The sequence below is a fragment of the Paramormyrops kingsleyae genome, chromosome 1, assembly GCF_048594095.1.
Source record: "Paramormyrops kingsleyae isolate MSU_618 chromosome 1, PKINGS_0.4, whole genome shotgun sequence".
Taxonomy (NCBI): domain Eukaryota; kingdom Metazoa; phylum Chordata; class Actinopteri; order Osteoglossiformes; family Mormyridae; genus Paramormyrops; species Paramormyrops kingsleyae.
The window spans coordinates 33,347,366-33,628,447 of record NC_132797.1 but is presented as its reverse complement, the minus strand read 5'-3'; the positions used below and the strand labels follow the sequence as shown (position 1 = coordinate 33,628,447).

General features: G+C 46.2%; 19 protein-coding genes and 4 long non-coding RNA genes across 39 annotated transcripts; 15 read left to right on the top strand and 8 right to left on the bottom strand.

Annotated features, from left to right (window-relative positions):
- The first annotated feature begins 44,815 nt into the window (after window positions 1-44,815).
- Window positions 44,816-50,463, top strand: slc35b3 (solute carrier family 35 member B3). 2 transcript variants are annotated; one of them, XM_023805636.2, is made up of 10 exons: window positions 44,817-45,206; window positions 45,561-45,782; window positions 46,077-46,198; window positions 46,553-46,707; window positions 47,445-47,552; window positions 47,760-47,857; window positions 47,941-48,033; window positions 48,510-48,621; window positions 48,763-48,832; window positions 48,948-50,463. In XM_023805636.2, exons 2-10 carry the CDS (start codon window positions 45,567-45,569, stop codon window positions 49,096-49,098), a joined length of 1,125 nt encoding a protein of 374 aa, XP_023661404.1. In that variant the 5' UTR covers window positions 44,817-45,206; window positions 45,561-45,566; the 3' UTR covers window positions 49,099-50,463. The 2 variants fall into 2 exon arrangements, with proteins under 2 accessions (XP_023661406.1, XP_023661404.1); XM_023805638.2 differs by lacking the exon at window positions 47,445-47,552 and having other exon boundaries at window positions 44,816-45,206.
- A 26,560-nt stretch (window positions 50,464-77,023) lies between these two features.
- On the top strand, window positions 77,024-83,663 carry eef1e1 (eukaryotic translation elongation factor 1 epsilon 1). Of its 3 annotated transcripts, none has more exons than XR_011992341.1 (5): window positions 77,024-77,137; window positions 77,734-77,931; window positions 79,107-79,202; window positions 79,437-80,947; window positions 80,978-83,663. XR_011992341.1 is itself a non-coding variant. In XM_023805747.2 (4 exons), the coding sequence occupies exons 1-4, from the start codon at window positions 77,054-77,056 to the stop codon at window positions 79,578-79,580; spliced, it is 522 nt and encodes a 173-aa protein (XP_023661515.1). In that variant the 5' UTR covers window positions 77,024-77,053; the 3' UTR covers window positions 79,581-83,663. The 3 variants fall into 3 exon arrangements, 1 of the variants encoding a protein (XP_023661515.1); XR_011992343.1 differs by having other exon boundaries at window positions 79,437-81,833; window positions 81,964-83,663; XM_023805747.2 differs by having other exon boundaries at window positions 79,437-83,663.
- A 323-nt stretch (window positions 83,664-83,986) lies between these two features.
- On the top strand, window positions 83,987-87,263 carry bloc1s5 (biogenesis of lysosomal organelles complex-1, subunit 5, muted). Its single transcript, XM_023806087.2, has 5 exons — window positions 83,987-84,162; window positions 84,255-84,337; window positions 84,814-84,943; window positions 85,755-85,813; window positions 86,980-87,263. The coding sequence occupies exons 1-5, from the start codon at window positions 84,144-84,146 to the stop codon at window positions 87,151-87,153; spliced, it is 465 nt and encodes a 154-aa protein (XP_023661855.1). The 5' UTR covers window positions 83,987-84,143; the 3' UTR covers window positions 87,154-87,263.
- Window positions 87,264-100,697: 13,434 nt separating this feature from the next.
- txndc5 (thioredoxin domain containing 5) lies at window positions 100,698-107,829 on the top strand. Of its 2 annotated transcripts, none has more exons than XM_023805937.2 (10): window positions 100,698-100,951; window positions 101,500-101,649; window positions 102,619-102,724; window positions 103,749-103,845; window positions 104,772-104,887; window positions 105,118-105,204; window positions 105,319-105,456; window positions 105,913-105,995; window positions 106,197-106,326; window positions 106,572-107,829. In XM_023805937.2, exons 1-10 carry the CDS (start codon window positions 100,782-100,784, stop codon window positions 106,692-106,694), a joined length of 1,200 nt encoding a protein of 399 aa, XP_023661705.2. In that variant the 5' UTR covers window positions 100,698-100,781; the 3' UTR covers window positions 106,695-107,829. The 2 variants fall into 2 exon arrangements, with proteins under 2 accessions (XP_023661705.2, XP_023661706.1); XM_023805938.2 differs by having other exon boundaries at window positions 100,912-100,991.
- Window positions 107,830-107,834: 5 nt separating this feature from the next.
- bmp6 (bone morphogenetic protein 6) lies at window positions 107,835-127,411 on the bottom strand. Of its 2 annotated transcripts, none has more exons than XM_023805939.2 (7): window positions 126,488-127,411; window positions 117,146-117,338; window positions 114,490-114,638; window positions 114,208-114,402; window positions 110,339-110,415; window positions 109,134-109,244; window positions 107,835-108,726 (listed from the first exon to the last, which is right to left on the bottom strand). In XM_023805939.2, the coding sequence occupies exons 1-7, from the start codon at window positions 126,876-126,878 to the stop codon at window positions 108,577-108,579; spliced, it is 1,266 nt and encodes a 421-aa protein (XP_023661707.1). In that variant the 5' UTR covers window positions 126,879-127,411; the 3' UTR covers window positions 107,835-108,576. The 2 variants fall into 2 exon arrangements, with proteins under 2 accessions (XP_023661707.1, XP_023661708.1); XM_023805940.2 differs by having other exon boundaries at window positions 117,146-117,335.
- Window positions 127,412-127,978: 567 nt separating this feature from the next.
- LOC111840641 (enoyl-CoA hydratase EchA19) lies at window positions 127,979-143,763 on the bottom strand. Its single transcript, XM_072714204.1, has 6 exons — window positions 143,400-143,763; window positions 141,932-142,102; window positions 137,471-137,568; window positions 137,047-137,191; window positions 131,425-131,574; window positions 127,979-130,246 (listed from the first exon to the last, which is right to left on the bottom strand). Exons 1-6 carry the CDS (start codon window positions 143,530-143,532, stop codon window positions 129,990-129,992), a joined length of 954 nt encoding a protein of 317 aa, XP_072570305.1. The 5' UTR covers window positions 143,533-143,763; the 3' UTR covers window positions 127,979-129,989.
- A 1,505-nt stretch (window positions 143,764-145,268) lies between these two features.
- Window positions 145,269-155,758, bottom strand: pdcd6 (programmed cell death 6). 2 transcript variants are annotated; one of them, XM_023806024.2, is made up of 6 exons: window positions 155,538-155,758; window positions 153,629-153,690; window positions 150,810-150,854; window positions 150,283-150,462; window positions 149,978-150,087; window positions 145,269-145,914 (listed from the first exon to the last, which is right to left on the bottom strand). In XM_023806024.2, the coding sequence occupies exons 1-6, from the start codon at window positions 155,618-155,620 to the stop codon at window positions 145,816-145,818; spliced, it is 579 nt and encodes a 192-aa protein (XP_023661792.1). In that variant the 5' UTR covers window positions 155,621-155,758; the 3' UTR covers window positions 145,269-145,815. The 2 variants fall into 2 exon arrangements, with proteins under 2 accessions (XP_023661792.1, XP_023661793.1); XM_023806025.2 differs by having other exon boundaries at window positions 150,304-150,462; window positions 155,538-155,754.
- Window positions 155,759-159,390: 3,632 nt separating this feature from the next.
- On the top strand, window positions 159,391-163,048 carry rec8b (REC8 meiotic recombination protein b). Its single transcript, XM_072701147.1, is given in 12 exon segments — window positions 159,391-159,851; window positions 160,230-160,298; window positions 160,431-160,558; window positions 160,664-160,691; window positions 160,693-160,731; window positions 160,870-161,236; window positions 161,461-161,538; window positions 161,642-161,720; window positions 161,804-161,879; window positions 161,989-162,181; window positions 162,285-162,413; window positions 163,010-163,048. Coding segments are annotated over 12 exon segments (1,281 nt in total). The 5' UTR covers window positions 159,391-159,795.
- A 42-nt stretch (window positions 163,049-163,090) lies between these two features.
- Window positions 163,091-168,564, top strand: LOC140578690 (uncharacterized). Its single transcript, XR_011982957.1, has 3 exons — window positions 163,091-163,425; window positions 163,529-163,701; window positions 168,202-168,564. It is a non-coding gene; the product is annotated as an uncharacterized lncRNA (long non-coding RNA).
- Window positions 168,565-171,796: 3,232 nt separating this feature from the next.
- On the top strand, window positions 171,797-173,655 carry LOC140592077 (uncharacterized). Its single transcript, XM_072714193.1, has 3 exons — window positions 171,797-172,117; window positions 172,456-172,685; window positions 173,482-173,655. Exons 1-3 carry the CDS (start codon window positions 171,942-171,944, stop codon window positions 173,553-173,555), a joined length of 480 nt encoding a protein of 159 aa, XP_072570294.1. The 5' UTR covers window positions 171,797-171,941; the 3' UTR covers window positions 173,556-173,655.
- A 464-nt stretch (window positions 173,656-174,119) lies between these two features.
- ipo4 (importin 4) lies at window positions 174,120-182,787 on the bottom strand. Of its 2 annotated transcripts, none has more exons than XM_072714177.1 (30): window positions 182,602-182,787; window positions 182,251-182,337; window positions 181,656-181,735; window positions 181,524-181,565; window positions 181,048-181,177; window positions 180,699-180,878; window positions 180,553-180,618; window positions 180,361-180,462; window positions 180,178-180,261; window positions 179,904-180,059; window positions 179,763-179,816; window positions 179,502-179,611; window positions 179,004-179,112; window positions 178,465-178,594; window positions 178,131-178,244; window positions 177,926-178,039; window positions 177,711-177,834; window positions 177,488-177,599; window positions 177,234-177,352; window positions 176,919-176,996; window positions 176,788-176,845; window positions 176,438-176,543; window positions 176,171-176,364; window positions 175,972-176,034; window positions 175,725-175,850; window positions 175,405-175,628; window positions 175,101-175,233; window positions 174,874-174,978; window positions 174,705-174,774; window positions 174,120-174,596 (listed from the first exon to the last, which is right to left on the bottom strand). In XM_072714177.1, the coding sequence occupies exons 1-30, from the start codon at window positions 182,665-182,667 to the stop codon at window positions 174,466-174,468; spliced, it is 3,267 nt and encodes a 1,088-aa protein (XP_072570278.1). In that variant the 5' UTR covers window positions 182,668-182,787; the 3' UTR covers window positions 174,120-174,465. The 2 variants fall into 2 exon arrangements, with proteins under 2 accessions (XP_072570278.1, XP_023661748.2); XM_023805980.2 differs by having other exon boundaries at window positions 175,405-175,631; window positions 182,602-182,786.
- Window positions 182,788-185,250: 2,463 nt separating this feature from the next.
- nanog (nanog homeobox) lies at window positions 185,251-187,622 on the top strand. The gene is made up of 4 exons (XM_023805986.2): window positions 185,251-185,766; window positions 185,913-186,277; window positions 186,386-186,502; window positions 186,698-187,622. Exons 1-4 carry the CDS (start codon window positions 185,415-185,417, stop codon window positions 186,995-186,997), a joined length of 1,134 nt encoding a protein of 377 aa, XP_023661754.1. The 5' UTR covers window positions 185,251-185,414; the 3' UTR covers window positions 186,998-187,622.
- Window positions 187,623-188,165: 543 nt separating this feature from the next.
- fen1 (flap structure-specific endonuclease 1) lies at window positions 188,166-195,287 on the top strand. 3 transcript variants are annotated; one of them, XM_023805985.2, is made up of 12 exons: window positions 188,166-188,623; window positions 188,941-189,064; window positions 189,165-189,267; window positions 189,371-189,473; window positions 190,141-190,204; window positions 190,289-190,398; window positions 190,501-190,637; window positions 190,734-190,800; window positions 190,901-191,032; window positions 191,326-191,477; window positions 194,735-194,849; window positions 194,948-195,287. In XM_023805985.2, the coding sequence occupies exons 2-12, from the start codon at window positions 188,983-188,985 to the stop codon at window positions 195,023-195,025; spliced, it is 1,143 nt and encodes a 380-aa protein (XP_023661753.2). In that variant the 5' UTR covers window positions 188,166-188,623; window positions 188,941-188,982; the 3' UTR covers window positions 195,026-195,287. The 3 variants fall into 3 exon arrangements, with proteins under 3 accessions (XP_023661753.2, XP_023661751.2, XP_023661750.2); XM_023805983.2 differs by having other exon boundaries at window positions 188,166-188,681; window positions 188,971-189,064; XM_023805982.2 differs by having other exon boundaries at window positions 188,167-188,623; window positions 188,971-189,064.
- Window positions 195,288-195,959: 672 nt separating this feature from the next.
- psme1 (proteasome activator subunit 1) lies at window positions 195,960-200,208 on the top strand. Its single transcript, XM_023805845.2, has 11 exons — window positions 195,960-196,296; window positions 196,720-196,752; window positions 196,846-196,908; window positions 197,006-197,113; window positions 197,962-198,025; window positions 198,539-198,636; window positions 198,773-198,841; window positions 199,015-199,082; window positions 199,239-199,293; window positions 199,686-199,772; window positions 199,937-200,208. Exons 1-11 carry the CDS (start codon window positions 196,258-196,260, stop codon window positions 200,015-200,017), a joined length of 765 nt encoding a protein of 254 aa, XP_023661613.1. The 5' UTR covers window positions 195,960-196,257; the 3' UTR covers window positions 200,018-200,208.
- Window positions 200,209-200,563: 355 nt separating this feature from the next.
- On the bottom strand, window positions 200,564-202,944 carry thtpa (thiamine triphosphatase). Its single transcript, XM_023805847.2, has 4 exons — window positions 202,665-202,944; window positions 202,265-202,340; window positions 201,595-202,158; window positions 200,564-200,891 (listed from the first exon to the last, which is right to left on the bottom strand). The coding sequence occupies exons 2-4, from the start codon at window positions 202,332-202,334 to the stop codon at window positions 200,791-200,793; spliced, it is 735 nt and encodes a 244-aa protein (XP_023661615.2). The 5' UTR covers window positions 202,335-202,340; window positions 202,665-202,944; the 3' UTR covers window positions 200,564-200,790.
- Window positions 202,945-204,973: 2,029 nt separating this feature from the next.
- On the top strand, window positions 204,974-214,828 carry LOC111840714 (uncharacterized). Of its 2 annotated transcripts, XR_011992329.1 has the most exons (5): window positions 205,004-205,027; window positions 205,188-205,309; window positions 210,677-210,724; window positions 210,857-214,584; window positions 214,694-214,828. It is a non-coding gene; the product is annotated as an uncharacterized lncRNA (long non-coding RNA). The 2 variants fall into 2 exon arrangements; XR_011992328.1 differs by having other exon boundaries at window positions 204,974-205,309.
- Window positions 214,829-218,435: 3,607 nt separating this feature from the next.
- On the top strand, window positions 218,436-225,418 carry pabpn1 (poly(A) binding protein, nuclear 1). 4 transcript variants are annotated; one of them, XM_023806089.2, is made up of 7 exons: window positions 218,436-218,902; window positions 220,381-220,489; window positions 220,719-220,783; window positions 220,928-221,034; window positions 222,418-222,505; window positions 222,631-222,782; window positions 224,903-225,418. In XM_023806089.2, the coding sequence occupies exons 1-7, from the start codon at window positions 218,768-218,770 to the stop codon at window positions 225,096-225,098; spliced, it is 852 nt and encodes a 283-aa protein (XP_023661857.1). In that variant the 5' UTR covers window positions 218,436-218,767; the 3' UTR covers window positions 225,099-225,418. The 4 variants fall into 4 exon arrangements, with proteins under 4 accessions (XP_023661857.1, XP_023661856.1, XP_023661858.1 ...); XM_023806088.2 differs by having other exon boundaries at window positions 218,437-218,902; window positions 220,716-220,783; XM_023806090.2 differs by having other exon boundaries at window positions 218,440-218,902; window positions 220,716-220,783; window positions 224,149-225,045.
- Window positions 225,419-225,670: 252 nt separating this feature from the next.
- Window positions 225,671-228,514, bottom strand: ngdn (neuroguidin, EIF4E binding protein). The gene is made up of 11 exons (XM_023806026.2): window positions 228,422-228,514; window positions 228,016-228,075; window positions 227,667-227,738; window positions 227,224-227,361; window positions 226,998-227,082; window positions 226,828-226,880; window positions 226,614-226,722; window positions 226,283-226,457; window positions 226,032-226,182; window positions 225,882-225,945; window positions 225,671-225,796 (listed from the first exon to the last, which is right to left on the bottom strand). The coding sequence occupies exons 1-11, from the start codon at window positions 228,512-228,514 to the stop codon at window positions 225,777-225,779; spliced, it is 1,020 nt and encodes a 339-aa protein (XP_023661794.2). The 3' UTR covers window positions 225,671-225,776.
- Window positions 228,515-230,468: 1,954 nt separating this feature from the next.
- Window positions 230,469-232,180, top strand: cebp1 (CCAAT/enhancer binding protein (C/EBP) 1). 4 transcript variants are annotated; one of them, XM_023806108.2, is made up of 3 exons: window positions 230,469-230,736; window positions 231,133-231,447; window positions 231,584-232,180. In XM_023806108.2, the coding sequence occupies exons 2-3, from the start codon at window positions 231,133-231,135 to the stop codon at window positions 231,899-231,901; spliced, it is 633 nt and encodes a 210-aa protein (XP_023661876.1). In that variant the 5' UTR covers window positions 230,469-230,736; the 3' UTR covers window positions 231,902-232,180. The 4 variants fall into 4 exon arrangements, with proteins under 4 accessions (XP_023661876.1, XP_023661875.1, XP_023661874.1 ...); XM_023806107.2 differs by having other exon boundaries at window positions 231,101-231,447; XM_023806106.2 differs by having other exon boundaries at window positions 230,470-230,806; window positions 231,101-231,447.
- A 5,273-nt stretch (window positions 232,181-237,453) lies between these two features.
- Window positions 237,454-244,865, top strand: slc22a17 (solute carrier family 22 member 17). Its single transcript, XM_023806104.2, has 10 exons — window positions 237,454-237,846; window positions 238,297-238,992; window positions 240,527-240,630; window positions 241,543-241,697; window positions 241,948-242,113; window positions 242,236-242,345; window positions 242,428-242,533; window positions 242,663-242,886; window positions 243,058-243,169; window positions 243,389-244,865. Exons 2-10 carry the CDS (start codon window positions 238,522-238,524, stop codon window positions 243,663-243,665), a joined length of 1,725 nt encoding a protein of 574 aa, XP_023661872.2. The 5' UTR covers window positions 237,454-237,846; window positions 238,297-238,521; the 3' UTR covers window positions 243,666-244,865.
- A 1,664-nt stretch (window positions 244,866-246,529) lies between these two features.
- Window positions 246,530-251,829, bottom strand: LOC111840840 (uncharacterized). The gene is made up of 3 exons (XR_002837524.2): window positions 250,933-251,829; window positions 250,099-250,178; window positions 246,530-247,918 (listed from the first exon to the last, which is right to left on the bottom strand). It is a non-coding gene; the product is annotated as an uncharacterized lncRNA (long non-coding RNA).
- A 3,113-nt stretch (window positions 251,830-254,942) lies between these two features.
- LOC111840836 (uncharacterized) lies at window positions 254,943-272,971 on the bottom strand. The gene is made up of 4 exons (XR_002837521.2): window positions 272,848-272,971; window positions 270,925-270,969; window positions 262,824-262,981; window positions 254,943-255,739 (listed from the first exon to the last, which is right to left on the bottom strand). It is a non-coding gene; the product is annotated as an uncharacterized lncRNA (long non-coding RNA).
- Window positions 255,517-269,865, top strand: LOC111840835 (myosin-7-like). The gene is made up of 37 exons (XM_023806131.2): window positions 255,517-255,753; window positions 257,866-258,009; window positions 258,321-258,477; window positions 258,599-258,626; window positions 259,370-259,472; window positions 259,596-259,688; window positions 259,775-259,838; window positions 259,939-260,037; window positions 260,129-260,232; window positions 260,367-260,505; window positions 260,698-260,816; window positions 260,996-261,145; window positions 261,726-261,896; window positions 262,168-262,477; window positions 262,611-262,696; window positions 262,797-263,002; window positions 263,085-263,208; window positions 263,425-263,561; window positions 263,646-263,901; window positions 264,096-264,338; window positions 264,425-264,601; window positions 264,707-264,852; window positions 264,937-265,027; window positions 265,194-265,583; window positions 265,678-265,804; window positions 265,898-266,016; window positions 266,105-266,301; window positions 266,574-266,757; window positions 266,839-267,004; window positions 267,113-267,237; window positions 267,594-267,902; window positions 268,046-268,249; window positions 268,347-268,643; window positions 268,749-268,853; window positions 268,983-269,078; window positions 269,189-269,320; window positions 269,737-269,865. The coding sequence occupies exons 1-37, from the start codon at window positions 255,532-255,534 to the stop codon at window positions 269,755-269,757; spliced, it is 5,841 nt and encodes a 1,946-aa protein (XP_023661899.2). The 5' UTR covers window positions 255,517-255,531; the 3' UTR covers window positions 269,758-269,865.
- Window positions 272,972-281,082: the final 8,111 nt, after the last annotated feature.

Sequence of the window (281,082 nt, the reverse complement as noted above, 5' to 3'; positions counted from 1 at the left end):
TTGTGTTTCACAGCATCTGCACAACACATGGAGTTAATGCGCTGTGTGCGACTGACAGCCGCGCGGCAGAAACGAGACATGCTCGTTAAACCAGGCGAGGAGCTGGATGCAGTGAAGCACCTTTTTCATTTACTCTCATTTAGGAAACCACAGTCACACTCACAAGAGAAAAAGAAGCACGATCTATTAATATTCCTGTTTGAATCAGAGACCGTCACCAGCGACCACTGATCTTCTGCGACTGTCAGACATCACTGATTCACAGCAAAGATTTGAATGGGACCGAGAACACAACCTCTCCACCTCAGGGTTGCCAGATTCAGTCAGCTGCCGGGCATGAGATTTTCAATTCGAGACAAGTCTGCACACACATTTACATGTATGTAACACATTCATTACCTTGAAAGTAGTCTGTAGGGTTTGCAAAATACCCCAACATATTTGATGTAGCTAATTTTAGATTTATATAGGGTAAATATGCAGATTTGCCGCACGATTTCTGGAGTGAGCGTGAGTGTCATGCCAGATGTGTGAGAGGTGGCAACCTTGCAAACTGAATCACAGAGATCTGATTCTGATCGGGTCCAAACACAGCAGATACATGCCTCCAATATCGCACAGTACAGCTTCTGGTGCTAATCGTCCCGTCCAGTAGAAGCGAGCAGCTTGAGGTAAAAGGTGGTGACAGGAATGAGGCTGATTATTACACTTTGGCCGGCGACCTCTGACCTCTGACCTCTGAATGGGAGGCAAATAACACCATGTCTTATTCAAGGTAGGAGGGGGCCCTAAAAATGAGCCTGGGGCCCCCAGGAAGGCGAGGACGGTGCCTGCAGGGCAGAGGAGGGGGTCTCCAGCCAGGAACATCACTTGGGGCAAAGGTCACATGGAGATCCTTCATACTAAAACCTGCAGTGATGCCAGAGGGACACCGAGGCTACGTGTCAGGATCATGCCTCAGGTGATCCAAGTAGATGCAAATGGCGCCAGCACTGGTACACAAAGGTGTGTGTGAAACCTGCAGAAGGTCCAACAACACAGTGAAAAATGACATTAGATTTACAGTTAAACACTTAAACAATAGTTCTTTTATTGAGCCATAATAGCACCTCACACCACCGCGAGCCGGAGCTCTGACACCCAGGCACTGTCCCGCGAGCCGGAGATGAGCTCTGACACCCAGGCACTGTCCCGCGAGCCGGAGATGAGCTCTGACACCCAGGCTCTGTCCCGCGAGCCGGAGATGGGCTCTGACACCCAGGCACTGTCCCGCGAGCCGGAGATGGGCTCTGACACCCAGGCACTGTCCCGCGAGCCGGAGATGGGCTCTGACACCCAGGCACTGTCCCGCGAGCCGGAGATGGGCTCTCACCCCCCACATTGAGGCTCTCTGCTGGCTTTCCTGTTTTTCCTGGCTGTTATGGCTCCTGCAATGCAGTGCCTCACGAATAGACCCGGCCTCCACACTGCCCATCTCCTGCACTATTTGGAGCCCCGGGTTCAGGTACCTCAGTCCCCTTTAATTAGACAGAGCAGGCGTCTTAAACAAACACATGCTGTTTTACGTGCCGCTTCAAAGCCAGCACGCCTCCTACTGTGGGATGTTCCTTCCGCCACGGCCACACTGCTAACAATCCATCGCTCTACAGTAATCGCCATGGATACCGCGTAAAAGTTTAGCATCTCGTAAATAATAATAAAAGCAGGATGTGGTACAGTGTTGCATCGCTGTGTGAATGACGCCTGGCTGTAGCGTATCATCTGCTGGGCTCCTGCCCCAGTGTCCTGAGCCGCCCCGACCCCCGTGGCACCCTGTGACCCCCATGACGTCCCGCGACTCCCCCGACGCCCCACAATCCCCCCGACGCCCCACAATCCCCCCGACGCCCCACAATCCCCCTGGCACCCGCGCTCCATTGCCCATGTCATGTTCCAGCTCCAGCAAGCCCGCCCCTCCCCGCCCCCTACAAGCACCTTTTGTCCCGGCTAAATGGAGCTGGATGCAGGCCTTTGACTGCGATTCTCACGTGCCTTTGTGCGCCGCTGACGGGGAGAGCGCCTCCATCTGTGCCACGCTCTTTCAATACAGCTGAAACGGGAAAATAATAATCATAATAATGGCAGCATTAAAGCGAGAGCCATTCATCAGGCGATGGAGGGAGGCTGCAGTGTTTAAGCCAGCGCCGATGCCGCATTGACGGCCGTTTAAAGCTGCAGCCGGGGCTGTTTAAATGAACACATGCACTGAATAATGAGCAAGCTGGCCACAGCGTGACACCCAGGGCTGTCGCCCTCGGAAACAGGGCTTAGGGTACGTGCAGAAAAACAATTGCTCATATAATATTACAGTACATATTACTTTGATTATTGTTATTAATATCAAACTTCCTCTAACCTAAATGCTAACCCTAACCCAAGGCCTAACACTAATCCTAAATTTTATCTTTTCGCTAGCCGTAACTTTAGCCTTATGCTAGCCTTAATCCAAATGATAACACTAACTTTAGCCTTTACCCTAGCCATAAACCAAAATTTATCATTTGTCCTTAACAGTAACACTAACTTTAGCCTTTACACTAGCCCTAACACTAACTTTAGCCTTATGCTAGCCCTAATCCTAACAATAACATTCACTTTAGCCTATATGCTAGCCCTTACCCTAACAAATAACTTTAGCCTTTACTCTGGCCCTTATCCTGAATCAGTGCCCTCCATGTTCATTGAGGTACATCTGCGTCAAGCTGCAGCATGAACGTGGGCTTCATGCCCCCCCCCCCCCCCTTCGTGAGGCTCTATCGATTACAAGGCAGTGACACAAAGCACCCTAATGAAGGGTCGACATCAATAAGGACGGCACCCCCTCTGATGTTGCGCCGGCCCCAGCTCCACCCCCCCCCCGCAGGGCCCGGCCGTGTCACGCTCGGCCCTCCTTTTGGAGAGCGGGGGGGCGTGACAAATCAGTGGTGTCCCGCCCACCCGCCCGCCGCCCGTGCGCTCAATGGAGCCACATTAGATCACATGGGGGCGAGCAGAAGGGGCTCTCCAGAGAGGCCAAAGCTCCCCCCACCTCCCGCGCGCTTTAGACACCCCCCTGAAAGAAAGTGATTACAGATCATTATCCAATTGAAGCAGATTGATGGGCTGGGGTCAAAGTAATAAAGCTTGTAGTGGCGAGGTGAGAGCCTCAATGGAGCGAGTGTGTGTGTGATGGGGAGCGGGGAGGTGTGTGTGTCTGCAGGGCGCGGGCTCGGTTTGGGGGGGGGGGCGTACAAAGACTGCATTGTCCCTAGGGAGGGTATATGCAGCTCCAGCGGGGAGACGGCACATCGGGCAGCTTCTCTGAAGATCGAATGCGACAGGGGGCATCGTGGATGGAGCGTCTGTTAGCGGGGCCTGAAATTAGAGGTGATAGACCAGGAGGATGAGTGCAGGAACGCGTGTGACACAGACGGTATCGACACAGACCGCAGGCCGCAGCACAGACCATGTGGGACGGACACAATGCACGTACTGTCTCTGTGCTTTACAGAGGAACCACACGGCCTGGTACACACTCACATCATATACGCTCTTCCTGTCACCAAACAGACAGAGCAAACACAGAGCACGGACTGTGCAGAACAGACATCAAAAACATGTGTGCTGTGTCTGTGCTGTACAAAGGAATATTAAAGCAACGAGCTGGAACAGACTCATTTCATACACACACTACCTCTCACCGAACAGACAATTCCGACGCAGACCACAGACCACAGCACAGAACATGCAGAACAGGCATGAGCAATGTGTGATTGCAGCCTTCCTTCTCAGGCTTGTCTTGGTGAAGGGCACGGAGGGTCAGCGTCCTCACAGCGGGAAGCGTGCAGCAAAGATCTGTGTGTCGGGAATTCACCACCAGAGGCTGTGTGGCTGCTTTGCGGAATGATTAGATTATGGGAGTGTGTTTAAGGCCGGGGGCCGGGGCCCCCTTACATGGGACGCTCGGAGGAGCAGGCCTCAGGAATCCAACGCTCAAAGCTGATGGCGGGGTTGGGGGGGGGAGTTAGGCTGGCCCCAATTCCTCCGCATGTCTCAGCCCCTTGGCATCCTGCTAATGAAAGAACGGCTTATTTAACTGTGTCATCCTCAACACTGAAGCCCAACCCTTTATTCTTGCTTCCTGTCTTCTCAAAACGGACGCATAGACAAGGAGACACGTGACCGCACTCCGAGAGGAATGACCTCGGCATGGAAAGTACCATAAAATTGCCAGGTGCTGTTTATTGCAAAAATAATGAAGGACGTCTCTGTAAGAGTTAAAGTGGTCAGAGTAGTTAGCAGCATGTAATGTGAATAATTTATTAGTCTGCTTTAGTCATTCAGTGAAATATATTTCAAGAGAACACGCTGAACCTGCCACGGTGTTTTTAGATTATTATTATTTTTATAATCAACAATAAAGCAGTAATATGCAACTGAGACTTTGCAAGCAAAACAAGCAGAGGTGCTTAGCCATCGAGTCATGCTAGTTTGGTAATTGAAAATGGCAGGTTGGGGGAATTAACTGAAGAATGATTATGCAGGGAATTAAATATGTTAATTCCAAGAAGTAAATATCATTTGCAATGCAATAACCAATTTTGAAAGTTTCCCTCAGGAGATGTTTGCCTTTACAGCACCAGGGCCTGAAGTGCTCCTCACAGTTCGCAAGGTCATCCCCACGGTGAAACTTCTGGATCCTCATCATCCGAAGCCTGACCCACGAGTGTCCTCTTCACCGGAGGGGGACCGAAACATCACAGAATGCTCAGCATCGTCACGGAGGTCCCACTGCAGAGTCAGTGTGTGTTTGGGCTTGTTTACTGAATGTATATGTTTGTCAGCTGCCGAGGTTATAGAACTGTTTCCCGATCTGGTCCTTGGAGACCCACAGACAGTCCATAATTTTGCTCCCTCTCAGCTCCCAGAGCAAAAACATGAACTGTCTGCGGGTCCCTGAGGACCGGATTGGAAAGCACTGGATTAAAGCATGGAATACGGGACTGCTGTACAATGATCCGGAACCTTCTGTTAGAATACATGCCTTAGCTTCAAAGAAAACATGGAAGATCTGAACAACAGTAAAGCCTCCACTGAAGCACAAAGTGGAGAAATCAGGGAAGCAGCTTTGCTGAGATCAAAGCGTTTTTTCTTATATACAATTAAGTTCTCGCCGCGACCAAAGTATGTGAGAAAGAGCCGAAGGTCTTTTCCATTCTGCACCTGAGAAGCCGGTAGCTGCTGTAAAAATGCACATCTGGAAACAATAAAGGCACGTAAAAATACGTGTGTTAAATGCTGATGACATCCTGGTCAGTGTCTCCCAGTCAATCACACTCAGCCTCTGATGATTCATTACATCATCAAACATCATGACTCACATTTCAGTCTTTAATGCATAAAGAAGCATAGCTGGTCATTTGTATTAAAGGTCTGTGGGGGGAGGGGCGGCCCGGTCCAGTGCGGAGGGCCTGTGAATGTACCTTGATGCCCCCCCACACCATCGTACCATGGTGTATCTTCAATAAATCATCACAGGTTTACCGGTCACCACCCTGAACTCGAGCCGAGGAGCCCACAGAACGCAGCACCACGCCCACAGGCTAGGGGGCGCTGTGACTGACGGCAAAGGAGACCCAGAAATAGTAGCTGGAAAAAAAAAATTGGCTGAAATACTTGAAGCAGTGTCTTTGAAAGAGGGGCATGGGGGGGGGGGGACAGAGCAGAGAGGGGGTTATTAAAGCAGAAGCATACAGCGGGTCCCTGAGAAACATCGGCGATCTCACCACAGCCCAGGATGAATGGGGGGGGGCAGGGGGCACTCATGCGTGCTTGGCTCTCTCTACCCGCCCCCCCCCCCATCCTGCCCAGGCAGCCAAGGGGGGAGGGAGCAGTTGAACTGGAACAAGCGCCCACCCCCCCGGTCGGCCAGCTCGTCACAGAGCTCTTGCCTAGCCTTACCAAACCTTTGACACCCCAGGGAGATGGAAAGGGGGGGGGGGGTGGGGTGGGGGTGAGTGTGGGAGGCAGCCTTTACCTGAGGGCAGGTACCCCTCCCCCCCCCAGCACCCGGGCAAGGGCAGGAGGGGCAGGTGTTCCTGGCCTCGAAGATCTGCGTCTGTAACTGAGTCTGTGACCCATATTTAGAACAGGGCTGTGAAAACCCTAGTCGCTGTAACCAGGGAGCCTACAGGGGGCGCCACTCTGGAAGACAAGACTAGCGGTATTAAATCATGATGGAGTCGCTTACAAACGAAATAAGAATTCAGAGTTTCAGATGCACATGAATACATGCATTAATACATACAGAAATACATAGCTCCAAGTGTGCTGTGGCTTTTTAAAGATAAGCAGGACTGATGCCACCTTAAAAAGCAAGAAAATTCATTCCTTTTCATAAGTTGTTACGTAAAATCATTTATTTATTTGGTATTATTTTAGAGAAAGCAGCTGATTCATTTTCTGATGGGTTATACAGGCATCCGTCACATCGGAACAAGTCATTTACTCTCCTCCTCTTCTCTTCATTCATTTTTACTGCAGCTCCAATGCATTTTTACACTCAGATAAACCAATTTAACGTTCCAGTTCTTATATCTTAAGGCAGAACTGGGTATTTCAATTTCCCCGTGGAATCAATAAAGTATATCCATCTATTTATCTGTCTATCTATCTGTCTGTATGAATAATTTTAAAAATAAACAAGCCCTGACCTCCGCGAACAGGCTTCGCACCGTCTTCAGATGCCCGCCGCCCGCTTTCAGATGATCTGTAAAATGCTGCCATCTATTGGCCGTGTGCTAATCGAGCAGACAGTTGCCGCGAAGACCTTAAGCGTCAGAAGATTACAGCAGTCACATTTTAAAGCTTTTTAAATGACCGGAGGCTGTGTGTTATAAAGTGTTTTATTTGAAATGTTGTAAATTCCTCATTCATAAGTAATTACAAGTATTATTTAAAAACATTAAAGAAATTCATATAATATCAGGCTGGTACATATACTGTATACTGTACTGTCTTATTTAAACTTCACTTTTTAAGGAGAGTTTGTTTAAGCTTCCATATTTACCTTATAATTAATTACCTTTTGCATTTCCAGCCAACAATCTCTGCATAAAAAATTTTTAAAATACACTCAGTGCTGACTGTATTAGGTACAGCTAGCCGGTACCGGGTAGGACCCACTTCATTAGGTACAGCTGGCCGGTACCGGGTAGGACCCACTTCATTAGGTACAGCTGGCCGGTATCGGGTAGGACCCACTTCATTAGGTACAGCTAGCCGGTACAGAGTAGGATCCACTTCATTGGGTACAGCTAGCCGGTACCGGGTTGGACCCACTTCATTAGGTACAGCTGGCCGGTACCGGGTAGGACCCACTTCATTAGGTACAGCTGGCCGGTATCGGGTAGGATCCACTTCATTAGGTACAGCTGGCCGGTACCGGGTTGGACCCACTTCATTAGGTACAGCTGGCCGGTACCGGGTAGGACCCACTTCATTAGGTACAGCTAGCCAGTACAGAGTAGGATCCACTTCATTGGGTACAGCTAGCTGGTAATGTGAAGGACCCACTTCATTAGGTACAGCTGGCCGGTACCGGGTAGGACCCACTTCATTAGGTACAGCTGGCCGGTATCGGGTAGGACCCACTTCATTAGGTACAGCTAGCCGGTACAGAGTAGGATCCACTTCATTGGGTACAGCTAGCCGGTACCGGGTTGGACCCACTTCATTAGGTACAGCTGGCCGGTACCGGGTAGGACCCACTTCATTAGGTACAGCTAGCCGGTACCGGGTAGGATCCACTTCATTAGGTACAGCTGGCCGGTACCGGGTTGGACCCACTTCATTAGGTACAGCTGGCCGGTACCGGGTAGGACCCACTTCATTAGGTACAGCTAGCCAGTACAGAGTAGGATCCACTTCATTGGGTACAGCTAGCTGGTAATGTGAAGGACCCACTTCATTAGGTACACCTAGCCTGTACTGGGTAGGACCCATTTCATTGGGTACAGCTAGCCGGTACCGGGTAGGACCCACTTCATTGGGTACAGCTAGCCGGTATCGGGTAGGACCCATCCGCCTCCAGAACCATTTCAAGGCTACTCCAGCTGTGAGCTCAGAGGTGACTTCCAGCACACCACTGCTGTACTGAACTGTTATTTGTGTACTTGGTACTGTAGCTTTAACCAGTATGCCATTCTCCAGGAAGGTGGCTGTTTCTGAGATGTTTCTCCCCATATGGCACCAACAATCACACCACGTTCTAACGTTGAGCTGAGCAGTAATGAAATATTGAATAGAGTGTCCTGACAAGTGTTCTTCGGTATAATGGTACCATGACTCAAAATACTTCAAAGGCAGAAGCTCGTACCCTCAGAGGAGTGAGCATGTGTCACCTGTGTGCTCTCAGATCACACGACAGCATCGGCATTCTTATTGGCCGCTCGCTCCGGAGGGTGGGGCGAGTGGCACAGCCACACTCTGTGCTTTGATTTTTATGATTTCATTATGGAGCGCCGGCCGGCCTGCTGCAGTCTCTGATCCCTGGGGATTCATCGGCTTCACTGAGGACCAATTGCATCGCCACAAAAGCCTTCTTTGAGGCAATTAAATGCATTTTTCCTGTTTAAGCTTCCCGTCTTAAGGAAGAGCACTCCTAGCAAAAGTCACCCATTTAATTAGGCGCTATTTAAGAGCAGCGAGAAGCAGCTGGCCCCCTAAGTGGCTACCAGTACCGGCTTCTCCCACTCAGCGGCCAGACCATCCACATCACCTGCACCTTCCATAATTCAAATCAATTCAATTTATTTTTATATAGCGCCTTCACAACAGAGTCGTCCCAAGGTGATTTACATGGATGTAATGTGTAATGTGTTCTGTAATGTATCGGACGAGTCTCTCCTTAGCGCTGAACGTTACAGCATGCAGTAAGCCTGCCAGAAGGCCTTGGCATGGCTGCTGTAGGACTGTGCAAGAGGTCAGGCCGGTGAATGCAGATTTTATACATGCGTATATAGTTATAAAATCTTAGTTCATCTGCAGCACATATATGTGTTTATATGTATGAAACACAGTGATGAGCGCTCAGATTAAGGCTTTAATGACATGAAAAACTTAATGACATGAGGTGGAACACAGATGTGTGTTCTGGAAAGCTGAAAAATGGTTATTAAAGCTGCCAAATCTTCCCAACCAAGCTGCAGGGTGAGGTGCTGTGAGGGGTTTTCAGACGGGGAGTGGGAGGCTTAGGCTGTCCGCAGTAGCACTACTGCTCCACATGAGACACCCTATACAGTATATGGGTGCCAAAAACAACATAAAGTCACCTGGATCTGCATTCATTACTCCTGTCTGCACAGTAACTGCATTTCATTTCCATGCCAGGATCATCACCAGGTTATTAGACTGCTGAGCACCATAAGTGAACGTAAGTATCAGGAGGTGGCCAAGTGGTTAAGATAATGGACTGTTAAGCTGCTGTTCTCTGCATGCATGATTTCAAATCTTGTTCTCATTGGTGTTTATTGGAAGGGCCACCTAACTGTATGCATCTGGGGAGCAGGGTGTGGCTCAACAGGTTAGACCACTTTGGCTGTGATCAGAAAGTCGGCAGTTTGAATTACCACGCTTGTTTCGGATGCAGGGCATGGTGCAGGTGGGAAAAGAAGGTGACGATCCACTTACCACTCAGAGACAAGAAGGGGTTTATTAAAGAACACACTGGGTTAAATTACTAAACAAAGGGTCAGAACTTAACAATAATTAACAAGACCATACATACACCAGCTAAAGGAACCAGGCAACCACAGGAACAGGACTAAGCAACAGGCAGGATACAACACACAGTGATTAACACACAGAGTATCTTCTCATAATAATAAGGAATAGAACACAGGAAGATGCTAAAATACAAACAGACAACTGGGTTAACGAGGGGGCAGGTGTGGTACAGGAAGCAAAAACAACCAATCAGCAGAGACAACAGGTAGAACAATTAACAAGTATTGGCATAGGAAAATGGGCAACCGGTGGAACTAATAACAAAGACGATCACTGAACTAAGAAGCTTAACAGACGAAATAGGAAACAATCTGACACTAGGAAACTAAGCCAAAGCATAATAATTACCAAATCATGCAGGCTCAAAACAACACAAGCGGAGAGCAAGCCACAGGAAGGAACTAATACTATAAACTAGTGCTGTCAAACTATTAAAAATTTTAATCAGATTAATCACAGGGTTGTTGTGGATTAATTTTGATTAATCACGATTAAATATCATTCATTTTTAATCTATATTAATCTCATTTCACTTTGCATGAGCAAATAGACTCAAGAAAAAAGGGAATATATATGCACTTAACATGTTTATTGAAAATCTTGAACACGAGTCGGCTGCATTCCATCTGCCACACAAGTGCAATACCATGGACCCATATCAAAAAGCAAGATTTTTTGCTTAGCCGGACAACTTGTCGGATTTAAGGTACCTCAGTTTAAATTGTCCTTATCTTCGTTCACTTACTATTAGCCGAACTACCGTAAATACGAGAAATAATCCGACTAATCATGAAATCCAATTCTAGCCCGGTTAATTGCCATTGTTAGCAATATCAGTTGATAACACATTACGCGCGATGCTTTACGTATAAAACTCCGTAGCAACACGTCCACAGATAAGTTGGACAGTATAGTGTGTGCGACCGATTTAATGAGCCACAAATGAGAAGTAGTGCTTAAACAGTATAAAACTAAAACTTTCCCTTCTGTTGATCAAGGGCACGGCCATCTTAGATTCTGAACTCGGGATCCTCTGTGCTGCTCCGAGATATCTCTCGGATCTCCGAGAAACGGGAGCACGCATGTTGTCACTTCCGGCTTCAAAACTGGAATCCGACTCGGAATACAAGTTCTGAGGAGAAATGGAACGCACCAAAACTGCCCGAAATGGGTTGACAGAGACATTTCAGGGATTTTGAGTCATTCTGCGCTGCAGATGGGTTAATTGCGTTAAAATTTGTAATCATATTAATCATGATGATGGATTAATCCGCGTTAACCCGTTAATTTTGACAGCCCTACTATAAACACTAAAAGACAACAAAAACTCAAATAAGCAAAATAAGTGAGACTAGTTTTAAGCCAGCCTCAATCCCACAACCTGTAGGTTCAGTCTCTAAGCTACACACTCAGCCCACTAAGCTACACAGCAGTTCGGGGAGCAGGAAAGACACATTGGGGATTAAGGACTATGACAGAGGAGGGCTCAGAATGGCCAGCAGGTTTGGACTGAACATATAGGACAGGGAGGGGAAAAGGCAGGATGACCAGCAGTGCCTGCTGGCCAAAGGGGAAAGGACACAGGGGAAGGGATCAGAGGGCAGTGGCCCTGACAAGGCTGGCAGAATGATTTCTCCATTGGGTCCTTGAGCAAGGGCATGGCTTCTCAAAAAAAAAATTGCATCACTTTGAATAAAAGCATCTGCTAACTGAATTGTACCTAAGCTGATATCAGCCCTGTACATCTAGAAATGGACATTATAAAAAAAAAAAAATGAAAATATAATCTGCCAATACGCAAATCAACCAGTAAATACTTGGGAAACCCTTCACAGCTTCCAAGCATAGAGAAAAATGTCAATGAGGAAAACCAGAAGACAGGGGCAGCCTTCAGAGAAATATCTAGAACGGGAATTCCCTGTCCCTCGCTCTGCAGAGCTAAGCTATCGCTCTGTCCACTCTCTGGGTTTGTAGCAGAAAACGAAGGCTGCCAATTTCTGAGTAAATATTATAAATATATAAGTGTATTATATAGAGTAAGTGCTGGTTATTAAAGGGGTTGAGTGAATGATTTGATACTAAGGAGTACAGCTTTAGAATGAAAATCTGAATCAGAATTTAAAGCCTGTGGCCTCCCTAAGGGAAAGTCCTGGGATCTGGAGCTAAGACCTGGCCTCCACAGAGCACTATCATCACTTCACTGTGGCTTTGCCTGAGCCATGAGCCTCTAAATCAGTGATTATCCCCACAGCTCCCGGATGGGCAGCCCATGCCATGCTCTGCTGGGGCTTTAAAGTGAGAGGCTCTGCGAGGGGCGTCCAGCAGGGGGCTCTCTCAGGGGCCTCCAGCAGGGGGCTCTCTCAGGGGCCTCAGGAGACCCACGCCTTTACAGGCCTGGACTTTTAACCGCTCAAGGCCACTGATTTAGGAGGTCGTCATGTCAATGTTATTTATTCCTGCATGTTTTATTTGCAAGCTTTAAATTAATTTCTATATTGTATATATAAAATATAATGGAAAGTGAAGACCCTCTCCTCAGGGGCCCGTAATAACTCATATTTTCTATATTACTTGTCTTTAATAAAAATTTAAATTTTGCCATTACATTTACTATTACATTCTGAAAAAGTCATGCGGAAATTTAATCCAGTGAAATTCAAATCTTGAATTTAAGATGGCTCTGCTCTTGGACTTACAGTATTAATGGTGACAATCATTTATTGATTTCAAGTTGGAGGTGTAATGAGGCTCAGAGTTTAAGCTACAGCATCTCTTACATAACTCTTTCCTGACCATGTGGGAAATGGGGGTTTAGGCACGGTCATGCAGTCGGGTGACTGAGCTTCATCGCTGTGATATACTGACCATGTCTTTGAGTGACCATGACGAATCGTCACAGTGACAGTAGGTGTGATCCCTTGTTGCAAGACATTTAACTGAGCACAGTCATACCAACAAGCTGTCAGAACGTATTATACTTTAAATGTAGCCAGATATTTAATCTCGATGGTCTGAGATCTGGAACGTGCTGAGCAGCTCACATTAATGTATCACATTCTTGGTGGTCAGTAGGACAAGGGATTTGCTTGAAGGATACTGATTGGATCCTGGTGCATGACATGAGTTTAACAGACTGCAAATCTGGCCAAGCCATGGGCCCTATCTCCACTGAGATTTCATCAGAAGGTCTGTGTTTCCACTTGAGGCTTCATCTGGACCGTGAAGAAACTCTTGAAGGTCTGCATCTCCATTGAGGCTTCATCTGCACCATGAGGAAGGTCTTGAAGGTCTGCATCTCCACTGAGGCTTCATCTGGACCATGAGGAAACTCTTAAAGGTCTGTGTCTCCACTAAGGCTTCATCTGGACCACGAGGAAGCTCTTGAAGGTCTGCATCTCCACTGAGGCTTCATCTGGACCATGAGGAAACTCTTAAAGGTCTGTGTCTCCACTAAGGCTTCATCTGGACCACGAGGAAGCTCTTGAAGGTCTGCATCTCCACTGAGGCTTCATATAGACCATGAGGAAACTCTCAAAGATCAGCTGTGCCAGAGAGGCTGCTACTGCTCACACGTTATTCCACGGCAGCACAGTCACTTTAAATCATTATGTTGATATTCGGTGATTTGCTTTCAGTCAGTATTTTTGGTGTAGCAGTGGAGCGCCCTTACAGACGTCATACTCTGTGTTGTTCTTCAGAGTTGTATTGTGGTATTTGCCGGGATTCTGTCTGTATTTTGACAGACTATACTGGGAACACTTTTTCTTCCAGATGCATGTTATGATATGAGAATCATTCAGCTGTGTGGTCACTCATGCAGCTGACTGGTAAATCACCCTAATGTTATATATTCTTGACATTCCGTAGTTATACTTTCACTGTGGATTTTTATATTCCCAAAAACATTGTTTACTGAACTCTGATCATTTCTTATCTGTGTCCGGGATGGCAGGGTAGTCTTCTGGCGGCTGAATGTGTCCCTATGCTCTGTGAGGGACACCGTGTCCCTCTGTCGCCCAGTCTCTGTACCAAAGCAGGACAGCTACTAATTACACACCGGCACCCATTAAATTCGAGCTGGGAGGCATTTCTCCTGCATGTCCTTCAGCATCTCACTGATTCCAACATCCTGACTACAGGCTTAAAATCACATTGCTGCTCATCTAACTGTATAGTACATTCAGAATTAGGTATATTCTTGTAAACCAAAGTTTCTTGAATAAATATATACCAAATTAGGTACTAATTAGTCTGTGCTGACGATTTTTTAAAAGGAAAAGGAATGTTGGGTTAATGGTGATTACGTTTGTTTTGGGTTTGATTGTGTTTTGTTTAAACACATTCATTAATGGGTAGGTCCTCTCCCCACAGAGCATGCCTAAATACTGCTATTACAAAACAAATCTGTCTGTCAGAAAAAGGTTACGCATCTAATTAAGGCGCTGACTCTGTGGCCTTAACGCTAAGTCACCCGTCCAGTTTTCCTGACGGGCATAAATCTTTTCCCTAAAGGTTGCAGCGATGGGTCATGAGTTCACCTCTGCCGTGATTCGCTTGTACATTTTGGGACCATTGATTAAATAATTAAACTGGGGAAAAAACACTCACAGAGGACGACTCAGAAATTCACTGAAGGATTATTATTGTGGGAAAAAGCCAGTTTTGGCACGAGGGAATACTTAAATGAATTTGTTTTCCATAAGTAAAATTTTCAAAGATCTTGAAAATCCATTAAAATTCCATTACAAGTCAATTGTTTCCTAGAAGCTATTAAATTGTCTCCTGTGGTCCCAATGGCTATATGCTACACGCTACACATCCTCATCCGCCTCCCTTGCTCTCGTTCCTCTTGCAGGCTGAAGCTCTTTCCCGACTCTCTTGGGTCGATCAGTGCCGGTCCGGCCCAGTGGTCACAGATCGGCTGGCTGGTATCTGGTTGATGTGCGACATTCATGTGCAGCAAAGTTAAATAAACCGCACAGGAAGGAAATGGTTAACCTTAACGAGGGTCCGACTGGAAGATTAAACGTAAGATCGGGCTGGTAATTGATGTGTTCCCTGAAAAGAGCCCTCGCTGTTAATGTGTGCACTGAGACTAATTACTCCCAGACTCACTGCATAACTTTATTGAAGATGCTGATTAATAGAAGGTCTCTCTGGAAATACGTGTAGCTAATTATGTTTGCCGATGCTGATCAGCGAATGAATGCGGACAAACAAACAAGGAGAATCTGCTGCTGCTTGTCAGCTGTAGGAAGTCGTTATTTTTTTAAACCTATATTCAAACATTAAACAAAAAATAATCAGTAATCATGTTATGTGTGTCAGACATAATTAATGAACAGGAAAACTTTCTGACAATCTATGTTTTATCAGTGAATCCACCTACTTATAGACAAAATAGCGCCTGACAGCTGTAACAGGGTCTCAGGGACTTACCTTAGATGTCCAGTAAACAGACCAGGTAGTCATCTCCCCAAAGTGTGATGTTAAGCTGAATTTACATTTACATTGTCAGCTGATGCCCTCTTGCGCAGAAGGACCATCCAGCAAGGAAGGCTGGTGATCGGGATTCTTCAGTCTCGCTGGGTTTAGATGTATTTGGCCAAGACAGTCAGCTGGTTTCTTAGCGTTTTTCGTCTCGCATGGTGAAGTGGCTGATTCACCCCCTACACTTGTACATTAGTGCATTCGCACATTTACTGTAAATTTAATATAAAGCAGCGTAATGCACGGTTAATGGATCAGTGTGAATCTGTGCAATGGCACGTATGAGACAGCAGCGCCAGCAGTGAAAATATTAGTACAGATATGGTGGGAACAGAGTCTCTGCTTGAGCAGATGTTTCATAATCATAGAATTATGCAATTAGACGAAACATCTTTGCACAAATAACCTCAGCGGCTGCATCTATCCAGCCATAAACATCCACACTGACATGCCCCCCCCCCCCCCCCCCCCCACGCCAGCTAATTTGCCTAAATCCGCACTGATAAGTCCCCTGTTCCTACCTATATAATAGAGGATCATGATGCCCATTAGTCAATTAATAGCCTGTTAAATAGCTACAGTTCCAGGCAGTTTATTTACTCCCGGGAGCATCTCGTCATGTCTGCCTGTCCCGGGGGCCGAGCTGGGGTTCGGCGTTCTCCCCGACACCGGCCCCCGTCTGCGGCGATGTACAGCGCGTTACATTGCGTGGCCGCATGAACACCCGCCGCTCTTCTTATTTAATACACTCGGCAGACGCAGAGGAGTGTCGCCATGTAAACATCGTCCCCGTAAATACCGGTGGCGGCACGGTATCAGTAATACAAAGAGCCTGGCTAAGTGCCCCTCCCCCATCCCCCAGGTGCCCGCCATAGGGTAAATCACGGTGACGGCAGAGTGCGCCGAGAGGAATGAATTTAATCTACGATGGTAACGCCACGCCGGATCGTGCGGAGAGGCCGGGAGATGCCGCATTAAACGATCCCTATAAAGCAAAGCGCTCCCACTGGAGATGCGGGTAATAGCCCCTATTATACAGCCTCTCTCAGAGCCTTACCTCCTGACAAGGGTATTAAAATGCAATGAATCAACCATTAGGAAGCAGCGCCAGCAATCGAAGGCCTATTAATAAGGCGGCTCACTGTGGGAAGCAGCAGGTAATGATAAGCACAGAGCCGGCGTCTAATTGCCCCATGTCCGTATGATCGTCCTCTGATGAAAGGTGAGGGAGGTGCCCTGGATCACAGATCGCTTAGCACGTCGGGATGAGGACACCTTCAGGGGAGACACTAGCCGGGCACAGCTCGGGCAGAGTAGCTGCGCATGCTCAACACGTTTTATGCACTCAACACGCTGCCCAGGTTCTGCAGGTGGAGATGGGGCACCAAGAGCAGATGACTGGGTGCTGCAAAGCCTTCTAAGTAGGGAGGGGGACAGAGGAGGCGCGGCAAAGGTGGAGTCGGGACACCATAAGAGACTGACTGGGTGCTGCAAAGCATTCTGGGTAGGGAGGCGGACAGAGGAGACACAGCGGTGGTGGAGATGGAGATGGGACACTGTGAGAGATTGACTGGATGCTGCAAAGCCTTCTGGGTAGGGACAGAAGGGTGCATGCCATGTTAGATGTCTCACACAAACAACCTCGCAAACGACCCACGAATGTCTTTTCACCCATAAAACTCAACCTATCTGCAACTTAACGTACACTTACTCCATTATGCAATGATGTAGTTGCCCCCCAATACCTGGAATTGCCCTTCGCATTTTAAATATGACACGGGACGCTGAAACGCAGTGCGAGACACCAGTAGACCTCAGGCGGGTTCCAGCAGCGAATGGCACTTAGATGGTCCGACACTGAGGTTTCCGTTTCACTGTGGTAAATAAAACGCAGACGTTCCTCCTTCTGCTTATATGGAATTCCCGGGGTACCTTTTCCAGCTGTCAGCTGTTATTGATATATTCATTACAGGGAACCTGTTCTCTCTTATCAATTACCTCTGACGGGACCATGTTGTCAACCTCAGTTGACAATGAATCAATTTACAATTATGATTGTTGATGGCCCATGACAGCGGCTCGGGAACAATGTCATTTGGAAGTCCATGGTCATTAGGTGAACATTAGGATGACGCGGCGTGCTGGGAGATGGCGTGTGGTGAAGCACTGCTTGCCATGGCCCAGCTTCAGGACCCACATGAGAAGCTCCGCCCGATGGCCAGGCCGGAACTTTCCAGAAGACATCCTGTCACGGCTGTGATCTGAGATTTGCAGAAGATAATAAACATGATCACAGTCGCCACCATAACAAACATGGTGTGGATTACCATGTAGACAGACGTTACGTCCGAATAACTGGTATCTCAACCTCTAACTATCCAGCAGCATTGAATAAAGTTGTTGCCTCTGTTTATTAGCTCATAATAATCTTAAATAAATCCATGCAGGCCTGTAGCTACTGGTGCTCCTGCTTTATAGTTATTGTCTTCCACTCCACATGAAATATGCATCAGTGCAAGAATGTCATCATACTGAATGCATACGGAAGATTTATGATGCAAAATCTCATGCGGTTAAACCAGCTGGTTAAACACTTAAACAGACGAGTCAACACATGTAAATAAGTTTTCTCCTCTATAATATTTACCATTGATGTTGCTTGAAATACCTCTACAGCACCACCGTTTGACTCCCTCCCAAACCTACACCACATCTGGCCTCAAACGTGTTCGGCACTTCAAGTCTGTTTCAGGACTTAACTCGACGCAGGCGTGGTCCCTGTCGCAACACTGCACTGAATTTGAGTCTGAGAACTGCCTGCTTTTTCCCACTGGAGTGAAAATGCGGAGACAGACGAGAGAAACCCCATCCGTCACAATGAAATACCGTTATTTTCTCCATATCAATCATTTAAAAATCAATACGTTTCCTGCGAGTGAGCTTTGGCGTTCATTTTTTTTGCCCGCTGTGACGAATCTCTCATTCTGAGGATGGTTTTTGGATTCGTCGGCCGTGTCCGTCAGTCAGAGGAGAGTTTGTGAAAGCGACCCCTTGTGCTTTGCCGGGATATGTCTGTAGATGAGACCATATTACATCCTCCCAAACTGTCTGCCTCCTGCGTTTAGCTGAGAGCAGACGAAGCACCTCATCCTGCAATCCATCACCAATCGCTCGGCCCACCCCCCCGTGCACCACCGCGCCCCCAAAAGGAAACCTGAAAAATGGCATAGTGTGGGGATAATGACTCTGTCGGCCAGGCCTGGCGACTCCCCTCCAATAAAGAAAGCGACAAGCTCCATGTGTGATATACGATGGCCCCACCCTACACGTTTCGGGTGGGGGGGGGGGGCAGGGGCCCTGTGCTTTACATCCCCATAGCCTGATGACAGGATAATGCTGTACAGTTTATAAATTCTTCAGGTCAACAGTCGATCTTCTCCAGCCTCCTGAGCCACATAGGTACTGCTTTGAGACCCACCCCCCACCCATCCAGGTAGGACCCCCACCACCGTGCCACTACTCCCAGGGAGTATATTTAATTCAGTGGTATACAAGTCAACTAGGAGTCCACCTGAAAGAGGCTCGACCCGAGACCCCCCCCCCCCCCCCCAGAGAGACATATGCAGACAGCGGAGGGGGTGGGAGATCCCAGTAGCCTAGGGCCCCAGCCCCAGCAGGTCAACCAGGAAGCATTAAGAGTGTGTGACAAGCACAGCCCAGTGTGTCACCACACACAAAGCATAGCTCTGTCTATCAGGTCAGCATGTGGGTGGCTGTCCCTCCACCCTCACCTCCTAAAGAAGGTCTCTGTCTCCATCCGGTTCAGGTCTCTAGAGAAACCTCAGCTTTCACTCCTGCTCCTCCTCTCCCCCTTCATCTTGTGATGTCTGCTTTGTCACTGAGCGCCCAGCTGTCCCCTGGGGCCAATGGCCACCCGACTTCCTCCCGTCCATCATCACAGAGTAAACTCCCTCCATCCGCCCACCAGCAGGGTGAGAATCTCAGACACACCATAAAGTCGCTCCAACTACAGGAGAGTGAGCACCTCACACACAGAGTAAACACACTTCCCTTCAGACAGAGTGAGCATCTCACACACAGAGTAAACGCACTTCCCTTCAGACAGAGCGAGCATCTCACACACAGAGTAAACGCACTTCCCTTCAGACAGAGTGAGCATCTCACACACAGAGTAAACGCACTTCCCTTCAGACAGACTGAGCACATCACACAAAGGGTAAACGCACTTCCTTTCAGACAGAGTGAGCATCTTACACACAGGGTAAACGCACTTCCCTTCAGACAGAGTGAGCATCTTACACACAGGGTAAACGCACTTCCCTTCAGACAGAGTGAGCATCTTACACACAGGGTAACGCACTTCCCTTCAGACACAGTGAGTATCTCACACACAGAGTAAATGCACTTCCCTTCAGACAGAGTGAGCACCTCACACACAGAGTAAACGCACTTCCCTTCAGACAGAGTGAGCATCTCACACACAGAGTAAATGCACTTCCCTTCAGACAGAGTGAACACCTCACACACAGAGTAAACGCACTTCCCTTCAGACAGAGTGAACACCTCACACACAGAGTAAACGCACTTCCCTTCAGACCGAGTGAGCATCTCACACACAGAGTAAACGCACTTCCCTTCAGATAGAGTGAGCACCTCACACACAGGGTAAACGCACTTCCCTTCAGACAGAGGGAGCACCTCACACACAGGGTAAACGCACTTCCCTTCAGACAGAGTGAGCATCTCACACACAGGGTAACGCACTTCCCTTCAGACAGAGTGAGCACCTCACACACAGAGTAAACGCACTTCCCATCAGACAGAGTGAGCATCTCACACACAGAGTAAACGCACTTCCCTTCAGACAGAGCGAGCATCTCACACACAGAGTAAACGCACTTCCCTTCAGACAGAGCGAGCATCTCACACACAGAGTAAATGCACTTCCCTTCAGACAGAGTGAGCATCTCACACACAGGGTAAACACACTTCCCTTCAGACAGAGTGAGCATCTCACACACAGAGTAAACGCACTTCCCTTCAGACAGAGTGAGCATCTCACACACAGAGTAAACGCACTTCCCTTCAGACAGAGTGAGCATCTCACACACAGAGTAAACGCACTTCCCTTCAGACAGAGTGAGCACCTCACACACAGGGTAAACGCACTTCCCTTCAGACAGAGTGAGCACCTCACACACAGAGTAAACGCACTTCCCTTCAGACAGAGTGAGCATCTCACACACAGAGTAAACGCACTTCCCTTCAGACAGAGTGAGCACCTCACACACAGGGTAAACGCACTTCCCTTCAGACAGAGTGAGCATCTCACACACAGAGTAAACGCACTTCCCTTCAGACAGAGTGAGCACCTCACACACAGGGTAAACGCACTTCCCTTCAGACAGAGCGAGCATCTCACACACAGAGTAAACGCACTTCCCTTCAGACAGAGTGAACATCTCACACAGAATCTTACATTTCCTCCAAAGTCTTCGTCATTTCTCTTTTCTAATTTGTATACATTATTTACTTGTGAATAAAAACAAACACAGAACACTGTGACATCCCTGCTTAAATTGTTTACCACAAGGTGCTGATATTTGGGATGTGAAACACCTCTGATAGGGCCTCTCCGTGGTGTGAAATCTCATAAGAGCGAGCACTAAGTATCGATAACTCCTCTGACCGGCATGCTGTGCATTGTGGGACGGCACGGGGAGCTGTGATAAATCTCACGCCAGCCTGTCTGTGCTAAATGAAAAGTCTCCACTGTGGCAACGTGCCCTTTTAATTAATGAGGCCCAGCGGGGGCCGCTTGCCCATGGGGACAAGCAGGCCTCGGGTGCGTTTACCAAGGTGACAACGTCCTAACTTTAGGTGAAAAGAAGTCTGACCACAGGAAACGTTCTCTCTGCTCCTGCTGAAGTTGCTTTCCACTTAGATTTAAATCCACATTTACATTTGCACTTATTTCACATGCCTGTATCATGGATGAAGATTCAGTCAAACCCTTTATACTGTTTTTTTCTTGGATCCGAGTCAGTTGTGCACATTTTCTCTTCCTGTTCGCATAGAAGAGCAATTATTTGAGAATTGTCAAAGAATCCCACCATCCCGGGTTAATCAATCATCCCTGCAGTTTTAAAGGAATAATATTGAGGTGGGGCTGTTAATTCTGTGGTCTGGAGGTGATTATGAGATAATGAAAGCATACTTTTCATATCCATCAATTTTGCAGCCGTATAACATGTGAAAGCGCTTCTGAGCTCTTTCTGCTGGGATATATCAAATCATTTGGCAGAAATGGGGAGATTAATCAGAAGTTCTGAGCTGCTGATTTTATGGTTGGTTCTCTGTGCGTCTGTCCGTAAGTCAAAACGGTGGGTGGAGCCTTCACATACCTGCAGAGCCCCCAGAGGCATGCAGGTGGGGGCAGGGGGGGCCGAGCCGGTACCTATCAAATGCGGCCCGCCTGCATACCTGTGCATTTAGGTGAGGGGCGGAGCTTGTGCCCCTCAGATGCGGCCCGCCTGCATATCTGTACATTTAGGTGAGGGGCGGAACTTGTGCCCCTCAGATGCGGCCCGCCTGCATACCTGTGCATTTAGGTGAGGGGCGGAGCTTGTGCCCCTCAGATGCGGCCCGCCTGCATATCTGTACATTTAGGTGAGGGGCGGAGCTTGTGCCCCTCAGATGAGGCCCGCCTGCATATCTGTGCATTTAGGTGGGTTTGGAGCTTGTGCCCCTCAAATCTGACTCTGCTGCATACCTGTGCATGTGGATGGGGGTGAAGCCTGTGCCCAACAAATGCGGCCCACCTGCGTAGCTGTGCATGTGGGTGGGGCAGAGCTTGTGCCCCTCAAATGCGGCCCGCCTGCACACCTCCGCGTGTGGCTGAGGGGGGGCAACGCGCCCAGCCCCTCTTCTCTCTCGGATAACGAGCGAGCGCGGCCCCTTTACGCCGCAGGCCTTCATACACAATTTAGCCAGAAAGCCGGGCCTGATCATGATTTAGCTTTTGACACGCTCTCCCCCCAGGCAAGTCGGGACTAATACAGATATCTGACTTCCAGAAAGAAAGGAGGAAAAAAAGCAGCCCCTTTATTGACTAAATGATAAAGAGGTTTGTAATGATAAATAACAGTCATTTTATTGCAGAATTCCCAGCAAAGACACACACTATACATTATACAGCAAAGCAACACTGCAGTCGACGGCCTGTTAAGCTGCAGTCCAGCCGCGCCGGGACCAGACTCCCAACCGGCCCTGGGATCCGGCTATTAATACCGCATCAGCGCGATACAGGGCGGCGGCTCTGTCTTCTGTGGCCGCATGTGGAGCATCAGCCTCACAATCCCGGAAGACTGGTTTGGTGTTCTGGTGCCACGTGGGCCGCTGTGGGACTGCAGGCCTCTTTTAATTTAAAACAAAGGAATTCTTCAAAGGAGGAGACAATTTTAACAGTTAATTTGCCTGAATTAAAATGTGTGTGTGTCTGGAAAGACAATTAATACCAAAATGCAAAGAAATCAGCACATTCTCAGTGTAGATTTAATATCTCCAGTACAACTGACAGGAATGGCATTACTGCACATGCTGTATAGATATTTGGTGAAGGGTATTCAGCTGAATAATGAGCCCAAGCCTCTATAATTACCCTCTGGTGCGTAAAATCAGTCCCGCTGTGTGATGTGTGACAGGTGTCTCTTTCAGCTCCCTGTGGGTTTACAGGGGATGGTTGTATATGACCTCCTTGTTTTGCTGCATCCCTGATGATCTTGCAGACGTGCAGCTCGGTGATACTGCCGTACAGAGCTTCACCCTAATCGATGCCCTTACTTATGCTCCTCAAATCTAAACCGTATCCCACCCATGCAGCATGCCCTGAGCACTGACAGCAACCCTGCACCGCATTATCTTATCGCGGTAGCACCACACACCTCCATGCATATCTAGGTTGCTCCCCGATGGATCCACAAAATCTTGCCGAAGATACGCCTTCCCCTTCAGAACCATTATGTCCAGAGTGGCCTTTGAAGGGATTTCGTCTGTGCTCATTTTCCTCAGACCCCACACTAAGGCCAAATATACGGCGGCATATTAAAGTGTACGATCTGGTGATAAAATGATAAAACGATGTCGCTTTTCTCTTGAGTGATACCTCAGCAATGGCTGCGGGGCCTGTGATTACTCAGAGGCCTGGGCAGGGGGCGACGGAGAGCGCCCCAGCGCCCCTCATTTGTTAGTGTCAGGATGAAGAAGAGCGTGAAGCCGACTCAATAAAGCCCCATGAAACGCCTCATATACACATTCAGAGTGACTGATTAAGCGCTCGGCCAGGATTTCCGGCTACTTCAGCCGCTTTATCGTTTCCCCACTTTAGCCTTCTGTTTAGCCAGGAATGCCCAGGAATGCCCTTTTCCTTGCTTAGCAACGTTGGCCTGGTGATTTTTTCTTAGGCATTTTGGCCCTCATCCTTTGGGCAGTGATCCACAACTCTCACCCTAACCCCAACCCTCTTACGGTCCAGTGAAAATGAGGTCCATTTGTGCTCGCAGACTTTTTTTCTCCGTCCGTTGAGTATGTACTTATAATGCCCTTATAAGCGAAAGGATTGCCCTGCGAGTGCCAGGAGGGATGCATCGGTTGTACCCATGGTTTTCAATGTGAGCTTCAGTCAAATCAGAGTTACACATTTATTGAATAATTACTGTATTGACTTGCATGACATCATGTCAATCTTGTTGCTTATAAGCTATAATTTCTCCAAAAAATAGAAATTAATCTGAATACTATTAAAATGGATGCATATTATTTTCGGATATGCGTTTTTTTGTGTGTTTGTCTGCAAAACCCCTAAATGTCCTGAAAGCCACCATTGAACCCTCCTGAGGACCTGCTGGGACGTCCCATCAAACTGACAACTGTCATTGTGTCATTCATTCATTTATCATAAGTCATTAGTGATGATAAACACACTTGTAATAATTGTGTAACAATGATAAAAGCAAGGGCAGCCTGGCAGGAGAGTCACGCCCCACGGGGCCAGTACACCTGCTTGAGGGACCACACACCTACACCTGAGGGACCACAGCCGCTCAAGTGGGGCGCTTATTTGCTTAAAAAATGATTAATAAAAGTTGAGTAAGTTGGATCGAGCTCAAGGGCTAAAGCATCCTGCAGGTTCCCCTGAGGTTCCTGCACTAACAGGAAATGTCTCAGCAATGACCTGCAAGCTTCATGTAGGAGCTCAGAGTGCTTGTAGTCTATCCCACACCTGGCGAAAGCCAGGGAAGCATGGATGGGCTACATTCCAAGAAAAGCCCACGTAACCCCTTGATGTATGATCAGTTAGGTGATCGGCTAGAGCAAGAGCCTTCGAATGCATCCGAAAGCGTTCCTTATCTCTGTCAATTATTGATGTGAATAAATCACTTCCACAGAAGTAGGTTCTGCCGCAATCTATAGTTATTAGTTATAAGAGCAGCTCACAGTGAAGAGACGTGACCAAATCCAAGGTGCTTTCATTTCCGTCTTGGAGGGCAAACTCCATATGAAACAAATACCTCAGCGAGCAAAACAAATGGAAACAGACACGCTAAATGTTTGCCATCCTGGATCCTGATGCCATACCTGCAGTACCTGTATCATTAACATTCAAACTGGCACACAGAGTGTCGTGTTTCAACATCTATGCTAATGGGCCCTAAGCGGAGCAAGTCAGATGGAAGCCATGCCCAGAAAGATCAGGCACTTCCCAGCAATAAATCCTTCACCTGATGACAGAAATTAATACCCAGCTAAACAAATTTACTGTTCCTATGGCTATGAAAATATAGTGATGATTTGGGAGGATTTAGGAAATGTAACATGAGAAGTCTGACTGTTTATTCTTTTACACAGTGTGTGATGCACAAAAAAAAACACTTGGGGGCTATCCTGAGTCCCAGCACCCATGGCGAATGGTCTAGCCAGCCGTTGTCTGTCAGCATCACCCTGAGGGCTGATTTCAGTGACCAGTGGATTCGCCTGCGGAGGCCATTTGGACTCTAGGTGCCGTCGCAATGCAATATCATACCCCAGTTCTGCGTCACCTCAGTCCGCAGCTCCAAAGTGAATGGCATGTCCCAGTTGATGTCAGAGGGCATGTCAAACCGGGCAACCCAAGTGCTGGTCACATCTCTGTCAAAGGCATGGCTTCTGGTTACCTGGTTGTCTTGTCTACAATAGTGAGCAGGTGCATGAGGCTGTGAGATGGGACATAGGACCCCACCAGGGCAACATTAATGTGCTCTAAGCATCAAGCACTATGAAAAAACAGAGCTAATGGTACCTTAGCTCTATGGCATGCAGCACCAGCTGCAGTCTTTTCTAAGAGTGTGCACACAAACTTGTTTGCTAACCCTTCAGACACCCATTGCCTTGATTGTGAAAGGTTATGGACCATTGGGAATGATTGGTCACTGTTGGCCCATGGAGGTCATACAGTAGCCAACGTAGCGTCAGCAGGTCGCGGGCTTTACTCCACTGACTTGAAGGCTTGGATTTGCGGCCAACAGGGCGAAATCCATGTCCATGTGCATGGCCCCAAGTGCAAAGCGGGACAGAGCCTTGATGTGTCAGATGTCTGTTGTGATCTGGTTGATGGCTACCTGACACTTCAGCCATTGCCAGGACCAGTGGCTTGTAGTCGACAATAAACAGCCCCCCTCCGGCACGAAGCAGACATGTCAGGTGGCAAGGTACAAGTGGAGAAGCCCACAACTGGGGGTGCTGCACTTGTGCTAGCTGGGATGCAGCTGCTGGCTGTCAAATGCCATCGACCTACTGCTCATACGCTGCTCCAAAGGTCTAGTCCGATGCGTCAATCATAAGGAAGAGGGGAACATCTGGTAGTGTGCAAGCATAGTCTCCTCAACCAGAACTGGTTTGTCATCTGAGAATGCCTTAGGTCTATACTGGGACCGTGTGACGACGTGCTTCATGGTTTGGCCTCACATTGCCATGCATAAAGGCTGCTTAATCACAGCTGCTCGGGGGATGAACCGATGATAGACATTCACTATCCCCAGGAATTCCTGAAGTGCCTGTACTATGCGGGGTTATGGGGAATCACTCACAGCAGACACCTTGGATGGCAGAGGGATTGCACCAGTGTTTTTGGTGTCCCGGGAAATATATCTCAGACAACCTGAACAGGAACTTAGGCAGATTAATGATCAGCCTATGCAGGTCAAGGTGTTCAAACAGTATCCAGAGGTAGGTGAGATGCTTGGCCCTAGAAGGCCTGGCGACCAGTACACCAAACTCCATCAACCTTTGGAACATCCGCACTGCGTTTTTAAGCCCAAGTGTCACACACAACAACTCAAATGACCTGATGGAGGTGACGAACGCCATCTTGGGAATGTCCTCTGGGTGCATGGACTCCTGGTGATAACCCCGAACACGATCCACCTTGTCCAGCAGGGAAATAGCTGAGTTTGTGCTGTTGGACCGCTGCTCGGAGATCACCAACAGGTTATGCCACCCTGCAGCACTCACTTATCCAGTTGGGAAAAGACTGGGTTCGTGCTGTTGGACCACAACTCATGGCACTCAGCTGACATGTCCTGACATTTCAGGCCCCTATTAATCATCCTCCACCAGTCTCTTCAAAATGAATTAAATTTCATTTGAAAAGCTGAGCCACAAATTGTTTTGCTCCTGATTTGAGAGCTGCTGGAACACGCAGCTCCGTGTCTGGGCGGGACTGGGGCAGATGGGGCTGCCGGGCGGGGCCAGTGGTGGGGGCTGCACCTCGGCTCGGGGGGAAGCAGCCACCGCTCTGGCTGGGGGTCCCTAATGTGGCATGGGGGGGCGTGGGGTACGTCTCCACAGCACTTCATCACAGACTCTTATTCAATCTTGTTATCTGCCATTAAAAAAGTCACATTGCAGTTCCTGCACTTGGTGATAAATTGTTTTGCTCTGATGTGAAATGAATAGCCCCCATGTATGAAACACTCAATGCAGCGATGCTCAGATGTAATATGTTTCTGCAGCAGTGGGAATGTAATGAGAAGAAGCAAGTTTGTGATTCATAACATGTCGCTTTTGTGTTTTTATTGAAATCACTGAGATTTATTTTGTAATGTTTACTAGATATAAGGAAAGAAGCACAAGGGGTCATCAGAGCCAATTTCAGAAGCATCTTACTGCCATCAGTCAGTGAAATCAGGCCAGTTCAGCTCTGTAATCATAAGCAGAGCATTATTCCATATTCCGGGGATTGCCATATTCCGCGGACTGTCATGAGACACAATCAGTGGAAATCTATTTAAGAGAGGGAGAGAGAGGTAGGGAGGGAGAGAGAGCCCACTCACACAGCTGGACAGCTTGTGCGATCATGCTTTAAGGTTATTGGTCTGGACTTAGAAAAATGTCTGCAGAAAACCAGGGTGGTTTTTATGGGAAAGCAGCGTTGAGGTTCTTTTCATCCTTAATGCAAGATCTCATAAGATCATGCATTTACCTTTCTTGCAGAAGTCTATCATTGAAGGCTACACAACTCTAATCTCTTCCAACTTCTTAGAGCAAAGTTTGTGGCTAGTATTTAATTCAATTTAAAAAATTAGTCAAAACAAATGATCATTTCTATGCTTACTGTATAATTCCTAACCAAAAACAGCTCAGGACAGTCAGGCTACAGCAAGGAAAGCAGTTCCTTGCTCAGTATTGATTGGCATGGTGTAAATGCTCTTATTTATGGCCGGTGTTACTTTACCTCAGCTGACATTTCGCCATCTGCTTAGAGCTGCCGCTCACACGATCTAATACAATGTGTCAGCCAAGCAGAAACATGAATGTTTGTCCTTTTCTTTCCAAACAGCTCTGGGCTGCCAGGAGCGACTTTGCCGCAGTTTGAAGCCCCACCCGGAAAAAGCTCATAAGGCAGCGTCGGTGCGCGAGAGACTCAAAGCACACAGTGACAGAATGACACTCTCCATGCCTGCAAACGGCTTCCGCCGTGTAAACAGGGGAGAAGCTCAGAGATTCATTATGGCAGAAGCACAGAGGAGGAGCGCAAATCCGACACACTGGAACCGGTTTCCTGTCGCTCCTGCGCTGGGACCGTCCACTTTCTCGCTCTCGCTCTGCCATCTACTGGATCTTGTCTCTTGTGCTGGTGCAAGGCCCGGCTCCATTCAGCTGATGAAAGAATGCAATGGAGGCCAATGTTGTGGTGCTTCAGACGATGTTAATGGAAGCATTCATTAACTGTGGAATGGGATGCCCTGAGCCCCCCCCCCCCCGAGGCTGTGGTGGGAAACACATGCCACTTCATCTCCATAGATGCTAATAAAAAATGGCATCTTTTGGGTTTTCCTTTTAGTCATTAATGGTCTTAATATGGAGGATACGGTAATACCCAGCATGCCTTGGGGCTTGCGTCTTCATGCAGTACAGCGGTAGGCAGGCCAATTATGAAGACCGGGCATCCGTGCAGCAGAGACTGGCAAACTTGGCCACGTTCTCCTTGAGGTCCTGCTGCTCCCCTAACACAGATCATTCTCTTTGATGATGATGAGCCTGCCTGGTCTGAGGGCACCAGCACCAGATCATTCCTCACAAGGAGTTAATTATGATGTGACAATTAAGCACGTAAAGCAGCTTCCAGCTTGTTTATCCAGAGGATTTGCTTGTGTTTTGTTCAATCTTGTTCTGCACCCAGGTTTGGATGTTGTAGGTTTCATGGACGTTGCCAAAAGCAGCCTCTGGCTTTCTGATTGGTGCGAAGTACCATATCAGTGTATCAGTATCTCCACATGTTTGACAGCTGTCTGAATGAGATGTAGCTTTGTGTGAAAAATAGGAATGTACACGCCAACAGCCCTAGCGATCCGACACAGCGACGGGGCCGGGGGATCGGAGCATCGAGGCATCATGGAATGAAGTGTGAAAACAGAGCAATGTTTCAAAATCTGCATCAAGGAAAACAGGGTGAGGCAAAAGAACCATCCGGAAGGATGACTGTGGAGCCAGCTCACCCCCCTGATCAGCTAGCAGATAAAAATAACTGTAACAAACACCCCCCACTCCTGCCCTGGACTGTGTGTCACAAAGAATCAGTCATAAGCTTTGTCTGTCTTTGGCTATATTTAAGGAACTGAAAGGGAATTTATAATCTGTTTAATGAAATTTGGTCTTAAAAAAGGTCACACACTTAATCTTTTCATAGATGATTCCTCATTAACTCACTTTTTCCGGAAGGGATCTGACTCAGATTCTACCAGCATTTATACCCAAGCAAGGGAAAAATAGCTGGACAGCAATAACTGACATCATATTGCTGTTGCTCTCAATATTTTCATATAATAAAACAACAATAATATAAGAATAATATACTGATGATGAAATAGACTATGCTTTACAGATTTTACAGTATATTTCTGAAAATGTTACTAGCATGTAAAACTGCTTTAGTTAGTTTGGTATGCTGTAGTACCAAAACATATGCCAGAATTTTATAATTACATTTGTTTAAATAAATTTTAATGAAATATCTACAAGTATTTGAATGTTTCCCTTGATGTCTGAAGCTTTGGTGCTTGTTTCTGAGTGATCTTCCGAACAGCTGCACGTATTTCCTCTGTCTCTGTGATGACGTATCCAGTCTGATATTTACATGCAGCTTATATAAGAAAAAAATGCAAATTGATGTAAAAAGAAGAAAATATGACTTTTACGACAGTTTTAAATGATCACGGAATGTCGGATATCACCAGAGGAATATGGTCAGTCAGAATGGGAATGAAGGAGCCTCCCAGTGTGGGGGTGACTGGCCTTCAGGTGCGATCTGTTACTCGGACAGCTCGGCTGCACTTTCACAGCTGAAATTTGCCCCGGGGCAGCTGCCATTCCTCAGTGTCAGGGACTTAAATGTGTGTGGCTCTGAAGCCCTGCGATTACTGAACACACACAGCACCTCTTACCTTAGACTGCTGCAACTGCAGAACACATACAGCACCGCTTACATCAGACTGCCGTAATTACTGAACACACACAGAAACTCTTACTTCAGAATGCCACGATTACTGAACATACACAGCAGCTCTCACCGCAGATCGCCATGATTACTGAACACATACGGCGCCTCTCACCTCAGATTGCCGCTATTATTCAACACATACAGCACCTCTTACCTCAGACTGCCACAATAACTGAACACACACAGCACCTCATACCACAGCTACCATTACTAAACACATACATCACCTCTTACCTCAAGCCACTGCCATTACTGAACACACCCATCACCTCTTACCTGACCTGTTGCTGTCAGCATGGTTTTGTTTCGCACCCGTAACCTGCACAGGGGGTGGGGGGGGGGGGGTGGCAGTTACCTCTCTGGATACTGTTTAAGTCTCTTAAGTTTTGCTTGTTCCGTAAAAGCAAGAGCAAGCTCTGGGGGTTGCGGCGCTCTGCGCCATTCGCGCTCTCTGCAGTCTTTGAACGCGAATGCTCTGAGCGCGTCTTTGGGCTGCTGCATTTACACAGGTGTCGGCCCCAGGATGCGTTGCTGCCGAAGTGCTTTCACGTGCCTTCTGGGCTCTGTAACATAATGCCGGCCCCTTTATCGAATTTAGCAGATTATTGGAAACAGCTTCTATACATGATTTAGCTGCGGCACTGAGAGGGCCCATCCCAATCCCCTATCTCCTTACATGGGCCTACCCCAGCCCCCCACCCCCCCGCCTTCTGACATGGGCCTGTTGCTCTCAGAACCAGGCCCCAAATCGACTCTGTCAGCTAGTACTATGAACAGGACATGATTAGAGAAGAACAGTGTGACAGGGACAACAGAGCTATGACCATAGTGTCAGCAGGATAGCTGCCTGCTAGCAGTTAGCACAGGCCTTCACAGCAGCGTGACACAGAAAGCGACTGCGGGATAGCTGCCCATTAGCAATTAGCACAGGCTATCACAGCGGTATGACATGGAAAGCAACTGTGGGATAGCTGCACGTTAGCAGATGCCACAGGCTATCATGGCACCATGACTGGAAAGTGGGAGAGGGATAACTGCTTGTTAGCAATTAGAAAGGCCATCACCAAGCTGAAACTGTAAAGCAGCTGCGGGATAGCTGCCCATTAGCAATTAGCACAGGCCATCATAGCAGTGTGGCACAGAAAGCGACTGCAGGATAGCTGCACATTAGCAATTAGCACAGGCTATCTCAGTGATGTGACCGGAAAGTGGCTGCAGGATAGCTTCCCATTAGCAATTAGCACAGGCTATCTCAGTGATGTGACCGGAAAGTGGCTGCAGGATAGCTGCCCATTAGCAATTAGCACAGGCTATCTCAGTGATGTGACCGGAAAGTGGCTGCAGGATAGCTGCCCATTAGCAATTAGCACAGGCTATCTCAGTGATGTGACCGGAAAGTGGCTGCAGGATAGCTGCCCATTAGCAATTAGCACAGGCTATCTCAGTGATGTGACCGGAAAGTGGCTGCAGGATAGCTGCCCATTAGCAATTAGCACAGGCTATCTCAGTGATGTGACCGGAAAGTGGCTGCAGGATAGCTGCCCATTAGCAATTAGCACAGGCTATCTCAGTGATGTGACTGGAAAGTGGCTGCAGGATAGCTTCCCATTAGCAATTAGCACAGGCTATCTCAGTGATGTGACCGGAAAGTGGCTGCAGGATAGCTGCCCATTAGCAATTAGCACAGGCTATCTCAGTGATGTGACCGGAAAGTGGCTGCAGGATAGCTGCCCATTAGCAATTAGCACAGGCTATCTCAGTGATGTGACCGGAAAGTGGCTGCAGGATAGCTGCCCATTAGCAATTAGCACACGCTATCACAGCAGTGCGACCGGAAAGAAGCTGCAGGTTAGCTGCCTGTTACCAATCAGAATCACAGCAGTCAACAAAACAATTAGCATCCAAGCAATACACTGCTGCAGGATCCCTGGTGTTCTATCACAAAAATATTGTTCTTTTTTAGTAAATAAACACCATTTCATCACTTTATTTATTAAGATTTATGTTTTACATTCAAACCATTGATTTCTAAAGTTTTGTGACTTCCTGTCTCCAAGTTGGCAGTATTTCATCATGTATGTACAGATGTTTGTGCATGCCCAATCATCCCTGAAGAAGGGAACCGCGGAGACCGGAAGGCGGCGGACAGCTGCATCTTCGGGAGCCTGAGGGAGAAGCTAATGGGAAGCAGAGCACACCTTCGGCGTGCGGTCGCGGTCAGAGATGCCCTTTGCAGGAAGACATGGGCAGCCCTTCCTCTGTCCCAGCTGGGGGAGACCTAGCTGCCACACTATCTTCTGGGGATGGTCCTGAGGGTCTTAAACAGCGGGCACCATGTGACATGGGGGGACATGGGGTCTCTTTTTAGCTGTAATTCCATACATTTCTTTTCTTCTAAACTGTTTTCACTTGGCCTAAAATTTTCATACGCAGTCCTGACAGGATGGTGAGGCCAGGGTGGAGCGTGAAGCATCAGTCAACAGGGCAGAGGGCAGTGAGCAGGCTGAAACAGAGGCCATATATCAGGAAGGGTTAGCATGTGCATAATGAAATGACTGGAGCCATTATCTGCATATGGGACATTAGCTTAGCATAGCTTAGCTTAGTTTAGCTTAGCATGCTGCCATTTAGCGTGTGCAAGAAGCATCCAGCAGGGAGGCAGAAGGTGTTTTCATACCATCCATCTGACTGGTCGTCTTTATGACGTTACCTCGTCACCTTGTGGTGTGTGGATGCTGCTCTCTGTCTGGCCTCTCTCAGAACCCCTGTGTCCCATCACCAAGCAGGCAGCCCCAGGGATCTTGGAGAGTCTCACTTTTATTCATTTTTAACCAACACTAATGAAGCACAGGTCTAAAAATCACCCCAATATGAGTCTGGTGAGTGCCTTTCACTTTCATTTGTGAACTCAATATACCTAAGGATGACACCTCCAGGTTTTGCAGACATCAGGATGTCACTCCAGGTTCTCTAGATCTCAGCACATTACCTGCAGGTTCTCCAGACCTCAGGATGTCACTCCAGATGTCTTTCTGGCTCTCCGCTTCCTCTATAGCTCTACATAAGAACAGAGAACAAAATTGCAGCTACGCTGTGTGCATGGGGGACAGTGCAGAGAAGCAATTCTGTGTCACAGTATGTGAGGCAAGCAAATCTGAATTTGGCAGGACATCTGTCAGTGCAGTAAAAGCATCTCTTTTCAACAGGCACCTCACTGAGGCTCTAAAATATTCATTTATACCACAACACGAGTGTTACTCCCCCATGTAATTATCCCAGAGAATGATATTTTCTAAATGAACCAGCTTTTATTATATAATGACACCTAACTGTTTGTATTGGAAGTACAGATGGCGTTTGCGTTGATAGTAACAGATAAAGCGGCACCTAGAGAAATCCTCCTCTATGGAGACACTCGACATACGTTTAAAATCGACCAAATTAGTTTAGTCACAAAGTGTGAGATGAAGCACAGTGTCAGACAGCCCCAGGGCCTGAGGGGGAGTGGGGAGCTTGTCAATCACAAGCCCTCAATCGTCCCATTCACATCATCTCCAAAACCTGGCTTATATCACTTGGAGTTAAGTGCAGCACAAAGGCTGTTCTGTATCAACACAGCAGTAAAGGGGAAACACATGTCCCCATCTTCAGATCTTCTTCCTGGGCCAGTATGCGCTGGTTCCAGGTGTAAAGCAGTGCTGAGAAGGTCGTATTGTGAAATGTGCAGCTGTCCACCAGTGAAGATCTCGGAGTGAGGAGCCAGGAGACGCAGAGATGTTTGCATCTGTCTTTGATGAGCTGAGACCGGGCTACAGATCCTGAGAACATGCATTAAGACCCATTGTAATTAGACATGGTACGCTACCAAAAACACCAGTAATGTCAATTCATTTCAGACACGTTTCCATGGTGAGACCTGAACCAAACATGCCTTACATAATGAGAAAAGTGCTGCTTGAGTAAATGAATACCGTCTTCTACTCTAAACACACTTTATTTTCGTCTGTCATTTTCATTAATTGTATTCATTGTGGACCACATGTCAGAAAAGTACATAAATAACACATGAGTGTGTGTGCAAAACCATGTAAAAAAACACCTTGCATCTGAAGCACATTCGGTAAAGTGGTGTTTCAAACCCAAGCATTTCACCTTTCAGCAAATCATTAATACGCCCACAGTGAAAAATGTTGCCCCTGAATCTGTCCACAAAATGAATAACAGGCCACTTTGTTGTCATGACAATCCTGCAAGCAGCCCGGAATCCTAGCTGCACGTAATCGGTGAGCAGAGACGCAGACAGGCCCGCACCGGCCTGATTCCTGCTCTCTGGGAGGTGTTTTAGAGGGTGTGCCGGTGTTGGGAATAAGCAGTACACACTCATCGCTCTTCCCGCTCCATCCTTGACACCAGCTGCCCTACAGCGCAGTCTGTTTAGCTCAGATCTGATCAGCATCTTTATACTTTATCAGCCTTGGGGTTTCAATTTTGGCTTGGATGCCTTTACAAATGAACACAATCACTGGCAAGTCGGAGTCCCCTGATTGCACAGAGGAAACAGAGCTGCAACTTGACTGGATTAGCATGTCACTCGAGGATAAAGCAGGAGGCCCTGCCATTGCTATTCCATGCATGCACTCCGTCTTATTTTGCCAAAATGATAAAAATGTCTCTCGTATTATTACTTGTAAAGCCATATTCCGTATTCCTCCAGGCAATCTGTGTGATCAATGTGCTATCTAACAGAATCAGTTTGCCCCAGAATACTATTTATTTTGAAAATGATCTTTGGTGGGTTCAGGGTACCATGAAGCTACGCTGGACGGACATTCAGAGCTGGGAGAGCTTGGCGGGACCACAGGGCCATGGAATTTCAAAGAGCCGCAAAATATCCAGCTTCCTGTTTCTGTATCTTGAGTTCTTGCATTTTGTCATGATTTCTTCATTTGTAGCCTCAAAGTAAAGGAGAACCTTTTCATGGAATTTTGTACAATGTTGTGCCGAATGGTCCTGCAGGGGTGGAAAATGCAATATTATGGCTATAAAGGTTTTATATTACCAGGGAGATTTGAATGGTGAGAATTAGTGCCACCATATTGGGAATTTTCAGCCAAAAACTAAGATCGTTTTATTTATTGCATTAAGAGGAAAGCGTGGTATTTTTAATTCAGCTCTCTTTCTCTCTCTCTCTCCCTCTAGCCCCCACCCCCTTGCCTTGTGTTTTTTGTTATGCAAGCTAAGTCTGACCACTTGTTACTTGGGTAACACAGGAAGTGAAACCGTAACAAAAAGTTCACTTGTAATTGGTCACGGTCACGTTAACCAAACAGGAAGAGATCTGCAACTGATTAGAATTCTTCCTCCTGCATTAATAGTCCTAAAATGAATTATGTGCTAAGGTCTAATGCCACTATTAGCTTTCCTGTTTTGAAGCTGTTTTATAGAGGAGAAATGCCCAGCCCACAAAGCCTGTTTTGAGCGAGAGGAGTAGGGCTTTGAATGGACCTGAATCTCCCTGTATAGCGATACCCGCTCGGTCCCATCTCCGATGGGACAGTTCATCATCCCACTGGGGCTCCTGGTGATGATTAAATCCTGAGGTATGCAGACACCGTCCTGTGGAGTCACACGGGGCCGATCACGCAGGTGTATTTGAGCTCCCGTCCGGTCGGGCCCCAAAGCTGGGGCCACGTCTGTGTCGACGTACCAACTCACTCTGCTGCTCTTTCCCAAAAGATACCATATCCTCAAAAAAGGGTGAGCCTCCAAAAGTTAAAATTAAAAAGTTATAAAATATGTAACACAATTCTGTATTTAAAAGTCCCTGCTATACCTTTTTAAGTGATTGAAAATAAAAACTTTCAGGTTGGACTTTTTTTACAGTTATTTTTGTACTATTATTATCCACATACATATTGTGCACATATATAGGCTATAATATTATTGTATTTTTTTGGCCTGTCATTTTAATCTTGGCAAGTGTATCAGGTAGAAAATGATTTGAGAAAGCCTGGCTTAAGGTCTATTACTGAATTCCCGGGGAAAATATAGTGTTACCGGGCCTTTGTTGTGGTTTGCAAGACGGCAGTTTGCTGGAGTTTCACTGCTCAGTTCTCATCGTATTGAGTTCCAGTTAAACACGAGAATCTAAAGGCTCATTGACAAGCAGCCTGAAAGCTGAGCTCTGCCAGAAGTCACTTTAAAAAATGACATACAGCTTTATTTTCATAATTAAGGATTTACAGTAAACAGAGACAGACTAACCTACGGGTTCCTGTTGTATCGTTTTGATGTTTGATTTTATTTTATTTAAAAAAAAGAAGATAAAATTAGTTTTTCACGTCTCTCATCTGGTACTGAACCTATAAAAGAATTTGTCATCACTAGCTTGTAGGGACCTGGCACATTCCCCCTCACAATATGCAGGATCGCTCCTTTAGTACGTTTGAAGAAAGTTTCCTTCAGGTCAGAAAAACATCCAAGAACTGGCAACACAAAATATTTAATTACAAACGGAATGAATGAAAGACAGAGGGTGATGGAAAATAGTACAAAGGAAAGGAAATAAAGAGGAAGAAGAGGGTGAAAAATATTTTTTTTAAATCCTGATAAAGGAATTAATTTAGTGCAACGCTGCTTTTCTGAGGGACCAGGTTGCTTTTGTCTCTGGGTGTCTGTGTCAAATCCAGCTCTTTGTATCCTCAAACATGGTATACCATTTTCAATTTCTTGTACAAAACTGATATTATAATAGGAAGTAGCTTTTATGCCTACAACACATTCTCTACCCTTTGTAATACTTATTTGAACAAACAGACTCAAAAGAAACTTTGCAAAGAAAGTATTTTTCTGCCCAAAACTATTTCATGAACTTACTGACCAGACATATATTCCAAAAGTACCGACTGTAATGTTTATTGGTTCAGAGTCAGTGTGACAGCAAAATGCCCCAGGGCAGATGGAGGAAATAATGATGTATAGGAGATGTATAAGAAATATTTAGTTCTTTTTTAGTTTAAAATTAAGTTTAATGGTTTTGCAGATATTGTATAATAAAAGATGACAGAAATATCAGTTTGTATTAGACCCATTTTTCTCCAAGATAGATGTTTTCACGTGGCAGCTTAAAACTTTGTCCCTTTACCAGTTGTATGTGGACAGATAATGAGTGGACACGGAGTTTACCCCAGTCCCAAGTCCAGGGAAAGGTACGCATTTGTTGGATGTGGCCAATTGACAAATCCAGCCTTCAAGCTCGGCTGATGTAAAAACGCTGGAGTCTCCCTTAAGCAGATGTGGCTTAACAAGGTGACGTCTGATTTTCTGAATGAGGCCATTTGCTCAGAACTCAGATGAGAACAGAACAGAATTTCTAACAAGCAGAGGAAAGATGTTATATTTCAATATGATGTTTGTTGTTAGTCATGCATTAGCTGCAGCAGTAACGGGAGCTTGTAGCAGCAGCAGTGTTGTATATATGTAAGTGTAAAGGAGGACAGAGAGAGTTACAGCATTGGGCACCTGGTGTAGGCAGAGTAACAGCGCTTAACTCAGTCGAGAGAAACCAGGGGCGGAATGATTGGAGTTACCGGTTAATTTATACTACAGTATATTCATCTCTGCTTTAACTCTGTGACTCTATGACTCTGTGAAATTCCACCATGCTGGGGTAAGTGTTTAAAATACTGTCTGTAAGAAATGCAAAATGTATGAATCCCCACATCTCAGCTTGATTTATGAGAGATAATAAAACACTATTTAATGCTTAAACATGGCTAGGAGCAATCTGCGGCTATCAAGATGTGGGGGTGTAATGGCTGCACATGACAGATTACCTCCCGGGCTTGTGATGCTTGTTTAAGGTGCTCGACAGATATATGAAGCCACACGTGTCTGTAGACTAACTCTGCGCTGAAGGCCGTGGTGGGCCGGATCTGCGTTCGGCCGGGCGGGGTGAGGAGCTCCACACAAACAGCATGCTAAAGTTCAAACCTTCCTCTGTGATCTACCCCCGGCATCATAACACCGGCGGGACGTCCCCAAGGCAGGCCCTCCAGCAGAAACAGGCCCTCCAGCGGTGGCCAAAAAGATGGCCAGTCACCCCAAACCATCTACACGTATGGAGGAAGGGCGTCACCTGCAAGGCATTAGAAAGCAGGTATTTTTGGATACAATTCATATGATTAAGCGTAATTAAGCATAAATACAGTGAATATGTTATATTTTATATGGCACAATAACTATGCTATATATGCAGGGATGGATATGACTGGTATGCAAGTACGCATTCACCTTTAAAAAGCATACGTGTGACAATCGATTGTAGTAACAGTGTAAATGCGTACTTATTTAATGTACATTTGCCCAATATGAAAACAAAATATAATGCATTTTAATCTTTATATGCTAACTCTACTTCATTTGCGGTATACATGTTAAAATGCAAGGTATTATCTTGTCATATCAGCGCAAATGCACATAAAATAAGTACACATTTAAACTGTTACAAACAATTGAATGTCCCACGTATCGTATTTAAAGGTGAATGCGTAGTCATGTCCATCCTTGTATATATGAGTATACAGTATTAAAGATTTAGTTTCAGTTAATAATGAGTATGTGCACATGCATGCTGAACACATCCTATTAATTCACCCCGGCGCTAACGTCCTGTTCGGTATGCTGTCCGGCACACAGGCGGTGGTGCCATTGTGTTACTTTAGCATGAGGTTAAGTTGCGTAGCTCTCTGTAACCTTACTGTTCTTCTTGAAATAAAATAAAATATCACCATAGGTGATGGAAAGGCACATATGGTGATGTTTGCGTAAAAAAAACGGCTTTAAGCGCTGGTCTCTGCGTGAGTTTGAAATAAAAGCACCACAGAAACATGAAATGAGTCATGATTCAGTGACCGGCTCATTGAATTAAAATCCTTCTAAAATAATGTTAAACCCTATAGCAAAAGGCCCCAACAAAGCAAAAATAATAATAATAACTTCAGTGGAAAATTAAAATTTCTATGACAAAGTGGCATGAAAAATTCAGTTTATTGTTTGCTCATTTTTCTTTTTTATGAAGTGCTGTTTTAAGGTTTTTATTTTTTTCGGTGTAATACTGAACAGTCCATTTCAATGCCAAGGAAAACAATTATGCTAATGGTTAGCCACAGGTGCTGGATCCTGCTGAAAGGCGCTAAAACACGGCACGTATGATTTGTGTGGCTGACACGGCCTGTAATTCTGTTTCCAACTTCCTGTATTAGTCTTCACAACCGCAGAATCCTTCTCTCAGTTTTTCTATAGGAATAAGGTAACCAGACTGTGGAAGCTTTAATTAACATGACCTAGCGCCCTGTAGCCTAGCAGCCCACGTCTTAGCGGCCTAGAGCCTAGCGATCCGTATTGTAGTGGCCCGGGTCCTAGTGGCACATACCCTAGCGGTCTGTAGCCTAGTAGCCTGCAGCCTACTAGCTAGCGGACTGTGTCCTAGTAGTCTACGTCCTAGCAGCCCCATCATAGCAGCCTGTGGCCTCGCGGCCGACATCCTAGCAGTTCACATCAAAACGGGGCGCAACCTAGACGTTCATGTCCTGGCGGCCCCTGGCCTAGCAGCCCATGTCCTAATGGTCTGCGTCCTCGCAGTCCATAGCCTAGCGGTCTACATCCTGCAGGTCCGCATAGCACCACCCCGTGTCTTAGTTGTTTGCTTCCTGCGTTTGTCAGTCACAAGTGCTGTCCTGCACCCTGTTCTTTGGGAAATGTCAGGGAGACAATGTTTGTGGGCCGTTTGGAAAAACAGCCTTTAAAACTGATACCTTACGCTTTAAAAAACAGTTATTTTAACTCCCTTTACATAAAGCACACCTCCTGACAATAGAGGGGAATTCACATCTAACACAAGCCATTTACACAAATTCACTTATTCAACCAACACTTATTAAAGATTTTCAACAACCCATGACTGATTGCAACCAACATCAAAGGAACGTTAAATAAAATTCATTAAGATTTAACCTATGAAAAACCATAACATTTATAAAATATTAATAAAAACTGCTAATATTCCATTGAAGTTCTGAAGGACAACCCAAATTCAGTAGTCCAAGATGAAGTGTTTTTGTCAGAATTACTACTATTGTAACATAACATACTTTATTTGAAAAGTCTACATTCTTCTTGTAAATATCTGTATTTAATGAAAGCTTAATTTAATTATTTATGTACTGATGAAGTGATTGCCTTAACATTTTTGCCAGGCAGTTCAATTTGGGTAACTAATCGGCAAAGGCCCCGCCCCCGATTAATCGCTTTCTCTTCAGCCATCTTCTCCGCTGTTGGAAAGTGATCTGCTTCCCCCTTGTGGCTGCAGAGCCACTTTTCCTACTGAAATTCCCTGCTTTGCATTGCCTTTAAATGAAGTGAATTAGGGCAGTTAGCTGAAATGTATTTTCTGCTATGGAAACGCCTGGGCAACATACTCATTCTCAGTGGCTGCTGGGTGACATACGAATTATCTTTAAAACAGCTGATCTCTGTATTGAAGGAGCCATGTTAGCAGGCTCTGTTGTGTAGATGCAGAACTGGGGTGAGTTTCCCGAAGCGTTCTTAACGCTACGTCGTTCTTAAGTTCTGTGTTAAAAGATAGAACTAACGAACAACTTAGCGTTAAGAAGGCTTCGGGAAACTCACCCCTGATCATTTCAAGCCAGTTAATTGGTTAATTCTGACTATCAGGTGTAGTTACACCCAGCAGTGATTAACAATCACAGGTGTGTCTCCTCTGACTTCCATGATTTACTCCCTCATTCAAAATGCAGCCCCTAGTCAGTCACGCGTTTAGGTATTTTAAAATAAGCTGCCCTTAATTAATGAGACAGCATGAAGGTATCAGACTGACTGAACCCCTCACTCTGCTCCGTCAGCCTCACCCTGCCTGTGACCTTAACCGTGATTATTCTGATGCAATTAGTGGAAGGATTGGACACGCTTGTCTTCATTATTAATAGGAGGGTATCGTTTGCTGCTGTATAATCCACCATTATGGGCGTCTTTAAAATAAACGTAAGGTGTGATCCTCTGCCTTTTTCTGGACGTTCCTTAAAGTAGAAGCTAAAAAAATGTTTAAATGCAAATGCAAGTCAAAGCAGAAAGAAAGTGGAGAGCAGCGGTTCAGGTTGATCGATGCGAGGAAGGACACGGAGGCTCTGAGAGGCGATATCACCAACAAGGCCGTTTCTCCTCTTCATCACGGAACATTCTGTGAGGGGCAGCAAGAGAGGCGACCGGAATGGCCCGTTAGCTCTGGATAAAAGGCAGCACAAATGGATTATTAGGGTACCTGCCGTTTTCAATTCGACAGGGTCACATTTAAGTGTATATTTCCAAAGGTTCCCTTCCCATTGTTCATAAAAGATATGAGTTTTATGACAGATAAATTTAAGCTTATTTTATATAAAAAGTATTGTGTAATTTCTCCTCATATTTCGTGATGTGGCCTTGGATGTGAGAGTGTCTAGCAGTGTGTGGGTAAATTGAATTAGAAGGAGGCCATCAGCCTGCCCCCCCAACCCACACACACACACACACTCACTCCCAAGCGTGTGTGCAGACCACCTTAACCAGCGCACCGTGCATCAGTTTATACTCTGTACTGAACACACTCCACTGAACACACATCAACAGGAAGCCACCTCTGTATGTTAATCTGGCTTCTCCTTGGTGTTTCCTCAGATTAGTGAACCTCCATGGAACTGTGTCATATCTGAGACGCAAACCAGGCCCTAGGCTGCTTTTCCAGCTGCTTTTCTCGGAGCAGGTTCAGGTGCAGAGACTCGGGGATAGCTCAGAGCTATCGAGCTCTCACTCCACTATCAGAGCTTTGCTGAGACATGCAGCCGGCGTGAGGCATACAGATGGAGCTGCTCACCCGTCCGTCCATCCATCCATCCATCCATCCATCCATCCATCCATTTAGGAGACACGCTAATGTTTAAACAGCATGATCTCGGTAGAATATGGAGCATAAAGACACAAGGATCTGTTTGATGAACCGACATGGAACTAAAGTTTTAGAAGGTCGGAAAAGTGACCTAGTTTACATTTCTGAACAAGGTTACACTGACTCACTGAAATTAAAAGCTTCACATATTTGCATATCTCCATAATTTTTCAGAAAAGCATTTAACAGGGCATGAACCTGAAAGAGACAAAGACACACGTGCATATTTAAGAGGACAAAGGTGTGAAATGAGCATGACGACGACTGCTGTCAGCTATGTTAGCAAACATCACCCCGCCAGGAATGCTGAGACAGGAAGTGATGTAAGATAACAACATAAAACCAGTGAATCAGCGTCCATCTCTTAACATGCATAAGATTAAAATGCCTAGACCCAGATTGTTTATATGACATTGTGTGATGTCTTATAAACAGTCTGTCAACTGCCTCTGGTTCATTTATAAAAACTGTACTATCAAATCTTTATCAATCCCTGTATGATGTTTGGATGTTTTGGCTACTCTTGTCTTCCTCATTCACAGCTGTGTGTCAAGTCAGACGAGAGGCCTCACATCATGTGGGTGTGAATCCCCAACATTATTTTCCACCAGTCTCTGTACCTACAGCAAACTCAGGATGTGCCCACCTACCTGTTAATCAATCAATAATCACTTTATTATTTATTATTATTGGGGGCAACATGTGGCTCAGCGGGCTAAGCCTGTGTGCTTGTAATTACAAGGTTCAAACCCAGCCTTAGCACATCTGTGGGTCCTTAAGCATGGCCCTTAACCCCCAGCTCCTTTGGGCACTACCACAGGTGGCTGCCCTTCACAGACAACTTACCCTACAAAAGAGCAAGTTGAGGGAGGCGTAAAGACAATTTCCCCATGGGGATTAATAAAGTGATTATTATTATTATTCAAATGTCCCGACAAAGAGTTGAGATTGATTCTACAAATATATGAGCATGCGTGTAATACAGGGTGCCGACATGAGGAGTCCTGGACATTGCGGAATATGGTAAGGGGCCCAAAATGTGGTGGCCGTGTCTCTGTGGGAGGTCCCCTCCGAGTGCAGTGTGCTGGAAAGTGCTGTAAATTCACAGAGATGGGTTAACCCTTTCCTCTCTGCACTGCAGAAGCGTGGTGCCGTCCACTAGGTGAGAAGCCTCATTCCAAATGAGTTATTAACCGTATTTTTTGAATAGATGGAAAAATTGTAGCCTGGCTATTTAAGTGTCATAAAGCAGGGGAATGCAGCTGCGGGCCTCCCAGGAACAAAAGGCAATACCATTACAATCAAATCTGAGATGGAAGAGGGATTGAGCTGTCCACTCGGAATTTTTATACTGTCAAAGAGCAGGGAGGGAGTAATGTGATCCTGGACCGAATTAACCTCTAGTGTGGATGGAGGGAACAATGTCATCTACTGGAAGCCAGGAGGGGGGTGGAGGACAAGGAAGAGGAAAGGATCACAGGCGGGTGGGTGACGGCTGGACTGTGTGTCAATATCATACACCCGATACCAACTAAGAGTGTGGAGTGTTGTGCTTTGGTTTCATTTATAACATACCATTTGACTCATTTATAATATACCCAGAATATTCTACCTGACTCATTTATAATAAACCCAGCATACTCCACCTCAATCATTTATAATAAACCCAACATACTCCACCTCAATCATTTGTAATATACCCAGCATACTCTACTTGACTGTTTTATAATATACTCAGCATACTTCACCTGACTCATTTATGATATACAGTATGCAGAGTACTCCACCTCAATCATTTATGATATACCCAGCATACTCCTCTTGACTCCACCTGACTCATTTATGGTTTACCCTGAATCCTCCATCTCATTTATAATATATCCAGCATACTAACCTGACTCATTAACAATGTACTGACTCATTTATAGTATACCAAGATTACTTCACCTGATTCATTTATAATATACCCACAAGACTCCTCCTGACTCATGTATAAGATACCCATAATACACCACCTGATTCATTTATAATATACCCACAATATTCCACCAAACTCATTTTTGATATACCCAGAATACTATCCCTGGATCATTTATAATATTCCCAGCATACTTCACCTGACTCAATTATAATATACCCAGCATACTTCATCTGATTCATTTATAATATACCCAGAATTCTGCAAATTACTAATTTATAATATAATTTATATTCAGCATACTCCACCTAACACATTTATATTATCCAAACCAAAGATTTATTGATCGCATACATAGTTATAGTCATTAAAGTGTGCAGTTAATTGCTTGTATGTTTTACGTAAGAAGCTTGTATTCATTAATAAATAAGCATGTCACTTGCAAGCGTGGGCTTTCATAGAAATTAAACAACGCATGTGACGCTGTCATTGAAGCCGCAAAGCTCCGGCTATCCGACCAATAAGGAAACGCCTCCTCCGGGGTCAACGTTCATCCAAACGGAAGCTGCTGGCTGTTGTACCCGGAAACGACGTTGCATTCCGGTTCTTTTATTTACACTACAGGCGTATTAGGCTGGAAAACCGGTGTTTGTTATGGTCGGTACATTTGGAGAAAATCGCTGAAGTTAAGCCTCGGTGCCGTAATGCTCGCTTTGAAAGGTGATAGGTGTCCCCAGTGTTTACGCTGAAACTCGAGTGGACTCAATCATATGTTGCGGAAGTGAAGCGTGTCTTTCCCGGAATGTCTGCTATGAATTTGCACAGGTTATCTACGTGGGTGTGCGGGCTGGCCGCTGACACGGTGCGGAGCTGTAAGGCTTGATGAGGAATCGGTCGGTAACTTACTTGCTAGCCCCGTGTCCTGATCGCAGCGTGAGCAGGTAAGGATTCAACTGCAGATCGAGCCTTTTCTCTGTGAGATACAACCAGCATTGTATCCTTATTCGGGAATCGTGCAAACGTGGCAACTTTTATCAAATGTCCGCAAAAACAGGACGAAATCTCACCGTTAACTGTGACGTGTTACCTTGCAAAAGTTTCATAACACGAATAGAAGTTTACATCTAGCCAAGGACGTTCGGTATCGGTAGTACGTTAAAGTTCCCTGTTTGCTGACACAAAGTGCAGAAAACAAAACATTTCTATCAGGAAGAAACGCCCTTCAGCTGCACGGGGACTGTGTATGGCTGTCATGACGTTGATGTTTTGGCTTTACATTGCTTTTGTATCTGTAGCTCGCCATGAGTGACAAATTCGGCTTCATTAATTACAACAACGCCAGGAAGCACATCTCCATATCGGTGCCGTCGGCCACGGAGGTCATGTCGCCCCATATCAAGTCAGTGGAGGACCTGCGAGTGCTGGGCATCAACCTGAGCAGCTTCGGTACCTTTGCCCAGTTCTTCATCTGCGTCACCGGTGTCTTCGTCTTCTACCTGGTTTACGGGTACTTGCAGGTGAGCCGGACTCCTCTTGTGAGGTATTTAAAGCCGCCAGCGAGTAGTCAGGGCAGACAGAAACATCCAGAAAAGACGCACGCAGCTCCAAGCAGAGCAGTGCTGTTGGACTTGCGCTTACTGGTGTTGTTCGATGCTGCTGAACATGTCAGCTATGCAATGCACTGAAGCGTGAGCCTGCGTTTCCACGGAGAAAAGGCCAGTTCAGCCAGGCGAATAGTGACAGAGTAAAGCACAGGATGGTTAGCATGCAGGGCAGTGTTTCATAGACACCATTGATCTGAACATTTCCAGGAGCTCATCTTCTCCATGGAGGGTTTCAAACCCTTCGGCTGGTACCTGACCCTGGTGCAGTTTGGCTTCTATTCACTCTTTGGACTGGTGGAGCTGCAGCTCACCCAGGATAAAAGGCGGAGGTAAGAGCCCAGCCATCATGCCCGCAGTGACACCCATGCCAGCCTCCCGGCCACTTATTACCAGCTTGATGCCCCTCTAAGCTTTTCCCACGGTAGTCTTCCTGCACCCTCTGCCTCTGGCCCTTTGCCCCAGATCCACCGTAAAGTGGCCCCTGATTCTCCTTGCTCCCCCCCCCCCCCTTCCAGTAGAATGGTGCCCTGTTGTTCAAGGGCGGTGGTTTATTTTTAATAGGGGACTGGGGGTTGAGGAGCGCTGCTTGACCCCTGAGATATACGAAACCTCAGATATTAACTCCTCCCAATCGAGCCAGATCTGGTTGTCAGTTTGTTTACTGGCCTTTTTTCCTTTTTCAGAATCCCAGGGAAAACATACATGATTATTGCCTTCTTAACCGTGGGCACCATGGGCTTGTCCAATACATCTCTGGGATACTTGAACTATCCCACCCAAGTTATCTTCAAGTGCTGCAAACTCATCCCGGTGATGGTAGGCGGAGTTTTTATCCAAGGTAAGGGTCAGTGCTGAATCCCCACCCGACTCTCTCTGATTCCCTGGTGGTGAATCGCTGTCCCTATGTGTGTGTATGTCGGAGTGCTCTCGTGTCACTCTGGGGCCGTCTCCGTGTCACTCTGGGGCCGTCTCCGTGTCACTCTGGGGCCGTCTCCGTGTCACTCTGGGGCTCTTCTCCGTGTCACTCTGGGGCTCTTCTCCGTGTCACTCTGGGGCTCTTCTCCGTGTCACTCTGGCGTTCTCCTCCGTCTCACTCTGGCGTTCTCCTCCGTCTCACTCTGGCGTTCTCCTCCGTCTCACTCTGGCGTTCTCCTCCGTCTCACTCTGGCGTTCTCCTCCGTCTCACTCTGGCGTTCTCCTCCGTCTCACTCTGGCGTTCTTCTCCGTGCCTCGCAGTAGTAACCGTGTTTTCGTGCTGTCGTTGATTTCTTCGATAGTACGCCTCCCATCCTGTAGCTTCCCACTGTGATAGATTTAGCTGCATGGACCCAGTTTTTCCTTGGGGGTGCTGAGTCTGCTTGCAGGGAGGGGGGGGTTTCTAGGGGCATCTGGGCAGCTACAGCTTCACTTAGTCCATGTGGGCCATCGGTTGTGGGGGGATGGGGGTTTGACGCCACCCCTGACTTTGCTCCGTAGCCTGACGCTCTGTGTTGCCTGGTCCTGGGGACTGGGGGCCTTAGTGTTTGGCTGCCCCCGGCTCAGGGTGCGAAAGGCCTCACCGGTGCTGCCTTGCAGGGAAGCGCTACAACGTGGCCGACGTGTCTGCCGCCATCTGCATGAGCCTGGGGTTGGTGTGGTTCACGTTGGCTGACAGCAAAATCGCCCCCAACTTCGACCTCACAGGTGCTGCACCCCTTTTAATTACCCCATAATTTTTCATTGTTGGCTTTTACTATTCTTGCTGATATGTCGTTTGTCGTTGTATGATTCCTTTATGTATAACTTTTTAAATGGATTAAAGAAATCCCCCATGTCTGTGTGAATGTTCAGTGGAGACCTCGCCCCCTTGTGCTTGTCCCTGTGTCACATAGACTGTTCCCTGCTCTCCAGGGGTCATCCTCATCTCGCTGGCGCTCTGTGCTGACGCCGCCATCGGGAATGTGCAGGAAAAGGCCATGAAGCTCCACAATGGCTCCAACTCTGAGATGGTAAAATGGGAGCAGTACCACCCGGGGGCCGGCATGTCGAGGCGGTGATGCTAACGTGCTAACCGTATGGCCTTGGCTTGCAGGTTCTGTACTCCTACTCCATCGGCTTTGTCTACATATTCGTGGGCCTCATCTCTGTCGGGGGTCTAGGACCAGCGGTGGCCTTCTGTTCCCAGGTGCCCTTATAAACATCACAGCAGCTAATAAAATGAAATAGTCAAAATATACTAAATCTCTGCTTTGTTCTGAATGGTTCAGTCAGACTCTAATGCTGCCGGTTAGGTTACTGGTTTGTGTTGGGTTAGACTAATCAGTGTCTGATCATTTAGATCACAGGTGTCAAACTCCAGTCCTGGGGGGCCGGAGCCCTGCACATTTTTGGGTTTCCCCTCGTTTAACACACCTGATTCAACCCCTTGTGCTAATTACCACATAGCTGTTGAACTGAATCATTTGTGGTGGAACAGGGAAAGAACTAAGCTACACAGGGCTCCGGCCCCCCAGGACTGCAGTTTGACACCCCTGATTTAGGTGATTGGTTGGTCTAACCCGACACAAACCAGTGACAGACAGAACACAGTAACCCTGCGCCCCCGCCCCCCCCACGGGCCCCCCTCGCTCTGTACTCATCCCCGGCCCCCATGTCCTGCAGCACCCGTTGAAGACCTATGGTTATGCCTTCCTCTTCTCGCTCACTGGGTACTTTGGCATCTCCTTTGTCCTGGCCTTGATCAAGCTCTTTGGCGCCCTGGTTGCAGTTACAGGTGGGCGTCTGCATCCGTGCTAACTCTCTGAACGTGTGCATTTCTCACACGATATGTCCCAGGTGGCTTCGTGACGGGTGTCACTAATGGCTGACTATCTTTGCTCTTCTTTTCTCCCCCCACCTTCATTCCCCTTTTCAGTGACAACAGGCAGGAAGGCGATGACAGTTGTCCTGTCCTTTATGTTCTTCGCAAAGCCGTTTACCTTCCAGTAGGTGGCATCGGTCCACTTCCGACCGCCTCCCCCTACATTGATGTGTCATAGTGTCACTTGCTGAGCCGCGTGACCCATGAATAATTGTCTGTCTTTGCTGGTTTCTTCGCAGGTATGTGTGGGGTGGCCTCCTCGTGGTCTTCGGCATATTCCTGAATGTTTATAGCAAAAACAGGGACAAGATGAAGCTTCCGTCTCTGGCAGACATCAGGAAACTGGTGTTATCGAGGAAACGGGGGAGGCTGCTATCGCAGAATGTGTAGACTGCGGACCTGACGGACATGTCACGATCCAATCAGGACCTGCGAGGGGCGGGACTCTGAGGCCAGGCCTGATGGCACCCCGGAGATGTGAGGAGGTCCTTCTCTGAGCTCGCGGGGAGCTGGTCACCTCGTGGTGCGCTGGCCATAGCACGGCACACTTCAGGTTTAGAAGAATGGGACCTAGGCTGGTGGGAGTGCAGGGGCGATTGCTGTCTGTGTTCCTGCCCTGGTGTGGGTATGGGGATAATCGATGTATGTGCTGCCACTCTGGCATGATTAAGGGGGTAATCACTGTCTGTACTGGCGTGGGTCCGGGCTCATCTCTGTCTGTGTTGCCACACTGGCACAGGTATGGGGGTATTTGCTGTCTCTGCTAATCGTGTCTATGATGAATATGTGGGAAAAAGTGCACGTTTGACACGTGCCGGTAAACTTGCCTCACTTCAATGCCGTCCTCCACTGTATACTGAACCTTGAACTATGTTTGTCATACAAAGAAAATTACCTGATTGTCTGAACTGCCACATTTGTGGAGAGTTTGTCCTGAGACGGGTTAGGGAGCGATCTGAGTGCGGTATAGTGACCTGCGGCTCCTTGTCACTCTGGCGGGACCCCAGCCTCAGGAGTCGAGGAAAGCTAGCAAACTCCGACAATCATAGTGGGGCGCTGTGGGAACTGGGGGTGGGCGGCAAGGAGAACCTGCTGTTCCCCCCCACATGGGCAGCCGCGGGGTGTGACGTCAAAATGGATGTGAATGTGACTTTTATAAAACGCCTGAGGTGGGTGCACATGTGAGAAGGTGGGGGCTCTTTGACCTGTACAGACTCCTTTGAGGGCATTTTGCCGCCATTTTATTTAATTCCAAGGCTATATTATTTACCATAATTTGTTTTTGGCTGTTTTCTTGATCTTAATTATTACTTTTGGACCCACGTTACGTATTAAACATGGACAAACATCCTGTAACTCTCCTGCATTCCAAACGAAAGAGGAGATGTCACAGCATGCAGTGAACACATGCAGTGAGATGTCACAGCATGCAGTGAACACATGCAGTGAGATGTCACAGCATGCAGTCCAGCATTTATCTGCAAAAAGCATCTGGCTGCATAGCCCTGATGCTCCAGAGCGGGGCATCGGGAAGTGGTGGGATCATTTCTCAGGGCTTACAGGGGAGTAGATCACTCCACATGAGTGTGGTCCTCCACAACGTCCATCATCCAGAGCATTCCACGCAGCTCATGCACCCTTGTGCCGACTGTCCTCATCTTTCACTGGGATCGTCACCTGTTTTTGTTTCCGTCAGGCTATCTCTGCATTTCATGGGGAATGTTTAATAAAATAAAAATTAAAAAAAAAAAAAAAAAATTTTGTTCGTTTTGTCTTTGACTTTGTGGTAGAATAGAAAAATTTGTGAGGCTTTATTTAACCGCTGTGGAGAAATTCTCTTTTTGCCTACGGCGTCTTGCATTCCATGAGACACACTGGAATATAATCGGGGATAAGTGGAATCAGAGGACATTTACCCTTAAGTTGAACATAATCATGTGAGTCTCTGTTTTAAGAATTAGTTCTTATAAATGTAAATATAAATGGGGGGCAGATGTTATGTGGTGCCTTAGCATTGTGAGTGAGGCCAAGCACAGTTGTTTGAAGGGCACCCCCCCCCAGCATGAGTGCCCCCTCCAGGCAGCCCCGTGCCCCTAGGCGAGCTGAGGTCTTGTCCTTTGGTGCCATGTGACGTAACGCAACTCAGAGCTTTAAGAGTTGCTTTCCTGCTAACTGCCACTGAGATTCTGGCCAGAGTGGAGACAGGGTTACGTTTGGGTCACGTTCAGGTCACACTGGCCCCTTTACACATTAACACGCCACTGTGCTGATGCTGATTTGAAGACCTTGATTGGACTGTGTGGATCACCCTGCACGGCCATGTTGGACAGTGCAGTATAATATGCTGGGCAGTGAAAGTGTTTCAGATCAGATCAGATTCACCTATTTGTCTTCATGCAGAGTACAAGTACAATGCCTATGAAATGCAGTTTGTGTCTGACCAGAAGTGCAGAAATAACATTTACAGAAAGTACCATAATTTACAGTAAAGCGCAGGAGTTTAGAGCTAGTACACAAACCAGGAGGGTATATGGGGTCTGCAATATATGGGAATATTGATGTGCATACATCTGCATATATATAAGCGATATATAAGATATATGTAACAATGTTTAATAATAAATTTATTTATGTAGCAAAACAAGTTTACAAAATGCTTTATGTGACAAGAATACCAGAAGAATACAAATCAAGAAGGCACTGAAAAAATAAACATGTGAAATGCAAAGACATGAATTCAGCACAATAATAAATACATTTGTGACAAATAAAATGCAACAGTAAGTAAATGGATGATATTGAGAGAATGGAAGATATATACAGAAAATGCAGAATAAATAATATTGTGAACAGAATAGATAATACTGTATTGTTAAGTAGAGCATATGAGGGCGGGGGGGGGGGGGGGGGCTGTCAGTGCTGTAATCTCAAGCTCAGCAGAGTGACAGTCGTGGGGGTGCGAGTGCGGATGCTCCTGCAGCGCCTGCCGGGGGGGGGGGGTGCCATCTCTGGGGATTCCCATTGCCCCCCTTGATCCGTTGAGCGATATTCACCGCCCAGTGTAGAGTTCCGTGGGCAGAAGCGGTGGTACGGTACTGAGATGCGGTTTGTGATGATGCTCTCCATGCTGCAGCAATAGACGTGGGTTTTCCTCTCAGCCTCCGCAGGAAGTAATGGCTCTGTTGCACCTCTTTGACCAGCACAGAGGAGAGATATGTGGACACCAAGAACCTTGAAGCTGGGCACATGCAGGACTTCTTCTCGGCCGAGGTGGAAGGGAGTACGGTTACAGCTCATTGCCCATCTGAAGTCCACAATGATCTCCTTGCTTTTCTGAGTGTTAAGGGCCAGGTTATTGTCCATTCAGCGCTCCACCAAGGGCTGAACCTCAGCCCTGTAGGCCACCTCACCATCGCCTCTTCTTATCTTATTAGGCCTGTCACCATGGTGTCATTTGCAAACTTTATAATGGAGCCACATGTGGGAATGCAGTCATGGGTGAAAAGGGGGAAGAAGAGAGGGCTCAGTGCACAGCTTTGTGGTACAGCGACGTTTAAGGGTGTTTGTCTGCAATGAGTGACGTGCATTTCGCTCAGATAAACAGTGGCGATGCCTCTGGGAGCCACAAGTGAGGGGCTGGTGACACCATCGTGTGCCCTGTCTCACATAGCCTGTGTCACCACTGCATGACCTGTGTCATCATCACCTGGCCTGTGTCACATAACCTGTGTCACCACCACCTGGCTTGTGCCACCACCATGTGGCCTGTGTCACAGTGAGTTTTCAGCAGCCCAGGATAAGTGACAGTGAGTCCCAGCTGAGGCTTTTCCAGGTGCTGTGTGGTCAGGGTGTCTGACGGTGGCGTTTCCCTGTCCCTCCCTCACACACACACACACACACACACACACACACACATGCATGCACGCACACACACACACGAGGGCTTTTATTAATGCCTCCCTCCCTCCTAGGTTCAGTGACCCCTGCGCCATTCCTCTGGCCCCCCCATAATAAATAATGGGGGTGTCTGCAGCTCATCACAGCCGCAAATAGGCTGGTATATAACATGCCGTCGTCGTCAAATTGCCGCAGCGGGGAGGTCTGGCAGCCCATCCATTACGGCCATTAGTTCAGCAGTAGAGGCTGCCTTCGTCCTTGGGCCTGCGGAATGCACCGGAAAGTCGAAGGGGGCTCCAGAGCCAAATCCTGGAGAAGCACAAAATGTCAAAAGGAGGGCAAATATTCAAAATGAGGGTGCCTTTTATTCCAGACGTATATCATAGGCCTTGGGGAGAGGTGGGGGCCATGGGGGGGGGCGAGTGGTGGACAGAGCATGTTTTCAGCTGCAGTGAGTATGGTGACCCCCTTCCTACATGGGATTTTTCTCCATACTCACGCTCACGCTGACAAACAGCCTTCACACAGATATGCCATCTGTTTCATGAGAGATCTGCGTTACAGTCCTCAGGGCGAATGTTTATCGCCTACACTGTGATTCCTGCAAGGATATGGCAGGACGTGGCAGTAATCAGCGTGTTGCTCTAAACCTGGCTGAAGAAGACGGATGATCCCTTCCTGCAGTAACGGACTGATGAACGCCACACCCCGTGTCGAATGACATCATACATGCACAGGAACACAATCCTTGGTAAGGTTTTGACATGGACTTGTAGAAGGTCACCAGGACAGTCATGCCACCTTATTGCAATAGCGATCAGAAGCAGGGTGATCGAGTCTGGCCCGGGTTGATGCCGTGTAAGCCCCGTGTGGCCGCATCACGGTGAGCACATGCCTGTGCATGTGCGCGTGTTTCCATAGCACACGCCGTGAATCTTTCTGCATGGATTCGCCCTGTCAGCACCCGGCAACAATGCTGTAAAAACGCCGTTTTCTCACACGGCTTTTGCCGAGACTCACCAGCTTGACTACTGCTAATATTCCTCCTTCACTCAAGAAGAGAAATTTTTAATAATAAATATCTAATAATTAATGGGCTGCTAGCTGCACTTGTCTTGAGGGCATAATATCTCATTTCCTCACAACGTTTCATATCTTCACTCCTTCACGCCGCGGCGGTCCATCATTAAACCCAAATTCAGGTTTCTATCACTTTTATTTATTTTTCAAATCAGCGTATAAATCAGTGCCACTGCCAGTTACAGATGAGTTCCAATAAATTACAGGCGCGGGACAAACTCAGAATGTTAAACAGGAGGCGTGCCGAGCCACTGGATGCCTTTGGAGGCGCTCTGGGTGCTCAAGAGACGTGCGAAGCCCCCGGGGGGGGGGGGCGCTATGGACACTCTCTCAAAGCCTCCTGTTTAATTGTGTGCTGCTTAAACAACACACGCAGAGCCCACAGGGTGCGCTGAAGCCAGGCCGTGAACCGGCCTCTTAATCTCTACCCCCCCTCCCGGGGGGCACATTTCGATTACAAGGCTAGGTTGCGGTTGCCCCCATGCTTAGTGTCAGGAGATTCAGAGAAGGTGGGAGCAGCAATCTGCCGCTTCACGTTCCAAGGTGAGGGTCCTGCAGATGTGGCTGCAGAACTCGCCTCAGAGAGCCTGGGAGACCTATCATATACCCAGGACTGTGGATCCAGAACTGACAAAGATCTTAGCGGGTCAGGGGGATACCCAGGACACCAGCAGCTGCTGGACAAAGGCTGAGATGAGGTCCTGCTTGGCAGCTTGATGGTCTCGCGGGAGCCGGTGTAGCTGGTTTAAGCACAGAGTCCCTCCCAAAACATCATCATAATAACAACACACATTATTAGCTGTGTTTTGTCACAATTAAGTGCAAACACGGGCCGCTCTGCCTCCTACATCGCCGTACATCACCGCCGACGCCGGCACGGCAGCTACGCCTGACTTTACACACCTCAGCCGCTGCCGCCCGCCGCTTTAATAAACACACTGAATGATGCAGCTTGCTGCTGCAGCAAAGCAATTTACCGCATGGCTGCCGTTTGCCTATTAATTTGCGCACAGAGACGGCGGCTGGCAGGCGGATCGGCGTGCCGACACGCCGCCGCGTCCTGCGTCTCCTCACGGACACGGCTCCATTTTTAATTATAACGCTGTTTCCCGCCATGCTAGTGTTGGCATGGGAGAGGTATGTAACGTAAATTAATAAAGCGCCCGGGAAAAACAGAGCCCATATGTGCCTCTCCTGGGGCTGTGGCATCAATAATGCCCCCCCTCCCCCCGAGGCAACACCCACCCACCCCCCCTCCATCTCCCACTCAGACATCTCAAATCCATGTATTCAGTAATTAGCTACACAGTGTCTGTTCCCCCATCAGCCCTGAGACCAGAGTAACCTATAGATGGCGCCATGCCAGAGCGGACTCTGGGCCGCGAAGGGCGTACTCAAACTTGGCCCGGTTTTTTTGTACCATGCCTGAGTACAATTGTGCCTCCTCCCCACTGGTCTGCACTCACAGGTTCTGGGCCTGAGCAGGCTTTTGTCATCGCCGTGCGACTTTTTGCGTTGAAGAAAACATAAGAAGTAAAGCACTAACACACAGCACAACAGAGCTCATGATTAATGCCCTTAGTTTATGGCTTATTTGGAGTCATTTTGGGTGTGATGACACACAGCCCTCTTATAGATTTATCAAGTATGCAATGCAGTGACTTTAATTGAATTGTGCTGCACTTATAAAAAGATAGTTCCATATTTTACCAATTTTTTTTTGTGTTGCATCCAGTTGTTCGTGGAACACTGCAGTGTTTGTTAAATGTTTGTCGCTACCCAATCTGCACAGTCTACCCAAACCGTTCCATCCAGGTCCAGATCATGTATAGTGTACGTGTGCTAGTTGCATCATTGATGTCATGTCTGTGTTCCGTGCTCTGACACAGTTAGCCATCACACTAGATGTGTACAGTGCCCAAGTCCAACTGAGCTGTGCTCAGACCCACATCTTACTTAAATGGACCGACTTAACACACAGTGACCCTCTAAAAGGGTGTAGAAACCCACAGAGTAACCCTCTGAAAGGGCGTTGATACTCACATAGTGAACCTCCAAAAGGGCGTAGATACCCACACAGTGCCCCTCTGAAAGGGTGTCGATACTCATACAGTGACCGTCCAAAAGTGCGTAGATGCCCACACAGTACCCCTCTGAAAGGGTGTTGATACATAGTGAACCTCTGAAAGGATGTTGATTTGTCCTCCTCTATGCGTGTCCAAATATTAGTATGCATTTTACAATCCAGCCAACTTCCAGCCTGTGACGGTGCATATATGCACCACATATGTAACCATATATATACAAAAAAACCATCAAAGATCCAGCTATCGGCTCCTTTGGCCTGGACTGCTCCGGTGAGCAGCTGTGTATCCTGGCTATAGCACCTGCCGCTAACTGGCAACATTCTTACGTCAGCATGACGATTCCTCTTTGTTAGTAGCTCTTCAGATCCATGTTACCAGCCAGCTAGCCAATCTGCCCACCTGCTACTGCGCGTAACTAATCAGAGCAGTAACAGGTGTTTCCCAGAGGGTGGCAATGTTCATTTTTTTATCACTTTTTTTATAATGGCTGGTCTCCTCATTACTCATATGTGACATTTTTTTTGGGGGGGGGGAAGGGGGGGCAATTGAGAGCAGCACTGCAGGGTGGTTTGTGCTTCTCTTTTGACTTTGTGGGAAGTCGCCTCAGTAAAATCTATCAGTCAACAGAGGGATGGGTCTTCATATAGCCTGACATGTTTCTTACCCCATACAGAGGCAAAAGAAGGGTAAATGACCTGGAATGAGACTCGCTTCTGCCCCTACAGGCCCTCCAATGCAAGCCTCTCCATTCAAACTATTTTTAACTTAATTGCTTTATGGAAAGATAAATCTGATTTTATGCAAGAAATGTCTCCTGGGTTTTAATTAACTGGAGGTCACAGTACTGATGTATCTGAAAAAAACGGGACCAATAGAGTTGAGAAAGGAAGGAAGAAGAAAAGGAGATTCTTTTAATTACTGTGCTCTAATTAAATCTCCGAAGAATACATTAAGGCTGCTGGAAATTATTTTGGAGAGGACGTTTTGAAAACTTAATTGTAATTGTTAATTTGTTTCTGGTCAGATTTGGTTTGGAGTTTTTGTGACCATGAGTTACAACTTAATTATCATCTTACAGAGATTTACTGGATGCTGCAGTATGGAAAAAAATGTCACTAAGGGCTAAGAAAATATGATAAGAGAGGATCAGCAGTCGGTCGCATTAATGATGCAGGGCCAGGGAGGATTCATCTTTTTCTGGCATGTCTGCTTTAGGCTGCCATACTACACCATGGGGCTGTATGGGGTACATGTTGTAACATTTAAAATTAACGTACAATGTATGACAAATATAATAGTAATAATAATAATAAGTATCATTAGTGTATATGCAAGAATAGGCACTGTCGTCACTATTAACAGCCATTTCAGTAATCGGTGTCGCTGGTTCTGAGGGTTCTGCTGGACGTACCCGACCACCCGTGCGAGGGAATACGGTGCCGGCCACGGGGGTGTCGTAGTACTTTCGTTGCGTACAGATACCCTATAACTGGCTGAGCGGTTTCTGTAAGAATGCGGTTGTCTGAAAACCTCCCAAACAACTCGGCACAATGAATCCGTGTCAGTCTCCCCTTTCAGCAGGACAATGCTCATCACATGCTGGACACTGACCATAATCACTAACGCCACACTAACACCCTAACACTACAGTAACACCCTAACGCCACACTAACACCATAACGTCACACTAACACCCTAACGTCACACTAACACCCTAACCCCTAATGCCACACTAACACCATAACATCACACTAACACCCTAACCCCTAATGCCACACTAACACCATAACATCACACTAACACCCTAACCCCTAACGCCACACTAACACCCTCACGTCACACTAACACCCTAACCCCTAATGCTACACTAACACCCTCACGTCACACTAACACCCTAACCCCTAATGCCACACTAACACCATAACATCACACTAACACCCTAACCCCTAACGCCACACTAACACCCTAACCCCTAACGCCACACTAACCCCTAACGCTACACTAACACCCTAACCTCTAATGCCACACTAACACCATAACATCACACTAACACCCTAACCCCTAACGCCACACTAACACCCTAACCCCTAACGCCACACTAACACCCTAACCCCTAACGCCACACTAACACCCTAACCTCTAATGCCACACTAACACCCTAGCGCCACACTAACACCCTAACCCCTAACGCTACACTAACCCCTAACACCACACTAACACCCTAACCCCAACCCACGTCTGACACTCCCTGTCCGCGATGCTCCTCTGAGCCGGCGTAGGATAACAAATTCCTTGAGTGAATCGGTGCAAGGCCTGACTTCTTCACTACCCTTCATTACTTTCCCCCCACAAAAGCACCCCACAAGGTTCACTAGGGGAGGGGGGGGGGGCAGTGATGGCTGGAGGCTAAACCTTGAGTGTCCCCCTGCATGACCCGCTCCTATCCAGACCAACGCTGGTCGGTAATTGTTTGCACAGCACTTAATTTCTCTCCGCCTACCCCCTCCTCTCCCCACAAGCCATGCTCTCTGCCCCCCTCCCCCGTTTCCCCAGCCTGAAGGGGGTCATCCCCCTCTCCTCAGCACCCTAAGCAGGCCCCCCCACACTCGCTAATTAGATCAGCCTCTCCTCTGCGGTATGATCATCTACATCTGGGGCTCACAATTACTTAATATGATATATTAACACATGGCTGGCAGGAACAGCGGCAGGACGGCGCTCGTAGGAGACAAATTATCCAAATTAATTTCTAATTTAAAATCCTTTGCGTTTTATTAGAAGCTGTGGGTGCACTTGGTAGCGCGGAGGATAGTAGAGCGCCGTAATGATCCTGCCCAGCTTCTGCCCACTGACCAATTGAATCAACATGACGATAAATAGGCAGGGATTTACTGTATGCGGGTCGTAGGTGGCTGCCCCCCCCCCACCACCCCCAAGTACCATCAGCCGTGATCTGGGTGTCCGTGCCGGTGTGTGTGTTACACAGATACGAAGAGGGTGATGTAAGTCAGCCAGTGTGAAGAGCGTCACAGCCAATCAGACAAGAAGTAGGAAGGAGAGAGGGTACCGTGGTACTGCATTTCTGAAAGCTGTTTGGTTTTACATTTCTTTAGTAGCGGTACTAGTTACACTATTACAGACATCGCTAACTCTAGGAGCTCAGACCGGTGGGAGGGTGGGGGGGGGCTGGACAATCATGCCCAGGCATGGTACGGATCTGCTAGTGTGACTACATGCTGAACAACATCCATCCATCCATCTATTCATCCAACTGTCCATGCTCTACTTACAAACCATCCTCCTATAACAACTTATTATTGATTTATGTAATTAGCAGCAGCAGGTTCTGGTACATGTGGGCACTTGGAACCCAAACACATACCACACACATGTGCTTTGAGCACACGGCACTTGTTTTCCTATGCAGCAGCACTCTGGAGTCTGCGGTTCCCCTGCGGTTGCTGTTGTTGCTGACAGATTTAAAGGGGCTCCATTGCAGCGGTTGGCTTCCTGGAAAGTGATGGAATTAATGCCACATGGAATCCAGCGGATGTGCCTTCCTCAGTGGAGGCAGGTGCCCAGGGTGGGGGGTTGAGGATGAGAGCCACACGCCCATCCTAATGGCACACGGGTCACACACTGTCAGGGGCAGCCTGGCAAACCTGCCTGTCTCACTTCAGTCATGTGACTTTAGCTCACCATCAGGAGAGACCAGCACCCCAGCTGGGGAAACAGTCTGGTTCATCTGTATCTATGCAGTGTTGTAATCACCAGCGCAGACTGCACCAAAAAGCCTTGGTGATGTCTTGAGAATGGGGGGTGCTTGGGGGGGGGGGGGCAGGAGGCTGTTCTTATCGCGGTGCCTGACCGCGACTGAGAAGAATCCGATTAGTTACGTTGCTGTCTGCTAATGGACACACCATGTGATCTTAGGAGCATCATTTACCTGCTTAATAGTGCTTTGTGCTATATGGACTGAGAGAGAGAGCCTGAAAGGTTGAAAAAATGAGGGCCGGCAGCAGCAGGGATATTGGCCGGGGTGGTAGGCGGCGTGAGCCAGTGATGCGGAGGCACAGGATTCATCACAGCCAGGCTCATATCTCATTACTGGGGGGGGGGGGGGGTGTCCCCCCAGGCGGGGGGCCACCGGCCAGGCTGCCACACACAGCCACACAGGTATATTGTGGGATGATTTAGCGCTATAATAACACGCACTTTGCCGGGAGGGTCCAGTGCTTAATGAATGACGCATTAGCAAAACACTACAGCTTTATTGGAGAGACGGGCAGCGGCAGAAGCTGAGCCCCTGAATGCTGGCGTCACCAGCCAGCATGTGAGTCATGTGAACCGGAACCAGCACCATTACCTTCGCACGGATTTGGGTATCCCTCTGCAGGCACGACCACTTAATATGTGCGTCAGGTTGTGTGAACAGGTATGAGCCAATGTGAGCCGGTATAAACTGGTGAGAGCCTGTGTGAACTGACGTGAGCCAATGTGAGCCGGTATGAACTGGTGAGAGCCTGTGTGAACTGACGTGAGCCAATGTGAGCCGGTATGAACTGGTGAGAGCCTGTGTGAGTCGTCATAGGAACATGTTTCAGCCACAGTAAATGACCTCTGATGGCACTCAGTATGTTATTGGGATGCCAGTAATGAGGAGTTGGATGTGCCTCCTGCTGAATTTAGTAATTCGCAACATATTCATACGCAACATAAATATATTTTTATTTACAGCCTTTTGTACAAAGGTTATTGGCAGAAACAGGGACACATGTTTCTTAAACAGTGACCAAACTAGACACAATGTTCTCCTTGCTAAGTGTTTTAGGCTAAACTTCTTGCTGATCAGCACTGAAATCAAACTCAGGCGGTTAAATTATCAAGCTTGCTCGAGGTCACAGGCAGGAGCTGCTGCTGATGTCCTGGGCTGCTGTGAAAAGCTGTGTCATGGGGCTGATGGTCACGTGCCCTGCAAGAGAACCAGAATGCTGAAATCCTGCTTGTTGTAGCAGACACTGCCGAATGCATACTGAGACCTCATTCCTGCCTGTCCTGATGGAAGCATTACATTCATCCAACTGTCCATCCACCCATCCATCCATCCATCCATCCATCCATCCACCAATCATCTTCTAACCCTTACTCAAGTGGTTGGAGTTTTTTATTATCATATTTATCCATGAGCACCTACATGTTTTTTATTAATAGGGACTGTTAGTCACAAAGATTTCATGTTTTATTGTGAAGGTCTGATATCTTGCCTTCCATGTTGGATATTTAACTGTGTCTCTGGGTGTATTTCAGGTGTGTCGCTACTGCTGCGCAGACTGCTGGCGAGCCTTCAACACGTGTCACGTATCTGGAGGGTGTGACGTGAGCAGCACTGGTCTTGCATCTCCAACACCAGGAGATCTCATCCAAGGAGTAGCTGGACAGAAGATCAGGAATCTCATGCCCACCCGGTATGAAAAAAAAACAGTGAAACCAGTTACTGTCCTGGACATTCTGACAGATGTGGGCAGTGGATGAAACAGTAGCTTCAAAGTAAAGGAATGACGCCCATGTGGACAAATGCTGCCTAAGCGAACAGCAGAATGCAGTTATTTACAAATGTGGCCAGTTGCCCAACACTGTGACTGGGCTGGATGGGCCAGTGAAAAGTAGGTCAGAATGATGAAGGGCGCTATACATGAAAGGCGCTATACATGAAAGGCGCTATACATGAGGGGCTGTCTCGTGGACAGTCAGCAGAACGTTCTCCTTCATGGTTTTCACACCCAAGAAGACTCCAGAAGTCTATTGTTCATTTCTTTGTGTTACAACCACATCAGTAGTTGTAAGTAAATGTCCTGCAGTCTTTCATGCTGATGTCATCACCCTTGCCAGCCTACATGGACGCCTAATTATGTATGTGGTTCTGGAAAATGAAACAAGACCTTTGTCTGATTTTCCTGTCCCTGGCTGGCACGTGTAATTACATTTACCTTGATGTAAGGGTACGATGCACATTACTGCCAAGCTTGTAATTGTCCTTGTGGAGATGGTTCATCATCAGAGTGTGAATCTGTGGCAGCCGTTATGGAGACCCATACTCAATGAAAGCAAAACGGAGACCACATTCGGACTTTGTTTTTACAGACTACTGTATGTTTTTATCCTCGTTTTGGTTGAGAAATGAATTATAAACACATGAATTATATAGGAATTTTGTAAACTCAGAGCTGTTTCAAGTCAATGAAGTGTTGTAATTACTTAAGATTTACTTTCAATGAAGATGACTCTGTGGAGAGATAATTTACTGCTCACTGCAGGCTGAAAAACGAGAGGAGTTTAGAGCAGCTGCTGCACTGGACAACATGCGGCAGTGAGTTGGCCTCTCCCCTTTGTTGTAGCAGGCACACATGCGGAAAGTTCCCGAAACTCATTTACATTTTCAATGTTTTCTGATGACATTTATGAATGATTAGTGAACCGCTTCTGATCCATCCAGTGAATTCTCACTGAACGGACACTGCACTGCTGCTAAACTGCCCGGCGCATAATCTACACCTTTTTCAGCACCTTTTCATGCCTTTTAGGTACGCAGCCGCAGTGACAAGGAGTAAACGGACGCTCATTTTTTCATGGCATGAATTATGGTGTTTCCTCAGATCCAGACCGAATGTTCTTGCCCTTAATGGCGATTGCCCTCCGTTTGATATGTGCTCTGTATCGCTACTCTGAGAGTCTGTCATTTCTTACAAGAATGAGCCGGACTGTAGAGATAATATTTCAATAACACACTGGCCTGATCATAAAATAACCCAGTGGAAGCACATCACCGCCTCAGGGGCCCAGCGGGGCAGCCTGCACACAAATGGCTTTGCGGGATCTTTTCTCCTTGGCTGATTCCTCGGCGGTCGCCGTGGAGTGCATGCCACACGCTCGGACTCAGACAGGCCGGGAGGTGCTGAGGGAAAGCAGAAGGAGAAGCGGCGCAGGAGGAGGGAGGTGAAGCATGAGAGGAAGTGGGAGAGGGAAATGGGATGGGAAGTCGGAGAAGAGGCAGGAGAGGAAGCAGGACAGGAAGTGGGCTGGGAAGCAGGATGATAAGTGGGAGGAGAAGTGAGAGAATAAGCGGGATGGGAAGCAAGAGGGGGAGTGGGATTGAAATCAGGAGGGGGAAGTGGGATGAGATGAGGGAGAGGGAAGTAGAAGGGGAAGCAAGATGGGAAGTGAATTGAGAAGTGGGACAGGAAGTGGTATGGGATGTGGCATGGGAAGTGTGAAGGAGTGGGTGGGGAAGCGGGATGGGACATGTTGTGGTAAGCCTTTCTTACACCTTCACATATAGTCCTGTGGTCTGGCTTCCATCAGGCTTAATGGCCCCCCTCAGCCGAGGGGTGCAGGGAGCCCCCAGGCATAGTCTCTCCCTCCAATATGGAAAAAGACCATCAAGTAAGTAAGTAAGGTGGGAGCCAGGGCTGCTTCTCCGGGGCTCCGACATGGGACTCCTGTCCGCTGGAAACCCCTGATGTAGCTCCTTCCCATGGGCCTTTTTCCAGGGAGTGATGGCTTTGGATTGCAGAGGTGGGGGGGGGGGGTTACAGGCTCTTTAAACAAACATCCTCTGCAGATCTCAAAAAGCCAGGTACCAGCTGCTTCACCGCGAAAGACAAGCATGTAGCGCTTTGTAACTCAACTGTTTCAGCCCTTTCATCTGCTCCACTGGGATTTTTCTTCAGTGAGACATCCTAGTTTCACCATTAATCCTCTGTGTTTGATGAGAAGCCTTTTTTTTCCAAGCAGTAAAGGTAGAAAGACAGAATTGGCTCAGGTGAGGCCTGTCACATGACACCAGGTGGCTACCACAGGTGAAGATAAATCATGCCGGACCATTATAGTTGAGTAAAGAGAGACATGGGTGTCCTCTGACCCCCGCAGCTGTGTCCCAATCCCCCCCATCTCACCCCCCCACACCCAGTGTCCCAGCAGAGGCTTTGTGACAAGCAGGCATGACACGGAGGGAGCTGGATGAATCGCTCCATGGCCCCAGGCAGCCAGAGAGAGGAACAGTAAATATGATTGAAGTTTAAATGGCATAATATGTTTTGGAAGGAAGGAATGGAGGATCTGACACTGGGGACAGAGAGGGCAGGGAGGGGGCAGGGAGAGGGCAGGGAGGGGGCAGAGCCAGAGAAGCTGGGGGGCTAGTGCGTGTTTCACACAAGATGGTCCTTCACTGTGAAGATCCTCCTCCTGTGGCGTGTTTAACCAAAGTGGACTTTCAGGGAACTTAACAAGGAAGCCAGGTCTCCCCAAGAAGAACATTAACATCAGGGGAGGGGTCCGGTTCCGACTCATTAGACGTCCTTATCGTTGGGAAGATTAATAAGCTCTGAGGTGGGGAGATTAGCAGAGTGACCCTTATCTCACAGAATAGGGCTTGAAACACACACACCTCCCATGACAAAAGCTCCTTATCGAGTAGAGAATCTCCCGGAAAGGAAGGAGCCTGTCGTCAGATTTTCACGGGCGGGTATCGGCACCGTAAAAAGATCCTGACAAATTCTGTGGCTTATTTCACAATAATGAGAAATAACTGGAGAGATGTGCAGCGGCAGGTTTTGGGGCCAGCCGACCTCCCCGTGCAGTGTGTTCAGTGCCACGTGATGTTTCCTGCGTCCTCGACAGTGTTGCTCCATGTAAAAACTCCTAATGATGGGATGACAGTCTTTAGCTCATTTAATGATGGCCTTCAAAGGAGTTTAACTCATCTGGGAAACAGCTGCCGATTTCTGTCAACCTAGTAAAACTTTCCCAACCTCTGTAATATAATAAGGTGAACTAGGCTGACAGATTCTGAGATCCATAAAAAGCACTGTAACAGTGGAGTGGTTACATGTGATATTTATGGTGACATCACATCGAAGAGCCCGCCATTGGGAGGTGGGAGACCCAGAAAGGAGCAGAATCCCTGCTGCCTGGGGCAACAGCCCTGGTGTGCGGGTTTGGAGGGGGTCACACCCATCAGCGAGCAGTGGACAGGTTAGTCTTTATGGGGAACCACGGCCAGCTCCACCTCACACTCCTATAAAGCTCTCGGTGAGTTTTATTCGCTGCCCACAATTGCCATTATGGAAGCTGCCCGAACAATCAGAGATATACTGTAAACCTCAAAGTAAGTTAGTCTCAATTACTGCCCCAGACACCAAAGCAGCCACCACCCAATCACAGCTCACAGTCTGCTGCATCATTTCAACAGCCACCCAATCACAGCTCACAGTTTGCTGTGTCATTTCAAGAGCTACCCAATCATAGCTCACAGTTTGCTGTGTCATTTCAACAGCTACCCAATCACAGTTTACAATCTGCTGCACCATTCCTCAGAGCTATGGTCTCCCTAAGCTCTGCTGAAGGTCCCCCCTCCTGGGAAAATGCTGGTAATCCAGCAGCTCCCCCAGTCCATTAAGCAGGATCTGCTCACTTTGCGGGGGGTGGGGGGGGAGGACAGGAGGTCTGGCTGATTCGCCTGCACCCCCGTTCACATTACAGACCCTTGTGCTTCGCAAACCTGATGCAAACAGCAAACAAAGGCCTTCACAGTGCTACTCTTTCCTAGAAGGTGCCGAGAATTTGCCAGAAAATGGGAGAACAAGCAGTATACACATATACACATTCACACACAAACAAGCAGAATGACGGGAATGATTATCTAACAAACAACTACTTGTAATCTTCTGTGCATAACATAAATTAAACAGCTAACTTCCTACAGACCAGATTCTGAGTAGTTTTTTTAGTTTTTTTTTGTTAATCTTGCATGCATTTGATTACTGCAAAACAGCCACGACCCTCAGTAAAATGAATATAAAAATGCATGTATTAATGCAACAAGGCATATTTAGAAAACCAAATTTACCTTTCTTTTATTTTTGTCTGAACACTATGCTTTTGGCCCTGCTTCATAAAGAAACTTTCCAGAGGAAGACTAGTAATCAGTATAACTAAGAATGATTATAGAAATATCCTCCTTCTAATGTGTTCATTCTGAAGAGCTGAAATTAGCATAGGGTGTCATGGAACTCTGGTGGTAGTCTAATAAATCACATTATGATAAAATATTATGATAAACATCACATTATGGTAACGCATCATTCTCAGTGTGACTCCACGCCGAATCTGTCTCGCTGTTTGTGACAAACGGGCTGGTAAAATAAGCCGTTTTTGTCCTCTGCTGTGGTTGTTAACACTATCATGGTGCACTGAAGTCTCCCAGTATCAAAGAAGCCACACTTGCCCTTGTTACAGTCTTCTTATCTATATGATTGTGTGTGTTTATGTCTGTCTTTATGGGCAATAGAGCAAATTAACACAGTTAACTGTTGATAGTGTGACAAAGAGCATGTTCAGCCCCCGACCACAGATACTGTCTACAGTGGTTTCCAGAGTTATTCCTGTTAATAACTGAACATAATAACTGAACATAATAACAAACATAACGATGCTCTCTGTGTAAAACGTTTCAAAGGGAAGGAGAAGAATGAACATGCCGTTACCTGAGAAATGATTCACAAAAGGAGATTTTAGCCAGATGTTAATCTCGGCGGCTCTGAGTAGCTGAGAGTTTCATTAGCAGAAACTGCCTCTCTTCCATTAACCCTCCGATCACAACGTTTTAAAATCAAAAGCTCACACTTCCTGTCGCCAGTGAGAGCTCATGAAAACGACTTTGCCGTCTTTGTGATCAGCGTCATTTCATGCTTCACCTGTCAGAAATTTAATTCTGGACGAGTTCTTTGCAAATCAGCCACATCTAATTAAGTTCGACTTCGGTTCTGGGCTCTAAGAGAAAGAAAACATACCAGCGCCTTTTAAACACTGTGTGTCTTATTGTTCATTAGCGGGTGGTGGCTGATTACATTTTACCAAATTTATTTTATATTGAAACAATTGTTTTTCGCTCCCAGGCCACAGAGTAATGGGTGTGGATTGAATCCTGACAAAATGCTGCCCTGAATCCCTTCATGACTGCACTGAAGGTACCATGTCTACATTTTATACTTTTATGAATGTCAGACTTTTAGAGCCGTAAATTGCACTATTCCCACCTCCAGTCTGCTTATGACGTGAGGCGCTATACCGCTACATTCAGGTAGGTGGCAGTAAAGACAACACACGGTCTACTGGAGTCAAGGTAACCGAATAACCATGATTCCGCAGTCAGCCACAAGGGCCCCTCCCTCCACTCCTCCCCAGCCGCCGGTACCTAAGAGCCGGATGATTAATGGATAAGGACCGTCGGGTTCGAGCAGGAACGTGCGGCACGTTTGCGGCACGCGGCAGAGGGCCGGGAATGCCGGACGCTTCCACAGGAGTAACAATGATACGCGCAGTGATTCCCGCACGTTACCTAATGACACACGCGGTGACAACAGCGTCATATCGGTTCCCCCTGAGCGGGTGTCCCCAAGCAAACGCATCTGCATTGTAAATGTCCTTGCAGCTCATTTTTCACGCAAAAGAGCCGCACTCCGCGTGTTTAATGTATGCTGCTCTCGGCTCTGAGGTACATGTGTGTTTATGTAAAATGAGCAGCACTTCATGCTGTCAGGGATACAATGGAAAAGGTTTATTCCTACTGGGATGGTTTAAAAAGCGCTTTCCATACAGAAATGTATTATTGTTATGTTTTAGCTCCACTTTCAGGATAATACTCCGGAATCCATCCTCCCAGTTCTTTATTCTGCTCAGGAAGGTGAGGAAAACACTGGAATTCTTTTCTCATTCGCACGCAACAGTTAAGAAATATTACACTGAGGAATAGTAACTCATAATGCACATGTTGACTGACATCACACAGAGATAAATATGCACCCCAGCACTGCCCAAAGCAGCTGGTAATGCCACCAGTCCTGAAAGGGTTAACCGGGATTAATCTCATCCCACAGTGGGTTCATCTGCACTCAGATCGACATTTCCCTGTACAAACTAAATTCAATCAAACAAAGAAAAATGAAACATGAGCTAGTTCTGCTGCAGCAGGTGTAAATTAGCACCCTCTACACATTAAACATAACGACGAATGACATTCAGTGAGGACTAGGAGGTAATGAGTGCTTGTTTAACTCTGCTTATTCATACTTCTTCGGTCAAAGATACGCACTGGGTACAGCATGATAGGGCCTGCCTGTCTGTCTGTCTATCTATCTGCCTGTTTGCCTGTCTGTCTGCTAGCCTGTCTGTCTCTCTCTGTATGCCTGTCAGTCTTTCTGCCTGTCTGTCAATCTATCTGTATATCTTTCTGTCTGCCTGCCTGCCTGTCTGAGTCTGTCTATATGACTGTCTGTCTGCCTGCATGTCCATTTCTATTGTTCTGCCTGCTGCTCTGCCTGCCTGCCTGTCTTGTCTCCTAGCTACCTGCAGACTCTCTATCTATCTGTATTCCTGTCAGTCTGCCTGTCTGTCAATCTCTCTGTGTCTCTGTCTGTCTGTTCTGTCTGCCTCTTCGTCTGTTTGACTATCTGTCTCTCTCTCTGTCTGCTCACCTGTCTGTCTGTTTCTATCTTTGTTTGCCTGTTTGTCTGTCTGTCTTTGTCTTTCTGCCTCCCTGTCTGTCTGTGTAGAGGGTAGCCCGCCCCTTCACTGTCCTGAATCTCCTGCAGTTCCTCTAATTATAAATGACCTTTCAGATTCAGTGTTGACCGGTCCACTATATTAGGACAGCCCCCGCCTGTCCCGCCATGAATTCCGCCCTCCCCCTCCAACATCACAGCAGCCTTTGTGTCCTGGCGGGGGCAATTGGGATTGCCCCCTGATTGCCCCAAGCCCCCTTATGAGGAAAATTCCTGGCAACAGGCCCATGGTTCCTCTGGATCACTGCCCTCAGAGCCATAAATTGCAGGGGCTGGTACCTCAATGACTAATGGAGAGCCAGCCAGCCATGGTGGGGGGGGGGGACAAGGGGTGGCAGGTGCCTGGGCGCTGGAGCGGGGTAGTTTGGACATGATCCCATAGCCCAGGAAATGAGTGACACACTCAGGCTCACACATCGCTGCCAGCAGCCTTTCAGCACCTTTCATTACAGAAATGCCTCCCACCCCCACCCCACACACATTCCAGCCCCCCAAGCCTGCACACGGACTTTCAGAGGGATAGAGAGAGCCATCCCATTGTTTCTGCAGTAGCATTCAGGGTACAGGAAATGCACTGGGGCAGTTGGAGTCATCACCACATGAGAAAGGTGACAATCAGTTTCAGATGTTTAGTTTGTGCCCTTCCCTCAGCTTTGATGAAATCTCACCTGGAAATACTGTGTGATACTCCCTCTGAGAACCTCTCAGACCCACAACTCCATTTCAGTCTGAGCTACTGAATCATGATCTTTGCTATCTGACTTTCAATGGGTAAAATTCACTGGAGGCCAGAAGAAGACTGGCTGTCATTTAATGGCTCATTGAAACCTCATTTCTATACCTGCACGAGATGCTGCAGGGATCTATTTTTTAGATCCAGCTGAGCCTTCAGTGTGCTTTTCACAGGTGATAGAATCTGATAAACATGAGGCAGGGCAGTAGGTCCAGCCTTTGATGATGTCTCTGTTCCCTGGGGGAAGCAGAACAGGAAGCGCAGGTTATATTCTTTTCTTCTGGGACTGTATCACAGTGATGTCTCAGCAGGAAGCATGTAGTTCTTATGAAGTCTTCATCTTCCAGCTACAGTGATCATGCTCCAGACACCTGTGGTCAAGGTTCCAATCAAGTCTTCAGGAAGGCCTGTTCCTGCCTAAAATCATGTAAGTTTGCACACAATGCAGAATGAAACTTTGACAGACTCATTAAGGGTCAATAGCAGATGTCATCAGTCAGCGACAAGCAGAGGTGTCCCATAAAAGAGATAATAGCTAATTAATTACAGGAAATCAGCCAAACAAAGCCACTGGTAATTAACCATCATGTCAGATGAGCCAGCAGTACTGTCCCCAGAGCAGTTTGCTGGATATGTACCCTAGCTAGAGAGTCACACATCTCAAAGCTACACAGAGGCGTGTAACTAATGGTACTGGCATTTCAGCTGGCATCTGACCATGGGCAGCCAGTACACTGCAGTCACCATGTTTAGCAGGTGGTCTATGGTAACGCCATGTGCATCCAGTGCACTGCAGTCACCATGTTTAGCACACAGCTTATGGTAACACCATGGACCGCCGGGATGCTCCGGTCGCTAGTGGGAGTTTCGCTTACGCAAAAATGTTCTGGCAGAATGAAAAATGAATGGTTCAGAGAGATAACCAATCAGATTGTAGAGGAGGTGTGTTCAAGCAACTAGAGGAGGCGGGACCAAGACATCTGATTCATTAGTCTAACATGTGACCAAGATCTGATTGGTTATCTTTCTGAACCAATCCTTTTTCATTCTGCCTTCAGAACATTTTAGCAGGCAGCTTATGGTAACGCCATGTGCATCCAGTGCACTGCAGTCACCATGTTTAGCAGGTGGTCTATGGTAACGCCATGTGCAGCCAGTGCACTGCAGTCACCATGTTTAGCAGGTGGTCTATGGTAACGCCATGTGCAGCCAGTGCACTGCAGTCACCATGTTTAGCAGGTGGTCTATGGTAACGCCATGTGCAGCCAGTGCACTGCAGTCACCATGTTTAGCAGGTGGTCTATTGTAATGCCATGGGCAGCCAGTGCACTTCAGTTGCTGTGTTTAGTAGATGGTTTATGGTAATGCCGTGGGCAGCCAGTGCCCTGCGGTCACCATATTTGGCATGCAGTTTACAGTAACGCTGTGAGCAGTCAGTGCACTGCAGCCGTCATGTTTAGCAGGTAGCATAAAGTAATGCTGTGGGCACCCAGTGAGCTGTCGTCGCCATGTTTAGCAAGCGACTTAAGCTAATGCTGTCAGCAGCCATTGCGCTGCAATCACCTTGCTTAGCAGGCAGCCTAAGGTAATGTTGCAGGCAACCAGTGCCCCGCAGTCATCATGTTTGCCATGCAGCTTACAATAATGCTGTGAGCAGCCAGTGCACCGCAGTCACCATGTTTAGCAGGTGGTATACAGTAATTCAATGGGCAGCTAGTGCACTGCAGTTGCCATGTTAAGCAAGTGGTTTGTGGTAATGCTGTAGGCAGCCAGTGCACTGCAGTCTCAATGTTTAGCTGGCAGCTTAGGGTAACACAATGGACAGCTGGCACACTGCGGTTGCTGTGTTTGGCAGGCAACTTATGGTAATGCCATGGGCCACCAATGCACTGCAGTCACACTGTTTAGTAGGTAGTTTACAGTAATTTCATGGGCAAAAGGGGACTGTGGTCGCCATGTTTAGCAACTGGTTCATGGTAATTCTCTGGGCAGGGGGTACCCTGTGGCATGCAACTTACAGTAATGCCATAGGCAGCAAGTGCACTGCAGTCACCATGTTTAGCAGGTAGCTTACGTTAACACCCAAGGTAGCCAGTGCACCGCGGTCGACATATTTAGCAGGTGGTTTATGGTAATGCCGTGGGCAACCAGTGCTCTGCAGTCACCCTGTTAAGCAAGTAGATATTGGTAGTGCCATTGGTGGCCAGTGCCGTGAAGTTGCCAAGTTTAGCAAGCAGCTTACAGTAATGCCATGGGCAGCCAGTGCCCTGCAGTTGCCATGTTTAGCGAGCAGCTTACAGTAACGCCATGGGTGGCCAGTGCCGTGCAGTTGCCATGTTGAGCAAGCGGCTTACAGTAATGACATGGGTGGCCAGTGCCCTGCAGTTGCCATGTTTAGCGAGCAGCTTACAGTAACGCCATGGGTGGCCAGTGCCGTGCAGTTGCCATGTTGAGCAAGCGGCTTACAGTAATGCCATGGGTGGCCAGTGCCCTGCAGTTGCCATGTTTAGCGAGCGGCTTACAGTAACGCCATGGGTGGCCAGTGCCCTGCAGTTGCCATGTTGAGCAAGCGGCTTACAGTAACGCCATGGGTGGCCAGTGCCCTGCAGTTGCCATGTTGAGCAAGCGGCTTACAGTAATGCCATGGGTGGCCAGTGCCCTGCAGTTGCCATGTTGAGCAAGCGGCTTACAGTAATGCCATGGGTGGCCAGTGCCCTGCAGTTGCCATGTTGAGCAAGCGGCTTACAGTAATGCCATTGGCTTTTGCTTGCCATCGCTAGCCCCCCTCCCATCCTTCTCGGAGTCGCATTCACACTGCTCCCGTTAGGTGTCAGCTGACCATCTGTCTTACCTTCCATTTGCCTGTTTCTCATTTTGTAGCCCAGTAGGATGGCGCTGATCCCCAGTATCTCCTGTCGTTGACTTAGGAGAGCATGTGGAGGCCCTAATTAATCTACTAGCTCCTGGCATTGCCTCGCCTGTCCCGAAGCAGCTGATGGACGCCTGCACTCCCCATCCAAATGGGGGGTATTAGACCTTCTTTATTTGCACTAAATTTGGCTGAGCTCTGCAGGCTTCAAAGAGGAAGACAACAGCATATGCATTTCCTGTCTTTGCATAATGTTTTACTGCTGAGTGTAATGTAAAGCTCAGAAATGTGACTGCTGGTCTAGTTTTCCGATAATGACAGATCTATGTAGCTCCGACATTTTAATGAGCTTTCCATTGCCGATCTTGTCCCCTAGCTACTATGAGAGGTACGGGTTACCATTCCGCAATAGCTGAAGCAGAATGCTTTGATCCAGAAGGCCATGGGGACAATGTGGGTTACCATAACAGTCACACACAGATCGTCAAGGACTCCAAGATTATGGAACATGCTGCGCATAACTGATGAAGCCTCCTCAGTTGCTCTGGTAGTTATTTATTTTCCTCTGTCAGTCTCTGTTTATTCCTTTGTAACACCCTGGCAGAATTTCATGTCTAATTAATGCAGATGGGACCACTGCTCGGTGAACTAGGAGGACCTCTGTTATAGAACGGCATGTAGGTGTTGACATCTATTATTACAATAATAATTACACCAGGCACTTCTGCACATGCTTAGGTATACCAAAAGGTTGCCTGCTGAAAAACAGGAAAAGCAATATTTTACGACTAGCCAGACAAGTTTATTCTGCCTGATAAAAACATCTGTAATTCAAAATTTAATCTACGTAAAACCCAGATATTTTATGGCAAATGCAGATCAGTCTGCTATCTTATTTGGCAGCTGATAGCGAACTGCAGATAAAATGAGGTCTGGGAAATCCCTCCCTTTAGTTGGGCAGCTCCCATAAACACTGGTGGGCCTTTTGAAGGTAAGGAATGCCATTCTCCTCTACATGACAGTTATTCTGAAATTCCTCAGCTAAACAGAGGAGGCCCCTCCCGGTCCTAACTCCAGCGAGGCACGTTAGGAAAGGGGGCAATGGCCTGGGGGGTGGAGGTGAGCAGGAAACAAAGGTGAGTGTAATTGAGGATGAAACCGGCTCCCAGGGCCCCCCGGGACCGCCCCTGGGACCCCTGCTGACCTCAGATCCCCATCTCCTGTAACCTGAGAGGTGGGATTCACTTGGCGACTTGGAGGGGTGAGGACAGGTTGGGAGGGGTGTCAGGAAAGAACAAAAACATAGGACTTTAGGGTGGGGGGGGGGACCCTACACTAGGTCAGCAAAGAGGTGCAGGGTGTTTCAGACCCAGCTGGAGAGCAGGTCCCAACCCAGTTCAGTGCTGTCCATTACTGTCCATCCAGCGCTGTCATGAGCCGCTGGCCTGGGTCTTAAGTGGCATTTCAGCTCCTAAATAAGAAAGAGGAAAAGAGAGGCTCAAAGACAGGGTGCTGTATGCATGTAACACACCCCACATATTCATCTGGGGCTGGATCCTCACAGCCCAGCATGTTTAAAAGGGGCTGTTTGTTGCTTCGTGTTTTGGATGGAGAAACGTGTCTAGAGCCCCTTACCCAGGCACAGCGCTCATGGCCCTGTTGGTATTCAGGAGAGAACTTTAAAGATGAAAGAGCATCTCTTCGGGTTACCCTGACAAACATCTAAAGGGGTCTGACAGGGGTGAGCAGAGTGGCCCTCACAGGGTGGCCCTCACAGAGTGGCCCTCACAGGGTGGCCCTCACAGGGTGGCCCTCACAGAGTGGCCCTCACAGGGTGGCCCTCACAGAGTGGCCCTCACAGGGTGGCCCTCACAGAGTGGCCCTCACAGGGTGGCCCTCACAGGGTGGCGTACTGCAACACCTCCACGCTCACTGGCACCCCTGTGGACACAGGACAGGTTTTTGAGGGACATGGGGTGGGGGCATTGGGGAGGTATTGAGGGATATAGGGGCATTGGGGCATATTGGTGGTGTATTGAGGGACATTAGGGCATTAGCAGGCATTGGGGGGGGGGGGGGGGGTATTGAGGGACATGGGGTGGGGGCATTGGGGAGGGCTTTGTGAGGGGGAGGCATAGGGCAGGGTACTGAGGTACATGGGGTGGGGGCATTGGGGAGGTATTGAGGGATATAGGGGCATTGGGGCATATTGGTGGTGTATTGAGGGACATTAGGGCATTAGCAGGCATTGGGGGGGGGTATTGAGGGACATGGGGGGGCACAGACTCAGCATCATTATGGCAAAACATATCGGTGCTACAGCTAGACAAGAGAAAGCGATCCTGGGGGGGAGATTATGAGCCAGCGGCCCTGGCTGGGGAAACTGGAGTCTTCATGATGCTGGTGGGGGGCGTGGGGGGAGTATCAGCTGCCATGTACTCCATGATGATTCTGTTTTAATGGGCTGGGGGGGGTGCTGTTACCCAGGAATAAACAAGTTAGGGAGCATTAGCGGGGGTTGGGGGGGGGGGAGGTAAACCACTGCCATCCCGGTGAGTGTCTGCGGGGGAGGGGCATGGCCATGGGTGGCTTTGCGGATCCCGGCCCGTGCAGGTAGGTGCTCCCGCGATCAGTGCGCAAGCCCACTCACTGCCACCTGAGGCCCTTATTAACAGAGTAACACCATGCCCCCCCCCCACCCCCACACCCATGCCCCACCTCCAGGGGCCCCCTCCTGCATGTATCTCCCCCGCTCCTGTCAGGTTGCATTAGCGGCTCCTGTCTGTCTCATAAATGTCCAAATGATTGCACTTTATTAAGCTGATCAGGGCCTCTATCAGGAGTGAGCATCAGAGTGAGGTCGTTGAGGTTTCCCTACCAATTCCCTGCGTATGTCCGATGTCTATCTGTGTGTGTCCATATGCGTGTGTCAGGGTTTGTGTGAATGTCAGGGTGGCCAAGTGGTCGAAGGCACTGCGTTCAGGTTGCAGTCTCCCCTGGGGGTTGGGTTCAAATCCCACTTTTGACAAAACCACTGGGCAGTGGTAGCTTAATGGTTAGGGAAGCACACTTGTAATTGAAAGATTGCAGGTTAGAATCCCCGACCAGCAAGGCACCACTGAGGTACCCTGAGTAAGGTATCGCCCCCAAGCACTGCTCCCTGGGTGCTGAATTAGCTGCCCCCTGCTATGTCACGACGTTGCATGTAGGTTAAATGTACAGGATGCATTTTGTTGTTGTGTGCTGAGGTGCGTCAACGATGACCACTAAATAGAATGGATGTTTATGTCTGTCTGTGGGGGGGCGTGATTTTTAATGCGCATCTTTGTGTGTCAGTCCTTTTAGACAGGAACCCTCGTGAGTATTTCACTCACATGCTTCCTGTACAGTAACTGAATCTATTACAACACGATGATCTGATGCAACTTTTCATGGAGCAACAAGCTTGCCAGCATGGCTCTGATGCCATGGTTCCCCCAGGAGAACGTCCAAGCAGCCCCACCCCCTCTTACCACGGAGAGTAAAAGAGCAGACGTCACCCCAGCTGACTCTCCCAATGACTTCTTCTGACGGGCAGTAGGCAGCAAGAGGAGAGATACCAGGCAAGGCTGTGGTCACCCCACCGCTGTGCATCTGCAGACATCACCAGTCGCACACAGAGTATCATTGTGATGCCAATTCTCAAAAATGGCATGAATGCGCAGAAAGCAGGATATATGTCTGCCCAATGCTGCCTGATATTGGCTGCTGATGTCTGACACTCCTAGATACAGGCTCATACCATGAGGAAAAAGAAATAAGGAAACAAAACCAAGGACTGCATTACAAACAGGGAATGATATACCAGAGACATTTCTATCAGACAGACATTCAGCCGTTCCTGGGATATTTATGCTGCCCCTGTGTCACACTCAGTGGCATGTAAGTATGTAAACATGGGGGCTTGCTGAGATCTTCACCCAGAATGCCAGCAGTTTTGATTTGTCCTCCCAGACCTGAATCAAACTGCTACATTCATCCTGGCACAGATATATGGGCCCATTCTGAGAATGCTTTATTTCTTTCATTTTATTTTATTTTGTTTTGTTTTATTTATGATCAGCTTCTGCTATGTGCACCCCGCCTAAAAAAAAACGTATTTGGTAGAATAATGGTTATAACCTGTAGCATGTGTAGGTGAATACGTTACAAACCAACGCTATTTTTGAAATACAATAATTAAAAAAACATTTATTTTTATTAAGCAGTTCACCAAACCAATTAGGTCATTTTGTATTAATTTTCATTGTCATTCACTCTGTTTCAGAGTAACTTTTTAAGTTTTTCTTTGTTGAAAAGTAAGGGATTCACCGTAACAGCACGGAAAGTTTCAAAGACCCACAGTGCCCCCTGCTGGCTGCAGACTCAAACGTATCACGAGCTTTAGTTTTGGTTAATATTGTGGTCAAAACTATTACTACTGCTGCTGCTGCTACCACCACTATTACTACTACTACTACTACTACTAATAATAATAATAATAATAATAATAATAATAATATTGTGGTACGATTTGAAAACTAAAGAACAAAGCTGTACATTGTGATGAATCGATTAGTTTGTAGATTTGTAGTATTAATGTGTAGTCCAGCTTTCCTGTCTACATATTCCTACATACAGTCTTTTATGTACAGTGCAAGTTGTGTTTATATTGTTTACATAAGAACAGATCTTAAATCCAGATATTGGCATGCCAGTATTATACCTTGATTCTGACATCCGAGATGGGGGGGTGTCTGACAGGCACCAGACATACTATCAGAGAAGGAACAGACAGGTGCTGCCCCCCGTGTTTCACACGCGAGGAAGTACATTCGCCTCTGCACATGGTTAACAGATGCTCTATGGCATATGCGCAGCATATCAACTACCCCTTCAGCACGCATTAGCGTGCAGCCCCGCCCCCTTCTGATGCAATCCCAGCGTTTCTGACATCGGCAGTCTGATTGGTTAAATCCACCTACGGCCCGTGGGAGGAGTCGGTTGTGTCCAATCGTGCCGCGGAGGCGTGACATTATCCAAGATGGCGTTGAAGGAGTTGTCGTCGCTGGAGAAGGCGTTGGGCTTTAAAAAACCCAACAAATACAGCACGCAAGGAAGCAGCAAGGTAGGTAGCGGTTTATCTGGAAGGCGCCGGGGACTTGGGCGTCCTGCGTGTGGTTGCCGAGGGATAGGGTCCGTCCAGGAGCCGCGGAGTGATGCGCCGGCACCGTGCCGCAGACATGTGGGTGACGGCGGACCCTTCCGGTCGAGATGTGTCCGTATTAATCCGGGGGTTTAATTGGCTCGTTTCAGCATCCCTGTCAGTGCGGTGGGTTACCTGGTAACCATTTACTTACAAGGCGTATACTGTAGTTTTTGTGCAAACTGTTTTGTATCGGTTAGATGAGCTGGGATCATTAACCGGCGGGTCCATCGTAGTTACTCACCGCAGGATCCCGTCCTGCCTGCTACCTCGGGCCTGAGCACAGCGCCCAGAAAGAAGGATGCCCTGCTCTCCCTGAATGGATGAAATATAATGTGCATGTGTGTGGAGTAATATGTATTGTGGCTGTCAAGCTGCCCAGACTGCAATCACATGGAGAGAAATCACCCTTCAGAATAGTCTGTGTGGTGTGAGACATGGTTACCCTCCAACTAACCCGGATGTCTACTCTGTCCCCTACTCACAACTAATTAAACCTTGATGTCTGTTCCCCCCAGACACCCGTCCTCCAGAGCAACAGTGGCCCACCTCTCTGTGGCCTGCTCACTATCGCCACCCACCTGGTGCGTGAGGCCCAGCGACCAGAGCTGCTAGGGGTCAGCGCAGAGCAAAGGGCTGTGGTGCAGCAGTGGCTGGAGTACCGGGCCACCCGACTGGATGGCTGCCCCAAGGAGGAGGTCAGGAGTGTCCTGAAGGTAGGAGGCCCACCGCTGCCTACACCCCCTGCTGGTGTACCTGAGGAGAACTGGGAGATTCAGGCAGCATGGTTGACATCTGGGATAGGAAGCACCTGTTTTCCTCCAGGACACTGGTGCTCACATGCCCCATTCTCTGCTCACACACACGCATTAAATGTGTCACACCTGATCCATCCAGCCAACCAACCATTTATCTTCCTGCAGCTTATCCAGTGCAGGGTTCTTGGGGGAGCACCTATTCCCACTGAATGGGATGCCAGTCCCTCAGAGGGCACAGGGCTGGGGACTCCCTGGATGGGATGCCAGTCCATCAGAGGGCACAGGGCAGGGGACTCTCTGGATGGGATGCCAGTCCATCATAGGGCAGGGGACTCTCTGGATGGGATGCCAGTCCCTCAGAGGGCACAGGGCAGGGGACTCTCTGGATGGGATGCCAGTCCCTCAGAGGGCACAGGGCTGGGGACTCCCTGGATGGGATGCCAGTCCCTCAGAGGGCATAGGGCTGGGGACTCCCTGGATGGGATGCCAGTCCATCATAGGGCACAGGGCTGGGGACTCCCTGGATGGGATGCCAGTCCATTGCAGGGCACAGGGCTGGGGACTCTCTGGATGGGATGCCAGTCCATTGCAGGGCACAGGGCTGGGGACTCTCTGGATGGGATGCCAGTCCATTGCAGGGCACAGGGCTGGGGACTCTCTGGATGGGATGCCAGTCCATTGCAGGGCACAGGGCTGGGGACTCTCTGGATGGGATGCCAGTCCCTCAGAGGACACATGCATGCTTGCAATCATATATTCTGGGCCTTTCAGCCTGGCTGCGTGTCTTCAGACTGTTATAAGAATCTAGAGCAGCCAGAGGAACCCCCCCCCCCCCCCATAACAAAGGTGAGGTGGGATTCAAACCCCCCAGCAGTCCCACCATTAAACACCCCCTGTTATTTTTAAGTAGATATAAGCAGATCAGGAAAGTTGGTAAATGACTCTTATGATGTCACTAATGTCATGTGACCCATCGGTGTCAAAATTCTTTATTGATCTGCAGCGTATGATTTTTTCATATATCATGGAGATAATTATTGAGCAGGAGCTCAGCCTTCACGGTATGGCCTCCCTGCCATTAACCAGCCCCCCTGCATGTTAACCAACCATGCTCTGTCTTATCTGCTATCCAGGACCTGAACCAGCACTTGGAGGATAAGGTCTACCTGGCTGGAGATGCCTTCACCCTGGCTGATATGCTCATGTACTATGGGATACATCATCTCATGGTGAGTGGCAGCGTCGCCCTCCTGTGGATGAGTGAGAAAACGCAGGACATCTGCCTGCTCTCGGGGGCACAGTGTGTCCCGGATTCTACCTAACATGTCATAGCACAGACACCCCCCCCCCCCCACCTGAAAGGCTGGCTTTCTCTCTGTGCCATTCCGTCCGGTTGCAGTTAGTCTGCTTCCCCCTGCCCCCCATGACAAGGTCCCGCTCACTGATTGTCCATCCTTCCGCAGGTTGGGCTCTCAATCCAGGAGAAGGAGACTTATGTGAACATCTCGCGATGGTTCGACCACGTCCAGCACTACCCGGGCATCCGGCAGCACCTCCCCCTGGTGGTGGTGCTGCGAAACAGACTGTACCCCAGCGGGCAGCACTGAGGACAGCTCCGGGTCCCTCCTGCCAGCACCCACAGCTGGCCCAGAGACAGCCCTGAGGTTCCGGGCCTCTCCTACCATCCCCAGCCAAGATCTCATTCCTCAGATTGTGATGCCAAGACCTGGCGGGTTTAATGTGACTCTGAATCGTATTGATGTCGTTGGGCAGTGACGTGTTTGTTTTTGTAAGATGTACAGTAAGTGATTTGATTATTTACACATGTAAAACCATAGATGGCCAGGACCAGCTGTGCCATTAAGGATGAAGAGCAGCTTGTCTCTTCCCCTGCTGCTGGCTATGTGTGCCCAACAGGGGGCGCTAGATCACTAAGGGAGGCTGCACTAATGGACGCAGGCGTGTCCTTGACAGCGTATCCAGTTTACGCGCTGTAATCTTACCCCGTGCTCCTGTCAGTTTTTGGTGAGGGGCTTCAGCTCAATTGAGTGTAAGTCAATCTGTGTGTGTAAGCTGGGGGGTGTTTTACCGGCTTGGTTAGAATGTGAGTGCCCCCCACCCCTAACTAAGCAGTGCTGCTTTTCCCCACATGGGTGTCTACAGCCTGTCCCCACGTCTCTGGCTCTTTGTGATCTGCAATCTTCTACCCCTCATTTTTTCTTACTCTGTGCTTCATATGCCTCCCTCCTTTAATGCTTGTGTGAATGCCAACTGTTTGCAGCACTAAATAAAGGGAAATGGCTCTGCAGTAACCGGCCTGTCCTGTAGGGGGCACACTCATATCACACATATCCTTATGACACAGAGGAAAATCACACCCCAAACTTTCTCCTTGTCCAGGCTGTCTTTGCACCTCATCCCTGGGAACCATGTTCATGCTTGGCACTCTGGTACTGGTCTGGCACAGGTGGTCTTTTTCTTCTTGTGGGCTCCACACCTTCTACTCAACCATCTCCAGATTGGGGGGGGGGGGACTTATTGAACACACTGCATTTACTCTAAGAAGTGATGCCACACACTATTATTTATATATGTTTAAACTTTCAGGATATCCTGGTTTATGGACAGGAAATGACATGGAAGAGCATGTTTCATCTTGCACATGCCTTGTTTTCAGTGGGAGGACGGGGTCTGCAGTAAGCGGCTCTGATGTTGAAGATGCTGGTACAGGGATCAGGCATGACCATCTGCTTATGAGCTTGTGTGCTGTGAAATTGATTTACCCCCAGTTCACCCCCCACCCATATTTCATTTTAAAATTGCTGATAGCGTGTTCCATGGTCTGCCGGTCCACTTGTGAGTCCAGCCCCCCCCAGCATCAGTGCTCCAGTTTGGGCAGCCAGATGTGTCCTTGCAGACAGACCTACAGACAGTGTTTGGCCAAATCCTAACAGGGTTGGTCCTTACTGGACAGGTCCTCATGGGGCAGGTCCTCACAGGACAGGTCCAGATAGGGCACGTCCCCACTGGGCAGATCCTTACTGGACAGGTCCTCATGGGGCAGGTCCTCACAGGACAGGTCCAGATAGGGCATGTCCCCACTGGGCAGATCCTTACTGGACAGGTCCTCACATGTGGCAACATTGTGGCTGGGTCATGACATGAGCATCTTAATTACCAGGGACTGGTTAATTTTTACATATAACACTGATATAATTTTCAGTACACATCCATCCATCTGCTACCCAGTTATCCTGGTCAGGTAAAGTCACTTAGGGGGCCTCAGCCCACCCATTGGTCCCATAATAAATTTTGCCAAGCGGGGGGTACAAGATGCATGCAATGACAAATTGCAAAATGGTTTTAGAATCATTATTTTTCATAGGGGTTGAGACAAAAAATATGGGGGATGAACCCTCCCCCCCCCCCCCCAAATAGGGCTTAGACCCACCTCTGGGTAAAGTAAATCTTTCAAATTTCTTCTTGTTTAACTAAGTGAAAGTAGGTTCATCTTTTTAAAGTGAGGGCTGTTGTTAAATGTCACACATAATCAATTATGTAAGATGATGTGTTGTTTTTTATCTTGTTTTTCTAGCAAATGAGTGAATCCTGGGGCCTGTACTACGAAGCGGGGTTACTGGCTAATCGGGGTAACTTGTCGGATTTAAGGTAGTCTGGGCAAAACGTAAGTGAACGAATATGAAGCCCATTTAAGCTGTGGTACCTTAAATCCGACAAGTTACCCGGATAAGCCAGTAACCCTGCTTCGTAGTACAGGCCACAGGTCACATTAATATATAAACGAGGCATGTAAACAAAGACTGAGCCGCTCAGTGGAAGCAGCCACCTTCCTGTCCCAGGTGATTAACGCTCACATTGATTCTCAATCTGCCCCTGGCTGTACGTATGCGTCCTGCGTCCTGCACACAGAGGGGGGGTCGGCCGTCTCTGCATGTTTCTTATCCCTCAATGTTCCCTTTATTTTTTTAGGACAGGAAGTGAAGAAGAATGGAGAGGTTTTCTATACGCCACAAGTCTCCTCAGTCTTTCCAGTCCCGTGAACTAATTTGACAGCTCCTGGCTTCAGAGAGGCAGGTACCCCAGGGCGAGCAGCTGCACCGTGCATGCTTACACGTTTGGCCTCTTTCCCTGCTGGGTGTCATCTGTCTCCTTGGTCCTGCGCTGGATCATCTCTGTCCTCCTGACATCATCTGCCTGAGCGCGTTCTGCCTGCTGGGGCCCGTCTGTCCAGGTTGTGCTTCAAACGAGGCCAGACCACGTCTAATCTGACGAGACGGCACTCCAAATACCACCGCCCCGGGCCGGGGCCCCCTCTGCCTGGTGCTGGAAATGGCAGCCCACTCCCCCCGTCACGGGGTCCTGCTGCCGGCGTTCCTGTCACTCTGGCCCGGGCCGTCCGCACTTCTGCGCCATCGCAGATGTCAGTCTGCCGGGCGACAGCGTGTAGAAGCTCTGCCTCAACAGGTCTGGCCATTCCTGCCCACTGGCAGCAATTGGCTGGGCTGAAGCCACGATTGCAGGGGATGATCTTCAGCTGGGGCCTCGGGGAATGAATGGCAGTGCGTCGAAAGTTAATCACAGCAGGGAACAGCACTGCGCTGCCAGGAAGACTGGCGGCTTTTATCCCAGGAAACTGCACACATGGGTTCAATGCCGGACTCGGGTCCCTACGCCGGATACAGGAGCTGTAGCGGCATGCAGGGGGCAGGGATGCCACAGAAAGGTGGGGTGTCAGCATGATTAACCCCCCAGGTGGACAGCATGAGGCTATGAGTAATTCAAAGTCAGTCAGTGGGGGTATGTTCAATTATGGGATGTCTTACAAGGCAAACACAATGATACACATCGGGTCTCATCTGCAACTGAAATGAGCAAGGAATCAGTCATATGGCAAGTTGCTTTAGCTTTCATTCATTTTTAGAGGATATCACATATTCAATTTTAACTTTAAACAAAAATTTCATATTAGCTAGTGAGCTTCAAAACATTTTTCTCATTCATTTCAATGAGAGCTGGAATTTAACAGGAATTTAGTTGTAACTAGTTATAATTCAGTTTTTGCTAGTTAAAATACCAGTTTCTGATATCATATAGCAATTGTGATATCAAAATACAGAATTAAATCACATTATAACTAGTTATAATTGAATTTCTGATATCAAGAATTTGAATTCTAACTAGTTAGGAATGAATTAGTGATATTCTCCAGAAATTAATTAGAGCTAAAACCGCTTGCCATACATTCATGGCCACAAGGGGGAGTACGTGAGAAACTCCTGCGGGTTTCCACAAGTGACTGTTCAGGCATCCAGGGAGAGGCCAGTCTCTGCGTGTGACAGAGCAAAAAAGGCTCATTTGGGACCATGAGGACAAAAGAGCCTCACAAATCTGGCTTATTCCTCCTGGCCCTTTCACCATAATAATTATATACAAAATCTAGGAAAGAGCATTAATTGACAATGGTATCGAGAATAAATCATAAAATACTTTTTTTTGGAATTAAGTTTACATTCCCATTTCTTTCCAATGTGTCAATTAAGATTAACTTTTTAAGATGAATTTTATAAATCCCATGAATGAACATTTCTGAGATTTATGTATTTTGTAATTGTCTGTAATATGCAATCTTAGAACATCACAACGTGAAAATAAAATTCACCTTGCAGATATGCAGATTAAATGTTCTTTTTACTATGCGACATGTGAAATGCAAAGCCAGCAGCTTTTATTAATAAATAACCTTTTATTAACTTCCTGTAGCATAAGACTTAAATATTAATATACGATATAAATGGTAGGGTAGGATAGTAGTCACAGAGACAGACTGTTGACTGTTGCAAGCTTGCATCCCAGACATATCAGCTTTGGAAAATAGTCATTCTTCTAATTATTAAGGTATTTATGCAAATAATGTAATGGGGTGTGAAACTTAATTTAATATTCCATCTGCTGGAACTCCCCCGTTTGTGGTTCGCGCCACCGACACGCCCCTCAGTCCTACCCGGAAGGGGGTGTGTTTCACGGCGGTGTTATTGTAAGTTTAGGTTGAGGGAAGTTGGATAGTTAGCTAGGTAGCTAGCAGGTTACTTGCGAGTTGGTTTAAGAATCCGGCCTAGTTAATAATACCAGCAGGCTGCTTTCCTGACATCATGGAACGGATAATTAAAGGTGAGTGTTTGGTGCAGACACTGGGCAAGAAGCGGAGAGACCGCTGATGCTAATGCTAATGCCCCCCCCCCCCGCTCGGCATTTCCCTTCAGATGTCGGGGATATTCAGTCCAGGCTGACAGACCACAGGCCTGTAATCCAGGGGGAGATACGCTACTTTGTCAGGGAGTTTGAGGTTGGTAACCAGCAAACATGTGATGCTATCAGGATGATGGTATCCTAAGAGGAGACGCAAGACATGGTGGTAACAGAAACTGCCCTGGACGGAGCATCGCGTATCTCAGCCAATAAATGCGCGTACAAACGGAGCTCTGTGAGCTGCAAAGGAAGAAAGGGGCGGCAGGTCCCTGCAGTGTTTGGACTGACTGGCCTTACGTAATTTAATTTAGATGCATGTCATGGGTTAGTGTATTGAAATTAATTCTATCTTGGAATAATAATAATATGAAGAATAAATAGAAGTATAAAGATTAAATAGAAATAGATGCTCAAAATCCAAAAGCTGGCTCTGTTACCTCCTACATGAATAATCAGCTTTCATGTTTTGCCCCCCACCCGCAGATGCTTTTTCACATTTACATTTGTCATCGTAAAACACTGGGGATGCTGCTGCCAGTGAAGTTTAATACCATATAACTCCCACCGCCCCAGGAGAAGCGTGGCTTCAGAGATGGGCGCTTGCTGGAGAACCTCTGTAGGACGGTCCTGGAGGCCACAGACCAAACCATGCCGGAATGTTCCGAGGCCCTGCAGTTGCACCTCCCTGATGTTCTGACTCGCTGTAAGCCTGCTCCCGCCTCCCTGTTCTCCTCCAGGAGATGCTGGAGGAGATGCACTGAGCCTGAATGAAATCCAGTGCAGGACTGATGTTTCCTGTCCTGTGTGGTGCTCTGTAGCACACGCTGTTTGCCAAACTTCTTCTTTTCAGATGATCAACCAGCTACCTTTTGTCTGTAACTGTTCTAAGGAAAGATTTGAAATTTGTGTTGTATGAATAATATACGTTACTGTGCAAAAGTCTTCAGCAGCCAAAGAAAATGTTTAAATGATCTTCACGTTGGTGTAAAACTGCCATTGTGTCTGTCAGAGTGTGTTAGCTTAGCCATTTCAAAACCTCTGCTAAAATCACCACAGTATCTGCAGCAGCCATCCATACACCCATGTAAATTTTTACTCAACAACTCTCACACCTCGTACCAATCAATGTCTCATTGACTTTTTAAAACTAATTAGGTTAGTCAATTAAGTGACCTGGTGGTGAAATTTAATAAATACATGGAATGGCTGAGGTGCCCCTGAGGGGGGGTTTGGGAACTGAAGTGGTGTTCATCTAGCCGCCCAACAAGATATCAGTAACTTTTGGGGGAACATTAGTTTTTATTGTTACTCTTAATTTGCATATTACAATATTGCACAATATAATATTGTGTGTTTTGTTTTGAGTAAATGTGCATGTACTACACAGATAGTTTTAAATATTTCTTTTGACTGCCTAAGACATTTGCACAATACTGTGCAGTACTGTATGAATTAGACAGCTTTGTAATCTTGTCATCATTAATTCCTGTGGTGATGTGCTTGTTCTTCTCAAGTGGAAATGGCGAATCACTTGGCACAAAGAGTCCAGCAGAGGGAGCTAGAGGCCCAAGAGGTGAGCACTCTGAGCTCATGTGTGGGAATCTCTGTGTGTTTCAAGCACTACTGCTAGATACCATGCTACATACCATAATATTCGGCTTTATTGTTTGGCTTCTCTCCGAATTAACAGGGAGGTAGATGTTTATGGGCAGGCAGTGACATCTGGTGCCAGTCTGTGTTTTGGGGTCTTTGGTATGTTTATAACTAGGTCAGCCCCGTAGTGTCATTCTCACGCACGGGGGCCCCCCATATCTCACGAGTGTGTCCCCAGAAAGCTGAATTGCCACTTCATCCCAAATTGCAGAGAGGGGTGAGATTTACTGTGGTGAAGGCAGTTATTTGCGAGGGTCAGGGCTGACAGTGGTGTGGAATGCTGAAATGTCACGGTACCTTTCTGAAAAGTGAGCGCTTCACATTTCTGAGGTGAGAAGAGGGGGAACAGGAGCAAAACAAACACGGCTTTTGAGACGAGCGTTTCACCCCAGAGAGGCTTTCCCCATTCAAGGTACCAGTTAGTGGTGGGATGGCTGTTTTCAAGATCGCATTTAAAATGAACTTCTTTCAAACTGCATCCCAGCCTGTTTGCTGTGTGCATGCAGCAGTTCTGAAAGAAGCTGCGCTTAGACTCCTGTCAGACTGATTCATTTAGACTGACAGACCATCCATCATCTATGTGCTTGCCTACAAAGCAACTGGGGAGCGTTCTTTTTGGGACTGGAAACCGGAACAGTCTGTTCCACTCTCGCCTGTTTATGATCTCGCTGCCCGTGTCTTTAGGTCAGCAAGTCCATCACAGATCATCCTATCATGTGTTTTCTTTTTGATTAGCTGCAAAGTTTTACTCCTGTTCTTCAGGTAACAGGAAGCATTTCTTCTCCAGGGACAGAAAATATGAATCGTTGGGTTATCAGTGTCCCTGATTGATGAGGTCTGAGTGTTTGTTTCACCTGCACGACCTGTGCAGATATTATGCAGAACTAATAAACTGTCTAGAATCCTGTGTGGATATGAAAATCTTGATCCACCTGCTGTGATGTCGACTTTCAGTCCGCAGAGAATCTCACTTCGTATCAGCTGGAGGCGTAGACTGTGGCGAGTGATACGCACGGAGAGTGACCGCAGAAGATGCACAAGTGTCCTCCTGCTTTCTCCTGTAACATGATGCTCTGTCTGCCCCAGAGCCCTCGGCTGCAGCTGTGCATGGACAGACACCGGCAGGACTGGGAGGGGTTCACGAAGGAGCAGACACTCCTCAAGGAGCAGGTGGACGAGGAGCACGCCAAGGCTGTGGGCCGCCTCAGTGCCCAGTACGGCGAGATGAAGAAGGAGCTGGCCAAGATGGCGCAGCTCTGAAGAAGCATCTTTGTGATAGTTTGGAGGGTTTTCTGAGCTTAAATCAGCTTTTTGGGCTGAGACCCCAGAAAGATGTACAGGCGAATAAAGGACTAATGTGTTCAGTGCAATTAGTCTCTGTGGACTGAGGCGTCCCTGAGGAGGAGCCTGAACACGGGTGACATTCCAGGATGGTCTGGTGCCTCTCTGCGATCTCTGCATAATTGAGGTCTTACAGCTTCTGGCAGCACTGCATCCTGCTGATGATAAGCAGCATCATCCTACGTCATGTGGTCAGATCATTCCAGACTGCAGACCAGGTGTCAGTCACGGCAGCCAGCCAGTTACTGACTCTTATTTTAGAAGCCACTTGGGATGTATTTGCCCTGAACCGTGTTTGTTTGTGCACTCTGATGGTCACATACATTCCCTGTTTGTTACCAAACATAATAAAGTTTGGCTTCCGTGCAGCAGGTCTGATCTGAGTGCATGTTCCACTTTTTTTTTCTGGCCCAGTGTGCAGCAGGCAGGCCAGTGAACACAGCCTGTAGGAAAGAGCGTGCAGCTCTAGCACCGTGTGACTCAGTGCTGCCACATCCTGCTCCCCTGCCCTCGCGTGGCTTCCGAAGGACCTTGTGAGTGTCCTTGACAGTTGAATGCTGCTCAGTGCCTGATCCCTCAGCTGGCAGGCTGCCCCGGCTCCCTCCTGTCTGTGAGGTCCACCGGGCCACCAGCCGGGTCACGGAAAGCTTTCGGCAGAGCTCGTGGGCCGCAGGGCGTCGCCAGCGCCCGGTCGCAGGTGACGGCACGGAAATGGCCCCGCCTAGCGGCCTCTCACACCTTCAGACTGGTTGTGAGCGAGTCATGGCGCTTATTTTTTCCTGTTTAGTCTGTGAACCCAAAAAAAGAAACCAGCAGGAGCCTCAAAGGTCAAACAGACAATTCCATACATTGACTATTCATGAGGCTCTTTGGACACTTGTGCGGCTTTGACCTTTTCCATACAGGATGTGCGCTGGGTTTCTCAAAGAAGGGGCACCTTTGTGTGGTGTTAAGGGCGTCATGTTTATATCGCAGCCTCAGGGCTGTCCGTGCTGTCACTTAGTAAAACACACGCACATGTATGTGTGGGACCAGAGCCACTGCACACGGAACAGCTATGTGGCAGCAGAGGGCGCTGTGAGCTTCAGGTGTTTTCCTCCAGATCCTGTTATTGTTTCCACCGTTCAAAGAACCCAGGCGTCTCATATGGGTCCCGTTATAAACACCATCTTAAGTCTGGTGTCCATCCATCCACAAACAGACCTTACGGTGCCGGTCGGTGATTTCAGGCCTTCCCCACACTCTGCGCGCTGGTCAATCTCCTGGCCGTTCATCACAGTCAACATTCGGGTAAACGTAGTAGTGAAAGATGCTACCTTTGCTGAATGAGGAGCCAATCTCAATGGTGCTTCACACACCAACCTGAAGGGGGCACACTCTCTGTGATGCTAACAAACCTCTACTTAGTCTCACACCCTGGACGACTTGGTAAAGCACAAAGCCGGCAGACTGCCCCTCCATGGACTGGATGAGGCTCCAACCGTCAGGGTTATGCTGCTGCAGCAGGAGTTGAGATTTAAACAAACCCTTTGGTTTAAATTGTGGAAAAAGCATCAAGGAGCTCCCATGTTATTTATGACTCTGTGCTGGCGTACTGATGTAAGGAAGTGAGTCTGCACGGAGAGCTAGGAGGACGCAGTGTGGATGGTGACTCATCTGCCTTCGCTCTTCTGTGAGTGAAATAACAGCCGCCGTTTTGTGCAGACCACACTTTACCTGCGTTCCCGCTCACGCTTAATCTTGCTTATTACCCAGAGCATCTGTGCCGAGTTCCTCTCGGTGGTCCTAGTAAACCCCAAAGCCCCTGCTTATTTTCTCATTTATGATACACCGTGTATTCGTTATTTATTTTTATTACTCTATTTCTTTTTTCTATTTTTTTCAGTTATTGCAGTATTTCGTGGTAATAGCCCCAGTCGGTGGCTGTGCTCTTCGTGCCGCTCCAGCATGGCTCTGTCTCCCTACTAACGGCTCGGCCCGCCTTGCATTCACCTCTCCCGTGTGCTCAGCTCACTACGTGTTCAGGTCAGGCCTAATGCTCTTCCTGTGCAGTTCCACAGAACAATAAAAGGATCAGGTTTTACAGGACAGTGCCCGGTATATCCAGGAAGTTCCACATCACCGTTTCCATATAATAGCAGCAGGTCGGCACACCCGAGAGGGAGGTCATGCCCTTTGCCCGCCTCTGGGGGCACTGTGTACATTCCCATCCGTTTGCAGCAGACCCTCTCAGCTACCCCATCCCATAGTGCCTCTGTCTGTTTCTCTCAGCGTTTACAATGACTTTTTTTAGCCTTTTGTTAACCATTAACTGTCCTCTGTGATGGTTTATAAATTGGATCCTGCTGGCCATTTGCTGTACACTACCGAGTATGTTTACAAGTCGGTCTGGCCACTTCCTGACTTTGAAGGCCTCGTCCTGAGAGTAACAGGTGAGTTTCGCCATAGACATCATGCAGTTACTGTTCCAGCCCCTTCCCATGATGAATGTCCTCCCTCTCGGGTGTGTCGACCTCCTGCTATTATATGGAAATGGTGATGTGGAACCTCTGATCTTCAGACACACCTATCCCTCAACTTGACACCCGAATTTGTCAGATCATAGATCTGTTTCTCTGAATCTTAGTGCTCATTCTGGTTGTACTACAATTAATTGTGCAGAATAATTTGAAGACTCTGGAAGAATGTTAGTTTCTAGAGAAAACCAGCTTAGCCCAGTGCAGTGTGGAGCTGCTGGCTGCTGCCCGTAATGCTGGTGTTCAGAGGCCCTACTCAGTTCTAGCTCTGTGGATGTCTGACAGCTCTCAGGAACCATCAGATTCACTGTGCAGCATCTTTGAGAGCAGCTCACAGGGAGGGTTTTCACCACTGACAGGTAAAGATTATGAAAGGGCCCTTTTTTCTCAATCCCATTCCACCAGGAACCTTGCTGCACCTTCTCAGTTTCTCAAAAATCAACAAAAAAAAATGTTTTTCCGCATCGCCGGTTCAGGTGCACTTGCCGCCCCCCCTCCCCCCCCCCCCCCCCCCCTCGGTCCCTGCATCGCTTTCCTGCCTGTTATTGCTGACATCTTCCAGATCTCAGCAACAACCTGTTCTCCTTTTTATGGCCGTCCATCTGCTCTGATTCACTTTATCACCAATTTGATGAGCAAATCTCTCAGTCTCACCCCTGTTGAAGAAGCTAAATCTTGATCACAGATTATTCTCCAGGTGCTGTTTTAGAATATGCCAGTAAATCTTTTTTTTTTTTTTTTTTTTTTAGCAGAAATTGACATTTATTACTCCGCCTGCCTACGGGGATATTCGGGATTCTTTCCCTCAGACAGACAGGCATCAGTTAGTCACATCCTACCTGCCCCCGTAGCATGTGCTGCCTCCATATGCGGGCCGCTGTTACTACTTCACCATCAGCTGCTCTTGCCCTGATGTAATGCTTCTGCTTCTCTCTCTGCATCTGCTGCTCACGCCTGATTGCAGCCGAGGCTTCAGACAATCGCTGTTTTACTTCCTTCTATTTCAGCATTTTATTCAGATTTTATTCAGAAATGCTTTACGGGAGGCTTCGCGGGACAATAGTAAAGTAGAACAAAGTGTGATACAATATTCTCCACCACAATGAGCCGCTATTCCACTTCCTGTTATCCTTGACAGCTTACACAGTCCTGTTACACGGCTGCATATTCACACACGCTGTGCACATTCACTCTTTCCTCCTTAATGACACAGCAGCAGAGTCGTCCTCGAGCTTGAAATCTTTTGGTCTCAGGCCAGGCAGCCATCCCCCAGCCCGGATGCTATGCTAACACGTTAGCTCAGCTGCGTCACGCTAAAGGCCGTACTCTTACTGGGTCTGGCCGGACAGCGGCAGGACAGCGGGGTCCACTCGCAGCCCGCGGAGGGTTACCACTGCTGAATCGTAAAGCAGTCATGGCCGGGGATCAAAAAGCAGCAGCCAGCGGCAGCCCGAATCGGGCCCCAGAGCACCTGCTGGAGGCCCCGGCCAAACCAAACACATTATTCCACAAGCCAGCCCGCTTAATGGCTTCTGTGGGGGACCCGGGGGCGCGGTGTGGTATTGGCCGGCCCGAGGCCCGTGGCAAGCCAGCGCTTCCCCGCACACACCTGCTGCTCGCAGTCCTAGGCCAGCACAGGGCATTCAGTTTTGCTTGGATGAGGATCAGTATTGACAGGAGAACAAATCATCTCTAGAAAAACAGTAAACATCTGTTTGGAGACCCAGCCACCTCTGACTTCAACCCGGCTGCACCCTCTTTTTCCATAAAGAGTATGTGACAGCATCTGCATTTTCATCTTGAAAGGAAAATAAAAACAAACACTGACGTCATGTGGCTTCGCTGAAGTATGTCGCAATGTGTATAAACAATTAATAGTCTTCTGGGTAGCTAGTGTTCCACAGCGGCCCGTGGGGCACCGGTTTGTCTGTCTCCCGCTCCTGCTGGAACCTCGCTCTGCATTTTTAACACCTTTACTTGGACCTTTGCTTACGCTCCTGAAACCTTCAGGCCCTCATACTTAGGCAGTTGCACAGCGCCGCTCTGGTGGTTTCCAGAGGGAGTGGCCCAACTCCCCTCCCCCTCTGCACCCCACGTTTTCCCGCCCCTTCATTTGCATTTACATTTATTCTATTTATCAGACATTTTAGCTCGAAGAGACGTACAACTGAGGCCAATGGCACATTACAAACATACATGCTGTCGAGAAATCAATTTGGTATAAGTGTGGCTAGGCTGAGCGTCCAGTGAATGCCTTTCATCAGGTTGCAGGTAAACATGAGGACCGGAATATTCCATCTTGGACAGGGACCAAGCTCTGGGTCTCTTTGCCTGGGAACTGCAGTAGAGAGCAGCTAACTACAGTTGTGTACAAAAAAATAGCAGTACAACCTCAGTAACCTGATGAATCACTGTTATTAGTAGTGATGATATTTCTGCATGGCAAATAATTGACTTGTAGATGTAGTAGTGTAATAGAAAAACAACAGAGCCAACTGTCATGACACACACACTGCTTGTTCGAGTAATTGACTCGTCCATTGAAAGGGGTATGTTCAAAACAATAGTAGTGTGGGGTTTAATTAGAGAATTAATTAATTCTGTGAAAAATCAGTTGTCCATTACTGTCCATATTAAGGAAGAAGGGAGGCAAATGTTTCACACATTGTTATAAAATATATTTCCTATATAGCTAAGTAAAATGGGTCGTTGTTCGGAGGAACAACGTAATTTGATTTAAAAGTTGATTGGAGAGAGGAAAACATATAAAGAAGTGCAGTAAATTATAGGATGCTCAGATAAATTTACCTCAAATGCTTTAAAATGGCAACAAAAAAACCTGAAACACGCAAAGAAAACGAGCAACTACTGCTAATACAGATCAAAGAATAGTCAGAATGGCAAGGATTCAGCCAATCGTCAGTAAGATCAAAGATGATCTAAAATCACCTGTAAGTACTGGTCAGAAGATGTTTGATCGAAGCTAATCTATCAGCAAGAAGACCCCGGAAAGCACCACTGTCGAAAAAAATGGTACTTGCAGAATTGGTTAAAATTTGCCAAGAAACACCTCATTTGAAGAGAACTTTGCTCGTTCTCCTGAAACCTTCAAGGCCTCATACTGCCCACAGCAGCACACAGCGCCGCTCTGGTGGTTTCCGGAGGGAGTGGCCCAGCTCCCCTCCCCCTCTGCACCTCACATTTTCCCGGCCGTTCATTTGTAGTTCTGTGGACTGATGAGAGTAAAATAGTTTTTTTCGGGTGTAGTGGTCATCGACAATATGTCAGACGATCCCTGGGCACTGAATTCACGGGCGCAGTACACTGTGAAGACAGTGAAGCATGGTATGGGGATGCATTTCATACGGTGTTGGACCTATTCATCGTATACCAGGGATCATGGATCACTTTTCAATACATAAAAATACTTGAAGAGATTATGTTGCTGTATGCCAAAGAGGACATGCCCCTGAAATGGGTATTTCAACAAGACAACGACCCCAAACACACCAGAAAGAGAGCAACGTCTTGCTTCCAGATAAAAAGGTAATGGAGTGGCCTGACCTCATACTCCATTGAAAACTGGTGGGGTGACTTGAAAAATGCAGTTTCTGAAGCAAAACCCAAAAATTCACAGAAACTGTGGGATGTAGTTTGTTCATCCTGGGCTGAAATGCCTGCTTATAGGTGCCAGAAGTTGGGCGACTTGGTGCAACGCAGATGTGCAGCAGAACAATAGTTATGCAACTAAATATTAGTTCAGTAATTTAAAGTGAAGTTAAATCTTGAAAAATTTCTTTATCTTATAAGTGTTTGAGTTTGAAGAGAAAAATATCGACGCTGCTCTGTTTTTGACTAGATTAATATTCCTTTTTTTTGCTTCTTGTAAAATTTCTTAATGCTTTTATTTGGAATTGAATGTGTAATGTTTCCACTACATTTGAAATATAGAAATAAAAGCTATTTTTAAATATTAGCACTTTGTTAATTTTTTTAACAGTTTAATGCTATTTTTTAAAAAAACAACTGTACCTTCCGGAAAGTTACTACTGACCAGGGCCACCTGCTTCATCACAGAGGCTGATTTTTGCCGGGACCTTGATGATGCCGCTTGTCGCCACAGCCCTAAAAGCCCGCTCCTTCTGGCCAGCCACCTTCCGGCCCATTCTGGGAGGCTGCGGAGGCGTGAGGTCAGCCTGGTGCATCTGTCCGTCAGCCTTGGCGGGGGCTGAACGCCGCCCAGGAAGCTCAGAGGCTCAGCAAGCGATTCTGCAGCACAGCCCAGTCGTTAAAGAGTCAGAGAGCTTCGCTGTAAAAACTGGTCTGGAGATACAGCAGCGCGACTCCCCCCGGTGTCAGCCGAGGACACCTACCACACGCTCCGCACATACGCAGGTCCCCATAATGCTGGGGAGTCCTGATAAGGAAAATGTGAGGATAGCCAGGTCAGGGAGGATTTGAGGTTCGCACCAGAATGGCAAGAACAGTACCACACAACAGAGGTGACCATGGCAACGTGCTCCAAGTTCGATGCCCATTCCAGATGAAACGCTGCTTTCGATATCTTCCATACTGAGAGACCCACGTGGGCGGCCTTTCCCATGGCCGTTCCATGCAGGAGACTGTAAACGACATCTGCACCCTGCGATTGATGGCCTCGGATTCAGTCTTTATGACGTTCATACTGTCTGGGGTTGACTGCTCTACTGTCACGTAAAGAACGCATATTCCCCTGCTATAAAAGTTACTATTTACCTTCTCTGATTTTCAAATGCATAAAAATTTAAACCTAAGAACTCTGAAATAGAAAAGACATTTTTGCAACTTGTACCATTAACAGTGGCTTCCTGTCCACCATATGTGAAATTTCATACTATTTCTTCTTCATCCCATTAGAAAGTGAAACACTCAAAAAATGTACAGTAGACTGCAACCCAAAAGTGAAACATCTGCATTTAGACTCAAAACTCACAGCTGTGTAGTTGTATTTTTGGAAAATGTAACGTTTTCATAAACCTCTGCTCTCTGTCTGTGAGGCTTTGGATCCAGTCTGGCTGCCTGTGATTGGGCCGTCAGGATTTCCCATGGTGCTCAGCAAGCGGAATCAGGGCAGACGACCCAGAGCCAGAGCAGGACAGCCTGCTATTCCAATTTCATCACTGGCACTTTGACAAAACAAATATACCTCACATAAGGCCTGAAAATTTACCCAGCTGTCACATTTTAGCTCTGAGATTGACCTCCTAAAAAATCGGGCCTGTGTGACACCGCAGGTTTAACACATCACCAGCTCCCCAGCTCACAATCTGTCCATCTTGAAGAACTCACTATATTAAGTGTATTTTTCAAGCAGCACTGCTCACAAGTACAAATAATTTTTCAGATGTAAAATTTGTTTCACGACAACATTTTTTACACTTTGGTTCTGATATGTAGAAGCAATATAGTTGGTAATAAAGTGCTGTATTAGAGGAAGTTCATATTGTGCACAATGGATAATGAGAGAAATTCACTATCAGACATCACACATCTCTGACTTCCCTTAGCAATGCTATATTACTCTTCATCACCCTTTCTGGAGAATCCTGCAGGAAAAACACTTTGGGCTTGATGTTTTCCTCTGCGAGACACAAAGCCCAACTTCTGGAGACGTGTCGGGCAGCAGTGAAGCACCAGGCCCGTTTGATCGGTGAAGGTGAGGGCCGCGTTCATCTCAGAGAGGAGAGTCTGAAACGCCGCCACTCCGTAAACAGGCGTACTCCCGGGGGAGACGGCTGGAATTTTAATGGCTGTCCTCGAAATGCCACAGAACGCTCCGGAACACACCCTAAACCCAGACTATACCTCGCCCGACTTAAAGAAAAATGCAGCTTTTTATCCTGATGGTTTTTTTTTATGTTCGATTGCTGCAGGTAACTGTACGTGCTGCTTTGTCATGTGTGGATAAACATAACTGCCTGTAATGTCTTAAGCTAAAACCTGTATCTCAGCCTTCAGTGCACAGAGTGGCACATCATGATGATGTCATCTGCAGGGGCAGTGAGCCAGCGGCCATTTAGCCGGGAAAATGGCACCCATGGGCAGCTGCCATTAAACATTTCCGGTGTCACTGACAGTTACCATGGGGAGGGCAGCTTCTTAGAGGAGGTGTATCGTAATATCTACACGTGCTGACATAAGTACAAACTGTTAAAAAGGAAAAGTCTGAATAGTTCTATTTTAATACTTAGGGTTCGTCATAGCACTGTAAGAAGTCTTATAGCAACCCTCTGATTTTATTTGACACCTTTGAGTTCGAAATGTTTTTCATTTCCAAACATTTCAGTCATAAAAGTTCAATAAATGCACCTTTAAATGAAAGGAACCATGTCATGAGAGTTTCACATTGCCTTCCCATAACGGTTGACAGTGTAACGTTGTCACCCCATGCAGGTTGTTGACTCACGCTTCGTGGGAACAGGTCAGATTAAGAAGTAAGAGTATTCTAGAAAGTGAATGAAAATGTTGACAAATGTTGAAAGGGAAATTTCCAAAAACATACAAGTCATCAGCTGGCAGTCAACTGTCCCTGGTATCACAGAGAACTTAACACGCTAGATACAATGTTTAAACTTCGTCACCAGCTAGATAGCTAATACAAACTAATATTTGCAGCTCACTTTGTGGTTACCTAATGTTATTGGCTCATCGACACTACTGCCGCTTGTCAGCTTCATGTGAAACAGTGGACACATCTTTGCGGTGTTTTGCACACACCTTAATTTACCAAATGCAGTTTGGTGTTCATACAACGGCAAGTCAGACAGCTCACCTTCTCCAAATACACAAAGAGAGATATGCAGCAGAGGAGAGCTACACACCACATACTAACATCAGACTTGAATGATTTTCTGGTAACTCTTTACTTGAGGGAGCACAAGTAGCTTAGTAACTCAGTTACTACTCAAGTACAAATCATGAACAAATATAGAAACTAATGATGGTTAATGATGAACAAACATGATATCAGTACGTAACTAACACTTAGTTTCTGATTAATTAATACATTAGGTAAGAGTGTAGTACTGCATTATTTGTGCCCCCTCAAATAAAGTGCTGGTGATATTCTTTCAGTTTTCGGTCTTTCCTTAGACTGGGAGAATTGTGCACTGAACCTGCTGCTGCCTCAGCTATTCAACGAGTATCTCACACATCTGCTGCATTGATCAAGTTAAAGCTCCTTCCTTCCCCCTAAGAAGTACACTATGGGATATATGGTCTGTTGGGGCTTTCATTGTGCTTTATAGTAGAACTATTGTGAAAAATTTATATATGTTTGATCATCAAACTAAAGCATGCAGGGGGGCAATATGCTCAGTATCTGTATACATTTATTGTTCTGGGAGGATTGAGGAGTTATTGGCAGACACCCAAGAAAACTAAAGTATTTTATTGACTATAGGTTGCAGACAGTTATATGTGAGATGATGCCAGGAAAATTGTTATATTTGTTTTACATGTGCTGGTTAGTCCTACCCCAACACTTCTTTTCAAAAATGAGTCATAATTCAGATGGATAGAGAAACCAGAGTGGAAGCAAAGGACACCGTCGCTGTTCGATCCCCCAGAGCAGCCACACACACTGCATTTTATTCAGCATTACTTTTTCAGGCTCAGTGCAGCTGAATGCATACTGAGCCTTTGTGTCTGCACATGGCATTCCACACATTCTGCATTTATGGTAACTGTGTTGTAATTATTATTTGGTAATGCTTTACATTGACTGGACTTTCATAAGTAAGGGATAATGTACAGGCAGCCGGTAGTTATCGCAGAAATAAGCCCCGACAATGTGATCGAGGGTCTTGTATCACACTGAAGGGGCTTATTTCACGATAACTACCGGCTGCCTGTACATTATCCCGCTTATTACACGGCTACTTGCCACATAAGGAAAAAAAACTGGACATGAATATGAATTTGAAACATTTTATTGGCATATTTGTTTTAAATTAACATTTTTAAACGGTAATCTTTGTTGGCGCGGAGGGATTTTAAACATACAAGTAGTACCGGCTATGCGTTATTACTTTGGAGCGGTTATTATTTGAAAAGAACGAACCTGCAAATGTCTCAACTGACCAATCAGAATCAAGCATTCCAGAGAGCCGTGTAATAATGCCATATAATGCATTCGTAGAACATTCAGGGCACCTTCATAATGAATTCGCAATGCATTCTTAGAACATTCATAAACAGCATGTAAGTATACCGTAACATCCTAACGTACCTTAACAGCTTTAGTTTACATTACAAACACTATATGATTATAATGTTTGTTATTATAATCATATAATGTTTACTAATGTGTATTAAAGCTGGTAAAGTATATTGGGATGTTAAGGTATAGTTCCATTCTGCTTATGAATGTACTATGTATGCATTACAAAGGTGCACTAAATGTTCTGTGAGTGTATAATGAATTCATTATGAAAGTACAGTTAAAGTAAAGAGTTACCTATTATTGTATAGTGCCATAGTCTGTAATTTCATGTAATATATATAAATTGTAACACAATGTAATCTTACTACCTTTCAAAATTATTTTGTTGCTGTTACCGTCCATTTATGAAATTGCTTTTATGTTCACCAAATTACCTGTATTTCTTCATACACATTTATCACAATACTGAAGGTCTTCAAACATAGTTATTAACTATGTTAGTAACTATTTTATTTTACTTTTTTGTCTGTTAGGCCAAATAAACTTTGTCTGTGCTGTCTGTGCTCTCTGTCTGATGTTGTATAGCATGCGCTTGTCTTATGTCTACAGTCATACATCAAGCCTGGTGAAACACAATTTCGTTCAGCTGTGTGGTCCTTGCAATATGGTGACTATAAAGTAAATTAAGTTCACTTCATCTCAATTAATTCAACTCCAATTTTATGTTTACAGATGCTGTTTTGGAAATCTTTCTGTGTTGAATTTGTCAGTTAATAAAATGGTTTTTAAAAATCGAAAACCTAAAATAAACCTTTTACATTACCATGCACGTTTTTGTCCTTGCTACCTTACATACTTATTCTCAATGATAAATCTTCATTAAAAAATGTCATTAATAAATATAATAACATATTTTGCTTATTGTATAAAGATAGCACCTTGAGTTACTATATGGAACCTAATCAGTGTGTTAGCAACAGAACCCATATGGTTCTTTAGAGGTGCCTCCCAAAAAAGGTTCCATTTGGAACCATCTTGAGTGTCATATATGAAGTATGTTACAGAACCCTTCAGAGTGCCATATATAACTATTTTTTTCTAACAGTGCAGGGACAACAGTGAAGACCGAGCCGTTCAGGAATCACCGAGAACAATGTGCCTGAAGTCACTGCTGTAGCTGCGGGTTAAGAGTCACCAGCTGCTTTAAGCTGGGGAGGGGGACCGTATTCATACGCTATTTATGTTAGAGTGTAGAGACAGCAGAGGCGAGATCAAGTGCAGAAACAGTGGAGGGGAGGCGGCACTGGCAGGGTGTGACATGTCGGTGCAATACGTGACCCGCAAAGCCACAATCAGCTCAGCTCCCAAGCTGCCCAGCCCCTTTGAGATGAATTATGTGAGGCTGCAAATCTGCATATGCTGGGCAAAACAAACAATGAGCTGCTCAGGAGCCGTTGTCAAGATCTCAGTCAAGCGTGCAGGTTTCTGTGGAAAGAGGGTCACCACTGTTCAGGTGCCCGAAACAGTGCGCAGGGGGAAGGCGTTTCCTGTTCTCTCATTAAAAAAATATTCTCAACAAAGTCATGCTCTTTCCCGCCACTGTGCTTATGAATAGATGTGCACAAAATACTAACGCAATGCTGAAAATTATTACTGCTGTATTTAAAGTTGGTTATACGTAATTAAGCAGGAATTCAGTGTGATTGGTTTATTTTTTTTTTATTTAAATGTTCAGTTTTTGCAATATGACCATGCTGTGTGTGCAAGTTTTTTGCAGCAGGGCCCAAAAGCCATCTATTAAGCAGAAATAAATTGCAGTCAAATGAAGTCGCTTTGGTGAGTCCACATGAATGTAGCTCTGTCTGTTTCTGAAAAGCTCCTCCAAGTAACTGGGACAAACGAGGCCCCCCGCTGAAGTCGTCCTGGGTCGATCCAGGCAGAGTGTCGCCGTGACATCATGCCCGTTAACACCCGCTGGAAGCGCGCAGCAGCAGCAGAAGCAGTCCCGCTGAGGAGGGAGTGCCGTAACTCGGAAGGTGTTGACGGCCTCTCTGCGTGATGCCAAATGTGGTCCCTCTGCTTGCCGATGCCAAAGGTGAACCACAGCAAGTTAAGTCATTTCTGGCGAGGAGCTAGAAAAACAGCAGCGGCTTCTGAGAGATGCCGTGTCATCTGACACTGCTTGGTCTGGAAGATCTCAAAGGGAGGACCTCTGGAGATCTTCAGCTTGCTCAGCCGAAGATGCCACATTCTGCTTTAAACCCCAATTGTTATGAACTGTTTACCACTATCGCACTAGCAGATCAAACACGGCTGCGTTTCAAACTCAAACTAATGGGTCAGATCAGCCGTTCAAAAACACACTTAAAACAAAGTGAAAATTGTACCATGAACATCTAGTAATCCAGGTCAGCAGAGGGGAATGGTTTATAATTGGCGAATATAAACCCTCGGAAAAAGGTTCCATGTGTAATATCCAGTCGGTAACACGTTTGTCAGCATCTAGCTTTACGGAACACTAATGATGTGACTGAATTGTGCATGAAAATTTCATATTTTATACATAGACATACTAAATTAATTAGACTTTAGAAAGTGTGCCGATAGTCATTGGATAAGTGCATGAATTAATATTTGACTTGGCGTCCCACATGCCCCCCGCCCCCCTGCTCGCGGCTGCTGGCTGTCGGCTCTCGGCGTCTTTCGGCAGCTCTCGGTCGCTCACGGAGCGGCCACAGCGCATCGCTTTACGGCAGCGGCGCCCTGATAGCCGGCAGCCCCGCCCCGGCTGCAGCACTGAGATTAGGCGCTCTGCTCTCATTGGGACCATGGCCGCCTCGCTCGTCGGCGTCTGGCTGCTGGGCTCCGTGCTGCTCTGTGGCCGCGTCTGTGCGGAGTCGGAGGAGGAGGATGAACACGCCCTGCACACGTACACTGCCGAGCAGTTCGGCGACGCTGTCAGCTCCGCTCCGCACTTCGTGATGTTCTTCGCCCCGTGGTGAGAGTCGCCGGGGCCACGGGGCAGTTTGCCGGGATCGGTGAGGGAGCGCTACAGGGCGGCCCGGCTTCTCTTTCCTCGGTGATATCTCTGTCCCCTTTTCTCTGTAATTTTATTTTTTCCCTTTTTGGTTTATATCACTATTATTTCTATTTGGAATCTCTATAAGCCTGTTTCCCGGTGCCGTGCAATGGGCTTGTAAAAAGCCTCCTTTCGCTGTGATCTCTGTGCCGTAAAACTGTTTCACGGCCCCTAGGCTATGGTGGCCTTGGGAGCCGGGGGTAGTAACGAGTGAAGCGGAGCCTCTGCGAGCTTGTGCGGCGGCGCCGACGTGGCACTGCAGTGAGGAGGGGGGATGGGGGACCGGGTCCGCGGGGTTCATAATGACCGGTGGATGTTACCGTTACCGGGGGGCGGGATAAGACGAGTACAAATTGGCCTTGTTCAGTATGTCCGATTCTGTCTGTCTGTAATATGCGCCGTAATCCCCTTTTATCCCCTTTTACCATGTCGCATGCTAACGCTGCTGGGCCCGCGTGTCTGCGCAGGTGTGGCCATTGCCAGCGGTTGCAGGGCACTTGGAACCAGCTGGCTGACAAGTACAACAGCATGGAGTCGCCTCCCGCCTACGTGATCAAGGTGGACTGCACCCAGGACACCAAGTTCTGCTCCAGCCATGGGGTGCGGGGCTACCCTACGTGAGTGTGCATCAGTGCAGTTGCAGTCTGTGGTGCCCCCCCACCCACAGCACAGATGTGCAGCAGATATTAGGATAGCAGATATCCTAAACACAGCTGCCTCCACATAGACTGACATTTCCAGGGGTTAAACCTGTGCATGCTGCACACTTTGCTCGTCGTAGCTTAGCAACCAGACGAGTCCCCGTGTTTGCACATACATTTTGGATTGCATTACTTCCCAGGAGATATATCATATTGCATTTAATTGTTTATTGTGAGCTGTTTACCTTGACTTGCTATGCAGAGTCACATGTATATAATAGGCTTAAAGACCATAAACATTTAGTGCATGAGTATCCATGACAGTCTGCCATCGATTTTCGTTGTTCTTGTCTTTCTGGGCGGTCGGCATGCTCTGCCTTTGTCTCAGAGTTGCTACTTAGGCCAGACTACCCTTAAAGATTCTATCTCTAAGTGAGATTTGCCCATCATCGCCAGCTTTTCAGTTCACTGAAAACTCGTGCATTTTCTCAACCATCATGCATGTTTTAAAGTGGAACTAGCCAAGCTGCATTAAAGGCAGATCATAGGTAATGAGTCTCACTTTCTCAGCCAGTTTCTCGCTGCAGTAAAACATTTACAGGCCTTGAGGTCCATAGTTAATATTGTAACCAGTGGAGGAACCTTCCCTTTATGCTGCGTGGGTTTTACCTCAATGAAAACCAGGTGAAAGGGTGTATTAAACTGTTTGTGATGTTATGTGAGGAGCCTCCCTGGTGACTGTGCAGTTTTGTCTTATTTGAGAGCTTTTCCAGATGATTTAATCTGAACTGATCCAGCGAAACAGTCACTTTCTGGCTGTTTCCAAGACTCAAACTCGTGACCTTTCCAGCCCCGAGACTGAACCTACAGCTTCCGTGCTAACTGGCTCTGACGTGGTGGCTCATGTGAACAAGTTTCTCCGTATGTCTTTTTTTTTTTTTTTAGTCTGAAGCTCTACAGGCCCGAGCAGGAGTCTGTGAAGTACTCAGGCTCTCGGGACTTGGAGTCGCTGGAGTCCTGGATGCTGAAGACTCTGGATGAGGACTCTTCTGTAAGTCCATGACTTTCTTGCTCATGCTGTGTCTGTAGGTCACGGCCCCAGAGACGAGCAGCCTTTCCATGGTTACATGGAACCATGTCTGATCGGGCTAGCAGGTGTGTGCCGGGGGGGGGGGCTCTCCTGCCCCCTCAGGCTGAGGCCACTGGTGACCATGTGTAAGGGCACTTTTCCACTGCACAAAGTATGGTACTTTCGGTTCTTTCGCTTTTCCATTGACTTCCGGTCGAGTACCAGTACCGAAAGTGATAAACCAGCTGGGGTACTTCTTTGGTACTTTGGGGTGGGACTTGCAAACGTATTTGCTGTCGATTGGTTATGCAAATAGTCCGCCACTGAAACACAAAATACAACCGCCATCTTTTGAAACACAGTGAACAGCGAGAAATGAAATAAAAAGCAGTAGAAACTAAAACATAAAAAAAGTAAAATGGAAGGATGGAGAAACAAGGAAACACAGGCTTTAATCGCCATATGGTCGGATGAACAGATCCAGCGGGATTTGGATGGCACGACTCGAAATAAAGTATTTGCCGTAATAGCAAGCCGCTTGGAAGAAACAGGGCATGTGCGAAACACCGAACAATGCCGCTTGAAAATCAAAAAACTTAAGCAGGACTACAGGAATGTGAAGGATCATAATAACATGTTTGAATTCAGCAAAATAAATACCGTGCCGCGCTTTGACATCATCAGTCAGGGGTGGTCACTGATGATGTCATTTGGCGCGGTACCAGTTTTTACGCCAGTGGAAAACCAACACAAAAGTACATACTTCCATAAAGTACCAAAAGTATCGAAAGTACGGTACCTGGTGCGGTGGAGAAACGCCCTAAGTGTCTGGCCAGAGGCAGGCTAAGGCTGTAATAATCTCATGTCAAGTGGAAAAGCAACGCATTTAAGAAATTTCCTCCTGGGATGTCAGCTGCGTGATGAGGTCGTCAGGCGAGGGGCCCCATGAGTGTCTGCAGTGGGATGTCCTGCTTGCAGTGACGACCAGCCTCTCTGTGTCTCACAGGAGCCAGAGAGTGAGCTGGAGCCACCTGCCATCCCCGAGCCAAAGCAGGGCATGTACGAGCTGACGGCCGCCAACTTCAAAGCTCACATCGACAAAGGTATGTGGGCAGGGGGATGCTGGGGGCATACAACATGAAATGGGTCTTCATGAATGATGGGGGTACCTCCTTCTTCCTGCCCGAGCTTAGCAGTGAGGTGCACTGGGGTTACAATGGCTCAGAGAATCTGGGGAGAGGGATCCTGGTCTCTTCATAGTAACATGGCAGTGGTTAGCTTTGTGTCCTGTTGCTTCAGGCTGCGATTAGTCAAGCAAGCTGTGCAGGACATCGCAGTGACAGCAGCTGGTCATTACACCGCTGCAGCTAACAGTTGCATTAAATCTGTTTTTTATGTAGTTTAATGCCAGCTGTACAGTCATTTTCAAACTGCATAATTATGGCTCATACTGCGCTGTTCTTTGACTAAAGTTTCTTTTCATTCAGAATGTTTCCAATTTCCATGCTGAGCAGTCTGTATTTATCATGTCGTATGCGAACTGCGTCCCAAATCTGAAGGCTTTGCTGGGGAAAATAAACATGATCAGTTTCATATGCGTGTCCTGTAGATCTTCACGATTTGGAGTCGTGAGTTTGCTGTGTTTTCGTCTGCTAGAGCTGTGACCCTGTGATGGCTCTGCTTCTAGAAGGTTCTCCAGATCCCATGTGAGCCCTGAAGCCTGGCATGGGCCGGATGCTGATCTCTGCGTTTCGTAGGCCTTGTAGTAGCTGCTTAAAAATAGAAACAAAATGATATGTTTGACATTGGGGCTGTAAACCACCACAGGCGCTGTGGCCCTGAGCTGAGAAGTTAAGGGGCTTTGTGTTCCCCAAAGCCAGCCGGCTCCTGGTTGGGACACAGGAGCACTGGCTGATCATTGATCCCGCTTGTGTGGTGCTGGTCATGTTTTCCCTTTCATATATCTTCATGCTGACCATCTGCCCCACTTGCACAGTAATGATTGTTACCTTTCCCATATCTCCTCCAGGAAACCACTTCGTCAAGTTCTTTGCTCCCTGGTGTGGTCACTGCAAGGCCATGGCCCCGGCCTGGGAACAGCTGGCCACCTCGTTTGAGCACTCTGATGCCGTCAAGATTGGCAAGGTGGGTCTAGATGGGAGGCAGGACTAGGACCAGGTCTCAACCATGGGAGGCAGAGGTTGGACTGAGACTGTCACTGAACTTCAAGTTGGTGGGATTTTAACATGGTGTCCAGTGAGCGACCCTTGACACTCTGCTGGAGTGGGGATGTGGGTAGCCGGTCCGGTTTTACTGCCACGGCTGTTGGTCCCATTAGCCTGACCGGTCCTGACCGTGTGCCTTGTGCTCCACAGGTGGACTGCACCCAGCATTATGAAATTTGCTCGGAGAACCAAGTGCGTGGCTACCCAACTCTGCTCTTCTTTAAGGATGGAGAGAAAGTAAGAGGGACGCTTCATGAAAACTAGCAGCTGTGCACTGCATCATGACTAGTGGGAATGATGCTGAGGTGTCGAGACGCTGCTCCTCAGCCAGCATGTGGCGTCTTCCCACAGACAGACCAGTACAGGGGCAAGAGGGACTTGGACTCACTCAAGGAGTTCCTAGACAATCTGGTGAGGGCATCTCCAGAGGGCGAGGCCAAGACAGAAGTGCCCACTGTGGAGCCCACCGAGGAGCCGGTGAAGGAGGAGGTGGGCACTCGGCTCAGGGAGGGAGGTGGGCACTCGGCTCAGGGAGGGAGGTGGGCACTCGGCTCAGGGAGGGAGGTGGGCCAGGGGTAAGGCTGTGTCCTGCCTGGTTTGGCAGCCTGCTTTTAGCTGCCCTCTTCGATGTTGTGGTAAAGCATTTCTGAAGATCGCTGCATAGGAGAGGCTGACGTTGCTGAAGCCGCTGAGATCCTGCCCAGCCGCATGCCCGTTAGAAACTGTTTTCATCCACGGGGTACAGAAGTAGTGATTATGGGCAAGGCGGTCATTTCCGCTACCCGTGGCTGTCTGCGGCATGTCTGACGCCATGTGACAGTGGCCACCTTCCACAAAAAGTACTCGCATCTGGGAGGAAGGGTTACGACTGCTCAGGGCCCGCTCCGCCTGTGGGGGGGGGGGGGGGACTTGGGGCCCACTGCACACTTATGCTTCTGTCTCTAGTCCAAGGTTCTCGTCCTTGGAGAAGCCAACTTTGACGAGACCGTGGCCAAAGGTCTGACGTTTGTCAAGTTCTATGCACCATGGTAAGTCAAGTGGGAATGTGTGGGTCCGGGGGGCAGGAATGTGTGGGTGTGGCAGTCTGCAGTCCAGCAGGGATGTCTGATGGACATTGGTCAGATACCCGGGGGGTTACAGATGCAGAAACTGTGTGGGCGATGGATTTGGTGATGTCCCCTGGCTGAAGTGGGATGGCACCGTAAGTACCCCCTCCTCCATTTCCCTAGGTGTGGTCACTGTAAGCATCTGGCCCCCACCTGGGAGGACCTGTCCAAGAAGGAGTTCCCTGGGCTGAGTGGCGTGAAGATCGCCAAAGTGGACTGCACAGTGGAGCGCTCTCTCTGCAACCGCTTCTCTGTGAGTCTGTCCTCCTTTGGAAAAGGGACTTATCGTGACAGCTGGGGCACCAGTGTGGCCTTAAATCCAGTGTCACACCTCTTTGGCTTAAAAACGAGGTTTCCTTAGGCAGGAGGTACAGTGCCCATACTGAGCCCCTTCACTAGTTCAATGACTGACAGTGTTTAGGGTTTTATCTGCCCTGCTTTGAAGGGGCTGCTCGTTAAGCTCCTCCTGTGACGGCTGACCATGTTTCAACTCCCCAGGTGCACGGGTACCCCACGCTGATAATGTTCCGGGGTGGCCAGCAGGGGGCAGAGCACAGCGGTGGGCGTGACCTAGAGAGCCTGCACAGCTTTGTGATGAAGCAGGCCCGGGACGAGCTCTAGCCCCCCAACCTGAAATGCCCGCAGTACAAGGCACCATCTTGATTTTTATATTCCTTTATCCTTCCCCACTAAGAAACGGGGCTTTGTAGGGGTACGGGGGGGGGGAAATACCAGTATGATTTGGTGATTCACACACTTCTGAATTGTAAATGTATTCTGTTTTATTTAGCTTACCCCCCACCTTTTGTAGTTTAATCACATTTCCCTCATGTCTGTTTGGACCTCTCAGCCTGGATTGCAGGTTTACCCCACGTGAAACTGCCCCAGCGTGGCTGTGGATGTGCCTTGATCAGGACTGAACTCTGAGTCCCATCTCATCCGTACTGTTTTTTTTTTTTTCCCTCCCCCTTCACCCCTTTGTTTGTTGTGAGGATGGAGATGTTTTGAGTGCTATAACACTTTGATCCTGGCCACTGGCCTGACGACTCTCAGGGACACGTGTATCAGGACGGCGGGGTCCTGCGCTCTACTGTCTCACCTGTTGCCTGCAGCCCCGTTCGCACGTCGGCCAGGTCCTTCTGGGACATCATGGCCTATTCCGCGATCCCTGTTGGGGAGCTGTTCATGAGCCCCTGCTTAAGCCTGGTTTCTGTTCGATGAAGATGCAGCACTGAAATGTGATGCTGGGCTCACCTGGGACACCAGCCTGACTTATTTTACTTCCAGAGCTGCTGTGGGACCGGCCAGTTCTCGGGCTGGACACTAGTTTTCAAGCAGTTCATCACCCCCACAGTTAAGTCAGTGTGTCGTTTGATGCGGTTTAAATATGACTGGCAGCCAGCTGATGATTTCTGCTCTTGGGTCCTGCTATTTCTACCCCCCCCCCCCCACCACCACCACCAAAATCTTCCCCCCTTATCTACCTCTTTTCCCACCCACTGCCAGCTCACTTTTGCACCCAGTGTTCTGTGAGGGATACTGCATAGCGTTTCAGTGTGACTGGTGACTTTACACTCCATGGTGAATGCAGGCGTGCAGACAGAACATGCTCTGTGAGGGATGTTCATAGGCGACGTGCGGTGCGAACACTCGGTGAGGAAATTCAGCTCCTCCAGCTGGAAATAATGACAACCAAATAATAGCAAGTTGTTAACATGAAATTCTGAATTTTCATAATAAAATTTCTTTTCCAAAATAGTGTTGCTTATTTTCCATAAGGTGACATGATTTAATGAGGTGCAATAAATAAGATGAACAATATACAAGTATTTACATGTAGAATTTAAACAAGATTCAGTAATGTAAACAGCTTAGAGGTATTTTCTTTATATATTTATATATAGCTGACCAATGGTTTTGACAAAAAGGATGCAACGTCTCTTAAAATGCCTAAAAACATTTGTTTATGCAGCTTGATTAGTTTTTTTATGTTTAGAATGGTACCTGACAGCTGGCCGTAGAAAAAGGTCCGATGTTAAACTGCAGAATTACTTTGGAAACTCAAGTTTCAAAGTTAAATAGTAAATATTTCATTATTTCATCTTATTACAGAGATTTGTTTGACTGAATTAGCAGTTTCCTCTATTTTGAAGCTGGCTCAGAGTTGATCTGATTGGATGCTTCAGGATTGTACATCTGCTTATGCTGCTTCTTTGAAATCAATGTCAACCGATGCCCATATGTTAAGATCAAGCTTTGATTAGTCATATACATTTCTCTATAGAGTGGAGTGTAACCAGGTTCATGCTCTTCCCACGCAAGTAGTTTCAGTGACATCTGACTACATTCGCCTACACCATGCTTTGTCCTCAGTTTGGAGATGGCATCTGGCTCATCTCCTTATGGTCTCCAGAGTTGAAGGTCTACCATGAGTCCCTCTGTCAAAAAGCAGCAGTTTTCACTTCTCAGTCTTTCGTTGTGAAGGGAGAGCGCCCCCTAGATATCAGTGGCAGCCACAGGCTCGCACCACCATATTCTTGTACTTCTTTAGAATGACATTGGAGTTGTCGTCAAAGTAGAGCACCGAGATAGCGTTCAGCTTCGTGGGTGCACAGCAGGGCTTGGGAACGTTCTCCGGGTTCATCAGGTGAACCTACGAGATACCAATCAATGTTATTGTATGTTTCAGTTGTATCGCATGTTGGCTTTCAACACATCATCCTTAACCTTAAAGCTGTTAATACGTCATTGACATAGCAGACCACTTCTGTCAGGTACTTTGTGAGCTGCGAAATGGACAACGGTAACCTGTATCCGAAGTGAAGACAGATGTGGCAGAATTCACAGAGCACATTAAAATGCTCAGAAACCAGTCCCTTTAATGGCACATGATTCACAGCAGACGGATGCCGACGTTAAACAGGATAGGAAATATAGCGCTGAAGTCAAGCCTATGGCCATAACGCAACTGGTGGAAACCTCTGGAGGAAAACCGTCATTTTATCCAAGCGATAATATTCAGCTGTACAAACAGATGAAAGAATGGGACGAGCCTCTCACCAGCGTCTGGACGATGGCATGGTTGGTGGCATTCATGTGGGCGTTGAGAGGGAACGAGCACTCTCCATCGCAGTAGTTGGCAGCATAGCCCTCAGGAGCAATGATCCAATCCTAATGAAAAATGAGACAGAAGCAGCGATCTGGGCTGACTTGGGTTCACTCGGCAGTTGCCGCCAGCCTGACATGTTCATCCCATGAGCCACCAGCAGCTACTCTCCACACCGCATCTCCATTAATAAGTTGCTGTAATCAGGAAAAACAACTGTCCTGCACCTGCAAGCGGCAACCCCTTTGCATTCCACATTCCCAGGATCCATTATAAACAGTGTTTTTCCTGATCCTGGCAGGCCCCGAGCAGCAGTCTTCCCCACTGAGTCATGCTCCTGCAAAGTGCAGCCAGTAGCACCGATGACAAGGATGATGGCTGTTACAGAAATCCGCCACCTCCCCTAGCGGCCACAATGGCACAGCGAGTTCAACTGTGGCCAGGAAGGCCCTGCTTACACCACCCCCCACCCTCCTAAACTCCCTGTTAAAGCATATTGTGCTTGTCTCCTTTCATTAAAGACTTCAAGACCCACATGGGGGACCTCTCAAATCCAAAAGAGGTCAGACTGAGTCAACATTTGCTGTTATGCGCCTGAGAGACCCTTCCGGGACCTTCTTCGTCTTCCAAGGGGCCTCATACTGTTTGGGTAGTTCAACAAGACTGAACACCAGCTGTCCCAGAGAATGGATCACTGCAGAAATTGCAAAACTGCTTTATAAACTTTGTGGTAAGCAGGGTTGCTTAATGAGCATAATTCTCACCATCACAGTGCATCTGTGTTGGCAGTCCTCCTCTAGATGTCAGTGCTGTCTTATTACAATGTAATTGCTTACAGGAAACAGTAACATTCTTTCCCTTCGCTAACTAGTGATGGCATACTCGCAGGAGTGGCCTCAGGGCCGGCACACTGAAGAGTCCAAACAGGACCCATGATATTGCTACATCCCGCTTTTGATTGGAAAACGATTCCCAGAATTAAATTATACACAGAGAGTCATAGTTAACATACAGGTTCAGCGTCCTAAATATGTACCACATCGGTCAAAATGGCACAGAATGAGCTGCCCTCCCGCCTCTGACACATTATGGCCATTGCCAGGTACATCAGGTTTCATTTGGGATGTGACTCCTCCCCAAGGCACCAATACCCCCTTACCTGCCACCCAAGCTCCCGGAAGCTGACATAAAGCTCGTGCTTTTTGCAGGCCGTCTTCTGGTCGCTGCTGTTATAGTCTGCATAGAGGAGCACAAACAGAGTGGCTTGCTGTTAGCTACCTTCCCCAATCCTGCAGCTTCCTACACATCTGGACAGCAGCATATACAGGATTCCCTTGTTTGATCCACTTACTCTGTGCTATTTACCTTCAATTCCTTCTCCTGATTCTTGCCCCTCATTTGAGCAGCAACTCATGTTAGGATGTCGGTAGAAGGTAAGAATTTTAATTAGCTCATCGCTGGCATTGAAATAACTCCAGAAGTAAATGGCTGACTCAGTATTTCCACTGACGCTCGTATACACCCCACTACGCATTTACTTCTGTTCATGCCTAGTAACAAAGACCCACAGAGAGCTATGATATCAGCACGGGGTGGAATCACTTCCTGAGTTGGTACCCCACCCAGAGGACTACTCCGGCCTCACAGCTGGGCAGCCTGCCTGATTCCTGGTAAGGGTAGGCAGCAAGAACCTGACATCACATCTCTACGCCCTGCCGTACACCTTCACTAAATCCTGAGCCAGTCGTCCAGAAACACTCAAAATCGCAAAACAGACTTAGTTCCACAAAGAGCCTGAGAATCAAATGAATGAATGATAACAATTGTACTTGCTTTTAACTGACCAAATTAATTTATGCTGTCAACGGGCATGTGTAGCTTGAGCAGCGATGTTCCTGTGCTCTAACCTGCCTCTTGCTTGTCAGTGTGCAGTCTATAGAGACAGGGCAACCTCAGGTGCTTCCGTGAACTGCTGCCCTCAGTCCTTTCCTGTGCTGCTGAAGTTGGAGGTGGGGAGGGGGGCTCGCTCTGGGTTCCTCTAACTGATTTTTATGACCTGTCAAGGGGGGAAGGAGCTTTGTCCCTACGAGCTGTGCTCCCATACCCTTTTGGGGGGGGGGGGGGGGCTTTCTCAGGGTCAGACTGGCTTGACCCGCCTCCCGTTTCCTGCCACTCCTCGGCACCGGCTTGGGGATGTGTAAATATTTACAGAGATAAGGCCTTTCTGGAGGGGCCGTGAAGCTTTCCGCATCGGAGAGGCTTCCTCGGCAGCATTTCACATGAACACGTGACGGTGGAGGGCGGGAGAGGCCAGCGCTGCTCCGCACGGGGCCCCGGTAACAGGTCAAAAACCCACGTCTCTCACAAGCACCGCGATGCTGCTCGACCACTAACTAGATGTAGGGAAGACTGGTTTCTGCAGTCCCTGATGAACACCAACATTTTGCGGTGGGGGGCTCTTTAAATGGGAATAAAGGAAATATTTGCCAGAAGGCTTTGCTCAGTGCAAAGGCCACATTAGCTGTGTCCATAAACCACTCTTCCCTTGTGAGCTATATCCTGTCTGTAAAATTTACCGCCATACACCTTCTGTGCTTCATAGGCTCAGAGCACACTTTCAACCAGGAACACCTGGGCTCTTTAACAAATAAACACAGTTACCACTTAGCCGCATTTGGGCTTCGGTTATTTTTACATACAATGTTGCAGTGACTCATTAACAAGTCACTTTTCACTGCCAGTTAGGAAAAGGTTAGGAAAAGGTTGAGTGTATGGTGCTGAAGTTAGGTGGTTCCACAAAGTAGCTCCTCTTTGACCTGCAGCTGTTTCGCCTTCAAACTCAATGGTTCTTGAATTCTCTAAATACGAGACGCTGCCGGTAAATACCACTTTACAGGGACAATTACAAGGGAGGGCTCCTGACATGGTGGAGTCAGTCTGCTGGGGCAGGGAGCACAGAAGGCATACTGCTCTTCGTTGCGTAGCCAGGCTGAACCACAGAGCTCAGCAGAGAGCTCAGAGCTCCAGAGAGACTTGAAAGGGAATCTAACTGTGGTGTGCATGCATGTGATTTTTACTGGAGTTTATCTGCCTTCCTGTCTTTCATCACAGAGGTTATTAAACATCCTTCAGTGATCTGCAGTGTCTAATTATGCTAGCAGTAAACAAAAAGGGGGCTGGGAGGGGGAGAGATGAAAAAGTACAGCTGGGGAGAAGCATGTCATTACAACTCTCCGAGTGACACTCTGAGTGTGCTCCATCCTGATTCTACCAAGCGCTTAATGACTTGCTAGGGAAATTACAAGGTCCCAGACCAGGAGTGGACAGTCATTTAGTAACTGAGCGTGTATCGTGGCTCAAACTCCAAGTTACCCGTAGAGGTGTTAGTACTGTATGGCAGGTCAAACCCTGAGTTTCCCTTAGAGGTTTTAGTAATGTATCAGGAGTCATATGCAAGTTACCCTTAAAGGAATTAGCTGTGTATCTCTGGTCAAACCCCAAATTACCCTTAAAAGAGTTAGTGATGTATTAGGGACCATATCCGGGTTACCCTTAAAGGTCCTAGCACTGTATCCAGGGCCATGCCTGGCTTACCTTTAAAGGCCTTAGCTTTATTTCAAGAGTCGTACTTGGGTCATCCTTAAAGGTCTTTGCACTGTATTAAATGTCATACCCAGGATAGGGAGATATGGGAAGTGTGGGAGATGATCCCCCTGCCCATCACTGTTGGCTTTGCTGATATCAAAAGTCCCATATCACAGGAACGAAACAGACAAACTCCTACTTCTAATACAGATCGTCAATGAATGTTACATTCCCTGCTTTACAGAGATGTGGCTAGACCAATCTATCCTGTACTCGGCTATTACTCCTCCTAGACTCATTGTATTCAAGGCAGACCTGTCAAGCCATCTTTCCTTAAAATCCAAAGGCAAAACTTGCATCATGAACAATCTCTGGCGCAACACTGTTAATGTTCTAGATAAACACTGTTCTTCCAACAAGAATTCCTTTCTAATAGCAACAGTTATATTTACCCATAGTTTGCATTTGGTGTATTGAACAGCATCCATATTGCACTGCAAACAAATGCTGGTAAATGAGTCAGTCTGGTAAATGAGCACTCATATGACTTTTCTCTCCCCACTCCTCTTATTGCTATTCAAACATGACCTCACATCTCAGTACAACTCTGTCGAAATCATTATATATGTGGGTGAGATCATTGTCATTGATACCAATTAAACAGAGTCATTACCTGGTGTAGTAATAATCCCCTCTTACTCAACATCATCAACCCCCTACAGAAAATCATGCCTCACAATATTGGGAACCAAAACTCACTCAGTCCTTATGTAATCCAATAAAGAAACTCTAGTTAAATTTCCAGAACTTTGCTCCTCAATTGTGGCTTATTAACTGGCCCAAATCCTCCATCCACATCAATGGCCAACAAAGTGTGGCATCTCCATGCCTGCCTTTGCGCACAGGCCTGTAGATACACCTCACCCCCAAAACATCCCCTACGTGTCCATACTATCATCCAGGAATCCCTACTCACATATTTATTTTGTGTTCATTTTTGTGTGTGTGTGTGTGTGTGTGTGTATATATATATATATGACAAAGGCAAATGAAAAGACAAAGTTATTACAAAATGAGACGTATATACTTAAGGTTTTTTTTGCCTCATTTAATACACCTCTATATGGGCACCACTAGTTGCACGAAGCACATCAAGACGGTACTTCATTTCATGCCATGTTCGCTGTAGCATACCCTCCTCAATGGTGGCAATGGCATCAGTGATCCTCTACTTTAGATTAGTGATGTCCTGTACCTTTGTTTGCAATGTGATTAAAAACTTTGATAACCACTGAGTCCATAGAACAAATTTTTTAACATTTTTGAAATTGTAAAGACACTTTATGGACACCCTGTGTGTGTATGTGTGTGTGTGTGTGTATATATATATATATCCAGTCCTATCAGTTCACATTCAAATATCCACATTTACAGGTGACCAACCTGCCATGCTCAGACTCTTGGACGCCTCCTGTGGCTGTGTGGAGCGGTTGCGGTTCTGGTGGCGACGCTTGCTGATGGACCGTGTGGAGCGGACATGTGCCTCGCTCACCTTGAAAAAGGCCACCATAAAAGGTTGCTTCTCCAGTGCCCCACTGCGGCCCACTAGCCCCGCCTCCTCTGGCCTGAGGCTCCTCCCTGCTCAGCAGAACCAATCACAGAGGATGCCCTTCAGCATCTCCAGGGTGAACATCTTAAAGTTACAAAAGAGTGAACAGGCCTCACCACTGCTGGTCTCCACGCTGATCTGAAGGCCCATGTTGTGATGCGGACTCATCACCCATAGGTTACTGGTAGCCGTGATGTCAAACTCCAGCCAGCCCTCCTCTGCTGTCCACAGTGTCCGCGACTCAAGTAGGAAGAGATCCGCATCCCTGCAGGAGAGGCAACAAAAGCGCCTGATCTAACAGTATCAAGCGGTCGCTGTCCAGGGGCCTTGTATTCACAAGCACAAAGGGCAGCCCTGGGGAATGATTGGGCTACTGGAAAGAAAGGAAAGGAGCAAGCGACATCTGTGCTGTTTTACAGGGACCGGACAACACAGCACCCAAGGAGGCAGTCTCAACACATGGCCACTCATAGGGTGGGTCAGACTACCTTTCTGGAAGCTTCCTGCTCCATTATGAACAGTGTGTTCAAACTGTGTGAGCTGAACACAGAATTCTCACGGCAATGAGGAGAACCAATCAGAGCAATTAAGACCAGGGGCCATTTCGACAAACCAGGGCTTCCCGTGGAAGTCACAAGGTTCATTTTGGGTGAGGACAGGAGGATATCCAGGAGATGTGTTTAGCCGCACAGTTTCTGGTTCTCCTCTGCTCTCACTTTTTCTTTGAAAGACTGTCATGAACATTGGCAAAATCTTCTTTCCACCTTCACACTTGTGGCAGATGTCATTAGAATGCACCTCAAATGCATTTAATTTTTAACAGCAGATGTACGCCGACTGCATGTAAGTGACAGAATGACATTTTATGATTCCTTTGTGGTTTATGGCTAAACTAATAAAATGAACAATAAATTGCCTAATAATTTTACTTGGGTTCCCTGAGTGTTGTTTGGATGCTTGCTAAGGGCTCTCCTCACAGCAGACGCTTGCTGATTTCACCACGGTGTAGAAGAGCTTTTCTGCCGAGTCTCTGGCTACCATCAAGCAAAGTATTTGTTAAAGATCTAAAGGTGCGATCAGAGTGATTATAAGACTTTTACAGACTTGCAAAGAGTATGTCAGCCAGCACATCTGTAGCCCCAGCTTCTCAAGCATTCCCAACACAAAAATCAAGAGCGTAAGCAGAAATTCTCCGACAACGTCAACTATGCTATAATTTGTTTCCACAAAACCACGTCCTACAATAATATAGTCATTTGAAAAGCATGCCCCCTTTAATCTCCAGATATCTCTAAAAATAAAAGGCTCTTTATGCAAGGAGCACAGAACAGACTACTTACTATAAGGACAGAGGGAAGCAGTGAACAAACACCTCATGTACGCAATATTTCAGCAAAAAATAAATTTGATAAGGCCATGGGGTTCAAGCTTCTCAATATCTTTCATGAAATTAAATTCTTAACCTTGAACAGCCTCACTGGAACAGCCTCATTTTAATTTACAGCAGTAACTGGTCCTTTTGCTGGTTAAGAAAACGGCAGAAAAACATGACTGTTTGCAGTAAATCAACAGATATGGTGCCTCTTAAATTAGCAATTGTTTTCTAAAAGCAAAACAATCCCCACACCCTCCAGCTGCCCCTTCTGCCTGCATCTGTGCATGCTCTCACAATTCCATTGGCTGCCGAGGGGGGGGGGGGGGTATCTCTCCCATAATCCCATTGACTGCTGGGGGGTTATCCCTCCCATGATCCCACTGGATGCTGTGGAGATCTCTCTCCCATGATCCCATTGGCTGCCAGGGGGGGATATCTCTCCCATAATCCTCTTGGCTGCCAGGGGGATATCACCCTTATGATCCCATTGGCTGCTGGGGGTGATCTATCTCCTGTAATCCCATTAGCTACTGCAGGGATATCTTTCCTGTGATCTCTTTGACTGCCAGGGGGATATCTCTCCCATGATTCCATTGGCTGCCGGGGGGGATCTCAGTGAATGTCTGGCTGTGAATGTCTGACTGTGAATGTTTCACTGAGTGCCTCACTGTGAATGCCTGACAACTGTTGTCCAGGCTCACTTCTTTTTCTGCAGGACTATTTTTGAAGCCTTTAAGCAGTCATCTTAAAGAGTCAGTTCATCTTCAGCTGAAAGAGTCTTAACTGACTTCACTTTGCCAGGTCAAGGCCAAGAAAGTTTCATGTCACCAGACATGTGCTGTACCAAACGTGGAGTGACTGTGTCTGGTCCCCACAGAGACCACAGAGAGCTGGGTCTTCTGAGCCACATACGCTTTGACACTCTGTCTTGTTTTTGCATCCTGTTCGTTCTTTTGTTAGTCAAACCAAGAGGACAGGATGTTGTTGATGCCCATTGATTCCGCTCCAGAGTTCAGTTCTTTCCCCCCACATAACACCAGGAGCGTCAGGGATGTCAAGCAGAGGCCTCATTTCTCACTGTTCGCCCCCCATGTCCCCCACCCCCGGCAATAATACACATACTTTCCCTCTGTGTTCCACTGCTTTGTTCCATGTACTCACAGAAAGCTCTTCCTAAAGACTTCCTGGAGACCATAGTGTGTTTATGTTGTTTTGAAAGTGAGCATTTCCACGGGCCCTAATTTGACCTTTTATTCTATTTGTAACATACAAGCAAGTCAGAACATTAGTGTAACTGTAACACACGATCATGTGAGACTGGCAGAAAACCAATTTAATGTGACCCAGAAGACATAATCACACATATTACACATAAAGACCTTGGTGCACAGGCCTACCTGTCTTGGTGCTCTTGGACCACCTGGTAGATTGACAGCAGGAAGGTGCCATTCTCGTAGACCTGACTTGTGCATTCCTTGTAGATACGAAGCTCGGAGGCAGTCATGGCCTCCCCATCCGGGATCTGGGACAGATTGAACTTGAACGCCCTGAAGTGTCGCCGTTGTAGGGAGATCTCCATATCATGCTCTGCTATCCAAAGGCAAAGCAACAGGCACAGACATAAGTAAAGTCTGCATGTCACCCATACAATGAAGATGAATGGTGCTTCACCTATAGCACCCGTGATGCACTAACCCCCAGACAAATAAGAAATGAAATAACATGTCGCAACATAAACCCCTCTAATTAATGAACATCTTTAAACATCCATTAATAGTTTAGCGGCCTACACAATACTTAACTGTCTTCTCTGTTGTGTAGACCAAAATATGTTTGTTCACATATTTGACATTGATGACCCATGCACTGGGTCATCAATACAAACTAAAGAGCTTGTTGGTAAGAGGAAACCCATCTCAGGATGGGGGGGTGGCCAAGCACTGGTGTGAAGATTGCTCCTTGTGGTCCTTGCCAGTGATCCACAAAGAGGCAGAACTACCGTACACAGAGCCAGACATGGAGGGAATGAACCCACAGCATGCATGCTGCCATCACCATGGCAACCCAGAAAAACGCAACCAGACACTCACTGCAGCAAGACCATGTTTCCATCCTCTTTGGGATGGACCCAAAACTAGGGCCCTTCCTTCCAGGAGGAAATGAAATAGTGAAGTTGGGAGATGGATGGAGGGGGTGAGCGCAGAGTGACAATGAGCTTGGGGTAGCCGGAGTCCTTCAGTAGAGCTCTGCCCTTCCAGAGGCTGCTTCCAGCTACTCCTGGGCACATCTGGTGCTCATCAGTGTTGAAGTGCACTGTGGACATTCTCTTCACAACCTGCCTTCAATCAGTTGTCATCACTTTGTAACCTTGCCCCAACCATCAGCCATCCCTTCGTAACCCTCCTCCAATCAGCAGCCATCCCTTTATAACTCGCTCTCAATTAGCACTCACTTAGTGTCACTGTGCTCAGCATCCTTGACTAACCTATCCCTACATGCAAAAATGTTGTAGCCCCCTTACAGCACTATCCTGGTTCTAGGCCCTGCTGGCAGGCACCAGCTAGACAACATGCCTCGGTTTGTCCTGGCATCACAGCTTCGCATTCGCTTATGTCACCTTTCAACGGGAGCTCCCAAAATACCTTCACACATCAGTTCCCCTTGGAAACTTATCTGGCATCTGTTATGGTTATATGACAGACCCTGATATGTTCCCAGTTACATACTGACAAATCTGAAAATGACCAAAACTTGATTGCAAAGAATGATTATGAAGCTTCTGTGCTGTCAAAAATGCACAAGATATGCCTGACATGAGACATCATCTTGACAAGGGCTCTTTGTCCATCATGGAAAAAAATCTACTATCTGTTCATCACAGGCAGACCCGGCAATAGTTTGTGGTTTGTCTGATCTCTAACTCATGGAGCACTTAATTTTACAGAAACATTATAAGAGATGTTCGCAGATACAGAATAAATAACACACATCTATGTCCAACATCCGCGTCAGCGTCAGCAGCACCAAGTCATGAGATGCATGAGCTACTGACCGGTCATCTTCTTGATAGCACTCACAGCTGACTGGAGGTATTCCCCCTAAAATTAATTGATGCAAACTCAAGTGCTACTGATCTAAAAGACCATGCTATTCGATTTCATCATTTTTTACAGTGAAAACGAACACAGACAGCAGCATTAGTCAATCACAAGTGTCATGATGGCTGATTTCCCATTTGCTGGGACGGTAAAGGAAGAACATCCAAAAGAAGAATGGCAAGAAAAAAAAGCATAGCTGCTTGGCTAAACTAAATCAATTAAAGGAATATACAGTACAATCTTCTGTGATTCTGATGTCAGAAAGTCATTAGAGGAGATGTATCAACTGAGAGGATTCATCATGAGGGTGTGAGGATAAGTGCTTCTTTCAAAAAAGACAACGTCTGCCATCCACCTCAGACAAAGGTTGGCAGTGGACTGTTCAGGGTCAGACTGTGGGGCTCACCACCAAGCATGATGCATTGAGCCAATTGGTGAAACTGGCCTATGGAAGCACATGGCAGACATGAACATTGATGGCTTTACATGAGTCATTTCCAGGTGGGACTTCCTCATGTTCTCCTCATGTTCTTCTCTGAGCTGTGACTAACATCTTTACAGACGAGCAGGACCTGGCTGGCCTCTACAACTGGCAAGTGTGCCACTGTCACTCACAGGGGTCTGAAATGGGCACTGAGTCCAAGTGTCCAGGTTATAAGGACTGAAAAAGGCTAAGGGAGAAGTGTGGTCCTTCCTGGCCTGGCCCGGCACTCTCACGATCCCATCGCCAAGCAGTGGGCGGCCGGCTGCGGTCAGCGGTCAGAGCCGGCTAGCACATTAAATGTTTTCCATCGTATCCCTCGAGGGGCTTGGCGGTCGCCTGCATTTAATTCTTAAACCACATTTAGTCTATTCCACCCACCCACAACCGCGAAGAAAAACAACGACATTTTTCTTTGCTGGTTTCTGTGCCCCCCCCCCACCCCCAAAAAAGAGGCCGGGGGGTAAGACACACGCAAGCAGCAGAAACACAAGGTCAACTTGACCAACGTCGCAGCAACATAAGCCTCCTGCCTCTCAGAAGTCATCAGGGAGATGGCTGATTACTGGTGTTTGCAGATGGTTCACGGAATCACTGACCCCCCCATAACATCACTATGAATGATCCAGTGAATCATATACATTATGTTTTCATGTCACCGAAGTCTATGGTAAGTATCACATATTTGTTAACGGGGACAGGTTTGCATACTAAACATCAGCTCACCAGTGAAAGATGTGAGCCCATTTAAAAAGCATGAGTTAGACATGAGCCCAATGGGGCCACTGCCATCTTTGTGATTTAACCTTTTTCTCTCTGTCACTTGGACAGGAGACCATGGCTCAAGCTAAGCATCTTCGCAGCACTCGGAGGCAGAGATGAGAGCGAGGTCTCCAATGGTTAAGCTAATAAAAGCCACTACTGCCCAAGGCATGTCAAGAATTTAGATGTGTTTATGTAATTATACTCCAATACTCTCAGGCTCCTCAAATTTTTATCGTTCCATGAGGGACCCACTTGCACATCCCTACAGCTCAGTAACTAATTGCACTACTGTGAATAATTAAAGGTTTTGAAATCTTATTCCATATGATTTAATATGATTTAATTAGAGATCTTGAGGTTGCACAGGTCTCCTGGGCTTGGGGTCATTAACTCCAGCGGACAAAGTCCTAATATCACTTTGGGGAAAGAAGTAGGCAGTGGTCTGAAATGCTGGCAAAACACTACACTCAACACAGACAGGGAATCTGAGAAAACCCCAAACTTTGGTGTATACGGCTTGATTTCTTTACCATCCTGCCCAGCCACCTGAGAAGTGCCCCAGTACAAGGCCAGACACCATAGTCCTGCAGTTTTCAGCTGTTTTTGAATTGCTTTCCAGTTTTGTGTTGTTTGCATTGAAAAGCAAATCTGTGGGCTCCCTCTGATCTCCTTCACTGAGCTAGGAACTGAAATCAAAGTCAGGATATAAGAAGAATGACCAGCATGGGAATAGGTCATTTACTGAAAGAAGACCTCATGAAAGTCCTATGACCCTGTTCAGGAGAAGTGGTAGGAAGATGGATGGATGGGCTTTCTGAAGGACTGTATCATTCCACAGGCTTAGGGCTGGGGAAAAACCTGCTATGGTGATAACAAGGAGGTGTTGCCAAAAGCAGAGGTTGGTTTAAAAACTGAGCAGTAGAGGAGTGGCTTACTAGATATTTCATAGCATTTAGCTATGAGCTCATAGCATGAGCTTCCCTCATATAAGAAGGGCCACTTTTTAAAACATCACAGAAGCACTGCTCCATGCAAAGTGCTGACTGATGCTTTCATGCTTGACCTGGATTACCAGAAACCTACTGTGCAATCTTGGATGCACCTCATTTCCCTCACCCCCCCCCCCCCCCCCAAATGGATGTATCACCGTTTTTCAACCAAAGATTACAATGGACCTTTTCTTCCACTCAGCTTTGCAGAATGCCATTGGCCAGAAAGACCAAAGATGGAGACCAATGGTGTGTATAGACCTGCTAGAATAATCTGGAATCTGCTGCAGCAGGTGTGTGCTGGGACAGCCAACTGGGCAAAGAGCAGTCAGATTTAAAGGAGGAAACCCATGTCGGGGGCGGCAGATGGATTTCTCCTGAGGGATCTGATAAATAAGGAAAAAATATCTCTGAAGAGGGAAGCACAGCTGTTTCCAAAGAAGAAATCAAAATATTGGTGGTGCACATTCCAGGGCTTTGAGGTGGAGGGACACTCTCTCTCTCCAGCTCGCTCTACCTTTCCATCAGCACTTGTGTTGGACCTTGGAGTCAAACAAACTTTTCACTGCAGTGTTAAATCCTACGCTGGATTCTGGTAAAAAGACTATCAGCGCATCAGAGTAGAGGAGATACCACACCAGTCACGTACACTAATCACGGACAGACTATGATTAATATGAGAAGCCAGCCTGCCCGCTGGACTGTATTTTAAGCTAAGACGATGACAAATGAGTACTTGTGGATGAAGGCAGAGGGTCTGCAGAGCTGATGCACTTCTTAGCTCAGCCCTCCTATTTCTGCACATTCTTTCCATGTGTGAACAATGGGAGCTGCTTATAGTCAGACTAAGGACAAATGGGACATACTGACCATTAGAAACCTGACATGAGGAGCATTTGAAACAGGAGGTTCGGGCAAATCACTTACCGGCACCACCACCTTCGACCCACACAAGCCATCTCCTGACCAGATCACTGAGCTTCTACATTAGTCAGCAGGCTTCTGTTTCTCAGACAGCTCCTCCTGTGATGCTTACTGGGGAGAGACCCCAGAATAGGGCTGATGTGATTCGGGCTTCCTATCTAATCCAAATCAATCAAATTCATCAAAGATGGGGGTCATTCTCATGGTGGTCATTCTCATGGTGGTCATTCTCATGGTGGTCATTCTCTGGAAAGCAAAAGCAGTGCCTGCTTCTACCAATCCCAACCATTAGATTAAAGACAACTGCACCTAAAGCTTTAACATGGATATTTTCTTCACACAAATTCTTGTGGCTTTCACCCTCTGATGTTGTCATGCCCTGCATTTTTCCTTCTGCAAAGTAAGAATTTATTCCGAGACATGCAGCAAAGTCTCTAAACATTGTCCTGCCTGTAAGGCATGCACCCACAGCCCCCCAATGGAGAAAACCATTCAAACACAGCTGTTTCACATACCTGTATCCCTGTCATGTTGATTCAAGGCACCCAACATCCATGGCAAGGACACAACCATAACTTTTTGAGGGAGAAGCCATAAAACCAGACTACAGCGAGTGGGGCTGGCAGCAAGGCAATCATTCCCACAGCTCACGGCCCACTGGGATTCTGGGTAAGTGATGTTGTCTGGGCCTGAAGGGCCATATACCCGAGGTTAAAGTGTTCCATAGTTGGAAAGATAATAATGTTTTATATTCATGTATGTACTTTATCTGGCATCCCATCCAGGGTGTTCCCTGCGCTTCCTGGGATAGGCTTACTGAGATCCTACACCGGATATGTGGTTCAAATGTGGATGGATGTCCAGTTCATATCAAATCTATATGATACAATAATGAAGGCTAGCATGAACGTATAGGGTGTGAGCAAAGAAGCTGCACTTTTCTTCCCAGAGGCCCACTGGGGTTCTCCTAGTCCTGCACCCAACTCCCTAAAATGGCTGGGTCCAGCACTGCAACCCGATTCATCCAGGAGTGCCAGCCTACTCTCCTCTGATGAACAAGGCCCTTCTCTTATCTGGCACAGCCACAGCTCAGACAAACACACACACACACACACACACACACATGCAGACATGCAGGCACGCACACAGCCTGGCTCCTGATAATCCCCACAAACAAGAAGCGTGGGCTTCCGAGGGTGCTGAGGAGGGACGCGTGATGAATTCGCAGCATGGGCGAGAGGCCGATCGGGAGGCCAGGATGCCCTCATTGCGAAACAGCCCAGCATGCAGAACGTGATGCTTGGGATGCGATGCGCGTGACAGATAAAGACACGAAGGCCTGTAATCAGATGTTCTGCTGCCGGTATCTGCACGCTCGTCACATCTGACTACCCATCACAGGGTCCCCAGTGTCACGCTTGCCCTGCCACCCAGCCAAGTGACGCAGGCCGAGGACACGTGGGGTCCTCAGGGATCCATAGCAGAGCTGGAGAGCCACGGAGCTCAGAGCTCTCAGGGCTCCGCAGCCCATTTATGGATGTAACCAAAGAAAGGCGTGACCCATGACCTCACAGCTGGCCGAGTCGTCACTCGGGCAGGAAGGTAAACACTTACACTTTACATCGTATGTCACCAATTTAAATTCCTTTATATAATACACGTGGACATGGTCCACAGAGAAACATGGGTCAGAAGTCCAGTTTTTACAAATCAAGTAACAGCACCAACCTCATCTTTGTTAAAATAAATAAATAAATCAAGTTCAGGTGAGCAGATGCGGTGCATCTAATGCATTTTCCTCTTCACCTCAGTACCCGAACCATCATTTAGAATAAGCCTTTTATTTCATTTTGTGGGACGGCATGTCTCGAATTCCTTTCTTAACTTCTGCAGAGAGCGATGCAAAACACAGGGCTAATATTATGCCCCTTTGTCTGCTGTCCACAGGAAGTATTTCTGATGGGATAAAGTGCTTTACACCTAAGCTTCTCCATCAGACAATTAAGTCTTTGATCATAGCCTGTTAATTATTCGCTCCAGCTGGAGTTTTGGGACACATTTTGCTGCCAATATAAATAGCTTACCCAAAGATTTAGCACTCCGAAATCCAGCTACAGAAAAAGACAAGGGTTCCAAATAATCCAGGATTGTCCAGACCCTGGCTAATCTTCTAGAAGCACCCCCTCCATCTCAGCTTTCCTTCTTGCCCCCATAACTACCCACTCCAGGCAGTGGTAAAGTTGCAGAAAACAACACTGAGGAACAGAGGTGCAAACTCACAGGTGCCAAGAATCACAACTGTGGTTAAGGATGAGAAACTACACCTTGAAGATCGACTCATGCCCCTGGGCTCTCTGCTATCTTCTTGATCAAGGCGCTTAACCTGAATTGCTCCAAGGAAATTCCCAGCCGTATAAATGGGGAATGCTGGTTTGATCATACACAACAAGGTAAACTCCCATGGTCAGTCCCCCAGCCGGTGAGCTTACTGACTCACTACTACACTGTAAGTTATGATTTGTCAGTTTTTGCCATTTTTAATCATTAAAGCAATTTCACTGGCTGCCCGATAGATGCAAGGAAATGCATTCACAGATTAAAGCAGACACTCCTAGCCGACACACTTTCCTTCAGGGAAGCTTGAGAGACAATAGCACTGAGAACAGTTCAGATGTTGAGTCTAAATTGCGAGTGCTGTGGCCACTTGGATTCTGAGAGAATGGGAGTCTGAAGGCTGCGGTTTGTGGTCACGGTTAATTTACTGTACTGTGTTAATTAGAACCCAAAACAAGACCAGTTTGGGCACGTCGAGCATCAAAGAGCAGCTACAGTGAGCGCTGAGTGTGTTCCACCTCTGAGGCATGCGGAGGACAGCCAGCAATGGGGGAAGGCAGAGAACGGCAGCTTCAGCGGTGTGGTTGGTAGGTGGAAGCTGAACAGAGGCAGTTCCATGCAGAATAAAGATCTCTTAAATGCCCCTTTTACTTATGATAAGCAATGCAGTAATGCCTGAATATATGGCAAGACAGATGTGCAAGGGTGATTTGGTTAAAGTGCCCAATCTCAAACGGATTCCGCTGTGACTTCACCTGCCAACCCTGTTACAAGTCGGCAAGCTTCCCACCATAATCCCTCCTGCCTAGTTTCCCAAAGCCATTCTCTACTGGGGATTTATGGACAAGCATCAATATATTGCAAACAGAATCACTTTGGTCAGGCCAAGTGGACACAGATGTCCATCTCTTACACATGAAGGTGTTCTTATTATGAAAAAAAAAATTCCTCTGTTGACACACAGTTGTGTAGCGCAGAATTACCTCCACAGATGGAGACTCTTGGCCCGGCTAACATTAATTACTATTACATTCAAGGAAATGTGCGTCTCCAGGTTTCTCCAGGACTCTGTGTTCTACTAGGGAGATAGAAAGTAACCCAATCTGGGGTACATTCAGTCTCGGGGAGCTGTGAAATCCAGTCCTGCGCTGCTCCATTAACCAGACCCACAGATGTGCAGCATCCTTAAAGATCAACATGCTCATTACGCAGAGGCAGAAAAATACTCATATTCACACCATAACCACTGCTAGTCAGCATTTATTATCATTACAATGGAAACCAGTAAAGCAATTAAAATATCAATATGCATAGCAGAAACAATCCCACAGTTTTTCTGTCTAATATTAATATTTTCCCTGGGACAGTTCACGGTGTTCCCATACAGAGCACTGTGTCAGAATACCGCCGAAGCGCAGTACCACTGATCAACGTGTCTGGCAAAATCTCTTGTTTATCTTCGTTCACTCTGTTTAGACTGCTTTTATAAACACTTCAGCTGCAAATGGAGGGAATAGCAATGCCCTTTCATAGCTGACCTATGATTAAAGCATTCGTTAACCATTCATACCAAAATCGCAAATAAATAGTAAAACAACAGAGGAAAAAAAACAATAGCCAATTTACACAGATATCCACGGCAGGTATTGTTAGCTGAATGCCAAGAATAGCTTTGTCTTAATATTAGCTTGAGATTTGCGTATTTATTTTGGTGTGGAATTGTTTTTCCATCTCCCTGCAGGGCCATAAATCAAAGCGCTGATTGCAAAATACTCTGAAATTTGTACAGTTTAGACATTTTCCCCCAGTGGGCGTACAGTGAAAATAAAAAGAATTCTCTGTCTATTCCCACCACCTGTGCTGAGAGGCGCTGGATGCTGACAGACCCCTCCAAAGGTTTCTCTCAACCTGAATCAAATCCCAGTAGGAAGCAGGACCACTAATCACACCTAAAGTGACTCTGTCCCTGAGCATCAATCCTCGTGTTCAAACGCAGAATTTCGCCGGTTATTTATAATAATGAATGAACTCCAGTTTCATTCTAGGTGAACTAATCCAGCCAGGTGCTACATTTTACTCGTTAATTTCCTCATTACACACGATAATGGTAAAGAAGAATAAAAACACGGAGGGAGTCCACTGCCTCACCCAGACTGACGAAACTCATGACCATGTCGGCGTCGCTCAGGAAGGCGCTGTCCTGCGCGCTGGCTAGGGGAGGTCCCTCGGTGGCCAGCACGAATCTGTGAGGGTTTGGAACCTCCTCCTCCTCCGAGATGGTGTTGTAGAGGTCCAGCATGAACAGTGGGGCAGAGTTGAACTTGCTGTGGGACACATGCGGTCGGGGCCGCTGGGGCAGCCCCAGGATGGACAGAATCTCTTTCTGCATCTCCCGCTTCTCGGAGATGCGCAGTCTCCGCTGGATGAAGTTCGACTGCACCTCACTATTCCCGTCAAACAGATAGTGGCTGCATCCTATAAATAACACGTAGCATGAACCCCAGAGCCAGCCCCGGAGAGCCAGAGAGAAGCTTATCATGGTATGTGCACGTATCTCCAGGTCTTTATTCGGTTATGAATGAGACGCGCTGCTCAGCGTCGAAATGAAGCCCATACAGTGTCTCCCTCACGCCATATGAAAGCTCATCCAGAGCTAAAGCCGCTGAAAGTCGCGCCGTGAACTTCGTCGTCCTTAATCTCCATTAAATGGGACTTTTCTGCCGCCAAGAAAAGCGCACTTCACGGCGGCGTACCGCTCCGTCGATCCAGCGCTCCTCTACTTGACAGACGAGCAAAGCGCACTTCAGGGCTGCGGTACCGCTCCGGCGAGCCCGAACTCTTCTACCCGGCAGATTTCATCAAACAGTAAAGTTGTCAGACGGAGTAAAATAAACCGTGATGAAGTAAACATCTTATTATCGGGCGGTTAGTCGTTCACAGGCGGCATTGAATCTGTTTCGAAGCAGCGAAGTTCAGCTCTTCTGCTCCCGCTTCGGACTGTCTGGAGCGCTCGCGGCGCAGGTACTAAAGCGCGTGCATCCGCCGCAAACACGCCCCGTCCCGTGCGGTCCGGCCCGCGCGCTCGGAGGAGGGGCTTTCGGGGCAATGTCAGGTGGACAAACACACACACACACACACACACACACACACACACACCGTATATGCCCCCCTCCATCACCATCCTTTCTTCACCATGTCTGCTCCATACTGATTTGCATTTGCAGTGTCATTGGAAAACTTCTGTTAAAGCGGTAAAGCGACGGTTTTCAGCTGCCACAGGCAATAACAGCTAATAAGCAAAATCGAATAATTTCAATAGACACACAGAAAGTAATTTCAAAACAGGTGTTATCTGAAGTTTGTGTAATTAAATCCCGTCAACGGCTCATCCGAAATTCCTAGGAATAACAGGATTATTTTCCTGCCTATAGGAACGACCCCTGACGATGAAAAAATGAACACCATATAACAGGGACTGATCATTTTCAGTATTCACCTCAGAAGCAAAGTCTAACAGTGCTCACAGCAATATCAGAACACTGGCTAATCAAGTGAGAGCACACACCTTAACCAAAAAGCCACACGATTTAGGACTCTGGTCTGTTAGCAATTTCCCAGCACACAGAAAATGACATCCAAAAGATTTCTTCTTATTTATTGAGCCAAATCTCAAACCCATGATTGTGACCATACAAGTGCATTAGGCCTGCAAAAACACATTTTCAGAGAACACTGAGGTGTTCATTAACAACATCAAGACATTCAAAGGAAAACCAGTACATTTTACATAAATCTCAATTAGGTCTCCCACCCTGAGAAGGAACAGAGCGTCTCCCTGCTGCCCCTTCCTCCCCGTCTCCTCCGGGAGTCTCATGTTGTGTCTGCCAGATCCCTGATCACTCGATAGAGGGAGTTCTCTTATCACTCTGCCGGCAATCTTATCTGGCAGAAGTGTAAACCACAACATCAAAGCCGCAGATGCTATCCCCCAGGCTGGCCGGGATCCAGGCACAGGGGGAGCCCAAGTCGCAGCAGCATCAAACTACTATGGAATTGCAGAGCAACAAAAATGCATAGAACCCAGCAGTTAATAAATCAACATGCACTTTCTGAATTTGCTTTTATCAACCACAGTCAATTCTGCTCCTTGTTTTCAGCAGAGGGGTTATTTACCCGGAAACAAAGCAGTGCCCGGCGAGGACCCCTTGAGCACAGCATTGGAAAGTAAAGCTTGTAAAACTGTTGTTTTGTTAAGCGGTATCCAACAAATGTTGCTTAAAAGCAAGTTGGAAGACCTTCCTCATGGGAGGCTCCCAGCCTGTTTTAAGGCTTGATCAATTGAACAATCTCAATATTCATGGCATAATCTGCCCTTTCGATGACTAAAGTGTGAGTGATCTCCTAATGCAGCTTCTGATGGTCCCAGGTCAGCAGAGGTGTTACGGAAGCTCTGCTCAGTGACACCATGTCAGAACTTCAAACACAGTGAATGACTGGGGAGGGGGTGGGGCACTCTGCAGCCGCATCAGGAGATCAGTGTCCCCCCCCCCCCCTCCACCCGCAGGAGACGTCTGGCCACGGATGGGAGCCGCAAGCGGACAGGGCAGATAAGGGAGATTGGCGTTGCCTGCAGGTGGCCCACACCATGGAGGGCTGATTAGGGGGTGCAGAGTTGCCCCCCCACTGATTACAAGCACGCTAGAGGAGGGAACACACTAAAGACACAGCCCCATTTGCTATAAAGGACTAAATGTAGATAAAAAATAAAAATAAAAATAAAAACACGGTGAAACAGGAGCATGAACTGGTAGCAATATGTTCTGATTAGGCATCACCTTGCCTTTTGACACGTATCAGGCTAAATGAAGGATGTGTGCCTGCACAGCCAGGCAGCATCGGGGAGACTGAGGGAAGCTGGGATTTGTTCCTGCCCCCATTCAGCAGATCCACTGATGGGCTGCAGCAGTGTCCGTTCGCTTGGTGGGCCCACGTCTCCCACCTCCTCCAGCCCAGCCCCCATGTTGCAGGAGAAGCAAGTCTTTGAAGCACGTGTTGCACACTGTTAATCTGTCGCATACCTTCAGCATTCATGCCGTACGATGCGTGCAAATGCTCAAAGCAGAGTCTCATCATTTCATTGCTGCAGATGAGAGAGACTGATGCATCCAGAGCAAAGATCTCCAGTCCCTTGCTTCAGGTGATAAGATTTACACAGACGTCCGGTTGGCACAGCCCTCTACTGGTGCTTTTGATGTTATTGTTGTGCATCACTGTTTTCCAGTTACTCTCGGTCCACCATAGTGCTTTGATATGAGCTTCACAATAAACCAGGCTTTACAAACGGGCACCAGGTGTATATTCTGATCCGTGTTTATGTGTCCGGGTGCAGATTTGTTTTAAGCTTCGACTGATTGAAGTTGTGGGATTTATTCATTCTTGTTGTGCTGTACAATAGACGTCTTGTGTGTGAAAATGAAGCGGTATATGATGGCATCCGGCAAAACCCCTACATGCTTCCGGATGTCATTGTCCCGCAGCAGACTGAGAGGAGCAGCTCTGATGAGGAGCAGCTCTGATGAGGAGCAGCTCTGATGAGGAGCAGCTCTGATGAGGAGCAGCTCTGATGAGGAGCAGCTCTGATGAGGAGCAGTCATTCTGCACGCGTGTCATCATGCGTGCTGCTGGTTGGGAAGGCCCCTCCTCGCCCTGTGCCTGAGCTGAACCTGGCAGCCCCTGCCACGCTCTCCAGCTGGAGGACCGCCACACTGTGGTCGAACTCGTACTGCATGGCCTCCCGGAAGGGGGGCGCCTCCAAAGCACTGTGGTACGCCGAGGCGCGGTCGGCACGGAGACACTGCTGGGGGAAGCTGCCGATCTGCTGGGCCAGCTCCAGGGCCACCTGCAGGGCTGAGACACGCAAAGGCACAGGATGAAGTACTGAACATCACCAGGGCTGCAGCAGTACTGAACATCACCGAGGTATGGCAGTGAACGGAGCTGAACACCGACAAGGTGTGGCAGCACTAAACATTGGCGAGGTACAGCAGCTGAACAGAGCCGAATATCGACGAGGTGCAGCAGTACTGAACATCGACAAGGTATGGCAGTGAACAGAGCTGAACATCGACAAGGTATGACAGTGAGCAGAGCTGAACATTAACGAGGTGTGGCAGTACGGCAGTGAACAGCATGTGAACTGTTTGGTTAATGACTGACTGCAAGCTGGAATTGAGCATTAACCCACTTTACGCAGAAAAAGTATTCAAACACACACACTCTCTCCAATAAGAACCTTCAGGGGAGGACTGTCATTAGAAGGTTCAGTTACAGATTCATGCAGCCCATCTGGGTGTCTTTCTGTGGGGGAATGCAGGTGTGGAAGGTTTTCATTGTGTTTTATTTACTCCTTACACCTTGAAGGGGCATGTTGGAGGCTTATGTGCAGCATTTCTGCTTTTCTGGCTCACAGCAAGGCGCCCAGAACCACGACCCAGGCCGACAGACTTGGCTGCAGCTGTGGGAACGATTTCCTCAAAGAACAAAGTTAATCTTTTAATGTCATTGAGGAATTTTAGCCTAGGCTGTGCACAGAGCCTCCTCATCACATGCGAGTTTTTGGGATTTTTCTGCGGGATTCTTACATTACTGAAATCGACGACTTTGTGAAGTGTCTTCCTGCACCACAGGCCGCAGTACGAATTAAAGGGGTATAAATTAAAGCTGATGGCTTCACTGGCAGATGAGTGTGAGGAATTCATACATTTTTCTCCACTGATGACTCAAACGGTGACAGTTCTTGCTATTTACCCTGTTTCCATCATGAACCCAACTTGTTTGCATGCAGGCCTGGACTTGACATTGGTATATTGGGCATTTTCCTAGTGTGCCAATGGGTTTGTGGGCTGGCAGAATTTATCATAGGGGACCCCAAAGTCCAGGGCCAATTTTTAATTGCAGTCCAGCCCTGATTGCATGTATCTGACTGCAAATATGCACAAAATAGGCACAACAGTCATCAACGTAAATCTGCCAAGTGTATGGGGAAGGTTACAGGAGAGGCCCCCCAAGGTGCAGGTGGGCGTTACCTTGCCCATCTGGAACGACGCGATTGGCCAGCCCAAAGGCCAGTGCTTCCTGTGCACCAATCGGCCGGCCAGTTAGGATCAGGTCCAGAGCCCGGGACAGACCAATGAGGCAGGGGAGTCTTACTGTGCCCCCATCAATCAGTGGGACACCTGCACGGAGACAGGACAGGGTGACAAGACAAAGAGTGTGATGACAGTGAAAAAAGTGGAATAGGCTGACAAGTCGGGTTTAGCTGCTGAATGAAAAGGTTTCCATAGTTAGAAATACTCATGAGCAAAATGCCATTGGCCGGCATGACCATGATGCATCAAGGAGACCTTTCATCACGTGACGAAGTAGTCCTCTGCTTTTCCTTTAAAATTACTGTGGAGCCACACTTCTGAAGGGGACACTCTGATTTTTCCCCAAACTCACTTTCTGTGTGAACCACCCTGAAGCTCTAGGCCTCTCCCAACAAAGTAAAGTATCCACAGGCTTCGCAGGTTCTCCCACTGCACTACAAGCAGATGACTGAAGTACCTTCATTATTAAACTTGCTTTTCCAGAGAATCCTACAGGAGCTAAATAGGCAAGTGACATTGTATTTGAATTTCACCTCAAAAAGCCCGGAAATCTATGATCCATGGATGGCCAATCCCAACTCTTTCATGTTCAGCTAATCGGGGTCATCCTCTGGCACCAAGGGCAACAACACAGCAGTGAGTATGAAGCAGCCAGCGGTTCACACACCCCCTCTGGCCTTGGCACTGTGACATCAGCCCGGCGGCCTCGGTCACCCTGATGTTCAAGGATGTCCATCGGGCGCGTCGGTAAAACTGACCGTCAGTCCCGAAACCCGAACTGCTTGGCATCACCCTCCAGCAGCCTCATGGCTGGACTAATGAGAGACTAGGGATATTCCGTGTACCATGGGAAACGTTCAAACTCCGAGAGCGAGCCACTGAGAAATTCCCCTCCGGCACCAGCAGACAGGGCCCTATCCTCTCTGCCAGAGCGACTGTAACCCTTTCCTTACTCCCTCCTAGGTAGTCACTGGTAAGATAAGATAATGGAGGGATTGGAGCCACAGTTCTTCTTCACCCTCCCATGTCCAGCATCACCCTCCCCACCCCCCAGATTAGAGGTGCTCACTAGCACATGAGAGTATCCCACCAAAGGTATACTGTACCAGTCAAAAGGCTGGACACACCAACCCATAGAAAGGTTTATTTGAGTAAGTAAAATTTATTTATAAAGGGTCTTTCACAGACAAGAGGTCACAAAGCGCTTTACAGCACTAAAACATTTAAAAGTACCATCAACATAAAACAAGGAAAGGTAAATAAACAAAAACAGTACTAAAAACAACACAATACAAACAAAAGACTACTCAATTCGAATGCCTCCTTAAACAAAGAAGCATTTAGTGGCTTTTAAAACCTGTTAACTGACTCAGCTGAACACAACACTCGCGGGAGACTGTTCCAAAGCCTTGGTGCAAAAGACTGAAAGGCAAAATCACTGTGTCTTTAGCCGGGTACATGGGACACCTACAGGACCCTGTAGCCCAATTTGGTCAGCAGTTTAGTAGAACGGCTAAAATATTAATATGTTTTGTGACACCCAAAAGTTAGTAATCTGTATAAACTTGGCGTATCTTTGTGTTTATTAAATCCGATAAGCGAAGCACCCCCCATAATACTGTTTAGGTATACTGTGGTTTGGTATATCGCACTGAAGTGGCGGTGAAGAAAGGAACAGCTCAGCAGCCACAACATCGTTTAAAGAGGAGATCTTGTGGATAAACAAGGTAAAAAGACGTGTGTGGGGTGGCGGCACTTTTTGTAGTTTACAGTCTGACACATTTATTAAACATAAGGATATGCAGAATTTATACTGGCTACTAACTTTTGGGTGTGACAAAATGATTTCTCATTAATATTTTTGGTGCACTACTAAACATCAATCTGCTTAAATTTGTTGGTGTAAATAAACATCCGTATAGTATCAAAAAGTTAGCATCTGGCCAAATGTTTCGCCCGTCACCTGAAGCCCTGGTGATGACTGCGCATGCACGATATAATATCGATATATCGCCCCGGGCCTAGCCCAGACCTAAGTGCCCGATAAACTGTGTAGCAGTGCAAGAAACCAGTAATATATTCAGGTGCTTGTCCATACAGAGCTCTATAGGTGAATACCAACATCCTAAAATTAATTGTATACTCAACCGGAAGTCAATACAGTGCTATTTGTACTATTCTCTACATTTTAGAATTATTATGAAGACATCAAAACTGTAAAATAACATATATGGAATTATGCAGTAACCTAAAAAGTATTTAACAAAAAAATTTACTTTGGGGCAGAGGGGGGAGCAGCTCTGTGGGTGGGACTCAAAAGGTTACCAGTTCAAATTCCATGGTCAACAGAGTGATCCCACCATTGGGACCCTGTGAAAGGCCCTTATTAACCCCAATTGCTCCAGGACTGGCTGACCCTACTTTCTCCTCTATGCCAGTTTCATGAGGGAACCTACCGGGATGCTTTCCAGTTGTGCTTAAAGAGGTCCCACGTACACTATATGGACAAAAGTATTGGGAAACACCTCTTAATTATTGAATTCAGGTGTTTCATTCAGACGCATTGTCACAGGTGTATAAAATCAAGCACCTAACCCTGCAGTCAGATTTACAAACATTTGTGAAAGAATGGGTCATTCCGAAGAGATCAGCGAAGTCAAGCGTGATACTGTCATGGGATGCCACCTTTCCAATAAGTCAGTTTGTGAAATTTCTTCCCTGCTAGAAATTCCAGTCAAATGTAAGTGGTATTATTGCAGGGCTCTTCAAATCTGGACCTCGATTCCAAATCCAGGCCTTGTTTTCAGTCCTCCCAGGTAGTTAGTTTAATAATTAGTGATTCTGATTGGTCAGAGGTTTCACACGTTGAATAACCCTGTATTATTGTAAAGTGGAAGCATTTAGAAATAACAGAAACTCAGCCATGGAGTTGCAGACCATGTTAAATGAGCGGCGTTGCCGAGTGCTGAGGCACATAGTGCATAAAAGTAGTCAATACTCTGTTGGCTCAATAACTGCAGAGTCCCAAACTTCATCTGGCATTAACCCCAGCACTGGGCAGCAGGAGCGTCATGGAATGGGCTTCCATGGCCAAGCAGCTGCAGCTGCATACAAGCCTCATCACCAAGTGCAATGCCAAACATTGGATGATGTAAAGCATGCCGCCACTTAGTGCTGGGCGCTATAACCAAAAATTTGTATTATGGTATTATTTAAGACTGTGGCAATTTCATGGTATATCACGGTATTTTTTTAAAGTCAGGTGGCCAGGTCATATGGTGCAACATACTATATACAACATACACTATCACTTTGTAGTTGGCTTGGTGTGTCCAAAGTTTTGACTGGTACCGTACTCTCTAAGTGAAGTAGGGACATCCCCATGCTTTTGGACAGATTAGCGCATGTTACATCATACATACAAGCCCCACATAAACTCTGGGACAATTTCAGGACCCCCCCCCCCAGACTTCCTGATGGTGAGGCTCCCACAGTCCCATTCCACTGTGGACCTGAAGAGCTTCAGCAGAGTTATGGACAAATCCAAGGGGAGGAAACAGGAGGCTTTCTGAATCTGTTATACTGAAGTGCAAAGAGATGCCAAAAGCCTCGATATTGTAACACGCCAATCAGCTCCTTCTGCTGGTATGGTTATCCGCAGAAACTCGCATCCGCTGTTGTATGCGGCATCCCATGGCCACGGCGGCCAGAGATCCCCCAGGATGACCTGCACAACTCAGGCCCTAAACCCCTCCTCTCTGCACCCACATAGCTGGGCTCCAGCTCTGCTCGTCGTGAATGGAGTTCAGCATCCCTTGTTACACTGGAAAACTGCACACAAGTGAACATTCCCACTCAAGCTTTGGATGGACAATTAAATAGCAACATAACGCAGCCCTGAATCATCTCCAGAAAGATTCCTCAGACATTCTGTCATGCTCACGTCTCCATAGATGTTTCCTTCATATGCTGCATCATCCCTGGCTTTGTATTCCTTCCACTAGCACAACGATTAAATTTGCAGTATTTTTTTCCCTTTCTTTTATTTTTATTTTTTTAAATGAGCATCTGTTAAGTAAATAATGAGGTACAATAGTGCATGGAAAAGTATTCTGAAGCAGAGAGAAAGATATAGAGAAGCTCGGGGCTACCGTATGGTTAGAGGGGCAGCTGGGGACTCCTGACACCCACCACACGCTGCCCTCGCAGTGACACAGATCAGTCATCCGCAGATCAGTCAAATCTGCCTAAATGCGGCTACAGAAACGGGGACGGGGCTAATGTGACTTTGTCATCTTACACGAAAGGGTCACCCTGGAGGGCTTCTTCCACCCAAATGACTCTTTGCCTACTTCAGGTAAACAACGCATTGCTATATTTTCCAGAGTAACATGTAAGGAATTTGGTAAACAAGCAGCATTTGCACGCAGGCCGAGCAGCACCCTGGCAGCAAAGACCCTCCGGGCCGCTCTCACGCTGCTAGCGTGGCTCCCACTTGGCCACGGTAGGATGTGGATTTCCCTTTTTCACAGGCGTCACATGACAGGAAGTAGTCACTCACTTGTGGCTTTGGCAAATCCACATCATACATTTATATACACTGTAGTCTTTGAGAGGCCACAAGGGAATCCCTGTAGCTTCTACCATCTGGGGCTCACCAACGGATGTTGGATAATTTATCTGTCAAAATTAGACATTTAACATACTTACCAGAAGGGTTTTAAAATAAACCGAATCCAAGAATGTCAGTGCCCTGATAAATAGCTTTTATTCCTGACTATAGGCAGTAAAACAGAGCAGTGCGCACGCCTTCGTTCAACACCAAACTGCTTTCTCCAAGGGTATGAATCACAGTGAGACCATCCATCCTGCTCCAGACCGGCTGGCTTCTAAAGCCAGGATTCCATTTCCACCCTCATCTTCCTATAAAGAGAAGATCCAAAGAAAGAACCATAGAAGAAACACATCCAGGAGGTTTTTGGAGAAACACTTAAGAGGAACCCTTCAGACATTCAGCATTTCAGCTTCCCCTGCCTATTTATCGCTTACACTCTGACACTCAATACGCTACGCAAGCGAGTTTTGGAGACAGTCTGCTGGGTCAGAGTCACATGTCCAACAGAACAGCGCGCCAGGCCACCCTCTCGCTGCTGATGCTGGTGACATCACCTCCCTGAGGAAAGCCGGCGGGACTGACACTATCAGCCGGACGGACGGGTGTCTGTCTATTTTCCCCCCATCATGGCGGCTGTTTAAACCAGCATGTATTAATGAGAATGCCAGCAGGGCAGCACCGGCAGAACCACATCGGTTATGGCAGAGAGAGAACGGTGAGCCTTGCTTGGAAAAAAGGGGCAGAATTAGCTACAGCTTGTAAACAAGGGCTTCTCAAAAAAAAAAAAAAAAAAAAGTGGTGGTGGACTGCATTTGCGGCTGGGGAGGGGATCGTCACAAAGAGCCTAGATCAGAACCACCAGCTCCTCAGTGCTGGACCCTTACACCAATGCAGTTTAGGTGACCTCTCAGGCATTTGAGCGGGGGACGGGGGGGGGAACGCACCGAAACGCCGGCAGAAGACGCCCATCACGGCACTCTGCTCCACCACTCTGATGTCAGCGCAGAGCGCGAGCTCGAGACCGCCGGCGACAGCGTAGCCACTGACAGCTGCTAGCAGCGGCTTGGAGAGCTGCAGGCGGGAGGGACCCTGAAGGGCAACAGAGGCAAAGGCGGGACTTAACCTGTGGGTCAGGGCAGGAGAGAGGCCCATATCCCCAACCCCGCCACACACATACACAAACAAAGACCAGACAATCAGACAGTGAAGGGCGACTGACAGAGACCTTCAGAATAAAAACCCAGACTTACAGACAGAGAAGCACAGACAAACCACTGACACATCATTACAGACAAGCATGGGCGTGGGGCCCCCGACACAAAATAGCGCTGAATCAACACCGGGCATGTTCTCAGGCTCGTCTTGTACCATCGGCCCAGGACCTTTGGTGACATCTTGTTCCAATTTGAGGGATGCAGACTGATGGGCAAGTTCCTTCAGATCATAACCAGCACAGAAGTTCCCTCCTGGAAAAAAAAAGACCACAAAATTATAAAGTGTAGCGGCAGAAACCGAGAGCAAAGGGAGAAGAATAACTTGGAAAAAAACAACGGAGAGTTCAGCTGCAATTTTGAGAGCAACCCTTCCTCAGAGAGGAACTTCTCCTCAAAGACAGCTGAAGCTGCTCCTCCCACAAAATATCACCGATGCTGACAGCCCAACAATCCAGCACCAAACCACCAGGCCCCACCGGACCCCCCGATCACGAACAACCAGCCCCAAAAGCTCTCAACACCACTGTCCAGTGAACTTGTGCACACATAATCTAGACCAAAAGCATCAAACATAATCATTGATATTTTATTGATCCCTGTGGGAAAATGATCTTTACGCCTCCCTCAACTTGCTCTTTGGAGAGTAAGCTGTCCGCGAAGGGTCCCCCAGGGAGCTGGGGGTTAAGGGCGTTGCTCAGGGACCCACAGCTGTGCATAGGCTGGGTTTGAACTGGCAACCTTCTGATTACAGGCACACAGGCTTAGCCCACCGAGCCACACACTGCCACACTCATGCAAGCAACCAGGTGGAGCTGTCATTAAGGATTCTGAACCACAAACCTTGAGGCTGTAGGTTCAAGCTCTAACCTCCCAGCAGCTTAAATTGAATGAAAGCGTAGGCTGGACTGGCAGTAACAGCAACTGGTGCTAAAGAACTGAATTTGTACTAAGAGGCCATCACCTAGGGGAATCAGTCCAATCCCTGCTTACACACAATGATTATGTGGGACCAGCTGCTGTGAACTGAGCTCCACGTGGAAAAATGTACATGCTGGTTTCCTAAAAACAAGACAGGAGAAGTTGTATTTCCCAATATGGCACAGAAATGAGTGGAAACAGTGGGATTTCGGTGAACCACTGCAGAGTAACTTTTACTCGACTGAAATGCCGGCTCTGAACACAGATTTGTACACGGAAATGAGCGGCAGTTAAGTTTCAGAGACAAATTAAATCAATTTCAGCACATTTTGCGAGAGTAACACTGAGCAGCTGGTTTCTATTAAGCAGCATAACATGACAGACTCCCGGTCAGACCTCACTGGATCAGGCCGTTATCCCCCGAATCTGGGTTACGGTTTCTCTAATCAGAGGGCCACAGCAGCACTCCATTTTGCAGAAGTCACTTCAAGTGAGCAATCACCATATTCCTCCATGAAATTAGTCACTGGAGGCACCCGCATGTGTCTGGATGGTGATGGCTGGCAGGGCTACCCCCCTGCGATGTGGATGCAGCGGCTGTTTGGGGGGGGGGGGGGGGCTCACAGCCACCACATGCAGCAACAGAGCACTGGAGGGACACTTCAAAGCCCCTGTGATGTGATTCTACTGCTGGGGCTTCAGTCGCATATTTACAGGAATCATGGTAAACGGGCATCACTGGATGGGAGTTCCCAGCCCCCCCTCGGTAATTATATTCTGTCAAATAATTACTCAGGGCATAATTACAACCATCTCCAGTTCAAATAACACTGTGCATCACCCAACAAAGAAAATACACATGATGGCTGCTACACAGAGGAGGCAACTGCTTCTGAAAAGCAAAGGAGAAACATAAGTATTGTGGGTGGGAACATTATCAGAGACTAAGGGATCATCACCTCAGTACCACCACTGGAGACTAAGGGATCATCACCTCAGTACCACCACTGGAGACTAAGGGATCATCACCTCAGTACCACCACTGGAGACTAAGGGATCATCACCTCAGTACCACCACTGGAGACTAAGGGATCATCACCTCAGTACCACCACTGGAGACTAAAGGATCATCACCTCAGTACCACCACTGGAGACTAAGGGATCATCACCTCAGTACCACAACCAGAGAGTAAAGGATCATCACCTCAGTACCACCACTGGAGACTAAGGGATCATCGCCTCAGTACCACCACTGGAGACTAAGGGATCATCGCCTCAGTACCACCACTGGAGACTAAGGGATCATCGCCTCAGTACCACAACCAGAGAGTGAAGGGTCATCGCTTCAATAATGTCACCAGTTACTGAGAGATCACCACCTCAATAATGTCACCAGAGACTAAGGGATCATCGCCTCAGTACCACAAACAGAGAGTAAAGGATCATCGCCTCAATAATGTCACCAGTTACTGAGAGAGCACCACCTCAATAATGTCACCAGAGACTAAGGGATCATCGCCTCAGTACCACAAACAGAGAGTAAAGGATCATCGCCTCAATAATGTCACCAGTTACTGAGAGAGCACCACCTCAATAATGTCACCAGAGACTAAGGGATCATCGCCTCAGTACCACAAACAGAGAGTAAAGGATCATCGCCTCAATAATGTCACCAGTTACTGAGAGAGCACCACCTCAATAATGTCACCAGAGACTAAGGGATCATCGCCTCAGTACCACAAACAGAGAGTAAAGGATCATCGCCTCAATAATGTCACCAGTTACTGAGAGAGCACCACCTCAATAATGTCACCAGAGACTAAGGGATCATCGCCTCAGTACCACAAACAGAGAGTAAAGGATCATCGCCTCAATAATGTCACCAGTTACTGAGAGAGCACCACCTCAATAATGTCACCAGAGACTAAGGATGCTTTTCCACTGCACCAGATATTGTACTTTTGGAACTTTACCCTTTTCCATTGACTGATCGAGTGCTTTGGTACTTTGTGCTCATTGAGTTCATTGTCGTTCATTGTCGATTGGTTATGCAAATAACCTGCCTCTGAAACATAATACAACCATTGTGCTGAAAAATTTATGAATAATAATGTACGCATGGACAAATAAAGAGATCCACGCTTTAATTGCGATGTGGTTGGAAAAACCAGAAGATGATCAGGATGGCAAGACCAGAAAAAAATATTTGCTATAATATACTAGGGCTGCATGATCTTGGGAAAAAAAAAATCAAATGTCGCAATGGGATTTTGTTGTAATAAACATTGGGATATTTCCACTCATCCATCCATCCATCTTCTGCACCCACTTGTACCATTCAGGGTTGTGGAGGTTCTGGAGCCTATATTAGGATATTTATAAAGCAAAAAATAAATTATAATAATAAAAGTAATAAATACATTTCTAACAAACCCCTTTATGAGCGATTTAAACAGAAAGAATGACAATGATTAGAAAGCGTATGCAGAGCTCATGCAAAAGCAGCCACGGTAAACTTTAAACTAATTTTTAAACCTGTACTAGAGAATCTTGAAAATTAACCATCATTAAAATAGCGAAGCTTGCCAAGTTTTGTTTCATATGAGGAAGTAAAACTGTTTTAGTGAAACAAAACCCCCATGCTATAATTTCCAGACAGTATGAAGGTATGGAAAAGCCTGACCACAATCCAGCTGACTATCGAGGTCCTTGAGATGTGTGCGTAACATGCCATGTTAGACATCGATATGGGGTTGATCCTCCCTTTGCAGCTACAACAGCTGCCAGTCTTCTGGGGAGGCTTTTGGAATGTCTGTGGGAATTTTTGCCAATTCATCCAGAAGAGCATTTTTTAGATCATGCACAGATGTTGGACGTGCAATCTCCATTCTAGTTCAGCCCAAATGTGTTTGATAGGGTTAAGGTCAGGACTCTGTGCAGGCCAGTAAACAAAGGGCCTTCCCCAAACTGTTCCCACAAAGTTGGAAGCATATAATTGCCATGCTTTGCACCACTTTATCCAACACTTGACACTGCGCTTGGTGATGTAAGACTTGTGTGCAGCTGCTCTGCCACTGAAGCCCAATCCATGAGGCTCCCAGTACACAGTTTTTGTGCTGAGGGAAGGAAGTTTGCAACTCTGTAGTTAGTGTGTCAAAAGAGCATTAGTGACTTGTATGCACTCAGGACTCCGCTCTATTACTTTACATGGTCTGCCATTTTGTGCCCATGTTTCTGTTGTTTCTCAACGCTTCCACTTTGCAATAATACCACTAACACCTCACTATGCAATATCAAGCAGCGATGAAATTTCACCGACTGGCTTATTGCAAAGGTGGCATCCTATGACAGAACCATGCTTGAATTCCCTGAGCTCTTCAGAATGACCCATTCTTTCACACGTTAGTAAACCTGACGTCATGGCTAGATGCTTGATTTTATACATCTGTGACAATGGGTTTGAAGAAACACCTCAATCCAGTTTTTAACGCCAGTGGAAAACCAATACCATGAAGTACCGTACTTTTGCTACATTTTTGAAGTGCCAAAAGTATGGTACCTGGTGTGGTGGAAAGGGATCATCACCTCAACAGTTCTTGTCACACACTGATGTTCACTGGGAAAATACAGGGCCACAAACATTCCCCAGCAAGATCTGACAAAGGCCAATTGGCAAAGCCATCTTGTTTCTCCTCACCAATGCCATGGAGTACCGCTACCGTGAGGTCAGGGTCGCTGTCAAAGGCGGTGAACTCCTCCAGAAGGCGCTGAGCCGTTTCCTGGTTCACCGCATTGCGCGCTTCTGGTCGATTGATTCCGATGGTGACCACTGAGCCCCTCCTCTCCGAAACCACAGTCTGTGAAGAAGCTACAGGGGACCGGGGGGGACACAACACCAAATAAGGGAAATGAGGGCCATTTCATTCACAAAGGAGGCTCTGCTGTGCGTTTGTGGGTGGGATCCTGCTGGAGATGAGGGATAAGCTGTGTGATGCATCTTCTTACGTTGGAGAAATGGCCTGATGAAGAAGCTTTGTGGTGAGAGGACATACAGCAATGGTAAATTTTAAGAGAAAAAGCTCCTTACAAGGGCCATTCGTTCAAGGAACTGAATGAAGTGAGATAAGGGCAAGACAAAGTCAGGCACATGTGTCTCACTAGAAATAGCTAGTACTTGGACATTATTTTACTTAGGGCAAGTTCTAACAGGCTTTGTGGAAAACTCTGTTGAACTTGCATTGATGAATTTACAAAGGCATGAGAAACCAAAGTATGGAAAAACAAACTCAGTTTAGCTGAATCTGTCCACATCTTTCATGGCCGATAGTTATTTGTTTTATTTTTATGGTTTGTATTCACTATTTTAAGTAGGCTGACCAGGCCCACATCTCAACTGATGTAAAACATCGCTCCCTGTTTCTCCTTACACCAGATGAACTCTCCACATCTGAGGTTCCAAGAGGAGAAGTGTGGAGAGAAATGTCAGCAGCACCCCAAGAGCTGTAAACCCAGAAAGGAAATTAAAACTAAAGCTTAAACATACACCTTCACCGCAGACCATGGTGATGTTTAGAAAATCAGCCCAGTAGTTTCCTATTTTTTCCACAAAAAATGCCTACATTTTTGATGTGATTGTAAGAAAAACCCATAAAACAACCCATAATTACAAGTATGAAAAAGGTCTAAACATTCTGGCCAAATAAACATTATCAAACCCATACTATGTTCTTCCTTTAAACATATTTCAACCACAGATTTAACAATAAAGGATTTCTAGGAAGCCTCCAGTATAGAACCATTTTGTAACTTTTTCCGCCATATTTTTCATTGTTTATCTTATACAGACTGATTCAAGTTAATACTCAGAAAAAACATTCGAGGTCTGACCGGGTGTAAGATTTCATTCATTTTGCTGCCCTCCAGTGTTTCATAAAACACATTACATCCACTATATGAGAGAGTATAAAATGAGTTTTCGGTCGCTTTTTATTCAGCTTATTGTAAAATGATTATATTATTAAAAAACATGTGTCACGTCATAACTATACACTGATGGCTCAAGCTCTATTCAATGCGGATATTTGCGGATGTTAATCACCTGCTGTATGCAGGGTTTATAAACCGGTCACCCTGCGTGCGGTGGATCATTGCATAGTGATATTTACCGGAGCAAAATGCCGACATAGACTGAACTGGGCCGAAGCCGCGGGAAAAGCCCCCTCGGAGGCCGGCCGAAATTGCCCATACAGACAAAGTCCGGTTAGTCCGCAAAACAAGGGCGGCGGAAACCAAGGCCATGTCGACTGTGCTGGTAGAGTAGTTGTCGGAGTCGATAAGGGAGGACGACTGAAATTAAAGTATGGAAAGAAAAGAACAGTTAAAGCCGAAAGTATACTGCGGTAAATATCCAAAGTCTTCTGCGCCGGTTTTAAAAAAAAAAAGTGACCCGGAAACAAAGAGGGTGCCGCCATGAGCAAGTCACCGGAGGTGCTGGAAGTGCCAATTAAATTTCGATTATGACAGTACCGCAGTTTAAAAAAAAAAATTTAAAAAAATTTAATCCCGGACCCCGCGGTAGACAAAATTTAACGAGGGAGACCTCCCCAACTTTTCTCCGAGCACTTGCCTGTGCATGGCACAGCCTTAATTGTTTATGTTGTCTGAAGGTGATACACGCGCAGAGCTGCAAACTCTCACGAATCTGGCGTGACACGCTTACGCAGGAAATCTTGCGGCAAATCTGTATTCTATTATAAACCTAAAATTGGATACATCAAAAGCGTTGGGGTAGTTTGCAAACACTACAGACTAGGTAAAACTGAACATACATGTAAATGTGTGTGCAGACTTGTCTCGAATTGAAAGTTTCACTCCAGCCAGCTGACTGACTGAAACGAGCAACCCTGGACAACTTTTTGAGCAATGTGGCACTTTCTCATTGAGTATGAAATTCCAATTTGGACCTCAGTGGGCAACTTTTTGAGATCTTCCAATCAGAATGCTAGTAGCCAATCATGTGACCGACTTGGCGCTTCAGTGTCCTTCATGCCAGTCCCCCTGGCAATACATTCGCTTGTCTCTGATTGGTTATTGCCAACTGTACATTGCCTTCATTAGCTATCCTGTGTCTCACCTGGTTGCCTCATGCATTATCACCTTTACATTAAATGTTTGATAACTTAAATAGTATTTGATAACCTTCCCATTTCTGGATCAGTTGTAAAGCACTTTGGGTGGAAGGCACTCCAGCCGGGTTCCCCAGTTCTGATCCTGGAGGGCTATTCTACAACACAATTTGCTTAATTCCCTGCTCAAACATACCTTTTAAACCTGGTAATTAGCTGTTGAGCTGAATAAGGTGTTTGAGCAGGTAAATCTGTAAACTGTGTTGCAGACTGGCCCTCCAGGATCGGAACTGGGGAATCCTGCTCTACAGCACAGCTTCTCCCCAGATTATGATGGGGTTACGTTCCGACAAACCTATTGTAATGCAAAAATGTAAGGTGCAAATGCATTTTAATACAGTACACCTAATAAACATCATAGCCGTAAACATCTTAAACATGCTTAGAACACTTACATTAGCTTACAGTTGAACAAAATCAATAACACAAAGCATACAATTTATATTTTAAAAAGGTTGAATCTCTTATGTTATTGAATAACGTACTGAAAGTGAAAAACATTTACCCATCGTAATGTCGAAGTATTGTAACATGGACCATCGTAACCCAGGAAGTGTTTATATAAAAATGAATACTAAACTTTGTGATCATGTGCCAGTTCTGGGCTGACCATTCATTGAGCATGTGGGAGTGTGACAGCATCCTGTCCCTCCCAGTCTCTGTGAAACTTACCTGGTTTTTTTTTTTATTTTAAATCAGATTCCAGAGGAATAATTCACAGCTGCCAAGCTGAGGAAGCTTAAGGTTCAGCACAGCACTGGTACAGACACAAAGGATGACGGTGGCATCCTCAGCGTCGTGTGACAGCACACACACTCTCCCGCAGTAATAAGAGACATCCCCACCATGTCCAAATACATCATCTTTAATAAAAAAATGTTTTAGCAGTATATACTTTAAGGCACCATGCACAAACTCATTAAGCTACACAAAGCATGTTTTCTTCTGCACCCCTGTGGTTTATTAGCGTTACCTGCAGGCCGGAGTGTGTCCTTCCCCAAATATGGCACAAACACACGTCCATGGCCCCAAAGGGGGCTTGCCAATCACCCCCCACTGCCCTCACAGTGCATTTTGTAAACATTATATTAGCAAAACATACTGATAGAGAATAGCGCTTCATGCGAGAACATAAATTTGAGCCCCTAGCATGCATACCCCCCCCCCCCCAAATGCATTTACATATCTAAGTGCATATCAGCACAGTTATGGCGGATTTACTGCAGCGATTCCTTTAAGAAACCACATCTTTGGACCACTAGGGAGGCTGATCCCTTAGAGTCCCAAACCACAGTCCCCCTTTGGTCAATAACTTTAAAAGTGGATGATGAGTACGCTGGTCTCAGCTTTGGCACGCTTGTTGTGTCCAGGTGCGCCCAGGTGCATCTTCTTCACACTATACGACGTTGAACACCATGGTGAGGTACTGTTCATATGAGACCTGGATCCAGCCGTCCTGGTCCGTGTCATAGCGCCGGAACACATCCGTCAGCCTCTGTGTGCATGACACATGCAACTGAGATCAACACAGGTAGAACTGTCTCTGTATACTGCACAGACCACCCACACACGTGGTCTGTTACATGCTCCCACATACAGGCACAGAGCAGACCTGGTTCAAAAGGGAATTTCTTCCCGAGAGATCTAATACACTGTATGGACAAAGGGGATGCCTAGCCATTACACATACAGGAACTTTTATGACATCCCATTCTAAATCCAAAGGCATCAATATGGAGCTGGTTCCCCCTTTGCAGCTATAACAGCTGCCACTCTTCTGGGAAGGATTTCCACAAGATTTTGGAGTGTGTCTGGTGGACTTTCTGCCCATTCATCCAGAAGAGAAATTGTGAGGTCAGGCACTAATGTTGGACGTGAAGGTCCGACTCACAACCTTGGTTCTAGTTCATCCCAAAGGTGTTTGATTGAGTTAGGGTTCGGGTTCTTTGTGGGTTAGTTAAGTTCTTCCACACCAAACTCACTCAACCATGTCTTTATGGACTTTGCGTTATGCAGTGAGGCACAGTCATGCTGGAACAGAAAAGGGCCTTCCCCAAACTGTTCCCACAAAGTTGGAAGTATAGAATTGTCCAAAATGTCTCGGCATGCTGAATCCCATGTTTAGTATCCCATGTTTGATAAATGTTTATAAATCTATGTTATCTGTGAGTGGTAATAATATGTTAATCCCTATGTTTTTATTTCTGTTTCAGTAAACTACAATTACATAATCACCCAAGGTGTATCTGAATTGCTTTGTGGAGTGGTATGATGATGCGCTATTAACCAGCTATAAAATAACCCAGTCAGAGGTATGCTTATAATTTCAGGGTTCTGATGGGACACCCTGTAAAGGTCACCAGCAGGTGAGAATCAGCAACCCTTATCTAAGCCAACACTTTTTCACAAGGTGGAACTTGTCAAAGTAACACCCACATGAATGCCAGTACCTAAGGTTTCCCAGCAGAACATTGTCCAGAGCATCACACAACCTCTGGCAGCTTGCCTTCTTCCCATAATGAATCCTAATGGCATCTCTTCCCCAGGTAACCAACACACACGCACGCGGCCATCCGCATGATGTAACAGAACACGTGGCTCATCAGATCAGACTACCTTTTTCCATTGTTCCATGATCCAGTTCTAACACTCACTTGCCCATTGTAGGCACTTTCAGAGGTGGACTGGGGTCAGCTTGGGTAGTCTAATCGCTCTGTGGCTATGTAGTCCCGTACAAAGCATGCTGCGATGCACTATGTGTTCTGACACCTTTCTATGATACCCAGCATTCATTTTTTCAGCAGTTTGTGCTACAGTAGCTCTCCTATGGGACCCGTCCAAACGGGCTAGCCTTTGCTCTCCAAGAGCATCAATGAGCCATGGGCAGCCAGGACCACGCCAACAGTTCACCAAATGGCCTTCCTTGGACCACTTTTGGTAGGTACTGACCACTGCATAACGTGAACACCCTACAGGACCTGCTCCGACGTCACGTCTATCCATCACAATTTGGCCCTTGTGAAAGTCACTCCGATCCTCATGCTTGCTCATTTTTCTTTCTTCCAACACATCAACACACACGAAAAGCCATTACATACGCAAAGCGTCAGTACGCCCACAAATTAGACTCTCAGTTTAACAACACAGCAGATGCTCGTCGGATGTGGCAGGGCATTCAGGGCTACAAACCCCGGACACACGCAGACACAGTTACCGCCGCTTCACTCCCAGACGAGCTGAACGAGTTTTCCGCTCGCTTTGAGCTTACTAACTCGAACAAGCCTGTGCGTTCCCCCGCAGTGCCGCAAGATTCCAGCCTGAGGCTCTCCGAGGATAATGTGAGGAGGTCTTTTTCCCGACTCAACATCCGGAAAGCACCCGGCCCAGACGGAGTCTCAGGTCGCGTCTTAAAGACATGTTGCGATCAACTAGCTGCAGTCTTTACGGACATTTTTAATACATCTCTGAAAGTTTCATCTGTCCCCACCTGCTTCAAGCATTCAGCCATCATCCCTGTCCCAAAGAAAAATAAAATAGACTGCCTTAATGATTACCGCCCAGTAGCACTTACTCCCATAGTCATGAAGTGCTTCGAGAGGCTGGTGCTAGAACACATCAAAGACACCATCCCTGACAGGCAAACTGGAGGGGGTCCAGACTATCGTAGCAATAGGTCCACAGAGGATGCCATCTCCATCACACTCCATACCACCCTGTCCCATCTGGAAAACAAGAACTGTTATGCCAGGCTGCTGTTTGTGGACTACAGCTCTGCATTTAACACCGTCATTCCATCCCAGCTCATCACTAAACTCCTGGATCTGGGGCTTAGCTGTTCACTGTGCAACTGGGTACTGGATTTCCTCACCGACAGACCTCAGCAAGTGCGCATGGGTGGAAAAACCTCCTCCATCATCACCATCAGCACTGGCACCCCGCAGGGAAGTGTGCTGAGCCCCCTGCTTTACTCTCTCTTCACCCATGACTGTGTAGCTAAGTACAACTCCAACTCCATCTTTAAGTTTGCTGACGACACCACCGTAATAGGTCTGATCAGCGAGGACAATGAGACGGCCTATAGGGAGGTGGTCAGACACCTGGAAGATTGGTGTCAGAACAACAACCTCTCCCTCAACGTCAAGAAAACTAAGGAGATGATTGTGGATTTCCGCAAACAGGCAACAGAGCACAGCCCCATCTACATCGGAGGTGAGGCTGTGGAGCAGGTCAGCAGCTTTAGGCTCTTCGGAGTCACCCTCACTGATGGTCAAGTCACACGGTGGCAATAGGCAAGAGAGCACAACAACGCCTCGACTTCCTCAGGAGACTGAGGAAAGCCCGGATGTCCCCCACAACCCTGTGCAGATTCTACAGGTGTACTGTGGAATCCATCCTGACAGGATGCATCACATCCTGGTACAGCAGCTGCTCAGTTCAGGACCACAGAGCTCTGCAGCGTGTGGTGCACTCAGCACAGAAGATCACGGGCACACAGCTCACTGTGATCCATGACATCCACACTACACGCTGTCTCAGGGAGGTGACTGCATCAGGCGGGACCCCAGCCACCCTGCACTGTCACTTTTCACCCTCCTACCATCTGGGAAGCGACTGAAGTCCATTCGGATGCACACCTCCAGGTTTAGGAACAGATTCTACCCAACTGCAATCAGACTCATGAACAATCAGTAACCTGTGTCACCTCCACTGCTACCCGCACATATACTTCTCTCTGTCTCTTGGTCTTATTTATTTTACTTGGTCTTATTTATTCTACTTATTTAAAATTCACTTTATCATTCATGTCATCTCTTGTCATCCTGTTGTCTGTCTTGTTGTCTATGTTCACTGTCTGCAGGAGCTCATGCAAGTAAGCATTTCATTGTACACGGTACTTGTACTTGTACACATGACAAAGAATTGAATTGAATTGAATTGAATCAGCTTCAAGAACTGACTGTCCACTTACCTAATATTTAATGGCACCCTTGACAGGTCCCATTGTAACAAGATAATCACTGTTATTCACGTCAAGTGCCAGTGGTTTTAATGTTATGGTTAATAAGTGTATATGACTTGACCAAGCATACCATATGCACATCATCCTTCCAAAAAACGGCAGAACTCCAATTTTCTTGCAAAGGTTGCAATAATGTGGATCTCACTTGCAGGCAGAGTGCAGATGGCTAATGTCTGAAAGGTGGAGGGGAGCACAGCACCTCCAGCTGTGCATCAGAAAGCATGATGTAAACGGCCTTTAATTAACCTTGCATCATCACCTTGTGTGTTTGGAGAACCCAGGCAAGAATGAAAATGCAAGATGTGAATTTTATAAATCACGGTGGAATTTCACACACTTCCAGTCACTGGGCTAATTCACCTCCCACAGGCTACTGCTATTATTCTTACTGGCTACACCAAGTGACTGACAGTGTGCCATAATCCCGCCCCTTGTTTCTCATCAGCATCATCAGAGTACATGAGCGTAGGGGGCGTGGGGCAGGGGGGGCAGAAAGTACCCCTCTGATACCCCCTGGGAGTGTCGTGCTGGTGCTCACCTGTAGTACTATACAGCACTGAATGAAGTCATCAAAAGCCACCTGTCCCTTTTTCTGCCGGTCAAACTTCTGAATGAGCGTGTTATAGAACTGTTCAGAGAGGCGATAGCCTGGAGGTGACAGATGTGGACAAGGTTTATTTATCAAATTCCAACCCCACGGCTTTATTTATTTGGAACTTCTGTGACGATAATATTCTGCACTTTACTACACAAGACAACTGCAGAAGTTTTGTAAATGTCATATATCATATCATATCGGGTCAGTCAATTCGATATGCAGTCAGATGATCAGATGATACGTACGGCTTGGGTCAGGCCACTCACCGAAGCCAGTGAGAGCCTGCTTCAGCTCGTTTTTGTCGATGAAGCCCGAGTTGTCTTGGTCATACGTCCGGAAGATGTTCTGCCAGTCGGTGATGTATTTCCAGACTCCCGCAAACTCGTTGAAGTTCACACCACCCTTGTTGTCCCGATCAAACATGGCTACGTGTGGGAGACAAAAAGAATGCACAGAAGCCAGCAGTGTATAATGATGAACAACGCTCAGTTGGTTAACAGATTACCATGACTAACAGAGAAAAATAAAGGCATGCACAGAAGCCAGCAGCATATGGTGAACAACTGGGTTCACAAGCTTAACAGATTGCCATCACTAACTGAGCTCATACTTGCCCAGACTTCAACTGAGTTCATACAGGACATGTACCAAAGTGTCTCACTTACTTGCTGAGTAAAGACATTGCCAAATACTTCAGGCATAAAATGCAGAATACAATTGAGGCATATTTATCAGAAAATATACATTTCTTTAAAAAAACATCAGTACTTACATATGATTGACCGCACAGTCACAGGGTTAAAAGGTGTCCATGTACCTAAATGATTCAACACATAATTAGACTCCTTACTGCAAGTCAAATATCACTTATGGAAGTGGTTCACCCTAGATCAGAAAGCTACACTCTACAGTAGAGTGTGACAAGTACATATTTCATTATCTTGAAAGGGGCAGGAAAATCACCATGCCGACAGTAATACAAAGATATGAAGAGATAACTTAAGCCAGACAGGCAGCATTTTCAGCTGCATTCCCTGCAGCAGGTAAACAGGGACACAGATGTATCAGCCACTCAGTATTTTATATTCCCCATCAGGTCCTTAAGACATCAGAACGCAGAGTTTTACACCAGTAGATCTGCTGTTACACTATAGTGCAAAAAGTGTGAGTCTTGAATCAGGTCCTTCATGGCCATGAGAAAATCACAAGCAAACAAAAACTTAAGAAAAGTGAGCTCGTTGACAGCCAGTGGTGTCTTACAAGGCTTGTATTTAGTGCCTATTTGCATTGGGTTTTCCTGGTTGTTCACTTCTCCCCATTTTACACTTTTCCTTCCCAACCCAAATCTATCACTTATGAGGATATCTGGCAAAAGACCCTAAGTTGGTTCATAAAGTTCAGAACTTAATGTACCATTTCCAAAGCTGAAAGAGCACACTCTGTAATGATGAGATGGACTTCAAACCAGGTTCATTTTATTGTGGAGATTGTAAGAGTTCACCTCTAATCTGCATAAAGCGCACCAGGTCATCATGCCATGGACGTGTCAGTAATGTGAGCTGGGCCTCCCCTGCCTCTTTGTGATGCACCCCCTGCTGCTTGGACAGACCAGGATCAGAAGGTCCTCCCCACCTAATTCATCACACATCCTGATTCTGCCAAATTCGACGTGTCCCTAGGTCATGCCCTGAGCATGCCTTTTATTAAGGGACATGTCATAGATATGAAACATGGAAACATGCTTACCTGCAACTCATATATGGACACATGAAAGGGCATGTCTTTATTTCATGATGATAATAATAACAACAACAATAATAATATTAATAATAATAATAATTAAGTTTTAACCAGTGAGCTTCTGGTAACAGACACCGCTGGAAGTTTGAAAATGAGGGGAAAAATGGACCAACGTGGTGATATCATTAAAAAAAAAAAAAAAAAGACTGTGATTGGTTAAAGAAGTGAAATGCAAGCTCCTCCCTTGTTATCCCAGGAACACGTCGAACTCTGCAAAATCAGGATGCCCCTAATTCTTCATCCAGGTTTGAGAATACCCTGCCCCCCTACCCAACACACACAGCCGGGGTTTTTTCCATTTTCCTTCCCAGTGAAATAGGTTGTCTTTTCCAAACCAGCCTCATTTTTATTGCTGGGTGGGATCAGGAAGAGAACAGGAAAAATATATCACTGGACTGTCCAGGATAATCCACTGAGTGAGCAGAGTGAGCCGGTTCTCCGCCCATTATAAGGTCAGCTCAAACAGTCAGAGGCAATAAGGTCAGTGTCTGCTGGGAGAGGGGTGCGGCTGAGCGCCAGTCAGGGAGTCACACGTGGCAGGTCCGCACCCCAGAGCTGGAGGCCTCTCCTACCAGAGTCTTAAGAGACAAAAGCCCCTGTGTGTGCTGCCAGAAGACTGAGTGTGCTCACTGCACAGCCCTCGACGGGGGAGTGGTCAGAGAGCGCGGCCCGCACCTCCACAAGCAGACACTGTGTGCAGTCCCCACGCTCGCCTACAGCAGGGAACTCAGAGCAGGGCCTGTACCCAGTTAATAAACAGGATGTACAAAAAAAATTAAATAAACAGACACTGGAAGAGTGTGAAGATGGGAAATGCACCCTCTGGCAGGATTTAACCCCCCACAGTTATGACCTGCTTCTCCTCCCTTACTTTTGCTGAGCTGTGCTATGAGCTGAGAGTGTTCTGAGCACGACACAGGGTCACTTTAGAATCCGCTGTTGTATGAGCCCGTCTGTGTGATTACCGATCCTCCTCTTGTATGTCACAGACTGCTACAAGGAGGAGCTGCCCGACAAGCTCACGCTTCCCAGAGACACTGCTAACTTTGTGCGACAAATGCATAGCAATCAATAAATATTAAACATTTACAAGAATCCTCCAAATTCTTACTGGATCTTCCAAATGGTCACTGGTTCAATATCAAGGGTATGAAGGTTACCCACATTCATCTTGATGGGCCGTCCTGGAAACAAAATCCTTACACACAACAGGGCCGATGATGACAGTTAAGATTTCAGTGGCATTGCGGTGTGCCCTGCTGAGAGGGCAAAAGCCCCCGGCAGCTGGCTGCTCCGGCCAATCCAGTCAAAAGTAAATGATGATACAGGCACATGTACATGCCCCACACCATCAAGAAATATCCATACTTCGAGCCTAAAGAACATGCAGAAATTGGCCAGTTCTAACAGTTCCAAACAAAATTCAGCTTCATCCTCCATAGGTTTTAACCATTCTGTCGGGCGATGGGGCTGCAGAGCTCATTCACAGTTGAAACACACCAACAACCTACTTTAAAAATATTTTATCCTTATGAAGGGAGCAGACTGGTCATGTCAGTTTATTATGCATTCCACAGCTGTAAAGGATGGGTTAACCGTTTGCAGCACACCAGCCTCACAAAAGAATACTCTTTCTACCTGCAATCTGACATAATCTCCCAATGTCGGACTCCATTTCAGACCACCGAGCAAACCAATCCCTCAGCAATTCCCAACCCCAAGCACCACAATTTCAACAGATGCCACCAAGCCAGGTGGAAGAAAATGTGATTTAGGCAGCTGCAAACTCACCGTTGGACAAGGCCTGCTGAAGCTCCGTGTCAGATATTGAGCCGCTCCTGTCTTTGTCCACTCTACAAAGGAAATACAGAAAGAGGCTGTTATATTACATTATCAAGGAATCACAAGCACCCACTGAAATTAACACTGCTGCTACTGATGATATTACTAGTACAATTTAGTACTAGCGCTTTTAAAACATCGATAACACTCACAAATACAGACGCTCCTCTACTTACGAACTTTCAACTTACAAACTTTCAGACATACGAAGGATGAGGACAATAAGTCCAAATTGTGTTCATTGGGCTCCAGTTTCCTGTCCACAACATCAATTTTTTTTTTTCTGCGTGCCAATCCCGCCTAGTATGACTTCTGGCCGCTACTCCTGCCGAGCAGCAGCGTAGCGTGCGTACTCCCAGCATCCTAGTTCCTTGTACTTGCATATACCCTTAAAATGATGTTGAATAACGACTTACGAACATTTTAAATTACAAACAGCCATTCGGAATGTATCTCATTCGTAAGTAGAGGAGCGTCTGTATACCCATATTGCACACATTTAAATCATACACGCCCAGGCAGGGGCGGATTCATTCACAAGTTCATGGGCCCCTAGGCTATACTCTCCGTAGGCCCTTAGTCTGCCCCCACTCCCCAAGATGATACGATTAACTATAAAACTATTAAATATCAGTACTGTAACTATAAAATAACTTCTACAAAGTGAAAGAGAATGTGATGCTGTATCAAAACGGGAATAATCACATCATAAGAACAACAAACTGGCAAACTTAAAGTTCCACATCAGTCATACACATACCAGAAAATACACAACAGCATAAAAGAGACATTTAAAAACTGGTCTCCCCATTCAGTTTTAGTCAATTACCAACTCGCAAACAAATAAATGACCCATACAGGGTTTTTTTTTTTTTTTTTTTTTAAATAGTCATTTTTTTAAAAACTAGATGGTCGGGGGGGGGGGGGGGGGGGGGGGGGGGCTGATCCTGTGCAAGTCTATTCATTAATCCGCCCCATTACAGAGGCATGCAGGCAAACAGGTCTGTATCTCACGGGAAGATGGATTCTTGTCTACTTGAGAAATACCACTTAAACTTAAATGTCTCACATTACAGCAGACATAAGTGTAACTCCTTAAATTACATTCGGTCACGATGTGTCACAAAACTCAGTGGTGGGAAACTCCCTGACCTTAATGTGAAAACTAAAATCAGGGTTCCAGCCACATTCTGGCACCAGCCCAGGGAGACGTTAAGATGCCTTATCGCTGGCCGCCCACTAAGCGAGAGCGCTCCCGCTGGACCACACAGCAAACTGCAGCGCCGCTCGGCCGTGACTGAGGCAGACCTCCTTCACACACGGCAGAGTGACGAAACAGCAGTAAATATGGCATAACAGTAACTATGCCACAAGACTGCAGTGACTCATACATTCCCTTAGTAACCAGGCTGTGACTCACAAACACTCAAAAACCAGGGAAAAGTGCCTGGAACAGTACAATTCACTCCCTCCAAAGCTGCTACCCTGGGTCCAGATGCAGTGTCGAAAGCAGCGAGCAACACCCGCGGACATCCCCAGTAATCACTACTTAAATGACTCTCCTGGTGACTTTTCCAGCTGTCCGTGTTCCCTCCGGCGCGTACGCCCAGTCCTTCACTGTGCATAATGCCTGTTATTCATTAAAATGAGGAAGAAGAAGGACGATCTTCCACGTCTCGAAACACGTCCGTAACCCCACGGCGGTGTCAGCCCACCTTCCCGTGAACACCGCACTGATCCGCACTGACGGACGACCGCAGCATCATGCGACACCGGGAAGACGTTCTGAAGGCTGCCAGTCGGAATTCCGCACACCGGACGGTGTCCGGCCTAGAACGCGGAAGCGGCACTCCCTCACCTCTGAAATATATTCCACAGGAAGCCTTGGTCTGGTGGAGCGGCGCCGAACTGGGGCGGTCGATACTGGCCCTGATACGCCATTTTGCGGTCCCGTCCGGGCTGAAATGCACCACTGTCCGCTGCTGCTCGACGGCGGTGGGCGTTTGCAGGCAGGACGCTAGCGCGGCCACAGCCCTCGCGCGTCAGGGGCGGCGCCAGTGATGAAACCGGAAGCGGCGCGAGTCGCTGCTGCCGGGTCCTGCTGCGGCGCCCTGATTACACGCGCTATGCTTTTATATCTAAATTAAAGCTTCTACTAATGAAGTACCGACCCAGCACGGATCAGATTTTAAGTAATAAAACATATACCCCATAAAACTATAGACCTATTTAAAAACTGTTAACTGTCATGAGTAATGTAAAAAGGAGGGATTCCAAGGGTGCCTGGTTGACAGGGACCAAAGAAATTGGAATATAATAATGACATGTTGTTTATTTTCTCTTTGCCTATTCCATCTTGCTCTCCAGGACACACATGTAGGTGAGAGCAAGCTTGGCAGCAAATGGCAGCCACCTGCAGCAGCATCCATGGAGTTGGGGGTTAAAGACCTTGCTCAGGGGCACACAGACATGACTATTCTAACTAGGCCAAGCTTGAACTAGTGACCTTCCAATCAAAGGCCCAGACGCTAACCTTACTGAAACAAACACTGCCCCCAGCTGGTCAGCTGGCTGGAGTGAGATTTTCAATTAGAGACAAGTAGACAAGTCTGCACACACATGCACACGTATTTACATGTATGTAACCGTTTTGTTACCTTATAAATAGTCTATAAGGTTTTGAAATTACCTCATGACTTTTGATGTAGCTACTTTTAGGTTTATAATAGAATATAGATTTGCCACCCATATAATTGCTAGTGACTTTAACCATGCAAATTTAAAAACAGTTCTCCCTAAATTTCATCAACACATAAATTTTGTCACCAGGGGGAGAAATACAATTGATAAAGTTTACTCAAACATCAAGAATTGATTCAGGTCAACACAACTACCTCACTTAGATTGATCAGACCAGTTATCCAAACTCCTAACCCCAGCTTACACTCCCCTGAGGAGAAAAGCTCCAACCACCATAAAAACTGTTAAGACATGGTCTGACAGAGCTTCCTCACAACTGCAGCATTGCTTTGAAATGACAAATTAGAAGATTTTGAAAATCATGATTTGGAGAAGCAGACAACAACTGTACTCTACTAAATACAAAAACCTTAGGTAACAAAATGCATAAAAATGCCTAAAGAGAGGCATCGTGGAGGCTAACGCTGCCTACAAGAGGAAGATTGAGGATCACTTTACCAACAACAACCTATGGGGGATGTGGCAGGGCATCCAGCAAATATCTAACTACTAGACTAACTGCCATACAACTGTCCACAGAGACAGTCACATCCTCAAGGTGCAGGAGCATGAGGCAGGTGCTCAGAGCCATGAACCCAAGTAAAGCTGCTGTCCCTGATGGCATGCCAGGAAGGGTGTTGAAGGGATGTGCACACCAGCTCTTTGAGGTCTTCACAAAGATCTTCAACCTGTCACTGTCAAAATCCATCATCCTACCTTGCCTGAAGTCTGCCACAATCATTCCACTGCCACAAAAGAATGTCATCAGCTGCCCCAACAATTATCGGCCAATCGCACTAACGCTGGTCATAATGAAATGCTTCGAGAGACTGGTCATGCAGAAATCAAAGCCAGCCTCCCACCTACCTTCAACCCATTCCAGTTCACCTACAGAGTGTCTATAGAGGATGCCATTGCCACTGCTCTCCACACTGCACTGACACACCTTGAACACCAGGGGAGCTATGTGAGGATGCTTTTCATAGACTACAGCTCTGCTTTCAACACAGTCATTCCAGACAGACTGGTAACTAAACTCACAGACCTTTCCCAGTCCATCTCCCACCGGATCAAGGACTTTCTGACTAACCTCCCCCAGAATGTCAGACTAGGCTCTCACCTCTCACCCACCATTACATTCAGCACCGGCACTCCACAGGGCTATGTGTTGAGCCCCCTTCTCTATGCTGTCTTCAACTACAACACAACTGCACCCCAATCCACCTCACCAACACCATCAAGATCACAGATGGCACAACTGTGGCTGGACTTATCTCAGGAAGAGATGAGACAGGGATGCAGTCCAAAAACTGTCAATGTGGTATACAAGGAACTATCTCACCCTGAACTCCTCAAAAACAAAGGAACTCATAATAGACTTCTGGAAGAATACTGCAGACCCCGACCCACTATATCTCAAGGGGGACTGTGTGGAAAGGGTCCCTGTCTTCAGGTTCCTGGATGTGAACATCACTGAAGATTTCATCTGGACTATAAACACCATCACAATGGTCAAAAGGCACAGCAGCAACTCTACTTCCTAAGGATCATCAGAAAAAACAACCTGCATGAGAAGCTGCTGGTGTCCTACTACCTCTGCGCCATCGAGAGTGTGCTGACATACTGTATCTCTGTACGGTATACCAGCTGCTCAGCAGCAGCCAGGAGAGCACTTCAGAGGGTCACGAACACACCCCAGAAGATCGTCAGCTGCCCGCTGCCCTCTTTGGAAGACTTACTCAGCCCTTGCTGTCTCAGCAGAGCAGCCAACATACTGAAGGACTCATCTCACCCTGGACATCATCTGTTTGACTCTGCCTTCCAGTAGACATTTCAGCTCTATCCCATTACGGACCAACAGCTTTAAGCCATACGAGAACTGAACACTGCCAAAGAATGACATTGTTTTTGTGACCTGTGTGATCAACAACACTTACAGTTGTCTACAGTACTCTGCACTGACTTTCACTTTCATATTTATATCTATGTTTACATATTTACATCTATGTTCATATTTATTTCCTTGTTTCTATTTGCACTTGTGTACATATATTTCCTTTTACATTAACAGTAATCCAGGCCACATTGTGCATTGTCCTGGAGTGCAATACTTCAGCTGCTATTCAGATTACATTTACTTGTATACAAAACCACACAAATATATTTACACAGTTATATGTATATTAAAATGCATTCTTTTTAGTACTTTGAATTAGTTTTAATTTGTAGCTTTTCCTGTTTTTAACTGATATTTGTTACGTGTGAACGCATTCGAAAGGACTGCTATTCAATTTCGTTGTGCTCTGTACAATGACAATAAAGAGATTTCTTGCGTGATCGTGAGCATGTGAAAGCGTGAGTATCACGCCAGATGCGTGTGAGTTGGCAACCTTGCAAATCTGATATGCTTTCATGGGACCAAAATATGTAGCTCCCTTGTCCAGTGTAATGACTCCAAATTGAAGTACCAACCCAATTCCGTTTAGATTATAAGCAATCAAAAATCTATTTAACAAAACTATATTTAAGCACTGTCTAGCGTACTGACTACGAGCTAATGTACAGACCCATTCCAATTCAGATTATAAGTAATAAAACATATACCGGATAAAACAATATTTAACATTGTTCAGGATTCTACCTGTAAGCTGAAGTACGGACACATGCTCAGGTTTGCCAACTTTGATCAGTTGGCTGGCGAGAGATTTTCAATTCGAGACAAGACTGCGCACAAATTTATATGTATTTAACAGTTTTATTATTTAATAGTCGGTATGGTTTGCAAACTACCCCAACGCTTTCGATGCAGCTAATTTTGGGTTTGGAATAATATAGATTTGCCGTAAGATTTCTTGCGTGAGCGCGGGAGCCTGAAAGTGTGAGCGTCATGCCGGATGCGTGACAGTTGGCAACCCAGCATACCGGTTCAGATTTTGATGCATGACAGACTTGATTTTGGTGAAAGGCAATATTTTAGCCTCACCTCCTTTGACGTTTTCGACAAAGCGCATATAAAAACCACAGCGTCAAGTATCTGAATAACTTCCCAATTAATTATTTCATAAGTTACTCGCAATGTACTTCATCAGAGGCTCCTTCAGAAAAGCGAGTAACCCTCCAATTCCACCGCGCGTGGACTGTCGTACAAATCGGAGCGATGTGATTGGCCAGCAGAGTCCAGGATGACAGAGTTCATTGGCTAGCGGTCACCTGAATAAGAGCGCTGATTGGCGGCAGAGCGAGTACCACACTGTTGGTGCCCATCGGTGTTTAATGCCGCTGATTATTGGTAAAGTATACGAGTTAGAAGACTGAAAAAATAAAGCACGTCTTAGGCATCAGTTTACATCATTGAAGACGCGATAGGACAGGATAGCATGTTCTATTATCCCACTGTTTTACATCGTCACACTGGCTGCTTCGCCACTATATGGTGAGACATATCTTATTGCCTCAGTTATTTTAATCTGCATTGAAATATATGAAATACATGACACAGGGCTTTTTGTCGAATATGCAATTAATACTGTGCTTAGGTGACATGGCATGATCGATGCTCTCAGTCTTATTGGAAAGTTACACCCTGGTCGGGTCTCTTATGGTCTGATTATTTGACGTCTGGGCTGTGTTCACAACCTGTACTCTGACCTGTGTTTGTGTGCTCGTAGGAAAGAACTATGAAAAGTGAAAACGAAACAATTCCTATGTAACTGTACTTGAACAGATGACAATGACAATCTTACCTTGATCAGGTCTCTTGTAGTCTTGCTTTGTTGAACATACTTTTGTCACTCTGACTGGTTCTATGCAGGCTAGCCGCCACCAAGGGGGTCCGAATCAGTCGGCGGGAGTTCCTCACGGTGAACGTGGGACGCACATGGTAAGGGCTTGCTTTATGAGCTCGTGTGTGTTTGTGTCGTACTCTGGGTGTGGGTGTTCATTGTGTAATGTCAGTTATGTGTCGTGTATAGCTGATGCTGGTGGTGTGTTGGTTAACCTGTTTCTGTTTTAGTGTGGACACGATGGATTACATACTGGTGAAGCCAGGCCGGCCCCGGCCCAGATTCTCGCTCTACCTCTCCAGCCAGCTGCAGTACGGCATCATCGTCATCTACCACCGGCAGTGTGCCTTCTTCCTGGGTGAGACCCACGCCAAGGGCATCTGTAGCCAATGTCTGATTCTGTTTGGGTGCTCCAGGATTCACAAACCATGCAAGCGCATCATTGTACCCCCCGGCATGTCAGAGGAGGTCCACCAGGCCTTGGAACGGCTGCGAGAGGCATGCGCGGATCGACATGGTGGAGCCCGACAGGTTTGCCGAGCTGCATCCTGAAAGGGGTTGAATCTGTCTGCCTGTCAGCGCAAGCGGCCCTGTGGCCACACGTTTGGCGGTGACAGTACTGGTGTCACTCACCCTGCCTCTCTGCTCCACCTCTCACGCTCCCCACAGGTCAGACCTGACGTTCCCCGACCCCCTGTTACTGCTGGAGGAGGCTGAGGGGGCGCTGGACCCATTCTTTGGAGTAATGGGTGTAGAACGAGCACTGCCCAGCCCAAACCATCTGGCACAGGCAAGCACCGAGCCCTGCACAGGGCACCACTTTCCTACACTTTATTATGCCAGTTTGCTTTTAACTGTGATCCTTTATTCAGCTGAGCGTTTTACTCAGGAAGTTCAGGGTAAGTCCTTGGCCTCCTGTCCAACAGCACAGCGAGACCTCAGGCCAGACGATACAGAAAGTAGCAAGCTACACAGAGACATGTCATATGATTTTGGGTATATAACTGTTACTGTCCCTCTATGCACAGCTACGGCAGTATGAAACATCGAGTAGTCCTCTGTGCCCCCCAGTGACAAGTCATAAAACTACCCCAGAACAAGGTAATGAGGTTATGTGTGCTCTGTGTTAACTGTGTCCTGCTAAGAAGGAGCACAGCCAATAGCAAGTGTGTGCTCTGTGTTAACTGTGTCCTGCTAAGAAGGAGCACAGCCAATAGCAAGTGTGTGCTCTGTGTTAACTGTCCTACTATGTGGCTTCAGAGGGACTCACTGTACCCCCCCCCCCCCCGTCTCATCACTCTGAAGGAGGAGGAGTGCTTTCCCATCCCGGTGGTCGAGGTACGGAAGCCCCGCCTCCCCGGCTAATGTCGCACACACACGCCATCACGTAACCTTGATGCTGGCCTCTCACTCATGTCCCCTCACCCCTCCTGTCCACCAGTTGGAAGGGGAGGAGCTTCCCGAGGTCTCGGCCAAAGAGATCGAGCTGCTGATGGAGCAGAAGGATGCCTTTTTGCAAGGTGATTACTCTAGGTAGTGCTGCTGCTGGGTCCCTCTCAGGAGGAGTCTGTGCTTATCGGCGGGCTTGGGGGCTGTGTTTCAGAGCAGGGGGGGGTTGAGAGGATGGCAAGACAGGAAGCCACAAGGGAGCCGTCACCAGCCCAGATCTCCATGGAGCGGTGAGTGTCACTGGATGATGGACCACGTAGGACACCCTCAGGTGGGCTTGTCGCTCCTGCCCGTTATAGCGCCATATCTTAGGTTTGTTTTTAACTGGGTCTCTCACAGAGACAAGGACACGGCGGTGGAGGACAGCATGTGGATAACGGATGAAATCATGGGCCTCCCCGTCGAGGTCCAGCTGGGGAGCGTCCCCACAGAGCTGACCCCGCCCCTCACAGAGGCACCCGCAATGTCCCCGCGTGGACACAGGGAGATGGGGGCGGAGCCTCAGAGAGGGGTGTGTCAGTCCATAGAGCCGGTATGCGAGTCTGCGAAAGAGAAGCATTTATCACGTGGTGGAAGAGGATGCCCCCCCCCGACTCCTCCCCTCCTTTATCCCCTGTATCCTTTCGGTTCCTCAGCACATGAACCCCCCGGGGGACAGACAAGGGCGCCGACGCCAGCTGCTCTTCATTGACACGGGGGTGCAAATATCCCATGATGCAATGCAGGCACAGATAGCAGACCCACTGGTGGAGACTGTGTCCATGGTATGTGCCATGCATAAGGGGGGGGGGGGGGGGCATCCCTTTTTTACACTATGGATGGAACAATGAGAATGACAAGTATTTTGGCAACATTTGTGACTGTGGCATGGAGTCGGACCTTTTAGGCGCCTGTCTTTCAGTCCCAGGTGCTGGCTGAACATCCATCTCATCACCAGGGGGCCCCCAAGGAGCTTCTTGTCACTCACTGCACTAGTACGTCCCCCTACGTCCCCCCCCCCCCCACTGCCACTGTCCCCCTCCTTCTGCCTTCGACACTGTGTCCCCCTACATCCCCCGGAGTCATGTTTACATTAACAACATCTAAAACAGTTACAGGTAGAGAACATTCAGTAACAGAGATCATAATAATAATAATACATTTTATTTATAGACGCCTTTCTAGACACTCAAGGACACCGTACAGTGAATGCAAAAGAACAATATAAATAATAAAACCATAATAATACAGAAAAACAGGAATAAAAACATAAGTTAAATCAAACAAAGCCACTGAATGCACAGAGAGAAAGCCAGTTTGAACAGATGGGTTTTAAGTTTCGATTTGAAGAGTGGAAGTGAGTCAATGTTTCTGAGCTCAGATGGTAATGAGTTCCACAGCCGAGGAGCTGAGCGACTGAAAGCTCTGCTCCCCATGGTGGTCAGATGGGCAAAGGGGATAGTGAAATGGACGGAGGATGAGGATCTGAGGGTGCGAGAGGGAGTGGCAACTTGTATAAGGTCGGACAGGTATGGAGGGGCAAGGTTGTGGATGGACTTAAATGTTAACAGCAAGATCTTATAGTCAATATGGAACTTAACTGGCAGCCAGTGAAGCTCCTGCGAAACAGGAGTGATGTGGTGGACGGAGGGGGTTCGGGTGATAATACGGGCAGCTGAATTTTGTACCAATTGAAGCTTATGAAGAGATTTCTTAGAGAGACCAAAGACAAGAGAATTGCAACAATCCACGCGAGTGGTAACAAGACTGTTAACAAGAATAGCAGTGGAACGTGAGGTAAGGGAAGGACGAAGGCGATTAATATTACGTAGGTGGAAATATGAATTGTGTCTTTATCTTTCCTGATAATGTGGGTCATCGGATGCCCAAATCCTTCCAGTGCAACTTCTCGACGATGCAGATGCCTTTTGGAAAAAGCATGCAGCCCTCGCCATCTTCCCAGGAGATGGGTGGGTGCGAAAAGGGGCAGGGCTGGATATTGGGGCAGAGACTGAGCTGGTGCTGCAGGAGCCCATAGAGGAGATGACAAGGGACGATTGCAGTGTCCGTGAGGTAAGTGTCCACGTAAACATGCAGGAGTGCGCAGAGTCGTCATCATCACTGTGTGCATGAACAGTAGCCAGACTGCATGGAAAATTTAGAAGGATACATGTAGGTGCACAACGGGGAGCAAGCTTATGATCTACTGGGATGGATAGAATATGATCACAATTGTGATCCACTCTCACACAACTGAAAAGTAGCAGTTATATTTGAGGTATTTACTGAACTAGAAATCACTGCAGTGTTCCATCTGTCTGCCAGTACACCAGAGAGAGATGGAGAATGCCGCTTCTTTCAAAAAGATTTATGACCTAAAGGTCAAAAGGTTACGGGTCAAAAGTTCACTGGGGGGGGGGGGGGGGTTGGGGTGTGGTTGGGGTGGAGCCAGGTGACGCAACAACTAGTGACGTTGTTAATAATTTCCATATGTTGGGAGAGGGGGTTTTATTATTTATTTCTGTATTATTATTTATTTATTTTTATTATTATTTCAAAATTATTTATTTAATTATTTATTTTATTTTGACTAGTTTGGAGAGTGAAATGAAGTTTCAGCAGTGAATTGTGTGCTGATGAGTGTGATTTGTTGGAATAGCCCCGTGCTATGAGGGTGATGGCTGACGGTGCCGAACACGGAGCTGAGCGCGTAGCTGAGCGGGTTGGTTACCTGATGGAGTGTGAGCGTACGCTGGGTCCGCCTGTGGTGCGGTGCTGTGGTAAGGTCCCGGTCGGTCCAGAGCGTGTAAGGACTTTGGAGATTCTGCAAAGGACTCGGAGATTGTGAGAGCGATGTTAGAGCTTATCCCTGTGTTGCACGAGTCTGAAAGAAATTGTGTGAAAATGAGAAAGTTGGCGCTAAGAATGAGAGGAGGAGGAGGGTCACCCCCGGGTCAAACTGTAATTTGGCCACATATCAAATTGGACATTTTGTCTTACAGTATATAACATGTTTTTTTTTTGTTTGAAGTTTTGGTTTTTCTGATACGGCCGTTAGTTACATCCCGGTAGGTCATCCCTCGGTCGAGCGTATCGTCTGCGCATAAGTACAAATATGAGTTAAAAGAAAAACACCACGACGTACATCAAATAGACATAATTAAGAAAATAAGATAATCCTCGGTATCCTAAAACTTGACAGGCTGTATATTTCTCATTAAATAAAAGTTAAAAACCAGCCGCAGATATTTTTATTATGCTGAGCGGTCACCGTACGGGTTTTCCTCCTTTGGTAAAGAAACACGAGTACCCCAATGGACAAAGAAGAAAAAAAGAAAACTACATGGGACTTCCATAGAGTGAGTATATTATTTATTTTATACATGTTTTATGATAAACGCTATACATTAAAATAACTTATTCTAATAATCGGTATCTGTTTTTTTTCTACGAGAGACGGCACGGACCGGTTAAGAGAAAATCTTCAAAAGACCTGAATCAGCAGGTATGGACGGAGCATCATCCCCTCCTATACCCGAAGCCTTATTAGATGAAATAGACAACATCAACAACGCTAATAATGAAAATGATGCGGTTTATCAAAACTACTTTGCTCAACACGACTCGCCACCCGCAGCATCTGGTGAAGCGAGGGTCGAAGAGCCCTGTTTCCTACTGTCCTTAGAGACATTATTAACCTTCCTGTGCTGTTAGGGTCGGCACCGACCTGTTTTTAAGTTTAAAAATGCATAAAAGCAGCACATATACTTATGCACACTCTTAAAACACAAGGCTCCGTATTGAACCGTTAAGGGTTCTATAGCTTGGTACATATATGACACCCTCAAAGGTTCTATATAGAACCATTATAGAGGGTTCAATTAAAAGAAATAGCACCTTTTTGAAGGCAATGGTTCTATTTACTCTGCTTAGAACCCCTATAGTACTATATAGCACCCCCCGAGAACCCTTTTTTTCTAAATATATACTGCATCAAAGCTTTTTGACTTTGTCAGGAATCTCTATTTAAACCAAATAAATTAAAACAAAATCAAGGTAAGGCATGCCCACACATGTAAGGTAAGATAAGACCAGTTCAGTTTATGTATATAATTCACTCGAGGTTTATTTTACCATTATTTTTTTATTGAAAATGAGAGGAATGCTGTCAAAAGGAAGGTCCAGAAAGCCACACCAAAAATATTAAAACAATTCTTTTCATGGATAAGGAAGCCTAACAAGGTAACCAAGAGGTAAGAAACAAATTGGATGATAAATAATTGTTTTGAGGGTATCTTATGGCTGATGTAAGACACGGCTTGGCACCGACCCGTCTAACATAAGAGACAGGAACAGAAAGCTAACATAGGCCGAAGGTTAAGCATGTTAAATGAAAGGCAGCTGGATAATTCCCTATAATGACGCACTATAACAAAATCAAACGCGACGTGAAAACGTTTCACCTGTTTAATAGACCTCGATAAAAATGTCAGGGACGTCTACGACAAACGCAGATTGTTGACTAGTGGGGAAACTCTGCCTTTTGGGAACTGAAATGTAAAACTAGCAGCATCGCAAAAGGGTGTTGTACGTCTTTAAAAATATTTCATCGAATGAATTTGTTAATGTAACATGAAATTTTTTTCAAAGATGTACAGATGTTTTAAAATGTAACATGAAAGTTTTTCAAAGATGTACAGATGTTTTAAAATGTAACATGAAAGATGTACAGATGTTTTAAAATGTAACATGAAAGTTTTTCAAAGATGTACAGATGTTTTAAAATGTAACATGAAAGATGTACAGATGTTTTAAAATGTAACATGAAAGTTCTTCAAAGTAAGATGTACAGATGTTTTAAAATGTAAGATGTTCTGTTGTTTTATTTTCCAGACACGTTATACAAAAACGTTTTGTTACGTGTATGCAGCGCAAGCCTGTTCATACAAAGTTTTATGCATTCATTTTGCGAATCAGTTTTGAAATCTATTGTGAACGTGGCTTTTATTTTACAAAAACAATGTTGTAAAAATTTTGTAGGCTTTTTATCAAAGGAGATTTTGTTAATGTAACATGAAGTTTTTTATTTTCAAAGTTGCACAAGGGTTTTAAAATGTAACATGAATACATGTTTTATTATTCAAAATAAAAGTTGTACACATGTTTTGTTATATGTATGCAGCACGGTCATGTTTTTAAAATGTACTAATTTTTGGGGGGGGTGGTGGGAATAAAGCATATTTAAAGGGGTACCTCTCATGGAATCTACCAATCTTTACCAGCTTTTGAACCCTGAGCCACATGGGGACTGGGGCTTTTAACCGTGAGACTCGACACCTACGCATTAGATCCTTACTTCAGCAATGGTTCCCATGTACCCAGTGTAGGGTCAGGTCCATCGCAAGAGAATGTCTCTGCCGTGAAAGAACGATCCAGCAGCATTTTCTGTATCAACAAATCTGTAACCATTCTTTCCATTCATTATATGCTGACTTTTCCAAAATTGTTTTTTAGCTGAAGCATAAAAAGCTGTAAGTTCGAGTGCACCTGGTTAATAGCATTTTATTTTATAACAGTAGGAGCTTGTAAACTGCATTTAGCAGTCACATTAAAACACATTAATAACTTTAAAGAATAAAGCCTTAGTTATTTTTAATAAAGACGCCTTTTCTGTAAATGGTTTTCCTACAAGGTGACCCCGCGGCCTATGCTTAAGGCATCCGGGCGCCTGATTTGAGATGTTTACTGAGGACGGCATGTTAAGTTAACAGTAGTAACTGAGCTGCACCGTGTTTGACTTTTAATGAAACTTAGGCCTAATTCAACAGAACCAGTCGTCATCCACTTTGCAGTGAGATTTCTGAGCGAAAAGTGAACAAAGTTTCATTTTCTTTCTTTACCACCTATCGGTAAGCAAGGGAAATGGAGGCGGTAGTAACCTATACAGTTATTTATTCCTTCCATATGTATATAGCACCGCAGAATGTTTTGCACTTTTTGCAGTATTTGTTTATTGTTTGTTGTGTGTTCTACATACATGGTTACACTGTGACATTCTGACTCCTAAAACCCCCTCTCCCAACATATGGAAATTATTAACAACGTCACTAGTTGTTGCGTCACCTGGCTCCACCCCAACCACGCCCCAACCCCGTTCACCCCCCCCAAGTGAACTTTTGACCCGTAACCTTTTGACCTTTAGGTCATACATCTTTTTGAAAGAAGCGGCATTCTCCATCTCTCTCTCACCTGGACAATATATGTATTTTAGTGGATTAATGCTGTGTTTCCCAACCCAGTCCTCAGGGAACCCCAGACAGTCCACGTTTTTGCTCCCTCCCAGCTCCCAGCCAATCAGGAACAACAAATATCTGGTACAGGTGCGCTGGGAGCTGAGAGGAAGCAAAAACATGGACTGTCCGGGGTTCCCAGGGTTGGGAAACACTGGATTAATGTATTTGTAATGTTGCTTTTAAGAAGTTTATTATGGTTTGAATGGAAATATTGTAAAGCAGGCACCTTAAATGCTGAATATAAGGCTTGACCCCCCCCCCCCCCCCCCCCACCCGGTAGGTCCCCAGAGAGTTGCGCGAGTCGGGACTGACTGCCTCTGAAGTATCAGGTTGGTAACCCGAAGTCTCAGTCACAATCAGGAGAGGGGTACTAGTTTGGGACAGCTGGTGACGTCATTCAGAAAAGGGGTACCAGACGAAAAGGCCGGTGATGTTCTGTGCAGAACAGCAGTCCGCACGTGGCACAGAGCAGACTCAGGAGTCACATGTCAGCAGGTCACCATCCACCATGTCGACCTGCAGCCTTCTGCATCTGGCCTCAGTGTGACAAAGTCCACAAAGATGTGGACTTTTACCGGAATGCAAACACACAGCCAGTGAGCTCCCGTCACACCAGCAGATGTCACTGTGAAAGAGTCAAACAATTTCCTCAGTTTTTTTTTTTTTTTTTTTAATAAACGTACACTTTGTCAGTTACCAGACACTTTGATCCATAGTGACTTATGGATACACGCTTTTTATAGCCAGTGGTGCTTGTCTTTTACTTTGGTTGTGGTTGAAAGTACAAAAAATGGTTTCTGAACCAAAATGTTTACTGAGGTGCAGCTGGAAGAGTCCAGGGGGGAGCGGTCCAGGGGGCAGCGGTCCAGGGGGGAGCGGTCCAGGGAGGAGTGGTCCAGGGAGGAGCGGTCCAGGGAGGAGTGGTCCAGGGGAGAGCGGTCCAGGGGAGAGTGGTCCAGGGAGGAGCGGTCCAGGGGGGAGCGGTCCAGGGAGGAGCGGTCCAGGGAGGAGCGGTCCAGGGGAGAGCGGTCCAGGGGAGAGCGGTCCAGGGGAGAGCGGTCCAGGGAGGAGCGGTCCAGGGAGGAGCGGTCCAGGGGAGAGCGGTCCAGGGAGGAGCGGTCCAGGGGGGAGCGGTCCAGGGAGGGCCGAGCCCATGAGTCTGTCAGTCCCTCAGACAGATGATAAGCAGTGTTTGGAGGACAGAGCTGCCACTCTGGGCTTTCTTGGTACTTTCTCAGTGTGCATACATCTTACCCTCAGCCTTTCCACAGGTCTGCGATCTTAGAAACTCCTCCCAATCTGGAGGGCATCCCCGAGGAGATGGTGGAGCTGCCTGAGGCAGAGGGTACTACAGAGAGTGTGCTCAGGTAAAGTCAGGGAGCTGCTGCAGTATCACCATCCTGCCGCGCAGGGAGAGTATGCTGATTATTAATATTACACCCCTGTGTCTGTAGGATGGCAGCCCACCACTTTAATCATTATGGACACATGTTCTTCCACTCTCTGCTGCCCCCAGAGGCCACTCGGAGTACTGCTACTCACATCTTCAGCAGACTGCTTGGTGAGATTGGTGATTGTGGTTTTTTTTCCCCAATGGTTGCTGTGTTGTGATGTGGTGAAGTGGTATGTGTGCTGTACCCTGACACTGTGCCCTATTACAGAGCTGCTGTCTATGAAGAAGTTCTCCGCAAACCAAACTGGACCACATGGTGTGATCAGTGTCTTACCGGGACCCGGGTAGGCATGAGCAAGACCTGGTATGTTCATGTGGATCTCCACAGATCAGTACAGTGATTCAAATGGTTCATAAGTTAAGGTCATGAAGTCAGTGAACCTAAAATATACTCACTTATGAAATATTTCAAGTTTTTATAATAAACCTGTAATTGCTGGAGATTGTTGATCATTACAAACTAAACTTTAACTGTTTGCAGTTTTAAAACACCTTTTTAGTTGTAGTATTTTATAAGATTTTTATAGAATATTTTAACTAGTGATTTGAATATGAACTGTTCATTCCAGGACATACTATACTAATATAAGCAGGGTAAAGAATATGGTCTAATAGTCATTTCATATATTTTCCCTACTGGAATGCATGCATACATTTTATTAATTGTTCCAAAGTGTTATTGGCTGTTTATTAATATTAATAAAGTTTTTCTTTAAAAAAAAAAAAAAGAAGTAATTACTAATCTTTTGTTGTCATTTTAATTTGGGTTGTATAAACATTGAGTTCTGTATAAAATACAGGATTGTATATGCAGCTTAAAGGAGGCTCATTGAGCAGGTTGGGGCTTCGAATCCCACCTCCAAATACACAGGCGACTCTACATTATAAAATGATGACTTCACTGTTAGAAGAATGCAGTCTGACTAGGTCAGCACTAGGTCAGATCCGAAGCATGTGGTACGGGACACTAGAGGAGAGCTGGTGTGGATGCCTGAGGGGCCACGGCGAGAGGGTTACACAGAGCGGGATTGTGAACCCCCCCCCACCCCCATGGGTGATCTCACAGCAGAATCACAAAATACAATTGGAGCTGTGGAGTGAGTGAGTCAGGCACCAGAAAATGTGGCACTAGGCTGCGACAGACGATCGGGGCAAACAAAGAAAAGAGGAGGAACGGGGGGAGTGAGGTGGGGGGGGGGCAAGACCCAGGCAGCCCAGCGTATCTCTGTGTTTCCTGGGGATGTCAGTGAACCTGAACCACGAGGTCTGCATGGCCAGTGCAAAAGCCCTTCTGCAGCTGGGGCACAATGGGTACCAGGTGACCTTTGACCCACAGATACACCTGTGCCAAAGGTCACTTGCGATTTTGATTTGCCTGATGTCCACGGCAACTTGCTCAGAACAAACACTCTTTGCCATGTCCATGGGTTACAAGCCAAGCAGAGCAAATGAAAGCATGTGACTGAGCAGCGAGGCCTATCCAAGGGCATTCGGAAGCAGCAGCAGGGGGTGGCAGGGTCACTGAGCCGGTGAGCACAGTGTTATATGTATGGTCCAGGTATGCCTTACCTTGTGGGGACCAAATGTCCCCAGAACGTGATGAATACCCGTTCCAGGTCCAACATCATTATGCAGAGCAATTTTCTAAAAATTCGTGACTGCAATCAAAAAGCTAAAACTGCAAAAACTCTTGTATTTTGTTTGGTTAGCTTTAGCATTTTTCCCATAGAAATGAATGAGTGGTCCCCACATAGATATGATTACTTGCGTGCGTGTGTGTGTGCATCAACATCTCACACTACTGACGAGACATACGGAGGCAAGGAGGCTTTGCCTGCCACGGAAACACAGGAAGGGCATTTAAATGGCTGAAATGTGGCGCCTTCCTGCTATAGTTTAATAAACCTACCTTCCAGGCAGAGGGCTAACCGCTTGGAATAAGCCATATGCTGGATTTTTTAGTTAACAGTTAACATGTACATCACTCCCTAAGCATGCGATTCTGACCCATGTCTAATGTGAGCCAACAGAGCAGGATGGGAAATAAATCAAGTAGGGCATGGACTCAAAGTCAGATCACTTTGGAGAGCTTTAATATAACCTATGTATGCATTTTAATTCTCAAATTAAACATACATTTTTATATTTACATTGAGATTAGTATTTTTTATTGTAAAGGTCTGGTAGCTATTGCTGGCTCAGAATTAACAGTTGAATAACAACAGGAGAAACATCCGATGAGAGTCACAGACACAGGCCCGAGAGGACAGGAGGAGCAGAGACGGCAGTAAACACATCAGTCAATGAGTCAGCGCATGGACGCCTGACAGCATCGTACATTAACAAGCTCCTGCCACATTACACATGTTCACACCGAGCATTTAAACGAAGCGGAGGGAGGCGAAGTGAGCAGCCTGGGAAGAGAGCTTCTGGTCGGCACCACCTCCTATTCCCATCTCAAACCCAGAGAAACTGTGACTGGGATCAAGGCAGACAATTCTGCTGAGGCTCTGTTACGAGCTGACTGACTGACCCACACCATAAGCAGACGGTCACTTTCTCTATTCATGGGAATAGCAGACAGACAGATAGACACCATGGGACCAGAGGGGCGGCAGGACATGGTGCTGGCAGAGGTGCTTTGGGAGGTGCCCTTTTGTGTGCGGCTGCCCATTGAGATCCTGAACGTGGAGCAGGCCTTTCCCCTCCTGGACAGCACGCTGGAGGACCTGGGCATTGCGCGGTGAGTCTCACTGTCTGTGTCTTTTTCAGGTGCTGCATGTGCCCAGCTCCACGCCCGCTTTGCTCAGCAGCGTTCACTAGCTTGAAAGCCGTGGACGTCTTCAGTCGGCAGCACTTAGTCCATGTGCTGAGGATCCTCTGTTTTTACCCCCAAAATACCCATAACAAGTCATTCTGTAAGGTGATTCCTAAGCACATTTCAGGTCTCTCGTGAAAAGGCAGATGAGCTTGGTGTCCTGGGAACAAAGTTTACAACGATGCAAAGTCCATTCAAGCAGTCAGACCAGGCCTGGAAAGTATGATGTGTGTGTGTGGCTGAAGATGGCACAATGTGTGCAGGTCAGCAGTGGAGGAGAAGGTGGTGTGGGTGGACTCCAAACGCACCAGGGTGAAGAACAAATTGGGGAAGCTGAAGGAGAAGGAGGTTGTGGTTCTGGAGGTGCGAGTCAAGGCCAAGCGGCCCGGGGACCCTAAAACACAGGAGGTCACATATCGATCCGAGACGCACAGCGACCGCCCCTACTGCCACAGCTCCGTGGACATCCGCCCTTGGAAGCACCATTGGCCTGGTAGGCAGACTCACACTGACCACTTTCTGGGTTTATCTTGTCCTCAACACCTCAATGTTCTTCACCCACTGGTTCAAGCTGACTTACTCAACAACGTTTATGAATTCCCAGAGGTCCAAGATTACTAGCTGATAAAGTAATTCCACAGGTCCTAACCTACTCACATGCCTGATTTATAAATTCCCAGGCCCCCAGCTGACTGACCCAGCTTATTCACAAATTCTACCAGGTTCAAGCCTACGGGCTGATTTATGGATTCACACAGGTCAAAGCCTACTGACCCAGCTGATCTACAAATTTTCACAGGTCCAAGCCTACTGGCTGATTTACGAACTCTCACCGGTCCACACCTACTTGCTCAGCTGATTTACGAACTTCCACAGATCCCAGCCTACTGACTCGGGCGACTCAGATTCCTGCAGGTTCAGACCTTCCAACCCAGCTAGCTTGTTTCCAGATAAAAGCATAAAAATGGTTCCCTTTTACTTCTTTGTTATCCAGCAGGCAAATAATCCAGAAGTATTTTTTTCACTCCTGTGTGCCAATTCTCACCCCCCCCCCCCCCCATCCCACATGGCAGCACCTTACTAAACCCCGTCGTGATGGACGGTATTTGGCTCTGGTTTCAGTTTCGGCTGACGGTATATAATGAAGTTTGATTGGGCCAGAACAATATATCTCTGGCAAGCACGGGTCCTTCAAGATCATTTACAAGAACATTTCAAGAACATTTTCTGTGCAACACAGTATTCCAGGTGTCATCCTCCTACCTAACCTTAATTTCTCCATTCCACAGAGAATCACCTGAAGCCAGTGGAAATGACCCTCACTTGTCCACAGGGTAAACCAACCCAAATGGCAGAAGGTTGAACAAACCAGGAGATGTAGATAACTCACAAACAGTAAAAAGAAAAATACTGCAAAAAATCATGTAAACTCATTAAAACAGAAATCTTTTTGTTGCTAAGAACTGGGATTATTTTTTGGTCAATTTCCAGTTAAGGTCTCCAGGTAAGTCATGATGCCCTGCTCTGAGGAGCAGATATGGAAGACTTATAATACACATAAGTCAGATAGTGGGCTGCAGCTCAAAACTCTTACTTCTGATCTGCCATTTTCATCCATTGTGCTTCATCACAAACACGCAGCTGCATGATGCTAAGCTGGTGCCAGTTCGGCACACCATAAAGCCATAAGGAAACACCAGGAAACCCCCATCTGTTCTGGGCTAGCGAGCTACGAGGTCACTGCAACCACTCAGATCATCGAACGCAGACACAAATAGAATGAGCCGAGTCACACTGAACCACACATCAGCGCCAGTAGGTGAGCAGTATGAGGAGACTGCGCTTCACACACAGCCTGGTTATGGTTAGTCATGACAGACAGTGGGGGCAACATGAACCAGGCCAACAAATGCAAAGGAGAGCAGAGTTAGCAGAAATGGTTTATTTGTGAGTTTGGGTCATTATCCTCCCCACCTGGAGATCCAGACCCCGCCCACCAACGGCTCCATTAATGTCTATGGTGGGAAAGTCAAAAATGCTGTTAACACTTAAATGGGGGGGGGGGGGGTTGTTCAAGAGCATTTCAAAGGAACATTCTCCCACTTTTCCTCATTCAATTACACAGACCTTCACCAGACACTGTACACACTAATCCAGTACTATTAAAACAGGAATTCGGATCAGAGTTGAAGGGAGAAAGGGTTGCCTTCAGGACAGTGCTGCTATTCTCAGAGAGCGACGCAGAATCCCGCCCCCTGCAATATGATTGCCAGCTATGACTGAGTGACAGCTGCTGTTAGCCCTTCTCTTTGCTCTGGGGGAAGTGACATCAAAGCACCCTCAAACTCCGTGGGGTTCCGCCCGACCACATTGCGTAGAAATACCAGCAGGGTGTTCAGAGTTTCTAAAAGAGAAGACAATGTGTATGGGAGACTTAATTCACCTACAGCATTTGGCAGCCTGCTCAGGGTTCACAAGATCAGTTACTCATAATATTTTTATTATGTCTCACCTGTGTCGACATCTTTGGACCTCAGGACGTGGCTGGACGCGGACACTATGGCTGTCAGGTGGCCCAGGACCTAGAAACACAACAGCTGCGTAAATGGGGTGACTAAGGGTGCCACCATCACGACAGACGTGTCTGTTCTGGGTCCGTCTAATAGCATCTCGTTCAGTACCAGGGAAGGCTGTTGGCCATAAAGGAACGCCAAGCAGCTAAACACAGTCTGGTTTTCCTCTAGGTCCTCTTTGAGGGGCAGCCGGGAGACGAGGGCTGGAAACACCTGTAGTTGTGGGGGGGGGGGGAGAGGGTCAAAACATCTTCTATTGTAAAGTTATGAATGCAGAAGGAAAACACGACCTGGGACACCAGAGGATACAGTCGCGTGAAGCGTGCTCCAAGTACCTGCTCTAGCGGCACGGCCTCGGCACTGCTCATGATCAGCCTGCAGATGGCAGCACACAGGTTATCGATGACTCTCGCATCCACCTCCTTCGACAGGAGGGAGGAGAAGAGGGCCAGCATCATTGGGTAGTCTCTGGAAAAGAGTCAAGGAAGGGGCACAGCCTGCAGAAAGGGCCTCCACCCTCCAGTCGCTGTCCCTAGATTTCCAAAATCTACAGGATTGCCACATATTAGAACCACAAGGGAGGGAAAAGACCTGCTGACCCTGGAGAGCCCCAGGACGCAGCGTCGTAGTACAGGATACTGCAGGACTGCGGGTCCTGCTGCCTCAGCCAGCGCCCCCAGCCCGAAGACGCTATTACTGCGCACCTCCGCGTCATCGTCCCTGGCCCCGCCCACCAGTACGGGCAGCACCTGGGTGGCCAACTGCCCTGCGACCTCGCTGCCGCCGGGCACCCTCCCCAGGGCCTGGAGGATCTCAGCGAGCGTGCCCACAGAGAAGGAGCGATCCGCCACCGTGCAGGACGCCTTCTGCGGACACAAGGGGGCTCTGCTTATGTCAGCAGGCCTCTGTTAGCAGGCCTCCGTCAAAACCCCATCCCTACCCCTCGCAGACTGACTCACGGCCTTGTTTATGATCAGGGGCAGCATCTCCCGCAGGTGGGGGGCAAAAGCGTCCACGGGTGCAGCGGCTGCCAAAAGAGGAATTCCTTCACCGGCAAACTCCAGCAGCATGGCATCGTATTCTGCCTGTGGCAGGAAATACAGGGACCTGCTTAAGGGGCTGAAACGGCACCGGTGAACTCAGGGCCTGTTGTAGCCACTCCTGGCACTCTTTACGGGTTCAAGTCTGAGATATCTCAGCTCTTACCTGCTGGTCATCTTCATCATCGTCATCATTATCATCATCCCCGCCTCCATCCTGACATGTGATCTGTGGGGACGGTCACAGAAAAGTATATAAACATCTATCCATCTATCCACAATCTTCTCTGCTGCCATCACTAGACCTGCTTTACTCAAGCACCTCAGAGTGTCACCCGATTCCAGTGGATGGCCGAAGGTCTCACCTTCTTCTTTAGGACATCCCGGATGGTCCTGCAGATGTCCGTCAACCGGTCAGGACCCTGCAGCGCCTCCCCCTGGCAGGACTGGAGAATGGCATTCATGGCTTCCAGAGCAGCCATGACTACGTGCCTCTCGCGGTCCTGCCTCACAGCCTCCAGGAGGCAGCAGAGAACCACAGAGAGCAGCCTCTGCAGGGCTGCAGGTGGGTGGAAGTCACGTTACCACTGGTAAGGAGATGGGCGCCAGGGGCGGATGGCGGACACGCCTACCCTGCTGGTGATCTTCAGTGGGGTCCCCCTGCCACACCGTGTGCTGAGCTCTGCAAAACTGACCCATGGCACCAAAGGCAGACCGGCGCACGTCCTCATGGGGGAACTGCGGGACACAGAGGCGGGTGGGAGGAGGACACAGAGGAGAGTCAGAGGAGAGCAAGAGGAGAGCCACAGGAGGGCACAGAGGAGGGTCAGAGGAGAGCCAGTGGTAAACCGTAGGAGGGCACAGAGAAAGGTCAAAGGAAGGGTACGGAGAAGGGTCAGAGGAAGGTGGGAGATGGGCACAGAGAACAGCACAGCCACAGAGGACCTGCACAGAGAAGTGAAGTGAACAAGGCAGAACTTACATCACGGAGCTCATAGACCTGCTGAAAGCTGGACTCCAGAAAAGGCAGGAATGCAGCGCTGGGGGGGGGAGTACACAGTGAGGGTTGTGCCGACCAGTGGAGGCAGATTTTAAAAGGACGCGTGCGCATACCCTGTGCTGAAGGCCATTTCACCCAGGGCTTCACAAGCGTCGGCCTTCTCGTCAATGTAGGCGTTTTCAACGCTGAACCTGCAGAAACAGAGACAAGCGTCAGCAGGAACAGAAAAGCCCCGATGGACAGCCAATCGAATGGAGAAGGGCTGAGCATGCCCCGATGGACAGCCAATCGAATGGAGAAGGGCTGAGCATGCCCCGATGGACAGCCAATCGAATGGAGAAGGGCTGAGCATGCCCCAATGGACAGCCAATCGAATGGAGAAGGGCTGAGCATGCTACGGCTATAGCCCCCCCATGATGATGACAAACCCCGCAACATCTGTGCCTTCTTCCTCGTGTCCCTCATCATCCTCCAAACTGGTATCACCTTCCTCCTCCTCTTCATCATCATCCAACAGGATAAACTGCTTGTCTTCTTCAAGGTGAGTCTAGCAAACATTAAGAAACCAGAACAACTCTTACTGAAAGTTACCTAGTACCTAAAAGGGGCTTTGAATTTAATAAAGAGAGGAAGAGTGGCCTATCAAGGGCTGCTGTTTGCTGGTGTTGTGAAGAGGACCGACCCGGACTCCCTCAGTGGACTTCAGAGCCATCAGCATGATGGTGGTAATGGCTGGAAGGTGAGGGGTCAGACAATCAGGGCTGACTGTGGACACAGCAGAGAACAGGCTGTACCTGGGGTGAGCGAGAGAGAGGGTTACGGTAAGGATTAGAGAATGTGAGTGTGCTCAGTGGCAAAAACAGGGGGGCTAGAAGCAGCTTGGAGGCACGCGGGCGGGACCATACGTGCATCTACGCAGGTCAGGGTCGTCCACAGCGTCAGTGAGGTTGAGGCCCAGCTGCACACACTCCGCCGCCAGGGGGGCGAACACGTCTTTGCCCACGGTGCGAGCCAGCACTGATAGCGTGTCTGGGGGGGGGGGGGGGCAGAAACAGCACGGTCACTTGGAGGCCAGTCGACTGTGACCCAGATTGGATCAGGATCGCAGCCCTCTGCCTACCCAATGCCTGCGTCTGCAGTGACCTCATCTCTTCCCGGGTGTCCGTCAGGAAACCCTTCAGGCTGCTAATCACTGGTACGAAGTACGGCGCCAGCAGCTCCTTTGCTGCATTGGCTGTCAAGATGACAGGGGCGGGGATAAGCGTGATCGGGGCCCAAGGGGGGGGTGCAGCAGTACCTGGACAGGCAGTGGTTTACGCTGTTACCAATAGCTCCCACTGCGCTGACAGCCAGCTCCTGGATCTTCAGGTTCTGCGACTCGCTCAGGGCAGCTAGCATGATGTCCATCAAGGTGGGCAGATATGGATGGATGTCCTTCCCTGAGGGCGGCGTGAGGGAAGGTCAGCTGAGACCAGCCGCATGGAGCCAAGCACCACGAGATCTACAAGCGACTGGAAGGCATTTCAAACTAAACCCACAGTGATCTGAATACACACAATGGGACACAAGGAGTGTGCATAGAATATCTCATTACCAACTCATACAATATGCAACCAAGTATAACCCTGTGCTTCACGAGAAGATAAGGCAGTTACGAACCAAGGTTCTCCAGGAAGTTCTCCAGAGCATAGAAGGCCTTGTTGATGTGCCCAGTCTTCGTGTGGTCCAGTGCAGACAGGTATCCCAGCAACAGCGGCATCAGATCAGAGCTGTATTTACTGATCTCCGGCTGTGTGGAGGTGGGGGTGGGGAGTCTGAATACTCAAGGTCTACAGATGATGTCGTAATTCTCACCACAAGGTGAAGACATGTCTACCCCTATAATGTGATGTTTGTATATGTACGGTCAGGTTGATGGCCAGTTTTTCGCTGGTACTTGTGACTAGTGACATGGTGTATTGCAACAGCAATAAAGGGTTTCATCAGAGGCAAGGAGGTACCAGGCTGAGGCAGACGGAACACAGAACAAGCAAGTGCGGTTTTCCGTGCCACAAGTCCGGCCTTTGTTGAAACAGACATAAATGACCCTGCTGGCCAGGGGAAGGGGGGGGGGCAGCTGATGGACCAATCATGAGCTGAGAGAGATAGAGGGAGAGAAAGAGGGGGGGAGGGAGTTAGGGACGAAGAGACTCACTGACCTGCAGATGTTCGGAGAACTGGCCGAGGGCAAAGAGGGCCGCCCCGCGCACCACCACACTGCTGTCAGACAGGCAGCTGCACACCGTCTGCAGAACTGACTCCAGCATCCTGGAAAGGACATGAGGGTCACAACGAGAACACGTCACACGCTACATCCATACTGCTACGCCTTCCACTCTCAAATAAAAGCAATCACCATTCACACAGGCATTTCCACCTTGTTTTATAAAGCAATTCCATCAGCAATGAAACAAGCAATGACGTAGCTACTACCCTGCACTGGGCATGTGAGCATTGACGAAAACAGGAACAGAAAGCATCTGCATTTTCACTCATCACATCGCAGTGGATTTATTATAAGTATACAGCTCCAAAGAGCATTTTCAAAAGTCTCCATTTTTAGAGGTTGAAAACTCTAAGGTAGTGAGGACTAAAGGCAAATATGGAGATTAATGTCTGCATTTTTAAATGAAAACGCAGCAGTGAACGAGCCTCACTTGGTGCGGATGTGGTCGGCACAGCCCTCGGCCAGCACTGCCAGGCACATGAGGCCGGCTTTGCGCTCATATGGGTTCCTGCTAGCCAGGCAGGTCTCCACAGGGGGCATCTGAGGGGTGTGGAGAGACGGAGGGGCAGGGGCAGAGCGTCAGGTGCCAGGCCAGTGTGCAACGCATCCAGCAAGAGGAGCAGAGACCCTCGGTCAGCCGCCGCAAAACCTACAGAACATGGCGGCCTTGACAAGCCGAAACCACACTGACCAGTAGGGGGAGCAGCTTCTCCGGGGGCAAATGTAAGGCCAGTGTGTCGAGAACCTGAGGGCAAAAAAAGGCGTCACGAGGACCTCAGTCATGGGACGATAGCAAGCGAAACATTTACCAGCTGCTGATTATCACACACACCTGAGCTGCAAAGTGTTTTGGGCTCTCGCTGTCACCGTCATCATCCACTGCCTGCTCTTGGTCTTCTGGGTCCTCCTGGCCAGGAGGGGGCACTGCACTCAACAGGGGAAATAACATCTGCAGGATGGGCCCCACCAGTTTCTGCTTTAAAACCGCCTGCAGGAAGGATGGATAACAGTCCCATGGTACATTCACACAGACTGATACAACACTGAAATGTACAGGTAATACAGGCATGAGGTAACACAGTGCCCCCTGCTGCATGCTCACTCACTTTGCTTTTCAATCTAACAAGGAAGGCGATGCAGGACAGAGCTTTTACACGGAGCGAGTCGCTTAGACCTGGGTCAGCTGACACCTAATGATAAACCACAGAAACAGACACAGACAGCTGGTCAAGACCAACAGCACAAAGACCAATTTAAAAAAAAAATAAAAATAAAAAAAGACAACAAACCTCCAAGCAGAACTGGACGACTTCAGAAATGTAGGGGACAATGATGGACACCTCACTCTCCATCAGCTCGTCAAACACCTCCATCGCCTCGCTGGCCTGGTCCTGATGTGACAGACAACCTGACCTTCATCCACAGTCCGTTTAACAATTAGGAGATCGGCGGCAGTTGTCGTGGCGACGCATGCGGCTCACCTGATCAGCCTGGATCAGGCGTCCAATGGCCACGATCAGCTTTGGGATAAGCGACCGCATCAGGGCCTGAAATGGCAATGAGGACGGCATCACGTGGCTGCGGAGGCGGGACTTGCAGGACAGGACGGCACGCACGTGGGCCTCACCATCTCCTCAGTGCCCGTGTATGCCGTCATGGCCGTCAGCGTCAGAATGCAGTAGTAGAGGGCACTGGGATTACCGAGGTCCTCCAGCACGGTCCCAAACAGCTCCAGCAGCTGGCAGTAGTGTGGCCTGAACGGCTCCGGGTTTGACTCCACCACTTTACTGAGGAGCAGTAAACCAACCTGAGAGACAGAGAGACAAGCCATGTGTGTTTAAGGAGCCTGAGGGCATCACAACAGCCCCTAACGGGAATGAGGGAAGGGCCTGGAATGGCAGCGTGATGTCAAACAATCTGCCTGATAATGTTATCTTCATAGCAACCCAAAGCAGAGACGAGGTCGGTCACCGTACCCGCCGGTCCTCGGGGCTGATGCTCTTAGTGGACTCATCGAGTAAGGCGAGCAGTGCCGGCCAGCGGTCCGGTGACTCACGCTTCACCAGGACGGCGCTGAGCTGAGACAGGGAGTGACGCACCGCATGCCTGAGACAAGAGGGCGCGGGGTTCAACGATGGAGACTTAATTTCACAACTACATGACATTTACTTATTATGAGAAAGAACCGGCCAGATCTGGCTTGTGAAAGGCACTAGAAACTGGTCAATTTCACAAAACATATCCAAAGTGAACCTCAGCCTGCTCTAGGCAAGCAAACAACTATTTCCAAAACAATCCGAAGGCAGCACTGAGGTCTAGGGCATCCATTCCTGAAGGGCTCGGTCCTGCCCCTCCAGAGACCCTGTCAGGGTGATCCAGGTGCCAATCTAAACTGGCTCCCGTATAAATCACCATTAAACTGAACAAAGAGGCAGAGACTCTGCAGACTTACTCGGTCTCCTTCTGGAAAGCCCGCAGCACCTCCGCCTTCAGTCTGGAGAGCAAGACGCAGAGACCACGTTAACACTGAGCACGGTGCTGAGCACTCCGTACATTCTAGCGTTCAGGCAGAGAGCGGCCGCACCTTTCCCTGTGCTCAGTGCTGATTTTCCTCCAGTGCTTTGTTACTCTGAGCCTCAACATCACAGCAGCAGACTGACGGATCTACAGGGCAGAGAAGCACAGGGATGGCAAACTTAATCGATGACCTGCCTCTGTGTTCTAGGGCTTTACTTGGACCCCAGCTGCTGTTATTAACCTAATTAAAAAGGAAATCATTTCTACTATTACTGCCAGAATTAGGGGTCACCCTGATACATGAATGAACTATTTTTAGCCCCAAATGTCAGTCACATTCAGTACGTTTTAATGCAAGACAGCCACTCCACTACAACATAATCTATGTTATGTTAGGATGTCCATCTTCACATGACTTTAAAGTTTAACAAAAGGATTCACGAATCAGTGCCATCAGATTTACTGATGCTGCAGTTTCAGCAGTATCTGGTGATGTACAGTATGTAAAACGGTAGTTAGAACCTGTTACAGAGCCATATATGTAGGCTACATAAGGAGATACCAAAATATTGTGAGATTTTGAACTCGTAGCTTTAATTAATGCAGAAGTAAATTTCAGAAACGGTAAGTATGAATGTTAGAAGGTTCAACGGGCGAAGCACCTGTTCGTTCTGCGAGTTGGTCATCAGGACACACAGGGCTGGGATCACAGATGGGTCTCTGAAAGCCACCTTCAGCTGTGCTGTAGCCTGAAGGAGAAAAATACAGCTTCGTCTGCTCATATATTAATATACAGAAATATACCGTATGTACACGCGAAATGCAAAAGCGCGCGGGCACACACCGACACGCTGGAACCCAGTCCTAACTGCAGTTACAGTAATCATACATTATTACCAACCCAACTAAAACCGGAGACAAGCACACCGAAGAGACCAGTTTGCAGAGTAAAAAGGCTGTGGTGAACTCGCCCGGGTAGCCCGGCTCAGCCCGAATCCCCAGTCTATGCCCACCTGCTGCACGGCGCTGCTGTCGGGCTCCGCAAGCCGGGACAGGATCGCCTCAAGCTTCTCCGTCATACTGCTGCGCTTCTCACAGCCCCTGTGGTGCCTGACAGTTTAACACGCTGGGCAAGCGCTCCGGCGTGCAGAGACGGGATCCGCGGACAGCGAGGAGCGGTACAGTGCCGCTGCACCCGGAGTATCAGCGACACCTGCCGGAGCGGAGGTTATAAATCACGATCATTCCCTGGAATTAAAGTTAGAAATAATGATCAGTGATGGACGTCAGAAATAGTTTTATACCATTTTGTGCACGAAACTTATGATGCAACTTGGAACTATCAAAAATGTATTTAATTTATTTAATATGCTATTTCTCTGACTTAATTGTACGTCGCATTGCTAAGTAAAATAACACTTGGGGCACAAATAATATAGTACTATACTATTACTTACGAATTAATTAACCACAAACTAAATCTTAGTTACATACTGACCTCATGTGAATTCATCATTTATAAACCGTGACGCATGTTTTATCTCAAGCAGTTACTATATTTGTTACCATATCTGTTAATTCTGTAAACCTTTGTGAACTACTGAAGAAGCTACTAATTAAGGAACTACTGAAGGAAAAAGTAACGAATAAAACGTGAAATACTGATCTCGTGTTTGTTCATTAAGAAATCGTAACGCTCAATTGTATCTCAAGTAGCAACTATATTTGTTCACGATTTGTTCAGAATTTGTACTTCAGTAGTAACTAAGTTATTACTAAGTTTTTGTGTCCCGTCAAGTAAAGTGTTACCAATAAAATAAATGCAAAAATACATGTTTAGCTAGTGGATTTTTCATGTAGCTTCAGTCGACACAAATGCTTCAGCTTCTATGCGGAGAGTTAGAGGCGATAATGGACTATTTGCACCAAAAATCAGCGCCACTCACGCCCCCTCTGAATAACAAAAGACCACGACAATCAAAACAAGTAAAGCGTAGATTTATCTTTCACCCGTTTGTGTCGACAGATCCAACTTCCACATGAACCGCGACATAATGTGATCAATTAAAACAGCATGTAAAATCTCTTACGAACAAAATAACACGAGATAAAAATGATATCAGGTTACGCAAATATTGCAATTTAGCATAACATGAATTTGCAGTTTTCTCAGAAACAGATGAATGGAACAGACGACTTTTGTTAGTTCTGTTTTTGTCACATATAGGTTTATTAAATCCTGTTCTAGAGGCGGAACAACAGCAAACGTGAAAAATACAAAATATTAGCAGAACAACAATCAGCATTACCAAATAAATTCACACAAGAGGCATTCCAAAGAATTACTGCAGCTTCATATTGCATGTTACCTACATCGTATGTGTGTGTGTGCACCTGAAGGAGCTAGCTTCACACGAGCAACTGGTTGCAATGATTTTCTTGTGTCTCTATTCATGTACGTATATATGTATACAGCATCTGTGCTTAGATGTGAGATCGCTCTGGTATTTATTCATTTGTTTGTCTGTCATTCATTCCTTCACGCTATTTATGAGTAACCCTTCTGCTTCCATCGTCGCCTAAATTCTAACCATCTTAACATTGTTTACATGTGCCCTGCGCGTTAATGTCGTTTTACCTCGATTTTTTTTTTTATCCCGTCTATTTCTGCACCTTATGTAGGGTTATATATGTAGCACCACAGTGCAGGGGAGCGTTATTTTGTGCCAGTGTGGACTGTTTTATCTGTATAAGAATAAGGTCCCACTTGTCTTGACTGGTTGAATGGTTACTAGGCAAGTTTTAAATGTCCCCACCTTCAGGTGAGCGATAATGCTAATGTACTGCAGTCTGTCATTATCACATATTTTTATCTGTAACTGACCGATTAGCATCTTAATGCAGTCGGGGAGCTATAACTAAAGCCAAACTATTTGCATGGTAATTTTGGACAAACCTAGATCATGCTTGCAATTCCAATTTTGATGCTCTTGACTCTAAATCGGAAAGTAAAGGGGTGTTTGATTAAAACGGTCATTACGAGTGTTTCAAATAGGATTCAATTAGTGCGACATTATTGTGTCTATATAGATTGCACGACAGCTATAGCACTAAAGGGGGATTACAGAGACCGGCTGATGTGCTACTTCAAAAATTAGTTGACGATAAGCAAACTGAATACGGGGTGTGCTGGAAACACCGTTACACTAGAGTCGAAATAAGTCTGAAAATATGTCACTACGGCTAAAGGTCACAATATATTTGAATCAGTAGAAACAAAGAGTTAAATACGTACAAAAAATATAGCTATATAAATTATGGTCATAAAATACTGTATATAACACTAAATTGCACCTAATCCATGCATGTTCTTCCAACTGTTTTATCAGTACTGCAGGTTTGGGGTTGTAGATGACATAAATCATTAGAAGAAGATGTTTGCTGTTTGCATTCGTGCTTTTACTTGCATTATGTTTACTGCCTCGTTTTTCCCCTAAATTAGGCACCAGTCCTATTCCGAACATCTTTGGGAATCTTTATCGTAATAAACACCAGATAAATGTTTGCTGTGTCGCGCACCTGAAGGAGGCGTGGCCGCTGGGCGTTTCCGCGAGGTGGCTGGGCGTGGTGCGGCGCCAGGGGGCGCACGTGGCCGATAGGCGAGCGGCTCGGCGCGCGGTCACACCCCACTCCCCAAACCTGACCCTATATATGGGATCGCAGCGGGCCCAGCGCACCTTTGGGACGCTCGACACTAGGATTCTGTCTGGGGAAGGGTAGACCGTGAAGCGGTTTGCGGTTAACGTTTTGACCGGGTTTTGGTACAATGGCAGATTGGAAGCTGCCCATGAGCTACAGCTATAACCCATCCTTCCACGCATACGCTTATGGGCTGGTGTACCAGCCCGGGCCGGACCAAGGCGCCGCCGGGCTAGGCTGGGCGGAGGCGGCGTTCAACCATGGCGGAGGCTACTACGCTGCATCTTCGCCGAAAAGCCCCGTGGACGGCGAGACGAACCCGGGCGATTTCCGCGGTCCGGTGTTGTGTTTCGCAGACACCCAAAGCCAGAGGGGTAGATTTTTCTTTCCGCCCAGCTCTGGTCAGCCCGAGCAACCGGGGAAGGAAGGTCAGGGCGCCCGCGGCGATGCTGCCAGCGATTCCGAGGCCCACACGCCAGGTAAAACTGTTAATCCAAGTGCGTGTAATGTTAATCACGTATCTGGTCCATGTGTAGCGGATGCACCAAGTCACTATCCTGGCCATGCTGGTTTTATATGGTGAGCTTACTTGTATGGGTGTCTGAATGTCCAAATCCCCATTTAGACTCGTGGAGCTCTGCTAGCAGTAGCGATGGCTGTGTTCCTAAGGCCCCTGCTACCCCCTGGGTGGAGAGAAGCCCACAGGAGTACCAGGAGAGTGGGAGCCCCGACAGCAGTGAGCCAGTGTCCAGCTCCTTGGCTACAGATGAGCCAACAATGCTCGGTTCCAGTCTTGAAGAGCATGGGCCACCCTGCACACCATCTCCAGCTACACAAGAGACTGCGACACAGCCCAAAAAGGCCAAGGCACGGACTGCCTTCTCGGAAGGCCAAATGAGTGCCCTCACCCATCGGTTCAACATGCAGAGGTACCTCACCCCTGTGGAGATGAAGACTCTTGCAGGCCTCACAGGTCTAACCTACAAGCAGGTGAGACTCTCCACTGTAGACTCTGTCGTGAGAGGCCTTCCCTTTTCCCGTGAAGATGGCATGTCTCGGGGTTACTGTGTTTTCAACTCTACTTGCCGTGGTTCTCAGGTAAAGACGTGGTTCCAGAATCGTAGGATGAAGCTGAAGAGACACCAGAAGGAGAACGGCTGGGCCTCTGAGAGGTTCCCTAATACTGGCTACGCTGGCGTCCCCCATCACTCGCAGGTAAGTTCTTTGCATTTTCTGCCCGGCGAAAACCCGCTTCTGTCCTCCAGTGGCTCAGAGGAAGTCTTACTGGGCACATAGTGAGTCCATCCTCCCAGGAGCTGCATCCCTAGTCTGGATGTTGTCTTAAAGGCAGGATGGTACAGGTGCAGATTCCTCAGTCTGCAGATCTAAGTATCTTCCATCTACCCACAGTTCATGCCGGATCATTACTCGGTGGCTCCGTTCAGGGAGAACACGTTCACCAGAAGCCCTCCACAGTCGTCTGGCTACTACAGCAGCTACCCTCAGCCGGTCACGCCACCCAGGCCTCCCACTCGAGCGCCTGGTAACTGGAGTCTGCCCCCAACTGGCCATTATGAGCAAAGCTCTGCTGGCTATGGCGGCATTGCTAATTGTGGTGGTGGTAGTGGTGATGATGATGGTGGTGCCGGTGTGATAGACCGTCCCACGGGTGTGGTGATGGTACAGAACGCCACCCAGTGGGCCACGTAGCTTCCAATACTGTGTGGCTGTTTTATATACGCAAAATTTTATGCTTTTAACTTTGTATATACACAGTCTCCTAAACTCTCATCTTGAAGACTGCCATGTTTGTTTCAGGCAATGAATTGAATTTACAATAAATAGCTTGTCTTTAGTGGGTCAGTACCCCAATTTTATTATTTTTTTTTGGGCGGGGGGTAGTAGCGTAACTGTCCTAAGCTGGTGAGTCTATTTTGTACACAGCTGTACTCTGTAACTGCAGGCTCCCATCTTTAATGCTGTTAAATCTGCTCTGAACTGTACTGTTTTGGAATGTGTTGCTGCAGTTTCCTTACAGAATCTGTCACTTTTGCCTTGCTGTTTTGATTAATGGACAATGTAGATGTTCTGCTTCTGGGATAAATGTCATTTCATAGGAAGTTGCGGCATTCCTACTGTAAATATGTAAATAACACACACTGGCTTCATTTTTTTTAATTTACCTCCAGCCTGAAGGGTCAATACCAGTTTTATCTGGCAATTTTAATGCAGTTGGAGTTCTGTTTCTGGTCCTATTATGGGGTTAAGTGGTGAAAGGGGATCTTTGCTCTGCTTTGAAATCCTGCGGAGTGGAAATAAAGTGATTGCAGCAGTTGCATGCTGTTGTGGTCCTGTTAAATAGAAGTGCTGCTTAATAGGAATATCCTGTAGGTCACTTCCAGTCATATGGTACATGTTCATCTGGCCATGGGAGGAAATTCATTATATGACCAATGTGAAATCCATAGCTAGTGCAGTTCCAGGATCTCTACACATGGTAGAAACCTCCCCAACACTCCCTCCAGAGGCACAGCCTTCAACTGCAGTATTGAAGACCAGACTGCCAAGAACGTCTACAGCCCCCCCTACAGGTAGAAAGGGGGGAAGTGGTTTCCATGCATTAGGTTCAGTTCATGTGTTCTGCCTCAGCTGTGCTAAAGGTCCTAGGATTTGGAGGGTTAAACAATTTCATGTAAAGGTTCAAAGCTAATGCGAAATACAATATGCGAGACACCCGTACTTTACAGGTGACGATCCAGCATCCTATAAATTTGATTACGTTGTGCCGTATTGCTCCTATAAAGGATATGCTTTTACTGGCATTTCTGGTACCGTATTTCCTATAAAACACTACAAACATAGCTTAAAATGGAACTGAACCTCTCAGACATACAAGTATGGTTACGGGGATATCTGAAGATCGAGAGCCCCGTCGATGAATCCGTGTTCAAGATTTAAATTCTGATCAAGATAAATCAGTTCTGTGTCCACTGCGGCTCTGAAATTAGTGTTTTATGGGAGTTACGTTATCCATATAACTAACAAAACATGACAAAATATTCGAGGCTTAAGCATCACTAGCCTGACCCTGGCACCACCACTGTTCAATGCCGGGAATGAATGTTGAAGACACACCCGGGTGGAAAGAACTGAAATAAACAAGGAACGAGTCATTTCATTTACGTGTCACTGGCACCACGGATCACTTGGAGTCTGCAATCGATTGCGGCGCCTGAGATCTGAGATCGGCAACTATGCCTGGATGTGAAATTTCGCGGGAAAGGGCGCGAGAAGTAGCGCGCTATAGATATTGTGGTTCTGGTTCGGCGGCTGTTGGTGAGTCCTGTTTCTTTGCGCGCTGCATTTGCTGCTTTGTCTAGGCTGAAAGTGATGGGTACGTTTGGGCGGTTCGGCTGTGCAGGAATCCAGTATATTTATGCTTTTCTGGGGGTTGTAGCGGTGTTTATTTTTTCGGTGCGACTGAGCTCGGCCGCCTGGGTTTTCGTATTTTAACAAGCTCTTTTTATTTTGGTTACACGATATCAGATATTAAAACACGCGGAATCGTTTACCAGCCGTTTGGCCTCTTTAAGTAACCATGCAGTGTTTACATGCATGTCTGTCTGTGTCTCTCTCTGTTTGTGTCTTCCGAGACTTTTAAGCTCGTCCTCTCATATACACAGTCTGCTGTCACCATGGGAATTCACGGCCTTGCGAAGCTCATCGCCGATCAGGCACCTTCTGCAATTAAAGAGCATGACATCAAAAGCTACTTCGGTGACTTCCTCCGTTTCCATCGCTCAAAAGTTGCATTTCTCACCACGTCGTCATGTCTTTCCTTGCTTTTAACAGACGTTTCTTCCTCTCATTCGCTTAGGGCGGAAGATCGCCATAGATGCATCCATGAGTATTTATCAGTTCCTAATCGCGGTCAGACAGGATGGAAACGTGCTACAGAACGAGGATGGGGAAACGACGAGGTATGCTGTCCGTATTCCCAGGTTCCCCTGAAGTACAGCTGTTAAAGGCAGGGTCCTTGTTGCAATGTGTCCTATGAAAGCTGACCTTCCATCTCTTTTTCAGTCACCTGATGGGCATGTTCTATAGGACCATCCGTATGTTAGAAAGCGGAATCAAGCCGGTGTACGTGTTTGACGGAAAGCCTCCACAGCTCAAGTCCGGCGAGGTACATCTGTGTGTCTACCCATCCGTCCATTTTATTTTAGACTCACTGGTCTATCATATCTTATTTTTATTTTTTTTCGGGTTTGTTTTTAACAGACTGGGATGTACGTGTGCTGTCTGTGCAAAAGTCTGAGACAGTCAAAAGAAATGTTTAAAGCTGTTCATATGGGTAGTAAGTGCACATTTGCTCAGAACAAAAAAATAATTTAACATTATAACATATGGATATCAAGAGTAACGCAAAACTGGCTAGATGAACACCGCTTCAGTTCCCAAACTTCTCTCCAGGGGCACCTCAGCCATTCCATGTATTTTGTAAAATTTTACTACCAGCTCACTTATTAATTAACTTAATTAGTTGGTATATAGTGGTCAAGTCAAAAATATGTGGGTGTATTTTATGGTTGCTGGAAATAATTGGGTTTAGCAGAGGTTTTGAAATGGCTAAGCAAACACACTTTGGCTGGCTTAATATCATAGTTTTAAACCAACATAAAGATCATTTAAGCATCATTTTCTTTTGCTGCTGAATACTTTTGCACAGTACTGTATTCACGTGGAGTGATTTGGAAATTATCTCCCTCCACGTGGGATGCATCTCAGGCTGACTGAATTCCATTCTGGGCAGAACCTGCCCATATGACAGTGTCTCTGTGACTCTTCCTCAGCTGACAAAGAGAGGAGAGAGGCGGGCTGAGGCAGAGAAACTTTTGGCCCAGGCACAGGAAGCAGGTAACAGCCACACCAAGCTGGGGATGTGCCTTGATCGCTTGTTACTCAGCGCCTGACTGGCTGCTCTGCTGTGCTGCCTGGCAGGAGAACAGGAGAACATTGAGAAGTTCACAAAGCGCTTGGTGAAGGTCACCAGCCAGCACAATGATGAATGCAAGAAGCTGCTGAAGCTCATGGGTGTCCCCTACATTGAGGTGCGACTGCCCCCTGGTCCCATCTGACGCTCCGCAAACCCTTCCGCTCGTGCCTTTTCCTCCGCCATTTTGAGTTTGAGTTACAGTGCCTTCTTTCCCCAGGCTCCCTGTGAAGCAGAGGCCAGCTGTGCCGCACTGGTGAAGGCAGGGAAGGTCTTTGCAACGGCGACCGAGGATATGGACGGCCTGACGTTTGGCACGAACGTCCTGCTTAGACATCTTACCTGCAGTGAAGCAAAGTAAAAGCTTGAATCTGTGAACAACAGCGGTTTAATTCTGCTGACCACACCGTTCTGCTGATGCCGTCGGTAATGTCCCCATCTGTCTGTATGCAGGAAACTGCCCATTCAGGAATTCCACTTCAGCCGTGTTCTGCAGGACATGGGTCTGACACACCAGCAGGTATATCCGCATTGTCCCTGGTCCTCTGCTCTCTTTGGCACCTGACAGGTCATGTGACCCTTGTCACTTATTATGCTTTGGTTGACTTCTTCCCCTTCAGTTTGTGGACCTGTGCATCCTGCTTGGCTGTGACTACTGCGGCACCATTAAGGGGATCGGGCCCAAAAGGGCCATGGACCTCATTAGACAACACAGTTCAATTGAGGAGATCTTGGACAACATTGATCTGGCTGTGAGCCTTTGTAGTTTGGCTTCTCTAATGTACAGAGTTTCCCCTGATCAGCCTGAATTTCTAGGATACGCAAACTGGAGTGATGGACAGTGTCTGCTCCCAATCAGTACTTTGCAGGATGTTTTTATTAAGGTTAAGTTAGAGGAGGTTCTGGTGTCTTTAACTAAAGCCAATGTAAAACACCTTATTTAAAATTTTATAATTTGTAGGTAATCTGTTACTGCTGTCTTTGTGTTTTGAGGTCTTACCATGTCATTATTTATAAATACTGAAAGTATGCCCCCCGGCTCCAGAAACACCCTGTGCCAGAGGATTGGCTGTACAAAGAGGCCCGTGGACTGTTCCTGGACCCGGAGGTGATCGACTGCAGTTCTGTAGAGTTGAAGTGGAATGAACCAGATGAAGATGGGCTGGTCCAGTTCATGTGTGCTGACAAGCAGTTCAGGTGTGTCACTCTGTTCTTCTGAAGGGTTCATATGTGGTATGTTAACAAATGTTTCATGTCCATAAAGGTTAATTGAGTCCACTCTCTGATGCTATTACCTTAGAGCGGGGATGCAGGCAGGGTTGTCCTGCAAGCCCCAGCCTCTTTAACCTATTTATGGAACCTTTGGCTTAGGCAATGAGACAGGAGACAAAACCTACAGGTATAACTATTGGTGAAGATCAGTGGCGTGCACAGACATTTTGGGGGGCAAGTGCTCCAGGGGGGAAAAAGGGCACTTTTTGCATATGTGGAAAACCTTTTCTTTTTATAATAAAAAAAACGCACAGGTTAAATGCAATTTGACTTTTATTTCAAAACATTCTCTAAAAATCAAAAATCACACCTACTAAAGACAGTCAAAGACATTAATTTCAATCTTACCAAAGTAGGACAGTAGTTGACGTTAGTTATGGAAAGGCTAATCCACAAAAACGGAGAAACGTCCATAATTCTATTATTCATAATCATGTCAAGGTTTTAGGTTTTTCTGCAGTTCCATCTCTAAAAAGTGTGATGTCTTCCCGTCACTGACTTCAGTTTGAAAACTTTGTATTTATTCACAGATTTCCGTGAGATCATCCTAAAATTTGTAACGAAAAATGGGCTCAAAAGAGCCCTCTGCCTAACGGCATGTAGCCTATAGCATAACGTGATATTTTCAATAGTGTATGCAAAAAGGTCGGAATTGATGGAGAGTGGGGTTGCCTAAATGGTTTAGGTTACATTTTAAATGTGTCGTTTTTTTGTTTATCCATATGGATGGATGGAGGGGGCAAGCTGGCAAAGTTTGTCATGTGCAGTTTCTGACAGGCTACTTCACAACAAAACAATTGCAGGTTGGTCTTAGAGGGCAAACAGAATAATTTCACTCGATTCATGGGTTACCTGACTGGTTGGGAAGGGAAAGAGCTGCCGTGTTGTCCGCCGTGGCTCCCAGTCGCTATAGTTAGCCTACTATGCCTACTCCAAGTAGTCCTATGTCATGCCGCTGCTACACGCCTCACAACAAATGAACTGCAAGCGTGTTCACGTGACACGGTGACAGTGAAAAAGCGACAGGGTTCGGGTGTCTTTGAAGAAGGGGCACAAATCAAGCCATTATTTTCACACCTTTTTAAATCGCGCAGCTTTAAAAAAAAAAAAAATCGCGTCTTTCAAAAGGGCACTTTTTTGGACTGAGGGCAAAAGGGCAAGTGCTTCAGCACCACCTCGTCTCTATCTGTGCACGCCAGTGGTGAAGATGAATATAAAGTTAGTCTGCATGCAGATAATGTTTTTGTTACAATAATGAATCCAGACTCTTGCCTCCCTGTCTTAATGAACATGTTGGAAGTATATGGAACATTCTTGGGGTACGTTCTTAATGTGAGCAAATCCCAGGTTATGACATTCAATTACACACCGACACAGGAATTTATCTCCAGGTATAATTTCAATTGGTACTCAAAAATTAAATATTTAGGAGTTTATTTGACTAAAGATGAATCACAATTATTTGATACTAATTACAGCTGGGTTAATAAAAAAAAATATATATATATGAGGATCTAAGAAGATGGAGTCTCCTTCCTCTTGACTTGGGTGACAGAATCAGATCAGTTAAGATGAATATCCTCCCTAGATTGCTGTACTTGTTCTCATCTCTCCCCATAGAAATTTCCTCAAAACACTTTAGGGAATGGAATATGCATATTTCACAGTTTATATGGAATAATAAGAGACCTAGGGAAAGATTCTCCACACTTCAGTTACCAAAGGAAAAGGGAGGCATGGCCCTCCCATCGCTAAAGGACTATTATATATCAGCCCGGCTGAGACCCCTGGTATACTGGTGTGATCATTCTTATGAAGCTAAATGGAAGACAATAGAGTCCTCTAACAGGCATACCAATCCAGTCATTCATAGGACGTATTGATGGGAAACAGGGAATACCACGGACAGACAGTCAATGGGTGAATTTATCTTTGAAAATGTGGCTAGAGGTTGTTCAAAGTTTTCAGCTTCAGAAACCGATAGAATTGCTCAAATGGCCAACATATGACCCTGACTTTAAGCCGGCACTGTATGATTTTAGATACAGACAGTGGGCTTTCGCTGGCATTACTTCTTTATGTAAAAGTTAAAAACTGGAGACTGGTCAGCTTTGACCACCTGTGTCAGACTTATGGGCTTAGTAAACAGGACTTATTCAGATATTTACAGCTCCGTGATTATGTTGGCAAAGAGGTTAAAGACTGACCAGAAAGAACTGCCAATTGTTGTCCAGCTGTTTGTCGATGCATACAGGTCCAGCAGTACTAAAGGACTTATAGGCAGGCTGTACAATGGTATATTTTCATTAAATAAGCACACTACTGCCTATGTGAAGAAATGCTGGGAAAAAGACCTGGACATTGAAATATCTGAGGACACATGGATGAACGCTTGGATAACACAGTCATCCACCACCATCATCTCTCTGGTTTGGAGAGACTTTTGCTGGAAAAACATAAGATTTTTTATTACCCCAAAACAAAAAGGCAAACAAACAAATATGCAATTATGGTGCTGGAGGGAATGTGGAGAAACTTCTAGTTGATCACGCCCATGTGTTTTGGCTGTGTCTTCTTATTCAGAATTTTTGGGAGGTTGTAGCAATTATTGCAAAGGTGTTGGGCTTTAGTGTTGACATCACATTCACATCTCTATACCTGAGAAGCCCCCCCGAGGGACTAGGTGGTGATGATGATGATGATGATGATGATGAGTACCTCCTAAAGATTCTGTTGGTAGCGAGCAAAAAGGCAATTACAAAGTATTGGCTTCAGAATGATATCCCTACTCTGGGGGTCTTTATCGGTATTGTGAAACAGCTACACCTCCTTGAGCAGATGACTTATTCTTTTAGGCTTCAAAAAGAGCTGGGGGAGGAAAGGTGGGGAAAGTGGTCCATTTACATGACTGAACAGAGAGATATTACATGATCGAATAATGTATGTTAATTTGTGACAATGTCTTATCTTTTTTTCTGCACACACTGTGTAGCTCATGACCTCAGACTGGTTCCTTTTATTTTCCTTCTCTTCTTTCATGTGTTGTGCAAACACTTCATAAATAAAAAGTTAAAAAAAACAAAACAAATGTTTCATGTCCGCTGCATGTAAACGCAGCAAAGCTCACCGAGATTACTTTTTTTTTATTTCTGGTGACTTTTGTGTCCGTCTGATCTGAACAGTGAGGACCGCATCCGCAACGGCTGTAAGAAGATCATGAAGAGCAGGCAGGGCAGCACTCAGGGCAGGTTGGACACCTTCTTCACGGTGACCGGCTCCCTATCATCCAAACGCAAGGTAACAGCCCGCATCCCTGGCGCAGTATCTGTCTCCGTGTGCTTCTCTACATACATGTTTTTTTTTTTAACATTCTGCATTCCATTTCCCTGCCTCAGGAACCAGAGGCCAAGGGATCGGCCAAGAAGAAACAGAAGACAAGCGCAACTCCTGGGAAGTTCAGGAAAGGCAAATAACATGTGAGGCAGACGAGGAGGTTGCTGTGTGATGCTGCTGTGTGCTGGCGGATCTCTCCTTCTCTCGATTTTGAAGCAGACATCATTATGCACAAAAAAGTGTGACTGAATTCTAGGGAGTGACGAAGTAGATTTTAACCAGAGGACAATTTGGGTTCTAGCAATAAACATTTAAAATGTATATTTTTTTGTTTTACTGTGCTCAGTAGACTGTTGGCCTGTAAATGTAATGTGAACCTGAATAAATTTCTGTTGTACTTTATTCATTATTTCCTTCATGACTCTGTGAGAGAGTATCAGAGAACCCCCCCCCCCCCCCCCCCAAATACACACAAAGTGCAGCACCCAGACATTAGCTCTACCAACACTGACACTATCTGCTTGATGATGTGGTTTGGAGTTAATGAGGTGATTGCCAGTAGTTCATACACTGGGCTTTAATTGTGCACAGCTGAGTTAGAGTTGGGGAGGTGGGAGATCAAATGATGTGCTCGTGTTTGTGGTGGGTTTTACCTGTCTGCATGGATGGACTCCATTCTGGTCCCAGTATGCAGTAAACTAATTAGAAAAGACATAAACAACCTCTTTCTGTTTGTGGTGGTTAGGCTTGCTTCTTCTGTAAAGCGTTATGCTGCCCTAAATTGCATATATCCAAATTCTACATTTAAATTTTGAAAAGCTTTGTAATACACATATACACCTCCTTACCGAAAAAGATGCTGCTGTTGACACGTTCTGCCGATTGTTTAATGAAAAAAGTTTGAATCGATTTTGAAACATTTTTGGAATTATATACTTTCACGGTGGAGATACAGCCGGTGATATAACGATGAATTCCTGCGCAGTTTCACCGTATAGGGTTCGAAGCTATAAGCAGCAAGTGGATTTCCATCATAATGATCCGTACTGGAACTCAAATCACTAATCCCTTTTAATTTTCGTCTGGTGGACAAGGTTATAGTTAAAACTACACTTCCCACAGTAGACCGGAGGACTGTGCTGGAGAGAATCGGAAAGCCCCGAATGAAGGAAATATAGTTCGTTATTTAACTTTCATTTTCACTTTTTGTGCTGACTAACTGTGACTTACATTCGTCAAGACGATCGGACTCTAAAAACACAAAAGAGAGGCTATTAAATGTCCACGTTAGCTGGATAATTTACCCTAACAGATAATAATTTCATTTAGGTTATTATAGGGGTGTAAATATCTACATAACCGAGTTTACACGATGACTTCCTTAGACATCCGCCCCGAGTCGCAGAAACAGGTAAGCTTCTCTCTTTACAGCACATGATTCACAGTAATTCATTTTACTGCGATATTTACGTTTTGCAATCAGTATTTCGGGTCTTTATTGAATAATATTTACGAAGAAACCAAAACGAAAGGAAAAATTCAGGCGACGATGACTGTTTTTTGCAGTCAACAGCTAGGTATGAATGGGCTATACTGTTTATTTAGTTCGCCTTACTTTGAACAGGTAAACATTTTGGAGACTTTGTTGATAAGATAAAAGCGAATAATACAGCAGTACGAAGGGCTTGGAAATACGCAATTAATATAATGGTGTTTATTTTGTCATGATAAACGGACGATCTACAGATTGGGTTGAGTTCAAGAACAAACTGCAACTGGCGTGTGTCTGGTGTGTGCAGCACAAGCTTTATTTTTCTGTTTCATGATTATTCAGGTTGAAGACTTCTGCAAGCAGCTCACTAAAGAGGTGACTTTTCCTGCTATTTTCAGTTTACTGGGAAATCAGGTGACTTTGCCATCTATAACCATAATTTTCTTTGCTGTTCTTTCTGCTTCCCAGGCAGAGTCGCTAGTCTCCACATTTTTCCCCCAGAAAATCGCGGAGATGGAGACTCTGCTTCAGGTAGGTAGAGGGAGGGTTGGATAATCGTGACAGGCTGTTCTTTTTGGCATGTTGTGTTGTGTCACCTTCTTGTAACCCATCTTCTGTGCCCCTTGAGGCGTCCCTGGGTGTTTCTGCAGAGGACCTCTCATCCCTGATGGCACCCCTGGACATCCCCATTCCTGACCCCGAAAAAGAGGAGCTGAAGAGGAAGAAGAAGGAGGAGGTGCGTTGTGTTGACATTAGCACCACATTAACATGGTTGTGATGTGCTTAAAATATCTTCATCAAAGGACCATCAGTTCAAGTGGTGCACAACTAAAGATCCAGAAGGTTCACGTCATTTCAGGGAAAATAACATTTTCAGATATAGCTTTACCCATCCATGACTGGATAATTGTATGCGTAGGTGTTCAGAGACACTTAATACAATATAGCAGGAAGTAGGGGTGTGTGATTTGACAATATTGTGAATGATTAAAAAGTCTCCATGATCTGCCTTTACTGCAAGATCGTTAATATTGCTCAAAAGTGCACATTCTATCAGTGGCGGTTCTATGGCTCATACATGCAGCTAAAGTTGTTTATCAGCCAAATCCATTTCGACATACTAGTAAACCGGTAATAGCAAACATTAAGTAGTGCCTTGGATTTCATCCTTTCTCCCTTTCGCAACATTGTCCTACCATGTAATGCACAACATGCTACACATTCCCTATTTGGCAACGTAGTGGCATGGATGACATGGAGGAGCTGGTCCCTAAAAATAATTTGGCATTGGTAATATGGAACTTGTATGGATTTTTCAAAACTGATATGGCAGAAACCACAGCTATTTTAAAATAGAAGAATTAGTTTGGTTGTACTGTGCAGTAACTTGCAAGATAGTCTTAAAAACTAACATGGAAAAGAATCATGGTAAGATTGTGGATCGCGATCCTGCCTGAAAAAAATCTTGATATATGATATTTTTTGCCATATTGCTCCCTCCAATCAAGAAGGCTACCAGAGACTGAGGAGAAACTTATATTAGTGCCATTTTAATTCTGATCATCATTCACTTTTTATTCCAAGAGAGAAGCCAAGGAAGGGAAGAAAGAAAAGGATAAAGACAAAGACAAAGAGGAGGAGGAGGAAGGTAAAAAAAATCATTATAATCCTTATTCATTATAAATAGTGGGTATTGCAGTGGTTCAGTTGATGTCAGTTACTTCACAAGTGTGTGTGCAGCTTTAATGGCCATAGGTAACCACAGGACATGGCACTGAGGGTAACTGGCATATCTAAGTCACCCATGGTGTATGATGGTGTCTTTGTGCTTATATGTGCCCTGTGATGGACTGGCAGCCCATCCATGGTGAACTCCAGCCTTCTGTCCTGTGCTGTCTGGGATAAATTCTTATTTTAGGTAGTTCTTCAGAACATTTGGATTTGTTTGCTTATGAATGCTCAATGTGTAAAATGAGGAGTATTAGGGTATATGACCGCTCGAGAAACGGAAAGGCGGGCACTGGAATTCTGTTGTGTGTACTGGTGCAGTCCCAGTGTGAAGTACCTTTACCCCTTAGCTGTCTCACGTTGCCCCGGTAGTAGTTCACGTTCTTGTGTTTTCCCACCTGACCTCATCGCTGGGTCCCATGTTGCCTGGCAGGTCCATCCTGTGGCCCAATCGCCACTAACGAGAGAGTGGAGCATCTGCTGAAGGAAGTGAAGCCGCACATCCAGACGCTGAAGGAGAAGCTGAACATTGTGAGTTTGCCCTCGGCTGCCACACGGGCAGTGAGCAGCACATGAAACACGGGCAGTGCAGCACGACCTTGGACAGGCAGCCAAACTTGAAGACTTAACGGTTCTTATGGCAAACTTGTTTTCCTGTTTGTTTCAGGTGTCAATGTGGATCCAACTTCAGATTCCCAAGATTGAAGATGGGAATAATTTTGGTGTTGCTGTGCAGGTCAGTCTTGTTTGGTATTTATTTATTACTCTATATAAAATGCCAAGTATTTTACTGAGTTTAGAGATATTGAAGTATTGATACATATTAATGACTTTGTAAGTAGGAAATCACAGCCCAAATGGTAGAGCAATTTTAAAAAGTTTGTGTTTCTGTCAACCATTGCATTACAGGAGAAAGTGTTTGAACTGCTGACCAACACTCGCACGAAAATAGAGGGATTTCAGACGCAGATCTCAAAGTAAGACTGAGGCAATGATTGCAGTGAAATACCATGTAAAGTCCGACACTGACACTAAGTATGCAGAAAAGCACTCAGGGAAGCGGTCTGCTGTACAGAGCTGCTTTCTGGCATTTCCGTGTCTGCTGTCACAACGCATTCTGGCTTTGTTGTCAGGTATTACAGTGAACGAGGGGACGCTGTGGCCAAAGCCTCCAAACAGCCTCATGTGGTTAGTACCAAACAGCCCTTCAGCGGTGCAAATATCAACTTTACGGAGAGTATAAAACGAGTGATCATGTATAACGACAGTATTGTAATGCTGGTGTAAAACAGGGCTCGCTAGCCCCAGGTCTGGAGACCCACCCTGCACATCTTTGGGTTCCCTCTCATTTAAGACACAAGATTCTACTTCTCTGCTAATTGCCACCCATTTCTTCAGTTGAATCAGGTGTGATGGAACAGGGAGAGAACTAAGCTGTGCAGGACTGGGTCTCTCTAGGACACCCCTGTGCTAAAACATATCCATGCTAAAGATACAACATGTTGACATCATTTTAGCTCTAGTACTTGTATGTTTGCACTTGTGTTGTGCCTGAGAGTTATACCGTTGTTTGATTTTAGGGTGATTACCGTCAACTGGTGCACGAGCTGGACCAGCATCAGTACTGTGAGCTGCGCGTTGTGGTTCTGGAGATCCGAAACACTTATGTAAGTCTTCACCTCTCTCTCTCACTTTAGACCAGTGCTGCCAATGTTAGAGATGTCAAGGGTCTAACAGATTATTAAAGATGGGACTTTCCTGCAGTGTAATTTGTAAACTAACTGGAGTATCTGTAAACCACAACTGATTTTGTCGCCTTTACTACCCCCAGGCCGTGTTGTATGACATCATCAACAAGAACTATGACAAGATTAAGAAGCCAAGAGGAGACTGCAAGGCTCTCATCTACTAACACACACACAATCACACAGACAAGCACAGACCCAGAGTGAAACCATAACCAGCAGGTAGCTTGTTAGCCACTGTCTGGGTAACTAGATACTTTGGGTTTTAATACACAGGCTCTCATATCACACAGCCCATGACTCTGCTGTATTCTGTTTAAATTTTATTCAGATTTGCAAATAAAGCAGTGACTTCCCAGAGTGTCCTCAGAAAATCATATTGCTACACCATCTAATATAAAAACCACAGAAGGACCTCCTTTTGCCTCCAGAACCAGCTGCCAAGAAGATGTTTTCTTTATTACACCATTCTCAGTAAACATCAGACTGTGAAAATCCTGGTCTTGTGACTATTTCTGAGATGCTGGAACCACCACATCTCACACCAACAATTACACCACATTTAGAATCACTTAGATTAAACATCTTAGTCTTTATATTTCAGTGTTGAACCATATGTGAACATTCTGATCCTGTCTGCATGATGTATGCATCAAGTTGCAATTTCATTATTTGCTTTTTGGAGCAACACACAAGTGTACATACTAAAGTACTCACTGAATATACACATTTATTTTTAAATGTTCAGCAATTACATTATATTCAGAATTTTTTTCAGATTACACAAGTTCCCTTTTCTGCTAAACACACATTTGTGGCACTGTGTAGTTAAGCTCATGAATGTAAAATCAATACTACCAATATCTGCTACATATTTCCTTGAATGTGGCTAACTAGCCAATCTATTTTGTTTTACCTTATCTAGATTGTAAGGTTTCTGTCACAAAATGTTAGCATTGAATAATTCCTTGAAGTGTTCTGGGCAATATCTTTGCAAGTAGACATTCATTTTTCCTGGGACTCTTTTATCACCAGACAGACCTTGAAAAGAAAAGGAGAAAGAGGGATTACTGAAACACTAACAGGCCAACTAAAAAACAGATAAAATGAATTGTCATTACAAAAAGAAACAGTCAAAAACTGGTCTTAACTCTAGGTGCATTAATATGGCTAGAACTTTTTTTTCTGGAACCTTAACCTTTTCTCCCCGAACCAGGGACTTTTGTCGCGTTCACATTGCAGGAACTTGGCCCGATTGTAGTTGCTCAGAGGAAGTTCTGGAACCATTTTATAGTCCCTACTACAGACCAGGTACTTTTCATTCTGGGGAGGCACTTACAGCCATAGCTTGCTGATTGGTTGACCACAAACACCCCTGCTAACCTGGAACTTATCCAGAATTGCAAAAAAAAAGATAGAGCAAAAATTGAGCAGATGGAATTATTTTTGTACCTCAATTACATTTAATGAAATTCATTAGTCATGTAAGTAAAATTATATGTGTAGTTTAACCTACAAACTTTTTTTAATCTCCCATGCTTATTTAGCATAAACATCCCAGTTTTGTTGTGTGGTGTGGAAGTGACACATGAAAATGACCAGGAGCTACAAACGTTCCTGGTCGAGATAGCCCAGGGACTTGTAACCAGGGACCAGGTTCCTGAACTTCAGTGTGAAAGCACCTTATATAAGATTAAAGTCCAAAGCACAACACAAGACACTGATAATGCTCTTTGTGTCTCACCCAGCCTATGGGCAGTCCTCTCAATCTTCTCCAGCGCAGAATGCATCTCTTCTCCGTCCGGAACCAGAACTTCTATTTCTCCAATGCAAAACCCAAAATCAGCTTGATCTAGATCCACCCGCACTCCCCCCAGGTCGGTGTCCCCGTCAAGTCTGAACGAACACCGGTTGGTGGTGAACACAGCAAACGGCAGCAGGTTAAGTTTGCCCAGCCACGACGGAAAACCACCTTCACCCGATTCTTTTTTCCCAGGCTTCATCTCTGTAGCTGCTCTCTGATCATATCTGTCAGCTTTTTTCTGCTCTTCAGCCTGCTCAGTATCATGCTTTTCATCTCCACTACTCTCTTTTATGACTGCTTCTACTTTAGCTATAATCTCAGGGAGGCTGGTTATCTCTCTGTAACGAGAGCACAGGCCCAGTTCTGGGTTCCCACTTTCCTGCGTCGGACATTTGAGTTCCCATGATCCCTGCCGGCAGCGCAGCCAGACATCTCTGAGGGTGAGGTGATGGGCTGGGGTATCAAAATACTTATCTTCAAACTGGCACTGCCCAACACACACCGCTGCAGAGAAAGACAAGTCAGACTTACACAGAAAGAGACATTTATGATGCCGTTTCTCAGATCTCTGCACAGAAATACTCTACCAGAGTCTGACTCCTGGACACACCTCCAATTTCTCTTAATTTGTCCTGGATGTTGGCATCACACACAAACTTCCTCTCCACTTCCACACTCATCGTATCCTAAGTAGAAGCAGTTAAAAAAAAGAAAAACAACACAAAATTAACATTTAGACAATCAAGCAAGTCTGATTTATGTATTAATTGTAGAGAATATCGTCTGTTGAGATTAGAATATATAAAAATAATTTAAAATATTCAGTTAATAAAATCACAACATCGTTCGCTAATTTCCCAAACCGTTGCAATCTCGGTTTCCCAATAATGCATGCTGACTAACGAATACTCATTAAAGAATAATGATACCATAGTTTATTTTTTACTTGCTAGAGTATAATACGAGCAAATTAATGTATACATCACCGGTAATAAGAATGCAAACTGTACCTGTGACCGCGGGATTTCAAACTGGCGGAGTAAGGACAGCCCTACGCCAACCTTATCGGAACTATCGACAGGTGAGTTATGTGACTAAGCCTCAATCCATCAAAATATACAAACAGGAAAAAATTGTATAAACAATTGCCCAATCTGGTATACTTTTAACTTAAATAAATTGCTAATGATATGAATTACAATAAAATCAAAACGCCGTTAAGTGGCAGAGGGCTTGCGGCGGTAAAAAAAAATGCATCGTGACGTGCATGCGTCATGCGTCGTTTCATGCGCCTCTGACTCCTCCCACCACGGCAGACGTTCCCCGTGACCAACGAGAGCCTCCTGAAAACAGCCGGACCGTTTTACTAAAAGGCTGAGACTTCGCTTATCTTACGATGGTGGCGTTTCCTTAGTTTATTAGTTGTACTAAATAAATAACAGCAACTGAAACTCTGGTTTATTTTTTTTCCCACCAGGGGGGTATTCCAGAAAGCAGGTTATGTGACATACCCGGGTAAGTTTAAGGGTAAGTTAGTGGATAACCTCAACTTTCGGTTCCAAAAACGGAGGTTAACTTTCTGGGTATGTACGTAACCATAGCAGCTTACTCTCTGAAGATAACCTGCTACTGAGCAGGTTATGTTCCAGGGTAAGTTTGTTGCAGAAGGTTACTGAGCATGGCGTGCCCTTTTGATGACGATCCTGTGAACGTGGAGGCATAAATTATACAAGGTTTTTTTCGCCGGGAGAGAGTTATAAGACCGCGTATTGATGTCTTGTCATTTCCTAATGATTATTTGAAAAAGCGTTATCAGTTTTCAAAAGAATCGTTCATTTACTTAACATCTCTTGAAACCGCATATTGCAAATGTCACAAACCCAAACCGCGGGTCTGCGCTTAGCACAGAAAACATTCTGTGCATAGCACTTCGGTTTTTTGCGTCAGGGCATTTTTTGTACAATATGGGCGACGCAGAGCATATAGGAAAGGCAACTGTGTGTAGAGCCGTTCGCACAGTATGTCTGGTACTTAACGCTTCTTACACACGTTTATACAGTTCCCTGTCCATAAAGCTCTGCGTGTTATTAAAGAGGAATTCCACAGAGTGGTAGGTTTGTCCTTTGTAGTAAAATCTATGATGCATATTTAATATATAGTCATACTATTTATATCTATAGCCTACATGTATTCATCCTGCACACACACACACTTGATACTTCCCTATATGACTTTCTATTTCAGGGTTTCCAAATGTAATTTGGAATACATGTAATACATGTAAAGTGACAATAAAAGGCATTCATTCATTCATTCATAATTGGGTGCATTGATGGCACCTACATTCCTATTAAAGCTCCTTCAATAAATGAGGGAGACTATGTTAATAGGAAATCTATTCATAGTATCAATGTGCAGGTAACTTGATTTTGTATCCTTAATTTTTTGCCTTGTTAAAATCATCAAACTCATTACTTTTTTCCACTAACTATAGGTAATCATTACAGGACAGTACAATGCTGGTTACCACTGGTTGCCCTCAGATGGGGTAAGGGGAGGTGGTGGTGGGCCCCCGCCAGTTAGACGGGCTTCAGCCTTTTTTCTATTAGCTACATGACAGAAAGAATATACTAAATCGTGTTTAATAAATAGTTCAGTGATCGTGTAATCAAATATTACCTTTTGTGTTTCATTTTGACTTGGCTCAAAGTTCTTCTGGCTCCAGAAGGATTACACCTTATTAAATAAGAAACCATATATTCCTAGTCGATACACATTGTTATTTTAACCTAAAGAAATGAATGGCAGGAAAAGTAAATGCTTTCATAGTGATTTAACAGTCAAAAGGATGCGGAAGGGTTACGTGTTTAATCATTTTGCATTATAATAAAAGGGGAGGCGATGTCAAATTTGCAATTTAATACACACGCATTTACTCTGTCCGTTATTTATTGCCAAGCCAACTCTCTTTCTTTAGCCGATGCAGCCGTATTGCTTTTTTCATTATTATTGGCTTGAATTCCTCATATGCGTGCATTGAAACTTCCAACTCCGCCTATGTGAAGTATGCCGCTCTCTTTTTTTCACTTTGATTTTCCATTCTGACTCGTGAAATCGGCGATCAATTGAAAACGTCTTTATGTATGCACGGTGCACGCGCATTAACTCTGGGTAACCAATAGGAGGTTGATTGAACTTACTCTTCTCAGGTGTTTTGGAACCGACATACTCATGGTATGCGGGTTTGGGGTATATCAACCCAGAGGTTAAGATTTACCAAATGGTAAGTTAACCAAGCTTTCTGGAATACCCCCCAGTACAAATGACGCAGGCCTGCCGCATGTTGGCTGCCCCACTTAACACCATTGTGTTGGTAATTAACATCTCCACACCTCCCAAACGTCCACTCCTATCGACGTAGCTGACGGCTCCTTTTCTAGGTGCTCGTCAGATTCTTTGGTGCTGCATTTCTTTCCCAAACAGCGAACCCAGGCGCTCGTAGCTGCAGCGTGCTTTGCGGTCATTTCCCGCAGCACGTGAACCTGCAACCCGCAGGTGGGACCCATTGAGAGGATGGCGGTGGGAGCCACCGGGACGGGCCGAGGCTTCGTTGATTCAGACCTGATGGGTGCTCACGATTCACCTGCTGCAGAACGTAAGGTTTCCATTTTAAAATCCATGTTATTTTCTGAGTAAAAGGTGTTCTTAGCCGTTGATACCTTTTCCAGAGACGGCTGTGTGAACGTAGTGTAACGGGCAGGTACAGCAACACATGGGACACGTAGAATTGAAGTCCCATGTACTGTAATAAAAGCAAAACAAAAAAGTAATGTACTAACTTGGGACATCAAGATCAAATAGGATGCAGAGCCACCAACCCAGCAAAAGACACGGTGCTAAATTTCTGCACACCCCATACAGTGGAAAACGTACTTAATTTATAACCGTTTAACAAGCCACGATTTAGTATCTCAACTGCCAACCTTTCCAACTTCTAAAGCGTGTGACGTACTTTTGGAGTATATTAAAGGCGTTTCGATCATTAATTATTATTTCGATCAATTATTATTATTACTATTATTATACCCCCAAACCTCTGGCGCTAGTACCCCTAGCTCTAAACTTTACAGCTAAAGGAGGGCAAAATAGAGGCTGCAGGAGACGCAGAATCCTAAACTAGTGTAAATCGCTCATTGGTAAATCATGGGATAGAAACATCTTTTATTACTGTTCAGTGGATTTTGCGGTTTAACTTCTCAGTATTATGCATTTTTCCCTTCATCTGTCGGGGCAGCTGTTCTGTGTTTACTAACAAAGAAGTGGGAAAAATATGGAAAAGGGGGAATAGGGGAAGGGCGGTGGACACACGCGGAGAAAAAAAAACTAATGAAGGAGGGGACACAGGCTGAGAGAGGAGCACGCTGCAGTGTGTCGCTAGCCAGGTAAACACCTTAATTAGATTGCAATTAAAAGCGCTCTTTAACTGCTCTCTGGGCTCCGGTAACGGCATGCATTTGAGAGGCCACCATGGTTCATTGTACACTGGGACAATGTTAAGGAGGAAATCTTAAAACTGAAGTCTCCCTCTGTTTGGTTGCTCCCAGTTTCATCGATTCTCAGCACTTGGATTAGTATGTCGGACAAACTTTTCACCAGATGGAAAAAAAAATTATTTGCATTGATATTTATTAAATACATGCATAATTAGAGCGTGCGATGATTGGAGGGGTTGCAGAGGCTCGATGATGGAGGAGTGCTGGTAGAGGGGTGTTCGGATATGTCCTTTGCGCCTTTTTAAGGCACGGATTCTGGCCATGGAGCCGCTAGAGGCCTCGGTCTCCTCACAGGACAGCGGCCGGTGCGGGGTGGGTTGCACGGCCGTTTGTGCACCGGCACCGGCACCGTTCAGAGGGAGAAACTAAAGATCGCAGCTTTGGATGGGAGGAGAGCCGTGCGTCGGTACGCACGCACTGGGCTGAGAGAAACTCCACATTGTCGTTTATTCATCTTCAAGTCATGAGACCTGCCACGGTAATTCATTTACGCACCTACTTAAATGACACTGCAGCGGAGCGTCTCGGCTGCCTCTTAAGATTGCCAATAATAATTATATATTATAATATAATTATAATGAAATAACGTATGTACTGCTCTGTCAAGCTAAAATGTGAAAGGTTGGCTTTTTTGTCACTTGATAATTTGAAATGTATTTTAAAATATTTGTCCTATATTTTTATGTCTTGTGTAAATTGAGGGTAACTGTAAAGCAGATGTCCTAATGCATACCCGATGCACCCCAGGGTGGACCATAACCAGGAAATGGTAGTAACTTAATTTTACAAAGTATAATTATGTCTTCATTGCTTTCATCTGGTTCTTTCTGTAAGTTCAGCTGCTTAGGCAGAGGGTAGGACAGCTCTGCTTTTCTGGGGGTGTCTGTGCAAAAATCTGTTATCCAGGTTACTGGTACTGCTTCGAAATCACGTGGTGATTTTGATGTGCCCAGAATTGCTTTTAGATTACAGACAGGTATTTGGTTAAAAAGCAGGCTGGGGTGCTGTTAATTGATTTTTTTTCCCTTGTAGTTTTTGTGGAGTGTAAAATATAAACTATAATTAAGAACTGTTCAGGAGAATTCCAGTTATTAGAGTTCTTCATGCTTGAAAACTGAGTAGGTATTTAATCTGATACTGTGTTTGTCAGCCTTTTGAGAGGGAAGGACTGTTTATCTCAAGTTAAAGGATGATTTTCTTGGAGATGATTTCTCATGTTTTGAAATGAAATGCGGACAGTAGTAGACTAGCCTCACTGTAAGGTTTTGGTGTCTTTAGCATGTTTTTGTTGAGTGAGGCGATGGTGGTGTTTGTTTTTCTGAATGTTAGGGCTTACTTTTGCTTCCAGAGGCTCACTGTAGGAGACTAACGACTACATGTGTAGGTCAGAAAGCTGGAACAAGTGGGCTGGCTTGTGTAACAGAATCTGTCCCCCTGTTAAATGATGCATGAATGCGCTCGATCCTCCCTCAGTTTGGGGAAACAGCCTCACCCGACAGCCGCTCTTGTTGTTTCTCTGGCTTGGTGGCATGTGGACCTCTCCTGCCATCACAGTAGCCATGGTGTCCCACCCAAGGTCTTAATTAACCCGGAGGAGATTAGAAGCACCGCACAAGGTTAACTGAAAAGGGCTGAAGTGTAAAACCTGCCACATGTGTCAGAAGTATGACCCTACTGATTAAAACATCAGAAATGGATAGTAAAGTTGCTCCTTTTTCAGTATTGTAGTAACTGAGTTTTATATGTGGGTGCCAATGGAGTAGTTTCCCTTGTGGTATGGATGTTTGTCATCACCGTGAGAATGGCCCCATCTTTAGTTGTGTGATTAAGTGGGCTGCTGTTAGTAATTTAACTACCACTTGGTGGCTGTCCAGGATTCTGCCAGCCAAGCCTGACAATGGCTGAGCTTTTAACGTGCTAAAGCTTGCTGTTAAAAATGCCATGTGTTGGCATCTAAGGGGGTAACTCAAAACCAGGTCAAAGCCATGAGAGGGAAAAACTTCATGTTGGCCACAAGGTTGAAAGGGAAGATTTTGGTAGAGTGCCACTGAGGCCAGGATAAGTTGATCCTGTCATGTTTGGTGCAGGATTTAACTGAAACATCATGTGTTTGTCAGGACACAGTGAAGGAAGATTAGCTTACTTCTTGACATTGGCCACACAGACTAGGGCTTGGCGATATATCGACATTATATCGCGCATGCGCAATAATCACTAGGGCTTCAGATGACAGACGAAGCATTTGATCATGCACCAGCTTTTTCGTGAAATACGGACATTTATTTACGCCCACAATTTAAGCAGTTTAGTAGTATAGCTAAATTATTAATGAGGCTTTGTATGACGTCCAAAAGTCATTATTAGTATAAATACAACATATCCTTATGTTTCATAAATGTCAGACTTTGAACTGCAAAAAGTACCACCACACCGCCAACGTCTTTTTACCTTGTTTATCCAGAAGATCTCCTCTTTTAAAAGATATCGTGGCTGCTCTTCTTCACCGCGGCTTCAGTGCATATTGCACTGAGGTATACAAACCGTAGTATACCAAACCGTAGTATACCAGAACAGTATTATGTGGGGTGCTCCGCTAATCGAATTTAAGAAATATAAAGTTTATACAGATTACTAACTTTTGGGTACCACAAAACGCATCTCATTAATATTTTAGCCATACTACTAATCCTCTTACCAAATTATGGGCGTAAATTACTGGCCGTATTTCACGGAAAAGCTGGCGTCCGGCCAAATGCTCCGTCTGTCATCTGAAGCTCTGGTGATTATTGCGCATGCGCGATATAATATAGATATGATATCGCCCAACCCTGACACAGACTAACACACAGTTGGGAAACCCCAGGCAGTCCAAGTTTTTGCTTCCTCTTAGCTCCTGGTAGGGCAGGAATTTTGACTGTCTAGCAGGGAGATGGGAGCAAAAACAAGGACTGTCTGGGGGTCTCTAAGGACCAGTTTGGGAAACACTGCCGTAAACGGCTGCTGGTTCCCTCATTCAGTGCTTCTGTGCCCCTGTCAGGGTGAGATGCCTGGTGGGACACTGGTCTGGTCTTGCCCCCTGTGTTAGCAGGATCAGGCACTCCCAGGAGGCCATGGCTCCTCATCTGGCTGGGTGACACAGCGTGGCTCCTCTCTGCCTGGAGTGGCTGCTGGAAGCAGTGTGAGTGTGTGCGCGTATGTGCTGGCCAGCCTCCTGAACTGCATGCGGGCTTCTGGTGATGTCACTTCATAGGGATGCTCCATCACACTGACCACAGTACAGCCTTCAGCATGCAGGTGCTGGGTGGTGTTCATCGAACCCTGCCTGGTTGGACCGTGGGTTTAGAACACAGTGATTCCTGTCTGCAGCATTCCCATCATGCCCCTTTGAGATCAGTCTACTCCCCCATCCCCCCCCCCCCACATGAAATGCTTTGGGGCTGAATGGTTTCTTTACATTTGTGGCTATAAGATGTAGAGCCAGTAACCAGATAAGAGAACCTAAAGCAGAGGTGCCCAACCTTTTTTAACTCAAGATCTACTTTTCAAGTGTGCAGTGTGCCGAGATTTACCAGTTCAAATAGGGCACCATAGCTATTACTCTTTTACTCTATTATTACTCTAGCTATTGCCTTTCTACATAGTTAACATGCACACAGCAAATCCACACAAATCCAGGTAATTCTCCAAATTGAAAAAGTGTAAATACATGTATTTCTCTACCTTAGTGGGACCGCTGGCACTGGGAAGATGCAGCAGGTAAAAATTGACTGCTGTGCTGGTAACTGACTTTTCAGTTCTTGCACTTTTTGGCTGCATATGGCTATTTTAGCAGGGAACTCGGTCTCCTAGCTGTTGTGCATTGTTTTGAAATGCCGCTCCAAATTGCCCTTCTTCAGTAAAGCCACGCTCGCATATAAGACCTATGGACTTTGAATTTGAGTAAACAAAAAAAGAATCGTCTTCCCACTCTGAATGAAAATATGTTTTTGATCTCTTGGCTTCTGACATGTTTTCTTGCTAAATGTTTACAGAACACGATTAGTTGCACACTGAAAAATGGGCACGGACACTTGTGACGCACAATTGAGAATTGACTGATCAACTGTTTCGGCACCCCTGACATAAAATATATTCCACTTAAATGTACCTTTTCTTGCTCACTGTGAACTGTTTGTGGTTAAATCCATTAATCCCAACAACCAAATTACTTCAACAAACTTACAACATTAAGTCTCCTTTCTAATTTTTCCTAGTGAGTGTAATGAAGTCTAATAATTACATTTGCATTATGGCAGTTCATTTGAATAAGTAGGAAGTCCTTGGTTCATTCCTGTCCTACGATTTCCAACAAAGCTATAAATTCAGAAAGATGGTGCCATTGCCCTGCTGTCATTTTTGTATTTGCATTTTTTGTTCTGTTTTTCCACATATCTGTGTTATTCAATAACTCCCCTTTCCCCTTTGTACAGGCTATACCAGTATAGAAAGACCATTCTGAAGACAAAGCTAAAGAACAGGTGGGAATATATTTTTTCCCCATCTCAGTCCATCTTTGTTGTCCATTCCTGTCTTATTGTATAACATACGAGTATATCAGATGGCCTCCTATTTCACAGTGTTCTTGTGTGACATCTCTCCCTCTCTGTCAGACACACACTGAACTTCATAAGACATCTGAACTGCACAAAAGCCCCACAAGAACAACCTGACCACTAGGAAAAACCATACAGACCTTGAACTAGATGAGTTTCTGTGTCCCAGAAGTCTTAAATGTAACGTGTGCCTGGAGATGTTCTCTCCTAAAAGAAAATTGAGCGTCCATCTCTGTCGGATGCAAACAGGATCTTCTGAAAACCATGGTGAAGATGACACTAAAACCCCTTCAACTTCCTGTCCAAAGCTAAATTGGTCTCCTGGTTACATGTCAAGCAAACCCTATCAGTGTGCACTTTGCTGCGTCTCCTATAGCTGCTCCATCAGCCTGAAGAGTCACCTGAGGTCAGTATTGCACCAGACGCGCAGCAGAAATGCTGACCGTCCATCTAGCTGTACAACAGAGAATTTGAGAAACGCTAAAGCTAACACCTCATCTACAAATTGTGCTATAAACTCTGCGACCAGTATGTCCACCTCACCCTCCATAATGTTCTCGCTCCACAACGCCAGTGCCAGCACTAGTGCCTCCACCATCCCTCTGCCTCGGGTCACATCGCAGCAGGAGTTTCTGTCCCTGTCCATTAGCAGCCTTCAGACGCAGAACCAGAATCTAAATCCAGGTGCACCTGGTCAAGTTTTGACTCCGAGTTTGAGTTCTGCGCAAGTTCTCTTGGCAGAAAAAACCCATGGCATACAGAATTTGGGACTATCAGTAGAATTTTCTACAGCCCACTCAACCTCATCTGAAGAAAAGATGATAGAAAAAGCAGAGGACATTGCAGAAGGTGTGGATGAGATAGTATATAAAAAAGCCAGTGACAGAGTGCATTTGGAGCCAGAGAATGCAAACTTGTCACTGAAGGACACTTATGCAGGCCAGAAGATAAAAGAGGAGTGTGCAGGGAGCAAGGGCATCGGGATCAGAAGTCCCCTAAAATATACCAAGAAGGGGGGCGTTCAGGATGGAGAAGAAAATGGGATGGGTGGAGAGAACACAACAGACACAAAAAATTATGGAGTGCAGATGCAATTTAAACCGTGTCAAAATAGTGAACGGCAAATTGCAGTACCTTGTGAAGCGGTTCCTCAAAGTCCATTGGCATTCCGATCTTCTCGTGACACAATCCTCCCTCAGAGTGCCCCACTGCCTTGTAGCACATCCCCATCCAGCAACACTCAACTTAGTACCACAAACTTTCAATTTTCCCTGAGACCCAGCAGCAATCTGCAGAACTCTCACACTGACATAAGCGCAAAGCACTGCTTAACTGAGAGTCTCGAATTCAGCTCTGAAGACAGAGCCGTAAAACCACATTTCACACTGCCTGGAACTGATTCTAAACTGTCTGAGGTGGCTCTTCAGGATTATACTGGTGTGGATCTGAAATCTTCCCAAACTAAACCATTGACGCTGTCAGACTTTCAATCACAGGTGTTACGGGCTTTCCTTGAGTCCCAGAGCCAAGCAGATGTAGCTGACCCTTCCCAGCAGGATTGTGAGGAACTGGCCAGGGAGGTGGGACTCAGTGTGGTGGAGATCCACACGTGGTTTGGGGATGTTCAAAAGACTAAAGAGCGACAGAATAGCATAGAAGGGAAGGATGGCATCCATCCAGTCACTATTGCAGTTGACCACAGTAAAGATATTAGGAAGAGGAACCATGATAAAAATGTAAACAACAGAGAAATTGGAGGCCAAGAAAACTTCTGTCACACTTCTGAGTCAAACCAGGAAGAATTTTACACTGTGGCCACTGTAACAGATGAGGAAAGTCAAAGCAGCCTTGAGCAGGACGAACAAAGCAACCTAGTCAAAGTAGGAAATCATGATGAGGAGGAAGTTACAGGGGAAGGAAAGGTACTCCTGTCAGATGAAGATGAAGACGACAGGCTAACTTTCAGGAAGAGAAAGTGGAGGAGCAACATGATTGTAGAACAGGAACTGGTGAATATTAAGAAGGAGAAGCTGGATCCTGATGTAAACCTGGAGTTGGGAACTCTGTCAGACTCCCCTGCTCCTCCACTCTCATTTGAACGGGGCAATCTGTCCAGGATCACTACTGGTGCCTCTCTCCCTTTTTCCATTGCTCCTGTCATCACACCATTCTTAAGTCCTCATATTCTCTCACTACCACCTTCGGTGGTTGGATTGGGGATTTCTAAAGGTGCCAAACCAGATCAAGGAAAACGCCCAATCCTACCCAGACCGCTAGCCACTCACCTCTTTTGTGATCCCTTGAAGGCACCACTGCTTGCCAGACACACAGCTCCATGCCAAACCCCATATGGCAAAGATGACAATGAGTCTGCCCTAGACCTCAGTGTTGGAAAGAATTGCAGCCCAGTGTCAGCTCCATCCACTTCTACGTCTGCTAATAAGATCCCAGAGCAAAACCAGTTATTCAAGAGACTTGGATTGAATGCAGTATCAAAGGGCGCTCCTGAAACATCAGATCTTATTGTGGTCCATGTCCAACCTAAGGGTACATTTGCAGCATCCATGTCTCTCAACGGTAGCATTAATAAAATAAACAAGGGCATCAAGACTGCAGAGCAAATCAATAATGGTAAGAGGGAAAAAAAGAGCAAAGGAGAACAGCAAGAAGAGAGGAAGTATACTAGTAGAGATATTCAACTATTACGGGGGCGTTCCAGAACAATCATTCAACCTGAACAGTTAGATGTGCTCTATGGTTGCTACTTCAAAGAACCAAATCCTGCAAAGCATGAATTTGAGCGGATATCAGAATGGGTCAAACTTCCGAAGAGGGTTGTCCAGATTTGGTTTCAGAACATGAGAGCTCGTGAACGGAAAGGGGAAGTCCGCTTTCTTGGCAGTGGCACACTGGCAGCTGTGGGCAAGCCTCTGATAAAGTTCACCTGGCCACTTTCATCACCGGTCTTATCTAGAGGCACAAATCCAAACACGGGTGACCGCAAACTCTGTAGGGTAACGGCAGATGTTAGTTTAGTGGATTCTTGTGTAAAAACACCACTTACTAAAGATGTAGAGAGAGAGACCAAAAGCTTTGCTAATGCAAAACTTATGCCTTGCTCCTCCTCAGATGTCAAAAGTCTCACAGTGTCAAAGACTGGCACACAGCGATCTTCTCCTAAGGCTAAATCCTTTACCAAAGCCTCAAATTTCTCTGTCCCATTTGCAATAATAGAGACTCGCCCTCCTCGCTCACCTCAGAAATGCAACAGAGACAAAGATGATGAACTGCATGATAAGGTAAAGGAAAATAATGAGGAAGATGAGCCAGAGAGTCATATTTCTGGGCCAGGATCCACCAGTCGAATGGCACCAAAAGTACCCCTAACACCTGTGGGCAAGCACTCTGATTCTCAAAAACAACGTGGTCTCTACTGGACTACCAAAGCTGCGTTAAGTATGAACACGCCAAATGAACAGATGGGGTTTCCCTCTCACAATTATTTATCCAGAATCTCAATGTCAAGTCCACCTGTGTTCTCGTCCAATCCAGGGATACAATGCAATAGCAACCTGCAGCAATGCATTCCTCGCCGACCACGGACTCTCCTTACCAACTTGCAACTGTCCATTCTACAGTCGTGCTATGAGATATGCCCTCATCCAAATGCAGCAGAGTGTGAGGTAATGGGCTCGGAGCTGAAGCTGCCTCAGAGAGTGATACAGATATGGTTCCAGAACACCCGAGCAAAGGAGAAGCGCTGGTATCTCCAGCAGGAAAAGCAGGTATGACCCATCTTGCTAGCTGTGCAGCTTGGTACTTCCACAGGTACTTGATGTTGATTGTATGATATGTGAATGTGTTTTCACTCTCCTCCTCTTTCTTCTTTTGCAGATGCTTGATACAAAGGACTTGTCATCCAGAGTAAACTTTGGTTCAAGCGGCTACCTTGAGTACAGAGCACTTCGGGCTAATCGCCCCATCTTACCCAAACCAGTTCAGTTCACGCTGCTGGTATCATCAGGACCCTCTGATGTGGGCCAGTCAAGTCATGAGGCTCTAAAGGGAAGGTGTGAGGTATGCAGAGTTGGGTTTGAATCCAGAGCAGCGGGAAGAGTTCATGTCTTCTCCTCTCAGCACCTATCTGCATTGAAAGCCAGCAACTTTGGACAGTTACCCTCCCATGTTAGCAAAGGTACTAGCATAGGTTCTGGTACTGGTTCTGGATTGCCAGTGGTTTCACCTCTCTCTCCAACCAGTGGTACAAGTTGATACATTGATTTTAAGGTGCTGAAAGAGACCATGGACCCATGGGATCTTTGCTTTTCAGTGGAGAGAAGCATTTGTATGTTTTTGTATTCTGTTTGACATCTGCAGGATCCAGCTTAGTACTAATTGAGTGGTACATTGCTAATGGTATTAAAACTCCATATACACAGTGGTGTCATTTTAACCTGGTCCTGGGTTCTGGTCATGTTAGTAGCTTTCTGAAAATATGCTGAGCTGGCAGAACTAGGCTAGAACTTGGGCTCCTACTAACAGTAGGAGCTGAATGCTACTTGCAGGGTGGGAGGAAAATAAGAGCCCAGTTTTAATATAGTGGTTTAAGCACAAAACATTTGCTTAATTGTTGCAAACTGTCAAATAAGCACAAGCTATATCAGATAAAATATGCAGTCCTTGGACTATAAACCAGCAATATGTTAACTGTGGATTTAAGAAGTAAAATGAAAGCATCAGTCAGTCGTTCCGATGTTGAGGACGGCTAAGCCTAGTTAGGCCTAATTAAAATGCCTTTTCTGAATTAGTTGAGCTAACACTTGTATCATATTCCCTAGGTTTACCTTACTCAATTGATGGGTCAACAGCTGTAGCTGTATATAGACACAGAGTATTGAGGCCAGTGGCCTGCAAACATGAAGCGCTTTTCACTTTACAAGATGCATGTCAGCTTAAAGAGAAAGAGAGGCCTCTTCACTTGCATCATTAATTGAAAATCTTACCCAGCAATCATATGACTTAACAATTTCTGAGACTAATGTTGCCAGTGTGACGGCAGCGTGTTTAATCAGTTGCTTAATCGTGAGTTTGTGGTGGGCAGCTTATCTGGTGTCAAATCGTCCTGCAAGGCACACATCCAAAAATAACTAGGGGCCAATGGGAAGAACTAGCTATTCCTATGACAATCCAGCCTAGTTCTGACTGCACACTGCTGGAAAAGGCACTGCAGGTCCACCTTCTCTGGCGTTACTCAGGCTTGTTAATTCTACCCTCAAGATGTGCTTGGCTTAATAATTTGGTGAAGGCCATGTATGGATGGATTATGGAGCTGTCAGGAAGTAACCCGTGTGAAATCCGGTCCCGGGCTTGAAGCGGTTCCTCTCCTGTACACACTTGTGACGATTAGAGACAAAAGCAGAGTATGAGGTGTTATAGGTAAAAGGTTGAGGTTCCCACGTAAACTGTTCTGGCTTTGTCGGAGAAGCCTAAGTGATGCATTTTTATCACATCATACAATATCAGCCTAAGATCTGCTACTGTTTTTACCACCAAGTCTGGGGGGGATCCCTTCACTGAACACCAAATAACCATATAAGGACCAGAGCTCACCACTGCAAAGTCATACCCTGGAACAAAAAATCATTGAGCCAAAGTCTTGTACTACATATAATTAAAAATATTTTTGTGCCAATTTAGGAAATTTTGTGGAAAAATGTGTACATATAATATGTCAACTTGTAAATTAAAATCATTCTTTGCAAATCCTTCTCTTAGTCAAACATTTTCCAATTTAATGAAGTTAAAGACATTCTTCATGCTTCTCACTGGCAGTAGTCCTGACAGGCTTGTTTAAACCAGTACCAGACTGTGAAAAGAGAGCAGGGGTTTTGTATATATTATTACATGTTTTCTCCCCTGAGGTATTCTAATGTGTTAATGAGATTGGGGTCATTCTGGTGTCCTGTAAGGTAGCAGACTCACCTTTGGATATGTAATACATTACTGCAAAACACAAAGTGAACAGTAAGATGGTGGTGAGAGACAAAACTAGCTGATATAGAAGAGTGCATATTTTAATTTCATTAAGTTGAAATGCAGAGCAGTATGACAGTATGACAATTGTAAATTTTCTTCTATTTTCATTGAAAAACCAAAAAATATTTAGTCTTTTAATACAAAATATTGACACACTAATTTTTGTTTTGATCCTGTCCAGGTTGAGTGGAATGGATTTAACTTGATTACCTTTTGTATTTATTATCCAGACATGGTAACATCACCTTATATTGATGGTAATGATAATACGAAGTCATTTTATGATGTCTCAAAGTATAATGTTCTGTAAATCGCTGCAAACGGGGAAGCGTAGCTCTGGTGACCAGCAGCGGAACCGTGCTCAGAGCCTGCAGTCAGTCCTTCAGTGGGATACCACGCTGTGCTGAAGGGGTATGACGCTGCCTTTGCCCGATGCTCTAATCGGTTTGTCTAATCACTTTGCTTTTATTGCATTTGCTTAATATGTGTTTTTAATTAAATGCTACTATCTGCCCTGCCTAAGCAATGACTTGAAGTTGAACTTGGGATGGGATTGTTGGCACGGCTGGAATATTCTCTGAGATTCTTCTGCTCTCTGCCACGTGTTCTTTGGTTCATGCTAAAGGAAATAAAACTGTTTGATTGCATTGTCTGGTTCCTATCATTTTGGATAGTCGCTGATTGTTATTTCAAGTCCATCTCGATTTTTGCTCTGATAGAGCTAGCTGTTTATTAAATGGATCTCACAAGTAATGTGAATTAACTGAGGATTTTTCAGAATAACTGTGTTGGTGCACCTATTATCTGCATTTGGCTGGAGATTATAGGCAGGTTTAAATTAAGATATCTCTTCAGTCTAAACTTCTAAAGATTAAAATGAAACCAAAATACTCGTTCAACCTGCAGTTTTAAAATGCTGCTAAACTTGGTCCTCTAATCTTTTGTCTGGCTAAAGGTAGATATGCTGCAGATAAAACACAAATAACATGAAAAATGAAAATATGATGTGCACATATTGTCTGTTCTACATTGTAAAAAAGGATTATTCACGTGTAAACCAATATAGGGTGAATGCTTACAGGAGAGACGAGGGCAAAGACTAAAATTGCCTGGAAGAGCAATGTTAAACAACCATTGTCATTGCCAGAAGAAACCCCTCTCAGGCTTTGTGGTGGGAATTTACTTAATTAGGATTTTGATAGGTTACAGGTACAAAAGAAAACAAATGTACATTATATTCTTAACTGTTTACCCTTTTAGCTTTCGGCGATATACATATTTTACCAGTGTATTTTAAAGAAAGCTCTCGGGATTACCCCGTAAAGGATGGCTATGGCTGGGTGGATCCAAACCTGGCATTATCGCCGGAGTATTTCATATGTTTAATGAACACTGCTGTCGTGGAGGTAGCGCTAATGGGACGAAGCGGATGTAGGCGGTGATTGACATTTATGTCGTCCAATTAGCACTTCAACGGTACGATGAAATTGCCCTGAGTGTTGACATGACCTGGTAGCAGGCCAATGGTAGGGCGCAAGAATGCTGAGGGGTATGTCTGGAATGCTGAGCGAACCAATGAGCAACCCATTTGGTGACCGCAGTAGCGGGAAACCCCGCCTCCAGTTTCCATTTCTGTTCCAGGAGTCACGGCGCTCGAGAGGAGAAACCTTCGGGGTTTTTAATTTTTTGGGGGGGAATTTGTTGGGTTTCTAATAAGCACAGCCGCACATTACTTCATGTGAGTTATAAAGTGTGCTGAATTGAAGGCCTTCACAAAGGGACAACCGATACTGCGAGCCGAGCCCTCAGCCGGCGATTTGGGTATTTTATATACGATTCGGCGTCGCCGGCCGCTTCCCGCCGCTTTCCCTCCCGCGTGAGCCAATACCCGTAGTGCGACCGTGAGGCGCGTCGGATCGGCGGCGTCTGGCCATGGCGGAGTTCGGTAACGGGCTAACGGAGGAGTCGCTACTGGACTCCGATCCGGGACACCCGGAGCTGGAAGATACAGGGGTGGGCGACGAGGAGCCTGGTCTGGATGAGGGAGAGGCCTCTGTGGAAGATCCGGTGAGTATGGGACGCCCCTTCTTAGTGGTAATACGCGTGGCTCCTCTTTCGTGCGTCTATTAGCTCTAGTTGCGAGCGGTCCATGTTTCGACTGTGATTGTTATCTCGCGCTGCTCCTCGTGCAACTGGAGCCGCTCGCTAGGGCCCTCGCGCCATTGTGGCTCAGCCACACTCACCGTCTCGGCGCTGCTTGGACGCACGGGTCGCCATTTTGGCGCAGCGACGCTGTCGGTTTCCCTGCGCCAGATCTGCCTATCTTGTGGGAGGGGGGAGGCTTCGCTGCAAAAATGCGAGACTGAATTGTGAGAGACAGGGGGCGAGGGTAGGACAGGCCGCCATTAGTAGCTGCTGCAGTGTGAGTTTGTCCGCCCGCAGAGAAAGGACCGGCTCACGGTAAAGACGCCTCTTTGCCTCGGGAAATACACACTACACTCTCTGCCTTTAGTTTTGGAGTTCAGAGCCGGGATGTTTTTAATTAACGTAATTGCGAGAGGAAGGCGGAGGGCGGATGAGGGATGCCCTGCTGGAGGCGCACTGGCGTTTAGGTGCGGTGGCTGCGCCAGACTCATTATGGATGATTGCTGCCTGCGCGATGTGGGGGTGGAGTTGAGATGCGGGGTCGGGACGGTGGTGGCCGCGCGACCCTGGCTGGTCTGGACGGAGGCGTTTGTAAGGTCCGCCCTTTGGTGGCAGGCTGAGCAGTGATGGGTGACCCGATGGCTCTTAATGCGTCCAGCACGGAACATAGCGGGGACCTGCACGGGGCTCTGCAGCCGGCTTGTTTATGACATCGCTGCAATCTGGACTGGTATGCGATGCCCTTTCTCCGCTAGCTTAGGATCTCAGTCGGTTCTTCAGCACTTACAAATGGCAGATGAATCACACCACAGTGAAACTGTAGTTGATCAGCGGATGAGGAATTACAGGGCAAATCTGTTGTCAAAAGCATCGATGCGGAGGATCTGTAAATATACGACCAATCGGTTTTCTGGTCCCTATCGGGAGAATCAGCTCCTACTGGCCGCTGCGGCTGTGCCTCATTAGAACGTGCTTTGGAGCAGGTACCGCCGAAATAAGAGTGTAGAGGAGCAGCTGGGTCAGCTTGCATGGCCCTGCAATGCAGCACAGACTGTGTCCGCATGGATGGGGGGGACCGGCATGATCTTCTACAGCCGTCTGTGGCAGTGGTCTTCCTGTGCTACCCAGGTGGATTATAACGACTCGTATATCTCATAGCCATGCGAAAGATGCACTGTTCAATGTTGGCAGGTTACAACCACTTGGGTTGCCGATCCATCCTGATCACGGCAGTCCAGCTTGGTAGATGTGGTCTTAGCTCATTTCTCCTGCCGGTGGTTTACTTAGATATGTGGTTGTTCTAGGTGCACGGTGTCGCTGCAGATTCCAATGTTGGACCATGTTGCTGGAAGCTATGTGGCCAATGGTAGTGTTACATTTAAACTGTAACCTCTGTGCAGGAGCTGGAGGCCATAAAAGCCCGGGTACGAGAGATGGAGGAGGAAGCAGAGAAGCTGAAGGAGCTACAGAACGAGGTGGAGAAACAGATGAACCTGAGCCCTCCACCCGGTGAGAGCGGTGCTGTGGGATAGGAGGGTCTGCCTGCTCCTCTGCTGCCTTCAGTTGTGGAGAACAAGCTTGGGGTGGGAAGAGATGGTGTTCTTGGTAAGGTGTGGGGGTGCATCCTGGAAAGACTGGCTTTGGCTTGTGGAACGATTTTAAGATTTCCCGCCCAACGCCATCTACCATTGTGAGCTGTCTGTGTGAAACTTGCATTTACGCTGTCTGTTTTTAGCAGGCCCAGTAATTATGTCCCTCGAGGAGAAAATGGAGGCTGATGGGAGGTCAATCTATGTAGGAAATGTAAGTTGGTACCGTTGCTTGCCTCCAGACTGTTGTGCTCGTCCTGTGGTTTATGCAGGTAAAAAGCACATGTAGCCCATAGGAAGCAGTTTAGTGTATGGTTCTGGTGTCATTATTTGTCTTACCTGTCTACTTTGTGCTCAGGTGGATTACGGGGCGACAGCAGAGGAGCTGGAAGCTCACTTCCATGGGTGCGGTTCGGTCAACAGAGTCACCATACTGTGTGACAAGTTCACGGGCCATCCCAAAGGGTAGGTGCTTGGGTCCTAGGGTTTCCGCAACCTCTTTCTCACTATGCCGTGACATTTAGAGGTCAGTGAGCTGTGTCAGTGACTGCTGTGGCAGGTTCATTGCCATGGCTGTGATCTGTAGCCTCGTTTCCACCAACGTGGTGCTGGTGCTGATGCCAGTGCTGGGCTGGTTCTCAAGTTGCGCCTTTCCACAGGTTTCATTTGCAGTTGCATTTCCACAGGTTTCAGAAAAGAACGGAACAGAAATATTATGTAGGCTTAAGTGAAAGTAAAGTAGAGGTTAATCTGTAATTTTAGTTTTTTGGATTTATCTTGACAAACGGGAAAAAAAGTTTCCAGAGTATGACTTGTTGCGCTGTCTCCATTGCCTGTATTCACTTTTGTCTCTGCAAAGGCTCCCCGTCTCAGTTTAAGTGAGTTTTACCTGTTTTACCGCTGTCCTTTTGAGGACCGTGCAATTAAAGTCTGCTAATAGCAGTCCAGCTCATGATCTCTTCACCACTCGAATGCCACAATATTTTATTTATTCAACCTGTGACATATTTATACTTCATTAAATCTGGCCAGGAGGTAGAGCTTCTGTTTTTCACAGAATAAAATGTGTAACATTGCATTTATTTAAATTTATTTAAATTATACAAGTGTTTTAGTGCAAGTTAATATTTTACATAAAGTATCTTATTTTCAGCAAATACAATCCATATTATTTTAAGCAATTTTACAACATTTTGTCTCCGTAAAGTCTCCCCCGTCTCTGTGTGTTAGTTTATTCTCACATGCTGTTTTACCGCTGTCATTTTAAGCATTGTGCAGTAACATTAAAAACTGCTGAAAACTTGCTGTCCACCTCATGATTTCTTCCTTTATTTTATCTATTTATTTGACCTGCGATATATTTATATCTGGCCAGCAGATTCATCTTTCTCAGAATAAAAAAAAAAAAACAATGTAACCTTATTCTGCTAATAAGCTGGCAAGTTGTTTCGATGCCTGCACCGCAGTTATTAGACTAACTATCCGTTATGGATTTCCAGGTATACAGAAGGTTTGGACGCCATAGCCTATCTCACTTTCATTGACTGTACCGTATTCCAATCCCAGCTTGTCTGTGGTGCTGTGCTGGAGCCATTTTTTTCTGACACAGGGCCATTTTTTTGCGGTGGAAATGCATTGAACCAGTGCTGGATTGGGGAAAAGTCCGGCACCAGCACTGCACTGGTGGAAACAAGGCTTGTGAGGCCTCATGAGCCGGAGTAGAACTCCTTGCTCTGGCTGTGTCTTCTGGTGCTCAGATGGGATGTGTTGTGGGATCTTTGCTGTTCGGCTGCGAGGTCTGTGTGCTGGCTTCCCTGTTATGCATGAGTGACACTGATTTTTCTGCAGATTTGCTTATATCGAGTTCGCGGACAAAGAGTCTGTTCGGACGGCGATGGCACTGGATGAGTCTCTGTTCAGGGGAAGGCAGATCAAGGTGAGTCTTTGGCCTAGGTGGTGCCAGTCGTGGGGCTGCTGTCCGATACCCCCCGCTTTGGCCCAGTGCGTCATGCCATGTGTAGGCAGACTGTGACGGGTTACTGACGTGGCTTTGTCCCTCAGGTTGGAGCCAAGAGAACCAACCGGCCGGGCATCAGCACCACAGACCGCGGGTTTCCCCGTGCTCGTTTCCGCTCACGAGGGGGGAACTTCTCATCCCGGGCACGCTACTACAGCGGGTACACCCCCCCACGAGGCAGAGGGCGGGCCTTCAGGTGAGTGTTGGCTTGGACTGCGCTTTACTAACTACGGGATGTCCATGAGAGTAGGTCAGTGTGCTCATATTTAATGTGGTCACTTCATTAGAGTCCCTGCTAGATGTCAAATCTTAGTTTTGTTTTGACTGGCAGAGGTTGAAAAGCTAGGGCTGTGCATGGCAATGTCTTGTTCTGCGGCGATACTTCTGTTGGTGCATGAGTGTTTCCTTTGGTTAAAGATGAGTTATTGTGTGTTGGAGGGTTCAGCTTCCTATAGGGACTCGATGATATGACGCGCATGTGCAATAATCACCAGGGCTTCAGATGACAGGAAAGGTAAATCTGGTGGCAGTAAATCTGGCTAAAATGTTATTTTTGGTGTCAGTATTTCTTTTAGTATAATTGGTTAAACTCATTAATGTGCAGTCAATTCCAGCTTGGAGGCACTGATTTATCTTGAGATTGTAGGTATGGTTCAGTGATTGCGAGCAGCAGGTCAGCGCTTTTAGGGCTGTTGGCAGCCTTGTCCTTTCCCAGAGATGGTTCACCTGCCTCTTGAGAGCTGTTCACCTGGTGCCTGCCTGGCCCCTCAGGCTGTGTAACTCGGATCAGGTCAGTCAGATCAGGCCTGTCAGGTTGCGTAGTGATAAATGCATTCCCCATTGGTCAGTTAGGTCATGATGTTCTGCTTGGCTCTTGGTGATTTCTTATGAAAGTGGTGGCAGGATGGTCCTTGAGGAGCCAGCATAGCTTTCGCTCCTGATTAGAGGGTTCATTCCTGCAGCCTGATATTCACCTGACTGTCCATCTGATGGCCCGTTTGTTGTGGCCTGAGCCCTTCTGGGCTGGGGGGTATCTGGGTTCGGGGGTGGCTGTGTGTGAGGAATGTGGGGACTGGCTGGGTGGCATGGTGTGCGTGCATGTGTGCTTGTGGGGGGGGGGGGTGTCTGCAATCTCTCCCAACAGCAGGGAAATGCCCTCACAAAATGGAGAGAGAGAAAGAGGGAGAGAGTGGCTTCAGTCTAATATACATACAGAGCTGTGTTTAAACACCCTCCTTTAGAGGAGAACTTCTCAACTACATGTAGCTGTTAAAAACACTTATCTCACTGTTTCTGCCTTCACCAGCATATAGCCGCACAAGTGTTTTAACACCAAAATGAGCAGTGGCACTGGTATACCATTTTATGGTACAAATGCTTCAGTTCCTAAAACGTCTGGAAATACTAAATCCTTTCTATTCCCTGGCCCTGTTGCATTTCTGTATTATCTCTGCCCCAGCCCTGCCCGTACACACAGACACGCAGGCACACCATCGTCCTAAAATTGGTGTCCGTCTCTTTTAGCCAAACAAACTCACCCTCTTTTTCTCTCTCTTTTCCAGGGGCCGAGGGCGAGCGACATCGTGGTATTCCCCTTACTAATCCCCCAACCTTACTGTCACCACCTTTTTACCCTTGCAAAAAACGAATGAAAAAACAAAAACAAAAAAGGAGGACCCCAGAAGAGAAAAAAAGATGAGGAAAAAAAAGACGGAGAGGAAAAAAAAAATCCTGGACAGACTTGGCTGCCGTAGTATTTTGATTACGAGCGTGTTTGTGTGCATGTGAGCATGTGTGAGAGTATGCAGCGAGCGCGTGTTTGTGTGTGTCTGTGTGTGTGTGTGTGTGTGTGTGTGTGCACGTGCACACGCTGAGGTGTTGCAGCTGCCCTGGTAAGGTGCGGATGGCCACAGGGAGATCTGGTGCTGTTTTCCTGTTGGGGAAGTCGCCGTAATCTCAGGCTGCAGATGTGTCCCCCCCTCACTTTGGCTGTGACATCACATAAAAAAAGTGATGGTAGAGAAAACGGTGCCTCTGAGGTCTGACAATGCTGGGGACGTGTTAACGGGAGTGTTCTTGTGACCCCTTTTTTTGCTCCCCTGTTTGTTCTGCTCCTCCCTCCTTTTTTCCTGGTTCAGTTCCCCACCTCGTTCATCTGTAAGCAGCTGCTCTTGGTGCTTGCATGTGTGTGTGTGTGAGTGAGTGTGTGCGTTTGCCACACCAGACTGGCATGGCTGGACACTGGACACTCCCATCTCCCTTTCCACACACGTCCCCCCCCCTCTGTGTGTATTAGATCACTTCTTGTCGTTTCAGGTTTCAGGACCAGTGGAGGCTGACCACCCCTCCGCCTGTGGCTGCGGCGCCCCCCACAGTGTCGGCGGCGTCGCTGTCTCTCTCTGCCCCCGCTATGCACACTCACCCCATCCTGTCTGTGTGGGGTGGTGGGGGTGGGGGGCAAGGCGACCACAGGCCTGCTGCCGGGGGCATTTATTATAACAGTAAACGCTGAACACAGGTCACGTCACACCCAACACACCTATTTATAGAGAGCTAAGATGGCTGCTGTTTTAACTGGGTGAGGAATACAGGTACTGAGGTGGTGATGGTTAGAGGTCCTGTTCCAGATTCTCTGAAGACTCGGAACAGGAACTGCAGTTGGCAGGAGTTGGGGGGGGGGGGGGGGTGTGGTTTTATGTCAGAAAGGGGGTGGGTAAGGGGGGCATTGGAGAGGTTTTTTTTCTTTGCAGGGGAGTGCTTGGGTTTAAGTTTTTGTTTTTTTTTAACCCATTAAAAATGTAATTAGGAAAAAAAATAAAATGTTGTAAATGACGTTTGTCCCCTTTTTTCCTGAGCATGAATTCCCTCACTGGCTATGGTTTGGCCCCTCTCCACAATTGGACTTATCCCCATAAAGTGACTATTCACTTGTGATTATTAAATTGAAGCTCTCTTCTGTCCTCAGTTTCATTTGATGCCTTCAAGCAGAGGTAGACTAGTGGTGTTTCTGGCTGCAACCCACTGGGTTGTTACTAAGTAGAATGTATGGATGGACAGAAAGTGGTGAAATAAGGAATTGAGTCATTTTCATCAAAAGAAAAACGTTTATTTTCTTTTAAAAAATCATCCCTCTTCATTTTAATTCCCCCTGCTGGGCTGTGCATAGTGGGCCTGGCCCCCACCTGGCAGTCTATCGGTGCCGTCTGAAAGCTGAAGGAAGAGAAATTAAACCAGGCCCCTATGAATCAATATGGCTTCAGCACCATTTCATGAGTTAGACCGGCCAATCCCATACCTCTCTTTTTTGTTGTTTTCTTCATTATTTTCTTCTTTTTCTTGGGGCGAGAAGAGTCCGGTGCCTGGGGGGTTGGGGCAGAGGATGGGTAATCAGAACCGGGTTCACAGACCAGTAGTGCCGTATTGCGTGGCGCCATTCCAAGCTTACCTGTCCTTCCTCACCCGTCAGGGCAGTGATGTCACTGAATCGGGTGATGCTGCTGAGCTGAGAGGACATTCCTATTATCCCCCTCTTCCGCGCCTTCCTCTCCCTCCGAGTCACGGCCAGACGCACCATCATGGACTCCTCATACTCCTTCCTGTTTTCAGGAGTTATTCTCGTAAATTACTCTGCCTTCGCACACAAACATACCCAAGTGACCCCGTGTGTTCAAAGGGATGGGGTCGCTGGCTCAGAACCTGTGCAGTTCCTCGCGGCTTTGCCGCTCCGTCTGAAAGTCCCGGCGATCCCCAATCTCTTCGGGAGCATCACTGTATTGCTGTCGGAGCTCCTGGATCACAGAGCTGTGCAGGGCAGCACGCCGCCGCTTCTCCTCCTTCTCCTTCTGCCGGTCATCCTCTGTCATGTCTCCCTCTGCAGGCGGGGTGGGGAAAGACTTAAGTGAATTCCAGTGGTTTCCTAATTTGCATTGTGTTACTTGGACTGAAATACACAGGCGGCTTCCAAATGACAGTATGCACATTCCTAGGAAAACAGGACAAATGTGTCAAGAGACAGGGGAAACCTTACCATAATGCATCGGGGCAATTCTGGGTGGCACATACTTTTTGTTGCCACCAGAGGGCTCTCTCTTTTCAGAACCCTCTGCTCCCTCTTCCTCAGATTCTGACTCACTGAGCTAAGAAAAAAAGTTATATGAACACAAATAACATTACAATGTTTACATTGTAAAGAAAGGCTTTCTGATTTTACACAAACAACAACTCACGGAAAAACAACTTACTTTGCTGATGAGATTCTCAGGATTAGGACGAAAATGAAGAGGATCATTTTCAGCTAAAAAAAAAAAAAACAGGACAGAATTCTCACTTGCATTTCATGAAATATGTTTGTTAACAGTAAAAAAAAACAGTAAGGAGTATTCTAACAGAGCAACACAGAAAGATAACAGACCTAAACTCCCAGTCAGTGCTGTACGGACCAGCTTGTCCACCTGGTACCTCAGCTTCTGGTCCAAAGGACGCATCTTCTCAAGAACCTTTCAAGGAAAAGAAACAGGGTGAAAGATGGAATGTCTCAGCAGAGTGATGCCTGCATATCTCACAGAGAGCACGCTTAAGGCGAGTTAAAATTCTGCACATGCTGCCATAGCTTGATAGGGAGGAGAGAGACTCCTTACTGTCCTGACGGTGACCAGCCTGTGGAGGGCAGCACTCTCCCTTATGCTGCCTCCCTCCGTCTTCACATTCACAAGATGAGTCACGTCTTGCAGGTAGAAGAGCAGTAGCTGGTAGCGCAGGTCCAGAAAAGACAACCCCTAAAGAAAGAGACCCAGGGATCACATGAGAAATGTCATAACAGAGACAGACATTTGTCACAGGTGCTTGTCATACTGCAAATTTACCATTAAATACATTAATACTGGCTACAATGAAACAGATATACAAATCTTCCTTATTAAACATCCAAAATGTTAATAGAACTATGGATGATTGTATATGGATCACTTCAAGTCATCCACTAACATGGCACTAACTGTCTATGGAATTCCATTTACAAACAAAACTAAGAGGAAAAAATAATCTGAGCAGTGACAGCTTTAGAGTTGTTATATGTTATTACCTTGTTGGTAGGGTACACTCCATCTTTAACTCTGTTTAGCAAACCCTGGACGTGATTTGTCACTGCAGCCACCTTACATCAAAATGAAGAAAAAGTCAACCACAGTAAAATAAATACCTTTACACATTTAAAAAGGCAAGCTAACGAATTTCATTAATAGATGCTTAGTAAATACTTTATGAGATAATCTCAGATTTACCCACAAGAATAGTTTTAACGTTCATACAATTCGTGCAATTTCAAATATTTCAGTACCTTAATCTAAGGTACCACAAAATGAGCTAACTGTATAAGAAGAGAGCTGTTCCGTAGCACTACCCCATCCAGTATAGATGTAATAAAGACAAACCTGCTCAGTGAGGTTGTTCAGCAAACGGACAGCGGCGGGCAAATCGCTTAGTACCACATCCTGGGAAAGGCAATGTTACTGTGTACATTTGCGGTTTTGTCCAACGGTCATAAAAATTTATTGCTAATAATAATAGTAAATGTTATTACTATCGTTATAAGGTTATCCAATAATAGTGATTAACAACACTACAGTGAAATCATGGGTTATTCGGTAACCGGTAAAGCAGTGCCTAAATTCAGTAGTTCAAGTTACACAAACCTTTCTACAGAACTATTGCCCAAATCGATCGATCGAAGAATAAACACGAAGTCACTTTATCATATATTAAATACTTTCTACACTCACACAACATTACAAATTACCATATACCGAATTTAACATAGAAATAATGACATAAACTCACGTTTTCCCGTGAGGGAGACGCCATTTTGAGCGATCCCGACAAGAGAGGACGGCAACTGAAAAGGATCAAAAAGGTCCGGACTATTTGTATCATGATGTTTTCGCTGCACTGAGCTGCGCTTGGAAAATGCACTTTTACATTAACGTCTTACGTTTACATTTGCTTCATTTACATTTGCATTCCTTTAGTCCAAAGCGACGTTGAAGTGATTCACGATCATTCAAATTAGATTGTTTCTTTAAGTACAATGAAGATCACTTACTTGTGTCAAATCGATACGTTATACAACTACCTACATATTACGCGTTACTACATTTAATTTTAAAAAGCCATTTACTATATTTGGAAACATATCATAATAGAGATAATTACTTTGGATGAGTGCATAGGCCTATATGTTGTATTCTGAGATACACTATATTGCCAAAAGTATTGGGACACCTGCCTTTACACACGCATGAACTTTAATGACATCCCATTCTTAATACATAGGCTTTAATATGGAGTTGGCCCAGCCTTTGCAGCTATAACAGCTTCAACTCTTCTGGGAAGGCTGTCCTGAAGGTTTAGGAGTGTGATTATGGGAATTTTTGACCATTCTTCCAGGAGAGCATATGTGAGGTCAGGCACTGATGTTGGACAAGAAGGCCTGGCTTGCAGTGTCCGCTCTAATTCATCCCAAAGGTGTTCTATCAGGGGTCTGCAGGCCAGTAAAGTTCCTCCACACCAGACTCGCTCATCCATGTCCTTATGGACCTTGCTTTGTGCACTGGTGCACAGTCATGTTGGTAGAGGAAGGGGCCATCCCCAAACTGTTCCTACAAAGCTGGGAGCATGAAGTTGTCCAAAATGGCTTTGAATGCTACAGCATTAAGTGTTCCTTCCACTGGAATTAAGGGACCAAGCCCAACCCCTGAGAAACAACTGCCAAACCCAGACTCATCCAACGGATTGCCAGACAGAGAAGTGTGACTCGTCACTCCAGAGAACATATCTCCACTGCAGTGGCAGCGCGCTTTACACCACTGCATCCGACGCTTGGTGATGTAAGGCTTGGATGCAGCTGCTCAGCCATGGAAACCCATTCCATGAAGTTCTCTACGCCCTGTTCTTGAGCTAAACTGAAGGCCACACCAAGTTTGGAGGTCTGTAGCTATTGAGTCCACAGACAGTTGGCAACTTCTGCACACTGAGCCGCAGCATGCGTTGTCCCCGCTCTGTGATTTTACATGGCCTACTACTTCATGGCTGAGTTGCCGTTGTTCCCAATTGCTTCCAGTTTGTTTTAATACCACTAACAGTTGACTGTGGAATATTTAGTAGCGAGGAAATTTCACGAATGGACTTATTGCACAGGTGGCATCCTATCACGGTAACACGCTTGAATTCACTGAGCTCCTGAGAGCGACCTAATCTTTCCCAAATGTTTGTAGAAGCAGTCTGCATGCCTAGGTGCTTGATTTTATACACCTGTGGCTATGGAAGTGATTGGAACACCTGAATTTAATGATTTGGAGGGGCGTCCCAATACTTTTGGCAATATAGTGTAAGATGCCATACATCCATCAGTCCCTCTCAGTTGCTTATCCTGTCTGGGGTCATGGGGAGACCTGGAGATCATCGCTGGCAGCACACGGAATAAGGCTGGGGGACACCCTAGGCAGGATGCCATCTGAGGGCAGACACATGCACACAGTCATCAAAATGTGCACTCAGGACAGTTTGGAGACGCCAGTGACTGACTGTGTGTGTTTGATTGTGAGAGGGAACCAGGGCACTTGGAGAAAACATGCTATGCATGGATGTCATTAGGGCCAATTTAACTCCAGAGTATTTTAGTCGCGATGCCAGTCTTCCTTCAAAAAAAAACAAAAACAAGTCAAGTCTCAGGTAAACTTGACTTATCCCCTGATCTTTTCATTATTAGAAAATCCCCTGATGCTATATAATCACATAGGCAAAAAAGCTGAAGACATAGTGAAAGATACACAAGAGACAGGAAACCAGGGCCCGTAAAAGTCAAATCAAAAAGTGGTTGAGACACAGATGGTGAGAGAGACACACACACAGACAGACATAGAGGATCTTGGACCTGGTAATACTACTTGGTACAGAAGTAACTGCAAGTGGTTTTAGGGGGTGGGGGTGCAGTTTGGGGAAGTTATGAACAGTTGAGTACCTGTCTTGCAACAGCATTTGAGAAAAGCAAAAGACAGAGTGAGGAAGATAGAAAGTGACAGAGTGAAAGAGGCAGCCTGGGAGAAAGGAGAGCGACCGAACCCAAGGAGAGAAGAGCGAGAGCTTCGGAGGAAGAGGTGGCTTGGTTTGTCAGCTCCATGTTCAATCAACTGCCTTTATGTAGTGAAGTGTGACGTGAAAAAGACTGTGAGTTTATTTATCTAACCGGTGTACTTTTGAAGTGATGTAGATGGCTGTGTATCTATTGACAGTTCTGACATACATTTAAAACATTCTTCTAGGGCAAAGAATAATAATGCAAAAATGTATAATTTAAAGTCAAAATATTTTAAAACGTTAAATAGGGTCAAACCTTTTAGAGGTAAATGAATGCGTGACAGAATTATGTCGAGTGTTGTAGTCGAACTCTGACACTTCCTGCGGGTGTGAGAGTGAGATGGGTATTTTAATTATTGCCGTCACTCCGTTTGCTCATTAAAGGTCTGTATCTCGTCCGTCTGGCTCTCTGGCAGATGTCGGACCCTCAGTCTTCCGTCATGGATGAGTGCACCTTGTCATCCCTCCCGTTCTCTTCCCTCAATCATCCCTCCTTCCACGGGACCCCTTCAGCTCTGACCCCTGACTCGTCGGGCTCGACCCTCGGCCCCCTGTCCAGCCACGCTCCGCAAGGTGACGGGCTGTTGTATGGCCAGCCTCCAGGGCTTCAGGGAGTGGTGAGGATGGACACGGACAGGATGGGGGGGCAGATCATGGGTTACCCCTATCTCCCATACTCCCCATGCCTGAGTGGCGCTGCCAGTGACAGAGCCGCTCACGTGCTGCACCAGGTATGCCCTCGTGTCCCCCCGTTCACGTGTCGGTCACGTCACCTCACCCATGTTGTCCCAAAATGTTCTATAAAATGCATTTTATGTTGGATTTGCCCCCCCCACCCTGTTTCCCACCTCAATCCCTCTCTGCCAGGAGTTCTCCCCCTTCCTCCCACCCCCGCCCCCTGGCCTCCTCCGGCAGCCCCCGCAGAAGAAGAGCCTGAGCAAAGACAGCATGGAGTACCGCCTACGCCGCGAGAGGAACAACATCGCAGTGAGGAAGAGCCGCGACAAGGCAAAGCGCCGCGTGCAGCTCACCCAGCAAAGAGCCATCCAGCTGCAGGAGGAGAACCACGGACTGCAGGCACTAATCACGCAGCTGACACAGGAACTGGACACTCTTAAGCAAATCCTGTCACAGCGCCACCTGCAGCGCAGAGATAATAATCTCGCAGAGGATGAGAGTTATTAATATGGATTTAGAATAGGAAGACAAGACTTGTATTTTGGGTAGGCTATAAGAGTTAGGGTTGGATTTAGGGGACCAATTGGAAAGCACTGTTCATTTCTATTTTTACACTTAATTTTATATGCAAATATGTGGTGTTTAATTATTAGTTCAATTATTTGTTATTTTCTGCTGTACATTTTTTATGGAGAAATGACGATCTTCTGTGTAACATTCTGTGTTATTAAACTGGATTGCGAACCTCAGCTTTTTCAATAAAATAAAACTTCTATTTCTAAATTGCCTTTGTTGATAGTATGTGATACATCTGTCTTAATGTATTTTTTTAGCTTCTGGTTTTTGTGACTTGACTATACACTCTGCATTCACACTGGTAATAACAGTTGAATTTTTAATTCTTATTGATAAATCACCTAATTTATTTTAATATTGTTGTTATTTCGATTATATCAGAAGAGTTGCTTTTGCAGAAATGTGCTCCCTGGCTGATCTTGCTCCCAGACTTCAAAGCCGTCTGTGGTAACCAGTCACTCCTTAGTGTATAAATGTCATCTGAAGGGTCCCAGTGGCTCTGTGCCACATCCAGGGGGGTTTCTGCTGCTGATATGAAATATATAACATGGATACAAAATCAAGTTAAGAAAAGGCATTAACAAAACAAAAAATAGACATAAATTGACATAATCATTGCAGGAACAGTGTATTTTCTTTATATAACCAAACGTAAATGTGTCCTAAAAGGTGAATTCAGGTGGATGTGAATAGTCTTTGTGTCGGTTTTTTAGTTTCAGTAAATGGGGTTATCAAAAGGCGCAAGCCCCCCCCCCTCCCCCCATTGTCTGTTGTTACGAACAGACACAATGACATGGGTGTTTTTTGTGGGAAGAGAGTAGGGCTACCCACAGTGGGATGGGTGATGTTTCAACACAGTATAGGACCGAGAGCCAGATACCATCAGGAGGGAGTGCAAGAGCCTTCCTGTGGGTGCGATTGCAGACGGAGAAGGGACAGAGCAACAGGTTCATGAGGGGGACGCACCTCACCCCACCTGAGTGTGAGGACACCCCTCTGTCTCCGCAACCTGTGGGGGCGTGTAAGTAGAGTGGCGCTGAGGTGTGTGGCCCTCAGTGGGCTGGGAGGGTGTGCATGCGGCATGGGGAGGGGGGGCGCATTTGTGCCAGTAACACTGAGTGTGTGTCTTAACAGAGGTTAATCTCCCTGTGGGGCAATCTCTGGTCCCAGGACTGCAACATCCCCACAGTATTAAGAAAGATACCATTTAACCTCACAGTGCATTGCTCAACCCTGAATGAATGTGAGCAAAGACCTGGCCGAACCTCACTGGGAGACCACCGAACACAGCAGAGCGAGAAGAAGGAGGGACTGGCATGAACGGCCACTGCAGACGACAGGGATCCAGGGTGAAAGCATGCGGAAGAGCTGAGCGGGCAGGCAAAGCCAGGACGCCACAGGGGCAGGGCGAGAGGGAAGGATGGGAGAGCCACTGGAGATGAAAGCCGTGACGTGAGACGGCAGAAGAAGTGGCAGTTTAGGCTTCACCGAGCGTGGGGGGGGGGGGGGGGGGGATGCAGTGTGTGAATGGCCGTCTTTGAAAGTGTGCTGATGGCATTGCCAGGGGGGGGCTCACGTGATTCCCAGGGGATCAGCAGTGACTAGGAACCCTGAGGAGTGGGGTGTTAACTACCAGACTGCTGGCCTGTGGGGTTTGTTCTTCCTGTGTCTCTGTGTGCTCTGGTTTCCTCTCACACATCAAAGACACGCAGTCAGGCTGATTGGCTCATAGTCTATGATTGCGTGCCCTGTGATGGACTGGCATCCCGTCCAGGGTGTCCCCAGCCCTGTGCCCTGCGAGGGACTGGCATCCCGTCCAGGATGTCCCCAGACCTGTGCCCTGCGAGAGAGTGGCATCCCGTCCAGGGTGTCCCCAGCCCTGTGCCCTGCGAGGGACTGGCATCCCGTCCAGGGTGTCCCCAGACCTGTGCCCTGCGAGAGAGTGGCATCCCGTCCAGGGTGTCCCCAGCCCTGTGCCCTGCGAGGGACTGGCATCCCGTCCAGGGTGTCCCCAGACCTGTGCCCTGCGAGGGACTGGCATCCCGTCCAGGGTGTCCCCAGCCCTGTGCCCTGCGAGGGACTGGCATCTCGTCCAGGGTGTCCTCAGCCTTGTGCCCTGCGAGGGACTGGCATCCCGTCCAGGGTGTCCCCAGACTTGTGCCCTGCGAGAGAGTGGCATCCCGTCCAGGGTGTCCCCAGCCCTGTGCCCTGCGAGGGACTGGCATCCCGTCCAGGGCGTTAGCACATATTATTATAAAAGCAGGTAACACAAACTATTCAATGGTCTGTCCTAATAATTACTTTAATTTATCGACTGTATAGTGGAACACATAAGGAACCACCCAGATCCCGGGGGTTTAACTGGACAGTCATGGATAGAAGGTTCAAGTGATGTCAGAAGGCTTTGGCTGAAGTGGTAGCCTTTCACTTAAGAGACAAAGTAAGTAGAGTCTGCAGGGACTTCCAGCTTTTTGTTTGTCCAGTGGGACAGAGAAATGACATCTGTAGCAATGATTCTCAGTATTAATTAGCAAGAATTTTACTTAAGTGTGATGCAAACTAAAGTTTACCAAGACCCTTTTATCATATACAGAGATCCCATCAGGGTGACTGATCGTCATCCATGCCTTTCCTTTCGGTCTCTCTCCCTTCTTTATTAAAACCAGCCTGAGGCCATAAAGTGGGGAGACGAGGCTCTACTGCCCCCTGCCGGTGGCATGTGGCTCTGCAGGTAGACACTCATGATCAGAAGGTCTGACGTTAGCTCTGACCCCAAGCCTCACTCTCACCTCTGTGTGAATCCCCACGAAGAATAAGTTATAAGTAAAAACTAAAGCATTTCTGTATATGAGTACTCATACAATTGGCAAAATTAAGCATTGTGTTTCCTTCCTTCCAGGCTATTTGACCAACAGGTGCTTTCATACCGCAGGAACTTCTTTCAGGAACCAGGACCTTTTTCCTGAACCAGGAACTTTTGGGCTGGGTCCCAGTTCAGGAGCTGCACCCTGGTATGCCTTCGTAGACTGCTTCCTTTGAGGGATGCAGCCCCTGATTTCAGACGCAGGGATTTTGTAGGATGTGGTCTATGTAGCCTTTGTAGACTGGGTCCTTCTAAAAATCCACACAATGACTCTTGGGAAAGGTTGGACTGCGAAGGATCCATTGGGTGAAGAAAGCATTTCTAGGCCACATTTGAAGGAGCCTTTGAAATGGGACAGTCTTGTCCCACCGCTGTGACATATTCAGTCTTGGAATCAATTTACAGTTCTGTGTAGATGATGTAGTCTGATGTCTGTAGTTACATTTCTGGGAGGGGAGGGGTTCGATAGGCTATGGCATCGACCAGGGGTCACCAACCTTTTTGAAACTGAGAGCTACTTCATGGGTACTGAGCCATACGAAGGGCTACCAGTCTGAAACGCCCTCCTAAACTTATCTAAACTTCATGTATAATAATCATGTTTTAAATGCTTTTTTTTAGGTATTGTCATTTTCATATTGTTATTAAAGAAGAATAGCAACAGGATAAAATTGAATTTTAGATGTTGCTCACTGGCGAGTTGTGCTATTTTTAGAACAGGTCCGCGGGCGACTCATGTGGTCCTTGGGGGCACCCCGGTGCCTGTGGGCACCATGTTGGTGACCCCTGGCATAGACTATAAAGAGGGTTTATACTCCACTCAACCCAAGGTGTCCACTTATGCATCATGGCTGCCATGCATATCCTGCGTTGATTCCATGCATCGTTTGTGCACCTATGCATGGAATTAACGCTACGCATATGCAAGATGCAATATCATCAACAATCTTGGCAGATGCATGGTTGCCCTTTGTCACTGGACTATGTGTTTATATATGATGAAGTTTTATTAAAGTAGCATGTGTTTTTTTTTAAGAATCAGTGGGCGGAAGATATTCAAAACTGAATATTGTTAACACTTTACTTGACGAGGTACATATACTTAATAATGACTCAGTTAATACTGAAGTACAAATTATGAACAAATCATGATCAAATACAGGCCTAGTTGCTACTTGGAGATAAAAGATGATCCATCAATGATGAAGAAACATGACATCAATATTTCACATGTGTTATTCATTACTTGTTCCTTCAGTAATTCCCTCAGTAGTTCACAAAAGTTTACAGAATTAACAGATATAGTAACAAACACAGTAACTGCTTGGGATGAAAGATTCATTAACGATGGGATGAGATCAGTTTTTAACTTGTGTTATTCATGACTTGTTCCTTCAGTAGTTTCTTAAGTATGTCCTTATGTAGTTCACAAAGGTTTACAGAACTAATAATATAGTAACAAATATAGTAACTGCTTGAGACAAAACATGCAGTACGATTCATTAATGATAAATTAATATGAGATCAGTATCTAAGAAGTTGTCACGCTCGCACCAGCAGCCACGCCCACATAGACGCCGCACACCAGCTGCAAGCAATTCGGCTGCAGCCAAAAGACGATCGCTACTTCGCACAGATCGCGAAGTATTGTTGCCATCCTGGAATGAGCTTTACTGAGCGTTTAACCTCTGTCTATTGATTCTTTTCCCTGCTCTTGCTGTCCTGCCTGCCGCCCCGACCCATCTCATCCTCCTGTGTGCCCCGCTTCCCTGTGTAGCGTGTTGTGTAGGACTGACTCCCTCGGCTATCGACTCCTCCGCTCCGTCCCCGACTACGCCTCTGCCTCATCCCTTGGGTTCTGTACGCTTGTATCAAATAAACATGGTCTCCTGCAATCCGGGTCCAGTGTTCTGTCCCGTCCCCACACCTGACAGAAGTAGCTTGTGGTTAATTAATACATAAGTACCAGTATAATACCTGCCTCACGCCCGTAGTCTCCGGGATGGAACTGGATAAGCGGTTTCAGAAAATGGATGGATAATACTATATTATTTGTGACCCGTCAAGTAAACTGCTACATTTCAGAGGCAAGAGAAAAAATATTGTGAACACTGTACAGGGTCTTCAAAATTTAATGGTAGTTTCACAAGAAAAGTAGCAAAAAAAACTAGTGTAAATGACCGTAGTGTCACAGAATGCAGTCACGGGTAGGCCTATTTCTTCTGATTCTTTTTCACTCACTCTTTTGGTCCCCAAGTTAAATAACGCCCTATGCAGTTGCCTATAGAGCAGGCTGGTCCTGACCAGCACTATAATGTTTATCCACAATGACCAAAACACAAGAAACTTATAATTACATAGTAAAGTGGAGTTCTACAATACAAATGATAGAAAGGGATGGGGGGGGTTCACTTCTGTCTGACAGGATCATTTTCACACATGAAAATAGTCTATGGATCGAAGCATATATTGCACTGCAGTTCAGAAGTTATTTCTTCATTGGGGAATGATTATTGCCATCTGTGAGTCAAAAAGAGCAGAAGTAGCGGTTAAAACGGAGATTTAACGGCGATGTGGCATGAGCAGACCGCCTGGCGGCAGCACCCGGAGGTGCCGGCCGGTGTCGGGAGGAACATGACCGCTCCAGCCTGCTCCCTCTGTACGGCGCGTCCCCTTTAAGCCGGCGCATACGGAAGTGTTTACGCCATCCCATTTTCTGTCGGAGGACGCGAATCCCGCTCCGGCGACAGGGCTGTAAGTGAGCGACGACAGGACCGGGACGTCAAGCCCCAAGAGAAGATGCACGATGCGTTACCAGCGGAGATCGCAGTGAGGCTGCGGTGCAGTATTCCGGGCCTGATGCCCTCGACTGTCCCTGGACGGTGATATTGGGCTGAGCTCAGGATAACAGACAAAGAAGACAGAAAGAGAGGAGCGGAGCAGTGCTTGGATCTCACGGACAGACAGGCGGCGGGGGAGCCGGTGTCTGGGGCTCTGCGGTCCGCGCTACCTGGTGAGTGAGTGAGGGTGCCTTCCAGATCAGTGCCTCCCTGGGTCACTGCCTCTGTCTGTAGCAGCCTGCATCCGTCTACTTCACCTGTGCATCCTCATCCTGCTGCACCTTATATTCCCAAACGTGCCTTATGTAATGGCAGTGCGCTTCTTGTTCTTACACAGCTGGGCCTGTGAATGCGTCTCACAGAGCTCCGGGTTCTATTAAGAGGCACATATCCGGGCTTTTCCAAGTCAGAGCCGGTTTGGGGGAAAAAGGCAGCTCATTCAGAGTTGCGTGTTTGATCTTGTGTTTATACTCCCTGGACATGACATTTCTTGGCATTCTTCTTAATTTCAAAATTTTTGTTATTTTTTGTCTCGCTGTCCCTATTGCTGTTACAGTACCTAGAGTTGAGATAATTATTTTCTTGTGGAGATAAGATGCTATCTCTTTTTGTGTCTTTCACAGATTATTGAAGAGGAAGGGAGAGAGGGAGAGAGGCAGACAGAACTCTCTCTCTCTCTCTCTCTCTCTCTCTCTCTCTCTCTCCTTATCCCCCTCTCCCTTTCAGTGTGTGTGTGTGTCTCTCTCTCCGCCTCCTTCTCCCCTTCGTGGACATACATCTTCATCAACCGACGGGTCCCCTGGCTTGCTGACACTCATTCCCCTTTCCCCTCTTCCGCCTCCTAACTCATGGCTTCTCCCTCGCCTCCCATTCCCTCCCCCTCCCCGTGCCCCCCACCCCCTCCCTCCCTGCCATCCTCCCCAACCCCCTCCTCCCCCGGTCCTTCGGTCCTCCCCCCTCCCCCCTCTCTGCCCCCCACGGGGGAGGTCATGGTCCTGGCTCTTGGCCGAAAGCGACAGAGGCTGCTACTCTTTCTCTCTGTCCTGCCCAACCTCTTCCTGTCCTTCCTGCTCTCCTCCGACCCCCTCCTCACTCTCTCTCCACCCCACCGCTGCCGGCTGCCAGTGCCTTCGCCGTCACCGCAGCTCCTCAACTCCTCGTTGCCATGGGAGACGGGGTCGCACCCCGGCGACCCCGGCCACTGGTCCCAGTGCCAGCAGTACGAGTTTGTAAACGGCAGTCAGGTGGGACTGGAGGCCTGTGAGAGCGGCTGGGAGTACAACGTGACAGAGGGCCTCAGGAACAACATCGTTACCGAGGTACCGGCCCGTCGCCAGGAGACCGGAGGGTGTGCTGTGTGTGTGAGCGCTACATGTAATGCTGGTGATTTTATTGACTTGATTTCTTCTTGATTCGTTTCCCGTGTCGGCCCTATAGGCTTCGTCCGGGGCTGTGAGGCGGCATTCGCTCATGGTGTCTGAGGTGCATTTAGCCTGTCACTCTGCCCACTATCCCTCTTTGCTGAGGCAGGCGATTCCTGTCCCAGGTGTTTCGCTCGCTGTTGGAAGGCTCTGGAGTGGATTCTGCTGTAGTGATGTATTCGCTAGCCGTCTGTCAGCAGAGGGATGCCTCTCTGCATGAGCTCTGCAGCGACTCTGTGCTGGGGCGGTAGTGCAGGTTCTGGCTCACATTGGCGGGATCTGGGTCCGGGCCTGTTTCCCCAGACCCAAAACCAGCAGTAAATACCACATGAAGGTGTGTGTTTGTGCTTTTTAATAAAATTGAACTGATATATCTGGAAGTTTCCAGTTGGCCAGTGATCTAAGGGATGGTGTCAGATGTCTCCAATAGCCATTGTCAAGGTCAGGGCGGTGCGTCTCGTCCCCATCAGTGTGTCCCTCCCTAGTTGGTGTGTCCTGACCCGGTGTCCTGCCCTGGTCAGTGTGTTCTGCCCTCATCGGTATGTCCTGCTGTGGTCAGTTTATCTTGCCCTGGTCGGTGTGTCCTGCACTGGGCGAGATGAATGAGGCTTCCTGACAACCCTGTTGTGGTGTCACAGTCATTCTTGGTCCACCACATGTTCAGAGTTTATGTTACTGAGGTCTGCCCAGTGCTGCCTGACAAACAGGTGTCGGGGATGGGGGGTGGGAGATCAGCGCATGATCTTGGGTGGGGCTCCTTTTGAACACTGCCCCTGGGCGAGACGTGGCAAGATGGTGCAAGACATAGTGAGACGGGGTGGGGCTGTAGGCACACTCTGCCCTCCATTCCGGCACGGCCGGTTTGGTGTGTTTGAGCCTCTGGTTTGCAGGAGGTTTCATTGTCTCTGAAGTTCTGGTGACTCTTGAGAAAACGTGCAAAAACTGTGAGCATTTTGTCCTCTGCTGCTTGGATATGAGCTGAAGTGGACTGTGGTGGCTGGTCAGAGGTGGTTGGGGCAGTCAGTGTTGTGCAGTCAGTGTTGTGCTGGCAGTGTTGTGCAGTCAGTGTTGTGCAGTCAGTGTTGTGCAGTCAGTGTTGTCCGGTCAGTGTCGTGCTGGCAGTGTTGTAGTCAGTGGTGTTCAGTAGCCAGTATGTTTTCTAAATCACCTGGGGTGAGAACCTGGAACCTAAAAGATCAGAATGATGAAAAGCCTTAACATGCTGAATTTGAACAATTCCCTCATGATGATAACTTGAACAAATTTATTATGTGTTACAGTGCATGCAAACAGCTGTACAGTGTCCCATCTCCATAACAGCACCAGTGATGGCTCTAAGAACGGGAGATAAACAGTGATTTTTACAGTGCTGTTATTAACAGAGAGTCTGGCTCCGCTGACCTGACTAACAGAGCTGTCCTTTTCTTGCCAGTGGGACCTGGTGTGTGGTCAGTACTGGCTGGTGCCAGTGGAGGAGGTCTGCTTCATCCTGGGCCTGCTGACGGGCTTCCTGACCCTGGGCTATGCGGCTGACCGGTGAGAGGGCTGGGGGGGGGTGTGTTGTTGGGGGGATTTTAGTGGGGGGGTGCAACTGATCTTGTTGTTGCTGAAACTGACCGTAATCACTTCATGCGGCTGAAGGTTGTGTAGAGGTGACTCCATGCAGTGTTGTGGGAAAGGGTTAAATCAGAGAGGAGGAGGAGTCCTGTCAGGTACAGAGTGGGGGGGGGGGGGCTGAATATGTCACCTGCACATTACTTTGTTAGTTATCATGTGTATTTATGATTGCAGTCTTGTAGATGCAATATGTTAATATGTCAGCCTGTTGTCTTGCAAGCAATACAAAATAAATAAAAAAAATATGATCAGAGTATTTTTTTATATAGATATTGTACATATTGTGTGCTTAAATAGTCCTTGAATATTTTGAAACATAACATGGAAATGAATGTTAAGGCAAGAATATTTTGATGCATTTTTTTCATTTGCTCCTGTGAAGATGCACTAAAACGTCAAGTTATTCACAGATCGCTTCTAACACACGTCTTACAGCAGAGTGTAGCTAGTAAGTGAAGCTTTGGCAGCAGTACGGTAAATGAAATAAGTCAAAAGACAAATGCAGAGGGCAGAAGTCAAGGTGACATGTAGGGATATCTCATCCACCTGAGAAATCAGAGTGACTAATGAAAATTAATATTAAAGGTGATGGAGAACATGATTTATTCAACTGTTCACTTTGAATCTTTTACAAAATTTTGGGACTTTAAGAAAAAATGTTAACGTTGGAGGAGGCGGAGTTGAGCTCCAGTAAGGTATGATTTACGTATAAGGTGGAGGCTCTGTCTGTATGGATGTGGGTGTGAATCCGTACCCATGAAGGGTGTCCCAGGTAGAGTGCCTGTCAGTGACTCCTCCATCCCTGTCTGTGCCTCATTCCTTCTCCGTCAGGCTGGGCAGGCTGAAGACTCTCCTGGCTTCACTCTCGCTGTCTGTCATTTTTGGAGTGCTGGTGTGCGTGTGCCCCTCGCCCGCCGCCTTCATTGTCACCCGCTTCTGCCTCGCCGCAGTCACTGCTGGAGTCTTCCTCACACTTTATGTCACGCGTGAGTTGGGGGCGGGCGGATGGATCAACCAAACGGGGTCTGAGTTAATATTGCGTGTTCTATACTGTTTGCTATGTTATGTGTTTCCTTCAGTAGAATATCTAAAGATAATCCACTGGTATTTATTATTTTTATCAATTATCACTGCAAAACTGAATCTTACTTATTTTGTATTAAAGTGTCAATAAAGTCATGTGATCCACACTCTAAAGCAGTCGTGATCTGGGTTGTGATTCTATGTCATCACCAGGTGTGGAGCTCTGTGACCCATCGCTGAGGCTGCCGGTCACCATGGCGGCAGGCCTGACAACCGTTGCTGGGGAGCTGCTGTTGCTGGGCGTGGCTCTGGGCTGCCAGTCGTGGCGGGGGCTGCTGGGAGTGGGGGTGGCGCCGCTGTCTCTCTTCCTGAGCTACGGGTGAGGGAGGGAAGGGACGCAATTGGCTTGAGAATATTTGAGCAACAGTCTGCATGACTTCACCCAGCTATAAAATGTGACAGACGGCCTCTTTTGCCCCCCCCCCCCCCCCCCCCCGACAGCATGCCTGGGGTGTTTCCTGAATCGCCCCGCTGGCTTCTCCTCTCCGAGCGGCCGTCGGACCTGCACTCCTTCAGCGACCGCCGGGAGCGAGATGACGACAGCTTCACAGGTAACTGGTGGCCTGCCGTCCTGCAGGGGGTGCCAGTGTCCTGGCCATCTCCCCCACCCTGCTCACGTGCTTTTCCACTCAGAGCTGGAGTCTGAAGCCCCTCCCTCTGGCCGCCCCCACCTGTCCTTCCCTGAGCTTCTGCGCAGCAGGAACATCTGGAAGAACCTCTGTGTGCTGGGATTCACCTCGTGAGTGTTGTTTGCCCTCTGGAAGTCAAGCATGGGTGGCTGTCCGGGTTTAGTTGACACTTGTGCTGTTGGCTTGTGCACTTTGCTGCTCTCTTCAGGCTTGTAATGGCTGTTCTCTCTTTCCTCCAGGTTCATCTCGCATGGCATCAACCACTGTTACAGTTCGTTCCGCGGTGACGTCAGAGGCACCGCCCCTAGCTTCTATTGGACGTACCTGCTTTCAGTCTGCGCGGGGGGTGGTGCTTGGCTGCTGCTATGGGCCACCGTGGACCGGTGTGGTCGGCGCGGCATCCTTCTGCTCACAATGACCATGACGGGACTGGCTTCGCTTATCCTTTTAGGGCTGATGGAGTGTAAGTTGAACCGTTTCTCTTGTGGATGTTGAGATTCTGTTGTGTCTGCTGCCATCGTGTGGCCATTTGTGGCTATTACAGCAACATCTTCCTTGACCCAGCTGGATCTGCCCATGCCCTATCCCAGGCAGTGCTCTGCAGTAACTAGCTCTCGCTTTCTCTCCCTCTCAGACCTGACTGAGTCAGCCATCACGGTCTTCTCCGTGCTGGGCTTGTTCTCTTCTCAGGCCGCGGCCTTCCTGTCCATCCTCTTCACTGCGGAAGTCATTCCTACAGTTATCAGGTAATGGTCTGTCCTCACCTTTGTCCATTGGTCCATTTTTTTTGATAATTCAAACTTGTTTGTTTTTAGAGCTGATTTCTGACTGTTTTGAAGTAAAGTTTCACAGTGAACTGGTAGGCTTCTCCATGTGTGCTGTGTAAGCAGATATTGCTGGTCTTTTGACACTTGTAATGTTTGACCCCTTGTTCCCCTTGGCGTTACCCTCACCAACCCCCACAGGGGCAGTGGGGTGGGCGCGGTTCTGGCCTTGGGTTGTGTCGGCCGCCTCAGCTCACCGCTCATGGATCTACGCAATCGCTACGGCTACTTCCTGCATCACGTAGTGTACTCCTCCCTGGCGCTCCTGGCTGTCCTCTCCATTCTCCTTCTGCCTGAGAGCAAGAGGAAGCCCCTGCCCCAGACACTGGCTGACGGGGAGCAATACCGGCGCCCCCCGCTGGGCCGGAGGAGGAGGGACAACGTGCCCCTACTGGCCACGCCTAACCCAGAGACCTAGCGCCTGCTCATATTGTCCCTATGGCACAGGGATTGGAAGGCTTTGCTGTCCGTCAAAGCTGAGTGATGCATGAAGGAGGACGGAGGTGGGGCTATGTAAATACACAGCCTATGGCTGACGCTCCCAGCAGCACGGCACTTTCTGTTAACCTATAACATTGCTTCCCCTCGGCGCCGCCCCCATGCCTTTCTGAGAGATGCTGCACTGTTTGTGCCCGACATGTCCTGATGGACTGCCGCAGTACTGACAGGCCTGTGTTCTAGAGGTCAACATGACGCTTCTTCTAGAAGTTTCCGGGCCCCCCCCCCCGCTTCCTGGCTGATTCCACTAGGATGGTGTCACAGTAGAGATAATGGGAATCAGGATACCCGTAAGAGCATCGTCCGTGGGACATCTGTGTCGAGGCTCTTCACCCTGCGTAGATGCCAGGCTTATTAGTTCATCAGCACCTCATTCTTGTGGGTTCTTTCAGGGATTGGGAGGGGTTGCCATAGTCCTGATGTAGCAAACGGAAGTACATTATGTCCCAAATGCTGGAAAATTCAGACCCGGAACCAAAGATTGTCCCTCTGAAGAGCCTGTAGTTCCGGTCCAGTCTGCTTCCTTTATGTGTTTCCAAAGCCCATTCCTGAAGTGTCCTGTGTTCGCATTTGGGTTCACTGGACCTTTGAACATTCCCATGACAAACGGCTGTGGATCTCTGGTTGGGTCTGGTGGAATATAATCCCGTCATTGCCCTGCATTTCCTGCAAATTAGGTCACATTTTCTTAGTGAATAACACAGATCCAGAAAAGCATTTTGGTGTGCTGACCTGCATGCAGAACACCTGGCTGCCGGTACCTGCTGCACTCCCTCCAGCCACATGGGGGCGGTGTGTTTTAAAGGCCTTTACTTCAATGTTGGGGGTTCGGTGGCTGAGGGGCCACTTCAGGGGGCTTCTTTTAACATAAATGAAGGTATTAAAGGGAATGAGGACCCCCCACACACACTTAGACTCAACGGTTTGTCATATTTCTTAGTTCCATTTTGATGACCTTGCATTTTCTAAACAGTAGTGACAATAAAAGCTAACAATGGTAATACAGTGTATGGCTACTGTGGTAATTATTCTAAATTATAACCATAAAGTAATAACAGTGATGTAATTATGTTGGTAATTATCTGATCTGATTTAATTCAAAATAAAAGCGTGAAGTCTTTCTGTTGTCTGCTGTTTGCTTGTAACTGAGGTGCGTGGCTTTAGCAGTCTTGGTGACAGTGGCTGCCTTCCCCATGCCGGTTTGATCTCGTACCGCGTCAAGCTCTGCCTCAGCCTGCTTGATTCCTCTCCAGCTGCTGTGCTTTAAATTCCTCTTTGCTCCCCTGAATTACTAGCAAATCCGCTACTCATGACCAGTCATGACTGGAAAAGGAAGCAGCAGAACCTCCCACTTGAATAAACGTCCATGGATATTAGCCCCTTTTAATTTATCCTATCTCTGTTCCCCTCTAGTATGATACTGATATATTTTCATATTGTCAGTATTTGCAAGTAGACACAAGCTTTTCATAACACCCATTCCTGCTTGTTGAGGTTTTCATTGTGGAATATTGGTCTTTCCTCTTCGGGGTTGCGGGGTAATTTTCATACGTGGCTCTTCTGAAGATCCCAAAGACGGCAGCCGCAGCTCGTCATGACCAGTAACATTTAGGGCCTGATTAAGATGTTCTACTCGCCGATGTTTGGATGGTAAGGTGTGCCCCTAATATTTCAGCACTCTTAACGGAGTGTGAACTGACCCAGCTACATGCTGTACACCTCCTGGCTGAAAATCCCCTCGCATATGCCGATCCTGGAGAGCATGAGGAGGTCGTGGCTGGGTGGGTGGCCTTCCTAATGGAGGTGGTTGATGATTCAGGCCGCAAAGAGCCCAGTCATGGGACTGGTCGTAATGTATAAAAGCTATAAATAGTTCTTATAGTGTGTTGTAAATTCTCAGGATTAGTGCAGCTTAACGGTTGTCTCCCTGAGTGGACTAAAGCAGCAGATCACAATAGACTATAATAAACACAAGCCAAAACGCAGCGGTAACACTGTGACTGTAGCATCAGGCATCATCCGATAATCTGGCCCTACTCTTGGGCATACCAAGCTTGGTCCTGGGTCTTCATGCAAAAATGTCTGGGTGACACTGCTGGCTCTCTGAAAATAGGGAACTAGGCAATGTTTGTCTGGCATCTTAAATATTTTTACTTTCATGACAGGTATATACCTGAATATGGCTGCCTCTGGCTGGACCAATCACAACAGCTGTGGTCATATTCCTGTAACGTATTTGATATGCTGTGAGTAAGTAAGTAATGCGGATGAGACAATGGCAAAGCTATTCACACAGCTGTCATTGCCACTCTGCCCGAGATCACAAACGATCTGGCACCTTATTGACCTCTGCACCACAATGTCAACAATCCGGCATGCTGTTCGCTTTCATCTCTGTAAACGGCGCTTCTCACTCGAGCTCCTCCATGCATCCATTCTCTCTTTCCCATCACTTCTATGCACAAACAGCAGAGTGGAAACTTTGCTTTACCTGAAACCCTTATGATTTGATTCACAGTCCTTAAAAATGAAGTGCACATTTCACACTGTAACTATGCAGATTATGTAAATTGATCCTCTGCATGGTGTTTGCAAGCTGCCCCAGAATTGGTGATTGGATGTGGAGAAAGTTCAGGTTTTCAGCAAATATTACACAGTGTGATAGTGGCACCTTTCATGGACATAGGGGTGGATATACATGCAGCAGAGAGAGTGATAATCCACAATTATTCTCAAAAAGATGAATTATAATATAGGTATATACATTTTTATTGAATTGGCACAGTAACATTAGAACAATGCTTGTTATACAGACGCTGCTCTATTTACAAACTTTCAACTTACAAACTTTCAGACATACGAATGAAGAGGACTGTAAGTAAAAATTGTGTTCTTTGGGTTCCCGTTTCCTGTCTGCAACATTAATTTTTTTTTTCTGTGTGCCAATCCCGCCTAGTATGACTTCTGGCCGCTACTCCCGCCGCGCAGCAGCGTAGCGTGCATACTCCAAGCATCCTAGTTCTTTGTACTTGCATATACCCTTAAAATGATGGTGTATAACGACTTACGAACATTTCAAGTTATGAATGGCCGTTCGGAGCGTAACTCATTCGTAAGTAGAGGAGCGTCTGTACTTTGATCAGAAAACAAAACCAACAGTTCAGTAAATAATATGTAAACCTCTATTACACTTTACATGATTTGGCTGGTGAACCTGCTGAAAGGTCATTTGGCCAAAGTGTGACTGAGGCTTGGGTCTGTTAAGGTACGAGGAGGTGCGGCTGTACGGAGAGCCGGCGCATTGTTAATGGGGTAAATATTGTTAAAGAGGCCAATATTGTTGAGGGTAAGGAGGTAAAATCGTTATGGAGGATACCGTAATATCATTAATGGTGTAAATATTGTTAACCAGGTATATCATTAAGTAGGTAAATATCAGTGTGAAGTTTAGGGCCTGATAGTGGCTGCACATAAAATAACATTAACAATGGGTGTTTGTTTCCAGAACATGGAAGGACAGATAAGATGGGTGAAGGAAATAAGTGACGGCAGTGAAGTAGACAGAGAGAGATGGAGAGGAGGTGGTCAAATGGAAAGGAACACACACCCATGCACCATCCCCAGAGTGTAGGGACGGGGGGACATAAGAACATAAGAACATAAGAAATTTACAAACGAGAGGAGGCCATTCGGCCCATCAAGCTCGTTTGGGGAGAACTTAACTAATAGCTCAGAGTTGTTAAAATCTTATCTAGCTCTGATATTCAGCCAAAAGACATAAAGTGTTTCAAAGGCTTTTCTGTATGAAGTTTATGCACCCTCTCTGAAGTGTGGGGACTGGGGACAGGCACTATCCCTAGAGTACGGGGACGCAGGAAGTGTACTATCCTCAGAGTGTGGGGACAGGGGACGGGGAACATGCACCATCCCCGGAGTGTGGGGACAGGGGACGGGGAACATGCACCATCCCCGGAGTGTGGGGACATGGGACGGGGAACATGCACCATCCCCGGAGTGGGGAAACAGGAGAAGCATCATCCACAGAGCCTGGGTATGGGGAACACGCACCATCCCTGTAGTGCGGCTATGGAGGTCGGGAATGTGGGAGGCCTCTGCGGAGATATTCCTCATTCCTGGAAGTTATCCCACATGGTGCTTTTTGGGGCTGGGGGGCTGGAAGAGAAACGGTGACACATTGGTTCTGCGGTAGGTGAGGGCTGTTTTTCCTGGACTCCAGTGCTGACGGCTTGCCCAAGAGGGGCGGGATGCTTCTGTAAAAAAGCACTGCAGTGGTTCCCCACGCTGATCTGGGCTCAGATCCGCTGGTATATATCTGACCTCGGATAGGCAACAACTCTGCCACATTGAACGCTAGTCCTTCTGGTATGAGCAGTGTTTAGAATTGTCAGTCTCAGCTTCTGTGTTTCCCTGTCTGTATTAATGTGATGCAGTGTCATTGTGTATTAATGTGATGCAGTGTCATTGTGTATTAATGTGATGCAGTGTCATTTTGTTATGCATGCAGCCAGTGTTTATGTCAGTGTGTCAGTTGTCATGTCAATTATTAGAGTTTCCTTGCTTGTTCACAGTGCCTGTCTGTGCCTTTGTGGCTTCCTGTCTATGTGCATGTGATGCTGCTTCCTTCTCTTATGTACCGAGCCAGTGTTTATGTCAGTGTGTTAGTTGTTATGTCAGTGGCTGTACGTGCTTTTGTGGCTTCCGGTCTGTTCTGCCTCTCTGCTTCCCTTCAGGTCCTCTGTTGGTGTCAAAGCGTTAATGTCATTACTAACATTTACAAAATCGCTCAACATCCTGCCCCACCCTGCCCTGCCCCACCCCCCTGCTTTATCCCAACTTCCATCACCCTCTCCCTCTCCACTCCATCACTGGTGCGAGGAAGGATGAAGAGGGAAGTGGGACAGAGAAGAGAAGAAGAAGAGAAGAAGAGAGTAATACTCATCATATTGGAGGAAGTCGTCAAGGTCAGTAAAGGGCTTTAAAATTTAAATGAATGTAAATGCAGTCAACCTGCAGCTGTGATTTATACAAGGTTAAAAATAAATTGCATTTGGAAAACATTCAGCCAAAAGACATAAAGTGTTTTAAAGGTTTTTCTGTATGAAGTTTATTTGGTCCTTAGATATAAATAAACAGTTATTAATTAAAACATGCTAGAGTTGCACAGTTTTAAAAACCAGACTGTTTTTGCCTGTTTGTGTTTAAAGTGTGACGTGGGCTCCACACGTGTGGTTCCACATGCAGAGCTGTGTGTCTCTGTGCCTGACACAGGCTGCACTCCTGCCGTCCCTCACAGGAAACATGCTGAGAACATGCAAGCTGCATGCACAGAGCAGAGGTGAGATTCTAACCCATGACCCATTGAGCCAATCTCAATGGCACCACCCAGTGGCAAAATGGCACCAAGCGTTCAAAAAGCTGCTGCGAAGCAGCCTTCAGATCCTGATTTTTTTATGATTGGGGTCTAAATATACTGACATTATGAACATATGCTGCTTTTTATGTTCCGTGGGAAGACAATCAATAAGGTAAATTACTGTAAAGTATGCAGCTGTGTGTTATTCTTCTTAGTGTTTAGTTAATCTTAAATGAAGGACAAGAACATGCTAGATTATTATGATCCTCTATCTCCTATCCAGGTCTCAGTCTGTTTTGCTAGGAGCTTTATAGTAATACAGTAAGTATGGTAATTACATATTCATATGCCCATAATTGCTTTTCAGTATAAATTTTTGAGAATGAAGTTGCACAGATATGTAAGATAAAAAAAAATGTGTCATTAGAGATTTATGAAAGGGGTGGCTGTGCCTTTATTAGGGGGATGTGATGGAAATGGCACACATTATTTAAAATAATTAGTGTACATTTATTTGGGGGGGGGAGCTAACCCCTCTAAAATAGGCTTAATGATGCCCCTGGTGACAATATAAAGTAATTTCACTTTGTGAACTCATTAACGGCATAACCCTAACCCTAACCCTAACCCTAACCCTAACCCTAACCTGTTTTCGTTTATAACTGTTTTTGGCAAATGTCAACTTAAATCATTTGCAGGTCTTACACCCCAGTTAAACACACTTGTTTCTAAGTGGATTTGGCCAGAGAAAATGTATGCGATCCTGGTGTATTAATGTGTATTAATGACCAGCTGGGTGCCGTGCCTGCAGTGTGTGCTGAAAGATTAGTGTACCCACACAAGCTCACACACTGCAAAGCAGTGGGTAATTAGTCCTAACTGAATGGCTCTCTGACATGCAAAAACAAGACCGATACAGTAAAGCAACATTAAAATGTCTTGTTGGGGTGTTGGCAAGGTGGAGGCCATCCGGAGATACCATGTGGTTCGTCGTCTTTCAGCAGTATTGCCTGTTTGGGGGCAGCGGTGGGTTGGGGGGCTTTGGAGAGGATTAGAGACCTAAAATGAGAATGGAGGCAGAGTCAAGGTCATTTACATTGAGAGCATTCCAGACAGGAGCTGACAGGTGCCAAAGGTAAGGCACTGAGTCACCAGACTGTCATCTGATAACGACAAACGGGAATCTATTGTTATACATAACATATTAGTTCAGGGTTCAGGGTTCGATTCCAGCTGTGACTGGAAGCTGCATTTTTCAGCCTTAAAGGCAGAAAGTCATGGTTGTTTATGAGCTGTAAGGTGAAGCAGCTTAATCCTACGTCTCTGCCTTCCCACCCACAGAGCAGGGATGCTGTGTGACTGTGTCACTCCACCTTATTACATAAAAACCCTCCCTTACGATTCCTAACTCAGCTTCACAAACGTACAGCAGTACTCGTATTACATACAAAATACTGCACACGGAATTTAAGAATGACAGAATCAGGGACAGGGAAACGTTATCCTTTGGCCTGTGAACATTCTCATTTTCTGCTGTACTTTACTATGGTACTCTCTATGTACTGCCAGTTAAAAAAAGGTCAAAGCTCACCATGGTTACCAACGACAGAAGATCTCATTCTTCAGCTTTGATTAACTAAGCTGCAGTCAGTGCTTCATACTGGGTGGTTCTGAAAAATGCACTATTATAGGATTCTATCTCACAACTATGCCACTTAGCTGCATTTACAGCTGTAGCTGCATTAAATCATTGGCTAAGTCTTCCTGGACTTCCTGCCAGAAATCATTAACTGCCAGTCAGCTTGTCGCTTACCCTGTTCCCGGAGGCAGAGTGGGAGAGGCGATCGCAGCTCCGCTTCCTGGTATAATTGCCCCGGAACCAGCCTCCTTAGATGATGGTGCACCTTCTTCTTCTTCAGCCCTGTTCTGTTACTGATTGATGCATTTACGATTGGGCTCCAAGTAGTTTGTCTCCAGATCCTTGGTGCTGTTGGGTCTCTCCTGTAGTGTCCGATGAACTACAGACAGGACTGTACCTGCTTGGTATCAGTGAGTCCCCTCAGCGCTGCTTTGTCAGTAGTGCTTCAGGGCTGGGTCCCAAACATCAGAGCCAGTCACCTTGAACCCTTGGGATGGGACCGTCCCTGCGGGTACCAGCAGAAGCCCCTGGGAGGAGAGAGGCTTCTAAATTCAGTTTGACTTCCCTCGGGGTGAGAGTTTTGTCATGTCGATGGGTTGCTTTTGCCATCTTCCTCCTCTGCCCTAATTGATCATGGTTATCTCTGTGAAAGCAGTCAATGGGTAAACTATGTGGAGGAATTGTAAACAGGGATATATTATATCACTTCTTTTAATTGCATGTGGCCAGATTCCTCAGCGGCCGATATAATGTCAACCTAAAACCATACATAGGCTTCTAAAGAGTGAAAGTAGGAACAGATCATTTCTCTGCTAGCTGCACAGACCTCTCACTGCCCGATACAATGCCAACACGGTGGCTGTGCATGTGACTTCATTTTGTAAATGTCACAACAAAAGGTTCTGAATAATCGGTGCTGAAATGACATTTTCCTAAATAAAGCCTTTTTGGTTCTATAAATATGAACAGAGGCTCTATATGTCTAACAGAAGAGAGAGACATTCAATACCAAAGAATGGGGGGGAGTGCATTTGGACATGTGATAAAAAAAAGAGATTTGGATTAAAACAACAGGGAACTCAGGTTACAGATGAGGGCCGTGTTGGGGGGGGAGGTCTCTGGCTGTTTGATCAGTACGGGGTCAGAGCAGCTGGGAATGGGCTACGTAACCGTGTGAAAGAGGCACAGCATGGTGTGTGTCAGACTGGGCTAATAAAAGAATTAGTGAATTGCATGGAGCGCAAAGCGCAGCTCGCAGGCCATGACCTGCAACTGCGGCCACGTGGCCGCTGAACACTTCGCTCACAGCGTTCGGGAAGCAGTTATGAGAGAACCAACTGGCTAAATGCCATCCTCACAGGAGAATCCGGCAGGTTCGTGTCCCGTCTTTGCCGTCACTCGTCATCATCTGAAGCAGCCCTTTAACAACATCTCGGCATCTCTCAGCCGTGCAAAACATTTGTCACCATGGTGCTAGAGCCACTCAGCAGTGGCGACCCCGTCAGCGCTCACCACAGACACTTGACGTGCGGTGTTTTGTCGCTGCTCCGTCGCTGTGAGGAATCCGGCTGCGTTTTCACACTTAAATCCGTAAGACAGCAGCTTCAACGGCTGCTGTGTTTACAGGGTGTCACAATCCAGTGTGTGTATGTGTATATACACACATGCAAAATACAGTATGTTCTCCTATTACGTGATAGCCGTATACGGCAAAAAGCTTGTAGAAACCAGAGATTATGGGAAAAATAGGATTGAGGCAAAACACTCAAAAACTTCATAACACAAAAAGACTGGAACTTGAAAAAATGACAGCACAATGTTATCGATAATAAATAGATAAATATGGCACTTTATCTTGATAAAAATTTGCTGGCCTTAAGTTGGAAGGTGGCTGTCTTCAGCAATCAAACTTTTCCTTTTGCAGTCAGTGCTTGGCTTTACTGAAACAGGAATTTAAATGTGTTTTTTTTTATTAAGTTAAGAAAATGCAAAACAAAAACTTTTTGTTACCTAATATATTAGTAATGTTGGAAGAAATTTGCATGCAAAACAGGCATTATAGTAGAAGATAATATAAAAGAAGAAGATAATATACAATTTTTAATTGTGTAACTTTTAATTGTATAGCTACAATTAATTACTTTTTATAATATTTAACATATACAAAACACATAAGCTTTAAAAGATATGTCCAAATAGCTTGATGGGGGATTTCAAGTGAAGCAAGTACATTTAGTGTAAATTGTTCTAACATTTATTTTCTCATTGCAGCAGAGGAAAATACACACACCCTTCAGTAAAAAATACTGTATACTTTTTATGAGTGATATACAGCATTGTATACAATAAAAAAATTCTAGAAATATTATTTGAGGAATATTAATCCTTCTCACATAGGATCATTAAACTGTTGTATTTTAATTAAATGCATTATAATTTCAGTGGTATGTTTTTACTGGAAGATCTGCAAATATACCTTCATACATTCTGGGGTGCATTATTGGTGTACCTTAACATCCCTGTTGAATACTTCTCTAGATTTTGTATACAATGGTCCAGACATCAACACCCTTAAGAACACACCGTTGACCAAAAGATGGATTGTTAAACAGGTCATTCAGCCGCCTTTCTTGTGTGGCAAGGATGCTTCAAGCTGTCTACAGCCATTTGAGTTAGTAGCCCTGGATTGTGACCCCCGCCTCTCGCGTCCATTGTGCGATGCCGCGGTGACCGGCTAAATATCTGTCACTGGGGTTTTATTTATGTAGCATGAAACCTTTGGGCTGGTGGGGTCACCTGCCGGTGCAGCTGGCCACACACAGATGACGATGATGGGTGGTCTGTCACAGCGCGTCGTCCTCCTCCAGCAAGCCAAGCCCCCCCCCCCCACAGGAATTTCACAGGGTTATCTTTGTCCTCAAGGACACAGCGGAGCAAACCTATGGGCAGCATTTACAGACAGACAAAGCCCTCCTGAGCATTATTCTTTCAAGCATGTGTGGGATTTTCCACTTGTCATGTTTCGTGGTATTTTTTTCCCTGAATCCGTCTGGCTAAACATATTTGGGGTAAAGGGCAGTAATATAATGCAGTAGCTTGTTTATTAATCATATGCTAACATAATGCTTTACGACATATCTGATCATAACATGGCCTTCAGCAGGACATGCCTTAGACAGCTGAATATGTCCTACATTTCCAGTGTACAAATGGTGACAATGGTGACCACCCTCTGCACCCCAAAATTCGTTCCTCCCAATAAGACTCTCCTTGGCAGCAGCTGATTGACTGTGGGATGCTGCAAATGTCAAATTAAAGCGAAAAATGTGACAAAGGAGACCCTGAACTGTTGAGCAGTTGAAATCGTATAGCAGGCAAAAATGGGACAACTTTTCACTTTCAAAGAATGATGTTCCTCCTTGTTTTAGAGAAGTGAGGAGAGAAACGGCCCGTGAGATATTCATGAAGGAATCATCCAGTAATGCATGATGATGCATGATACTCACCTCATTCCGACCTGCCCCAGAAGAGTCTGCTTAATGGCTACGTCCTCTGGCATTTTCACCTTTATTTTGTTTGAAAACAGTGATGGTGCCTTCTGTGCTCGTTACTATATTGGATGTTTTCTATTCCAGTGAACAATGGCTGCCTGACGCCACTTAAGCACAAAGAATTCCTAATATGGAGCAGGCCAAGCCTTGGCAGGTGCTGGACTCTCCTCCCAGATCCCTTCAGCACGCAGCTTCTCTCCACCTCTGCCCGCTACCCGCCCTCCCTGTGCCAGTTGCTCATTCACCCCACCCTCGGGCATTGAGACCAAACTGAGAAACAACAATGCACCCAAATTTGGAGGTGCCTCCATATTTGGTAGTCTGCCTTCCTTTATTAAGGGAGAAGAGGCCCTGGCCGCATCCAGGTCACTGCGTAATCTGGAGGTAAGGAGGGACAAGGCTACACAACTACAGGACGTGCACCACAGTCCTTCGAAGGCAGACATGCACACACCACATGCTGGGCTTAGGGAGTCTGTCTCATCTCCTCATCCACAGTGAGACATTTCCGAAGGCACCCGTCCACATCGTCCTGAAGACCTTAACGTGTTCCTTCTTTGTCTCTTTACAGGGCCGACAAATACAGTGAACTTCTCTTCAAGAGTTCACAGCAAGGTAAGGGCATACGGAAAATTCAAATAATAACTTTATTAATGCATTTACATTCATTCAAATGTTAGAAAAAAGTGTGTGTCACATCAGCATAGGTCATCATGTAACTTATAAATAACAATGTATAACAATATAGATCGAATAAATAATACACATCAAATAAACCAAGAAATGCTTTAAAATAAGAAACACTAATGTAACATCTCTTTAAAAAGGTTTTGATGATTTATGTGGTGTTTCAGCAGCTATGTTGATTTGCAGCTGTGTGCAAATATCTGATATGACAGCTTAATTTGAGGAAATACTGAAGACTCTCAGACTGACAGACTGTCAGTCTGCCATTAAGCATGGCAGAGGCACTGAGAACCTCACATCTCATATAAACAGACCACATAACCATATAAAATAACATGCCTCAGCCTTTTAACCATTAGTCCATAAGAGTCTGGCAGTGATCAATGATTCTGCATAATTAATAAATTAAGTCTTTCTAATTGAAGGGTATTAAGCTCAGTGCTGTGCTCACACTGATTCATATCTAAAATAATTCATGTTAAATTTGGAGTGCTGTATTCTAGTGTTAACATAAACATGCGTCAACCTTTTTACCATGACTGAAAGGCTAAAAACAATGGGAGATGCACAAATGGCAGAGTTTGGGCCCGCTGCCTCCTACCTGCGGAAATCAGACAGGGAACGTCTGGAGGCACAGACTCGCATATTTGACATGAAGAAGGAGTGTTTCGTGCCGGACACTGAGGAAGAGTACGTCAAGGGGTCCATCATCAGCAGGGATGGTGACAAAGTCACTTGTGAAACTGAGAAAGGGAAGGTAAGGGAGCATAATATCTGAAAAAACAGATCAGGGTATTGCGAAGAAAGATCCAAACTTCCAAAATGCATAGTGATATATAACAGGCAATGGCTACATTCTGAACAGTGGTCTTGTACAAGAAAATCAAACTCAAAAGTTTTGTTCATGACCAAACCTGTAACTCTCATTCAGAAGTGGATGTTTCAGGTCCAGAAAGTAAAAACACACGACAAGATTTTGTTTCAACCAAGCAGTTGAGTACTGTTACTGTAGCTCTTTATATGCAACTGTCTGGTTGAAACAAAATCTTTACTTTCTGGATCTAAAATGTCCACCTCTGTTCTCGTGTTTGTCTTCATCGGTGGCTTTGTGTTCTTTCTTTTAGAAGCATTTTTCTGAATACTAAGATGCTTTTGTGGGCAAAATCTAATTATACAGTGCTCTCACATACAGCCCTCTTTCCAAAAACATTGGGACACTGTGTAAAATGTAAATAAAAACTGAATGCAATAATTTACAAATCATATAAACTCATATTTAATGAAAATAGAACAAAGACATGGAGAAATATTATTGTTTTATGTATATTTAGGCTCAATTTGAATCTGATGCCAGCAACACATTTCAAAAAAGTTGGGACAGGAGCATGTTTACCACTGTGTTGCATCACCTCTTCTTTTAACAAAACTCTGTAAAGGTTTGGGAACTGAGGAGACCAGTTGCTGGAATTTTGAAAGTGAAAAGTTGTCCCATTCTTGCCTGATATACGATTTCAACTGCTCAACAGTTCAGGGTCTCCTTTGTCATTTTTTTTTGTTTTATGATGCGACGAATGTTTTCAGTGGGTGACAGATCTGGACTGCAGACAGGCCAGAGCACCGAGACTCTTCTACCATGGAGCCATGCTGTTGTAATACGCACAGAATGTGGTTTGGCATTGTCTTGCTGACATGTACATCGTCTTCTCTGAAAGAGACGTTGTCTGGAATGTAGCATATGTTGCTACAAAAACCTGTATATATCGTTGAGCATTTATGGCGCCTGCTCAGATGTGCCTGCTACCCAAACCATGGGCACCATCTTAAACAAGCTCGGGCCCAGAGAAGTCAGTGATGTTTCAGGATCATGGTTAGATATGGTTTCTTCTTTGCATGGTAGAGTTTCATCCTGCATTTGTGGGTGCAGCGACAAACTGTGTTCAAAGACAGTGGTTTTCGGGAAGTGTTCCTGAGCCCATGCAGTGTCTTCCACTATAGAAGCATGTCTGTTTGTAATGCAGTGGACCTGAGGACCTGAAGATCACGGCTATCCAATCTTGGTTTTCGGCCTTGTCCCTTACGTACAGAGATTTCTCCGGATTCTCTTAATCTTTTAATGATATTATGTACCATAGATGATGAAATTCCCAAATCATTTGAAATATCACGTTGAAGAACATTATTCTTAAATTATTGCCCCATTTGCCCACGCAGTCTTTCACAGAGTGGTGAATCTATTCCCATCTTCAGTGTACAGAGACTCTGTTGCCAATTAACCTAATTAGTTGTGAGATATTCAACCAGGTGTTTTAGCGTCACACAGTGGTTCTCAATCCTGCTCCTGGCTCCCCCCCCCCCCCGCCAGAATTTAAGGAGCAAGGTCATACAGAGAATTATAAGCGAGAAGCAATATTTTGAATTTGATACAAGAGCTGGTAAGCAGTGTAGCTGAGAGAGGATGGGCGAGATGTGAACGGCTCGTTTAACACAATCGCAGATCGTTAAGTGGATCGTTTATCGTCAGTGCAACTTTTCCAGTCTTTTGTTGCCCGTCTCCCAACTTTTCTGAAGCGTGTTGCTGGCATTAAATTGAAATTGACCATATATTTGTCATAAAACAATACAATTTCTGAGTTTCAACATTTGCTAAGTTGTCTTTGTTTTATTTTAAATGAGATATGCGTTTATATGATTTGCAAGTCATTGCATTCTGTTTTTATTTAAATTTTATGCAGCATCCCAACTTTTTTGGAAATGGTGTAACTAAGCGGGTTGAGTTAGATGTTTACAAAGTAAAACAGTGAAAAGAGTGTGATGTTTTCTATTTTTACAATGACTTATACATTTGATTACTATTGCTGCTTGCTCACAGACCGTTGTTGTGAAAGAAGCAGATGTCCACCCCCAGAACCCGCCAAAGTTCGATAAAATCGAAGACATGGCAATGTTTACCTTCCTTCATGAACCCGCTGTGCTGTTTAACCTCAAAGAGCGTTACGCAGCCTGGATGATCTACGTGAGTATACAGATCCATCCATCCATCCATCAATCCATTTTCTATACCCACTTTGCATCGAAAACAGCCTATCCCAGAAGCTGTGCACACACACAGCATTCACACATGCACACCTATGGACAATCTGGCAACTCCAGTTAACCTCAGCATGTTTATGGGCTGGGGGGGGGGGGAGGAATTGGAGTATCCGGAGAAAGCACGCAACTCCACACACACAGAGCCAGGCCAGCAGATTCATCATTATATCCTTAAAAGTACTACCAACATAAACAATGACAGCCCTGAGACAGACTGCTTTCTCCATCTTGCAGACCTACTCTGGGCTGTTCTGTGTCACTGTCAACCCCTACAAGTGGCTGCCAGTCTACAATCAGGAAGTGGTCATTGCTTATAGAGGCAAGAAGAGAAGTGAAGCTCCTCCACACATCTTCTCCATCTCTGATAATGCCTACCAGTACATGCTGACAGGTAAATACCACTTTTTCAAATTCACTGTGCAGCCAAATAATTTCACCACAGTGCCAATCTACATTTGGAATAGGCAGAAGAAACCATAAAAACAAATGCTTTGCTCTCTTCTCTCTTGCAGACAGAGAAAACCAGTCCATTCTTATCACGTGAGTGATGTCAAAAAACTCAAAACTGGCACATACAGTACTGTGCAAAAGACTTAGGCAGTCAAAAATTTTTTTTTTAATTACCTCATCGGTGCAAAGCTCTATTACGTCTGTTGAAGTGGGTCAGCTTAGCCATTTCAAAACCTCTTCTAAAATCACCCCAGTATTTACAGCAACTGTCCAATACACCCATGTACTTTTGACTCAACCGCTACCCCACTTTTATTGGCTGATTAATACCTCATTGACTTATACATGTCACGTTTCTGGGTGATGGGTGAACACAGAGTTTATTCAGGTAGGACACAGTCAGAAGCACGGAACAACAGGACGGAACAACTTCTATGACGTGAATGACCGGACTGGGGAATCACTCACAGAAACTCACTTAAACACACAACAGCGATTAACATAACTAGAAACAACTGATAACATGGGGATTCCACATAAGGTAAATGAAGGGGCGTGGCACACAGGAGGATCGAAATGATCAGTGCATGACAAAATAACTAATTAAGTCAATTAATTGATTATGCTGGTGGTGAAATTTCATGAATACATGGAATGGCTGAGGTGCCCCTAAGGAGAGGCTGGAAATTGAAGTAGTGTTCGTCTAGCCACTCAACAAGATATCAGTAACTTATTGGAAAATGGAAGAAATCCTGTTTTTTTTTTCTTTTTTTACTGTGTTTTAATGTTAAATTGTGTCTTTATGGTTTAACACATTTGGTTCTTGACCACAGTGGAGAATCTGGTGCTGGGAAGACTGTGAACACAAAGAGGGTCATTCAGTACTTTGCCAGCATTGCAGCTGGGGGTCCGAAGAGGGACGTGTCTGACAAGAAGGTACATGCAACCTTGGATAATGTGTGAGCTTTCTAGAAGAATTAAGCTGGGTTCAACATTCTTTGGAGAGGTGTTCTGGAGCCCCAGTAACATAGTGTACCTGTTCACTGGCTGATATCCCAGGGGACCCTGGAGGATCAAATCATCCAGTGCAATCCTGCCCTGGAGGCCTTTGGTAATGCCAAGACCATCAGGAACGACAACTCCTCCAGATTTGTGAGTGTTTAAGCAAACACCGACACAGAAAGCATAGTTTATGTATATGCATTTGAAAATAAATAATGAGATTTGACTCTTTTTAGGGTAAATTCATCAGAATTCACTTTGCAGCCAGTGGAAAGCTGGCTTCTGCTGACATTGAGACATGTAAGTGGAGCTTCTTGTGAAGATTTTGAAGATGCATCTTGGTACATTCATTAAGGACAACAATTTAGTTTCAATGGAATTATTACTTGTTCTTTTCTAGATCTTCTGGAGAAGTCTCGTGTGACATTCCAGTTGAAAGCTGAGAGAGACTATCACATCTTCTACCAAATTCTGTCCCAAAGGAAGCCAGAATTGCTGGGTTGGTGTTGCAGTTGTGGCACTACTGACCATTTCTTTTTGCTCACAGATGTTTCCGGATATTAAATTATTTGATGTTTTTTCCCAATTAGAGATGCTGCTTATTACCAACAACCCCTACGACTACGCTTTCATCTCCCAAGGAGAGACCACTGTAGCCTCCATTAATGATGGTGATGAACTTTGTGCCACTGATGTGAGTGAATATTTTAGCTTTTCTTTAAGCATTAATCATGGATTAATGAAGTAATGTTTCCTAATTCCCAGGCTGAATAACTCCCTGAGTTGACATGAAAGCTCCATCCTATCCTCTGTGCTTCTTTCCTGCAGGAAGCTTTTGATGTGCTGGGCTTCACTCAGGAGGAGAAGAATAGCATTTACAAGCTAATCGGTGCCATCATGCACTACGGCAACATGAAGTTCAAGCAGAAGCAGCGTGAGGAACAGGCAGAAGCTGATGGTACTGAAGGTGGGTACTTAGCTCCACAAACATAGTCAAGACAATTGCACTCTGTAATGTTAATGTTAGCCAATAGAAAACGTCTCATCTCAGCTTATTCAAAAAGCTCCTGTTTTGCTCCTGTTCTATATCATAATTAGATGAAGTACTTGTAGGTATGATCATTCATTTGCAAGATATCTTCTATCTATTCTGTTGTAGATGCTGACAAATCTGCTTATCTGATGGGGCTCAATTCTGCTGATCTTATCAAGGGTCTGTGTCATCCAAGGGTCAAAGTAGGCAATGAGTGGGTCACCAAGGGCCAGAATGTTGATCAGGTGAGGAAAGATTTCTATGGAAATAGGTCTGACATCACATTGCTGGTGTACCCCAGTGTTGCGCTCTGTTCTGTCTGCCATAGGTTCCAGGTCACTCTGCGACCCTGTCCAGGATAAGCAATCGGAAGATGGATGGGTAGTATTATAATCACTAAAACTAACTATGTCTCACTTCACAGGTGTATTATGCTATGGGTGCGTTGTCTAAGTCAGTATATGAGAAGATGTTCCTATGGATGGTGATGAGAATCAACCAATCCCTGGACACCAAGCAGCCTCGCCAATATTTCATTGGTGTGCTGGACATCGCCGGCTTTGAGATCTTTGATGTGAGTCTTGGTGTCATATTGTAATATTTTTATTGGTACAGTACCGTGCAAAAGTCTTAGGCATTCATAGAAAAAGATACTTTGCTATTATGACTGTCAAAATGTGTCAGCTTAACCCCTCCTAAAATCATCCAGTATTTGCAGCAACTATCAAATAGACCCATGTATTTTTTAATTTGACCACTTGCACACCTTGTATGGCTAATCAATAACTCACTTATTAACTATTTAAATTCATTAATTGAGTGAACTTGTGATAAAATTTAACAAATACATGGAATGGCTGGCGTGCCCCTTAACAGAGGTTTGGGAACTGAAGTGGTGTTCATCAAGTCAGTAACTTCTTGGAGAAAATAAGAAATTACTGTTAGTTTTTATTGTGTCACTCTTCATATGCATATATTCTGATGTTAAAATGCATTTGTTTTTGTTCGGGAAATATATATTTACTACCCAGATAGCGTCAAACATTTCCTTTAACTGCCTAAGAGTTTTGTACAGTACTGTGACTCTCATTCTCTTATCACCTTTTCCTTACTTGGGAACATTAAAGAACCATCTCTTCTATTTTTTTTCTCAGTTCAACACCTTTGAGCAGATGTGTATCAACTTCACTAATGAGAAGTTGCAGCAGTTCTTCAACCACCACATGTTTGTGCTGGAGCAGGAAGAATACAAGAAAGAGGGGATTGAGTGGGAGTTCATTGACTTTGGTATGGACCTGCAGGCCTGCATTGACCTCATTGAGAAGGTGGGTTGACTTGGTTTTCACATTTAACGTTGTCACAAGGTGGAGTGTAACAGTAATGGGTAAGACTTTATCTTAAAAATCCACCTTAATCCCCACTGGGGTTGCGGGGGGACCAGAGCCTATATCTTAAAAATCAAAATTTTATTTTGGAACTTGTAAGTGAAAAGCAATTTGACAAGTATATCATTATACGTGAATATGGATGCTTATATATGTTTATCTTCAACACAGTCGTGTTAAATTTTTGGTGATACTGCTTGCTTTTCTTCAGCCCATGGGCATCATGTCCATCCTTGAAGAGGAGTGCATGTTCCCTAAGGCTAGCGATGCTACCTTCAAAGCTAAATTGTACGACAACCATCTGGGAAAATCAAACAACTTCCAGAAGCCCAGAGTTGTTAAAGGGAAACCAGAGGCCCATTTCTCCCTGGTTCATTATGCTGGCACTGTAGACTACAACATCAACAACTGGCTGGTGAAGAACAAGGACCCTTTAAATGAGACTGTTGTGGGACTGTATCAGAAGTCTACAATGAAACTGCTAGCTAATCTTTTTGCGAATTATGCTGGCGCTGATTCAGGTAAGGTCTCAATTAAATATGTATTTTACAGGCATGTTGTAATAATTATACTTTCTTTATGTTCTTTCAGGTATCAAAAATATGTAATCTTTTTGTTCAGGTGTTGACTTAACCTCAGCATAATACTTTTCAGCTGCGGAGCAGGGAGGTGGAAAGGGAGGCAAGGGAGGAGGAAAAAAGAAAGGCTCCTCCTTCCAGACTGTGTCTGCTCTCCACAGGGTGAGGAACTTCACAAAATATAACTAACAATAAAACGATTGTACGGCCAAGTGGGTTCTTTTGGTTTTGTGAAAAATAACATAGTGTTTTCCAAACACAGGAGAACTTGAATAAGCTGATGACCAACCTGAGATCGACTCATCCACACTTTGTCCGCTGCATCATCCCCAACGAGACCAAGACTCCAGGAGCCATGGAGAACCCTCTGGTCATGCACCAGCTGCGCTGTAACGGTGTGCTGGAAGGCATCAGGATCTGCCGAAAGGGCTTCCCAAATAGGATCCTCTACGGGGATTTCAAACAGAGGCAAAACAATCACCTTGTCTGCATGTGGCTCATATGCCCTTGAGACATTACAGATCATATTTAATAAGGCGTCTCTTTGCAGATACCGCATCCTCAACCCTGCTGCTATTCCAGAAGGGCAGTTCATTGACAGCAGGAAGGGAGCTGAAAAACTATTGGGCTCTTTGACTATTGACCACAACCAGTACAAATTTGGGCACACTAAGGTATTATGATGAAAACCCAAACCAAGGAAATCCCCCTACTGTTATAACGTCCAAGTTCCATATTTTGCTGAAGGATGTTACAAATCTAAAACGATATCTTATAATGTTACAAGGGCTCACTGCAATCAAAATAAGGATATTCCATGTTGAAGAAAATTAAAACACTGTGGGAATATGATCATGTGACCTTCGACAATATTCTATCATTTTTTGCAGGTGTTCTTCAAGGCTGGTCTACTGGGTACACTGGAGGAGATGAGAGACGATCGTTTAGCTCTCATCATCACTGGAATACAGTCCAGGGCCCGAGGTCTTCTGTCAAGAATTGAGTTCCAGAAGATAGTGGAACGCAGGTTAGGAATATTCTTCACAATGTCTACTGCTAAATTCATACAAAGCCCTAAGAAACTTAAAAAGCTTTATTTATATGAATCCAGGGATGCCTTGCTTGTGATCCAATGGAACGTACGAGCCTTCATGGGTGTAAAGAATTGGCCCTGGATGAAGCTGTATTTCAAGATCAAACCTTTGCTGAGGTCTGCTGAGGCTGAGAAGGAAATGGCCAACATGAAGGAGGAGTTCCTCAAACTGAAAGAAGCATATGCAAAATCTGAGGCTCGCAGGAAGGAGCTTGAAGAGAAGATGGTCTCTCTTCTCCAAGAGAAGAATGACCTGCAATTGCAAGTCCAGTCTGTAAGTTTAATTGTATATTCAGCTCTACTGAGACAGATGATACAGTAAAAGGCTACAGTTGAAGTTTGTTTCTTCTGGCACGATAATTATGTGACTATTTATGTGAATCAGTTTCTCGCTAGTTTTATTGAAACATTGGTCATATAATATGATTGCTAAATACTTGCTAAATTACTTAAATAATGTTATTTTAGGAACAAGATAATCTCTCAGATGCTGAGGAGCGGTGTGAAGGGCTAATCAAGAACAAGATCCAACTGGAGGCCAAAGTCAAGGAGCTGACAGAAAGATTGGAGGATGAGGAGGAGATGAATTCAGAACTGACTGCCAAGAAGAGGAAGCTAGAGGATGAGTGTTCTGAGTTGAAGAAGGATATTGATGATCTGGAGCTCACTCTAGCTAAAGTGGAGAAGGAGAAGCATGCTACTGAGAACAAGGTCAGCATTCACATTCATTTAACTATGTCACCTTACAAGCAATAGCTTGTGTGTTGGTCTATTGAGGTTCTACTTTATTCTTTCAGGTGAAGAACCTGACTGAAGAAATGGCAGCTCTGGATGAAATCATTGCTAAGCTGACCAAGGAGAAGAAGGCTCTGCAGGAAGCTCACCAGCAAACACTGGATGACCTCCAGAGTGAGGAGGACAAAGTGAACACCCTCACTAAAGCCAAGGCTAAACTGGAACAGCAAGTTGATGATGTATGTGTACATTTGTACATATGCATTTCTTCCTCTGCATTGGGAAAAGACAAACATAGGATCCCAAACAGATATGCTTCATATTTTTAATCTTAATCCCTACAGCTTGAGGGCTCCCTGGAACAGGAAAAGAAGGTTCGTATGGACCTTGAGAGAGCCAAGAGGAAGCTGGAGGGTGACTTGAAGTTAACCCAGGAAAATGTAATGGACCTGGAGAATGACAAGCAGCAGCTGGAGGAGAGACTGAAGAAGTAAATTAATTTTTGAATTTTTTAAAATGCTTGAAATGATAAAAAATTGATTTCACAATTAATTAACCTTGTTTTCTGTCACAGGAAAGATTTTGAGATTAGTCAATTAAATAGTAAAATTGAAGATGAGCAGGCAATGGGTGCTCAGCTCCAGAAGAAACTGAAGGAGCTGCAGGTACGTGTTTGTGTAGCGTGAACACTCTTGATATACTGCACTATTAACTAGCCAAATTTAATGAAAAGCTAAAGACTTCTATTTCGTGACAGACTTATGTTGAGGACCTAGAGAAAAATTGGTCATCAAAAATTCTGCAACTTGATGATTTTCAACCATTCATCAGGCCCGCATTGAGGAACTGGAGGAAGAGCTGGAGGCTGAGAGAGCTGCTCGTGCCAAGGTGGAGAAGCAGAGGGCAGACTTGTCCAGGGAGCTGGAGGAGATCAGTGAGAGGCTGGAGGAGGCTGGTGGAGCCACTGCAGTTCAGATTGAGATGAACAAGAAGAGGGAGGCAGAGTTCCAGAAACTGCGCCGAGACCTCGAAGAGGCCACACTGCAGCACGAGGCAACTGCTGCCACTCTGAGAAAGAAGCATGCTGACAGTGTAGCTGACCTGGGAGAGCAGATTGACAATCTGCAGAGAGTGAAGCAGAAGCTTGAGAAAGAGAAGAGTGAGCTCAGGCTGGAGCTGGATGATGTGGTCTCCAACATGGAGCAGATTGTCAAAGCCAAAGTAAGACGTCACATATATAAAATTATGTGAAGACTAAGTATAGTATACAGAGTGTTAAACCACTGATGATACTAATTTGAACATATTATTGCAGACAAATTTGGAAAAGATGTGCAGGACATTAGAAGATCAAATGAGTGAATATCGAACCAAATATGAGGAGGCCCAGCGGGGCATCAATGACTTCACCATGCAAAGAGCCAAGCTCCAGACTGAAAATGGTATGTGAGCCTATTGTTAGACATAATTTATTTAAAATACCCAACAGTGTGGCCACATTACACAAAGTATCCTCATAAACTGTACCACCACAGGGGAGCTCGCCAGGCAACTGGAAGAGAAGGACTCCCTGGTCTCTCAGCTGAGCAGAGGAAAACAATCCTACACCCAGCAGATTGAGGATCTCAAAAGACAACTTGAGGAGGAAGTCAAGGTGATTGCTTTAATGAAACACTCTAATCCGAAAATTAGGGAATGGTAAGTCTGAACATTATGAGTGATCTTCATCTTCTTGGTTCCAGGCTAAGAATGCTCTGGCCCACGCGGTGCAGTCTGCTCGCCATGACTCTGACCTGTTGAGGGAGCAGTATGAGGAGGAACAGGAGGCCAAAGCTGAGCTGCAGCGCAGCCTCTCCAAGGCCAACTCTGAGGTGGCTCAGTGGAGAACGAAATATGAGACCGACGCCATTCAGAGGACTGAGGAGCTGGAGGATGCAAAGTACGGACACTCGCCTTGACAAAGTTTTTAAATTAGTTCATATTCAGATTCATTCTGACCAAACCATGGCACCATATCAAACACTCTTCTTACAGATAAGCTTTTTGTTTGCATTATATTTCCTACCTTATATAAGACGAACAAAAAGTTTGTTTGTTTGTTGACTGTGCAGCTGTGCCTTTTTATGTCCTAATGTAATATTAGCTGTATGTTGGCACCATTCTGTTGATATGGAAAATATGATCGACCAAAATCTACAATTTATCATTCAGGAAGAAACTGGCTCAGCGTCTGCAGGATGCAGAAGAGGCTGTGGAAGCTGTAAACGCCAAATGCTCCTCCCTAGAGAAGACCAAACACAGACTGCAGAATGAGATTGAAGATCTCATGGTGGATGTGGAGAGGTCCAATGCAGCTGCTGCTGCTCTTGACAAGAAGCAAAGAAACTTTGATAAGGTGATTGAAAGCAAAGATAATCCTAACCTTTTAAAATGTATGTGACAGGTTTTCAGTATTCCCCTGTTTTGTTTCCTCCAGGTTCTGGCTGAATGGAAGCAGAAATATGAGGAGTCCCAGAGTGAGCTGGAGAGCTCCCAGAAGGAGGCCAGATCCCTGAGCACTGAACTCTTCAAACTGAAGAACTCGTATGAGGAGTCCTTGGACCATCTAGAGACGATGAAGAGGGAGAACAAGAACCTTCAAGGTAATCCTTACATATGTAAGGCATCTTGTGCACATATTTTCTATGTAGAATTGTTCAAATACACAAACACTTGGACTTAGGAAAGTAACATCTTTTTCTTTTAAACAGAGGAAATTTCTGACCTGACTGAACAACTTGGTGAGGGAGGAAAGAGCATCCATGAACTTGAGAAAATAAGGAAGCAGCTGGAGCAGGAGAAGAGTGAGATCCAAGCTGCTTTGGAAGAAGCGGAGGTGAAATGTTAATTTTATTAACAGTTGGAACTAATAGTTTCAAACATTCTTGTAAAGTCTTATTATTGTGTTATGGTACTGTAATATTTAAGCAAGTTCATTGTTGGGGGCAGTATGTGTCTCAGTGGGCTAAGCCTGTGTGTCTGTAATCAGAAGGTCACCGGTTCAAACCCAAACTCAGCACGTCTGTGGGTCCTTGAGCAAGGCCCTTAACCCCCAGCTCACTGGTTGCTCCAAGAGGTGGCTTTCCTTCACAGACAGCGTACTTTACAAGGAGCAAGTTGAGGGAGGCATAAAGACAATTTCCCAACTGGGATCAATAAAGTATCAATTATTATTAAAACATTCCTTTGTAGGCTTCGCTGGAGCATGAGGAGGGCAAAATCTTGAGAGCCCAGCTGGAGTTCAACCAGGTGAAAGCTGACATCGAACGCAAACTAGCTGAAAAGGATGAGGAGATGGACCAGGCCAAGAGGAACCAGCAGAGAATGGTGGACACTCTACAGAGCTCTCTGGAAGCTGAGACTCGTAGCAGGAATGAAGCCCTCAGGCTGAAGAAGAAGATGGAGGGAGATCTGAATGAGATGGAGATCCAGCTCAGCCAGGCTAACAGGCAGGCTGCAGAAGCTCAGAAGCAGCTCAAAGGTCTCCATTCACATCTTAAGGTATGAGGATTCTTTTATAATGAATAATTTCATTATGCTCTTGGTTAATTAATTAGATTTTCAATTCTACAGGAGTAAAAGGGTTTCAAGTGAAATCACCTTCCTGGTTTGACAGTCTGTGTTCTAACACCTTTGCTGTTTAGGATGCCCAGTTGCAGCTGGATGACTCTCTCCGTGCCAATGATGACCTGAAGGAGAACATTGCCATTGTGGATAGACGTAACAATCTGCTGCAGGCAGAGCTAGATGAGCTGAGGTCACTGGTGGAGCAGACCGAGAGAGGACGCAAGCTGGCGGAGCAGGAACTGCTGGATGTCAGCGAGAGGGTGCAGCTGCTGCACTCACAGGTATGGCGGGAAATCTGTGTGACCATCTGGTCCTGCTGACACTTAATGTAAAACTGGGAAATCCCATCCGCCTCTCCTTGGCTTCTCTTTTGAACAGAATACCAGCCTGCTCAATCAGAAGAAGAAGCTGGAGGGTGATATATCCCAGCTTCAGACTGAAGTAGAAGAAGCAGTTCAGGAGTGCAGGAATGCAGAGGAGAAAGCCAAGAAGGCCATCACTGATGCTGCCATGATGGCAGAGGAGCTGAAGAAAGAGCAGGACACCAGCGCTCATCTAGAGCGCATGAAGAAGAACATGGAGCAGACCATCAAAGATCTGCAGCACCGCTTGGATGAAGCTGAGCAGATCGCCATGAAGGGAGGCAAGAAACAGGTTCAGAAGCTGGAGGCTCGGGTGAGTGCTGTACAGTTTGTTCATGGTCACTGAACTGAGATCTGATACTTCAGTCCTTTGGGTTTTTTGAATATTGAAAGGATAATGATTTGGTCACATTAACAGGTGAGAGAGCTGGAGAATGAGGTCGAAATGGAGCAGAAAAAGAGCAGTGAATCCATTAAGGGAATCCGTAAATACGAGCGACGTATCAAAGAGCTCACCTATCAGGTATGTCTCACCTACCTTCTGGCTCATTGAACCTGGTGTTCATCTCTATATCTGCATAAGGACTCATGGAGAAGTACGTTGTTTTGCTGTTGTGCTGTATAAATGTGACACTGTTCTTTGTGTCTGCAGACTGAAGAGGACCGTAAGAATCTGGCCCGTCTGCAGGACCTTGTGGACAAGCTGCAGCTGAAGGTCAAGTCCTACAAGAGAACTTCTGAGGAGGCTGTAAGTAACAAACTTCATAGATTAATGCTTGTTAAACACATGACTCCAGCACACAAATGTGTCATCAAGCCAGTTTTTAACTGATTGCCCTCTGTGTGTGTTTGGTTTAGGAGGAGCAAGCCAACACTAATCTGGGCAAGTTCCGGAAGCTTCAACATGAGCTGGATGAGGCTGAGGAGAGAGCCGACATCGCGGAGTCTCAGGTCAACAAGCTGCGAGCCAAAAGCCGGGATGTGTCAAAGGTGGGTTTCCTACCAATACCTGTCAAATGATACCTGCATCCTTGGGTGGGTATTGGGAAGTTTAGCTTCCTTTTATGAGGTTCCATTTATCAGGTAATTATGACATTCAACAACTAGAAACTAGCTGGAAATTAATATATTACTAAAAGATAAACAAAAATAACATCTGTACAACTATTCATATTTTCTACTTATCATACCATATTGAATTTAAAGCAGGATTTTCAGCTGGGCTACTTTACTTGATTTTATGAGTCCAGCCCCTTCATAGATTGCACTTCCCATGGGGGGTTTAACTTAATACTAGCTCATTAACTCTGGGAACCAGCTAATCACGGCATGTGAAGTAGTCCTTTGTTCTGCAATCCAGGTAATCATTTTTAAATTTTCCTTTTCATTATTTCTATCCATCTCAGAAAGGACATGATGAAGAGTGATGCTCTGAGGAGGACTTGGCCTCTCTGAACCCTCCTGTCTGCTGTAATTTAGACAGGAACCTCACTGTCCCTCTGACATGGTAGAATAAAGTCTCCTTGCAACATGAATGCAGTGCCGCTTGTGCTGTTTTCCTAAGTGTGAGCTCGTTTCGGCTGCCACACCTCTCTGCCTTCGAATCACAGTCACTTGAGCAGGTGTCAGACATTTTGGCACCTGTAAATAGATCCCTAAGGAACACCTTCATTCACACGTGTGTCTTGTGTGTCCCACTTAAATTTGCCTTTAGTTGTCTGGAAGCACTGGCGGGAAATTAGTTTCTGCCTGCTGTGAGTGTCATGAATAATGCATTTAATTTCTTACTATAACACAGTACGCTATTCGCTCAATCAAAAAAAGCACCGATTATGAAATCAGCACATGACCAGGAATGTACAAGAACAGTGATGGAATGTACTTCAAAACTATTTTAGTCATTGTAATTCATTAATACTCACAAAAACTTACCAAGCTGCTGTTTTATGAATCCGATCCATAAAAAATTCTGTGAATGTCTAAAAACGATTATGCTGGCAAAAGCTCATATTTCTAATTAATTACAGTACCTCGGAAGAGTATAAAACAGTTTCTCAGATTTGTTTGCCGATTCAAAGGAAAAACTTATTTTCAAATTTTAGCTTCAGTTAACAGTTGCTACAACACACGCCTGCTTTTACTCTTTTTACCACTAGAGTGCATTCTTGTACCGCTCTGAGGCACTGCACAGCACACGCTATACCAGTAGTGTAACAGTGCTGTTAAATGCTGTATTTATTAAGTTATAAATACTTTGAAATGTGGTTATAAACAAAACAAACAAACAACACCCTCCCCAAAAACATATTAATAACAAGGTATGAGCAGCTGTAATGTTCAATCATTTAGTTTCACCACAGTTAAAACACAGGGTGGCACAGTTAAACCAGGGATTGAGTCTCCGTTGTGTCTTCATGTGTGTGGAGTTTGCATGTTCTCCCCATGTCACTGTGGGGTTTCCTTCAGGTACTCTAGCCTCCCCCCACCATCAGAAAACATGAAATTTGGAGTCACCAAATTGCCGTAGGTGTTCGTGAATGATGTGTGAGTGTGTCCTGCGATGGGTTGGCGGCCCATCCTGGGATGCTCCTTACCTTATGCCTGCAGCCTCCGGGATAGGCTCCGAACCCCTCAAGACTCTGAACAGGACAAGTGGTTTCAGAAAATGGATGGATGGATGGACAATTTAAACACCATTTAAAAAATACATTTAAATTTCTGCTTCGTTGGAACAATTACTGTTTTCTGGCAAGGCTACACACAAACAAACTGATGACTGTAAAATGTGATACTTTAATTACACGTAACAATATTACTTCAAAAACGAGTGTTTTGAAAATTTGAATTTGCTCCAAGGCAATCGATAGGGAACAATTACAGAATAGCGCGATGTTCACATTGGTTTATGCACAATTTCTCTGCGAAAAAACACCAGGGGCCTGTATCACAAAGCCAGATTTCTTGCTTGGCTGGATAACTTGGCAGATTTAAGATTTAAATGGACTTCATCTTCGTTCACTTGCATTTAGTCCAGACTACCTTAAATCTGACAAGCTATCTTGCTAACCCAAAAATCCAGCTTTGTGATACAGGCCCCTGCTAATTAAAATGATTTTGCTGGTGAATACAGAAAACACCACCCAGCGAATTGGTACCGAATCAGTTACTGAATCAGATCACGATGTCTTACAAGTGTTTTGTTTAGATATTCTTCAACATTTGTTAGTTTGATAATATTTAAGCATCCTGGTTCAAAAAAGCTAGTCAGTTAATGTATGTGTTTGTGCTTTTTAGTGTGTGTTATGAAGTTTTTTAGTATTTTGCCCCAACCCCATAATCCCTGTTGTTTCTATAGCGAAAATTTGCTTAATTTGAGTTTTTTTTCAGGAATGCAACTATTAAATTTTAGGAGAACATACTGTACGTAGAAATCATGCCAGTATTACTTTATATATAATGTCAATATTTGATCATTGTAACTTTAAAAATTATTGACACATTATTGTACAATGCATCACATTATGGTTATTTGGTTAAGGAGCACTTACACAACTATATTAGACTTTATACAATGCTGGAATGAATTATGGTTATTTTTTGTTATATCTGTTATATCTCTATGTACAGCACAAAAGAAATACTGAATACAATATTTCAACATGCTTTTGCTTTTACAAGTCATGGTACAATTTGATATTGTTGAATGATTTGGCTTCATCTATGCTTTGGTTTCACTGTACTAATACATGCTCTGCTTTCACAGTACAAATACATGCTCCGCTTTCACAGTACTAATACATGCTCCACTTTCTCAGTACTAATACATACTCCACTTTCACGGTAGTAACACATGCTTTGCTATCACAGAACTAATACATGCTCCACTTTCACGGTAGTAACACATACTTTGCTATTACAGAGCTAATACATGCTCCGCTTTCACGGTAGTAACACATACTTTGCTATTACAGAACTAATACATGCTCCGCTTTCACGGTAGTAACACATACTTTGCTATTACAGAACTAATACGTGCTCCGCTTTCACGGTAGTAACACATACTTTGCTATTACAGAACTAATACATGCTCCGCTTTCACGGTAGTAACACATACTTTGCTATTACAGAACTAATACGTGCTCCGCTTTCACGGTAGTAACACATACTTTGCTATTACAGAGCTAATACATGCTCCGCTTTCACGGTAGTAACACATACTTTGCTATTACAGAACTAATACATGCTCCGCTTTCACGGTAGTAACACATACTTTGCTATTACAGAACTAATACGTGCTCCGCTTTCACGGTAGTAACACATGCTTTGCTATCACAGAACTAATACATGCTCCGCTTTCACGGTAGTAACACATACTTTGCTATTACAGAGCTAATACGTGCTCCGCTTTCACGGTAGTAACACATGCTCCATATTTACGGTACTAACACATGCTCCACTTTCAAGATACTAATACATGCATCATGTGTGCTGACAGAGAGCATGTGCCAAGTCTTTACCTCCATGCTTCTCCTTCAGCAGAACTTCAGGACTGAGCTCAGTCCCTCAGACTGACTCAGACTTACGTTCCCTTGGTCTCTTGCTGGATGAAACTGTGCCTGTGTATGCCAGCAGGAGTCACTGGGAGGGGCTAGAGAGCCAAATACCAGGCACTAATCTCCCCCTTAAAACTTCACACCGACAGACGGCATCTCACATTACAAGGCAGCTCATCCAAGGTCCTCTGCAAAGAAGGCCCGCTTGTCCTTTCGCAGCCAGGATTGATGTCTGCTTCCCCTGAACAATCAGTTCAAGAGCAAAGCTGTAGGCTGTATTGTGTTGTGATCACACATTAATACATCAAGAAAAAAAATCTCAGAATTGGTTTGCAAATCACCACTTCAAGATATTGCTTCCTTTTGGTCAAGACAGGTGACTAGAATTTTAGTCTTGAGACCGTTTAATTCAAACTGCCCTGCAAAACCCAATTACCATGTCTGCAAGGAAATTGCATTAAGTTGCATTTAAACTGATCATTATATATTTAACTGCTAACAATTATGACAAATAACATGACAAGAATTGAGTATCTGAGGCATTTCTGTGAGGGAATACAATGTACCACACACAATGTGCTGTGGAAATCTAACTAACAAATGAAAAATTACAAAATGTGGACGTCTAGAAAAATGTGGGGAAAGTCAAAAAAGAACTTGCCCATTGTTTCTAACCTTTGAAAGCTGGATCAGGTACCAAGTTAAAATGTGAACCTACATTCCTAAATATACTAAAAAAATGGCAGGACAAACCCCTTGGGTATTGGAGCAGGTCTGCCCTTTCGGCGTGCCTGCTCATGACGCATTTGGTCTGCATTGTGAAAGGTGTAGGGAGTGAACCGAGGCAACATGGGAGGAGAACAATCACATGTGTCTTTGCCACCTAGAAAGACACACAAGGACTCTAATAATAGAGCTTGAGGAAGACGGACAGAGGCGGCTTGTAGCCTCTGACAGGCTATCTGGTCTGTCGTCTCTCTGCAAACAGCTGAGCATGGAGCTGTTTAAAGAACAATTGTGGAGGCAGGAATGGGGTCCTCAATGGCACTTCAGATGCCGACATCTCCCGTCAAGCCTGGTGCCTGTCCAAGGTCTGAATGCTGGCTCTCTGTCAAATTAACCTAAGTAATGAAGTTCGAAAAGCTAGATGTTCAAAGAAAGAAATTATTCCAACTACCCTTTGTCTGAAATATTACTTAAAGTTTAGAAAGGATTATTATCGATGCATACAAACCTCTGTAAAAAATATCTTTACAATAATCCAGAAATGTCAGGAAAGGCTAAACCAGTGGTTCGCAACCTTTTGGCACCGCGGGCCAGTTTTTACCATGCAAGCTCAGTCGTGACCCTATATCAAGTATAGGTCTAAATTAACGCTATGATCAAGCACTCTGCAATATATGCAAATCAATGCACATCACACAAATCTGATTGGATGTGTCAGTGAATTCTTAATTAAACATCTGTGGTTTGGCTTCTTGGATTGGTTGAGTTTTCACTAGTTTTACACTAAGCAGTTGCAGACACAAGACCCGTTTATATAGGTAAATTACATTTCCAAGCCTGACTTACGACCCTTTCAGAACTTGCTGCAACCCAAACGGGTTGAGAATCGCTGGGCTGAATGTAGGGTACAGCTCAATCAATAGCTCATTCCTATGAAGACCACACAGGAATGTGCCCACTTAGTGTGGAGGTTTACTAAAACTGTCAACAAATTCACACATTTCTGATCCTTCTGTTAAACGAAAAGCAGTCCCATGGCCATTGTTTGCTCAGGGACTCTACGAGCCGCACAGCCTAGTGCCAGGATCGTACCTCTAAGTTTTAGACTAACTGGTTTCTGAATTAAATCAGTAAAGTTACTTAAAAATAGAATATGAATTCATTGACATGAATTCCATTTTTATGCATATGGGTCATTGAAACAAAAGTGGAGAAAGTCGGCCATTAAAACTACGGCGACCCAATGTCGATCACACTCTGCTCCACAGGAGTTCCTGTGACACAAGTTATCTAAAATGGTTAAGGTGCCAAAACTCTGCTGGCTGGATGCCATTATGTATGGTGGAAAGACCTTTAGAGGATCATCTGTCACAGCCTGTCCTCAAAAAAACGTAACAACAGCAGTCAAGATAGACCTCAGTGTCCCTTACAGCATGTACTCCTCAATCAGGCAGAGGCACCCGGCAGGAATTTCACAGGGTTATCTTTGTGCTCAAGGGCACAGAGGAGGAAACAATGCAAAGAGAACAAGATGGAGCTAAGGGAGAAGATTTCATAAACTACTAAGTGACCTTGGCCTAAGTTTGGGTTCTTTTTGGGGAGTGACAGCCTCCCCTCTGTGGTGTAGCTAAAGATTACGCAAATCTGATATTAGGGTGTGATTTTGTAGTGAACTAACCAGAAACAAAGTTACAGTTCTTATAACACAATATGGTAGCTTCATGACACAACATGGCGCATATGATTAACCAACAAGTTGCTTGATTCCTATTTGGCAAACTACTAGACTGTAATAATGATCATACAGTAGACAGTATGTAGACTCTCCCTTAGAGTTACTAGATACTTCACAAATCCATTAACACCATTATTATGAATAAAACACATAAAAATCTTAAGTACAACGCTTTGTCTTTCTTTGGACACATTGCCAAGGATTTACAGCATCAGCATGAACTGGAAGGAGGACAAACTGCTGCAGTGAACTGCCAGAGCCTCACGCCACCGACTCAGCTTGATATGCTGGGAAGCAGCTTCTGTATGTACACTGACACCGCTGTTATTTTCATTTATGTGATATATGCCTCTCGCAGTGATGCACCCAGGACTGCTGAAGGTGTTTTGGGTTCCTGGGGCTCATATGCCACCTTCTATTCTTTCCTGAGCAGGTTTTAGGTCTTTTGTTTATGAATTTTATCCAGCTATTTCCAGGTGTGACACTGAACTCGCCTGTCAGGACTGTGTGGACCAGGACACATGTCTCAGACACTTAGAGGGTGCTGAGGTGGTAATGCTGCAACAGGGAGAGAAATACACAAACAGGTGGATATGATGGATTTCCATTCTTTAATTTATATAATGTAAATGTGATGTATATTTAACCATTTACTCATTTAAATAAAAGTTTACTTACTACTGAAAGGCAGTATTCTTGAAATTAGCTTTTAAATGATCATTTATCATACACATGATGTATACATCATTTACTGCTACATGGCAGCATTTGATTCTTGAAATCTGTCATTCGAAATCTGCTTTTAAATGATCATTTATCATACACATAATTTATACATCACTTGAGGTAAAAATCTGCTAGAATAAAGGGCAGCACACATACCCAGCATCATGAGACATGGATCTCTCATGAAAGACGTCAACAGTCCCTCAAAGAAAAGCCAAGTCATGTAAGATGGTAAACCTGAACAGCGCCTCCTGCTTGTCACCCGTGTAACAGCACTTCACTTGTCAAAAAAGTCTGAAGATGGTGCATTTTTGTGATCTTGTTAGGCTCTCGCACAGTTAATACAGGAATGTATTCTGTAATTTTCAGTTTTCCTGAAAGGAAGACAACATCATCCTGATATTTCATTATGTATTAACCTTATCAACCAACCTGAATCACACGGTCACACAGACAGCAGTATCGGGCACATGCACATGCACACACACGTGCTAAAAACATCCCAGGAGACTCTCTCACACGCAATTGACACATTGGATAGATGCTTTCCATGCCAAAGAGAGATCTTGTGACATTTCGAACTCTTGCAGTGACGCCTACAAATTAGGCAAGGCTTCTCACATAGAGAGCACCGCGTCACACAGCAGCAGACAGGAAAGGTTTCTACTGTGTCCCACAAAGCGAGTCCAGGATCCAACCTTCTCATTATACATTTACCATCAATCACTTAAAATGACCAACAGTCACTAGCACTATGTACACTGCTCACAAATTTTCATTAATACACAGACACTCAAATCAGAAACAGACCTGGCAAGTGTCAGTTTATCTCACAGTCTATTACCAGTTGCTCTCCATCAGTGTTTTGTGGCCGAGTCCTGGCATCCCATAATCGTGCCCGTTTCTGTAAGAAATTGCAAGTGTGTATGCCAAGCAGGAGTCACTAGAGGGAGCAAGAGAGGCAGCGTTCTATAGCTGTGCTCCTAACTGCTTACATTAGACTGGCACTTATATGACTTCCAACTGAAAGAAAAAGTCAATTAAAAAAGTCACAGCAACTGTACTGAAAATGTATTAGTGCTATATACGCTTTGTAGTACATTGTTGCGGATAAGAAGATTGGCCTTTAGTGAGATCAGCGGGGAGTTGTATGGAGCAGACTGTGAACGGACAGCCTGTCGTAGTACTGACTGGAAGAGGAAGGGGCTGTAGCAGCTGTGAACATGGTGCTTGCTGGGAGGGGCAGGCTGAACCCTCATGCCCCCAGGGGGAGGGGGGGCCGTGAAAATGTTGACATTGTCACCTTGTCCGAGGGTTCACACTCTCCTCTGCGATTCCTATCGCCCTGACAGCTATCCTGACCCAGTGCACAAACACGAAGACCTGGGCTTTGTAGCATCTTCTCCTCTCCTTTCTCCCTCATTCTTTCCTGTTTTTTGCGTTCGGTAATGTCAGTATAGTCTGCGCGCTGGGTTTCGCTACTGTGAAGGGGAGCCAGACACTTAATAAACAGTGAAAATGCATCAAACACAAAAATAAAGCTGTGAGATTCGCATTGTAACGCTGATACGGGAGTCTCCGCTGTGTCTCTCCACACTTTGACTAAAAACAACATTGTCAAACGCTGTGAAACAGCACTTCACTTCACTTTCTTTTTAACGGGAATTGGACACATTTTCTTCATATTTTTGTTTCGTCATGTAACAGCAAATCGCAAAAATTTAATTTATTCATGTAGATTTCTGATCATTTTCATAAGAAAGTAAACTGTATTTATATAGAGCTTTTCACAGACAAAAAACACAAAGCGCTATACCAGTCAAAAACAGTCAAAAATAAATAAAATTAAAAATAGGAAATAAAATAAAAGTCAGATGGATGGCTATACCTCTTCTTCTTACATGTATAGTCCATGTGTTTATGTACAGACATGGGGAAACCAGGGGCATATAAAATAAGCTAATGTCTTTATCTTGCTGCAGATGTTGTTCTATACAGTTTGCATTGCATATTCATTGACTGCTTGTTGATATTGACAGTGAGATGTGAATGGACAGGACGCCTGTCAATGTCCCACAAGATGTCTCTATTATTAAAAGTGGCCTATCACAGGACTTGGCACATCCAGCAGGATCCCAGTGGTCACCTTGTGTTCATCATCACAGGAGGGCTGCTGCAGTCGTCTCCCACACCCAGAATGCACCTTCTTTTGCCATCCTGGCACTTATGCGCCACAAGGCCTTTGGGGATAATAATAGTCGTGTGTGTGCATGTGTGTGTGTGAATGCTTAAGATGAATGGAAATTATTTCCCAAATTCATGGTTAAGTGTTATTTTAGTTTTTATGCATATATTATGAGCACTTCGTGTAATTTAAAGCTCATTTTTATGCAACATAAGGGGAAATTCTCTCTTATTAACAGAAATGTCACAGCTAATTCCTGTTCACATTGATCCCTTTGCTTTCTTTGTCTTAAAAGTGAACAACACAGATGTTGTATAAACACAGTCATTCACCGATTTTCATAAGTGTGCCATGGTTCCGGAGCTACCCGTGTAATTAATTAGGAAACCTTGCAAAAGGGGAAACTGTTAAGCTGGATTTGGTGTAATTGTAATTTCTGCTATGTTTACCTGCCCTGGCCATATGCTGAGGGCATGTCGAGTGGCAAGGGTGTCATTGTCAATCAGTCAAATAACAATTACCTCTATCCGGTGATGATCTATTTAAATCCTGTGTCTCGCTAGTCCTGCTGCTGAGTCAAGAGTAAATTGGTCAGTACAACCTACAGCTGTTAGCTCTTGTATCTTGTATCTCACTATCTTGCACAATAAATCTTTAAACAAATCTTATCCCCTGTTCGGAGCCCCCCATCCCACTCCCGAGTTCAGATTTGGGGCCCTATCACAACTGACATCACTACTTTCATTTTCTCGAAAGCAAACCATCTTATTAACAGGCCCCAAGTTAGGATTCTGTGAAAACCAAGTGCAAATGGACCCGCTTTATATGCCATATTCTAAGTTCCTAGTCAGAAATTTCAACTGAAGCCGGATTTCCAAATAGAAAGTTGGAGGAACCTCTTCAACCCCAACCTGAGCATTCAAGATGGCTGTGAAAGCTGTGATTATAGACTGTTTATTAGTACTTAATGTCTTATTTGTGTTTCATTAAATCGGTTGTACATACAGTACTGCCCAAGTGCTATCTGTGGACGTGTTGCTACAGTGTCTGTATGTGCAAAATACTGTGTAATGCATTGCATTGATATAGCTAACAATGGCTAATAATGAACCTGGCTAGATTTGGGGCCTGTTTCAAAATGCAGGATATCTTGCTTAGCTGGATAACTTGTCAAATTTAAGGTAGTATGGGCTAAATGAAAATGAACAAAAATAAAGGCAATTTAAACTGGGGTACTTTAAATTCAACAAGTTGTCTGGCTAAGCAAGAAATCCTGCTTTTTGAAACAGGTCCCTGGTATTCTGGTATTACTAAATGGCTCTCCGACTTGTTGTAGTGGAACACAGTTAACTCTGGTCTGGCATCATTGCCAGCTCTGACTTCTGACTTCTGAGGTGAATGGAACTCAACAATAAAACCAGGTCCTTGATTGAGTGGTAGGTTTTATGTTTTATCTCTCTGCGGTTCTTTCACATGCTAGTGCAAAAGCCTCTTTAAAGACTTCAAAACTAACCCTTATAACTGATCTCAAAGGTCCTTTGGAATATGATTATGGAGTGTGACTACTGCCTGTAAAATGTGAGAGTCAGAGAATCGTGACACAGGACGCAGTAGTCAAATGCTAACCGAAGTCTCAGTTCATGCAGTCCAGCTTAACCTGACTGGAATGATCAGCTTGCTTTCACAGGCAAGGGGAAATTCAAGGGGGAATTGTGCATGTTTATTGATTCAGTATTTTAACCTTCAAGCAGTTTCTTACCCAAATACTGTTCTTGCTCTCTCCATGATAACTCAATTACAGTCTGCTCCCCTATGCGTTATGCTCTGGGTTTTTCATGTCAACGTGAATGAATGGAATGCTTGGATGGTATGGAATGAATGGTCAATTTGGCCCGACATGAAGACATGTGCGTCAACTGGGGGGTGTTTTACACAGGATGGCTTCATGAAAGAGCTGAGTGCAATCAGGGATGGCAGAGTGAGCATTTTATTTAAGATGCATTTTTATGGCTTTAAATAGAGTATAGATGATACAAGACTAAATAAACAAATACTCCTAAGACTGTATTTTAGTGGGACTCTAGGGTTTGAGTGTGTGGAGTTCATGTCTCCACTGGTTTCTTCTCTAGCTCACATGCAGTCCATATGAATTGGACACTCACGATTTCCCCTTGGGATTAGGTGCTCTAGGGCAGACTGGGTCCCCTTCTGCCATCTTCCCTATCATTAGGTTTGCTGGGACAGCCTCAGTGTTTTATACTTACAGGGCTATAGGAGCATAGGCTGAATTGCTCTGGTTAGAAGGGTAAACCCCTTATAATGTACATGGCTTCTAATGTGTCTCTCTGACTAGAAAACACGTTATAGGGAAATAATCTTCAATGAAGGTTATAAAATTGGAAAGAATGTATGACAAGAGCACTGCAATATGCAATAATATGCAATAATACTTTTTGAATTTTATTGAATGGTTTTTATCCAACAACAATCCTCTCAAGATTCAGTAAAGTGGGCTGTCGCTCACTTAGAGATGTAAGGGCATTTATGGTAGACGTAAGATTACCCTAATTATAGGACAACGCTTGACCATAAAGCGTCACATTACTGACACCGAGAGCAGGCTGCCAGGGACGCTGTCATTGTTCTTCTGTCCTGACGCTGTTTTTTTGTGTATTGATACCACAAAGAGCCTGGACAGCTGGGAATGGGGTTTTTCTAAAATGAAAGATGGGACTGGAATAGATTGCTCAAATGATATGGCTAATTAAAGAGCCTGGAGTGTAGGAGAAGCAAAGCGTAGCAAGGCAAGGTGATAAGTGTCATTTAC

Coding starts and splice junctions, on each gene's coding strand:
- slc35b3 (XM_023805636.2), top strand. CDS start 45,567: ATGAGTGACAAATTCGGCTTCATTAATTACAACAACGCCAGGAAGCAC. Junction 48,622..48,762: donor CGCCCTGGTTGCAGTTACAG/GTGGGCGTCTGC, acceptor TCCCCTTTTCAG/TGACAACAGGCAGGAAGGCG. Junction 48,833..48,947: donor GCAAAGCCGTTTACCTTCCA/GTAGGTGGCATC, acceptor GTTTCTTCGCAG/GTATGTGTGGGGTGGCCTCC.
- eef1e1 (XM_023805747.2), top strand. CDS start 77,054: ATGGCGTTGAAGGAGTTGTCGTCGCTGGAGAAGGCGTTGGGCTTTAAA. Junction 77,138..77,733: donor GCACGCAAGGAAGCAGCAAG/GTAGGTAGCGGT, acceptor TGTTCCCCCCAG/ACACCCGTCCTCCAGAGCAA. Junction 77,932..79,106: donor AGGTCAGGAGTGTCCTGAAG/GTAGGAGGCCCA, acceptor TCTGCTATCCAG/GACCTGAACCAGCACTTGGA.
- bloc1s5 (XM_023806087.2), top strand. Junction 84,338..84,813: donor ACTTTGTCAGGGAGTTTGAG/GTTGGTAACCAG, acceptor CCACCGCCCCAG/GAGAAGCGTGGCTTCAGAGA. Junction 84,944..85,754: donor CCCTGATGTTCTGACTCGCT/GTAAGCCTGCTC, acceptor GTTCTTCTCAAG/TGGAAATGGCGAATCACTTG.
- txndc5 (XM_023805937.2), top strand. CDS start 100,782: ATGGCCGCCTCGCTCGTCGGCGTCTGGCTGCTGGGCTCCGTGCTGCTC. Junction 101,650..102,618: donor GGGGTGCGGGGCTACCCTAC/GTGAGTGTGCAT, acceptor TTTTTTTTTTAG/TCTGAAGCTCTACAGGCCCG. Junction 105,457..105,912: donor AGGAGCCGGTGAAGGAGGAG/GTGGGCACTCGG, acceptor TTCTGTCTCTAG/TCCAAGGTTCTCGTCCTTGG.
- bmp6 (XM_023805939.2), bottom strand. CDS start 126,878: ATGATAAGCTTCTCTCTGGCTCTCCGGGGCTGGCTCTGGGGTTCATGC. Junction 114,403..114,489: donor CAGCGTGGAGACCAGCAGTG/GTGAGGCCTGTT, acceptor TCTGCTGAGCAG/GGAGGAGCCTCAGGCCAGAG. Junction 110,416..114,207: donor CAAGAGTCTGAGCATGGCAG/GTTGGTCACCTG, acceptor TCCTCTATGCAG/ACTATAACAGCAGCGACCAG.
- LOC111840641 (XM_072714204.1), bottom strand. CDS start 143,532: ATGGCCTTGGTTTCCGCCGCCCTTGTTTTGCGGACTAACCGGACTTTG. Junction 142,103..143,399: donor TATGTCGGCATTTTGCTCCG/GTAAATATCACT, acceptor GGTCCCCTGTAG/CTTCTTCACAGACTGTGGTT. Junction 137,569..141,931: donor AGCGGTACTCCATGGCATTG/GTGAGGAGAAAC, acceptor TTTTTTTTCCAG/GAGGGAACTTCTGTGCTGGT.
- pdcd6 (XM_023806024.2), bottom strand. CDS start 155,620: ATGGCGTATCAGGGCCAGTATCGACCGCCCCAGTTCGGCGCCGCTCCA. Junction 150,855..153,628: donor TCAGCAGGCCTTGTCCAACG/GTGAGTTTGCAG, acceptor TGAATCATTTAG/GTACATGGACACCTTTTAAC. Junction 145,915..149,977: donor AGTGCTGTATAGTACTACAG/GTGAGCACCAGC, acceptor TCATGCACACAG/AGGCTGACGGATGTGTTCCG.
- LOC140592077 (XM_072714193.1), top strand. CDS start 171,942: ATGGGAATAGCAGACAGACAGATAGACACCATGGGACCAGAGGGGCGG. Junction 172,118..172,455: donor GAGGACCTGGGCATTGCGCG/GTGAGTCTCACT, acceptor CAATGTGTGCAG/GTCAGCAGTGGAGGAGAAGG. Junction 172,686..173,481: donor TTGGAAGCACCATTGGCCTG/GTAGGCAGACTC, acceptor TCCATTCCACAG/AGAATCACCTGAAGCCAGTG.
- ipo4 (XM_023805980.2), bottom strand. CDS start 182,667: ATGACGGAGAAGCTTGAGGCGATCCTGTCCCGGCTTGCGGAGCCCGAC. Junction 177,600..177,710: donor CCTGACCTGCGTAGATGCAC/GTATGGTCCCGC, acceptor CGCTCACCCCAG/GTACAGCCTGTTCTCTGCTG. Junction 175,632..175,724: donor CCCTGATCATAAACAAGGCC/GTGAGTCAGTCT, acceptor TTGTGTCCGCAG/AAGGCGTCCTGCACGGTGGC.
- nanog (XM_023805986.2), top strand. CDS start 185,415: ATGGCAGATTGGAAGCTGCCCATGAGCTACAGCTATAACCCATCCTTC. Junction 186,278..186,385: donor CAGGTCTAACCTACAAGCAG/GTGAGACTCTCC, acceptor CGTGGTTCTCAG/GTAAAGACGTGGTTCCAGAA. Junction 186,503..186,697: donor GCGTCCCCCATCACTCGCAG/GTAAGTTCTTTG, acceptor ATCTACCCACAG/TTCATGCCGGATCATTACTC.
- fen1 (XM_023805985.2), top strand. CDS start 188,983: ATGGGAATTCACGGCCTTGCGAAGCTCATCGCCGATCAGGCACCTTCT. Junction 189,065..189,164: donor TGACATCAAAAGCTACTTCG/GTGACTTCCTCC, acceptor TCATTCGCTTAG/GGCGGAAGATCGCCATAGAT. Junction 190,205..190,288: donor GGCCCAGGCACAGGAAGCAG/GTAACAGCCACA, acceptor GCTGCCTGGCAG/GAGAACAGGAGAACATTGAG.
- psme1 (XM_023805845.2), top strand. CDS start 196,258: ATGACTTCCTTAGACATCCGCCCCGAGTCGCAGAAACAG. Junction 198,026..198,538: donor CAAAGAGGAGGAGGAGGAAG/GTAAAAAAAATC, acceptor GTTGCCTGGCAG/GTCCATCCTGTGGCCCAATC. Junction 198,637..198,772: donor TGAAGGAGAAGCTGAACATT/GTGAGTTTGCCC, acceptor TGTTTGTTTCAG/GTGTCAATGTGGATCCAACT.
- thtpa (XM_023805847.2), bottom strand. CDS start 202,334: ATGAGTGTGGAAGTGGAGAGGAAGTTTGTGTGTGATGCCAACATCCAG. Junction 202,159..202,264: donor CAAATTAAGAGAAATTGGAG/GTGTGTCCAGGA, acceptor CTTTCTCTGCAG/CGGTGTGTGTTGGGCAGTGC. Junction 200,892..201,594: donor GAGGACTGCCCATAGGCTGG/GTGAGACACAAA, acceptor TTTCTTTTCAAG/GTCTGTCTGGTGATAAAAGA.
- pabpn1 (XM_023806088.2), top strand. CDS start 218,768: ATGGCGGAGTTCGGTAACGGGCTAACGGAGGAGTCGCTACTGGACTCC. Junction 218,903..220,380: donor AGGCCTCTGTGGAAGATCCG/GTGAGTATGGGA, acceptor ACCTCTGTGCAG/GAGCTGGAGGCCATAAAAGC. Junction 221,035..222,417: donor TTCACGGGCCATCCCAAAGG/GTAGGTGCTTGG, acceptor ATTTTTCTGCAG/ATTTGCTTATATCGAGTTCG.
- ngdn (XM_023806026.2), bottom strand. CDS start 228,514: ATGATACAAATAGTCCGGACCTTTTTGATCCTTTTCAGTTGCCGTCCT. Junction 226,881..226,997: donor AGCACTGACTGGGAGTTTAG/GTCTGTTATCTT, acceptor TTTTTTTTTTAG/CTGAAAATGATCCTCTTCAT. Junction 226,723..226,827: donor CTGAGAATCTCATCAGCAAA/GTAAGTTGTTTT, acceptor TTTTTTTCTTAG/CTCAGTGAGTCAGAATCTGA.
- cebp1 (XM_023806108.2), top strand. CDS start 231,133: ATGTCGGACCCTCAGTCTTCCGTCATGGATGAGTGCACCTTGTCATCC. Junction 231,448..231,583: donor CCGCTCACGTGCTGCACCAG/GTATGCCCTCGT, acceptor CCTCTCTGCCAG/GAGTTCTCCCCCTTCCTCCC.
- slc22a17 (XM_023806104.2), top strand. CDS start 238,522: ATGGCTTCTCCCTCGCCTCCCATTCCCTCCCCCTCCCCGTGCCCCCCA. Junction 238,993..240,526: donor GGAACAACATCGTTACCGAG/GTACCGGCCCGT, acceptor TTTTCTTGCCAG/TGGGACCTGGTGTGTGGTCA. Junction 242,534..242,662: donor TGTGTGCTGGGATTCACCTC/GTGAGTGTTGTT, acceptor TCTTTCCTCCAG/GTTCATCTCGCATGGCATCA.
- LOC111840835 (XM_023806131.2), top strand. CDS start 255,532: ATGACTGAAAGGCTAAAAACAATGGGAGATGCACAAATGGCAGAGTTT. Junction 258,010..258,320: donor ACGCAGCCTGGATGATCTAC/GTGAGTATACAG, acceptor TCCATCTTGCAG/ACCTACTCTGGGCTGTTCTG. Junction 265,584..265,677: donor AGCAGATTGTCAAAGCCAAA/GTAAGACGTCAC, acceptor ATATTATTGCAG/ACAAATTTGGAAAAGATGTG.